The sequence below is a fragment of the Bombyx mandarina genome, chromosome 03, assembly GCF_030267445.1.
Source record: "Bombyx mandarina strain Sakado chromosome 03, ASM3026744v2".
NCBI classification, from domain to species: Eukaryota; Metazoa; Arthropoda; class Insecta; order Lepidoptera; family Bombycidae; genus Bombyx; species Bombyx mandarina.
Window position 1 is genome coordinate 8478626 of NC_143210.1, and position 288358 is coordinate 8766983.

A 288358-nucleotide genomic window follows, 5' to 3' on the forward strand; every position below is an offset into this window, starting at 1 on the left:
CGTTTCAATTAGTTGTCCATTTACCTATTCAAGTTAAGTTTCAACAATAATTCGAATTTTTTTTTTATTGCCCTTGTAGGCAAACGATTATACGTCCCAACTGATGGTGAGTAGTTACCGTCGCCCATGGACTTCAGCAATGCCGGGGGCAGAGCCAAGCCGCTGCCTACAAATGAAAAGCTTAAATGAAAAGCGCTGAAATATAAGTAAATTAAGAGATGATAAATTATCTGTTGAAATAAAAACCATTAACATCATATGTGTAAGTTATGTTTATAGTTGCTCTGTAACATGCCGGAACTGACAGTAATACCAACAAAAGCATACACGCATATTTCGTTTAACATACAATGAGCAGTAAAAATTTGTTTCTGACACTAAAAACTCGAGATGAAATTGTAATTGCTACAATAAATAAATATTATCGTCTCGTAAATAACGCAAAAGAAAAACAGGGATGCTCTCTGCGAATGCGATGAGCTTTGAACAATTCGCTTTTGAATTGTATTGACAAAAAAAAATGTTTTTTTTCCTCACTCAAGTTTCAAATGATCAGTAATAATATCTATATATTAATACGTGAAGCAAAAACTTTGTATCCCTTTTTACGAAAATTGCGCGGACGGAGGAGTATGAAATTTTCCGCACTTATAGAGAATATAGAGAAGAAGTGCACAATGCTAATATTTTTTTAAAATAATGCATAAAAAATACATTAAATCAATAAAGAAAATATTACACACACTACATACCATGTATTTGACGCACACACGCATGCATACTATTTATTGTCAAACTTTTGTTCTTGACGTCTGTTGTCAATTTGAGAATAGATTTAAATATTGTTTGTCTTATGTAGTTGATATTTTTTATAGTGTAGTCTTGGCGAAATTTGTGATTATAGAAGTATAAAATACAATCATAATAGTGTACAAACTTACAGTTCCAATTAATTATAGTCGAATTTCGATTACTGCGGGACCTCTAGTTAGATTTAAACTTTAGTAGCTGTTACTTGCGGCTACGCAGTTATAGTTAAGGAAAAGTGTCTAGTGTAGTTTGGGAATGAGATGTTTTTTCGGGAGAAAAGGTAGTGTATGTAATAGGAACAAGTATGCCAATGATAATTATCAAAGAGGGAATGTGATGTTTAGTCATTTGTATTATTTGATTTTACTTTTTAGTAATAAATATTATTTATTTAAAAAACTAAAAAATTAAAAAAATTAAAAAGTTAAGAAAATCCTTATTATGAAAAATAAATTCATTGAGTTTGTTTCAAAACTGTGAATCTTTTTGGTATATTTATGACATTCGATATGTTTATTCAAAGAGCGCCGGGTACATTAAATGATTATGAAAAAACGAATCTTGTTTTTATGATTGAATTTTACCTTTAAATGTTTTTTTAATTGTGTAAATGTTTTTTGAAGATTGCTGATACATATTAAAATTGTTTATTTGATATTATAGGAAATACAGCTAAGAATATACATCCTATCAATAATTAAAACAAACGTGTAAATAAAACAAATTTTAAATTAATTGCTTATTGAAGAACAATTTCCAAAATTCATTCTTTATTGAAATATATTACTTTCTTCTTCATAAGTAACAACTGAAATAAAATTACCGAGCATTAACGTAATTACTTGAGCTACTACCATTACGATTTAAGGGCTATCCGATTATTCAATGGACTTCTTTGAAAGAAATTATCGATTTGAAAGATGTCGAAATAAAGTCATTTTAAAGAAATGAGGGCCCACAAAGAGATGAATTATTGAGTAGGTATTGTATTCGATGTTTCGTCAGCTGTTGTACATGGAGGTAGCAAATTAGGTTTCGCTTTATAATAAATAAAGAGCGCTTTCATTGACTGGGTGTGTTTCAAAATCTCAATTATACATGTAGTTTATAGTATGTGGATGTAATTTAGTGTGAATTGTGGGTAATATAGTGCGGTTTACTTATATTCATTAACCGGTAGTTTTATTCCCGAGAATAGTCAAAGAAAAAATGGTAATATACAAATTTAAAGGTTAAAACCAGGAGATGGCTTCAGGCTATGCCTTTGAAAAAAATTTGAATATACCGTAAATTTTTATTGTCCGGGTTAATAACCAAGTTCCTCTAATAGTTAATTCTCCATAAATGGACTAGAAATATGGTAGCAAATAAAAAAAAACAAAAAGGTCAAACGGTGGAATAAAAGGTCACTAATTCGATGCAAAATAGCTAGCCGCATTATCTGACCTACGACCTAAATCAGCTTATTGTGATTGCCAATCCGCCCTTATTGGTGGTACTGTAAGCTCAACCGGACCAAACCCATCGGTAGTCATTTTCCGAAAGGCAAAAGCCCAGATCACCACTTTACCCGTGTGTAAATTCAGGTTTCAACTCCACCTCTTTTTTATTGTATTTATTGGCTGACGACCGGCTTGATGGTGAGTGATGTCAGGGACATAGTCAAGTCACCGCTTTTTTTTTGACAGGGGACCGACCCTCATACGAGATGTCCGCGTTTGGGGGGCGTGCGGGATATGTAGGGCTTGACGGTCTCCAGACATTGGGAGCAAATCGATGACCCACCGATGTTTTAAGGACCTGCCTATCAAACGACTCCTCTTGCATTGTCTTACCGATCAGAACCCGGTCAGAGTAGGTGGTTCCCGTAGCTAACACTACAACCAGACTCGCGGCACCACCCCTAGGATGCCCAAATGTCGTCGAGGTGAGACTCTACGTCCTCCATCTTTTTACGGCAGCTCGTCAGGCTGCCCTGGGCGGTGCCGCTGGTGTTACGGAATACCCCGCTGCATCAGAACCAGTCAGCTGGGATGGAACGCGATATACCGCCAACCTGTTGCTGTTCCACAGCAGTTTCGTAGAGTTCCTGTCATGCAGCGCGCTAGAGTGTAGGTAACGCGTTGCGCGGTCTCGCCCCTTCAGGTCACCCCGTAACCTTTACCAGGGTGAAGGTCACCTTGTACAGGGGCCGAGGCCGAGCGAAGGCACTTCTTAAGTCTCCGGTTCGGCTACACACTGTCTACAAGACTACTCGTCTACAGAAAAATTATTTTATATGGAACAAAATTTCGGTTTCAGCTTAAAATGGCTTACACTATGCAGATATACTATAAATCTCAGAGATTCCTATGATTTGTCGGTATTTCCACAATGATAATGTCTTTTTGGTCATTAGTTCAATCAAAGCGCACCTGGTGCTGCCAATGACTCAGAATTAATTGAATGCATTCGCACCACCGACAGTTTCTTTCACCACAGATTATTAATTTCTTATCAAACCATTAAAATAATAAATAGTGTCTCTCTCGACTTTCATATTCGTATTTACTTAAGCTGGAGTGATCGAGTTGCGAAAATTTCGATTATTTTTGTAAAACTTGTTTTATTTATAAATAGTATTACTAGCATACTACATACATACCGTTATGATTAAATCGCCATCACAAGAATATACTTGTGAATTGAGTATTTTTTTATTGTAATTCTTTTCGTTTCGATCATACACGCTTTTACTTAATTATTGTGTGTCTGTTTGTCGGACTGTCTAAAGTCATGGACACAATGCGATCTGAAACTATTTTACATACGTTGTACAGACGTTACGCTCGTACAACCAAAGTAATATTGGTTCTCAAACAGTAGGAACCGAGGAGGAGGGACTGTATGTACGAAATTGTACAAATAATACCAGATAGTCAGGAGAATATTCTCATTGTCATCAGCCTACAGACGTCCAGTGCTGAACATAGCTCTCCCCCAAGGTTCGTCATAATGACTGCTTCTGTGCTGTCGGCATCCAGCGAATTTCTACGACCTTTTAGCAAGTCGTCGGTCTACCTTGTGGGAGACGAATATTTCTCATTCTCAGATCAGATCTAATTAAGTTATTTTCGTATTGGTTAATTTCCAGTAAACAAATGCTATAAGAAAAATATTTAAGACCTGTAAATGTGGAATTTCATTTTTTTTGTACACGTATAGATTTGATTTTGAAAAAGTTCATACGCACAGACTTACACTACATTTGAAATTTTGCGACGTAATTGCTTCAATGTACCAAATGAACAAAATAAATACTGGTTCCATAATGCAACAAAATTTGTGAGGATATTTTTAATACAGTTTTCGTTGCCAGAAGCTTATTTCGCATTAACACAATTTTCATAATGCCAATTGTTCGTGATCACGACCGTTTGCCAGTTTTTAAAGTGCTTTTTCGGTGTAAAACGTCGAAATCCACTTGTTTATTTTATGTTGTAACGATTTATGTTTTACATAGTGGTGTGGTGAGCTGTTCTTAATGTGTGCAGTAGACAGACAGCAGCCAGTGAGTCGTCATGGTACGAGAGGCGACAGTAACGAACCGCCAGATCCGTTTAAGGAGAACACATTATGTTGCCTTTTGACATCATTAAGGCAAATCCGGAGCCGGTTGCGCTAACCCTCTGTGGGCATGTGACGAGAACATAGCTCGCTTATTGTTCGGCAAAAATAAATATTGTTGCGGTTTCTCAGGATCTTAGCGAATCTTTAAATACAAATAGTACTATACTTATATATAGTATATTATATGCTCTGAGGAATGGTTTGAGATGATTCCATCATCTCGTTTTTACTATCGCACCGTCCGCCGCCAGAGTAGAGTTCATCCATACTACCTAGAGCCACTGCGTTCACCCACAGTGCGTTTCCAGAGATCTTTTTTGTCACGTACTATGATTTGACCTTCTTAAAACGAGGTTTGTGGAGATTACTCAAAGATAGGCAGCGGCTTGGCTCTGCCTCTGGCATTGCTGAAGTCCATGGGCGACAGTGACCACTCACCATCAGGTGGGCTGTATGCTCGTCTGCCTCTAAGCGCAATAAAAAAAATATATAGTCTGTTTGACTCTTAGAAACCACGAGCGTGTGACTTCGTTTATCACTTTTACAGGAAAAATATTTGGTAGTTTCGGATTATTGCCACTTTTTCTTTCTCTGAATTTTTAGTCTGGGTAATCGTGGTCATGTACCAGATTTGTTAATTATTAATAATAATTTCTTTAATAAGTTAATAATTTCTATGTCCCATTTTTATTTATTCCTTAATGTTTGCCTATTCGTTAAAGATAGCTTATCCCTTATTAACTTCTCAAAACATCTTACACACGGCACCAGGAATACGGAATTTGTTAAACACAAATAAAAACATAATCATACAATAAATATATTTGAAAAAGTATTTTATTTTATTTTATTTTTTATTGCTGATTGGTGGACGAGCTCACAGCCCACCTGGTGTTAAGTGGTTACTGGAGCCCATAGACATCTACGACGTAAATGCGCCACCCACCATGAGATATAAGTTCTAAGATCTCAAGTACAGTTACAACGGCTGCCCCACCGTTCAAACCGAAACGCATTACTGCTTCACGGCAGAAATAGGCAGGGCGGTGGTACCTACCCGCGCGAACTCACAAGAGGTCCTACCACCAGTAAATTAATTAAGTCTATAACGAGATTTAAACATTATTCATTAGTGTAGGTCCTCAAAGAAAGATGTCGCTTGATTACGAAGATTTAAGTGATATAGAAAATATGTTGAAGATTGCTACAATTTATACGCACAGCTGGAAAACTAGACATCAAGTCCGTATTAGTTGCATGACAAGAAAATTGTTCGGACTGCACCTTACAGCGTTTCTACTTGTGTTTCCAGCAATTATATCATTGTAGGTATTTAAATACCTCCAACTTGTATTTATGTCTATTAATATAATGTCGTTGAAAGTTGCTTGCCGTATTTTATGTAGATAGTTTTTGTAGTAGTATATATTATAATATTATAATAATATAATATAATATAATATTATAAAGAGGAAAGATTTGTTTGTTTGTTTGTTTCGAATAGGCTCCAAAAGTACTGGACCGATTTGAAAAATTCTTTTTCCATTAGAAGCCGACAGTCCCTGATGAACATAGGCTACTTTTTTTTATTTTATTTTTTTGGTTTCATGTGTGTTTTAATGTTTCCGAAGCGAAGCGAGGGCGGGTCGCTAGTATATTATATATATATACACCAACTTACATATATGTGGAGTATTTTTTAGAACTTTTTTTTTTTTTTTTTTTTTTTTTTTTTTTTTTTTTTTTTTTTTTTTTTTTTTTTTTTTTATTGCTTAGATGGGTGGACGAGCTCACAGCCCACCTGGTGTTAAGTGGTTACTGGAGCCCATAGACATCCACAACGTAAATGCGCCACCCACCTTGAGATACAAGTTCTAAGGTCTCAAGTATAGTTACAACGGCTGCCCCACCCTTCAAACCGAAACGCATTACTGCTTCACGGCAGAAATAGGCAGGGTGGTGGTACCCACCCGCGCGGACTCACAAGAGGTCCTACCACCAGTAATTACGCAAATTATAATTTTGCGGGTTTCATTTTTATTACACGATGTTATTCCTTCACCGTGGAAGTCAATCGTGAACATTTGTTGAGTACGTATTTCATTACAAAAATTGGTACCCGCCTGCGGGATTCGAACGCCGGCGCATCGCTCAACACGAATGCACCAGACGTCTTATCCGTTAGGCCACGACGACTTACAAAACTTATTTAAATTCTGACAACCCAAAATTGTAGATGTGTTGTCAAATTTAGTAGGTACTCGAAAAAAAAGATTAGTGTGTGGTGGTGGTAAGGTGTAAAAGTGATTATGTTGTTGTTTTTGTGTAAAAAAAAAGTGAGATCCATTTCTCATTATTCCAACACCCTACATATATTATATATAAATTACGTCAATTTAGTTAAAATGTTTTAGGATCATCTCTTTAAGCATATATACATACATATCTAGATTTGGCATTTTAGTGATAAATTAACAAAGACGTCAATTGAATTTCATATTGACTGTAGAGGCATAATCCATAAATTTTATTCAGAAAAGCTTTATCGTCGAAAACGAAATGACAGCTCAACCAGCGAGCTTGAGACAAAGATAGGCGGAAACTTCGAAATCCGACAGGAATGCCAACTTAATTAAAACGGTAAATACGTGTGAATTCAATTTTTCGTTGCTGTTCGTTTTAAATTTCACATATTCCTAGACCTCAGCATCGTTTGCTCTGAGCGGCTACTGTAGCTCGCTTTCAATGATATTCTGATTACGGCTTTTTTTATAGAGGAAGGATTACTGGTGGCCCGGAATTCTATATCCCAAACAATCGGAATGTATTCATGTTTCGCCACGGGCTAGTGGTGCCAACCCGTGCTCACACAGTAGATTATTTTAAATTATTTTAAAAAAAATTTTTATTGCTTACATGGGTGGACGAGCTCACAGCCCACCTGGTGTTAAGTGGTTACTGGAGCCCATAGACATCCACAACGTAAATGCGCCGCCCACCTTGAGATATAAATTCTAAGGTCTCAAGTATAGTTACAACGGCTGCCGCACCCTCCAAACCGAAACGCATTACTGCTTCACGGCAGAAATAGGCGGGGTGGTGGTACCCATCCGCGCGGACTCACAAGAGGTCCTACCACCAGTAAATTTTTTATTACTTTTGCAATGTATGAGACCCGGTAGCGACTAGCATCAAGACATCCCCGAGCGGAGAGAAGACTCCTCGTCTCAACCAAAAATAAAGCAAACACGTATAAAATTATAATTGGCAAATGTACCAAAACTATTAAATTAAAGTTGACGCTAGTAAATATATGTACGCAAAAAAAAAACTGATCTACATACATGTTAATGAATTCTAAACCAGCCCACGCATCCATTCCGTATTAACTTAATGATATCAATTTTTAATTCCACACTATACGTGTAACTCTAGAATAGCATCTCATGTTTTATAGGTCAATATTTCATCGGTCGAATCTGAAAGCGTTTACTTGTATAATTTGAATATAAGACGGATTAGATGAAATTGTCAAGTGACACGGGAAGTTTCGATAGTTGAGACATCCATTATAAATTTACATAGTAATCGTGCTTAAGTGTTAGTAAAAACGTTGTAAGCCGGCATCTTTGTTTTGTGTCTCTTTCGTACGATTTGATCTGTATTTTGAATATGTTGATTTTATTTGAGAATTTTAGAAACATTTTTATTTATGATACGCATAAACTGAGAAAATTATTGAGTACTAGAGGTCCCGCAGTAGTCGAAATTCGACTATAACTAATTGGAATTGTAAGTTTGTACACTAATATGATTGTATTTTATACTTCTATAATCACAAATTTCGGCAAGACTACACTATAAAAATATATTAACAAAGACAAACAATATTTAATCTATTCTCAATTTGACAACAGACGCCAAGAACAAAAGTTTAACAATAAATAGTATGCATGCGTGTGTGCGTCAAATACATGGTATGTAGTGTGTGTAATGTTTTCTTTATTGATTTAATGTATCATTTATGCATTATTTTAAAAAAATGTTATCATTGTGCACTTCTTCTCTATATTCTTTATAAGTGTGGAAAATTTCATACTCCTCCGTCGGCGCAATTTTCGTAAAAAGGGATACAAAGTTTTTGCTTCACGTATTAATATATAGATATGTATTGTACTTTCTTTTAAGAAGTCACGTAAAGTAAAATATTGTTATGTAAGTAGTAAGTACTCTTTTGGGATAAAACATTTTATGAGGTTTTTATTTATGTTTGTTTAGTATCTCGTTGAATCAAAAGAGATTAATAAAACTGCTTAATTAAATCGATAATAAAACTTCAATTATAAATATAGGAAAATAAAACAATTTAGTTTGCAGTTATTCTAAACCTTTCTCGATGATTTGAAATGATAAGAACTTAATTACAAATTAAAAAGAAAAGATTGGTATTCTGCAGAACTGTTCGATATTTGTTTTTTTTTTTACTTTACTTAATGATTATTATATCCTTTACATCATTATACCATTTTAATTTTTATCCATTGTTACTTATGTATATTTAGATTTATTATTAATTATATTTATTTATACTCAACAATAAATAGGTTCTCAATTATTTTGGCCAATTAGACCAGTGATAAAACAAGGTACATCCTCAAACCGTAAACGTAGTATTGAATTTATTAAAAATATGAATACGAATTTACTACAAATATTATAACACGTATTTTCATTTTTTTGAACTACTTCGGCGGATGATCTTGCCGTATATCTGTTTAATTAGTTATCAGAGTCCATGGACATCACAACGCGATAACTGTTGTTCACGTTTACCTAGATTAATAGCAGCTTGTAAGATTTCTAAAATTTTTAATAATTGAATTTCATACTTAAACTAATGGAATAAAAACGTCAAGCCTCTCCTTGACTGTCATAAATTTTGATTGATGAGGTGTACAACTTACTTTATGATGTTTGGCGAGATCATATTGAAGATCGTTCGAAACGCCATTACCTGGCAACACAAAGGCGTAGTTATATAACTTTACGGCAGCGCTAGATTTATGTGCAGTTTTACGATCGATTTACGATGCCTTATTAACAACAGATTTAGTCTTTCGTCATTGCGGAGGCGAGTTTATAATTACCGCCGCGATAATCTTAATGAGTTGGGTAGGGTTGCCCAAAATTAAATATTCCAATACGATAGGTTGGCAATCTAGTTTAATAATCTAATTTGACAAGTGAAAACATGTTAAAGTATTGCGAAAGTCGTTACTTATGTTGATGCATTATGTGACATATAGCAAGTGCCATAAAAATGTTATTAATTTGATAGCATTCGGCGTAAATGAATTGCTGTTCTTTAGTCTCGCTAAAACTCAGGAACGGCTGGACCGATTTGGCTAATTTTGGTCTTGAATTATTTGTGGCTGTCCACTGTTTCTCTCCAGAGAAGGTTTAAAATGTAGATAAATATGAAAATGCTCGGAATATAAATAAAAATAAGAATTTTGTTTCCCCTTTGTTTGTTGATTCCTTTTGTTGGTTTTAAGTTTATTTTACACAAAAGTTTAGGTCTTTTATTTATCGATTGAGGCACTACGAAGTCTGCCGGGTCAGCTAGTAGTAAAATATTAAACTTTGGTTATTAAAAAAACAAACACATTTTTTAACAAAGCCATGCTTTCAATATTATAACCACTATGAGTTCAGTAACAACTTGAAACGTTCTAATTTATATGAAACTGATTAAAAAAATATCTGTTCAAACGAAAGACTGATAGTTACAACACGATCTAAACTAATTGCTTTAAAAAAATGAGAATCGCTAACCGTTTCGAGTGAGTAATGTTCTGTTGTGTGCTCGCGGGCACGCTGATTAGATGATTATAGTTAATTGATTGCTGACAGTTGTAGGTGAGGCCGGCTAACCTTACGTATCCATTGTTTTCTACACGAAGGAAATTTTAATATTAGCTTTTAATACTATTTAATAATAATATGTAGTTGCTGTTACATACCTATTTAATATTTTACACTATTAAGTTCATTTATAAAATTGTGGTACTTCAAATATCATTATATTTAAGGCTGCTTCGAAAGTAGAACTTCAATATTATTATGATCAGCCTAAAGACATCCACTGTTGGATACAGCCTCTCCCAAGGTTGGGCTTCGATGCGCATAAGAAAAAGAGCTTTATATAATACGTATAAACTTGTATATGGATTACCTTAATGTAAAAATTATTAGATAAACCACAATTGGTTTTGATAGAATACGTTAATTTCGTTATGATTTGTGCCTCGTCTTTAAAATAATGTATTTCATAGAAATAGCTTCTCGCTCGTAATTTCCCCCTTAGTACACGTTTCATTGGTTTACTTATCTGAACTCTATTTCTCTTTAGTTTTACTAATGTTAGATTCTACTGTAGACCCGTATGGTTGGGTACTGCCAGCCGTTCCAGTTTTGCGGCCAAGCATTCCTTTTAAGCAGAAGCGTTACTGTTCTTGTTCAACAATAGAGCCTCAGGGGGCTAAATGGGGTAAGTATCTCACTGCCTATTTCTGTCATAAAGCAGTGTATCTATATAATTGAGACTTAGACCTCATGCCTCAAGGGGTGTACCGACGTACTAATGTCCTCGATTACCCTCTAAGCACTAGATAGTTCGTGTTCTCGATTGTCCGTCAATGCAATAAAAAAAGTTACTTAAGGTTAGATCCAAATTAAGGTACAGTCCAATTATTTATTTAAAATTTAAGGCTTCTAGAAACACGGGACACATTTAATACATTTTAGATTTGCTCATTTAAATTATGTCATTATTTCCATCTAATCTATAATACATAATCAAAGTGAAAACAAACAACAATAGAAAGAATTCCGACCTTTTTGCTCTTGCTAATGGCCACGGTATCATTGTGCAGCGCCATTCAATCTTCGCTACTAATCTTGTCCGAGGAATTCGCATAATACCAACCACGATAAATTTAGAAAGTCATCTTTAAATCTTACAGTTTGCGGCTTACTTTTGAATGGCAAGCTCAAGGGTTTGTGATGTTTTGTTTTGTATCCGCAGCGTGTGCCTAGCTCGTGCCAATTTGTGAATAGCATCGACCCGTCCGCTCGGCACAGCTTTCTTTCGTATGCTGTTAAACGCGTTGCGTTGATATCGCTAAGCTAAATAGAGTTTATTGCCTTGTTTATCGATATCGGTAAATTAAAACATTGCGCTATGGGATAACTGTGTTACTAGAAACTTGGTTTGAGTACAAAACTTTTCATAATCAACAGACATGCATCCATGTATATAAACCAAGACCTTACTAATAAAAATTATGTAATTTAAGGAATGTGTAGTAGTTTGTGTGGCTACATACATAATCGCGTTCTAAAACATGAAATGTGACAGTTTTTGAAAGTTGTTAGTATTTTTTATGTACTTAATTTTTTTTGTACACACGTGAGCGTAATCTCTTAATTGTAAATATTTTCGACTGCGCATTTCTATTTATTTCAATAGACTTCTAGAATGTTATATTAATACATTTCTCGGAATCATTAATCAAATAAACTAGACGATGACCGAGTTTTGCTCGGTATTTTTTTGATAAATTGTGTTTTTTAGAAATTATATTTAAATATGTACGAATTACATATGGCTTCGGGTGGCTTAACAACGCCATCTGCTGATATAGCTTTAGTGTTATTGTGTCTGTAAAGCAGTTAGTTGCTCTCAATTATGAAAAATAGTATTATTATTCGCCAATAGATGTCGGGTAGAGTCATAAAGTTGATTATTGAAAAAACGAATAAAACAACATTTTCTGAAAATAAATCGTAGTTAGATCGATTTATCGCCCCCGAAATCCCCTGTATACTAAATTTTATAAAAATCGTTGGAGCCGTTTCCGAGATTCAGATTATATATATACAAGAATTGCTCGTTTAAAGGTATAAGATAAAATAAAACAAGTATCGTGACGTACTTACTCCATTGTTGTTACATTGCACCTGGTAACACCTGTGACTGGCCCGTGATTCATTAGAATGATTGATGCCGTATTTGAATGCATAAGTACTTCATACTGAGCGGGTTGGATGCATGGAGTCACGAGACAACATGCGCGCAGTGATATAAAATCTTTTCGATTTTTTTTTTACTTGTTGATTGTTTGACGGTGTATGCTGCTAGAAAGTTTAGGATTATCAGAATAGGTCCGGTCAATTTTTATTTCAAAACAGTTATTAGTCTGTCAACGGCGCCCAAGTAAGACTTTTTAAATACGAGCACTGAGTACTCTTGGGGTGTTATGCACAAACTCATACCATCTTGAATAAACGAGTTAAATTTAACTGTCTATATAAATATAATTTAGTATATTTGTGAAAATATGTCATTACCTTTATAATCATTATCAAATATTGTACTTCATTTAATTTTTATTGACTCATTGACTTGTTAAAATTAATAATTGTTCAACATAAAATTGAACCTAAAATCAACTCCATTCGTCCACAAAAACTGCATTTAATTAAAAAGTTTGTATACTTATGTAGAATTTGGAATTTAAAAAAGCGTTCGGACGTAACTGGAATAGCCTCTTATAGGCTACCAGCAAAAAGGTATGGGAAAAAAAATTAAGAAATTAAACTTTATAATGTTTCATTACAAAATGGATTAAGTTGAATGTTTCTTATTATCACGACGTCGCAACGTCATCAAATGTTCTAGTACAGTTTTAAAATGAGAATTTACATGAAACGATGATGATCTGTCAACCTTTTCGCCTCTTGATTTATACGATGTGACAAGGTTTAATGTATGCATTTAGTTGATGGCGGTCTAAATGTTCACTTAAGAGATTCGTCAGCGGTACATGAGCGGAATTTATTATTATAATTGCAGGAGATAGTCGTGTTAGATAATAACGAAATGAAGAGATGTGTGCCGACCGCGTGACGTCGAGGCGTGGGTCGCCATTTTCCTTTACAATGCTACCTCGGAAGCTTATAGCATGCTATTTATTTATTATTATTTTTTAATTTTTTTTATTGCTGAGTTTTTTTATAGATGAGTGGAAGAGCTCACAGCCCACCTGCTGTTAAGTGATTACTGGAGCCCATACACATCTACAATGTAAATCCGCCACCCACCTTGAGATATAAGCTCTAAGGTCTCAAGTATAGTGACAACGGCTGCCCCACCCTTCAAATCGAAACGCATTACTGCTTCACGGCAGAAATAGGCGGGGTGGTGGTACCCATCCGCGCGGACTCACAAGAGGTCCTACCACCAGTAAAAAGCATATTTTAGTTAATTTTTAAAAACATCTTACTTAAGATATAATAATATTGAAGTTCAACTGAAGAAATCGTTTAGAACTTCCTTTTTATGTTAGGGATGTCATTTAAAGCTTCGGAAGTCACTGAAGATTAAAAGAAACTAAAAGTCACCTATGAATAGCTGTACAAATCATAATAATTATTTTACCAACGATATAAAAATGTTTGACGCAGTATTGAAATCGACGGTGCAAAAGTGTGAGAATTGAAGGTTCACCGATAAGGAATCTTAAACGTGTGAAATTGGAGCACTATTAAATTTTTTATCCCTAAATATGATTGTAACTACAGCTTAACAATTCTACAATTCACATTCAGTATCTATTCCATGTATTTTCTGGAACAAGTTTAGTAGAGTAGTCACTTCTATGGTTCAGTTTTATTTTAAACTAGCGATCCGCCCTCGCTTCGCTTCGGAAACATTAAAACACACATGAAACCAAAAAAAAAATAAAAAAAAATAAAAAAAAGTAGCCTATGTTCATCAGGGACAATGTCGGCTTCTAATGGAAAAAGAATTTTTCAAATCGGTCCAGTAGTTTCGGAGCCTATTCGAAACAAACAAACAAACAAATCTTTCCTCTTTATAATATTAGTATAGATGTTTAATTCAAACAATCTTTAATGGATATGTTTTGTGAAAATGAACTGTAATGTAAATGATGTAGAATACGTAATTTTTTTTTGTCAAGAGAAGATCGCCCGGACTTCCACTCTCCACCTCCTGTCGCTCAACACACAGCGTCCAATACTCGCATAAGACAGAACTTATGAAAAGGCAAAGGGGGGAGAGTGAAGCGCTTAGTGCGGAGCACATCTCTCACATCACCTCCCCCTCAGGACGCAGGACCGGCGCAACGATCACCAGCCCTCTCGGTCGGTAGGCTATCCGAAGCCCGTCTAGATGGTGCCGGTTGGAATGGTCTATCCAACGGAATACCCTACTGGGTCAGAACCAGAGTGGGTTGAGCATAGCCGGCCTTCCATGACCCGAATGCTTTTGCGTAAAACAGAGCAGCTTGCACGTCGTCTTCTTAGGCCCCCTTCCGTCCTTCCTTCACATGTCGGTCTGGGTCCCCCTCCCCAGACCGACATGTGAAGGAGACCCGAAACACTTAGAGGGCCAGGGCTTGGGCGAGAACATATATTTATTAATAGAATATTATTTAAAGTTAGTGTTATTTTATTATTTACAAATTATTTATGCTATTATTCTCTACGCCACTTTTGTTCTGTTGCATTTATGATATGTATTGGTTCAATATAAATCTCGATAGTCGAGCAAAAACAGTGGAACGAGGCGGGCTCTGGTTGCGACATCAAAATCTCAAGTCGTCATATGAATTATACATAAAATAGATATGATGTATTATCGTGTTCCAAGTATAGCGAGTGTTCGAATTTATTAACATCAAATTTTGAACAGAGTCTCTATTTCCTCCCCCTACTTCGTTGCGCTCACGAAAATTAAATATTGAAATTTAGGATTAAGTTAAATAGTACAAATAAATTAGGAGTAAGATGTAGCGGCTTGGCATTGCTGATGTCCATGAGTGACGGTGACCGCTCACCAAAAGTAGGTCGTCGTCAGCCTCCAATGGCAATGGCAAATGGTCGCATTTCCGATCCGGTGGTAGATTCGGCGAACCACTGTCCTTGCTAGAGCCAGTGTTAGAAACGTCGTCAGGTTAGAGTCCCGTGAGCTCACTTACTCGTTCTGTGAATCTAGTATAACCCCTCTAGGTTACTAGAATAGGTAGGGAAAAAAGGAGTAAGTTAACATTTCAATTAACATAAAAAAAACTATTCAGACTACTTCGCTCTTCGTGATTCCACTAAAAAGTCTATTGCGCATTGTCCATAGTATATTTTTTTAGTTACTAAAAACCATTTAGCCTAACTTCACGGTGACGTGTACCAGAAAAACAACATTAAAACCTGCTAAACTTCCTTCGTAAGCTTCCTTCAAATAATTCATGATATTGAAATAAGTATACAAATTATCCAATACAGTTCAGTGCGCATGCGCCGATCGATTTAGTTTTATTTTTGAGCCGTTAACAAGTTTTTTGTAACACGAAAAACTTACGCACTCATCTCGAGCCGAGAAAGTCAACTCAGTCGTGCAAAACTTGAATGTACAACAATTTTATTTTCCTTCTTTTTACCAGAATGCCCCAGAAGGAGGAGGGTATTGTTTTAACCTGATGAATCAACGTTGTTTTCAAGAATATTTAAAATATTTGTATTATACAATGACTTAATAATAAAAATGTTGGTTTCTCTAGATTCGTCTTTATTAGTAAAAATATTACGTTGTTCATTACGTTGTAAAATTTTCTCAATTTACAGTGTCCCACGTTACTGTGCTATTATTGAAGATATTGGCCTCTAGTTAAATTATATTAATACCGTGTGACTATAGCTTAGTGTCAGTAAGTGAAAACTTGCGTCGCAAATACCGTAACTGCTGACCACATGAAAAAACTGTATCGGCGTAGAAATCAACTAGCGGGATGGCATAGAGAGTGAAAACGACATCGGAATATCCCGACGGACCAGTTATAAGAGACCCGCATAATGACTTTGAACTGCCCGGCTTGGTCTTGTTTGTCCGCGAACAGGGGACGCGCGGGAGGTCGCTGTAGATTGGATGCTTAATGTTCATCATGGTATTTTCAATATGTCTATTATTGAGAGAGACGTGAGTGCGGCCTTAGGCTACAGTGGGGTGTTATTCGTTCTTGGTAGTTGGTTAATCATAATTTTGTTTACATTGGAATGTTGCATAAATTACTAGTAATTTGCGAGGTCGTTCGAGAGGTTTTTCGGGTACCTAGTTATTTGATGATGTATGAAATTATATGCGACCGAGCAAGGTTCAATTATTCAATGATACTGATGCGGAATTTACGTCATAATTACTGTATGAAACTATTTGAATGAATCAGAAGCCTGGCGATCTTGAATTTCCGTATGATTTTTTTTTGGAAGGAAGTTCCTTATGGGCGATACGGAGGGGTACCCTAACCGGGAAAAAACGTCCGTAACGTAAGATTTTTATTAGTAATGCACACAGTATACGACTTAACTTTGTAATAATGTACAAAAAATAACATATTTTTGTATCATTCATTGACCACGATCTCAGAGCGTTCGTTTGCGCAATACACTACCTATTATGCAAAAAACCGTGAATGAAGTGTACCACAATAAGTTCGCACATTACCGAATGACCATGGGTTGTTGCGAAACTTCCAGTTTTATTTTCTTTATACCTCAAATAGAATTTAAAATTAATATTTTTATAATAAGGAACTTCGTTACTATCCGGTGTCCAACGACACTACACATATTTTTTCTTTCCGGCAACTGATTCCTTTCTAACCCTATTTATTTTTTAAAATTTATTTTTACTAACTCGAAATTAAATTACTTGGTAATGTTATCATTTTCCTAACTTGTCAATTGTCAATGAAGAAACCTACAATTTTAGTAATTAGCGGAGAAATTGCATTTTTTCCAAAATAAAACATGAAGAGGACCGAAGACTTGCTCTCAAGTACCAAATCGGTCAGCTACAGTTTAAATCAACCGGTCTGCAATTAAGTTCGGTTCATACGTACCTGCATGCACTCCTCTCGGAGTGTGTCCGTGTCTTCCGTGCACCTCATTATTTTGAAATCTGCTCTTATTTCGCAAACCAGGACTTTTTTTTCTTTTTAAACGAACGCGCACTTTGAATGTATAAATACATATATTTTATTCGGGGCTTCGGCGAATCATTTTCAATGCTCAGATTTAATGAAAGAAAGTTTTGGATCGATAACTTAGTAGTAGCATAAATGTTTTTTGAAACGCGAAACAGAAACGATGCATGGTAATTTGTCGTGGTAAGTAACATAAACAATATTATTTCAATTAAAATTTAAAATAACCTGAATGGTTCTTTAGTGGGTTTTTTTCATAAATTTTTTAATAAGTAAAGTGGAAAATGAACATGATAAATCTGATCTGAAGAGTTTTTTTTTTATTGCCCTTGCAGGCAGACGAGCTCACGGCCCACCTGATGGTGAGTGGTTACCGTCGCCCATGGACTTCAGCAATGCCAGGGGCAGAGCCGAGCCGCTGCCTACCTGCTGCCTAGCTTTTTTAGATGGATGGACGAGCTTACAGCCCACTTGGTGTTAAGTGGTTACTGGAGCCCATAGACATCTACAACGTAAATGCGCCACCCACCTCGAGATATAAGTTTTAAGGTCTCAGCATAGTTACAACGGCTACCCCACCCTTCGAACCGAAATGCATTACTGCTTCAGGGCGGAAATAGGCGGGGTGGTGGTACCTACCCGTGCGGACTCCGAAGAGGTTCTACCACCAGTGATAGTAGCTTCTAAAATTCAGTAACATTACACATTTTCTCTGTTTGTTCTCGTCTGCGAGAAGCTGGAATTGCTCATTAGGCTACCAGCAACTAATATATCAATCTGTGCTACCATTTTTTTTTTATTGCTTAGATGGGTGGACGAGCTCACAGTCCACCTGCTGCTAAGTGATTACTGGGGCCCATAGACATCTACAACGTAAATGCGCCACCCACCTTGAGATATAAGTTCTAAGGTCTCAAATATAGTATATACAAAATATAGTATATCCAACGGCTGCCCCACCCTTCAAACCGAAACGCATTTCTGCTTCACGGCAGAAATAGGCAGGATGGTGGTGGCACCTACCCGTGCGGTCAACACAAGAGCACAAGAGGTCCTACCACCAGTAATTACGCAAATTATAATTTTGCGGGTATAATTATTATTACACGATGGTATGTCTTCACCGTGGAAGTCAATCGTGAGCATTGGTTGAGTACGTATTTCAGTAGAAAAATTGGTACCCGCCTGGGATTCGAACACCGTTGCATCGCTCAACACGAATGCACCGGACGTCTTATCCTTTAGGCCACGACGACTTCAAAGTAGTAGTGTATAAATATGCATATAAATATGCACTATTGAGCATAACTAAAAAATATGGTACAGATATTAATATAATTTAATTGGGACCCCATGAGAAGCACCGGCTTTCAAATAAATAAATAAATGATCAAAATCGATTTACCTGCAAAATATTACAGAGGTCACAAAAGATACAGTCGAATTGAGAACCTCCTCCTTTTGTTAAAATCGGTTAAAACAAGCTTCAACAATCTTATTTTTAGTTTAAGTAGTTCGTCGTCATGTTATGTTGTTTCTTAAATTTATAATTACGGGCGGAACTTGTTACGAAATCATTAATCGGATGAAATTGTAAAAACCAACAAGTGTGTGTCGGATTACGCTCGGTGAAGGGTTCCGTTGTCGGGATTATGGATCGACATTAGAAGGTTGGATGGATATCACATTTGTATTTTTTCAAATAGTGTCTTTTCGACTGGTTAATTTTAAGTTTTAAAGCTTAGTTTAGTTAGTTGTAATTTTTTTGCAACTATTTTATATCGTTGTAAGTTTTATCTTAAAGAACAAAAACTACTTAACGTGTAGCCCAAACATTCCGTGTCTCAAAAACTATATAATATATTCTCAATTTTTTAAGTATATAATAAAAAAAAATATAATGTATTCTCAATTTTATATAAACTTTCTATGAACAACAGAGGGGATTAAAGTTTTGAAAAAGTTTTAAAGCTTTACGTCACCTGAAAGTATCAGTTATGTACTAATTTTGCCAGCACGACGTATTTACTTACTACAATGAACGAATAATTTATGATAATTAAGAAATAAAAACAGCAAAAAATTATTTTGTGCACGACTGTACGCATATCTGCACGAGTAGCTACGATCATTCTGTTTATTTTTGTTTCGTATCATATAATATAATAATTGTGAGCCCTATCGACTCCGATAGGACACTGGCACCTGGAAGTTTGTGATCTCGTTTGCTCAACCATAGCCTTCTCCGCGCGTCGTGCTCCTCAATGCTAAGGGTCGTGACCTTTATGGAGCACTTTTATTAGGTCTATGTTCCCCCATTCCTTCCTGTCCTCTTATTAGTATTTTCCATAGGTGGTTCCATTTGACGCAATCAAAGGTTTTACTGTAGTCAATAAAACCATGACCATTGGGGTGCCGTACTCATATGATCTCTCGACCAGCTGCCCGATATTGATCATTTGTTCAACATGATCAGGCCAATCATTGGGCCATTCGCCATATTGCCATACGTAATTGCAGATGCTATGCACACACCCTTATCTCCTAGCGATTTAATTATTTCTGCCGTGATGTGATCTGGTCCTGGAGCTTTATTACTTTTTAGTCGAGAAATGGCTTCTGCTACTTTTGATCATACTATTGAAGGTTCTAAGGTTATATCATCCCAGACTGGGAGTTGTGTACTCATTGGCTGATGCTGGTCATATAATCCTTCACAGTATTTACGCCACCTTTCGACAACGCCATTGAAATCAGCGATAGGCTTCCTATTGGGGTCTTCAATTATCCAGGATTTTGGTTACGTTTCCGAGACAAAAGGCGAACTTTCTGGAACAAATCTGATGGTTGGTAACGAACCGGGTTATGTCGGACTCCGGCGCCTCCTGAGAGGAAGAGGGGGACGAGAAGGTCCTCCACCTCCCCGAATTCCTCGCAAGAGACTACGCCTTGAAAAAGGCGCGCGAAGCACTTGCCCCGCAGAACGACTACCGACTAAACCCCATCGAGCTCCACCACACCGGCTACACCAGACATACGGTACCGCAGTGCGCGCCGAAAGTCTGCCTTCGCCGGTACCCGTCCTGATGATAAGACGGGATTTCATCTCCGGGAAAATCCCGAAGGACGTCATTTCGGGAGATACACCGTGGGCGGCGCACAGGAGCCACCTTGCACTGCCCCACCACCGGACCGACAGTCGAGTACCGGGCGCCCCCGCACCCGCCACCTGATAGTCCCTACGGGGGCTGAGCGGGAGCTTCACGCCCGCGCCGGCCATCCCGCCTTCTGCGCTGAGGTGCTGAAGAGGGATCCCACTCCCTTTCACGCTCCTCAGCCTCACGGGACGCCATTACCAGGTCACAAAACCTGGCCATGGCCTCCCACGAGCCCTGATCCTCTAACATGCGGGCGACGACAGCCCGTAGGGAGAGGTTTCTCCCCAGCACCGCGACGAGATCTCGCCGCGAGTGCTCCCAACGCGGGCACGTTTCGAGCGCGTGCTGCGCGTCATCGTCCGGGTGCCCGCACTGGTGGCAGCCCGGGTGTGGCTCTCTCCTGCAGACCTTCCACAGGTACCTCCCGAAACAGCCATGTCCCGAGAGGACCTGCGCAAGGTGAAAGACGCCGATCCGACCATGCCTCCAGCACGGGCACCAGGGCCCCGAGGGTGCGCCGGCGGGTGAGTCAGATATACCAACCACAGAAAAATGGATTAAAACCGATCGAAAGACCGACCAAACAAAAGTTTAATGGCCGTTTTTTTCCATTAGGCTACAGAACCATAAAAACCAGTATTAAATGTTGAATTAATGGAAATATCTAGGTTGTCAATGTTGGGTTCCATACAATATACCAAACATACTATTATACTCTACCATACCACTAGTGGATATGTAATGAGACCAAATAATCTATAAAAATGAATATTGACTGACCATCAATCAGAATATTATGCAATCGCTAACTGGTAATCCGCCAATAGCAGCAGATTACTCATATCTTTTTTTATCTAACTCTCGAAGCCCTTAGGTAACTGTTTGTACTAGGTGGACTATGAGAATCCGAATATCTAACCTATACCTAATATATATAACCGAATATCTAATCTATGAGCCTTACGTACTGTATTTTTTATTATTATGCCTGCGTACAGCAAGAAACTCAGCCCACCTTAAAATATGGCAGTAGCGAGGATTACCTTCACAGCATTTATTCATAGTGGGCTGTTCGTTGGTTATTAATTTGAGGAGGACCTACGTTTTCAGTAATTTGTAACTGATTTCTATCAATAAAATCCTACGGGACTCCATACAGGACGGATAGCCGGCATCTACCAGACCTGTGCACTATAATTAAGTACTTGGGACAACATTATGCCATAATAGTGACGACATTTATCGTTCGAGCTTCTGTGTAATTATCGATACTCAGTCCACTCACGAGCACCGCTCCACCCACCTTATCGCGCTGTCAGATTTGCTGCAATATGCATAACGACATCCATCTCTTGATAATGATTTTCTTTCCGTTTAAATCGGTAATTATCGAGACACCTTTGGGCCACCGTCACTTAATTTGTTACAGTTAATATAAATCATTTGTATGGTTAATGGTCGGTTTTATCACATAATATCAGGGTGTCCAAATGAATGTATGATTGAAAACGTGATGTAAATTAAATGTGCACCCGTCTGTCTCGGTGCGGGTATTAGGTGAAGGTTATGCTGAAATGTACTTTAGTTTTATAGCCGCAGTTGTATAATTCAACAAGTCGTAATTGAAATCTACAATTACTAGAAATCTAATAAAAGTAATTGTGAGTATTCGCGTTTGATTACCTACTGTCATTAAATGTGATATAAATAATAAATATAAAAGAAAATATGTATAAGTATGTGTTGATATCTATTTGTTATTTTAAGGGTGACAACGTATCAAAATTCAACGTCGGCGTAGCTTTTGAAAAGAATCAGTTTAAAAATAGCCTGAAGCTTTGCCAATATGTTATTTAATTATTACGTCATTTTGCAAACTGTTAACGCAGACCATAGCCATCATAGCGCATATGCCACCGCCGATATACGAAATCTAGTTTGTTTTAGAAAAGGCATATACCACCGTTTAATGAAGAACCATTCATTGCTTCCTATTAAAAATAAGAAAGATTTCCTAGTAATTTTTAAACATATCAGAAAAGCAAACTAAGAAAATAGGAAATCGTTGCTAAGAAGATTTGAAGTAGTATTATATATTGCCTCGAAGAAGACAAGGTTTTTTGATTGAGACTGAAAAAGAATTGAGAAATGTAAAGGAAGATATTATATTGGTCAGATTTCTACACTGTTAGCTATCGTATTGTAATCTATAATGTCTTAGTGAGTCATGATATCCTGGTAGAACTAACCTTAAACAACTTTGATAATATCATTGACCTTCATTGAAATGTAAGTAAAAGTTCTTAGTAAAGGAAATTAATAAATTTCGGTTATCTAATTCAGATATCTCTTGCATACGACTACATTAGCATAAAAGTTAGTGTAACAGAAGTGTGTACTGGTGTGATAATAAAAAAAGTTTACGAAATAATAATAATATTTTGTTTATTTACTACATAAACTATTAAATCATGACCTAGTATACTATTTACATATTTAACAAATTGAGAGATTACGCAGATGGCATCAATAATATAAAATTAACCAATGATCCTCACACTAGGCATAGCCTGTATCGTGAGGATCAAAATGCGATTTACTATGTATATAATTGACCTCAAAACGACATCACTATTATTAATAATTATAACGCTCAAACACATGCGTTACAAATACAACAATAACATAACAACAAGTACAAATACATCCCAAACCAAAATAAGTAAAGTAATTTTCAAATTGTTTTTTTTGTCCGGTTTTGTTGAAACTATTTTGATGAAACTGTCTGTGTTTAAAATTTTTAACTACATTAAAAAAAAAGTGGTATATTTTATATGGCTAGAATGTCGGGAGCCAGATACGGAGCTATAAAGCTAAGCTATAAGCTATAAAGATTCACATACAAATCAAATAATAAAAGTGAGTTCTCGTTTATTCCAATTATACTTGTCATCGCAGTTGTCATGGTCTAAAGAATAAGATGCACGATGTGATCGTATCAAGCGACGCAAGTATGCCGTTATTGAGATTAAGCAAGTAGGTATGTATCAATTTTTCAAAGGAAAAACATTGTTTGGTAATTAAATCCACAGGTGGGAAATCGTATTCTGAGCCTGCGATTCTGATTGCTTGTATGTAATACCCCGATAACGGGTTTGATGCTAAAAATATATATATGCGGATGGGATTACTAATTAAACTTTTTTAAATTAATAAACTTATTAAGACGTCTTTTGTTCATTTGAACGATTCAATTTAGTAGAAATATAGTAACATTCAAGCTAAATTGCATTCTATCAAATAAGCTGGCCAATATTAGTAATTTGTATGTATAGATTTTGGAATTAAAGATTTTTTTATCTCTGTTTCTTTTGTTGGCCTAATTTTATGCTCCACACAGCAACAGTCAATTCTAATTCCGTGCGCAGTAATGCAGACCTGTTTCCTATAGTTTATTATTATATGTAGGTACTGATTTAAAAATATTTAGTGAATGTTGTGTGATTTACATAATTTATATTTAGAAAAGAGCGGTACCTGAGTTTCTTGCCGATTTTACAGAGAAGTGAATTTACATTCTGAATTAGAGGTAAAATGGTGGTAAAAATAGTCCGTGAATGTCTAATTGGATTAAGTAAAACAATTTGATTTTTTCATTTAGAGATACGAATGACGCTTGGTGCGCAGACAAGTGACCGCCTACACTATGATGATGCGATTTCACAAATTCAACTAGTCGGAGTTGAAAGACGGAGAAGTATTGTTACTCAATTAATTGAGTTACGTTTTTTTTTGTGAGACAGAGTGGGTGCTCCGGGTCTGTTACGTCAGCGACCTTGCTGCTCGTTAATTAACCACTTCGCTGACCGTCTGTGATGGATCGGTCACCTGCTCGATAACGTAGATATAACTAATCTAGACTAGGCAATCAATATGTTATTTATTTTATCAGCATGGTTAGTATGCAAGTGATTAGGCGATGTATGGAAATGATAGTGCAAGGTAGAGGGGGAAGAGGTCGACCGAAGAAGACATGAATGGAGTTTGTGAATGACGATATGAGAGAGAGAGAGGAGTGAGTGTTAAGCTGACGGCTGATAGAGGAGAATGGAATAGAAAAATTAGCTGTGCCGACCCCACCTAGTGGGATAAGGTGAAGAAAAAGAAGAGAGGTTGGTATTTAAATGCTGCTCAAAGAGGAATTTTTAAAGTATGAAGTTCAATGGTTGATCTTTTATTACTTTTTCGTTAATACTGGAACGGCGCGGCATAAAAATAAATAATTAAAATAAAAATATTACAGAATTAGAAGATTGTTTACAATAGGTGTAAGTACACGCGATGTTCTTTGCAGCTGTTTTAACTCGGTCACATGATTCTCTGGTTGCTGTACGAGTAATAGCAGTACTTCGAAGTATATCATTACGTATTCATAGATTAAAAACTTTCGATTGGCATTTCCATAATTTTATAACCGTGGCATGTCACCACACAAAGTACGCTCACAAAAGTAACGCAACTTACCAGAGACAGGTTAGTTTCAATGGTTACATCTTATCTGCTCTCGTTATATGAAAGTATCTCATATCGTGACGACCTTACAAAATAACATTTTTTTAATTCATTTTATTGCTAAGAAGTGTGGACGAGCTCACTGCGAAAAATGCGACGACTAAATGCGAAGCCCATATACATCTACAATGTAAACCACGCCATGCATTGAGACACGGTTCTACTGACTCCGTTTTTACAGGAAAACGGCTGCCTCACCCTTCAATCCAAAATACATTACTACCTCACGGCAGAAATAGGCCGAGTGATGATACCTACACGTACGGATGACGCAAGACGACTCGCAAGACGTCCTACCACCAGTAAAAATATATTCGTGATGTTAAATATTTATAGAAAAAAATCTTAAATTTACTTTTTTTTTCTTATTGCCCTTGTAGGCTGACGAGCATACCGCCCACCTGATGGTGAGTGGTTACTATCGCCCATGGAATTCAGCAATGCCAGGAGCAGAGCCAAGACGCTGCCTACCGCTTAATATTTTCCACAAGCCTCGTTTGAAGAAGGACATATCATAGCGCTCGGAAAACACCATTCCATAGTCAGATGGTACGTGGAAAAAAGATCTCTGGAAACGTACTGTGATGACCGTTTTCAGCAGTAGCTACAGGTAGTATGGATGAACTTTACGTCGGTAGCGGGCGGTGCGATGGTAAAAACGAGATGATGGTGTCATCTCAAACAATTCCTCAGAGCACTCCCCATGGAACATACGGTCACTTGTTAAGGTTCATTGTTCCACGAGCTGTAAGTTCCCAACTTATTTTCCTTTATAAGTTCTCTATTTACAAAACAAAATCATCAAGCACTCGAAATACGTTTTGGAAGGAAGATTGAAGAAAAAAAATTATTGACGTTCAAAAAATTTCAACCAAATTACGCGTCAATTTTGTGAGCCTGACCTAAACAAGTAATCATTTGTATTTCGAAAACCGCTTAGAGTCGTATTTGTTTTGCCGTTCCGGATTCGAGCGTACCACAAACGCTCTTAGTGATATTTTTTGCTGATTAAGCTGGCAATTTGAGCGCGCAAAAACGTAACGAAAGTGACCACAAATAAATAGCTGATGGATTTTATTTGTTGCTAACGAAGGTTAGAGAAATGTGACACTGACTTGATAGCACCGGTTAGTAGCTAATGTACTGTAAAAAACAAAAGTCCATCGTTTTTGCAGATATTTAAAGGTAGTTTGATTAATAATTAGCGCTTATTAGCAGTTATAGTTGTAATGCATGTTGACGTTCTAATTTTGACTTTTAAATTTGTCGAATGTTTCAGCAAGAAGTTTTTCAATATGCAATAAATAATGTAATGGAACAGTGGCGAGCACGCGCCGCTAACAAGGCGCCCGGCCGCGTCGTGCCATCGTTGTGCAACCTGCCCCACCCAATGCTGGCACTCCGATTCCCATTTCATGAGATTAAAGCGGTTTTCCAAGCAACTTGATTTCTTGCACAAAAAATTCAGAAAATGTCTATTTATTTTTAGACAGATAAAACGTTTGTCGGTAGTTCTAATACAAAAATAAAGCTATTACTTCGTTGCTACGAACTAATTTCTATGATTACTTCGATGTGAAATTATAGGATTATTTAAAATAGTTAATACATTTAAAATAGTATCAGAGTAGTATTTGAATGTAATAGCTTAATGATCACTATCTCTAGGCAGTCAAATACATAAGTTGCTTTGATTTCCTTTATTTTCAGATAATCCAAATCGTAGGCGCGCATGCTTTGCACCAAGTCCTTAGTGATACCGTTCTTGTCCAGTTCTCGTGTCCATAATATATAATGTACAATAGTACAATATCTATAAGTTCACTTTCTGTGTCTATATTGTAACATAGTGACGTTCAATCGTGAAAAAAAACAACAAAAAAATTTGCTACCTATTGTCGCTAAGAAAAAACATTACGAGAAGATGAAAAAAAAATGAACTGTCCTTGAATAGCACCTTTCTAATGATTGGTTTCGGTATCGATGACCGAAAACGAGATACCAAATCAAGATAGCGTCTTATTCATTAAATTTTGTAATTATCATTATTAGTTGCATTTGGTTTGGGCGGATTGTTATTACAAAACAGTAGTTATTATTGTACTAGTTATTGTAAACCAATTTATTATGTATTTAACCTTGTAAACTATAAAAAAATCGATACGTTCGATAAATCGCACCTTCGGCAAGACAAGGGCCGAAGTGCTAAAATTTCTGAAAATGGGTTAAATATGCCAAAGTGCCTTAAAAACTAATTTCTACCTGTAGGAACAAAGACATTCAATAGATTCAGTTTATTTTCGCCAGATGGCAAAAGTGTCTTTGTACCATTCGTTCGTTTTTTGGATGATATTGGCGCGACAAAATCTTATTGGTCATTTGCGGCACTCGCCCGCGCGAATATTGGTTGTGTACTGGACCATAAGGGTCATTAAGGTAAATATGCCCTTTTTTGTTTTATATTTTGGAAAGACATGGTCACATTTTGTGTACATTTTGACTTAAAAATTTCACAGAATACCCTAGAGACATCTTTGAAGCTTCCTTATTCTACTATTGCGCTGACATTTCTTTGTTATGTCCTATGATAGCGGATCATTTCACAAGTACAATAAATCTAATTTCTAAGTAACAGACACAACGGTCGGCTGGGTGGCACCGTTTGTTGCAAATTAACAGCAATAAAGCAGAATCAGTATCGTAAAGCTTTCATGGAGCCCGGAATGCCCCTAGGCGGTTCGGTTACAACACTAGATCGGATCCTGTTTGATGTTTTTGTTCGCGAATAACTAGAGAATACGTATGAGAAATTTAAAGTGCATTTTATTTTTAGCTAGTCCAGTTTAGTGGTGCTATTAAATTTATCGATTTCTTCTTCTTCGGCATTCCTTTATTAGTAAGGATCGCGACCATACGTATGAAAATATCCCCATGAATATCGGCCCGCTGCGAGGTAGACCGCCTGTTGGATGCTGCCTTTGGCTCATTTCCAGTCCGTCTGGCCAAGAATGAACAGCTTTTCCAGACTATGCCTTGGAGACGGCAAACTTATACGATACACATCAGAAGATATATAAATAAATAATAAATAAATATTTACTAACAACCACGCCACGTTAACTGGTCCCGTACTAAGTTCGTAAAGAACTTGTGATACAGGTACCAGGCAACGGAAATACATGTAAGATTTTTATTATACACATACATATATTTAATATACATTCATAACCCTGTATTGTATTGGTAATGAGTTAAGGTTGAAGCTTAAATATTCGCTACAATTAGTATTGAAACGCTTTTTTATTATTTAGTTATTTTAACCCTGGTTAAAGGAGTTCACGGCACGTTCCACGTTCTGGAATGGTTATCAGAGTTCACAGACTTCACAACGTGAAAGCCGCCGTCCACCATAGATTAAGGTCTGAGTCTTGGTAGTATAGTATTTTTAGCCATATACACAATAAAAAGGACTATTAGTGATCTATATTAGACAAAAAAAAAAGTTTTTTACTAAATGCATTATTTCTCAGAATTAAGTATGGACCATCGTATTTTTTTTTAAATAGCGTTCTTTAACAACGAGTCTGTGCACTAATGACTTGAGTGTAGAATAAAATTAAACATGCCAGTATTGTATAATTACTGGAATTAGAGTCTATAATGATCTTACTAGTAAGGTCAGAGGATTCTAAAGATAAAAGTATATCCTTTTAATCATGCGAGAACGTCTGTTTCCCAGTCACTTATAATAGCTATGTATAAATTTTTATTGCCTTTGAAAGGAGTCCATGAATAGTCTACCTAGTGGTAAGTGATTACTGTTGCTCATGGGCAGAACGGCTGCTTATTATAAAAAACCAAACTATATATCTGTTCCACAATTTATCTATGATTTTTGAATATGAACCCGTGATCTCGGCGTGTTTGTAGAAGCAATATTTATTACCTTTGGGCTTAATAAATGAAATATCTGTCAACATTTTAGCAGTGCCAGTTGGATACAAAGGTTGTATAAAATTGATATTTAAAAAAAAGAAGTAAGAAAATGGTACCACCTACCGACCCAGCGATCCACTGACTGGTCAGTGGTATATGTAGCCCACGGGCATCAGCAATGACTCGAATCGAAATTAGCGCTTTCCAGGTTGTATTCGTTTATTTTGTACAGGTTTATTTTAAGTTGGTATACGTGTGTTTGCGTGATTCATCACTTTTAAAAATCGACATTTGTTTGAATATTATCTGAATGTAATTGAGACTTCGATGGGCTTCATTCACCACTTAGCATCGGGTGGACTATGAGCTTTTCTTGTTCAGTGCAATTAAAAATAACAAATTATATGAAAAATTCAAATAGTTTTAAATCCGTGATTGTTTCTCTAAAATTGTTTCGCTGCGTTTTTGTGAGATATTTTTTTTTCAATTGCAATGATTTTAATTGTATTTTTTTTGTTTACTTTACTTGTTACAGTACTCAGGTACTAACTAATTTATATTCTAAGAATTCGTCTGAGTGGGCGATTAGTAAGCGCTTTTTTGTCTTTAGTGCTCTATTTTAGTGAAATCGACAATTGGACACGGTTGAATAATTTTTTTCGCGGCTTATGATCCCGTGTATTCTGATTCTTATTATAATCTTATTCTATAAGATATTATTTTTATATATGATATAATAATGATTCAAGATCAAGAGATAATTAATAGGTTACACTTTTTTTAATGCATCAGTTGAATAGGATTTTCAGTTTAACAAGTGTTCCGTAATCAATGTAGCACCTTGAGACAACCTTTTCACTATTGGTATTTTTATCATTTTATATTAAACAGTGGATGTTTCTAATGTTTTTTTTATAGAGACTTATTCTAACAAATTTGTCCTTAGTTGCAAGTTTCCGAAACAAGGTATAAAAAAGAATGTGTAGGTATCTAGATAAGAATTTATTGCATATTTAATTTTACTCATAAACGATTTTACTGATATCAATATAACATTAATTCTTGATATCTAATAATTACAACGAAATTAATTATATGTTAAATCGGCACATGTAAAATAGACTACCTCTTACCCGGACGCTCCAAATGAAGCAGAACCTTCATCTATTTATAAAAGAATAAGATATCTAAAAGCATAACTCACAAAATTTCACAAAACTTTCGAAAGATATAGTATTAATTGATTCCTTACTTTCCTTAAATTAATTAACAAAAAAAAAGTCGTTCATATATTATTGGAGTTGCCTGTATTAATTTTACTAAGTATACACACACTTGGCTAACATGATTGGGACATCTAAAAGCGTAAATATGTTTTTTTTTATTGCTCAGATGGGTGGACGAGCTCACAGCCCACCTGGTGTTAAATGGTTATCGGAGCCCATAGACATCTACAACGTAAATGCGCCACCCGCCTTGATAGTGATAGGGGATAGGTATAGGGAGTCCTTAACAGTGTGCATTCAATTCTGGATAAAGAGCTAAATAGAGCACAATCCTAAGCAACCCGAATACTACTTACAGGTATAATACTTTAAGCTAATGCCATTACAATCTTAATTCGAGTCAGTATATCTTCAACTTTTTCAGTTAGCCAATTTATTTCCTAAAATGCCGGGTACTTTTTGCCGCTAAGCAAACAAGTGTGCTAGTTTAAAGGGTATCACTAATGCAATTAAGGTGTGTCATGTTATATGGACTTCGCTAACTCTTTTTTTTTATTGCTTAGATGCGTGGACGAGCTCACTCAGTATAGTTACAACGGCTGCCCCACCCTTCAAACCGAAACGCATTACTGCTTCACGGCAGAAATAAGCAGGGTGATGGTACCTACCCGTGCTGACTCACAAGAGATCCTACCACCAGTAAAAGTGCTAAGTAGTGATGATATGATTTTATATGATTGCTTTTTAATGCTTATCGGAACGACAAGAAAGTTGCCATCCACCTAGATTTGTAGGTAGAAGTTTGGATTGTATAGCGACTATCCTCTCCAACTGGAACGCGTGACTATTTTGCAGCAGAATTACGCATTAATGATATAATTCAATTAAAGAATACATACAGTCACGTAAACTGGCAGGTGTTCATTAATTAATTACCTCTAATCATTATTTTATTAATGTCATCAAACAAGAATTCGATAGGCAAATGAATATTTATCAGATTGTGTTAAATAAAAGTCATAGATTTTTTTTTATTATTTACTTTATTTTGATAAGGTAATCGGTGACCTTCAAACGACTAATAGGTATCAAAAGTAGAAAAAAAAAAACGAAACACTAATCTCTATATCTCGTTCACTCTAGTGACAAGTTCTATGGTTTCGTTGTTTTGACATTTCAACATGACCACAGACGTAAAACAAAAAAAAAAACGTTATAATTATCTTTGCCCCACTGCAGATTAGGAGCAATATGGAAATAAAAATAGTAAAATTACAATGGGATATTCCATTTTTAACACCAAATAATATAGGTCTGAATATAATACCAAATAATTCGTTTACGAATTAAATCAAAATTACACATAGTTGTTGAATATTGTGTAAATTTGCATCGGTAATCAGTAAATTAATTTTGGTAATTCGATTTCGAAAACGTTTTTACGACTGTAGGAATGTGTATTTGTATATTTCGTTTCTGGAAATATATTGTGGTACAAAGTAAGGTCATAACAAAATTTGCTGTTAAACACCCTTTAGCAAAATAAGACTTTAAGTTTATTTTTAGGACATTTTAATCTGATTTATACTCGTAATATTGTTTCATTTCATGTTAAATCAACGCATTTATATTATATTAACTATCTTTGATAGGTTATCGTATTCGATAGTATCTTATACCTTTATAATAAAGTTCAAACTTGCACTTGTAACAAAAACAGAGATCTATCTACAATTACAGGAACGTTGATTAGTTCTTTGAGATGGTTTATTGAGACAAATAGTACGTACACATATTGTCATGTTAAATTTGAAGCTCAGTAATAATAAATTAAATCACAGTTTATTATTTTCTTAATTTAGTAAACTCAATTTAGTGTTATAATACAATTTACAAAAAGGTACCGAAATGATTTCATTGTTTTATACAAAAAAAAAAAACACAATATTTATATATCTTTAATCGAATGAATATAATTTGAAACTTAACAATTGAGCTAATTATAACTGTACAATAGGTCAGTGTCATTATCTGCTCAAATTATATTATAATTTATTTAACACACATTAAATATTATTTAGAGTGAAATTTTTCAAAACAACTTTTCTAACATTTTACAATAGAAACATTTATAACATCATCAATAAGCAACAAGTAATATTTTTATTGGTAACCGGCGTTTCCTCTCAGACTAATAATACTAAGTAAATTATATTAAGCGAAATTTTTCCAAAAAAAAAAAAGAAAGTACAAAGAAAAAAATAATATGTAACGAAAATAGCTAAAATCCTTAAAATAGCGAACACTCTCTGAACACTTACAAAAATACCTCTACAATGTCTCTCTACGACAAGGAATACATACGACATTTTAATTCTAATCCTCATTTACTTTTATCGGTATTGAATTCGGTATGAGCTCTATTTTAATCTACTAAAATTTATAATAATATTTACATTAAGTACATACACACGAGATTCATTATCACTTTAATGTCTAGCTAATAGCGGCATTTGTGGCAGGTACGCGCATTGATCACTTAATGATAACTTGCGCCGATTGAGAGCTGTAAAAATCTTTACATCACGAATCAAGATCTTCCTTTTATTTAGAGTCGGTTAAAAGAGGCTCTTTTATGGAACAAAGAACCTTAAACTTAAATTATTTAAACGTAACGTTTGAGAATTAAACCTATAATTGGATTGTGGCAATCTTTCTTGTTTTATTTTCAGCGTATCTAGTGATTACTGAGGAGTATATTTAAAAAAAAGAACACGTTTGAATTAATTTTATCGAGAAAAGTTTTTGGCGCATTGAAATTTTCTTTAACGAACGACGGTTCGCGACACGAGATGTCCAGTAAATACAAAGAGTCATTTGGATTCATCGACCAGATTATTGTAACGGGGAATGTGGTTTGTGCGGTTCACTATCAAGTGTGGTCCGCGGCACTAGCGGTGGCGGCGGCGGCGGCCCGACGAGCAGGTGCCACGCGTCCCATGAAAGACCTGATCTCCTCGAAGTACGTCTCGTCCGGAGATCTACGGCGGCTGTCATCGCCATTTTCCGCTTCGTGTTTCTTTAAGTGTCTGTCCAAATTTGTTTGTTGACCAAAACAGCGGTCGCAATGTCGACACCGGAACGGGCGTTCTTTGTTGTGTATATTTCGCACGTGCCGCTGGAGATTTGATGAGATAGAGAAAGAACGCTCACAGTATTTACAACGGTACGGTTGTTCGCCTGTGTGGGTTCGAAGGTGTCTTGTTAGGTTTGCACTACGAGGGAATGCTTTGCCGCAGTAGGAACACGTGTATCGGTCTCTCGCCCGGGGCACGCCTGAGTTTGGTGGTATCGGCGGTGGTCGGGGAGCTCCTGGGGCAAGTAGAGTAGCCGCAGCTGCTGGCAGAAATGGGTACCGCCCGAATGACGCCGGCAACGCGAGCGGTAGCCGCGGACAGAACCGCAGTAGGGCTGGATGTGCCGGGTGTGCTGGATGTGTCGGATGTGGCGGCGGTGAAGGAGTTATTAAGTTGCAATTTTCATCTTCTAGTCGCTGTGGACGTTTGTGCGTTACTCGGAGATCTAATGGCTCATCTGTTCGTGGGGAGCCTAGGGGGCTGGGGAGACGCTCATGGGGTGACCGCGGGGGTGAGGCAAGGCGGCGCGGCGCCGCGTGCTTTTCGCGCATGGCGGCCGCCGCGCACGCGCTCATTAGGCTCGTGCGCCACCAACCTGGAACAAACAAACACTTCATGTTAATCTATGAAGCATTACGAGTCAATTTGTTAATTCGATGAAATACATATTAATGACTTAATATGCAGTCCACACAACTTAAATGATTTAGATTAGTCAATTTGGTCTTTACTACTGTATAGTCTTTAAAGGTATGCTAAAACCTGTAGAAACATTGCGAAATGACGCGACCGGGCGGAGGAGGCTGATCGATGTCAGCTCCTACGCTCGCCTTCGACACACGCCCACTTTCTTACGACATCGGCAACTGGAGCACTAGCCACCAAAACTACTGTTTTTTTCTTTATAATTACTGGTCTGTATCTTATACCTTTAAATGAGCAATTCTTGTATATATATTATTATATATTTATATATTCTGAATCTCGGAAACGGCTCCAACGATTTTTATAAAATTTAGTATACGGGGGATTTCGGGGGCGATAAATCGATCTAGCTACGATTTATTTTCAGAAAATGTTGTTTTATTCGTGTTTTCAATAATCAACTTTATTGATATGTTCCCGACATCTATTGGCGAATAATAATACTTTTTTTCATAATTTCAACTAACTGCTTTAAATACACAATAACACTAAAGCTATTTCAGCAGATGGCGTTGTTTAGCCACTTATAAAAAAAAAACCTCATCGTCTAGTTTTATTTATTCTGCAAGAAACTCCTTTTTTGTAAAGAGCGAAATTCTTAGCACGTGTCAGATTAATATAATAATGTTTTTTTTTCTTCAGTTCACATATCATGGAAGCTTATAAAACTGGAACGATATAATCGGCGATCAATAAATTGGACAAGTCCATTAGTTTGATAAATTGGGTGGCGCGCATCACCCACATGCTGTTACGAGTAGGGCTGGTTGCCGCCTTCGTGGGTTGATTTGCATTACAAATCTAATTATGCTGTCATTACTATTTATTCAAACTAGTGTTCGTCCAATTATCGGAATTCGACCATAATCATATCAAGATTTAGATTCATTATGTGTAACGCTTTCTCCTTTGTTCTGTTATTGACATTTCGATGAGAATAAAAAATATAAGTTCCAAGAAATTTTTAGTGATTGAACACTAATCTTAGTCAATAGATAGTAAACAAAGCAAAAGGAATATCGGTTAACAAAAATTGAAGAAAGTAGACCTAAAGCGGCTTGTCTTTTTAAAGAAAAATACCCATATACTTTAATTTTTTTTTACTCTGTGTTTTAACATGATCTGCATGTTAAAACACAGAGTAAAAAAAAATTAAATACATATATAAGTAGATTTGCCTATGTATGTACACACAGAAATGATTTAAAAAAAATACATTACTTTATAGAGAACGAGCAATTCAAAAAATAATTAGTAAGAACCGTTTAGATTTTTCTGCATTTGTTTTTTTTTTATTGCTTAGATGGGTGGACGAGCTCACAGCTCACCTGGTGTTAAGTGATTACTGGAGCCCATAGACATCTACGACGTAAATGCGCCACCCATCTTGAGAGAAGTTCTAAGGTCTCTAAGGTCCTACCACCAGTAGAGGTAACATTTGTACCTTAAGGCTATTAAGAGTTTGATTGCCCCCACTAAGACTATATGACGATCACGATTACTCTATCAAGAGTGACATGATTGAGTATAAGAAGAGTTTAATTAAGTTCGTATTGGTAAAAAAATGTAATTATTTAATGTTTATTCATTAAGACTGTTACTGTGCTTTCGACGTCGTTTATTACTGTAATAACTTGTGAATCGCGATGAAAATTTGCCACATCACGTCCACGACCGGACACGCTTTAATCTGTACCAAAAGTAGTGTACATAAATTCCTTGAGCTTGGGTCGACCATCGAAGTCCTCTAGCCCATATACGGCTGGTTCGTGAGACGGCGCATGCTTTATGATTTGCTGAGCCCTTCACGCGGTCTGAGTGCGACTAGAATACAATAAACGTATTTCTGATTGTGGGAATTTATACTTAGCGATCGTATTCCGTGATCGGTTTTGAAAGCCTAATTATTTGTGGGTATTGATAGTTTTTATTCAAATAGAATCTGTGACTAATATACAACATTGTCAATAAATATGTCTTTTATCGATGATTTACTTGTTTTTAAGCGCTAAAGCAACATTAATTTACAAGTCTATCTACAGTGCAAGTAAATCGCGGCGTCGGTCCTTTAGAAGATAACGAATTAATGGCAGCCCTTGCGTTTAAATGACCTCGTGATTAGGTACATTTCTTAGCGTCCATCGCTTACAATGTGAACGGGACGCGCGTCGTGTGCCGTACGCAGTCCGCGAATAGTGCATAGTGTACACTGATTGCGGTGATTATCGGTAATTAGTGTTCGGAAGCGTCGTGACGTACGAGCTGAAGGGGCGGAGCGAACATAGTTATGTGTGTTAATGTAAATAGCGCGGCCAATGAGCGGCGTCACGCCGTGCCGGCCCGTGATATATTAGCATTTGAATCGCTTATTCGTTCACCTCCAACGAGTGAAGCCACTCACAAACGCACCGATGACTTTTGTTGGATTTCAAGCATTCCGAATAGGCGCGTCGCTCGACCCGTCCCACCGATCGGTTATGTAAAAGCAAACTTAATAAATTACAATTCACTTTACTATGTATTCAGCGAATTCCAATGTTGCAGCGCGATACTCTACACCATCGATAAATCGCTTTATTTATCAGCCAATAATAATGTAAGGATTACGTTCACAGCGAGGTGTGAATTGTAAATGAGACGTCGCTATTCTGTCTCGAACTACTCGATATTGAATGTTTCTGTATTTACTTGTTACCTCTTGTCAATTGTTCAGTATTTTGAGCCTGAATTTAAGCATAATTCCAGGGGAAAAAAAACCACAATTATTAATAATGTAAGAGAATCATATCGAGCGAAGACCCGAGACATAGCTTGATAATTTAAATAATAAATTATGGACCAAGGCGATGTAAACTGGTTTCATCACCAGTACTAATGGTATATCATCGAACGTTATCCTTATCATATTATTAAAACAATCACGTTTATGCTTGTAATTTCTACATTATTCTAAATACATTATCTTCAATTAAATTACGTATCGTGATGCACGCAAAGTCATCAATCACAGTGGTGTTTGGATGTTTAAAGGCAGCCAATGGTGGTCTGTTCCACGTGGTCGCAGTTCCGTGACTTGCACACCTACATGCTTCGTAAATAGACTTGTTAATAATCGTCACGCTTTGATTGATTGTTCAGAATGAAGATGTACGGCCACGTATGTATACGCAAAGAAAACAGATCAAATTGTATTAGCAAATGTAAATTTTATTGTTGATTTTTAATTTTAATATTGAATAGAAAAATAAAACGTAATTCGGGTTCTGAATATATTTTGAATAAATTTTGAAGAGATTGCACAAAAGGAAAAACGATAGTAAAATAACGGAATTAAAACAAAAGAATTATTGCAAATATCACATAATTTCATTACGACAGATCGCGGAGACTGTTTCAAGAAAAATATAATATAAAAAACGTGAGTTCCACAACAATAGGTCTAGAGCGCGAATTGCATCACTAGGAGATTGGCGTTATTGCCACCGCGTATCGATATAATGATTCACAAAAAAAAAACGAAAACCACGCAGATCGCAACACTGCGTAGTCACGAAGCAGGTCCTTTGCAACACCACGAAATAATATTTCTATCGATTACTAAATAATTCTATCGATTTACTTCACAAATAAATACAAAAACCCTATCGCGTTAACAGATGGTGTAAGATTTGCGGATGCGGTTCTAAGAAATCGAAATCGTAATGTTATCCCATCACTAACTGTTGGATCGACATTTGATTGAATGCACACAAGTATCCTATGGACAGTGCACTCGCAACAAACTTGCGAATTTATAGCTAAAATCGTATCACGTCACTTACTGAATCGATGCTCGGTATTTAGTGTAGATTGTCACACGCGATCGTAATCCCAGAAGCTTCGCACGCACCTTATACTTTTTTAAGACGTCCATATAACATCAGGAGGGCTCTTTGATTTATGACTTATAACTATTTTAGGAAACGCGTCGCGCCTATCTCCTTATGGCGAGAAATGAAATTACTCTCTGATGTATAAGCTCACGGCGTGGATTAAATGTTTCTGATGTTAAGATGGATAGGTCTTGTCTTTCTGAGTATCATATCTTGTATTATCGATCTGTTATTGCTAAACTACGTATAAATCCTCCTTCTGATCGCACATTACACGCTCGATTAGGGCATGTCATTTAAGGCTTCTTCGTTCAATACACCCTTAAATGGAAGCAACTTTGTAACAACCGCGAATTTATTAGATTATTGATTTTAAAATGTATGAAATACAAGAATTTACTGTACGCGACTCTTTTTATCGCATAAAGTTTGCAATGTAACATAGAACATGAAATTCGAAGATTTTCCTCCTAGGTAAAAACTAGGTAACTAAACAATTAATGACAATATCGCTTGAGTAATGAAATATGTTTGAATCAGACTATGAGCAGCTGAATAATATTTGATTTTTTTCTATTGATTCTAGGTCAAGAAAAGTTGTTTAAAAATTGCTTTAATTTCAGCATTCTTTGTTTTATTATTTAGGTTTTCAATAAAGCACACTTTAAACTATGTATTTTAAAAGAATGTTAACAATTTGCAGTTCCCACTGATGTTCGTGTTACTAGACCAAATAATTATTTAATTCATTATCGCAATGCCCTTATAGACCACTCACGACCGAATTCCATGCATTTTAGACGAGGCATTTAATACGCCTAGGCAGGTCAATTCTGGCCAACGACTGTTTGATTTAATACCTATGCGTTGTTACAAAGTTTTAAGCGAGTTTGTATAAGATTAAACTAAAAAGTCGTAGTCACATGAGAACCGGAGCGACGTGTTGCGTGGGAACCGCCGGAAATCAGGACTTTTTGCCTTCGTGTCTTGCGTTCAACACATTTACGAGTATTCAGTATGTGCGCGATGTCCGCTATCAATTATATCTCAATTTAAAAAAAAGCAAATGCAATAACGCGATCGATATTTGCACAAGCAGAAATATAAATCGACATATCCTTCAATTTATGTTACCGTGTGGAGCAATAACAATTTCACAGCGTGTTATTATTCCTGATTATAATCAGGCGGCGTCGACGAATACCTATTTTACTGTCATCCTGATTAAAATCTTGAGCTTTTAGGTTTTAATAATGACTGTTAAATTGTTTACGAAAGATTTCATAGTTGATTTCGCCGTTTTTAACACAACTTATATAACCTAGATTTTTACTGCTTTCATATATGTAATATGGTGCCTCTCTTAAATTCAATTATTCAAATCAAGATTTTCAAAGCTGTGCTGTGAAGCTATGCTGTCATTGTTATATTGGTATTTATTTTATAAGTATTTTTAATTTTGTTAATAAGGAAGTCAGTGTCTTAAATTCAAATGTGCTCTATTTTTTAAACAATAATAAACGCGAACAAAATACTAATGTTGATGAAATGACAACTTGTTTGTTCATTTTAGATTCATGTTTTTTTTTAAGTAAACGAATTTATTTGTGGTCTTATATTATAACCTTTATCAAACGTTGAAACCTTTAAGGCCTAATTATTATTTTAAATGACCGAAGCTAGTTAAATGCATTGTAGTTAACAGGCATTTACTGTAAATTACGAGGGGCTCTGATCTAATTACCCACATCTCGTAAAATCTAAGAGCACGCGCTGTGTTGCGACATTCATTTCTCGCCGGTAAAACGGAGCAATTTCGCAAGTTCATCGCAGCATGATGTTTTGTCATAGATAAATGAGTAATCCCGCAGAAGCGATGCGTATCGTAAACCTCGAAAACGTGCCCATTAAACTCTTTAAATTGCACTAAAAACCGAATGATATCGTGATTACTCTCATTTATATAACAAATCTTAAGAATTCGATTCAAATTTATTCTTTGTAACGGTTTTTTGTCGAGAGACCAAATATTTATTAGTAAAAAAAGTTTTAACTAGTTCGAATTTAAACAGTAAAAAAGCACTTGGAATATTTAAGAATAATTGAAGTACTGAAGTGTTAAAATCTATTCACATTTCGATTAGATCCTGACACAGTAAACGTGGCGGGGTAGTATTAATTTATGATTTGTTGAAACGATGTTATTAAATGTACAAACGAGATATGATTGTCACTTTCTATACCCGCCGATGCTATTAGTATTCATAGATTGCATTTCAAATTGGCATTAGAATGCTGTCAGGACCCTTTGGATAGTGTAAATTATGTTAGTTGGTTCAAGTGAATAATGTTCTGTGTACATTGCCTAAGGCTTTTAAGCACGAGCTTAGACACTTCAAGCTGTAGTGACGACCGATAACCCTGACTGATTTACATTATAGACAAGCGTAGGCAGTGAGTGCCTGGCCCACATCTCGGATATATCAGCCGAATAACGTCGAATTTACTTCTTTGTCACAAAATGTGTACTGCAACAAACAACTGCCCGTCTGATTACTCTTTGAGTACGATTTAATCATTGGTTCTCTTCGTTGACTACTTGTTTAACGGTCGAGAGCTAACGAGGCTATTTACGGTCTCGACTCTTTTCGCTTATCACCATTTTAGGGCGCGCCGATTTTATTTTAACACCGATTAATGGGCCGTTTCCGTCGGGGCACGTAATTTTGCACAAAATAACGTTCTCGAAACGTGTAGAATAATGCGTTTCCATTACGTATTCAGCTTATAATCTCAACGAAATTCTATACAGAGACGCGCGCAGATAACAAAACTGGCCTGTCTTATAATTTATAGTGCACCATTAGAGTGTACTCCGCGAACGCACTGCATTTCATTTGCATTGGAGATTCGGATTTGCGGTGACATGTCCAATACTAAAATGATGTATCGTTGTTTGATTACTGCGCTGTTTGAAAACTGGCGTAACTTAAAATAGCGTTGGAGATACAAACTCAAAGAAATGTTAATGCTGGTAAATAATACAGTGTTTGGAAAATTATAACGTTAAAAAATTTTTTTTTTATTTGTTTGCTTAAATTTCATTTTCTGTTTAACTTTATTTAAGAGAAGAGGAAGACGACAAAAAATGTGATGACGTCGGTGATACAATCGAATAAGGAATTCGCGTAAGCCTAATCATGTGAGTTTCATGAAACTACATGACCTTAACAGAAGCAAGCAATATAGCAGTTTCCCCACTTAACCTCATGTATGAGTGACGTTGTATAGCTGGCCCTTAAGTGCTTAGAATGAAACCTTTTTAAAATAATAATTTGAAAATGAAATACACATTATTTTTACACATACACATACACACACAAAAAGACCTGTATTTTTTTACGCATTTTCCATTATGGTAACTTATTGTAAGCTAGAAAGATAAAACGTTACAATTGTCCAAAGACTAGTTTTACAAGTGCCTATATCATTAGAATACCAACAATTAAATGCCACAAAAAAACATTGAACCGTGTTACAAAGCACTGAACAAACTTTTGCTTGACTATCCCAATAGACATGTTAGTGTTCTCATAGTCACAAATGAAAGGTACCAGACGTTTATCGAATATCAGTCAGTTAAAGTATTCTGTGAGAGCTTTCAAACCTGATACTGATAGCTTTCCATTATGGTAGCTTATTGTAAGGTAGAAAGAAAAAAGTTACAATTGTCCAAAGACTAGTTTTACAAGTGCCTTTATCATTAGAAAACCAACAATTAAATGCCCCAAAAATATTGAACAGTGGAACAAAACACTGAACAAACTTTTGCTTGAGCGTCCCAATAGACATGTTAGTGTTCTCATAGTCACAAATTAAAGGTACCCAACGTTTATCGAATATCAGTCAGTTAAAGTATTCTGCGAAAGCTTTCAAACCTGATACTGATAGCTCTTTGTGTACAGTGGTGTAAGAGATAAAGCTCGGCGCTTTAGCCGTGTGTCCGGCATTAGTCTTGTTTGACTTTAACGATACGAATTTACGTTTATGACGTAAATAGTAAATCGTTGAATGTGTGCCGCGAGACGGGAAGCAATAACTCTCTTGGCTACGTTACACATTGTTGTCATTGAATTCTGTTAATTTCAATGAAGTTTTGGCAGATTTCGGGTTTAAATGATCACACAAATAAAGATTGTTATTGTTGTAATAGAAAAATGAAAAAAAAAACACTGAATAAATTTCTCAGTTACAATGAATAAACTACTACCTATAACCTAACCTTCAAGCAGGGTTGATATCAGATAGGGGGCTGATCGTATAATTCGTGCCAAATACGCTACACGATAGGGGTACAAGTGTGCCAATCCCACATGATGTGGGATAAGGTCAAGAAGAAGAAGAAGTAGATAACTATTGTTTTGAGCAGAGGGTTCAATCGATAGTACTATGGGCGTACGGGTTCGATGCCCTTTCGGTGGCTGTATGTTTCTGAAAGATGTTCGATGTTTGAGTATACCTATTTTTGTCTCGTTTGTATTTACCTACTTATATAATAAGGGAAGAAATCCTAATTTGTAGGCTTTTTAAGGTGTCTTATGCAAATACATAATCTGGTACAAATCGCACTCGCTCGTTTTGCTCCTAAGCTGACTCCCTGTAGTCAGAACCAGATATTAATATGCGAATTTTATTCATGCTTCAAATCTTGTAGGTCTCTGCCTATTTCTAGCGCGAAGCAGTTTTTTTTCCTAACCTAAACCGAGAGTGTTGCTAACACTGCTCCTAGCCAGAGCAGTGCTTCGCGGAATCTACCACCGGATCGGAAACGCGACCCCCTGAGAAGATTCGGCCAGAAACACAGTGGGCTGTATCTACGGGTTAATTCACTCGTCGAGCCCTTCGTCACAAGTGACCGGTTTGACGAGGACGGTGACCGGTGCATGTAGTACCAAAAAGCACCGTGAAGCAGTAATACACTTCGATTTGATGGGTGGGACAGTCGTTGGACTACGGGACTGAGAATTAAAACTCATGCCTCAAGATAGGTGGCGGTATTTAAGTTATGATTTTTATGGGCTCCACTGACCATTTAACTCCATGTGCTGGTTAGCTCATTCACTCAACAATGCAATGAATGAAACAAAAATACGTATAGTGATGTAGAATAGAATCTTCTAAAGAATAGCTATAGATTCATAGATTTAGTAGTCCAAAGATAATTCACTAAAATTCTATGATTATTCATAGTAACGAAACTAGATCTACTATTTCCTTTAAATTATCTTTATCAATATTCTTATATTTTCTCTAGTTTTGGCGGATATGCTGATACAATTTCGAACATAAACATTTTAAAGTATAAGGGCATCGTAATGTGTAAAAATTAGCATTATATTAGCATTATAATCGGTTTCGATCAGCCAATAATATATTTTCTAATTGAAGGTAGAGCGAAAAGTGGTTCAGCATATCCTGTTTCAATCTTCATCAGGGGATTATCTGAGGCGTGTATGATGTTTATATTGAGTTAGGTTTTCCGCTACAACTATTTTCTCTTTAAACTAGATACGTTTCTCGTTCGGTATTAGCTTGTCATCGCTCAAGGGTGTCCGGATACCACAAGCGTCACGGTATTACTGTAGGGTCGACACAAATATTACCAACACAATATATTTGAATAGAACAACAACATCAACAAGTAAATTTGTATTTTAATGTTTTAACTAAATTATAAGTCGGGTTACGGCGAGACAAATAGTAAGAAAAAGTTGTATAAATTAGATAAAAAAAATAGGATACAGATCGAAATAAATATATTTAAATTTACGTCTGCCCACTGCGCGAAGCTAGTTTAGGTTTTTGTTGCATTTTTTTGGTTCCGATACTATAAAGTAATCATAGCATTATGTATTTTTTATTGATTGAGTCATTGATGATACTTTTAAATGATACCTAAAAAAATTGTTTCTTGTTACGTGCCAGCCCTAGATTTAGGATGTACGCTACCAATCTACATCAACTGTAATTATACACTTTGATCGGTGAAAGTAAAGTCGTTTTGATTCACCACAAACATTTTTGTTATCATATTATCGACTTACGCGTCTCGATACGAGTCAGTTTTTCTTAATAAGGCGGATGATCTTGCGAGCTGTCTGCTCGACAAAAATCACAACGTTAGTTCAAAGTTACAGTTTAAATTTGTTCATTTTGCGAGTTTGATTTGCACTATACTCATTCATCGCCAAAGTCGCAGGAGCCCATGTTTCGGCATTTTAACTTGAAAAATATAGTAGCGTATGTATTTTCATTGCTGACTAGTCACCCTTATAAATAAGTGTGCCATCTCCCCCTTTTTTATACTAGTAGTGCAAATATGCTATCTTCTGCACAACGGACGCACGAATGAGGACACTCAATTTTTTTTCGTAGGATGACCAATATTGTAGCCCTCGTTGATGTCTTTTACAGGCGTGCCGTAAAAAAGCTGTAGAGTTAACGAACTATATGACGCTAAGCACACACGAGGACCAAAAGGCATATGAAAGTTTTTACAGATTCGGATTCTCAAGACTTGCGTTCTAAATCTCAGTCATTGTTTCACAGTTCTGTCTAAATGTTTTGCGCGATAAGTATACTTTTTTTTACTCAAGTATAATAGAGCTTATCGCCTTTTATGTCTCAAGTTGATGTTCGCGGTGATTTTATCGATAAAATTTTTATATGTATTATTCGATTACATCTTTTAATATCGATATTTTTCTGTACCGAGTTAAGGTTCGGTATACATAATAAAACGATTAAAATTTTGTTTGTTTACTCGTGTAAAGTCACTTAATCATTTGTTATTGCTCATTAAGCCTTCACGGAGTAATGTTTTTAACGAGCTTCCTTAATTATTTCCGATAACTTCGTAAATAAACTCTGGTTTTGTATGTTTTTAGGTGACGATAATCGGGCGAGTTCGCCGCACTGGAATATATGTACAATGTAGTTGAATTAAAACAACTGCTTCATGTTTTTCGGTAGGATTAGGCAGGATGGTTGTGTCTAGTCATGTGTCCAGATAATATCCATCTGAAATTGGGTCTTATGTATTTTTGAAATCTAAGTGACCATACTTAGTAATTTATTTTATAAACCCTTGCTTGTATAGCAACACAATAAAATTATACGTATCCCGGAAATGTGGTAAATGTTGACTTTGGAAAACAAATTTGTGTCATGGGTGTACCTATTTTAGTAACGTCCACACGTCTGAATATCGTAACCACCTCTATCCATGATTTTCGTCCTTAGGAAGCTGTGCGATCTCATCTTGTCTCCGACTACACGGAGAGCCTCGTAAACTGTAGCATCTATACTCGCGAAGCTCAAAATCATGACTATCTTGCACCGGCCTCAAGAGAATCCAAACATATGGTCACGAAATACTGACAATGAGACTATATTGAAAAAACTAGTGGTTACTAGTAAAGTGGAAGAAAGAAGATCGCGATAGCGATTTGTATCATTTAAAATGATTATTAATTGATATTAAAAAGACAAAATCATCAAAATTCCTACGCGGTTATTTTCAAGCAATTCTTTCAAAAATAGTGAAATAATAGAATAAAATTCTCGGGAATTTTGATATTAGAATCGAATCTCGCCTTAACATAACCGAGTTATTAATTCCGATAAACATCGTGACCTTCCATATGTTCCACTTATAACATCTATGTTATATGTTAATAAAGTAGTTAGCATTGTTGCAGAGGATACAATGCGTGCTTGACCCCGGTACATTCAGCCTTTATGTTTACTCGAATCGGCTTATGAATAGAATATCGGAATATTGTTAGTGACATTTTTTTGTTAAGCCTAGTTTTGAGACATGAACGATCTAAAATTGTTTAGAACAACGCTTTTGAACCGGTGCGAATGACGCGGCAGATATAGGTAGTTGATACCTAGTTATGCGGCATAACAATACCTTCTAAAACAGGAGTAATAAGAATCCATTTTTAAGAAAGTTGAAATTGCATAGGCGTTATAGTCGGTTATACTTACTCCCATATTTTATATATGCATGTATGCTCTAAGTGACACTTTAAATGTAAATGCGCGACGCAGGTGTCACGCGAACCTTTAGTACTGTTTTACTGCGTTCAGACGTAAGAGAAGTGTATTAATGAGTATAATTTACGTATATTTTACATTCGTATTGTGGACATGTATTTAAACATCTGAATTTCCATTTATTTTTGTGGGAACAAAAAAACGAAGACAATTTTAGTTTTTTTTCTTTATTGCTTAGATGGATGGACGAGCTCACAGCCCACCGGGTGTTGAGTGGTTACTGGAGCTCTATACATCTACAACGTAAATGCGCCACCCACCTTGAGATATAAGTTCTAAGGTCTCAAGTATAGTTACAACGGCTGCCCCATTCTTCAAGCCGAAACGCATTACTGCTTCACGGCAGCAATAGGCAGGGTGGTGGTACCTACTCGTGCGGATTCACAAGAGGTCCTACCACCAATAATATTTTGAATTACATTTATCGCATAGTAGGTGCATAGTTTCAGATTGGTGTTAGTACATACTTATTTAATTATCTCAATAATGGTGTTGAGCATACTCAGAGCCCTATAATATATTTTTTTTTCATGGAGCAGCTATGTTGCGGTTCGAGGGGTGGGGCATCCTTTATACAATACCACTGAGCCTTCGATCGTCTTAGAATAATTTTCAAATTATTTTGTCTATCGACTTCAGTGGCCAGAGAACACCAATTTATTCTGAGCTTTAGACTACTTTACTCAGCTTTAAATTACTGTTTACTAATGATAGTTTTTATTACACATTCTGTATTTTGATTTTAAATTATAATTTCTGAAATGTTTGCTCGGTTCGAAATATATCATCCGTTTGAATTCTCAAAAGGACATTTATTCGTTTTCGAATATTATATTCAAAATTACATCCATTATGCAAGCACAAAGACTGATATTTCAAATTTTCCTAAATCATCCGAATGGCAATTTACAATAATTACAATCTCGATTATTAAAATCGATATCGGATCTCCTCGGGGCATATCATCGTAAATCTAGAGGCGGCGTGATGTGTGTGTCGTGTTCGTAACTCGGGCAAGGCCGTCTCCACCCCACAACCTGTATGTTTACTCATTACTTTTAGTCAATACGTTATTATCGATTATTATCTCGGAGTACATTTGGCGATGGTTTATAATTCGATATGACGAATCGATAACGTTAGATTTGAACATAGATTTTTTTTTTTATAATTTATTATTTTAATTTTGTTGCCTCACTAACGCAGAAGCCTTACGAATTTTAAATGAAGAAAGAACAAGCTAGAAAGAGTTTGAAGTTTTGTGTGATTTTCTTGTTTGTTTCGTGTTTGATAGCAGAAAGCACACTTAATGATGAGTGGTCACCGTCATTCATGCCGACGACCATGCGACAGAAGTAAGTTAATATTTACCACTGAGTACTCTTTTCGTATGACATTTGAGAAATGTAAGAAAATAATGAATTTTACGCGTTCATGGTAAAATATATCGCTTTAAGTAACGATGTATCGAGAATCAGCGCTGCGATTCCAGGTAATAGGGCTGAGCTTTATCCCTCCAGCGGATAGAATGAAATATGCATACACATTTATTGTATACGCTGAAATTTGAGTACAGCTGTTTGTACACTAACGGCTTAGTTTAATTACGCATATTGTGAATACTGACCCCTTTGACCTGGTCTAAATGAAAACGTTAGTGTATTTTATTTGACATTTAAGTTTTCATACATTCATCACGAGTACCTACTCTATTATTGAAAGACGCTGAATCATAATGTTTATTATTACAAAACTGTTTTGTAGATTTTTTGTTTGTGCGTAGGTATAGTTGTTGGTTCCACCGACAATTTTTTTACATGTCTCTTACTGGGGCATTTGGGCTGTGGCATCTCACAAGTAGGTGTTGCCGTCTAAAACAATTTTTTTTTAATTTTTTTTTATTGCTTTTGTAGGCAGACGAGCATACGGCCCACCTGATGGTAAGTGGTCACCGTCACTCATGGACGTCAGCAAAGCTAGGGGCAGAGCCAAGCCGCTGCCTACCATGAAGTACTCTCCGCAAGCCTCGTTTGAAGAAGGACATGTCATAGCGCTCGAAAAACACCGTGGAGGGGAGTTCATTCCAAAGCCGGATGGTACGTGGCAAAAAAGATCTTTGGAAAAGCACTGTTGATGAACGCAGCGATTCCAGATAATATGGATGAACTCTGCTCCGATTTCGGGAGGTGCGATGATAAAAAGGAGATGAGGGGATCATCTCGAATAATTCTTCAGAGCATTACCCATGGACCATACGGTATAAAACACAGAGCTATTAATGGAACAAAGTTATAATGGAACCTTTGACCTTAAGATGAGTGTCGCAATTCGTGTACTTGTGTTGTACTCCAGTAATCACTTAACATCAGGCAGGCCGTGCGCTAGAGCACTAAAAAAGATGATTGAATGGGTAACAAGAAAAAGTGCTTTTTAAAAGCTATGCATACGAACAGTTTTAAACAGATCTTAAAAATATACATATTAGCCACTATTACACTAGATTCTTAATTATGTAATATGTATCTCAAATAATTAATTTCAAATAATTCCGGGTCGAGTTGAGTGAAAAACTATTCACATTCATTCATATTGCGTCAAACATAAACAACGCGCCAGAGCGCAGGTGTACAAGAACGCGCAAGTTCTGTACAAAATTACTGATATCATGATGATTACAGTAATTTGTACGGTTCAAATCGGTATCGAGATCTCGTCAAGGCGAAGTGTGTCGTCTTTAGTGTCGTCTGTTAATATATTTACAGAGCTATAATTTATAGAAAACAATGTTTAGTTCGTATAAATTTAGTGTAATACGTAATGTTACGAGAATAAACTGTCATACTATTAGTTTAAAATTTTATATATCGAAATTTCTTTCTGAGTAAAATTAAATAAAAAGTTTTGCTTAGATGAGTGGACGAGCTCACAGCCCACCTGGTGTTAAGTGGTTACTGGAGCCCATAGACATATACAACGTAAATGCGCCACACACCTTGAGATATACGTTCTAAGGCCTCAATATAGTTACAACGGCTGCCCCACCCTTCAAACCGAAACGCATTACTGCTTCACGGCAGGAACAGGTGGGGTGGTGGTAGCTACCCGTGCGGACTCACAAGACGTCCTACCACCAGTGAAATGACGATGTATGTTTACTGAACGCTGGTCCGTCATTTCGATAAACGGCGACATTTTGTTTTTATTATTCCTAAATACTTATGCGTTTTTATCGTGAATGATGTTGATTGATCATCGTGAATACATTGTAATGTAAGTTTCTAGTATTCGATCGTAATTGAATTGGAAAAGATAAACGAATGACAGACCAATACGAATGAATCGAAGCGGAAGCTATTGTGACTTATTGAATATTTAAAAAAAAAAACGCAAAGGTATCTGAAACAAGTTTGAATGTCTTTGTTTTCATATTCAAATCTTCACATTTATAATAATGACACAATAATAGGAGCGACCGTTGTGATACAAATTGACAACGATATTGGTTGACAATGCTGCCCACATATAAAACCTTGGCATTAAAATTGAATGTCTGGCAGATTCGTGAAGATGGCACGAGGTTAGCAAGCTAATGTTGCGTTTTAATAATGGTTTAAAGATTAATATGATAAGGGTAGCTTACGAGGTTGTATTGGAAGCGTGCCGCGATTTAGCGCATAAGCTAATAAAGGGTTAATACAAGCGTGTTGGCACAGTTTGACGACTACAGTCTCATAGAGGTGCAACGTCGAAATCCTAGCTGCGTTGGAATATAGCCCATATCACCCTTAAAACAAGAACGAGCTACTGCTTTTCAGCAGAAATAGACAGGTTAATGATACCGATGTGAGTTACAATATCCCTTACCACCAAAATTATGAGTTATGAGCCTGCTATGTGAAATTTATTTATTGGATTAGATTTGAGAATTAGCTTACTATTAAAATTCTCATATTAATAGTAAAAGGCTTCATTTTTCTCCGTTCACGACATAAATAGTCAGAATGGCGATACGTATGCATGCCGTATCGTACCATCAGCGATATTTCTTCATTGTTGAAGACGGAGACATACCGAATTGTCTGTTAGGTAGTAAATTACGAGTCAATACATTTTCGAATGTATTTAGTTGGTACCAAAGATAATTCATTCCGATTAGGTAAGTCCAACTTCGAGAGAGAGAGGTCAGTAGGCGGCTCCACTCGGCGGGGCAGCGTTCGGTAATTAAAAAATGTGTTCTCGTCCAAAACCCTCAGTGCCGTAAGACAAAGGTATTCAACCAATGTGTTTTCCCAGTGATAGCTACTGTTCCGAGACGTGGTGCCTTAAAAAAAAATCTTTCTAGGAAGCTTAGTGTCACGCCGAGTTATAAAGAGGAATATGTTTGGCATTTCCCTACGAGACCGAATTGGAAATGAGGAGATTCGTCGAAGTACCAAAGCTGCTGACATAGCCTGTAGGATTAGCAAGCTGAAATGGCAGGCCATATAGCGCGTATATCGGACGGCCGATGCGGCAGAAAAATCCTTGAGTGGAGACAACGTGGCAAGCGTAATGTGGGATGGCAACCTACCATATGGATCGACGACCTAGTGAGAATCGCTGGGTCAAGTTGGATGCAGGTGGCAACGGATTGTCCAAATTGGAGATCCATAAGATAGTATATATCGAAAGCAAGATCGTGAAACTTTTGACGATTTAATAAGTCACATCACTATAAGAGGTCCCGAAAGTTGCGTTACAATTATCATTGAAGTCGGAATATAACCAAAATGAAGAGCCTATGAAAATGCGGTCCTAATTGAAGAAGTGATTGAGTGAATCACTCCTGTAATTAAATACGTAATCCACTTTATCTGCTCCGATCGCTTCAATGCAAATCCTGAAGCGGACATCGATGCCTTTTATAGTCCTCATTAACGGGGAACAAAAAATGGTATTGAGTTTGCATTGGCGTTTAAATAGCTATACTTTACAATAATGAATACACAGATTCTTCGTAATTTTTGTGGGTTTCGAAGATATGTTCGCAACTAGAATTTTTCCTGGCAATATACGTACTTAGTGATTCTTATTTGCTTTTTTCTTATCTTTTACGTGTATGTAGCGAGACTTAAACGCGCGAGGCGAAATACTGATGGTGAAATTTTATTGTACAAAATATCAATTTTTTTAAAATATTCAATGTATTTTGCGTTGAATATTGTATTTTACTATAAACATTAAGATTATTTTGTGAACGTGGAAAATTGTAAAAATCGTAAGATCTTTAAGGTTGAAATAAAATATCTTACATATTATGATAATTCAATGAACGGTGAGGATCGAGCGAGGAAACCTCACTTCATAAAGTTTGACAGAAACTCCTTTTACTTTTGTATTACGTGATGGATGCTTTCGAAACTGACTGCCAGGTGACTCTGTTTATATTAAGTTGATTGTGAAATTTTCGAGACATTTAATTGGGTAAGAATTACTTATAAAGTGAGCCAAGAGTACAGTAATAATGCATTGCCGCTAAAAAGCTTAAAACGCGTTTGTTGACTTCAATGACTAATTTTTTTTCTCAGTTTCTGTCTCTCCTAATTCATTGCTGTTTCCTGCTGGCCATAACATCTAGTTCACTGTTGAACCCGAAAAGAATACTGAAACTTTTGTCTAGCTACTAGTAAATACGTTGTTTTTGGCCTCATTAGATTTGCTCTAACGATTTCTTTTCACAAAACGTATTATTGTTTATTTAAAACATAGTATAAACTTTGAAGAGTAAAGTTAGTGATCAGTGTTTGTTATAACGAAAATATATCTGTTAGAAATCATTTGAGAGCAATACAGGGTATACAGGTAGGTATTAACTAAACAGACGGTCGTAAATACAGAGCAGTCGATTGAGTGCGGTAAAAGCGCTCACAATAGTCCGGGGGCGGATCGTATCGCTTCTGAACCACTGTTGCTATTGATTCACCGCTGTCATTTACACGAATTTGAAGTGTTCGGAAAAACGAATATTGCAATGTGAAATTTAATGGTTATGTTCTAATATAAAGCAACAAAAAAGAATTTTAATATTTGTGTATGAAAAAATTCCGGAAGCAATACATTTTTTTCCTACCTATGCTGATAGTCTTGAGAGGCTATTTCAGCTTTTCTTTGACGTGTAGGTGAGCTCATGGGGCTCAAACCGGAGTATCGCTAACACTGGCCCTAGCAAGGGCAGTGCTTCGCAGAATCTACCGCCGGATCGGAAACGCGACCTACTGAGAAGATCCGGTGAGAAACTCAGTGGGCTATGTCTATGGGTTAATTTACTCGTCGAGAAACTTAGTGGGCTATGTCTATGGGTTAATCTACTCGTCGAGCATTTCGTCGCAAGTGATGGGTTCGGCGAGGACGGTGACCGGAAGCAATGCATGAAACATAAACAATGTATAATTTTAGAAGATGCAAAAATGTAGCGTAACCAGTAAGGGTTTTTTTAAAGACAGTTAGTTTAACATTTGAATAAATATAAAAAATATTTTTATAATTTAATAACAATTTAAATTATTTTGTGGTCGTCTGATGATTAATTCGCTTGTTTTTATTTGACAAAATTATATATGATAAACATTAACAATTCTTCAGATTAATCTTGTTAACCTCATCGAAATATCAAAACACCGAATCGACATTGACCTTTCGACTTTATGTTGAAAGTACCAAATTAATTAAATCATGTTTAATGTTCCCATTCATTGATGTTTTAATGTTTTATTTTAAGATGTTAGTTTAATCGGGCCTAACCCAAAAGTTTTTTCTTATCTGATAATATATTTAATTAAAACTGAACAAAAAACTAACCACCTTCCGGTTTTAAATCATAATAAAAATTAGCTTAAGATTCGTTACGAAATAATCAATGTATGTCGTATAAAGTGCGTTGGAAGCGTATCAATTAAAATGAATGAGGTAAAATGTATTTATTTCGGACTAGCAATACACTCCGGCATCGTAACTAACACTATGGATAAGTAAAACCGAGTTTTAAATTTATCTATTAAAACAAACTAAGCATCTATCATCTTCAAATAAAATATAGATTCAACCCTTAATTCTCGGACCTATTTTAATCTAAAAAAAAACAAGTACGGACAGACACAAATTGCAACTGTTTTAACTCTGTAGAGATGTGAGATCGTTGTTTGAGATGTTGCCGATAGTGACAGTGTCAAGATAAAAAGGAAGTGCTTTGTTTTAAATATGTTCCGCGCTGTCAATTTGACGGCTTAATTGAGTGTTTGCTGGTCGATGTTAGTGCTGGACCTTTTAATCCGTTTCAGACTCTAGTTTACCATGCAAACGTAAAATAAAATTCAACTTTGGAGCCTAGTTTGGAGCCTACAAGCAAAGTTCATTTAATATTAAAATTAAATGTGCTTTTTCGAGTCGAAACACCAAAGTTCATTTTTCAAAACAATGTGCTTGAGCATTCACACTTAGGTAAACTATCTTTTATTATCTGTATCGGTTACTATTACAGAGAATGGCATCAACTCTATTTTAATAGTTGTATTATTTATAAATAGCTTTTTATGTGACAACAACGTCAAAGTACTTTCTCTTGGTAATCACAGCGGTCCTGGTAAACCTTCGTTATACCATTATACCTTACTTGGCCAACCTCGCACCTGCTTTACATACTGATCTTGTCCATCCGGCGTCTTGAACTAATTCCGAGGGATGAGCTTTTATCGATAGTTTGACTGATCGATAATTTAAATTTCTTCTTTTACAATAATTTCCGAAATATTGAGACGAAAAAGGCTCACGGTAATAGGATTGTGCTGTAGTGTGAGTACAGTATAAAAATAATAGAGTTTTTGTTCAGTAGTGTAGTGTTGTATTTAGTAGTTTAAATATTATCGATATCGATCATTGACAAGCCGTTTTTACATAATATCGCATGATAAATACGGTGCACTGAAGATGTCTACAGCCATAAAGAGTGGTGCTGCTCTTTATTTAGTCATATACTCGTGAACTTGTAATTCTTTGTAATTAGCCTTAAATGAGAGATGTACTTAGATAGCCTGCATTCTATCTTAGCGCGAACATCTACTTTTTACTAGACATTTTTTAAATATTGTAATTGCGTCGGAATTTTTCGATAAGTTTACATCATTTAAACGGGTATTTAGAATGTGTTTTTTTAAGTAATAATTGAATTTGAAATTGATGTTCGAAATTAGATCGTTAATATTCAAATTTGCTATTATAAGTTGTGTTTTAGTCATGTATTGAGAAATTTATTCGACAATTTCAGTCTGTATTGAGACCACACGCAAGGAAGTCATTAAATTATGTTCATTTTAATGAGAGCTTTTTTAAAGTACATTCTCTCTTGATTTTGAGGCTCTGAGTAAATTGGATGAAATCTCATTTCGGAGGGTGCTCACTGTATGCCAATTTGGCCAAAAATTCGTACACTCTCAACGACGATTTCCTTTTTTTGTTATTGGCCCTGAACTTAAGTGCATTGTATGACTGTGGTTTCTGTCGTTTTGTGTTGTTATATTCGAACATAAACAAAATAAAATCATAGTTTAATGATGTATAAGATAAAATTAAATATATGTAAGCAAATTATTATACTAAACAATACATTTAATTCTGAAATATGAATGGATCGTTTTGATTTTCTCGCCGACAAATACCTACATTGATACGATAAATTTGAAGTACTACTAGTGATGTATACGTTTTGAGCGATCGTAGCAAATCGATTTGTCGCGATAATACGATTTCACGGGATAGCATCGTTAATTACGACTACTGAGCCTCAATACATCGACGGGCCTGGACTGGTTCTCGAGTGAAACCGATCAGGGGCGAGCCACCATCCGGAGCGTTAACAATTATAATAATTAAACAATACAAAAGCTAAAAGTACCGAGCAATAAGCAAGCGGCATAATGCTATGTAGTTTATTTTATTGAAAAACGATTTCACCAAACTTATGGGATATTTTCATATTTAAAGTGCAGCGGGTATGATGTTTTGTTTACATTGATTTATATGAAGACGTTAGTAGTCGAAGATTTTACTCATCGGCAATACATTTGATGAGCAGTGTTGTGGGCGTGATTACCGATTTATAATTATAAAGGAACTAGCGACCCGCCCTCGCTTCGCTTCGGAAACATTAAAACACACATGAAACCAAAAAAAAAAATTAAAAAAAAATTAAAAAAAGTAGCCTATGTTCATCAGGGACAATGTCGGCTTCTAATGGAAAAAGAATTTTTCAAATCGGTCCAGTAGTTTCGGAGCCTATTCGAAACAAACAAACAAACAAATCTTTCCTCTTTATAATATTAGTATAGATGTTGAAATAAATAGATAAATATAATAGCAATTGAAATCTATACTTAAACTACTGGTGGTAGGACCTCTTGTGAGTCCGCGCGGTTAGGTACCACCGCCCTACCTATTTCTGCCGTGAAGCAGTAATGTGTTTCGGTTTGAAGGGTGGGGCAGCCGTTGTAGCTATACTGAGATCTTAGAACTTATATCTCAAGATGAATGGCACATTTACGTTGTAGATGTCTATGGGCTCCAGTAACCACTTAACACCAGGTGGGCTGTGAGATCGTCCACCCAACTAAGCAGTAAAAAAAAATTATAACGAAACCTATATATAGATTCTCAGAGTAATTTCGTTGCAGAACCTTAGAGCCTGAGATAGAAGATAGCCTTCCCTTGGGTAACCTGATCCTCATACATAGCGCAGTCTCTGTGTGATCGCCGTTGTGAGCTTGGGCTAAGTGAGACTTACAGTGGTAAAGGTATAGCTGCGGGAAAATACCAAAAAAAAACAATGTAATTTTATTGACGGGGTTTCAAAATAAAACGTTTTCAAAAAAACGTAAATAGTAAAAATATATATTTTTTTAAAGAGTAACCTTAATTTATACCTCAACACGTTCGTATCATCATTACCATATGGTAATAGAATTGAATTATGAAAAATTTGGTACTGGTTTTTTTTTTAAAACTGATATTGACATCACAAAAATTGTTGAGAGCCCCGCAGCGATTTCTCTTATAGTCCGCCACCACAACGCAGCACTCAGATGTGCTCGGACACACGATCTTGTCGAGGGACATCTGCGTTCGTGCACGAGTTTTCACTCGGACCACACTTATATAACTATGTTAATTTATTCTAGTAACGGAACATCAGTTTTAATTGGAGTATGTACAACTTTTAACGGATATAATACAAATTGTTCTTCGGACTGTATCGATAATTTTGAATCACGCTCGAGCTATAACTATACTTATTTTTTATTTTTTATTGCGTAGATGGGTGGACGAGCTCACAGCCCACCTGGTGTTAAGTGGTTACTGGAGCCCATGGACATCTACAACTTAAATGCGCCACCCAGGTATTCTATTTTTCACGAGTCGTAGACATAAATAAAAATTTTTTTTATCGCTCAGAAACGCGGGATTAAATCGTAAAAGTGGTTTTAATTATTCGTATCGTAATTAAGAATTCATTTTCAGACAAGTTTCGAAATTAACAATAATTTAATGAATTATGCAAAGAATTCGCCCTTAATTGTAAGATTCGCGTGCAAATAAATCGGCAGTATTGCGTAAGAGCGCCTTTCATTTATTTCGTCCGCAGGGTCTTAAAAGTGAGAAGGATATGACTTTAAAATGTGGCGTGCTACAGTGACTGGATAGTTCAACAAACAATTTTTTTCATCTGTTTCAAACGTATGCTCTGCGCTCCGCGAATAGTCAGTACAAATCAATTAAGAAGCAGTTACCACCCATTGTCTTTGATTCAGTTGTCTCGTTAAGGCAACGTCAAGAAAAACAGGGCGCCCATCAAATTTATGTGTATCATTAAATTCTTCGTCGCTTGTGGATACATACCGCTTGGCATTTTAACGAAACTTTAATTTAAGCTAAAACACGTTCATTGTTAACGAAAAAACACACGCGTAAGAGATACATATGTACCTAATTGATTGCCTCATTATGTCCTTCGTTTTTGGCTCTAATTGAATTGAGTGTATTATCACTATTTTCAGGTAACGAATTAACTGCGTATCCTCGAAGTTGGTTTCTTATGGTGGACGTGGATGACAGTGTCGTTATAAATGAAAACATAACTTTTACAGATGCTTTAAAACTTTAAGAATTAACATACATATATTTTCCCTATATAAACATCAATAGATAATGTAACATTAATATTAACGAACAAATAGTACGGAACACACGAATAAAAAAAAACCGAATGTTTTCACGAAATTTTCACAGCATGCGTAAAATCGTGAAGTATATTTAAGTTTGACTGAACTATTGTGTTTCTTGTAAAGATTTTTTGTGGGCATTAAAGGTGTAATCGTCATCCCAACCCTGTTTAGTAGTGCAATTAAGCGTGCGGAGGTGAAATGAGGCATAGCACAAGACTGGTCCCATCAATATAGTTGGACACGCATCCGGTGACAAGCGTGCGGACGGGCGGAGAAGCGGACGCGTTTCAGAACTAATAATATTTTATGCCAATAAACCTTGATACACATTCGCGCAAGGCAAGTCGCGCGTCGGCTCTTACTTGTGCTAATGAATTTGATGTGGCCTGTACCGCGCTTGCGTGTCATGTAAATTATGAAGCGGCATTACTTATTTTGTCGGCAGATTTTGATTTTGATCGAGTATCGCGAATTAATTTGTATAAATTAATACGAATTAAATTATTATGAGTGTTAATTTAGTAATGATGTTATCTTTGGCAAATCTGTTTTCAATTGATTCGCTTGCTTCATGGTATGGTTATGTATTTTAAAATCAATCGTTAATTTATTAACGTAACAAATATCGATTGGGTCTGTTTCTTTAAGAGCGAAAAGATGACGATTCTTCAAAAAGTTTTCTTATAAAACATTTCATTAACTGATTTGGAGCTCGAAACAACTCTGTTTTATGAGTAATTCAAATGGATAATCGATAAATTTTATTGATCACTCCTAGTTTAATAGGTCCTCTAGTGAGCTATTGCTTAATTGGTAAATTTAAAAGTTGCAAAATAATGCGATCCAATCGTAAATGTTATGTGCATTCGCAACGTAGAGTTAGGAATTGAAATGAATGAAATTGAAAAAAATAGTAAATCCAAAAAAAGCTCTATAGAATATCTGCGTTTATATTATTATCATTTTTTTTTTTTTTTTTTTTTTTATTGCGTAGATGGTTGGACGAGCTCACAGCCCACCTGATTTTAAGTGGTTACTGGAGCCCATAGACATCTACAACGTAGACGCGCCACCCACCTTGAGATACAAGTTCTAAAATCTCAGTATAGTTACAACGGCTACCCCACCTTTCAAACCGAAACGCATTACTGCTTCACGGCAGAAATAAGCAGGGCGGTGGTACCTATTCGCGCGGACTCACAAGAGGTCCTACCACCAGTAATTACGCAAATTATAATTTTGCGGGTTTGATTTTTATTACACGATGTTATTCCTTCACCGTGGAAGTCAATCGTGAACATTTGTTGAGTACATATTTCATTAGAAAAATTGGTACCCGCCTGCGGGATTCGAACACCGGTGCATCGCTTCAACACGAATGCACCGGACGTCTTATCCTTTAGGCCACGACGACTTCAAAATAATTCTTATATGATTAATGATTTAGTAAAATTATAAATAATTACACAACCCTACTATGCAAAAACGATTGTGTAACAAAGAACAAGTAAAATCATTCATATCTTATCGACTGGCGCTATTTTAAATATTCTAAAAAAGACATGAATTTTTTTTTTTTTGCTTAGATGGATGGACGAGTTCACAGCCCATCTGATGTTAAGTGGTTACTGGAGCCCATATACATCTACAACGTAAATGCGCCACCCACCTCGAGATATAAGTTCTAAGGTCTCAGTATAGTTACGACGGCTACCCCACCCTTCGAACCGAAACGCATTACTGCTTCACGGCGGAAATAGGCGGGGTGGTGGTACCTACTCGTGCGGACTCCCAAGAGGTCCTACCACCAATTTAATTAAAACTACTAGAAGACACGTTTAGTATATCACATACAGTAATAAAAAATGACATAATGCACAAAATACGTTTCCTTTCATGACGCTTCACAGTAAACCTTACAGCCACTTCACAGAAGTCAACCAGTCGTGATTGAAAAACTCAACAACTGTGACTGAAACACTTAATATGTACATAAAGACATCCGTCCCACTACGGATTCGATCTAATGTCAAGAACCAAAATTATTCACATAAATATAGTAATCGGCAAACTTCGTGAGCAAATGACCTTGACTGCGCAGAACCGAATTTTAGATCACTTTGGTGGTGAGGGTGAGGCGCGACGGCAGGGGAAATCGTATCGAGCGCGTTATTGGTAGATCAGTCGAACCCTGCGTCCCGCACTGCGCCCTCATTCCGCTTGCTCCCAAAAGTACGCTTGCGTACAGTGGAAAGTCTATCGTTATTAATCGTTAAGTTATTTGTTATAATTGCTTGTGGACTTTGTTGCCATTGCTATTTGTTGTGTGTTTGTTGATTTTTTATAAAACATACACTATGCCGTGACAAACTGGTGTAGTACATAAAAGAAAGGGTAGAAAATTTGTGTACGACGTATATTGCTTCTTTATAAAACATGGGAAGAATGATATGGAAAAATTAAAACAGACTTCGGAAGCAACAAAAACATCAGTGAGTACTGTTAGGTGCATTATTAACGAAGCTAAAGGCTCTGGCTTGCTCGCCGTGTTTCGGACTCCGGGTAAGAAAAGATCAGGGAAGAAGAAAGTTACCGGAATGGATAGTTTCGTTCAATCTGTAATAAAAAGATGTAATCATAATAACTACATAACAAGCAGCGAAACTCCATACCGTAGAAAGGCTTCGAAAAATTTAAAGAAGATATAAATTTTAATGGCTCGGAATTAAGCTTACGACGGATTATGAAAGAGCTAGGCTTCAGATGGAAAAAAAGAACAGAAAATAATCGGAAGCTGGTAAATGAAAAAAGTAACATTCGATTACTACGAATCGAATATCTTCAAAAAATAATTAATTATAGACAAAAAAGAAGACCGAATCGACCGAGTTGTAAACTACGCCGATGAGCCCTATGTCGACTCATCACGATGATAGCGACTCGGGTGATGAAAACAGTGATGATGATGATGGTCAAGATTATGATAACGAAAAAAAAATTACAAATACCAGCTTCGCTTCAACTGAACGAAGACCTGGCAACAGCTCTAGTTTTGACTTAATAGAAGGAATATCTATTTTACCCCAAGATTAAATTATTACAATTATTAACCTATATGTTTTGTTGATGTTCTAATAAATATATAAATAAATACATATGTTGATTTTAATAATTTAATAGCATTATGACGCAGAGTAAGTAATGTTTTTGCACGTGAGTGTACCATGCGCAAACTTACCCCCACTACGTCGACAAATGCTCAAGAAGTTTGCCGGTTATTATAACAATCATTATCATTTGACTAGTGACACTTAGACCTACGTCGGTTTGATCATTAATTGAATGAAAATGTCAATTTCTTGAAATCACTTGCAAGCAATGACCGTCGATGTTATGATATCAATACTGCTTGTACGATAGTACAATTGAAGGAAGGAAGTACAAACAGTGGTTGGGAGCCAGGGCGTCATAAATCTTTAGGATAGACGGGATAGAGCTACCGTTAAAACCTTTCTTCACAAGGCTTTGTGTATTTGTTTCAGCGTGACCACACTGAATGATTGGTTAGGGGCATTGGTGTACACACTGCATAATCATCTTACCTTTTTGGTCACAAATGTCTCGGATATTACGGATAGGGCGTATCGTAAGACTGCACTGGTAGATATCTTGCTTAGTTCTACTGGTGGTAGGACCTCTTGAGAGTCCGCACGGGTAGGTACCACCACCCCGCCTATTTCTGCCGTAAAGCAGTAATGCGTTTCGGTTTGAAGGGTGGGGCAGCCGTTGTAACTATACTGAGACCTTAGAACTTTTATCTCAAGGTGGGTGGCGCATTTATGTCGTAGACGTCTATGGGCTCCAGTAACCACTTAGCACCAGGTGGGCTGTGAGCTCGTCCACCCATCTAAGCAATAGAAAAAAACCTTGAATCAGTTAGGCGTTCCGGTTTCACCTTTGAAACCGTTCAGGTTTGAAACCTTACATAATTCAGTTAAAAGTTCAACCGCATGTCTCAAAGTGGGTGATATCATTCACAACGTGATGTCGCCAGTCCTTAACACCAGTTGGGCAGTGAGCTGGCTTACAAATTTGAGCAGTAAAAAAATAGTTACTTCTGTTGTGTAGAACGTATTGTATTGTATTATTACTTACATCTTATCAAATTATTTTTATGTTTGATGAACGATATCTGAACGTACTTCAAAATGTTAAGATTTCCAAACAAATTATTTTATGAGATCATTTTCAAAAACGTATTTACCTGACGTCATAACAAGGAAATTGAAAATACACAAACAAGTAAGTACACAAACTAATTAAATAGAGGACAAGTTAGTTTATCAATTAATATCCTCAAGAAAACATAGTGCTGTGGTCTAATTTAAGTTACACCTCGTGAGGATCTTGTTAGCCCGCATGGGTAAATACCATCGCCTAGCCTATTTCTGTTGTGAACCAATAATGCGTTTCGGTTTGAAGGGTGGGACAGCCGTTGTACTTTAAAACTGAGACATAGAACTAATGTTTGAAGGGAATGAAAGAAGGCACTGAAGCCTGCGCAGAGGAATTATCTATCCTATGTAACTCTGGCGGGGGCTCAAATCCGGATAGGGCGGCTTGCCCCCGGGGCTTAAACTGTAACCCCGTTAGGGGACACGAAGGCCCGAAGGAATATCTGTGGGTACGTGGCGGCATTTACGTTGTCGATGGCTATGGGTTCCGGTAACCACTTCACAGTTTAGTTTAGTTACATGTTAGTTTGTCTAAACATCTAAGCAAAAACTTAAAAAGCGCAGATACTTTCAGGAAAATTACAAAAAGTGTACATTCAAGAATAAAAGTCCGATGAATGTATTTTAAAACTTATTTATGAGAAGTCAGCTTCATTAACTATTTAATTATCATATCGTTTCTCTAGGCTTTCTTAATATGTCATATAGAAACTGCTTCTTATTATAATATCAGAAAAATAAGTGATTTTTTCTGTTAATCATCTCATGAAACATAAAGGATTTTTTTTAATCATCACATATTCGTAGGATATTTTAAAATGTTTAAGAAATATGTTTTATAACAAGAAATCAGCTTATTATGCACGGCACTTAGAAGATACTCAGTAAACATCAATGATTTTATAACACAAAAAAAAAGTTGAATTTACTCTGAGAGAGGTACTATTGGTGTGCGAATTGGAAAAAAAATTTTTTTTATAATAAATAAGATTTATAGTATATTTTTATCATATCTGCATTTTTTATCATTCATCAGTTGTACCTAAAAAGGTTTCCGGGATGATTTAATTCCGTACCGTATATAATAAATAATTCACGAATTTTGTGAACTCAAATTTTTTGCTCATCATTTAAATTATGTTCATAGCTGCGATCTTGATGCGTAATAGTGTAAAAGGCTTATCGTATAGTAAATTATGATTATAAAAAAGTTAACAATTACACTTTTTTTTATAGCTTAGATGGGTGGACGAGCTCACAGCCCACCCGGTGTTAAGTGGCTACTGAAGGCCATAGACATCTACAACGTAAATGCGCCACCCACCTTGAGATATAAGTTCTAAGATCTTAAGTATAGTTACAACGGCTGCCCCACCCTTCAAACCGAAACGCATTACTGCTTCACGGCAGAAATAGGCAGGGTGGTGGTTCTTACCTGCGCGAACTCACAAGAGGTCCTACCGCCAATAAACTACAGATGCTGTTCAATAATAAGTGAGAACTTATCGAGTTTCAAAATACCCTTAGTAGCACCCCGATGGGCATGCGCACCGGATACCAGAACCGGTTACGAATTTCGAACGCAATAAATAAATCAATGAATAAAACTCGTAAACTCACATGATTGGCATATTATAAATATTTGATAAAAGTGCTCCAGTTTTCGGAGCTCGTATTATAATTTACGACATCGGGTATCTATTTGAGAAGTCGTTAGATAAATTGCCAATAACTTATCGAGTCGACGGAATATTTAGGAAGTTGCGTTATAATTGATCAAGACACGATGAGGCTTCTGTGGTCTGGAAATGTGCAGGTTTTTAATGTCAAATAAGTATTTAATGGTTCCTTAATTATATGTTCGTTTGAGTTTAAAATGGTACGAGACAAAATTGTTTTGGATAAACTAGTTTCTATAATCACTGATCATGGGTGTACGCGTTACAAGGATTAACTTTGATATTTTTACTAGTGTACCATCTAATAATGGCCATAAGCCAAAATGTTCAGCATACTAAATGTTCTGTAGCTATTTTATTGTAGTATTGATAAAACTAGCACTATTTATTTTTAACTGTTTGATTATACTAGAGGTCCCGCGGTAGTCGAAATTCGACTATAATTAATTGGAATTGTAAGTTTGTACACTATTATGATTGTATTTTATACTTCTATAATCACAAATTTCGCCAAGGCTACACTATAAAAAAATATTAACAATGACAAACAATATTTAATCTCAATTTGACAACAGACGTCAAGAACAAAAATTTGACAATAAATAGTATGCATGCGTGCGTACGTCAAACACATGGTATGTAAGTGTGTGTAATGTTTTCTTTATTGATTTAATGTATCTTTTATGCAATATTTTAAAAAAATATTAGCATATTGCACTTCTTCTCTATATTCTTTATAAGTGTGGAAAATTTCATACTCCTCCGTCCGCGCAATTTTCGTGAAAAGGGATACAAGGTTCTTGCTTCACGTATTAATATATAGATTTCAACTGTAAATTGTAATCGATAAAGATCTTTCCGCAACCGAATTCAATGTGTGCTTTTAATGCTTTTATTACAAATAAATTTAACAAATGAAAGTGAAATTTTAATGGTAAGGCATCCAGTGGAAAAGGTCAGTTGATAAGCGAGTCATATAATATGTTTATAAATTTCAGTACTTTTGGACTAATTTTACTGATTTCTTAATGTTTCACAGCCTTGAATGGACTTTCGAGAAAGGTGCGAATTTTAAGGATATGAGAATAATATCAAACTCTGCCCATCTGGCTTGTTTGTCTTGACTTTGATCCGACCGCTATGAAATTTCATAGATAGATTCGAAAATTTCATTGAAATTAGACCAACCGCATCGGGGTCTATACGGAACATACATAATATACAAATCGATGGGTACTTTTATATTTATATAGATTACACAGATTATATAGATACAGATTATATAGATTTACATAGATATATAGATTTTATAAAAGTTTACTTTAACTAACACTTAAAATGTAAAATACGAGTTATAGTTAAGCCGTATTACTTCATTAGAAGCGTTTTATGTGATTCATATATAGTTTTTTTTTTTTTTTTGTAGGTTTCAATAATAATTCTTTCACTTAATTTTACTAATTATTTGTAAACTTTTTGTGTCACTTTACATATAAAAGGTCATCTTTCTGAGAAAAAAAAAGTTCACAGCCCTCGTACTGCCCTGATAATGGCAACTGAACTCCGTAAGTGAATTCGACAAAAGTAATTATATAACCAAAGCAGAAGCCGTGGTTGTTTTATCTTTTAATTTATGACTTCACTCGCATTACGGACAATCTGTTTAAAAAGTGAATCGACGTAAATATGAGTTTTTATAAGCTACTGCGGAAATTATTTCGGGGTTTTAATGCGGTTACAAAACATTTGCGGAGCGGTCTTGTGCAATGGCCTGACAGATTGCATCTTATGTCAACCTTCAACAATGTTTTCAACTTAAAAACGTTTCGGATTCAAAGTTGTGTGCGGTTGTTTACTTTTTGTATTTTATGTGTAGGTATATAGGGGCTTCAATTTTTACGGAATGTCACTTTAAATTACTTTAAACTGTGTTAACTTAGTATACATAAAGTTTTTGGCATCGGTAATTTAAACGTATTTTATAAGAGAAGTCGACTCAAGGATTATACTGTAAGGCGAACGTTTGAGTAGTGAATTAAAACGTAAATAGCTTTTTTATCGAAGAAATATACTAGATTTTGGTTAAACTTTCTGACGTGAAATCAACTTGCACTTTTGGTTCATTTAAATTAAATTGTTATATATTACATTGCTATTAATATTATATATATATATATATTATTTTTATTCTTTTTTTATTGCACTTCATGTAAATTTTACATTGGCGGACTTAATGCCTAAGGCATTCTCTACCAGTCAACCAAAGGTAGTGCAGAGTGGATAGTGGTAGGTGCAATGAAATTTATATTAAGTTACAAAAAGTATATACATACATACATAATAATACATACATATATACATATACATATATACTGTAATATTATAATATTAAATTGTTATATTACGTTACGTTTGTCAATAGTACATTCGACACTGGTTTTCAAATTATAACAAACTAGCGGCCCGCTCCGGCTCCGCTCGGGTCTTTAACAAAAATTTCAACGATATTTGACGTTGTTTTATTTTTTTAAACAAAAGAACACTTATTGCGGCATAACTATAATAGTTAAACATAAATGCTGTCGTGACACTTTTTGTAAATAATAATAAAGTCATGGTACATTATTATATTCTGTCATCAATATTTTTCGCAGGGCACGCAATGTAAAGAATATTTTAGGTAATTTTTTTACACCTTGGGTTACATTATTGGAGTTTTAGTAAGGATCCCTAATTTTTTCAAAGAAGATTATAGCCTATTTCACTCGGGAATAGTGTAGCTTCCAAACAGTGAAAGAATTTTTCAATTCGGTTCAATAGTTTCGAAGCCTATTCAATACAAACAAACAAACAAATCTTTCCTTTTTATAATATTAGTATAGATTTAGTTTAATTTACTGATATAATTTTATGAACAAACGAGATTACATTTGCAAGTTGGAATGCGTAGAATAAATTGAGTAAATAAAGACAGCCTGTAGGCATTTGTTGTGTTGCTTCCTACGAGCGAGTGCTGGGTATAAGTAATGTGAAACATGCGCTCGCGCCGACGGAAAACGCTTTGATGATCTGTTTACATTACCCGTTTCACTTGCCCGTAAACTAAATTGAGTTATGATCAGTTTAATTTGAATCATCAAAAATAATTGGTTACAATTCATCGATTATTTATTTACGAAACAGGCTTAGCAAGTATTAGTTTGATTTGTGTTTCGTATTAATGCTTCTACATATAACAATAATAAATTACGTCAGTATATAGGAATGTTTATGGTATACAATAAAATCATAGATCGTGATAAGTTAATACGTGTATAAAGATTTCGTAGCGGTAAATTCTAAAATGGTCATTACCTGCCATAAGTGTTATAGCTAGGCGATCCAGTTACTGTCTTACCCATTGTGTGTTCAGTCCAAACGCTCATTATCGATGTATCGGGAAACGAACTGGTGAAAGTATGGAATCGGGCCACGGAGCACAACGGTGCATTCTGCGACACTGCCCTCTGTCCACTACACTTAGGCACAGTCGATAACTCGATATTTCGCCGGAGTACTTCCTTGTTCGAGAGCTATTGTTGGTAATGATGCCGCGGTCCGCATTACCGGTTATAAAATAACATCCTTATTATTGCTGATATGGAAATGTTTTCGTAAGTCTGATTGAAAATTTAAGGTAAATAGGAACGACGAATAGATGGAATTTCTTATCTATACAGCTCCTTAGGAGAAACTCAGTTATGAAACAAAATAATTAGATACGATTTCAAACATACAGTATTTGTTTTATTTAGTTTGTTTTGAATTTGTAATTCATTTAAAGTTTCTTTTTAAGTTAATAAACGAGGCAATATTTTATGTATTGACATGGCTTTTGAAACATATATACTGTTTTTAATACGCTTTTATTAACTTCATACGTATGCTAGTATGTAACGGAATCTTTGAACTGATTTTGACCCCCTTCAAAACATCGCATTAACTCGAAATTTGGCATACTTATTCCTTAATAAGAATAGTTATTTTAAAGCGTACTTTCTTAGTTTTTTTAAAAACTAAAAAATATGCTTTTATAGAAAATCCAATAAAAAAATAGAAAATAAACTTTAATGAGTTTGAATTAAAAATAGTGTAAGAAAAAAAAAAATTGTAAAAAAAGCTTGCGGTGCATGGTATCCATGGTTATAAATATTTTATGAACAGATATGAGTAGAAGAGTTATTTTGATAATATCCTGAAAAGCACCCCACGATTTTTTCCTATACTATTGTTAATTAAAATTTATTAAAGTTTATTTCAATTTTTTTGTTGGATTTTCTATAAAAGCGTTTTTTTTTTTAGTTTTTTTTAAACTATTATTTTTTTAATCAAATATTTATGTCTTAAATCTTAGTAATATGATAACTCAACAAATTATTATAATGTGTAGAACATAATCAATATTTAATTAACTGCTATTGACCTTTCACTGCAATTAAATTTTAATGGCCGATAACCAATAGCATTTTAAGAAGATGTTTAGGTCCTATAAAATAGTGATACGCTACTTAGTAAATAATTTTAGAGCGACCGTCCTGATTGGGGCGGTTAATCAACATAAATTGAGCAGTAAAACCGGTCGATTACTTTATAGATTTTTTTATAGTATTAGTGTAGTTTAACGATAAAACCCGTGTTTTAATTTAGAGTTGTTTTACCGCAGTTTGGATTTATTATGTCGAATGTTTGTTAAGAAAACTTTTTTGCTTACTCATTTTTTTTTTTTATAGCCTTTGTAGGCAGACGGGCATACAGCCCACCTGATGGTGAGTGGTTACCGTCGCCCATGGACTTCAGCAATGCCAGGGGCAGAGCCAAGCCGCTGCCTACCGCAAAATTTGTTACCCTTTGCGTTTTTTGTTACTTCGATGGACTCAATGCCGGAGGTATTTTATACTAATGAAGCATAGGTAATGCCGTGAAAGTCACGCATATCAATTGAATTTACATACATAAATGCATTATATCCATTCATAAGTGTAAGTTATAGTTAATCTTACATGAATTTTGCAATAAGAAATTTGAAGGTGTGTCCATGTATTTGGTGTGGGCATATTTTCAACAATTTCTCTTCATTGTCTATCTCCTAGTTTTGGGTAAAATTTTGATAGAACGCAGCAGAGAAAGAAAATACGACTACAGAATTTTTATTCCACATAATTATTTGATTAGTATATTTGATTGATATATATTTGTATATATGATTGATTTAATGAAAATTAAAATCTTGATTTACTTTGATCTAAAGTAAATTTTTTGGAGTTATTGTTTTTGACGAAGGCATATTATGAGCCCTAGTGGGTAAATACCATCATCTTACAGTTACTTAGATCTACTTCTATTATTTGAGCCTACTTCGATCATATGGATCAAAGCTCCCCTCCTGGCTGAGCATTTGCGCGTCCACCTGCCCTGGTAAAACTGGAAAGGCCTCCGGGCCACCAGTTCTCAAACATAAATAAAGGATCAAATTTAATGGCATCATTCTCGTAGTGATGGACTGTGGTGACTGATTAATTGTGAACTCTTTCATCAGTCTAACGCAATAAAAAAAAAATGTCAACAAAATGCATTATGTAAGCAAATATGAAGCTTTGCGTCTATTGTAGTAAAGTTTCTAGAACTGATTCTAAATTTGCAATAAATATTTACCGAGATAGATAACGTTTTCACTATTAACGACAGACATAAGTACCTATGTACTCGTTATTTGATATTAATAGTACAAGCTGGTACTTAATTTGAGTATTAAATTTTATTTGAAAATAGTGACGCAAGAAAGCGCAATTTGACGCGTCATAATATTAGAATTACTACATTATTTTGTAAATTATCATTTTTAAGGAGATTACATATTGAGAACTTTTTAACGGTAATTTTACAATAACTACTTTAAAAAACATATGTATGCAATAGAACAGGATAAGCTTTAGTATGTTCTTCGGTTTTCTCGAATCGTGCACATAATTAAAAGTACGAAGTCGTCGTGGCCTAACAGATAAGACGTCCGGTGCATTCGTGTTGAAGCGATGCACCGGTGTTCGAATCCCGCAGGCGGGTACCAATTTTTCTAATGAAATACGTACTCAATAAATGTTCACGATTAACTTCCACGGTGAAGGAATAACATCGTGTAATAAAAATGAAACCCGAAAAATTTTAATTTGCGTAATTACTGGTGGTACGACCTCTTGTGAGTCCGCGCGGGTGGGTACCACTACCCTGCCTATTTTTGCCGTGAAGCAGTAATGCGTTTCGGTTTGAAGGGTGGGGCACCCGTTGTAACTATACTTGAGACCTTAGAACTTGTATCTCAAACCAGGTGGGCTGTGAGCTCGTCCACCCATCTAAGCAATAAAAAAAAAACTTATACAGTTTTATCTCCTTTTTTATTGTCATCATATTATTTCCGCAAAAAAAATGCTAATTAGCGTCTAGTTATATATAAAATAAAATTTAAAATGTAGGTATCTTTGTAGACTATTAAAATCCAATGGGGCTACGTCGGTGTGTATGTAATACAATACTATATTGTTATTCAAGCCAAGAATTCTTCTTATTTATAGACTGAGTTTTATTAGTGCTGCTTATTTCAGCAGCGAAGTTGTCCATAAACCGGTTTTAAGGATAGGACAGTTGTTGTCGTATTGTGACAGTTGTTACACAATTGAAATTCAGACCTAATTTTAAAATATTTATGCGCATCTGCGAAATTTAAATTATAAACAATCGCTTTACTCAAGTTCGCTTTCATTTATATTTCTGTTTTCCATTCTTAGATTAACGTTTTGAATTTATGTTTGCAGTCTTATTTTAAGACTAAATTTATAGCACCTTGGATAAGGTAGGTCTGTGTTTGTCAAATTTGAAAGACGCGTCTTGTTAATTCTAGTTTATCTGCAATTTACCTATTGTAATATCGAAGATCAGGATTTTATTTACTATGTTTACGTGTACTCAATAGAAGTTAATAATTAAGAAGTACCCAGTAGAAGTTATTAATTAATTAGAAGTTAAAAAAGCAAACAGAAATAAATGAGTTTGCGTGCTAATTGAGTAGAAATTGTTCTTCTATCTCTGCTCAGAGCTATAAAAGCGTAGTCTAACACTGACCAAGCAGATTATAGGTATTTTTAATCAACTCTTTTAGTAGTATTGGGTGTTGTTATCATGACCACTCTGTCAAGAGTGGGGTAGTTGAGAAGAACAAAAATATTCGGATCTGGGGTACTCATTAAGATATTTTGTAATGACTTTACTTTGACCAACATCTGCCAATTAAATATTTTCAATTATAATTGAGAACCACAGCTCACGAATTTTTTACGATAAAATGTTTTTTATCTTAGTCATTAAATTTTTTTTTGAACTTGTTTTCTTGTTTTTATTTCTGCTAGGTACAAGAGTGATTTTAATTTTTTTAAACTATTATTACAAATTTGATGTACCGTTGAATGTGGTTGAAGTAGTTATCATGATCCATAGACAATTTGATGTGAATGCCTTCACCCACTCTGACAAATCAATATCAAGTCGTTGAATATCGATTTCCTCTCTGAACGTGTGACTGTTTCGTATGAGAATCTTCAACATCCCATTTAGAGCAATGAATATAGGCAAAGGTGTCTCTATCCGTAGACTCTCACCATACATAGTGCCTTATACCTATTAAATTATAGATGTCTATTTTTATGATTCTATATTATGTGTATCTATTAATTAAATACGTGTTTGAGGGAAACGCTTTGATTTGTGGGTTTGTTAACATGCCTGTATTTTCCAGGGAGCTCAAATCAAATATGCATATAATTAACGTAGGGTAATCTATATCTTAGTAGGATAATCAGGATTAGCAATTTTTTGTTTTCCTGAGACCCTGAGTGTCTGCGTCAAGACCAAGAAGGGAAACTATCAGTCGCGCCGATCACCTATTTCTCGGATAAGCTACCGTCTGATTCAGATGAAATTTTTGAAAAATTGAAAGAAAATATTGAGACTATTGAAATTAAAATAAAAACATTAAAAATAAATAATAGTTTTTAAACTATTATTTTAAAGCGTACTTTTTTAGTTTTTTTAAAACCTAAAAAATATGCTTTTATAGAAAATCCAACTAAAAAATAGAAAATAAACTTTAATGAATTTGAATTAAAAGTAGTAAAATAGTGTAAGAAAAAATGATTTTATTGTAAAAAATCAAATCAAATATGCATATAATTAACGTAATCTTGTAAAAAAATCTTTTTAATGTCGATAAATTACGCGAGATTACGAATATGCGCGCATTTCGGCACCATTGTAACACGTGAGGCGTATTGGCAATGATGAATGCTGTCGGATTGCGCCTCAAAAGGCTGTATTAAGTACTTCACGCACAATAACATTGATTTATTACTTCATCTGGATACTTTCAGGTCATCAGAGTACTCCCACTCACGATCAGCCCGGAGCCACTCAATGAAGACGTCTTTCTGAATACCTCCATAAATCAAATACGAGTATTTTTTACATTTTGACATTATGGGACGTTTCGAGAATGTAGTAGTTTTGTTGAATACAGACGTTTAAATACCTTTATAGTGTTTTTTTTTTTTTGGTCAGTAGGAAATCGCCGGACTCTCACCCTCCACTGGGGATGGAGGGCGGGGCATGTCGGAGTCGAACCGAATAACACCTCCTGTCTCTCAACAACCCACGTCCGAGCCTCGCATGAGACAGAACTCATGAAAAGGCAAGGGGGGGGGAGAGTGAAGCGACCTTTATAGTGTAGAAGGGTCTTTGCAAGAAAATTTTATAGTCTATTTCTTCTCGACATTTTTTGAATTTACTGATTGATAAGGAAATAGAAATAGCACAATTCTATTGAAACTTTCTTCAAATGTGCTGAAGCTAGTTTTCAGTTTGGTTGTGCGCGTGAAATTGCTGATATTGAGAAGTGACTTTTTGACCGTTCACTGTCTTCTCTGTCATAGAAGACAAAACATAAAATAAAATTCCGAGTGAAATTCATTTCCAAGAAGTTTTACTATTCAATATAAACATTATGGTGCACTAGAGTTTTATTTATTTATTTATTTATTTATTTATTTATGTACACACAAAAAAGATGACATAGTACAGAGTAATAGATAAAAAAACTCGAAATATGTAAAAAAAAAAATATGTACTTGTATAAGAATTAAATATTTTATTCGTAACAAAGTGAAACCGATTTAATATCAGCAAGCATTTTAAATGTTTCCATATTATCTATCGCTAATTATAAATTGGTAGACATGAGTCATTGTGGAGAGACTTGGGGAAGGCCTATGTCCAGCAGTAGGCGTCTGTGGACTAATAGAATAGAATAGACACAAGTCACTTCTAATATGAACTATATTAAAAAATATTAGCGCATTTTGATCATTATAAGATTGTTACGCCGGTAAGAGCAACGCCATCTATCATCGAATAGCAGAAACGAATATAAGAACAAAAGAACTAGTAAAATCGAGAACACTCGAGAAGTACAACGCCATCTGTTTTCAAATAGCGGAAACACATACCTTATCGAGAACCCCAGCCCTTGACAATATTTTGTCTTAATTATATAGAATTATATTAATAAACGAGTCAAGGTCATCGAGGCTTTTATTTATGATACAAGCTGCAATATTTAGCTCAAGGTAGTGAGATATATGCACACTCATGCTCATCAACGTTTCTCGTAAGATTATAAATGGCTACGTTAAGAGCGAATTGAATGTGAAGTGAATTGAAGGAAATTTCATGAGTCATTTTGATGATTTCAGTTCAAAGTGACTAAAGTTTATGTGTTGTCGTTTCGTTTTAAATTTCAAGTATTGGGGTAATGAGAAATGTATTTCCTGGTTAATGGTTAGCGGCTTGCTCATCCTACAACGTAGTCCAACAAAAGTTCGGTTAAAAATCTCTTGTTAGTTGAAACCGAAAGACTGAGAAATTTAATACGTGAATCAAAGAAATAATAGAATTTGTCTACAGAGACCGCCAAGATTAAAATGTGGTTCTCTTGTTTTATAATTTCGAAGGCACTCAGGAGTGGCCCAACGATGGTGATGTCATTGTACAAAATAGTGCGCTAGATGAAATAAATGAAACTAAAACGATTTTGGATTTCTGAATTTCGACAAGATATGAAAATTGTTTTCCTAAATCGAACACATCTATGGATGAATTTCTTGAGATATTGAAAAATAATAATTATCACGTGGGTTTGTATTGATATAGTTATATCTAAGTCTAGTATTATCTAATAGTTTCTAATGGATGTGTAATCAATATGGCTTCTCCTAAAATTTAAAATCCTTTCGGACACATTTCATCCAGTTTGAATAGATCGACTTTAAAAATTTTCCATCAAATATATAGCAATATTTCTTAAAACGCTATATTTATTGTAAAAACCATAAAATCAATTGTTCAATGTTTTTCCGCGAATACATTTGCAGTTAAATATAAAGTTACCGAGCACGAAGATAGCTCGCTCGTGTCAATACAATTTAATAGGGTCTCAAAGACGAGTTATAAGGTCTCGATCACCTCACAATGTATGTACACGACATCCCGCCTAGACAGAGTGCAAATAGTCTCCGACAGAACATCGAAAATACAGTAGCTTAATATTACATTTAAAAAAAAAAGACGTTTTTAAAAATAATCTCAATTAAGCTAATGCTAAGTATTTATTTTTAGTACTCAGAACCACCTGGTCAGGTTATTGGGCTAAATCAAGAAAAACGTTGCATTTTCATCTTTCCCTGGGACGTCTTGAAGTAGCTAAAATAAATAATGAAAGATATAGTTTAAGTTAATCTAAGCGTTTTAAAAAGGTACAAAATTAAATTTAGGCAAATACTAAATTCCAAAGGCTAATTAATGTAGGTTAATAGGTCCCATAAATGTGAACAATGACCGAAAATCATATGTTACACAACTATTTTTTTTAACACAAATTAGTTAATTTTTACTAATTTTTAAAATTATTCTAACATTTAACAATTTTGACATTTGTTTTTATTAAGAGAGTCATATTTGAAAAAGTATGTTTTTGAAACAGGAGTCATAGTTATAAATGAAAGACAAACAGTTTAATAAGCTAAAGAATTTTTTTTCTAAGTAATTAAATAGTTTTTAAGACTTGGTTCAATTAGCCAAAAATCAAGGCTCTTTATTTATTACTTCAGATGTTTAGGATGAGCTTTGATTCACTTGCTACAAAGTTCGTTCCAAATACCGGAAACATAAAAGCTTTGCAACAAACAGAAGAAAGTTGAATGATATTTACCCACCCCCTGCAGGCTTACAATATGCGCTGTACCACTTTTGTGCTGAAAGTTATTATTCTCATACACTTCTATGTTGGTTATACATTTAAATACTAAATTCACGGCGACATAAATCGTAATAATGGTCTTAGAAATCAATTCGACATCGAGTCATACTTCACAATCAACTTAATTCTATTGCATACTTAGAGTCACAAACTATACCTCTTTGAGGCATGCGTCGTGTGGTCTAAGTATTTTGAAATGTGTGAGATATATTTTATGGTGCCATTGTGAATGTTTATCGAAACTAATTGTTAAAACTTTATTCCAAATTTCTCGGTTCAAAGTTTAGCTTGTTTAGCCCAAAATATTTACGTTTAAAACGAATTCCATTTAAATTATTATTGATGTTATAAGTATTTTATAATAATTGGTGATATCAAAATATATAATAATTGTAGTATTATAAGGCTATTGAATTGAAAGAAAAATCAAAAATTTATAGCCCTATTTGGTTAACGTAAAGAAATCAGTAGAAAAAATAAATCTCTTTTCTCTCCTTACTTGAGCCCTACCAGATAAAGATTCATTGAGAGCGACTTGCATGAATTACGGAACAGTAAATCCAGATTGCCTCAATCTGAAACTGATGGGGTCCTGTATCGATGTGTTAAAGTTGTGCCCACTTAAACGGAGGGTTTATTGGCTTCCTGTGATGCATTGCGATATTAGAAAATTTAATAATCCGTAATCGAACCGATAAGGGTATGGGTATGTTAGATTTGTTTTTAAAGCCTTCATTACCTATTCATATTTATTGGTTGCGTAGACAGCGAAAAGTATCAAAGTGATGTTCTTTTATACTATTATTCTTTGATATTAGTCAATAATTTGACGTATCGTTTTGTTAAACACATGCTGTCTAAAATTTTATGTATCAACACATGCCTGTAGAAGATATTTAACTATTATACTAGTTTCGACTACAATTTTATAAAAATATAGTCATTCAATACCATTTAGGTGTACTTAAGAATCATTTCGGAACCCATAAAGATGTTGGAGCTTCTTTATTATTATATTTATATATATATTCTCAGCAATTCTATATTTACAAATAATAGTTTGTAATGCCCACACAGGCTATTAAGTCTAGCTGAGGCGAACGAACGCACGAATAATGCCGGACATAAATAATAAGGTAATACACACTGAAGAAGCAAAGTAATTGTAAAATGCCGCGGGCTACGGCGGTTCTGATCTTAATGACGTCATGTCTTAGCTTTAAGCTGAGTGAAATTCTCAGAACAAGAAGATGTTTAAATTAATAATAATGGCTGTTTTACATTATTCGATTTAGTATGTTCTCGTGAAGCAGTATTTGGAGCATATCTCGGCCACTTTGGCCATTGGGAAATTGGGAATAAAGTAGATATTAATCTTTTTATATTGAGAAACTCCACGATGTATAAAATCTTTCTTCTTCTCAGTCGTGTCACTCTTGACAGATATAAAATATATATTATTATTCTATTATTATTATATATAAAACGTCCTTTTGTTTCGTCTCTTCTCCTCTACTCTTTCGGTCAGGCCTGGAGAGAGCTGAGAATGGAAAAAAATAAAATATTGTCTGAGTAATCGGGTTACTATTTATGTTTAAAATTAAGATCAAACGCTATATATAAATAAAAAATGAATATAAGAAGGATTCGGTCACCGTCCTTACCGAACCCGTGAGGCACTGCTCTTGCTAGGGCCAGTGCTAGCTACACTTCCGGTTTGAGCCCCGAGAGCTCACCTACACGCTAGGGTAAAGCTGAAATAGCCTCTCAAGGCTATCAGAATAGGGAAGAAAAAAATAATAATAATAAGACGCACTGTGATGCTTGATCCTACAGATTTTGTCCTTGTGTCTCCAGGTAGCCGTTGCTTTGAAAGGGGGTGTAGATGTGAGATTGTTAGCTCAGCTCATCTACGCTAGTGAACGATGGTTAAAGTAAACTTCGATACCAACAAAAGGATAATAAGAAAGAGAAGGTAGATAATCAAAACTAGCGTGTAATTTTATTAAATACACTGTGAAGTAGCGTGGTTTGTTTAAAAATCGTTAGTGAGATGACTGAGTGAGCGTGCCACTTCGGTCGATCATTAGTTAGAATAGAGGAGGGATATTCTGTGAGACAAATGTATATTTTGTATATTTTAAATTAATTATATTTTTTGTTAATGTTATGAAAATTAAGCGTCACTTATTAAATTACTATGGTTTAAATAAAATTGAGCGACAAAATATTAAGAAGAATGTTTTAAGAAGAATGTTATAAAACAATTTAAAATATCAAATTTCAAAATGTAATTATAATTTTATTGACATGAATAATGCAAAGTATTTCTGTGATTATCAGGTCTCCAGTATATGTGCTTCGCCGTAAAAAGTAAAGATCATCAAAGTAAAAAAAAAAACATTATAATATTTATATTTATCAAGTGTATTATCAACTTTATATCTTGTTATACATATTAATAATATTGTTTTTCTACTATTGAGCTACATTGTTTTTTACAAAGAAACAACAACAGCTGCTATTTATTAATTTGCAGAGTAAATTTAAAAGCTTATGGGTATGTTCCTTAAATAACAATCACCTCTATCATTAATAATGATAAATTTTTAGCTGCCGTTCTTAAATTTTACAATAAATGTACAGAAAATACAATAGTTTATTTACGCATCTTATATGATACCGCCTAGCAAACAACATAATTTCTAAGCATACTTAATAATATGTATATAGAGCCTAAGATAATCGTTATTGAATCCAACACGGTATGCAGTCAACTTATTAATTAAATTAGCTAAAATCGATCGATCAAGAATAAATAACATATAAAATTAATATTCAAATTAAAAAAAAAATAATACAAAATATTTTAATCATTACAAAATTATCGCAGAATCTCCCAGCGCGGCGATCATTAACGGCGCGTGCGGTGCGCGTGCGTTTCGATGTGCCATTAAATTTGAAACAGTATACATTACTACATAACGTTAACTATTTAATATTCGATCTGATACAGCCGGTTGATTGCATTCGAGACGGCCAATGTTTACTAATGTACCTGCTTTCTACAATGTTACCGGTCGGCGTGGATTAAGCACTTTGTAGATATTTAATGGTTCATGCGAATTTAATATTCGTTATTTATTGAGAATTGGCTTTTGAAATCGTTCGGGATAAAGATGTCATACAGCGGTGCCACACGTAATTATTTATCAATTAAAGACAGCGTATATGTATGCCTATATAGGGTGCTCCAATATTTTGGACATATAGCAAGAAAACCCTCTGACAACCTGAAGAGACTCCTAGTGACGGGTAAAGTGGATGGAAGACGATCCAGAGGTCGGAGCCGAAAAAGATGGACTGACCGAGTGTCCGAGTGTCTGGAGATGAGACTGAGCCAAGCACTTCACTGTGCCACTGACCGACAAAAGTGGCGACAAATTACAAAAAAAAAGTCGCGGGCGCATCACGATGCTCAGCAATGAGCGATCGACTGAAGGAGGAGGATATGTATATGTATATATTTAAGTTTTAATATATTTTTCAATCTGCAAAATTGAACTGATTATAAACAAGGCGTGGTACCGTCCGCGTTGAACTTAGATTCCTAGAAAGCTATTTCAAATGAGAGCTCATCTTACATCGGTTATGTTTTGTTATTAAAAAATGCCCTAGGGTCATAAGGGCTTTAAGGCCGAATAGTAGCAAGGTTCGAAGTCATAAGCTTTTAAACATATACGAAAATGCGAACGCTGAAAAAGCTCCCAGTCCCAAATATTTTCTCTTGATTGAAAGCTTAACTAAAATACTTAAACTTAGCTTAATTATAAGAATAGAATCAGTAGCAATTAATGGTCGATGACAAGTTTTCATATAAAGTTATTAACATTACTGATGATAATAATGCCGAAGGGCTATCGGAACGACAGAAATTTAAAAGTTAATTTACTCCTGTTAAAGTACTGTAATAGTATAAGCACAGCAACATTTTAAACATTTTTAGTGTTATTTAGACAATCTGTCAATTGACAACCCGAGAGAGCTATTGTTATATTAAAACCTTTTAAAAAGTACAAGCCAATCGTAAATTAAAATCATCATTCATTAATAAAGCTATTGAATTCAATTGGCGACCGTAACATCAAACTGAAAATAATGATACCGAATGGAAGTCAGAAACGTATCAACTATCCATAATGTCTGTCAGAATTGGAATCATCTTATTATAATATTGTAGAGTAACCATGATTCGAAAACAGAAATCATAACTTGATCATCTATTTATATATAAATATTAAGTTATAAATAGGTAAATAAGTTATAGTACCACTTTCTTCTTTGTTACCAGTAACCAATTTTTTTATTACTTAGTTTAGTAGCTATTAACGAACTTTTGTGTTATGAGTTACATATTTCCTTCATAGTGTCAAAAACTAGGAAAATTAAAATTTTTAATGTATGTAAATTTTGAGATGTCACAGGCTACGATCAAGGTACTGATAGTTTTCTTCTAGATTAAAAAAAATCATCCCTGTCGTAATAATGACGAAAAAGAAATATACATATACATAATAATATGTGGGAACACATTTTCGTTAAAATATGTTCCAAAAATAAATAGGTTTCAATTGTAAAGGAAAAACAATGGCTTCACGCGTATTGAAGTTACATTTAAAGTGCTGATTTTCAATAAACTCCACCTCAATGCAACAAAATTATACCCGTACCATTTTCAAAATGTATTCAATGACGTTCGCCGAAAACGCCTCGAGCGCCAATTCACGTGTCAAACGCGCAAATCTCAGTAAATCCGACAATTGCCCGAGAACATGGTCTCCGTAATGTCAATTGACGCTGCGCTGTGTAATTTGGCGAGTATTTCAGCGAGTGCCTCCCGCCCACACAGCTGCCATCAATCACTGCTCGCGGCGGACCATTCGTTATCACATGACGTTCTAATGCCTTTGGTTTTGCAACGGCTAACATTTGACCGTCGACTCCGGGTATTGTCTTTGACTATTCTTTGTTTAGACTTGAGGTCGTTTTTTTTTTTGATGAACTACGTTGTTGAGTTGTTGATCCCGTGTTAATGTATCTAGGTTGAGCTTTTGTTAACTTTAATGTTGATGGTTAGCGATGTTCACAATATTCACTCGTTTTTACTGGTGGTAGGACCTCTTGTGAGTCCGCACGGGTACGTACCACCGCCCCGCCTATTTCTGCCGTGAAGCAGTAATGCGTTTCGGTTTGAAGGGTGGGGCAGCCGTTGTAACTATACTGAGACCTTAGAACTTATACCTCAAGGTGGGTGGCGCATTTACGTTGTAGATGTCTATGGGCTCCAGTAACCACTTAACACCAGGTGGGCTGTGAGCTCGTCCACCCATCTAAGCAATAAAAAAATAAAAAACTTACAGTTATGTCAGTCATGATCTTATATGTACACTAGCTGTAACGGTCCGCTTCGCTGGCCATTTAAAATTAATATTATTATTTCTTACCCCCACAAAGATTCTCATCATTAATGCCCCCGCAACTGGTGTAGGGAGGCCATCACTCATATAAATATTAGCCTATCCATTAAGTACATGTATTTTTTACATGAATACCAAGTTTCAAGTCAATCGGATGCATGGTTCAGTAGTTATAACGGAACATCCGTGAAAACCACTGTAGATTTATATATTAGTATAGATATACAAGTGTGATGAATAAAAATCAAACATTCTAATGAATTTGATATTGCTTAATAAGTATTCAGCTTGTCACCAATAAAATACTTATAGAAACAAATTTTAATAAAACTGACTATTAACAAAAAAAAATCTTGATTTTCCATCTATTTAGTTCACTGAAGCTAATGCTTTTAAAATTCACATTACGATATTTTTTTTGTTCATATACCAAAACTCGAATGTCAAAGTATATGTATATGTAGATAGTAGGTATAGATGTCCGTATATATTTCACCGTCTGACCACCGTAACGGTTGTTAGCTCTGGTCAATAAATAACGCTTGTAACAATATTACAATAGAACTATTGGCGGTACATTGTACATGACAGATACGCAATCAGGGTAGACACGGAAGCGTCTGTTGAAATATTAAATACGAAAGATTTTTTTTTCAACTACATATGATTTTAGATATTTTTATATTACAGATCTTTGAACGTGATCGTGCCTCACCTAGTGTTAAGTTGTTCACGGAGCCTATAGATATCAGAACCTAAAAGCCGATGGTCACCTTGAGGCATGAGGTCGAAGAATACGTAGTATCATTTTTTTTTATTCCTTAGATGGGTGGATGAGCTCGCAGCCCACCTGGTGTTAAGTGGTTACTGGAGCCCATAGGCATCTACAACGTAAATGCGCCACCCACCTTGAGATATAAGTTCTAAGATCTCAGTATAGTTACAACGGCTGCCCCACCCTTCAAACCGAAACACATTACTGCTTCACGGCAGAAACAGGCAGAGCGGTGGTACCCACTCGCGAGGACTCACAAGAGGTCCTACCACCAATAACATTTAACGGCTCTCACCGAGACGCATCAATACACAGTAGATATGATTAGATCGGTGATGCCTACTCGTAGGGGCTTATATACTACTAATACATATGTAAACAAATTCTATATACGAAACAAGAGTTAGTACATCGGGAACGAATGATTTTAATAAAGATACTGTCAGGTAATCATACCCAAAAACCCGTGATACTGTGATCATGATCATTAAACACAATACTGGCGACGCGAACATGATAAACACAAATTTCAATAAAACAGTAATAAGATTATTAAAATATAAATATGTGAAATTGCTCGTAATTTCTAAATTGATTTGATAAATAAATAAGTGATTTAAGTGGCTATTTTTTTAAAGATCGAGACACAAATTCGCGACTCTACTTATGTATCACTAGCGACCCGCCCTCGCTTCGCTTCGGAAATTGTAATTTATTATTAATTTCTCCACTATTTAATGGATGTTATTATACTTATAAACCTTCCTCTTCAATCACTGTATCTATTAAAAAAAACCGCATTAAAACCCGTTGCGTAGTTTTAAAGATTTAAGCATACATAGGGATATAGGGACAGAGAAAGCGATTTTGTTTGATACCTACTATGTAGTGATAAGCTTATAATGAAGCTCGTAGACAGCAAAGAGGTAAGCTCTATCTTGATTGGATTGATATAGAAATCTTAATCTGCAACATCGAGCAATATCAAGAAAAACAAATTATAGAATACCACTTCTTGTTCCATGTCTGTTATAACCACGTTCTGTAGGTACATGCAAATCGTCGCGAATTTTCGTAACATGGCGGCGCTAGTGCGATACATCACAGAAATGTGGACGGCCCGGCCCACGCACCGCACTTAATGCCGCATTAATGCATTACAAGAGACCGGATGTTGATTTCGAAAACAGATATCTGAATTTACGCTGGTAGCAGATACACAGTCTCCACGGCTCGTTGGTATATTACAGAATTCTCGTTTTGACAATTCGTTAGCTTCCGATATGGATAGTTAGAAAATCACATATTGTTACTAAATATATAATATATATAAACCTACACTGTATATAAATCTACAGTGGTGTTTAAGGATTTTCCGTTATAACTACTGAACTATGCATCCGATTGACTTGAAACTTTAGTATCCACGTAGAAAATACATGTACTTAATGGATAGACTAATATTTATATGAGTGTTGGTCTCCTTACAAAAGTTGCGGGAATGATGAGAATCTTAGTGGGAGTGAGAAACAATAATGTTAATTTTAAATGCCTAGCGAAGCGGACGGGTACAACTAGTTGTTACTAAATGCACATAAAATTACAATCATTTTTACGATTCCATCCACCCACGGCTGTCCCGGGAAAATTGATATAATTTCATTTATTAACTTTGAAGTACATACAAAAATGCGGTAGAGCTTCTGTTACGTTTATACTGCAGCATGTCGACTGAAATTTTAATGAATTCACTAATTAAAAATTGTGTTGTGATCTATGTAAGCAGTACGTATCGATGGTATTATAATTGCCGTCTTCGATTGTGCACGGTAATCTCAACAGTCGCTTTAAGAATTTCGATAATGCATTGCGCTAAGCTGTCCGAATTACATGATATTTATTTATGAATAGCTGACCCGGCAGACTTCGTAGTACCTCAGCCGAGAAATAAAAGACCTAAACCTTTGTATAAAATAAACTTAAAACAAAAAGAAGGAACCGTCCGACGGGGGACACATCAAAGGAAAAACAAAATTGTTATTTTTATTTATTTCCGAGCATTTTCATATTTATTTACCTTTTAAACCTTCTCTGGACTTTCACAAATAATTCAAGACTAAAATTAGCCAAATCCGTTCAGCCGTTCTCGAGTTTTAGCGAGACTAACGAACAGCGATTCATTTTTATATATATAGATTGTTAAGAGGTTTTTTGATTTTTCCAATATATTTTACAATGCGGTCGTCGCTGGATAAAATAAAACTAACTCTTGTCATTTACTAATGTTTATTGCGTTTTCTGTACTTTACACGCAAACGGTTGATTTTTATACAATACTTTGCGTCATACCTGCTACAAATTACAATTTAGAGAATAGATAATTTATTATTAAATTTGTATTCTTATTTATGACAAACTAGCTGACCCGGCAGACTTCGTAGTGCCTCAATCGATAAATAAAAGATCTAAACTTTTGTATAAAATAAACTTAAAACAAACAAAAGGAATTCGTCCGACGGGGGACACATCAAAGGAAAAACATAATTGTTATTTTTATTTAATTCCGATCATTTTTAACTTTATCTAACATTTGGAACCTTCCTTGGATTTCCACAAATAATTCAAGACTAAAATTAGCCAAATCCGTCCAGCCGTTCTCGAGTTTTAGCGAGACTAACGAACAGCAATTCATTTTTATATATAGAGATTTATATTTAGAGAATTTACTACAAATTAGAATCACAAGAAAACCGTCTTAATCATATTTTAACCTAAGAAATGGCATACAATTGCTAAAGGCATTCGGTTTTGTACAAGCACCGATATCGAGTTTATGCCTATGGGCGCTTGAATTCAAGAACTAGGTACGGGTGGTGCTTATTTTAATGTTACAATATCGCTTATGGAACATAGAGCGTTTATCTTTATTATAATACTAATAACATTATTGAGATGTTGTGTTAATTGTGTTAAAATAAAATACGGTAACCGGCTTGAGATGGACGACGTACGGTATTACGACGTAATGTTACTAAATAAAAAAGGTGAAATTTAATTTAACACTAAAAAATATTAATTTATTAAATGTAAGAAAAGTATCTTGAAACTACTCGTGCCCCACCTGTTGTACATTGGCGGTAATTTTTCAGAAATCTTCCCTAAGTGCCAATCTTCGGCGCAACTACATGATTGGCTTAGGAAAGCATACAGGAGAAGCATACAGAAATTGATTTTATTAATATAAGACAGAATATAGGACTACTGCATACATTTTAATTTTTAAATTTAAATTTTAGAAAACGTTGATAATAATAACCGAGGTTATAGAGATATTAAACTATCAAACAAAGACCAAGCAAATCTGTTCATCATACAAATGTCTGCCCGATGTGGAAATCGTACCCACGATCTGAAGTCCAGCAGTCAGGGGTGCCAACTTTTTACTCGACTTAGAAAAACAGTAAGTTTTTTTATAGTTTATTTCCTTAGAGTTGCAATGCCTTTTTTAAGCCCACTGAGTTTCTCGCCGGATCTTCTCAGTGGGTCGCGTTTACGATCCGGTGGTAGATTCTGCAAAGCATTGCTCTTGCTAAGGCCAGTGTTAGCAACACTCCCGGTTTGAGCCCCGTGAGCTCACCTACTAGCTCGGTGAATCTAGAATAACCCCTCGAGGTTACAAGAATATGTACGAAAATAAAACCTTTTTTAATAATATTACGGTTAAAAATTGTTGTTCAATAAAATACCGTATAATAGAAGCTGTGCGTGCGCATCACGGCATCACTTCCTCAGTTGATCGTGGACTCTCGCCTGAGGCGGTCGTGCCCTGCTTAATAGCTTCACCAGATCCGACACGCTGTCATTATATACGTACTGACCGTAGCTAGGGACTCAAATGAAAGTTGATTATTATTATTTTTGCTAATTTTTGCGAACTGTACACACAATGAAACCTTTCGTGTGTCTGCTTTCGATATTGTGAATTTACGAAAATTTATTAATTTTAATGCTCCAAAAAATTTATATAGCTCTAATATTATGTCAGTATAAACTTGGTTACAAACAAAAAAAATACGACAATAAGCCGCAAATTTTATTTAAATTATATCTGAATTTCAAAACGTATTTTTTCTAGTAATTAACGGAAAGTATGAGTGGTACTAATTATTCAGTTCCTTTGTTGGCTGCAGATGGTCAGGGCAAGTCATGATAATAACTGATCCTAAGTGATTACTAGCTTCGATAGTCTCTACAACTGAATGAGGAAGAATAATTTTCGGGAATGTATGATAAATTCACCACAGAAATAAGGTATATGTCAGTACCTACCGAAGCGAGCTCACTCTACGTTATCACCAGTTGCAATTCACCGTTTACGTAATTTAGAATTTAAAGAATGCATTAGTTATGTTGTAAACTTCGCAAATCAACGGATAGATAATTTCGATTTGAGTATCAGAGCTATCTGTTTTTAATTATCATCTGATACAGCAACTTGCGTTACATATTAAATCCTTGAGAGTACAATATAGGTATGTTGTGAAAGGTTTTGTTCGATTCTTTTTGAGACAAGTTTCGAGTCTGCTCGGCGGGGTGCTCGGCGTGCTTCCGATGCTTATCTCAAGTTATATTAATTGATATAAGCCGGGGCAGGTGAGAATAGTCGCGAATTGTTGCACAAGAGGCAATTAAAAATGTCGAACATACTAGTTTATGTCACGTTTTTAATTATTATGTTTGAAGACTGGAAATTTATCGAATGAATATATTTACTTATTTAACGGTAGGTATGGAGGCAGCGTTTTTTAATACAATAACTTACAGCACGGTTAGTATTTGTATTCTTCAAAAACTTATAGCGTATTGTTTGCGATTGATTGACGCACGAACTAACTCTTTATCTATGAAATCGCCCAGTGTGAAATCTTGACTGCATTTTAGCAACAGTTGTCTTAGTCTCTAAATTCAAATGTTTGAGCATCCTAAGACAGAAATACGAGAGGTTGGTGGTTGTCAAAGGCCATCAATATCCCCGATACTGGTGGTAGGACCTCTTGTGAGTCCGCATGGGTAGGTACCACCACCCTGCCTATTTCTACCGTGAAGCAGTAATGTGTTTCGGTTTGAAGGGTGGGGCAGCCGTTGTAACTATACTGAGACCTTAGAACTTATATCTCAAGGTGGCTGGCGCATTTACGTTGTCTATGGGCTCCAGTAACCACGGAACACCAGGTGGATTGTGTGCTCGTCTACCCATCTAAGCAATAAAAAAATAACAAAAAAAAAGTTATAAATAGCCCCTACTTAAATACCCCTATTATGTAAATGTGACTTTAAATAAGGAATGAGCCAATTACTTTTACAGTTTAGTAGTAATAGTCTAAACAAAAAGGAAAGCGAAACGATGATACAGACAAGATCAAAGCTCGATACAGCGATCGGCTATACGACAAGAACTTGATGGCGCGTAACGGGCGTCCAGTGAAAACTCAAATGATCGCCTATTAGACGCCGCGGGCGAACGCGAAACAATCAATAATTTCACCCTGATTCATATCATCCACACTTCGAACAACTTCGAGAAAATACGCGAATGTTTTCACTGCACAACCCGTAATTCGATAAGGATTCATCGCTCCGGTCTCGCGATCGAAAACGATAGTTTCCGTTCGCGACGAGAAAACTCGATCGAAGGAAAAGTTGTTGGTCGCCACCCTTTTAAACGTCTGTTAAATACCGCTTCTGCATTTCTATTTACGTACTCTTGTTCTATTACCGATAGAGCGTTTAATAATGCGGCTTGCTTTGACAGTTTTTTGTAACTTTTAATAGTTTTAATAGTTTTCACGTGCCCGCCTGTTCAGTTCCGAATGAAATTGTACAAATAACAAAATAAAATATATTTTTATGATGTCCAAAATTAATTCTGTTAAGTAACGAAATAATCTCTTAGTGTAAATGCGACTTCAATACTTCAGAAACTCAATACTTGACATGCATTACTCATAATTTCAGACACAAAAAGCTCCGAGTCAACCTTAATAATTATTATCTTGGGTAATGTGAGCGAGTGTTGTCATTAAAAAAAATCCTTTCCATATTCTAGAAAAGATGAGTCATGGCAATAAACGTACAAGGCAATGCGGTAAGCATCTTTTAAGATAAGTACAGTTTTTATGGTGTGAATGTCATTCGGTCATTTCCAGAAGACTACGGTTCGTAGTTAAGTACGTGAAGTGTCATGTTAATTATCACGGAGTTCAAGAAATATACATTTTTAGGACGCGTAGTGCGGTCATGTGCGGAGAACAAAATCGTCATGATGGCGTACTTAAAAATCAAGCATGCAATTTCGTTCGAATAACAGTCTTAAGTACACGCTCTTTCAGTTCAAAATACAAGTGTGAGTACAATTTTTTTACGGATGACACTGCTCACCGTTTTCACATAAAAAAGTGCTGTACAAAATACGTGACAATATAGTTAATATTTTTTTTAATAAAAAGAGACAAGTTAAAAAAAACATTAACGCTTGCCCTTTTGTACAACGATAATTGGCACATTCAATATTAAAAATAAAATAAAAAACAGAATACCAGTAGCCGAAACGGAATTTACGCAAAATTCGATAAACAGTGTCGATGACCGCATTCGGATAGCATCGGAACATCGGCGGCTTCTTTGAGCTAAAATTTAATTTCTTAATCCTAATTGAATTTGTTTGTTCCGAGTCTCGGCAGCGATAAGACAGATAGGGCCCGTGGCGGTCACTCGCTGATCGATTGTTCAGAAGAAACTAATAACCGTCGAAGGTTAGATAGATGTGCTTTTATTATTGATTAGGCCTCTATTTATGTATTGTCCTCTAAAGGTGAAGCTTAAAACGCAATCGTATATCGAGTGCGAGATTTTCGCAACACATTTTATGGCATAGGCGTTGTTCCTTGTGGATATAGATAATTGTGTGATATTGTAAATAATGCCTTCAGGGCGTTGTTGAGGCTTCTACGTTAGTAGTGCATCAGGCATGTTCGCCGATGCGCACACGGATGACTACTTCGCGATAATGCGCAAAAAGGTGGTATCCATAATGCGTAGAGTAGGAGGAAGCACCAACAACGTCTTGAGGGTACTAGCTGAAAGATTGGATGGCCCGACCCTGGGTAGGTTCATCAAGTTGCATGTTGCGTGCTGCTTGATGGGGCTGTCAGGGACGGAGTTGGTTGATTTATTTAAATACTAACATAGTTCGTAAGTTATTTGTAATACTAACACAATATGAGACTGATGTCTTGAAATATATATATTTAATTCTATAGCAATACCGAGTATCAGTCAAATACATATTAGAGACGCATTTACTGTGGCCCTGTGGGTAATGTGCCCATTACAATCGTATCCAGGGATACGGTTATGGTGGATTCAAATCTTATAGCAGATATATACATGTCGGAGAATCCACAATAATAATTATTAACACTATCGTCAGACATCTTAGGGGCGAATAGGGTGATCGAGCTAAGAGAAATATTAAGTACACGAATCACGTTTGTTGTCCTAAAACAATTTAGAAATCTTCTCTTGACGTTAGCAAACGAAAACGAATGACAGTTCTTAGGACGGAGGCACCGTTCTTCAAGAAGGCTGCTTGGTAAGTATGATGGCAGTTACGCGTCTCCACCAGCTAAGCTCTTTCATAGCACGAAGTTAGCCGAGTTCCGATACTGCAATCGTGCTGCCATCTCTCGGGAGTCGGGCTACGTTTCGTTTAGGTACCAAACTAATGACCGTCTCCGACATACAGATTTTCATTAGTAAATACGTGACCAGAAGGTACAGGGTGGCCCATAAGTCCTTTGATATGATATGATAAAAAAATTTATTAAAATAAAACTAATTACATTATGAATTAAATTTTTATTTACATAAAAAGCTTAAAAAACGGGAATTATTTTTTGAAAATAACATCTCCTAAATGTAATCCGTTGCGATCACGGCACTCTTGCAAACGACGTCTAAAATTGTCGATGACTGCGCGGCACGTCACTGCTGAAATGCTTGTCATTTCTCTGCGGATGTTTTCTTTTAGGGCCTCAATTGACCGCTGGTTTGTGTCGTATACTTTAGCCTTAAGGTAGCCCCACAAAAAAAATTCCATCGGGGTCAGATCTGGACTACGTGGAGGCCAGGAAATGTCTCCTCTCTTAGAGATAACTTTGCCAGGAAAAAGTTGACGGATAACGGGCATAGCAGTGTTAGAGGTGTGAGAAGTGGCCCCATCCTGTTGAAACCACGTCCTGGCATTAAAGCCTGAAAAGTTTTGCAATTCTGGTATGAAAAACTCTTCGATCATAGCCACATATCGCTCCGACGTAACAGTAACTGCGCGCCCTCTGCCATCCTCAAAGAAGTAAGGCCCTAGGATACCATGGGCTGACATAGCGGCCCAAACAGTCACTTTCGGACTATGTAAGGGCTTCTGATGCTTAAGTTTTGGATTGATGGGGCTCCAATAGCGGCAATTTTGTTTACTAACATGCCCGTTAAGATGGAAATGAGCCTCGTCAGAGAACATTATGTTATTGAAGGAAGTAAACCGATTCAACATTTCATTCGCATAATTTTGTCTTTGAATACCGTCAGTTTCCTTTAATTCTTGAACCAACTGAATTTTGTAAGGGTGCATATGTAAATCTTTCTTCAAAATCCGTTGTAACGATGTCCTGGATACGTTTAATGCTCTGGCGCGCTTACGAGTTGACTGTGTCGGATTTTCGCGAATAGACTGTGTCACTGTGTCTATGTTTTGTTCCGTACGTGACGTCCTTGGGCGACCCAACCGCGGTTTATCTAACGTCGAACCGGTCTCCTCGAACTTAGCAACCCAGTTCTTAATCGTTTGAAGAGTTAGAGTGTCGTCAAAGCTGTGTAAACCTTTGTGTTCTCGAAATTTACGCCGCGCAACGGTTGCCGAATTGTCGTTTTTATAAAACTCGCGCACACAAAACGCACGGTCCGCTCCGGTAAAACGCTCCATCGCGACTAAATTCCCAGAAACCGAAGTTACTCCCCCCGCTTCCCCTGCACCGCTCACGCGCGCCCTGTTCGTTTTATTCAAATTTTACTTTTCAAAGGACTTATGGGCCACCCTGTATTTACATACTACTTGTATCAGGACTATGGAATGGTCTCCACACATAGGCTTTACGTACAGCACTATATAATACTTTTATTCTCAGTTCACACGCTGATAAGTGGGTATTATAATTGTTACACACTTAATTATCGGAACGGATGCATTGACACACACTACCAAAGGTTTTGTAATGGTCTTGTTTTAAGTTAACGACTCGAAGCGAACGCGATATTTCCGACAGAGGCATGGGCTATGTCTCAAAAAGTAACAGCTGTTATGTTATGCCCCTCACACTAGTACCTAAGTCATATATCAATTCTCATAAACATATAATGTACTCTAACTCTTAGTCCTTAAGTTCTAAATCATTGTAACTATATAACATACTTATTTCCTCATGTTACTAAATCATAATAATATGTATATTGTTTACTTTACATCAGATTTTCATTTGGAATTAGAACATTAGTTAATATTGTATCCCTTTCACATTGGTAAAATTCCGTCATTTACTAATTGTGTCCTTACGGATTCTAAATATGTTTACCAATAAGGTTCATAGTCTAAATGACTCATTTACTAATTGTTTAGTAAATACCATTCATGTATAAATTCTCTTTCTCCTTGAAACTTAAGAGTTCGTCATCAATCTTCAAGCTCATAACATCGTAACTCTGTCCGTGTAACATCAGATTTTTGTGAAGGATAAATAAATTCAGTGTATATTAAAATAAAGTTTTTTTTAAAACTACAAAACCGCTCAACGCGTAACACAGCCCGCAAAAATCTAAATTATAATTTCGAAATATCCGGCCTGTCCTTTTTGATTGTGGAATACGTAATTCCTTTTGTATTTTATTCGTAACGATCGTTTTATATATTGATAGCGTTTATTGCCATGAGCACTTTTGAATAACGATTATTGTTAAAACCGAAAGTGTTGTTCACACGATCTACTTTTGGGAATTTTATGCTTTTAATAATTTGTATGACAACGTTTAAAATTAATGCTGCCCGATTTCTGCGAAACGTAATTAATTGCTCGACAAAATAGTCAGATCGTGTTATTTCGGTAGTCATTAGATTTTCACAGATAAGTATTTAAGTGAGTAAGTTTTACTTTTGCAACAGTTTGTAAAGCTTTTAAGATAAATGTTTCGTCAAATTGGTGCTTTTTTTCGTCTGAATTGCTCTTCGAAATAATTTATAACATTTAAACGGTACAACAGATTTCATTTTTATTACTGTTAAGTGTTATTAAATTGAAAGTGTCGCTTTTAAGGACATCAGAAAAGTTGCAAAATTGCTTTAAAAAAAAGACAAAGAGCTTTAAGGTCGAGCGCACACGATCAGGCGGCAAGGGCTAGTAGTGTCGTCACTGCGACATCGCCGCCGAGGAAGCGAAAGCGAATCAATCGCCTTTATCAGTAGAGTGCGTGACGGAGGCCATTGTTAGGAAAGGGAAAATGGCACGCCACGAAAAATAGAAGAATGATCCGGCGGTGCGCTTCGTTGTACGTTTTTGTGGCCGCCGTGACGCATCGCCGCGCGCGTGCTACTTGCAACGTCACCGAGAGTCACGACCAAGATTAATATGGTCATCGAATTGTATTAAACTGGGAGCATCGCCGATTCTAAACGTTTCATTGACCGTTCGAAATGAGAGAAGCGGTAATTGCGCTTCTTTATGCAACACGTTACCGTGATTACATGAAAATTATTTACGGATTAAACGCAAATTATTCTAATTCGAAGTTTGTATTCAAAACGTTTTAAATAGATTTTTTATTTATTGCTTAGATGGGTTGGCGAGCTCACAGCCCACCTGGTGTTAAGTGGTTACTGGAGCCCATAGACATCCACAACGTAAATGCGCCACCCATCTTGAGATACAAGTTCTAAGATCTCGAGTATAGTTACAACGGCTGCCCCACCCTTCAAACCGAAACGCATTACTGCTTCACGGCAGAAATAGGCATGGTGGTGGTACCCACCCGCGCGGACTCACAAGAAGTGCTACCACCAGTAAAAATAGATCGATGACATTGATGACATTAAATTTGGAACTTAATTTTTTTAAATATTTTATTAACGTTAATTGCTGTAAGCAAAACTCAAACACGCCCATTCATAAAGGCAAGTATATCGGCTTAACAATCGACACGATCTCAAACAGTTCGAAGGCCACATGTAAAGTTCAATAGGCACGCGCGCATATCCATCAGACCGCGAACATTAAACGTCTATGTGGATTTCTGACATAAAGATAAGCGGTTTGAACCCGAGACCTTTCGATCTAGCATTTTACAATTGTGCAACTGCGAAGTTGGACGGTGCGCTGGTTTCTTGCTACGTACTTTTACTTGGTCTATATAGCATGCGGATTATTAATTAGCAACACTTAAATGTTTGGTTTTAAATTGTATTTAGGGTTGGGGTTACGTTCGTAATTTTGAAGTAACGAAACGAAATTGAAATGTTACAAAACGGTATTCGAAAATAAACATTATTTTTCAGTGAACATTCTAGAATGAACTACCTTTGATCATTTATAAATTAATATACTATGCAAGGTAACATTTTTATTCGCAGCTACTTATGCAATTTCTATATGTGTTGCTTATAACACTGGCCAACCAATTCTGGCGTCAAGAAATCATGTTAATTTTTAAGTATGATTTATTGTTAGTCCATTGGCATCGCATTACGATACTTCAGTGAACAATTAGATGGCTGGAGGTGCGGAGATCACGTAGGAGTTTTTTTTTATTGCTTGAGGGTGCACGAGCTCACAGCCCACCTGGTGTTAAGTGGTTACTGGAGCCCATAGACATCTAGAACGTAAATGCGCCACTCACCTTGAGATATAAGTTCTAAGGTCTCAAGTATGGAATTAAAAACAATTTTTTTGACATGTATTACGAGATAGTGACAGCCCTAGTTTTATTTATATTGTCTGTAGTGCGGGAGCGATCACGACCCGGTAATTGATGCTCTCTCGGGCGCGCGTGCCTCGTCTGTTCGGCGGCACCAACCCGTTATAAAATCCTAACACGTTGAGAGCACGCGTCTTGTGCAACTTCAAGTTTAGTCTTTGGTATTTACGCGAAATTATTTAAATACCTTTTTGGATATTTATTTATTTATTGCTTAGATGGATGGACGAGCTCACAGCCCACCTGGTGTTAAGGGTTACTGGAGCCCATAGACATCTACGACGTAAATGCGCCACCCACCTTGAGATATAAGTTCTAAGGTCTCAAGTATAGTTACAACGACTGCCCCACCCTTCAAACCGAAACGGATTACTGCTTCACGGCAGAAATAGGCGGGGTGGTGGTACCTACCCGTGCGGACTCACAAGAGGTCCTATCACTAGTTAAATATTAAGACATTATATTAAGACAGAGCTTTCCGTGATTTGGCTTAGGGGTAAGTACGTATCTAGTGCGTGAGGCCCCAGGTTTCAAATTGGGCATGTACCGTTATGTTTAAGCCTATTTGTAGGAAACTGGTCTTTAGTTTCGAATGGTGAGCTCACAATCTACCTGGTCTCCTCGAGATATCAAACTGCGATATCTCCCCAACATCCATCTGTAGCAGTGGTACCATCATCGTATTATTTTCCTTTCTGATTCTTACTGTAAGTACCATGGACATGTTAGGGCTAGTAGTTCGTATTACTATGCTGATTAGTTCAGCTGCGAAGCAATCACGCAGTATGGGACGAAATCAGGCATGGCTGTTAATTTAATTAAAATTTACTTCGATTTCTCGAATTGGGCGGAAGAATTCACTTTGCAGCATTTTTAGACCGGCAGTCTACCCAGAAAAAAACAGCCGCTTTGAGGAAGATCTTGCCCACTGAGTTTCTCGCCGGATCTTCTCAGTGGGTCGCGTTTCCGATCCGGTGGTAGATTCTGCGAAGCACTGCTCTTGCTAGGGCTAGTGTTAGCAACACTCCGGCTTGAGCCCCGTGAGCTCACCTACACCTTAGGTTGAAGCTGAAATAGCCTCTCAAGGCTATCAGCATAGGTAGGAAAAAAAAAGGGGAAGATCTTTCCCGTTTCGTTTCTTGTAATGACTATTTTAATCATAATTACGCACACAACATAAACCACTTCGATCATTTATGGCTACTTTCTCACAAATAGAGGTAAAAGTGCATGATTTCGAAAAAAAAACTATATAAAAAAAATAACATTTCCCAATCACTTTACGCGTGAGTGCTTCGTGATTTGTAACAGTTTGATGTACGCGGGTGGACCGATGCCTTTACAATAATAGACCTGATCACGTAATTGCAATTTTTCGATTGTTTGTTATACGTGACGAAAGACAATTGTTCCACGCCGCAGCGACAATTGACAAAGTAATTTCTCTATTTCGAATGACTATAGCGTCGTTACTACAGTTTGTGGTGACATAAATATTTAGGTAGGCATACATATGTTGAGTTCCTGATATTGAGATATGAAATTTTATGCGCTTATGTTTAATACTATATTTTGTGTTCAGTATTGGAGCAATAAATTTTTATTTTATTTAATTTTATGTTTACGGATATAACAAGCACAAAGCTTTTAGAAAACCGTTAACCGGACAGGGTTTTTTTTACATAATTGTAAGAAATCGAATAAAAAAGTTACCTCTAAAATAATATAAATAATGTAATAATAATATAAATATAGAATATACATAAATAATCATAATATAAATAATGTAAAATTCAACAGTGACATGTAACATAAATCTGAATTTTAATATTCTAATAAATTATATAATATTCTAATAAATTATATAATTTTGATAATTTTTACTGATAAATTTTATTTCACTACCGGCAATAGTTACTCACAAAACATGATTTGTACTCCTATTTTATAACAAACGTACGTAAATCGATTGAATAAACTATAATATTAGATTACAAGCTTAAAATGATGATTTCGGAAATTCAAAAAAAAACATTTAGATGTTTATGGTAGGTAACATAATGTTGCAAAATAAGTTTAATATTATGATGTGCCATTTTTTAATCTATTAAACAAATCAAACACTTTTCTTTTCTTATTATATTACTAAGTTCTTCTTTCGTTTTCTTTTGGCTTGATGGAAACTAATCCCATAGACATTATTACGAGTATGACTCCGCCCATCTTAAGCCCATCTTAACACATACAAACATATCTAATTCCTCAATTAGATCACGTCCTTACGGATACATCAGATCCAAAAACTTTGCATTAGACGCCGTCAGCTCTAACCCTAGGAGCCGGTTTAGGGAACTCGACAAAGAGTTCGGCGTGCTACCTAACCCATGCATCAGCCCGCTGAGTTTCTCGCCGGATCTTCTCAGCGGGTCGCGATCCGATCCGGTAGTAGATTCATCCGCGAAGCAGCTGCTCTCGAGTTGTTAGGTCTCCTTCGGAGGCGCTCGGGCAGCTGTTAGTTAATACCACCCCTCCTGGCTGAGCCTTTGCTCGCTCACCTGTCCTGGTGAAATTGGAAAGGACTTTGGGCCACCAATAAACATTCAATCATAAATAAAACTCAATTAGACAATGTTTGTATGTTTATTTTATATTATTATTTTATTTTATACCTGATTACTAATTGTCAGCTGGCACCATACATGTTTCTCTCATTAAGACAAATAAAAGATTATCGCACTTCATTTAAGTAAGTGTACTGACAGCCCTTGGCGTAAAACCTACTTTCGTCCGCTACATGACACGTTTTGAAAGCAACGGATCCAAGGCATTTGCGGTTTCCTACTATTGAATATTACACGGCTCCGCGTCAAAACCGCCAACCAGTTCACGGTATTAGTTTTAATATAACAGACATAGGATCAGTTTCGAAATAAAAAAGAAAAATTATAATATTATGTCCCGGAAATCGGCGCCGTTCGAAATATCTATTTTGGACAACCTTAGCTGAGCTGCGTCTTGAGTTTTTTCTTGTAGTAAAAGGTATTTTTTTTGTTGCTACGAAGCCTTTTGCGTTTTAAATAACATACGCTGACAAAACAATAGTATACTTAGGAAACTTTTATCTTAGATTTTATAAAACGTCGAACTTATTATTAAGCGTTACTAAAAAAAGGTTTAATTTAACACACGTTTAGCTAGCGTTAAATATGATAATATAATAAAATAAATCAGATGCCAGATAATGCTGTTGGATGCGTCGAAACTTTGCCTGCAGCTTAAAGCGTGTTAGTATGCAAATTCAAAAGATAAAAGAACGTTATAACATAGTTGAGTTAACGTTGCAACTTTAATCGGAATATTTATCGAACATGTTTCCAATGCAGACTAATTTCTCTAATGTCAAATATAATAATAGCTGGTTTAAAATAATTTTTTTGATAACGCCATCTTGTTGCGTCTTTAAAGCGGTTAGTTGCCCTCAATTAAGAAAAATAGTATTATTATTCGCCAATAGATGTCGGGAAGAGTTGATTATTGAAAACACGAGTAAAACAACATTTTCTGAAAATTAATCGTAGCTAGATCGATTACTCGCCCCCGAAATCCCCTGTATACTAAATTTTATGAAAACCGTTGGAGCCGTTTCCGAGATTCAGATTATATATATACAATAATTGCTCGTTTAAAGGTATAAGATTTTAGAGATGTTTCTTCTTTCGATTCTGTTCATGTTGCTTTAATGTCTGTTGTTGATACTTTAATCTCAACATAGCTCATATTTATATAGAATAGTCGTTTTTGTGGCTGTTACGGGGCTTAAAGAAGCCATGATATTTCAAAAGGTAAATATTTTATGTCCTTAAAGACGAATACAAAATAATTCTGGAATCTCATTTGACTCTTTACTGATATTTATTAGAAAAAGAAAATAAGATAAATTAATATAGATATTGAGGTGTTTGTGGTTATGGTCTAATTTTAAACACCGTGAGAATATTACTTTAGTATTGTTCACTGTAAGTTCGACATGTGGCGGGTAGCCATCATACAACGCAAGATAATTGACAAATGCCTGAATCTCGCTTACAACATTTTCAAGATAAGCTTGCATATACACAAGTTCCGAACAACAACATTCGGACAGTCGGTCTACCGAGCAAATATCACCCGCTCGGTGGAAAATCTTCCCTTTATCGTTAAACTTCCCACAGACTCTTTAAAATTTTTATCAAACTTCACAATCCGACGTTTCACCTTGTGTTACAGTGAAACTATGGTTACGTACATTTGTACTAAATTTTAGACATTATGCCCAAAATTAACCGTCGACCGGAGACAATATAATTCAACGAGAATTATCACCGTCTCCTCGTATTTTTCGCGCTAAGCAGGCCTATAATAACGACGTTTTATTGTCCAGCTTTCTTTTTTAGTTTATAACAACGTTCTGTTTAGTCTTTTATTTTTTGTAACAAGTATTTTTTTTTTTTTAAATCAGTCGTCAAATTTGGAAATCCGTATTAAAATGCTTTGAATGAATTATTTATTGCAGTATACTGATTAACCTGCACTAAGTCGTCGGTCCTCCAACCGACGACTTAGTGCGCACGGCGGGAAGTCGTTGGATGCTGAAGGCGGAGGACCGCATTCTGTGGAAGGCATTGGGGAAGGCCTATGTCTAGCAGTGGGCAGATAAAGGCTGATGATGATGATGATGATGATAAACAGGATCATATGCCGCTTAGTTTTCAGTGGGTACTGAAGCCTATAGATGTGTTTGAGTTTAGCCTCCTACTATGAGATATTTGGTTGAACACACAACTGAATGGTTAACAGCTTTCCCAGTAATCAAACTGAATGTATAAGAAATCTTTGTGGCGAGGCTCGGGGGATGTCTATGTTCAACAGTGGACATCTAGAGCGAACTATAACTGCAGCGATTCTGATGGTGGTATTATTCGCACGATTTCATAATATACAGCGGTAGTATTGGGTAGATTTTGTTATACGGCACAACGTGAAAAGCTAATGCTGTGAACCGAACCCTAGGACAAGTACCGATTTTTCTATGAAATAACTAATACACGTTCTCGAATAATTTTCGTCACGAAGAAATAAAGTACATAAGCTGTTATAAATAAAACTGATTTTAACAAAATAGGTACCTTTTTAAGCTATATGTATTCGTCGGTAAAACGTTCGCACGCGACTTAAATCTATTTAATTTTGAAAATCACCAACCGCAAATGACGATGACAGGCCGTATTCATAATCGTCTTTATGCGCGTCGAGTGAATAAGCAGAGATATCTCGTACAATATTGGTGTGATCCGTCCGTTTTCACAGTAGAAGCCGTGACGATAGTTTGACGGAACGAGAATGAACATTCAACATATTTACTTTTTCTTATTAAGAAGTTTTCGTGGTCTATGCAACTATGGCGTGGTTCAACTAAAAAACTATTGACTACCTATTAGTAGTGGTAGGGTGTATAGTGGAACCGCGTATTTGCTTACCAATATCCTGTTTATTTCTGTCGCAAACCATCGATGCGTCCCGATTTGAAGGTTAGTCAGTATGATAAAATAAATATTCTTTTGACCTTGTGAGCAGACGTGAATAGCCCACCTGGCCGCCGGTTAGCGTAGCTCATGGACGTCAGCAATGATAGAGGCAAAACCAAAACACTGATTCTCCGAAAACCTTGTTTGAAGAAAGAGTTAGACCTCAAGGCGCATGGAGGGCGACGGCGTTCATGATATTTATCTGCAGTCATGGCTTATTATGATATAAGCCGTGAATTCATATAATTAACGCCTCAGTACAGAATATTTAATTTAACAAAAAATATTTGAATGGAAAAAAATGCGAATAATTTTAGAAAATATCATTTATTATGAAATACCATGATTTAATGTGGATGCGATCACATAATATATGAGAAACAAATTTAACACAATATTATCACAATTGGAAACAGATTCACTTTGGCTTAATTATGATATGATATCGATAAATTCAGCCATAAGTAGCTAGAAATCAGATTAAGCTATGCAATTACCAGTTACTAGAGATGCGTTTAAAGTACTTTTAACATGGTTTCTCTCAAATTACGACTTTATTAAGTACTTAAAGTGGTCTTGATAATATCTGGCGAACTTGTGGTTATTAATTACTGCAATTATAACGTTGCGGTGTTTTTTGCTCGTTTTCTAGAAGTTTCCTTTTTTAAATTCATATCAGCTATTAGTTAATGATTTATTAGACGATTTAGCTCACCTAAAGCGAAGATTAATGTCACTGTTAATAACTACTCTTGTCACTATTTTTTCGATTCTACGCAATATATGTATGATAATTAAACTATTAACCGGTATGAAGTCGTCGTGGCCTAAAGGATAAGACGTCCGGTGCAATCGTATCTAGCGATGCAACGGTGATCGAATTCCGCAGGCGGGTACTAATTTTTTTAATGAAATTTCGGTTTGAAGGGCGGGGCAGCCGTTATAACTATACTGAGACCTTAGAACTTATACCTCAATACCCATCATGAGTTCTAAGTCTCAGTTTTTACAGTTTAACTGTCTCAGCCTTTAAACCGGAATGCATTACTGCTCCACGGCAGAAATAGGTAGAATGGTACCTGCTCATGCGGGCTCACAAGACACCATACTACCAGTAAGTAATTATGGGTATTTCATAAAAAGAATAAGTAAAATACTCAACGTACTTAATGAGTTACTTTTAGTGTATAAATCTGAATGTAGGGTTATATTCTAAATAAACATATTTTTAATTCGTTTAGTTACGAAAGCCAAACCGCAGAACTCGGCATTCCTAATCAATTGCACCGAACGTCACTCAGAAGTGACATGGTCATCCTAGGATTAGCGTTAATTCTGGGAAAAATAATTGAGAACGGACGCCATAAGAATTACCGGCGGAAAGTGAATGGAGGCGACTCGGTGCGTTGCGCTTGCGAAGCCGTGAATATCCGGTGTATCGAAAATGTGACAGTTATTCGGAAATTTATGAATTTGACTTTATTTGGTTTCGTTAAAAGGTTTATGTTCTTATTTTTTCATTACAATATAATTGGTTTAATGGTACAATGCCATTACATATTACGTACATTTATTTGGTTAAAGTGTAGCATGGGTAATGCATTTTGTCTTAAATTGTATTTTTCAATTTTGTTGTTTTCATTACATCTGAAACACAGTTAACTTTATATTAAGATTTTAGAAACATTTTAATAAGATTATCGTTTATTGCACAATATATATCTCTAATATACAGCAAAAGTCGTACAATTTTAGCACAAAATAATAGACCACTTAGTTTCTTGATTTTGAGATGCTTTATGAAATAGATATAGTGGCTAGATTAGTTTTAGAGGAAAATAATGTAAGATAATCTTTTATTGATAGTCTACGAAGCACGAGAAACGTTTGACAATGAAATCCCTAGCGATTTTACTCAGCCAAACCGTGCCTAATAAAATACTTAGGTTGAACGGATAATAATTTATTTTCCATTAACGCTTCTATCGCAAGCGTGCAGCTTGCTTAAGATAAAGGTATATTTAATTTGAATAAATTTAACGGATCGTTACTTCGATGCAGTCGATCAAGATGAAGCATTGGAAATGACTGTGCTATCTATAAATTTATTTGTAACTAAAGGAGTATTGACGTCTGGTAAGTATCTGAATGTCTGTAAGGCTTATTTCATTTCATGGCGCTTTTTTTAAGAGTCAACATTCCGATTATTATTTTGCGGTCAGGTTCTTACTGGTGGTAGAACGTTTGGGAGTCCGCGTGGGTAAGTACCACCATCCTGCCTATTTCTGCCATGAAGCAGAAATGCGTTTCAGTTTGAAGGGTGGGGCAGCCGTGGTAACTTACTTGATTAAACTTTTAATTCTCAAGGTGGGTGGCGCATTTACGTTGTAAATGTCTATGGGCTCCAGTAAGCACTTAACACCAGGTGGGTTGTGAGCTCGTCCACCCATCTAAGCAACAAACAAAAAAAAAGTTGTATATCAGTTACAGGAGTAAGTAGTCCGAAATCGAAGAGTTGAAGTTTGAGTGGAGGTCAAATCTCTGTTAAAAGACCACGTAGATAAGGTTTTGATATTATTTATTTTATATCACAGCAATCTTTTAGCTGCAGGAAACTTTCTTAGAATTTGAATTTAATCTATAGCGCTAATTTTATAATATTAATAAGATTGTGTTGAAAATTATTTTATTGGATTGTAAGTCTGTGATCGTGACTTAAAAAAATATTTTCAACTTTTAGAAGGTGGGAAAGTGTCGTTCCGATACTGAGAAATTGAATAAATAAAATAAATATATAAAGCCTAAAGTCAACACTAAAAGTTCGTCATTTAAGAGCTAAGCATATGCTAAAACATAATAATATGATTGACGTCACACGCGCTTCCTCAGGAACTTAGATTCCGTACATCGGTTCATTTTTAGTTGTAATACATTGCGTGCTATGTATAAAATCATTTTTAAAGTTCTACCTTTCTACTATTCTGTCCGAAATCATTAGCTGATGACTTCAGCTTTCGAGTTCAATTGGTCTGGTTTAATCAGTCAATCATCAGTTTAATCAGACGTGATTTCACACTATAAATAATTCAATTATGCACTAAGTAACCAATGGGCGTTTTAGATAAGGTACAATTTAAGCCCTTCACATTTATATTATAATGTACAAAAATTTAAATCAATCCAAGCGTACCTTGAAGCAATACCGAAGTCGTTTTCAATTAAAATCGATTATGAAAATTTTATGATCGATTATGATTGGTTATTTAAATAGACAATTTAAAAGCGTTTAATGGAAATTACTTTTCAATTAGACGATTTCCTGTTCGGCGAATATAGGCCGTATTATATCTGTCATACTGTCATATCCAATGTACCCGCATTAAGTTGAATGAAATGTTTGTTTGAATTTAATTAGAATTATACCGACGCGACGGTAGACGCCTCCCACGTTGCAAAGTGCAAAGACTTCGGCATGGCCGTCGACTGAGCTAGACGAAAATATTGATTTTGATTTGTTTAGTTTATTCACTAGGCTTATAGCTCGTGCTTGTGTAATTACTACAACATTGCATGAGTTCTTATTATGGATAATAATTTCTGTATGTATATTGCGAATAGTCGATCGGGTCACCTTGTTAATCGTGTTCTTAGCGTGTACAGGGATATACGATTACACTACAGGGATCGGGTTAGAATCTGTGTCCGAACCGGTATCTTTTTGAAAAATATTTATTTTTTATTGCCCTTTTAGGCAGACGAGCATACGGCCCACCTAATGGTGAGTGGTTACCGTCGCCCATGGACTTCAGCAATGCCAGGGGCAGAGCCAAGCCGCTGCCTACCGCAAATTTATGTGGGAATACCAATAAACCTAAGCTTAGGCTGAATATGGAATTTTAAAATTTATTGTACAGTTTCTTAAGACCATACAAAAGCATTTTCTATTTTTTCTTCCAGCGAATCATCGGCACTCTATTACTCTATTCGATTTAGTAAGTGAGTTCACGGGGTTCAACCAAGAGGACTTATTCTTAGCAAGCGCAGTGCTTCGATGAATCTACCAACCCTTATGGAGTTCCGGTAAGAATCTCAGTGGGTTGTGTCTATGGGCATCTTATGTGATAAAATACGAAGTTTTTCCGAGAGGTTGTTATCTGCCTATCATTTATATTCATATTGTCTTTTAGCAGTCATTATTCAACAATCATTGAAACCTCAGCCCTATATATGAAGGTGGTCAGTAGCATTCCATTTTAATGCCCATAGATTAGCGTATCTGCTTAGCGTCAGGTGGTTCCAGAAATTGTCTGCCCCTCTAACCTAAAAATAGTCTAGAACAATCTACGAGTTAACCTGTGAAGAAATGTACGTACCTGGCAATCAGCTTGCACTAGATGTAATTTGAACTATTCTTTAGTCTATTTCACAGTACAATTCATCACAGTCGCGTGACTATGTTTCATTATGAGACGTGTGTCAAAATTAGTGACCTCGCACCAGCCGAATTAGCTATGTATGTTAGTTAGGTATTTTTTTATTACACTCAGTGATTTATATCTCAAATAACTATGACACGAAATCTTATTTTATGCGGAATTATAGCCTCAAAAATGGTTTGCTGAAAGTTAGTTTGACTGTTGTCCTTCTTAATTTAAATTTAGATTTAAAAAAAGACAAAGACGGTAGGTTACGTTCTGTGGTACGTTTCAACTTTAGAAGTATTAAAAAAAATTAAAGTTAGTAGACGCAATTTTTTTATCCGCATTCAGTAGACGCTTTGGCGTTCCATGATATTAAATGGCACACTGATATCTATGGGTATCACAAATTAAACACTCTTCCCTAGATATTAGTATTCTCAATTCCATTGTGTAAATAATTTTAATGTCTTAGAGAATTGAGCGCTATTTTTTTTTTTTTATTGCTATATGTGTGGACGAGCTCACAGCCCCCCTGGTATTAAGTAGTTACTGGAGCCCATAGACATTTACGACGTAAATGCGCCACCCATCTTGAGATATAAGTTCTAAGGTCTCAAGTATAGTTACAACGGCTGCCCCACCTTCAAACCGAAACGCATTACTGTTTCACGGCAGAAATAGGCGGGGTGGTGGTACCCACCCGCGCGGTCTCACAAGAGGTCCTAGCACCAGTAAACACAAGAGGTCCTATCACCAGTAAATATATATTCTTATTCATGTATGGATTCTATAGAAGCGATTTTGGAAAGTCACCAATACAGAGCAGCGGCTACATACACCGCTGACATTGTTAATGTTCACGAGTGACGGTGGTCACTCACAATCTCGGGGTCCGAATGATATTTGACCCTTTTCAAATTATTACTAGTAATTCCCCAAGAAACATTTATGACTTGGTTCTCCCGCTGTTTTGCATTCCGTTAATACATAGCTTACCATTCATCTAAATATATGTACACTTCTAGGGTTTTGAGTCGTTATCTGCTCGATTACAGTGTTCCGTGTCAATTGACTTTCAGAGTGCCAACCCTTAGTATTCAGATATGGTTGGCAGTTCACCGATTCCCTCTCGTCCGAAAAAAAAACTATGCTTCTCAGAAAGAATTGGATGGGACATAAATTATATACCCACGTCATATTTCTAGTTAGGTAAGAAAGAGATGATCGATACTGTCTTGAGAAAAAACCGTTACACCGTCTCGATATAGTCATTGATATACATTTCAAAAGTCTACAAGTGTTCTTTGTTAAGTTTGTATCATTAGCATCAATATAACCTGCAACTCTAAACTGAAAAAAAACTATTTTATGTCTATTACGATCCCAAAAAAGATAAGACAGAGTAAAACATATTGAAAACTAATAGACATTTACAATAAATAAAAAAACAATGGATAGGTAAGATTTTAGGAAATGTTTTCATACGCGACGATCATTGACTAAGATTATTTTAAACCGTTTAACGTATGCTCGGTAATATGTAATGAAATCGACGATATGCATAGTTTCTCTACACAGATCTATGGTAATACTGAATGTGTCAAATTAAAATTACAATACCATTATTTTTTAGAGTCTAGTAAGCTGTTCCATTCACGACAAACTATATTTAACTAATTCAATGTTTCGGAAAATGTATTTTTCTAAAAATCCACAAAGCAATATGCGAACAATAATTCATGTTCATAAGCATCTTATAATGTTATTTATCAAATACAAATTTAGATTTTAAAATTAAATTTAATTATCTTTTGAGCCTACCCGTTCCAGTACTTCTATAATAGTGAAGTAATGTAACATATACCAGATAGGTAGTTCTGGTAGCCGGCTAATCGCAGCCCGGGGTCAAGCCGTGTAAGAGCGTTGCTCACCACGTTTATTATAATAAGACTCGGTAGCCATTATATAGCTCATCGCCCTTTATGCTTATCAGAAATGCACGTGTATAAATTGTTTTCGTATTAAATTTTGTTCTTCTGTTTTTAATGTCTCTATAGGTTTTAGTTTTGTTCTAAACAGAAATCTTATTCAAAGGATTAAAGCTTTGGGAAAGGTCGCATGTGGTTACGTATTTTGTACTGCTAACTGTAAATAGTTTTATAAAATACAGAAAAAAAAAAACAAACAAAAATACAAAACATATAGTATTATGTGTTCATATTATTTTGCAAAGTCTAAGTTAAAATATATTAAGGATCGGAAGGCGCGATAGTAACAGTAGCTAAGAAAATTATTCGTACGCCTGTCAGCTTGCCGTAAGCTCCGTTAGTACATATTTGACTTTTTTTATTGCTTAGATGTGTGGACGAGCTCACAGCCCCCCTGGTATTAAGTAGTTACTGGAGCCCATAGACATTTACGACGTAAATGCGCCACCCACCTTGAGATGTAAGTTCTAAGGTCTCAGTTTAGTTACAACGGCGGCCCTACCCTTCAAACCGAAACGCATTATTGCTTCACGGCAGAAATAGGTAGGTTGGTGGTACCTTCCCGTGCGGACTCACAAGAAGTCATACCACCAGTAACTCTGATAATGAAATTTCTTAAAGAATTAGAAATTAAATTAACTTATCATATCATTCCTTTGTTCACTGAAGAATACGAGAGCCCGTCAGAGAACATGAGATTAAACCGTAAAAATAAGAGTTTTAATTCAACAAATTACTTTTATTATAAAGAAAAAAAATATGATATTTTTATTTATTCAATAACTCACCTATTAACGCTTGGATGTTATTGCTGGATCTAACCTCATTTGCGGTAGTCAGCTTGGCGGCGGTTGTCTTACGCTGTAATTAAAATATTGGTTTTAAAAAAATGCATTTATCGACAGTAAAAGCGTGGAGCAGTTTTGGCATAATCTAGGTTTTCGAATTAAGTAATTAAATTTTTCATTTATTTCAGAGATACATATCTATACTAATATTATAAAGAGGAAAGATTTGTTTGTTTGTTTGTTTCGAATAGGCTCCGAAACTACTGGACCGATTTGAAAAATTCTTTTTCCATTAGAAGCCGACATTGTCCCTGATGAACATAGGCTACTTTTTATAAAATTTATTTTATTTTATTTTTTTGGTTTCATGTGTGTTTTAATGTTTCCGAAGCGAAGCGAGGGCGGGTCGCTAGTATTAAATATAGCCGTTGTAGAATACAATTGAGATTTCATTAATCATTTCGTGAATCATTTATGGTGTAACAAACATAGTTATTATAAGAAAGTAAACTTTAGATTTAAGTAAACAATAACACCCAAATACATCTAAAAACGATCCATGAATTAAAAAGTACAATAATTATTGTATTTATTTCACGATTGTTCTTGTTCTTAGTTATTCTAGGCACTTGATACATGAGTCGTCTATTATCAAAGGTGGCAATCTGTGCATTTGGACAAAAAAATGTTATGGATATGTCAATACAGATTGATTTGAATATAATCGTCTCCTTCAAAGAATACGGTTCAAAACCTGCATTAAATAAAGGTTAATACTTAACCTGTTATTTATCTAAGATGTCGTTCAGAAGAGTTTTGTGACTGCCAATGGAATACAAAGTCAATAATTCGTTTTTCTGATTTACCAATAATTGTCCAAAAGTCACATTGCCGGCTTTGATAATAGTCGACTCACATAACAAATAATGACAATCAATTATGCTGCACCTTTGGCATCGCATTGCTCTACATGAGAGCTCTTACGCAAGCCATAAGTTTTGATGACAAACAAACTAGCCAATTCCAGGTCATAATAACAGTGATTGACGAAACAAGTAATAACGGTCGTTAACAAATAATAAGTCAATGTTTCAAGTTAATTTCACTGTGATCCGATTGCGCAATGTATTGCTTAGAACCAGCACCCCACATGTGTTTGTCAACTAAATAAAACGGGTCATGAAAAGTTGTGCTTTTATTTTGCTTTGTTTTATTGCTTTGGGGGGTAGCTCACGGCCACACTAGTGTTAATTGGTTACCGGAAACCGTAGACATCAATAAGGTAATGTCACTACACACGATGAGTTCTGAGCTTAGTTATACAATAGCACAACTGATCCAGCCTTCATTGCTGAAATGCATAACTGCTTCAAGACAGAAACAGGCGGGCTGGTGGTACGTACCCGTCCGGACTCACAAGAAGCCTTACCACCTAGTAATTAAGTAAAATATGCATAATTTTTGTGACTTTGTTTTCAATCCACCTAGTAAAAAGCAGTTACTGAAGCACCAGATACTACAGCATAAATGCTGTCACCCACCTTGTTTCGTGTCAATTAGACAAAAAGTGTCGGAATTTATCAACCCGTGCGTTTCGAAGTTGATACAAACATCAAAACAATTTTCAATGTTGGTAAATGTAAATATTTATTGAATAGGTAACTTAAATTCAAGAAAGTGCAGGGTTGGCTGTTGCGGTTGGTAGGTAGTGTCTTAGTATTTTAAATCATAAGAAAGACGTTTATGTCTCTGTACGCTGTAGATGACAGTGAACATATAAAAAGAAGTAAAGGTTCGTAGAAAGTGAAAATAGCCCGGAGGCGCCGTTGCATAAACACGTAATGCTAAATTCCACGCAAATTCCACTAGAACAAACATATTTGCTTTGGGTTATTTAGGAGTAATAGCTACTTACAGCGGGAGAGCTATGCGCCTAACTGTCTAACTGCTCAACGAAAAATCAACAATCAACTAAAGGATTTAAAGCAGTGCGTAAAGGACTTAAGAAAATAAAGAAAACCAGTTTTATTCCAAAAAATCTCTTATTAAAATATTTGTAGAATCATATAACGTTTTGGCTTAGAAATACAAAGCATATTAAATAATTAAGCAATCGGAAAGAACAATCAATGCTCCGACAGCCCTTCAAACGTAATGTAATGTGTTTTAAAAACGGCGACAGTCAATCAGATAAATTTATAAGAGCTAGCTAGCGTCGATCGGAAATGTCGTTTTTATAACAAAGAATTACGTAATTAATATAAATAAACTGCTTGGCCTCATTTCTGTTAGTGGACGGCACTGGTCTTGTTGAATTGCGACAAAAGCCCGCCCGCAATTATTTCACGGTAACAACATTGCAAAATCATGTTTAAATTAGACGCATCGTGATGCGGACCGTAGAGAAATAGTTTCGCGAAATCAACTGTACAGAATTAATTGCGTGATCTTTGATCTTATATTGACTTATGGAGTTCATTGTTGTTGTTCGTATATTTTCGACGTTGCATTTTGAAATATAGGCTGTATTAAAATATGCAGTGCAAAAGTAAGCATACACTGTACAGTCATGTTTTAAGTCATGTCATGACGCTCAGGAAAAACCCTGAAAGATTTTCAAGCCCTATACTATTTCAAAGCCCAATGGTACGTTGCAAAAATGTAATCTTGAAACGAAATGTTGAATAACACAGTCATTCTGGGTAGTATGGATGAGCTCTGCAGCAGTGTTCACACGATGTTCACTGCTACAGTAAAACGAGGATCACGAAATCACCTCAAAAAATTCATCAGGATATCTTCTTGAAGAATATTTCTCTTTGTGGAGCCTAGATATTTCAGTAACTTGAAAAAAAAAAAGGTGTCATTTAAAAAATCGCAGCTACCACTGTCTAAAATTAGAAGCTGTTCTCTATCAAATGCATCAAAACATAAATACTGGCTTAGCATGGCGTGATTCGTAACTATGAACACTAGCATTTTTTTTTTTTTTTTTTCCCTACCTATGCTGATAGCCTTGAGAGGCTATTTCAGCTTCACCCTAACGTTAGTAGGTGAGCTCGCGGGGCTCAACCGGAGAGTTGCTAACACTGACCCTAGCAAGAGCAGTGCTTCGCAGAATCTACCACCGGATCGGAAACGCGACCCACTGAGAAGATCCGGCGAGAAACTCAGTGGGCTGTGTCTATGGGTTAGTTCGCTCGTCGAGCCCTTCGTCGCAAGCGACGGGTTCGACGAGGACGGTGACCGGTCACTAGCATGAGGCATGATGTTATTACTAGTATTAGAATTCACGATATGATTAACTTTAAATTTTTTAAGTTAAAAATAAAAGAGGTAAAATACTCCAAAATTGGCAGTATGAACAGGACCGTCTTGCCTCCATGGTGATTTAGCTACCCACGAGTAATCATAATATATACGTCTTATTAATTTTAAACAGCGTCTCAAAGGTTACGCCGATCTTAATAGTAGGTGAGGACTGATCGTTTGCGCATCTACAATTAATCAGCTTTGTTTCAATCACAACTGATGATTAGGCCGTTGGTTGCTTAACAAGATGAATATTTTCGTGTGCTCGTATGAATTTCAATCCGAACCGAGACAAAGGTTTAAACAATTTGTGAGCTCCATTAGAGGATAGGCTATTTAAAAATGACGATTCTTCGAACGTGACACAGGGTGGAGACGTTCGGCCAGTTAGGCACGTGCCATTGATAAAATTTTGTCTCTTTACAACGCTTGCATTAACTCGTTCTTTTGTTTGTCTTGATCAAGTGCTATTTTGAAAATGATTGACAGATTACTTCTCGAGGAGATTCTTGACATTTAAATCGGACGACATCATGCAAGAAAACGCAAAGAAAAACGGAAAAGTTTTAGAATTTTGAATACGTTTTTATAGATTTTATGTTTAATGAAAAATATTTTTATTAATAATGACATACATATTGACCGTCCATAATAATATAATAATTTAATAATATAATATAATAGTTTTTAATAATTGCACAGCCAACAGTGGTTTTCATACTTCAATTCAGAATGCTTTGAGAATTTTTTGCTGTACGCTCTTAGTATCCGTATGTCGCATGTGAAGCATATCAAAATACAATAGTAAATGATTCCGATACACAAAGCAATGGGAGCTTCATTATAAATCCTCGGTGAAGATTGATGTGACAATGTGGTGTAACATATTTTGATGTAGGTTAAGGTTTCGAGGTTGGGCAAGGCTCTAGTATTCAATCAGCTATTTTAACACAATGGAAGCGGTATGGTAACGGTTAATAAAAGCATTCGATCGAATAAGATATCAAAAAATCGAAATTAATTAAAACTACATTAAAACAAAATGGCAAGTTGGTTATTTGCCAATGAGGTTTTGTTTTCATTTTGATCCTTTGATAATTAAATCGGAATGAAATTTTTTACGCAGACTGACACCCGCGGCTCGCGCATTTGACTATGTTGCTAATAATATTTGAACGATAATTCTAAACCAAATTCAATAATTATGTATCGAACATCTCAATTCACGGGATCTCAAAGCGAGTAGAAGTCATAGACTTTGAGGTTGATATGCAAACTTGCGCCATTTTGAGAAGGCGGCACGAGCCAAAGCACGTCATTACGGATCCTCCTGATCCATTAACGGTGCTTTTAGGCACCACAAGCACCGGTCAGCGTCCTCGTCGAACCCGTCGCTTGCGACGAAGAGCGAATTAACCCATAGACACAGCCCACTGAGTTTCTCGCCGGATCTTCTCAGTGGGTCGCGTTTCCGACCCGGTGATAGATTCTGCGAAGCACTGCTCTTGCTAGGATCAGTGTTAGCAACTCTTCGGTTGAGCCCCGCGGGCTCACCTACAAACGTTAGGGTGAAGCTGAAATAGCCTCTCAAGGCTATCAGCATAGGTAGAAAAAATATATGTAAAAAATACACAAACACAATGAAATTAAATGCCGCAACTTCCTTAACGCAACAGCAATTTAACAATAAAACAGGGCACTATATTATAACGATTTCAATAATTTAAACCATCTTTAAGTGCAATGCAAATGCTACGACTTAATATAACACTTCTGTCCTAAACAATCGCACTCAATATTAAATATCTATTTTCGCAACAATCCTTGATGATCTATTTGATACATCCGAACTTAAGTAACATTCACAAGGTCGTATGAGTATGCGGTGGTACGTAGATTATATGAACGATGCCCGGTAATTACGTACAGCGCGGTCGATCTGTTAAAATAACAATAATTAAGAGGTTCTTCGGAATCAGAGCAAATTTTCCTCTGAAAGGCTAGTGTTGTGTTGCGTATGTTCAAAATAATAATTGTGGTTTGTAGCTAGGTAGTACAAACAATCAGATGTTTAGTTTAGACTGTTATTTTCACCATTACTTTGTGCATCTCGAACTAAAAACTTATTTAATGATCTTAGACGACAATATAAGCACAAATAGACGATATCATAGTTTTTGTTATTTCGTCATGTATCGATTTTTCTTTTATCTGCGTCTTTAAGAACGGTAGTAAATGTATGTAAATGGTGACTTTTCAATTGTGTTAAGCGGTAGCTTCAAATTGAAATCGACAGTTGTACTTTTTTTTTTTTTTATTGCTTAGATGGATGGACGAGCTCACAGCCCACCTTGTGTCAAATGGTTACTGGAGCCCATAGACATTCACAACATAAATGCTCCACCCATCTTGAGATATAAGTTCTAAGGTCTCAAGTATAGTTACAACGGCTACCCCACCCTTCGAACCGAAACGCATTACTGCTTCACGGCGGAAATAAGCGGGGTGGTGGTACCTACCCGTGCGGACTCCCAAGAGGTCCTACCACCAGTGATTACGCAAATTATAATTTTGCGGGTTTGATTTTTATTACACGATGTTATTCCTTCACCGTGAAAGTCAATCGTGAACATTTGTTGAGTACGTATTTCATTAGAAAAATTGGTACCCGCCTGCGGGATTCGAACACCGGTGCATCGCTTCATACGAATGCACCGGACGTCTTATCCTTTAGGCCACGACGACTACTGCAGTAGAAATAATATCTTAACAATACAAGAGACCACATGTCAAATAAAACATTAAATTATAATGTTGATTACGTAAACAAAATATGTAACGTATGTTCGATTGCAGACAATCGTTATGACGCATCTTTATTATCGATATTCATGTATTTTTATTACTTTAGAAAGTGTTTTCTGCTGTTACGTAATTTTGGTTTAATTTACGAGAACGATATTTGAGTGCGGGATTAACGAGTTGACAACGTATTTTTGCATCATTTATTGAATAACCTCATTACTTGACGTTTTGCAAAAGAAGTAAAGATGAATTCAGAAATGAAAACGACTTCAAACAATCATATTATTTCTTGAACTGTTCGATGTAGCATCTGAATTTCATTGTTACATTAATTTAAATAGCTTCGATTATTGATAAATAATAAAAAGGGTCTAGAGTTTCGAGAATCAACTTGCACGGTGACTTTAAAAGAGTTTACGGAGCGGAAGCTGTCTCGGTTAATAGTTCCAGATTTTAGTTGTTTAAATTTGTCATTTACTGATATGAACTAGGCAGGAATGGAGGATATTGTTTTTTTTTTACACTCGATTTTGACTGGTCAACACACTCATTTACACCAACAATGTCAGAGGTACAGCATCAGTGCTCTCTATCGTCAATGCTTATCATGTCGGAGGTAAGTGTTCTTCTCGGATCGCTTTAGCATGGTAAGGAATAAGTCTCGCAACAAATAACTCGCAACAATTAACTGGTGGTAGGACCTCTTGTGAGTCCGCACGGGTAGGTACCACCACCTTGCCTATTTCTGCCGTGAAGCATTAATGCGTTTCGGTTTGAAGGGTGGGGCAGCCGTTGTAACTATATTTGAGACCTTAAAACTTATATCTCAAGGTGGGTGGCGCATTTACGTTGTAGATGTCTATGGGCTCCAGTAACCACTTAATGCCAGGTGGGCTGTGAGCTGGTCCATCCATCTAAGCAATAAAAAAAATATTACACGAGAAAATGCAATTTTAAAATTAAAAATATTCACGTTGTAAACTAAGAAAACCTTAAAATTATTGTCGTTATAAATAATAATTTACGTGGAAAACGTATGAGTCAGGGCAATTGAACAGATTTTTTCCGTATTTCGATGTCAACTCGGTTATAAGGAAACCGCTCGGGACATAGATCATAGCGGTTTGCTTCTGAGTTTATTTTATAAGTCTTGTGGAGTCCCACTAAGGTCATGCTATACGAAGCGACGCTAAGCACGGATACCATTTTTTTTTATTAGAAACGTTGTTCAGTGTTTTGTTTTTGCCATCGGTGCGGTGTTTTTAAGTCCATTTGGCGCGTTGTTTACGCCATGCTTCGTTAACCTTAGGTGAGCAATGATCTCATCTGAGACACTATAAAAAATGACATAGCACAGTTGAGTATTGTAATAATAAGACACCGAAAATATAAAATTCGTAACAAGTTAATGAATGCACATTTTAATTAAATTATATTTAAAAAAAAAATTCATAAAATAAAGCAAGGCGGTGAGTAATTGTGACTCAAAAAATACGGAAGTGCAGAATTATCTGCAATTCCCAGATGAAAATGAGTTATAGCGCAGATATTATCTTCGTTGGATGTTGAAGTGACAAAAGTTGCGATTTAACTTTATGTTACCGGATTCTAAATAGTTTATAGTGTGAATTTCAACTTATTTGCATATTGAACTCATCCTAACTACTTAGATAAAGTACAGTTTGAAAAATTAAATATTAAAATAGTTAAAAACATATCGCCATACGTATAGCTATCCCAGTTTCATAATAAGCTACTTAAATACTTCAAGAAATGAACAAGATTTCATATGAATCCGTTGAAGGGAACTGGTTTTTTAATATTACAGCCGTCTTCAAGTGATAAAAATGAATTCATTGTTTGAAAAAAAAAAACATATTTTACGTACGGTACAGCTGTTTTATTATATTATAAGAACATATTTAAATTCCGAAACAAGATTTAATTCCTATGACATATTTATTATTATTGTTTTTTTTATTTTTTTATTTCTTTTGCTTAAATTGGTGCACGATCTCACAGCCCACCTGGTGTTAAGTGGTTACTGGAGCCCATAGACATTTACAACGTACCTGCGCCACCAACCTTGAGGACATGAGGTCCTACCACCAGTAAATATAACACAATATAGATAAAGATGGAAATCAAAGGAGGTTTTTTACAAATGGCCAATCGAAAAAGACACACTGTAGAATGTGCTAAAGGGAATAGTTATCGAAGCTCATAAATAATACGATTAAATTACGTAATTGCTCATGAAGTTCACCTTACAATTGAAACCAGGCGTTATATTTATGTATTGCGGTAGAAATTGGCAGCATAGTCGCACTCCGACGTGTGCGTATTCTTTCTCGCATACTTTTCATCTACCGATAATTCGGTGCGTCTTGTTGGTCCAGATTTTTAATTGGTCAATGGCAGACCTGGCCGACGTAATGGAATGTGGCTATGATTGCTCATGGACATTGGCAATCCTGAGTGCTGGATGTCGGAAGGGCTTTTTTAACTCAAAAAACTACGTGGTTTATCTATGAATAATAAATATGTCATCCAAATAGTTATATTTATTCAACGAGATACATACACAGTTGGGTTGTTACCAAATTTTTTGGTTAATGTCGCGGTTTTCTTTTGCAGTTTCACGAACGATTGACTTTTTTTTGTGAAGGAAAGATTACTGGATAAGGATACTAGAACAGGTGGGCGAGTAAAGGCTCGTCCAGGAGGGATGAGATTTGCTAGTAACTGCCCAAGCGTCTCCATAGGAGCTCTAACCACTCTAGGGCAGCTGCTTTGCGAATGAATCTGACGGACTAGCCGTGACCGTAATGAAAACTTTTTATTAAATACTTACATAATTTGAAATGTCAGAAATAAGGTAATGACCAAAATAACACGCGATTAAACCATAAGGGTAGCTTTAAGTACGTGTACGACTCGCAAAAACCAAAGAAAGCACCCAATAAAGATATTCAATTCAAACTAATGACCATTTAAATTATGTATTAATGAAATCATTTAGTGATATCCTAGCATTAATACTGACACATATTTATAGGGTTAAAAGTACGGTAAATGAATAAAAAGTTTCAGCACAAAGTGATAGCTTAAAGTTTCGCTCCTCGTATCGTGATGTTGATAAAATATAGGTATTATTATAATCTATGATGTAAAATCAGATAAGTCGTGAAGAAATGCAACGCTCACGATCCTGACCATTTTGTTATGCGCATGAATAATTTGTATCCATAATAGATTTATGAATCTAAAACGAAAATAAAAACGTCGTATGCGATTTGATCTATGTCTCGAAAGTAATGAAACATATTCTAAATGAAAAAAAATATCTAAAAAAAAAAGTGTGTGTGTCCGCTCCGACGCACGACTGGAGTTTACTGGATATAAAAAATTAAACGAAACAATACGAGAAATAGTTCTATATTACGACAACACGATACACTACAGATTATTAACAAATTAACGAGACACAAAACAAACGACTAACAAATATATGAAAATACAATAATGAGAGAAACGCGCGATCAGTACGAGGCTTTGTGGCGGACTGCCGGCGCAGCAGCCCGGCGTCACCTGCGATAACGCGGCCGCGCGTTGGCTCCTGATTGGCGCGCGCACGCATCACGCAATCAGGAGCCAATCAGGCGCATAACGCATTTCGTGTGACATGCTAGTACGATTTTGATTGGCGCGCGCACGCATCACGCAATCAGGAGCCAATCAGGCGCATAACGCATTTCGTGTGACATGCTAGTACGATTTTGATTGGCGCGCGCACGCATCACGCAATCAGGAGCCAATCAGGCGCATAACGCATTTCGTGTGACATGCTAGTACGATTTTGGTCCCCATAATTTTCATACCCCGGGCCTATATATGTAAATCGATTCTAAAGGAGTAAACTCCAAAAATTTTTAAATATTATGTTGTCAATTTTGAAGATTGACAGCTTGTTTTTGCCGGGTGAGAATTAATTTTGACAGTGCAACTTTGTTTTTGAATGTGGTGTTTAGTCGATTAGTGCATCGTAGGCTACATTACTACATTATTCGCACACAGTACCCACCTAAAAATAACTAAATGGTAATTTAATATAAACATTATTAATTAGTGTATATTTTTATTGTTCTAGTATGTATATTTTTTATTTCTGTATAAATAAATAATTTTGTAATATTTAGGTAGGTACGGCTGCAATTATGTATTAGTTTGAAAGTTGCACGTAGCAACCAGCATGATTATGTGAAGGAACCGGACTAACAATAGACGATTTTATTACGCGCATCATCAATTTACATTTTTATTTTACGTACGTACGTAATTCATTTAATTTCTACATTTATCGAAATAAGGATTTATCTTACAATAAAAAAAAATATATATTTTCAAATGTCACTTACTATGTTCATGTTTAGCACAAACAATACGATAAAGCATCCAAAAGCCACGATGTCATATCGTGTATGATTTAATGTATGATTACGGATTCATTCACAAAAACAAACCGGAGTTATATGAACAGGTCCAACGTTTGACGTTCCACCGGTTTATTGTTCTGGTAAGAAATTAAGGACCTTTTCATTCGTTTTTCGCTATATCTTTTACATAAATTAGTATAGATTAGTGGTCGAAATTCGACTATAATTAATTGAGATTATAAGTTTGTACACTATTATGATTCCATTTTCAAAGACTATTATACTTCTATAATCACAAATTTTGCCAAGACTACACTACAGAAAAATATTATTAAAGGCAAACAATATTTAATCTATTCTCAATTTGACCACAGACGTCAAGAACAAAAGTTTGACAATAAATGAATAGTATGCATGGGTGTGTGCGTCAAATACATGGTAGTGTGTGTAATGATTTCTTTATTGATTTAATGTATCTTTTATGCATTATTTAAAATAAATATTAGCATTGTGCACTTCTTCTCTATTTTTTCTATAAGTATGGAAAATTTCATACTCCTCCGTCCGCGCAATTTTCGTAAAAAGGGATACAAAGCTTTTGCTTCACGTATTAATATATAAATTAGTATAGATGAGTAATTTAATGGCCAATCTCATACGGAGATCGCGACCTCAAATCTCAAGGTGGGGGGCGGCATGCTGTGATGTCTATTGGCTTTGGTAATCCTTTAACCACGAACCAGCCGCCAGGTGGGCTCTGAGCTGGTCTGCCCGACAACAGCAATATAAAATACACACATTTAAATACGCGTGTCTAAATTATATTAGTAAAACGTTATAATTACGTCCGTTCGACGCTGACTGTACCCAATCTGGAAGGAAGTCGGCTTGTTTACCTTCATTTCTCGATTATAAAAAAACCAGAAATATCGAAGACGGCATAAAAATTACATATTTCATTCACACATAAATATCGACAAAACCCGTAAAATAAACATTGATAACATCTATAAAACGAACAAATCCACGAATTACATTAAGAGCTTAATAAAAAGTACTATTTAAATCGTCATTACTGTTGACCTTAGCACTGCCCACTGTGAGCTGGAATGCATTAATGTCGTCCTCGCACTTTGCTTCAGCATTACAAAAACAAACTTTTGTTTGCACCCAAGGGAATTAGGTCTACTGATCTTTCAGTGTATTTTAAAAGCACCGCGTAATTCGAAGCGTATCGTTCGAGTGTAAATGTAAATTTGTTTTGGTGGATGGTTTAATGCGAGAGCTTCTTGTCCGTTATTAGTCAGAAACTGGTCCGGCTTCCTACGTTCATAGGATGTTGCTCCATATACGCTATTCATTAAGTTAATGGCTTTGGGATTACGATGATTTTTGTTGCGAAACCACGATATGAATCTTGAAATCGATTTAGTGTTTGTAATTGAATTTTGTCTCGAGGGTTGTGAAATCAATTGATACTGTGAAACAGATGTTATATGATTAATGTGCATTCAAACAATTTCTGATTCTGGCAATAGTTTATTATTTAATTCACATCTAGTGCGGCCGTTTGGTTCTGTATCGTATTAACCGTCTTGTCTAAAATTTACGTTTATAAATTTCTCACATTTTTACCATTGAATTTTAAATTTAATCAAGAACTCATGAAAACTTTAGTTTCTAATGTTATTAAATCGTTCATTTTTTTCTTAGATAATACGTTCGCCAAATCCGCGATTCTCAAAACTCCAACATTCGGAAAATACACTTCAAATTGAAGTTAAAGATATGGTTTTTAAATCGAAATCCCCTTCAGTTCGAAAGCTATCGAAATGACATAATATTAAATATTTAATATTGTTAAACTAGCTTCGCTCTATGAATGTACTACACAGAGGAGTTGACGTTAATAAATTACCAGAAACTCTTAGAGCAATCAATAAAACATTTATTTGTTTATTTAATCGCAGAATACCGATCATTACTGTGAAACGTAACTATTTAACATACTAATCTGTGATTGTTAACATGAGACGTTTCAAAAGTACCGCCTTCAAGCGACTTTAATCCCAAACCGAATATGAATACGAACGTAATTTGTTTGTGCTGTTTTTTTTTCAAATCGTGCTTACGGTAGCTGGAATTAAGGGTCAAAGAGATCAACCGTGATCGAAAACTGATATTAGAGATAGTAAATGGAGTGACGCATGCGTGAATGAGATATCAGTGGCGCAAGGACTGACGAAACAGTCGTGTCGGTGACTGTACATCAGTGACTACTAGTTTTTTTAAATGGATCTAAAATTCGGGGACCGACAAAGCCGCTCCCGTAATAGAAGATAACCAGACTATATTATATGGTTACTATTTTTCTTTAATGACTGCACGTTCTAAGCGAGTCGCATAGAGAAATAGGCAGGTTGCTGAATCCTTTTTTAATTATTGTTCGCGTAGGTAGGTCCGGTCAGGTAGGTTGAGCACACAGCCCAACAACGTAAATGCTGCCACCTAAAGCAGCCTACCTTGCCTGCCTTAATGCATGAGTTCCAAGGTTTCAGTTTAATAGTGCCTATCCTTCCCCTACCTACTCCATGCTTCAAATGGAAACCTATTACTGTTTCACGGCAGAAATAAGCCGGGTGGTCCTACTCATTTGGGTACATAAGACATCCTGCCACCAGTAATAACCTACAATTGCCAGCTTACAACACTGATCAACCAATAAGAATACATTATGCAAGTTTATAAATTTGGAAGAGTCGTTATTATAGGACCAAGTTATTACTGCAACGTTGACAGCAGTTGCTCGTGAACAATAGAAGACCGCTAATTAGTTAGAAAATGTTATATCTGTTTTCCTTTGGACCACAGCATTGTCGTATAGATCTTTTAGACCATGGATGTTGAAATGTGACATAAATAAAATTTTACGTCTGAAAATTATGTATATTTTTCATTCGATAAATACGTGAACGAGCTTAGAGCCGATCTGGTGATAAATGGTTTATCGGAGACATTAAGTAGAAGTTTAAATTGTATTGTATAACGGCTATCCCACTCCCACTGAGTTGTAATGTTTGTTCATCAATGACTTCATTATCAAGAATTGAATTTATAGACGGAGATCATTTCTTTCTAAGTGAACGATCTATCTATATCAGTATTTAAACATTATTGGCGTTAATTTATCCTCAAATTTATGCTCCTTCTTGTGGATCACAATAAAACATTGACATATGTAAAAGCTCATCATGTTATACGACCTTTACGACTTTAAGAATTGGATCGGTAACAAAGTCAAGTGAATTCTCGTTATGCCGTTTTCACATATATTTTTTTCCTACCTATGCTGATAGCCTTGAGAGGCTATATCAGCTTCGCCCTAACATGTAGGTGAGCTCACGGGGCTCAAACCGGAGTGGTGCTAATACTGGCCCTAGCAAGAGCAGTGCTTCACAGAATCTACCACCGGATCGGAAACGCGACCCACTGAGAAGATCCGGCGAGAAACTCAGTGGGCTGTGTCTATCGGTTAATTCGCTCGTCGAGCCCTTCGTCGCAAGCGACGTGTTCGACGAGGACGGTGACCGGTGCTTGTGGTACCTAAATGCACCGTTGATGGATCAGGAGAATCCGTAATGACAATTTTCACATTAACCACGAATCAATATACGCCGGAATACGTCAAGCTGACCATTAAAATTATCTGCGTCAACTCTAATCTGTTTAAAGTTGCCATCAGCTATAATAAATAAAAGGGGCCTTTGATGTTCGCCGGCCGTTTTAAATCGACCCGCACGACTCATTTACGCTTCCAATTAAGCGCGAAAAATATCGCACTAACGGAGGTAAAGTTGAAGTCATGCAGGATTTTTTGACGAAGACAATGTTGAGAGGAATATTTAAAAACGATATCCTCCTCCTTGCGTCGATAATCCTCAGTGCTGAGGGTCGTGGCCTCCTCTAATAACTTTCTCCTGTATTATCCTGCGCCATTCCTGCCTATCCTCGGCTGTGTGGATAGCAATGTATTGAGAGTGGAGCGTATTTGATCCGACCAGCGCATTGGACTTCTGCCTCTGGGCCTTCTTCCGCATGCCTTGCCTGCTACCAGCAGCTTTTCCAGATTGTCCACTTCTCTTTCTGACGATATGCCCAAAGAACTCGAAACTCCTCCGCGCGCATGTAGTGCTGAGGCGCATTGGAATCTTGAGCTCGGTAAGAATGGATTCGTTGAAAAATGATATAAACTTGGACAATTTCTTTCATGACTATCAATTTGATTTTCAATATCAGAAGCTGCTGTTTGCTTCTAGGTCTCAATATTGCAATTTATTCTTTTCTTTTCAACCACTTCTGGTTTTCTTGTCCAAAATTACGGAGTATTAATCAATTAAAGTTGATTATGAGTCGTTCTATGAATCCTTGTTTGAATCTATTGTTTTAATGGTGTCTTTGTACATTATATTTAAATAGTGTATATATAAGTTTTCGTAGCTTCCCTCTAAGGCTGTCATGCTATTTACTCATATACATATATAGTACACGCCACTAAATAAATCGAAATTTGTAGATGGTAAAAGTCCAAAATATTTAAATGTTAATTGTCCACGGTAATTTGCACTTTTACATAATGTCTTTATGTGGGTTCAATCATCTCAAATTACCCGCTATAACTGCTCGAAGTTTTCAAGACGAAAACAATATCATGCCCTCGCCTTTAGTTTTGTAAGAACGCTGTGAAGTGTAGCCGAGGCCTTACGTTCTCAATTAAATGGAGAAATATCGTGGCCACCGAAACTAAGTGATAGTTTTGGGCTCATCAACATTGCTCCGGACATTGTTTGCCTTTATTTGTTGAAACGACAATTCACGTTTTTGAATCCGATGTTTTGGCGGTGATATGAAATGTTTGAGTACATAATTTGAGGCCGAATTCTTATGAAGTTACAGCAATTATAAAAATGCGTTCTCATTGTTTAACGCGTACTTGTTTTATGTGTTCATTGTGCCTTAAAGGCAGCCGAGTATTTTTATGATAAGAAAGATTGGTTTTATAAATTCTGAAGCCGTAATTGGTGACAGAGCCGATTACGGTATTATGAGGGCGCATGGGTTGTGCAGGTACCTGTACTGTCTTGCAAATTTCTATCTATTCGATTTGACAGGTGTGTCAGCCGCTATGCAATACGATTTCGACCTCATGATTCAAAAAGGATGGCGAAGGTTACGTTATTATGTTTATGAGCTCTGGTACCCGGTAAAATGTTAAGTGAAGGCACGTCTACTTACAGCAGCCAAAGTTGACTTTATATATTTATTAGAACTCGATTAATATCCAAATATTTTATTAAAAACAAAACAAATTACTGTATTATTTAAAAAAGGGTGCGTGTACTTATGTACGCGCGTAAGAAGTCATACTTTATTTTTATTAAATTAATTTCTTTTTTTTTATTTAAATTTTAATCAATTTGAAAAAAAATTCGATTAAACAACATCCTCAAACACGCGTATTGGACATCCCTTATCTTGACATCGTATAAATTGGGTAATTCTCAGTACGGTTCGGAAAGTTCACCTGCGGCTATATTCAGACTCGCCAAGTTACGTTGGTCGTATTGTAATGAGCGATTTAGTGAGCAACTTAATTCTGTTAATTTTGTGTCACGGTGCGCGCGCATCCTAAAATTTCACTCTCATCAATTTTTCATAACGCGCCTAAAGAAGTATAACTTAAAAAATTGACAATTGAACTTATCATTATAAAATGTTTATGTTACTTTTCTCGTAAGCCCGTTAAAGAGAAACCCTTTCTAAAAATGGTCGTATGAATGACAACTTAAACTAATTGTCGTTCAGAAACTAACAGCTCTAGTTAAAAATGTTGGAGATAAAATCAAAGAAACTGGCGACTGCATTCGCAGACGATCCAAAGCCTCGTGTGAAGTGACAGCTGATTCGATTCGATCGAGATACATTCCAACATAACAATATTAATCAAAACCTCAAAAAACATTCTGTGCCTTAACTCTTCTCACATAAGGTCGATGTTATTGTAAGCAAAAGTAAAATTAAACGTGCGGTCCACGCGTCTCATCTTCAACGGATCAGAGCATCTTAATGCGGAGTCTGTGAGAATTAATTCCGTAGTTTAATGACCTTTACGTCAAACTAATCTGTGACAACGTTGTGGGAAAGCCTACAAATGTATGTTAATCTTGTTCGGTTATTTAATTATGTTATTCGTTTGTTAAGTGTTAAGTTGTTGACAGTACGAATGTTAGAAGAATAGTCGCTATGAGTTTAATAGTTTTTAAATTATCCTGAGAGGAGATATGGGAGAGACCTATGTCCAGCAGTGGACGACTGTGGGCTGTTGATGATGATGATGATAATGAAATTATCCTATGTATTCCTAAAAAATAGTTAAGCCAATAATTTTATTTTCATAGCACTGTTAGCGCCAACGAGCTCAAAGCCTATCTGGTGTTAAGTAGTTACTGGAGTTTTTGGGGTGTAAGATCGAAGTCCCAATTTTAGTTTGTGTTTGCTGCCTGACTTCGCGTCCGATATAGACAGAATCACTGTACCTACTTATGCGGTATTAAAAATGGTATAATAACGCATATTTTTACCTTTATGACTCGATGCTATAGCTCCATCGTGGAAATCGTGATAGTTTGTTAAGTACGTGTTTCCTTAGAAAATATGGTACCTACCTGCGGGTTTTGGAATGGTGTTCCACTCTGTTCGAAAAAAATAGACTTTTAGTTGGAAGTGGTTGCCTTCGCTTAATCATACGGGTGGCATGGTCAACTGTAAGCCACACTGAGGCGTGGTCGTATCTCTGCTTGCTGACGACTGTTTTGATACGTCTTAAGAAATATACGTTATTATATACACTTTAAGTATATAAAATCAAATGTAGCAAATATAATAATAGCAAAAAAGTATAATAAAAAAATAGCATGTGACCTGATTCTTTTGCCATTTATATAATTATTATTGTTAGTAATTGTGAAATAATTGTTGACATTTTTTTTAATTTCTCCCAAACATCTATAATTAAAAACGTCGATAGTATTAGTTAATTATGATTGGAAATAGAACAAATAGATACCACATTACGAGCGTGTGGTGATCGTTTTTCATTAATTAGTAATAATACCGTAGAGCGACTTACAAAATGCTCATAAAATTAAGGCTTGATTAACATTGAAAATTTTAATACAATGGTCTAGTCAGACCCGTTAAGATTCATCACCGTCTCAATTCCTTAGAATGTAATCCGGCTTAATTGAATATCGGCTGCAACGTAACGGTACGGGGATACCTTTCGCCTAGCTGTCGTACTAACCACAATGGACCGGGTAATCTTCTACATGCCGACACCTTGGAACGACCTAGAATTATCAAGGGCTCGCGAGACAAGGAATAGATTTGCGTTAGTAAAACATAGATGAATTCCTAAATGTATACATATTTATATTTTTTCAATTATTTATAAGTGGATTATATTTATTCAGTTTATTTTAATAATATTATTAATAATAATAAATTTTTATTTCAGAATTAAATTCCATATGAATTGTTATTAATAGGAAAAAAAGTACATTTTATTTATTTTACATTGACCATGGCTGGTCTTGAGCCAACATGGACTTCATTCCAGTGCCTCAGTATAGGGCAGCAATAGCGACTCCCATTTATTAAGTCCACATTTATTGGTCAGTTTCAAGATTTGAAAATCACTTCAGCTAATTTTGTAGTTCTGTATTTCTTGGGTTTTGGGCCATTTTTTGAGCATTGGAAAGAAAAAATAGTACAAATTTAATTTGCAGAGTAGCAAAAACGTAATTTGCGATCATATTTCGTATTGCAATTATTTTTTTAAGCCCTAAACGATTTCACATACACATAAAGTTATCAAAACTTGACAGTGAATTTAAGTCAAGCCGCAAAAAGATTTTTAGTATAAATTACAACACCAATAAAACTATATTAATACAGTTACTTACACATGCATGTCCATTTAATTAAAAATAATTGTATTAAATAAATATTGAAAACATGCTAATTAAATAACTCGAGCAGTTTACACGTCGTTATAAATTGGTTACATATTCACACATTAAGATGCTCATTACATCTTCATCTTCCTCAATATAACGTGTGTGTGCTGGCTAATAATAACGTATGATAGAAAATCCATGCTTTGATTTTTGTGACACCGATGCATTGAATTAATTTTAGAATTATTAGGATATTGGTATTAGTGATTAGAGGCTTTGTTAGCCTTACTTTCTGAATCCAGGGTGTGTAATTTCACGGTATGGTAAGGCCGCAGACTACCATGTTACTTACGTTAACCAAGTTCAATGAGGAATACTAATAAAAATCAAGATGTCTTATTTTGAATTTAATTAATAAACTTAACTTAAAATACTAAACAAAAAGTTACCAAGCAATAGTTACCAAATAGTTGTAACTTAGTGATACTAAATTTTTTTTAAAGTCAAATTTCAATTTCAAGGCGGAATTTTCAAGTTCATCAGACTTCTTGAAGTCGATGAAAATGAAATTTCCGTTACACGGACACATGTCAAGCTATTAAAACACAGGAATCGCAGCTTTATACACGTAAGAACAGCTCTTTTAAAATTGGTCTCCATAACTGTATCAAAACAGGCTCACGTTCTCACGCGTCACAAGCTGGTATTAATAAAGTCGACAAGGTATAAAGAAAAAAAAAATTAAAACGGAAAAATATATGTACGTTCTAGGAAGACCCGCGTAACTTGATAGTTCAGAAGATGCCATGAAGACGCAGTCGGGTAACTTGTTCTTGATGTATCGTTATTAATAAAATCAGTCATCGAGATACGATTTGACGTATAGATTTCGTTTATTACAATACACTGAACAGTCAATGTTTTACGTTCATACAATTTATATTTAATTCTAGCTCATTGTATTGTTAATACAATATGATAGTATGATGTTTTCACGGATTTGAGACGAAATTTATTTCATTTTAATTAAATTATTAACGAGATGGTATTATAAAGGTTTTGTTTGATTTTGTGCGCTATTTTTCATACCTTCGAACTTTGATATGCATTGCGTAATCAGTAAAAAGGGTGTAAATTAAGGTCTATAGTACCAATAAATGATCGAAAAATCGGAATTAAGCAGTTTTGTTTATCGCTTTGTGATGCTTGATATCACAAGTTTATGTTGTGGGCTTGATCCAATATCTATACATGTTACCCATAATTTGTTTTGTTTGTATTGTATAAGATTTCAAAGGTATTAGGGAATTATAATGGGAACTACTAGAAGATGAAATTCGAAAATAAGCTATAAGTCTACTTATGTTGGATGTGAAAGTAGCACAAGTGATGGTCGAGGAAGCCAGGGCTTCATTTATTTTAATTAACAGCCGGACATGCAGTGTCCCGGTCATAAAATTCACATTTACTTTAATAAATGATTAATTTAATAGATTAGATCTACATATTTGTATGTGAAAATGCTTGTTTTACCTTACATAGGATTTTTTTGTATGATTTATATGTCATATTTATTATTATTTATTCGACTTAATGTGTGACGAATTCACCAAATAGAAGTTATAATGGTTCTCATTATATTTCTTTTTTATTATTATATATTTATTATATCTCATTGTGATTTTGGTTGAAAAATTACAAAATACGACTTTAGTTTGATTTATATTTTCAAACAAAAATGCTTTGACAGATGGCCTGAAAGTTTCTGTGAAAAACAAACATAATATAGAAACAGAATGAAAAAAAATATTGTGTGAACCTACGTTTAATACTTGTAAATATGAAAATTTTATTGCGCCTTAAATTGGCTATAACGCTAATGACACGGACAATATTTTAGACTTAAAGTGCCGTTTTTACAAAAAGGTTCAGTTACGATCATAAATGATACGGAAATGGTACGAGGTGTATTTGTGAAAACAGTAAAGTGATTCGAACTAACTGGACTGCTTTTTATATTATAACCTTCTCATGACGGTTTTGTGCCAAATTTACGATTGCTGACACTAAAATTGTTATAAAAATTTGTAAGGCAATTTTATTAAGTAATCGAACAATATTAATCATATATACATAAATATATCACGCGAACCACGCTCATGGTCACCCGAAATTTTGACGGCCGTGAGCCAAGAGCGAAGTTGCGAAATGGTATGATCAGATAAGGCGTAACTGTTCTGTGCCGAAAGCGAATCTAATTTTTGCTTCTGACATGTGACTTTTCTGTTGCCCATAAATTAAAAGCTACAGTCACCATTCCGTTTGACGAAAGGGGATATTTCGATGTTTATCAGAATCTGGCCGTGGTGATGGAGACGGTGACAATGTATTGACTTGGAGCCCAGCCAAGGCAATGACGACTTATTTGCAAAAGTTAGGCTAAAATTACGTAATTTACGTAAATTAAAAAACGCATTGGTTTTTTTTCCGTATTATACTATACGTTGATGTTGTTAAGTAGTTACTTGAGGGCATAAAACAACTAAAAGTCACCACCCGTTCTACAATGAATTCAATCTTTTGAATAGATTGTGTGATAAACATAAATCGGAGTCCTTCACCTCCCAAAAGAAATAGGTATAATGTTATATTTCAGGTAAAAAAATAGTTAGTAGTAGTATCGTAAATAAACATGCATTTACGGCTTAACCTCGCGTTTACCGTTTTAAGTTTATTGTTTTTAATGTTTTGAATATTTTTGAAGAATTACATTTGCTGAACGGGTATGATAATTTTCAACAAACTCTGTGGACGTTAGTGCCGATCATTTAATAAGATTTTTTTTACAAAAAACGCTCAATAATAAAAACAAGTCAACGAGATGCTATTGATTGAAAAAAAAACGCGTTCCTAATAAAATAACTGGGATATTCTTATCGTAACGATGACGCCGTAAGGAAAATAAATATTCAGTCCACTTTCTACACAGACACTCTCTACTCTGACGGTCTATAATATCACCGCCTCATCTCTTTCATTCTTTCACGTAACTGTTGACTAAGGAGTTCACCAGAGAATTAGAAATACCTACATCAGAGACTTGAATCTCATATCTTAAGATATCGTGACGTTCTCTTTATGATTTCTATGGGCACCCGTAATCACTTTACAAGAAGTGGTCCATGGTATAAATCAATAATGTACTTAAAAATATGTTATATTCCAAGTAAATGTTAAGTCTGTCTGTATATAATGAAAATAAATTACTAATGAATGCATATTTTGATTGGTCAGTGTCTTTGCATATTCTGTGTAACATCTTTGCCGTCCGTGACCACGAAAACTGTTAAGTATACGTAATGTTAAGATTCGAGAGGTTAACTAATATAGTAGAAGTCGTCGTGGCCTAAAGGATAAGACGTCCGGTGCGTTCGTGTCGAGCGATGCATCGGTGTTCGAATCTCAGGCGGGTACCAAATTTTCTAATGAAATACGTACTCAACAAATGTTCACGATTGACTTCCACGGTGAAGGAATAACATCGTGTAATAAAAATCAAACCTGCAAAATTAAAATTTGCGTAATTACTAGTGGTAGGGCCTCTTGTGATTCCGCGCGGGTAGGTACCACCGCCCTGCCTATTTCTGCCGTGAAGCAGAGATGCGTTTCGGTTTGAAGGGTGGGGCAGCCGTTGTATGAGACCTTAGAACTTATATCTCAAGGTAGGTGGTGGCATTCACGTTGTAGATGTCTATGGAATCCGGTAACCGCTTAACACCAGGTGGGCTTTGAGTTCTTCCAGCCAGATAAGCAATAAAAAAAAAACATAACAGATCCATTTACCTTGTATCGGCAGACTCGTAATTAATGTGTAAAACGTTCAGCGCGTCGTTAGGATATATATCAAACAATGGGTCTGATCGCTTGACTCATCAAGGTCGAAGGTGAAGGCTCTGGGTATCCCTTGACCGTTCCCTGCAGCCTTGCTTTCGACTTGATCAGATAAAAGGGAGCGCCATTGAACATGATTGAAGTTACGATGAAACGTAAGCCCGTTTTCATTCAATGAGTCACTAAGTGCAACGCGTCTTTATCATAAACATATTAAAATCTTATACCTACTGGGTGCTCAGAGACCGCTTCCGAAAACGAAGACAGACAATAGTATTAATGATAGTTATTTAAACAAATTATGTGGTAAATAAGTATTTGTGCGCGAGTCTGTCCTTGCCCGTGCGTTCGTTGATCCGAGCATCAGCTGTTTTTGATTTTGTGTTTCATTGCTGGTTTTAATTTTTAATAATGTAATGTATTTTTTATGAAACTATCGCTTCATTTAGCTGTATTAACATGATGGGGCATATATAATGCTAATAAAACGTTTTAAAAATATATTTTTATTTATTTTTTGATCATGATCGATTTTTTTCCGTCACATCATAAAAGTGTCATTAGTACCATCGTCTGTCTTCGTTTTCGAAAACGGTCACATAACTAACACCCAGTATAATGGTGCGATTTTTTTTATATTTTCACATAAATCGTCGGGTCAAATTTACAATGATTAGAGAACGATTTAGAAGGTATGCGTGGAGTATACCTCAAAATATATTATAAATGGTTGTAATCGGTGTAGGTCAATGACGCGGGCCACCGTCCTTGTGAACGAACGATCGTATCAATACCATCCATTAGACAGTCAACATTAGTCTTTGTCACTATTCGAAAAGAAGACACAGATAGCTGGACGGTAATCTCGGCTCGATCGCACAGATGTTCTGTTACGTATTTGTTCATTTGAAACACATGGTTGAGATGCGCACGCGCAGCGCCGATTGTATCAAGATCGCTCGGGGGCGTTACGAAAACCACTCACCTATCAGATGCCATCGGCGGAGCACACTTATTATTTCGGCTACCCGGTATTTTAATCTTCTTGCTTTGTGTGCCGGTCGATCAGCTAACATTTCGGTTCGCATTGAAAAATAATGTTGACTAATCCATCTAGTCTGACTTTAGCTTATAATCTACTTTATTTGTAAACAAGTATTTTGGTTCATATCACGTGGTCCGGATTCAGTTCTTGGTCTATGTCAGTATAATTATATTTTATATTTGAGATCTAAGAGTACTTGTTCTAAAATAATATTATGTAGAATAGCAGTAACTCATCACTTTAGAATGCACGGATAAATATTTTTTATTGGACGAAAGATCTTCAAAGCGACACTAATTATTTTTAACCATGTTTTTGGGGCAACTCAGATTTATTTTCATAGAATATTTACAATTATTGATTTACTGTTACTAAATATTAATAAAGATAAAGAAAAGAAGAATAAATTAACATTTTTAAATAATATTTTTTATTAAGTAAGATTACAATATCGAGCAGTAAAATTGATAATCGATAAAATAATAATAAAAACTTAACGACGCACGTACACACTAGTTACATTTATCATTTAGTATTTAGAATTCTCGACCTCTACAAACCAATTCTTGATTAACACAAAAGAAACATTTTTATTCATTCACACTGTAACTTTATCGGGAGTCAGAATCGAGATCTTTTTGTGCAACAATAAACCCATTATCGTATGTAGGTACGTTGAAGCGCCAATTGTGTTGATGTGTTCTTTATTTCGACTCTCAAGGTGATGTTTTGACGTTGCAATTGGTTGTTCGTCGTTAATCACGCGTTACGGGACTGTAATTAATTTCGAGTTTGATTTTCAAATTGTTATTTGACTTGGAATATTTACTAATCTAAAAGTATGTATTGTAAATATTAAATCACGGGCTGCGAATGAATGCTCAGAATATTTTATGGCTATAGGTTTAATTTATGGGAGGTTAAAATTTGAAATTTTAATTTTTTAACTTTTATTTTAATATTGATTCTCATAATTCACAGGAAAATAATAACACAGTAAAATCTTATATTAGTTATGAGCTCTTGTAAAACTTTCATTTGTGAAATTATTGACATCGTAAACTATAGCGGTTTATTACCAAAAGGAATTAAGCGGATTAATTACGTTACAGCACTAAGACTATAAGAAATTACATGCAAGAATACGCATTTACTATTGCAGTTAACTGCACCCACAATTATAATAACAATCGTTATTTGGTGCAGAGGACACACCCAGACTCGTTAGCGACTAGCATCTCATGCCTCGTTTAAGCCGCTTGTAAACTTAAAGCACTCTCTCGTTCTGTTTGATACTGATATCTAAGCAAGAATATCGATTACGTTTTGTGTTTATTTGGCTATTATAACCTGGTGGTTTGCGCTTAGTTAATTCAAAAGATCAATGAGTAAAGAGATTGTTATTGATCTGCCGTTGCTTTAATACAGAATGAAAGCTTGTGGGGTAGTTCAGGGTCAGATACTCCAATCGAAGGGTCGATCTCGCTAAGTTTTTCTACTGCCTTTAGCTATTTGCTTATTTTTTACTCAAGACAAAAATATAGGTAGATTTTAAACTTAGTAAAAATACGCAGCTAATTGGACAAGTAAAAAAATAGGCAGCCGCTGTCTTGAGCGAAAGTGATCACTTATCAGTTGAACCATGTTTGGCTTTTCTTATTGTTTTTTTTCCGGAATACCGTGCTTACTTTATTATAGTATTATTTCGGTCAAAGAACGTTCCGTGGTATTTATACATATAGCTATCACCATATTGACTAGTGACATGGTCATTTTATGTACTTAACTGGAGCTAGTACTGATGTCGTGTAAACGTTCGTGTCGCCTAACTCCGTTGCGGTCCTAAGGCTAAGCCTCTATTGCGACAGACCACAAACTCATTGTATGTTAAGCGGGCACTTCATCTTTCACGGCAGGCTTGTGCCTGTGCCGATTTATTAGCCGACGCGCCCCTCTTGTGACACGAGTATTGCAATGCTAGATCAGTATAGCATGTTTATTTATAAATTTGATTTTAAGTATTGAAGCGATTGCGGTCAAGGGGCGGAAGAGTTCGACCGAAAATGACATGAATGGAGTGTGTAACTGACGATATGAGACAGAGAGGAGTGAGTGATGAGATGACGGCTGATAGAAGAGAATGGAAGAGAAAAATTAGCTGTGTCGAGCTCACTTAGTGGGATAAGGTGGAGAAAAAGAAAGAGAGAAGGAGAAGCCATTACGGTCAAATGGATAAAACGCCTGACGTCTTTGTATCGAAAGATACGACGAACGACTTTGACGATGAAAGACAAACATCGTTTAATAAAATGAAAACCCGAAAAATAATTAATGTAAATATGCGTAATTAGTTTGTGGGTTCCGCTTAACATTTAACGTCAGGTGTGCTATGAGCTCGCTCACTCACCTTTGAAACAAACAAACAAACAAAAAAGGTATACTAGAATATGGATATCCTATCTTAAGACATGAGATCGAAATTTTGAATAGTTAACGACTGTCTGTCTTACTCTTCAAAGCAAAAAGAACGACTGATTTTCTGCAGAAATAAACAGGGTAGTTGAGGATTTTAAATATGTTCAGTCACCGGTAAAAGAGTTAGCCGTTATTGTGGATGATGTTATGATGTCATTACAACTGGAACTGGAATTAATATTAAGACAAGAAAGGAACATGCAACAATTAAGACACGTTGGTATTGCTAAGTCCGAAACTTTTTACAGTACTTAATGAAATTAGATGGGAGTCCTATTTCTCTGTTGGATTCTAAAGCCTTTGCAAACTTTTCAAAACATAATCATAAATTTAGGTATTTAAAAAATTTGGTTGGAGTATAGATTTACATAAATCGCCTTACATACTGTTCCTTCTTATTCTTCGGACCATGACACAGCCAGATAGAGCCTATCTCTAAGCCTCGTGTCTGATTGAATTAAAGGCCGTTGTCAAAGTGGTGATAACGGAATGTGTGTCGCGAAACGGCGTATACGTTGAAGAAACATAGATTAGATAGCCGATACGAATGGTTGATATTTGGCTCATTGTTAGTTTTTTGATTTCCATTGATTTAGTTGCCTTAATACTTTAGTCTCTTCTGAATTTATTTTAGAGGTTCAAGACAAAAAAGATTAAAAAAATACCGGTGAAGGTCCAAAAATCAGTAATGTTTTCATTGATACATTGGCTTAGTAAAAATATAAAGTCATAATAAGAATTTTTTTAAGGCATTTTCTTTCGGAGTCCTAACGTCGCATACCGATTTCAACATGTAATTTTAACAAAGTGCAAACCTTTACCTATGACCCAAACACGTGCTGAGCTCATTCAGATTGGTCGAATGAAAACGAATACTTATCGTTCCGCAACACCTTGCCTTATGTGCCTCTTTTATTACCACCAAAACATGCCCCGAGGAGCGTAGAGGCTTGAAATATTACTATTGTGATAAAATGAGTTTGTTATCTGGCCTTTCTGTCTAGTATTGTAACTCAGTTTTGTATTATTTTGCAGGATAAAATAAATGCGAGGACGGTTAAAGTTTATGTAAAAGCTTCCTCTATGGTATTTTATCAGAGAATTTTCGTACATGCATATATAAGTATGTATATCGGTGTACTATAATTTTAGTTATAAGCGACACTAATAATGATTAGAATCATACAAAATATAGCCGTGGCACACATTATTAGGCAAATCTAATTCTCCAATCAAATAATTCAATCAGTCAATGTACCGCCGAGAATTATTTGCAGCCAAAACATTAACGGCAAGTCATTTAACCGCGTGAATTATATTTCTTGCGTGACTGTTTCCAGTATAATATCCGAGGAAATGCGATCACGTACGGCCTTCGACCGTAGGTACTGTGACAACGGCGAACATGCTTCGTATTGTTCTATGACATTTCAGCTTTACTAATGACAAGCAATTTCGATTTTGAAACAACATATCTTGATATTGTCTTTTAATTTGACCTAAATCGATTGTGACTCGAAATTAGAATATTACGGTGCACGCATAATGTTTGATAGCTTCTTAAATTGACTTTTGGTGTGTGACATCCTTGACAGCTTATCGATCGAAAGATCTATATTGTGACTTGAATCCATATACACAGGCAGATGGCAACGACTAGAGGAACTGAACATAATACATTATCCGGTTTCCTGGGCGAAAAAAGAACAGTTATATTGATGTGAAATGGTTTTAGTTTGGGCAATGATAATTTTATAGCACTTCACAAAACTGTCTGCTATGTTGGAGGTGCTACTAAAATCCCATCAAGCCTTTTGGAATAGGTCTACGTGACGCATACGCCTCCTAGCCAAAGTGACCGAAATATTGAATGACAATAGAAACGTCTTCTTTGTTTAGATTCATTCAAGGGTAACAGCTTACAAATATCAAGCGTGCTAAGCTCTCGGCTTTTATCTTCTCATCACGTCGGATGTCAAACCGGCTGTCAAACGAGCTGTCATAAAGTCTTGTCCGATGCTTCGTTCACACTCCCAGAGAGTACCGATTGGTGCTTGAGGCTGCAGACGAATCCGACGTATCGTCAGTCGATTGAATTCTTTCGAACTTGTGCGTTACAACGGCGAGTGGAAACGAGGCTTCGAAGATGACAAGTTATAGTCAGAGTATACATGATGGCATCCGAAATGTAACTGCTCGGATCCAGCAGACATGCGGTTTGATGTATGAGCCCACGGTTTATATGGATTATGTTACATACGAAATTATGTGGTAATCGAATAGTGACATTTGTCCAACTAACAGATTGAGTTTGATGTATACAGTGCAATAAGCGTTTTGAACAGTACTCTTTATTCGCATATGATTGGGCGTACCTTACAAGAAATGCCTTTATACAAAATGCTTAGAGGTTCTATATTCCTTTAAAATAGCGGCAGGAATCTGATACTGGGCTTAACTAGTTGCTTTAGGAACTATTACTATATAATACAGTATAGCATAGTATGGGGATAGGTACTATTAAAACTCAACGTAGAAAGAAAGAGAGTATAGTTGGTTACAAGACAGGCTAGCATTATTTGTTCAATGGGCGGTCTTTTCAGACAACCGGTGTGATTGGTCATTTAGCTCTTACTCTGATGAGGTCGTTATAAGTTTTTTAAAAACACTCGAAACATATTTTCACTGTAACTTTCCATATAACACCAGTGCCACCTAGCATTTACTGGTTATAGGACGTAATGTGAGTCCACATTGATTGGTACAAACATTACCCCTATTAATAGCGCAAGGTTTTTTTTTTATTGCTTAGATGGGTGGACGAGCGCACATCCCACCTGGTGTTAAGTGGTTACTGGAGCCTATAGACATCTACAACGAAAATGCGCCACCCACCTTAAGATATAAGTTCTAAGGTCTCAGTATAGTTACAACGGCTGCCCCACCCTTCAAGCCGAAATGCATTACTGCTTCACGGCGGAAAATGGGCAGGGTGGTCGTACCTATCCGTGCGGACTCACGAGAGATCCTACCACCAGTAATTACGTATATTGTAATTTTGCGGGTTTGATTTTTATTACACGATGTTATTCCTTAACCGTGTAAGTCAATCGTGAATATTTGTTAAGTACGTATTTCATTATAAAAATTGGTACCCGACTGCGAGATTCAAACACCAGTGCATCGCTCGATTCGAATTCACTGGACGTCTTATCCTTTAGGCCACGACAACTTAGTTTTCTTAGTTTGAGCCTTTGTTCGCCCACCTGTCCTGGTGAAACTGAAAAGGCACCCGGGGCACCAGTAAAAAATATTAAAAAAAAAAAATACAGCCCGTTTTGAATTTTGTTGTTATGAAATACAAATGAGACTCACAAACTCCTGTAACCATTTAATACCAGGCGAGACGTGTGTTTTTCTGCTCATCTAAAACATTAAAAAATACATTAATGTAGGATAAACGATATCATGTAATGAACTCGCCGTGACCTATAGGATAATTCGCCTGGTGCGTATCTATCGATACGACTGTGCTGCTATTCGAATTTTGGCAGGCAAGTACCAATCTTTTTTAATGACATACGTACTTAACAAATTTTCACGATTGACATCCACGGAGAACGAACAAACTACATCGTGTAATAAAAATCGAAGCTGTATATAATTTGCGTAATGGTTGGTGGTGGGCGTCTTGTGAGGCCGCACGGGTAGGTACCATCACCTTGCCTATTTCAGTCGTGAAGCAGTACTGTGTTTCGGTTTGAAGGGTGGAGCAGCCGTTGTACTGTAAAAACTGAGACCTTAGAACTCATGTAGTGATGCACCAGTGTTCGAATCCCGCAGGCGGGTGCCAATTTTTCTAATGAAATAGGTACGTACTTAACAAATGTTCACGATTGACTTCCAAGGTGAAGGAATAACATCGTGTAATAAAAATCAAACCCGCAAATTTTATAATTTGCGTAATCACTGGTGGTAGGACCTCTTGTGAGTCCGCACGGGTAGGTACCACCATCCCGCCATTTCTGCCGTGAAGCAGTAATGCGTTTCGGTTTGAAGAGTGGGGTAGCCGTTGTAACTATACTGAGACCTTAGAACTTATATCTCAAGGTGGGTGGCGCATTTACGTTGTAGATGTCTATGGGCTCCAGTAACCACTTAACACCAGATGGGCTGTGAGCTCGTCCACCCATCTAAGCAATAAAATAAATAGGTGGGTGGCAGCGTTTATGTTGTAGATGTTTATGGGCTTGGGTAACCACTTAGTAACCGGTGGGCCGTGAGCTCATGTACCTATCTTAGCAATAAAAAAATACAAAATATAAGCTCATAAAAGTATTATAAATTCCTCTAACTATAGTCACTTTCAGATAGATTCACATATACTCGTTTAGACTCAGAACAAGCTCTACCATAATTACATAAAAGTAATGAAAATTAGCAAAAAACTGTCTATAATTTTAACGAACCACAGCTTACACTCAGGATTAGCGTGCACGATTTCTTTTATCTTCTATCAGCGTCCAATCGACTTTATCGTACATTGTTGGTCAATTAGGTGCCATAATATTTAATTAAACGTGAGCCTGGCGAGATATCTCATTACGCTTTTAATTAAACGACAGGTAATAGACATTTAGCTTTATTTTATATGTCTAATACAATAATTACGTTCCCTTGTCATAATGTAGTGTAAAACTTTCTAGAAGGAAGCAATCATTCTGTTTTTTATTAGCATCTGAAACACTTTCCAAAGCGTTGTTACTTAAATTTATTGATAGTGAGAGGGTGATATGAATTAAATGTATTGTAATTCTGAGATAGGATCGCGAGCTGTGTGGGGCATTTCATTTTGGATACGATTAGATCAAGACTATTTTCCTTCTGAAATTAAATGATGTTATTAATTAGTAGAGTAGATAGGTAAGGAGTTTAGTTTTAGGATTTTGACATTTTTGCATTTTTGTATTCTAGAAAAATGAAATGAGATTGAATTCATTAGTTCATTTAGTTTTACGATTTTTCTTTAATGCAATTTTCAATAGAAGACAAAGGTTTTTCATTGATTTACAAATACACGGTTTGTGTGGGTTAAAGAAATGGTAAACACTAATAAAAAAATACATTTACGGTATAATTCCGCGTATTTTATTGTCAACACATTATTCCCAACGTTTCGAAGACTTTCTAGTCAACTGTCACAGACGACTAAGGTACTATTTGACATTTCAATAATGTCCTAACGTAAACGAGAAGTAAGACGAAATTAAACCGTAAAACTATTTTCAATTAAGTCTAATATTCGCGGAACCAGAAGTAAATATTAAAAATCTAATTGCTTAAATATAATCTTACCTAATTTGTCTTTCAAGACTACGAAACAACTAATGAAACATTGAAACATTTAAAACTTTTAAGGTACTGAATATCAAATTAAATAGTAGACGGACAGGTGACAATGTATAAGGTTGAATTTAAATTGTTACTAGAATCAATAGACACTGCAACGCGAAAGGTATCATTCGCCTTCCAAATTAGTTTCATTGGCGTTGGAGTCACAAGGATCCTGGTCCTCACACTTAAAGACGGAAAGAACTAACAAGAGGAATATGTATGAAGGCGGTTAGTGATCAAAACACTCCTTAACACGTTGACTGCCAAGTAGGTCACTGATGCCCTACGTGGACTCCTGAAGTAATTATGTCGATTTCTGTTACTAAGCGCCTGAATTGCCTAACTTTGCCTTCTTTTGTTTGCTATTGTATTTCTTAGTCTTGTAGGTCTTTTAAAAACAGATTCATTTTCATTATCTTCGGATTTGTCTCTCCGAGAGTCTACTAGATATTTCGGCGCCTTAGTAAGAAGATCAAAGAGAGAAATCGACAAATAGCAATCAAAAACAGTTATGTGAGAATTCAGTTCTATTTCTTTTATTACTATATATTGGAAAACGTGGCCTACACGATTTTATGGGTCAAATGCTGGTCATAGTTCTCGTTTGGTTCGTTCTCGTCGAACCCGTCGCTTGCGACGAAGGGCTCGATGAGTAAATTAACCCTCAGACACAGCCCACTGAGTTTCTCGCCGGATCTTCTCAGTGGGTCGCATTTCCGATCCGGTGGTAGGTTCTGCGAAGCACGGCTCTTGCTAGGGTTCGTCTTAGCAACGTCATCAGGTTGAAGCCCCGTGAGCTCACCTACTAGTTAGCCTCTCAAGACTATCAGCTTAGGTAGAAAAAAAAGGTCAAATGATTACGCGACAATTCAGTTCTAATTCTTTTATTACTCTATATTGGAAATCGTGGCCTATACGATTTTATCGGTCAAATGAAGTGCATGTCATTTTCGCGTTAGCAAGAGGCAGATCGTTGTATCTACTTGTGCGGACTTAAAATACACCATTTCAAACGCAACTTCGCAAATAAAAGCTCCTTCATCTTAGAAGTGATTCTTGGACATGAGCTTTGTACGTATGTCCTAATTAGCATAGAACACTTATGGCATACGATCTTAATCTGGTTAGAGTAGTCCTAATTCTAGTATAGCTTATCTTAAACGTTTAAAATAAAGGTTGTCTCGATCAAAACGATTGATACCGTTTAACCATTAAAGTAAGTAGCGGCTTCCCGTTACACCGTACTCCTCAATAGTTAAGCGCGTCTCAATCAGCTATTATTATCAAAGGAAATGACTAATATAAGTGTTCGGTAGCAACACTGAAGATGGTGTTAAGAAATAATTACAGTACGTCACGCCTCTTCTGATTGCTTTTCGTAATCGATCATAAATCTACATCGATTCCTGGCTTATATATGTAAGTTTCGTGTTAGAGATTATAAGTGGATGGGCGTTATTAGTTCAGATATGTAAAATCTTGTAAACGTTGATGCTTATCGTTGTTATTAGATGGAAATTCTCTGTTATTTTAATTACATAATATCAATGGGGTCGATTTGATAACAATCAGAGAATTTTAATTCACTATCAATGCATAGAATACCGTATTTAAAATGGTTGACACAATGAATGTGTATAAAGGTTTTAGGACCGATGAGTCGTTTGGGAAAATAAAGTCATAAAATTACTTAAAGTAATAAAAAGAATATTAGTGATAAAATACGGAAGAGCTTTAATAACCAATTACTGTATTTCGTTTTGCCGTGTATGAAGATTTGAAAGCAGCTCACCTTTTTTATTTATTAATTAGATGGGTGGAAGAGCTCACAGCCCACCTGGTGTTAAGTGGTTACTGGAGACGTCTACAACGTAAATGCACTACCCACCTTGAGATATCAGTTCCAAGGTCTCAGTATAGTTATAGTTACTCACCTGATGGTGAGTGGTCATCGTCGCTCATGAAAATGAGCAGTGTCAGTGGCACAAGCCGTTGCCTACTGCTAAAGAGCTACCGTCCTCTATTACTATAGTCTATTGCTTTTAACTAATCATGTGTCTTGGTTTGCAGCCAGAGTAGTGATTATTTCGCCGAAGCGCTAGTGTCTCAACGTGGCCAGCTGGATTCAAGATGAGCAGCTTTAATGGGTTTTCAACTGCTCACATTGGGTGAGCTGCGAGGTCGTCTGCCTATGCACGCCAAAAAACCCGTACAGTTACGAATTAACTCGTAATGACATCAAATAAATGTGAATAAGATGATGCACAGATTTATGGTAGTCTAATTAGAGGTCCAAGTACGTTTTATTGGGTAATTACTACGTATTTGCTGTGCCCCAGAAGGTAATAAAACGCGAAGTCAAGTAACAAAGTGGCCTAAATGCCGCATGTCTTTGTAATTATTGGTTATTGGATGCGTCGTAATGTTGGTACTTACATCCTCTATTGCTTCATTTGGACAGGAATTGTCGAGGACACGTCGGTAAAATTGGACATGGCCGCCGGAAGCTGATTTATTTCTCACGTTCGATTATATCGTTTCCGTACCGGGCGATTTGTAATATTACGGTTCTCGTTTATAAATATATTTGTCTTATCGATTTTACTTAAGTAAAAATATATATTGAAAGTCAAAACAAAAAGACAATTTGTTTTTTATTCCTACCTAAGCTGATAGCTTTGAGAGGCTATTTCGGCGTAACCTTAACTGGTAGATGAGCTCACAGGGCTCAAACTGGAGTGATGCTAACACTGACCCTAGCAAGACCAGTGCTTCGCAGAATCTACCACCGGACCGGAAACGCGACCCTCTGAGAAGATCCGGTAAGAAACTCAGTGGGCTGTGTCTATGAGTTAATTCGCTCGTCAAGCCCTTCGTCGCAAGCCACGGGCTCGACGAGAACGATGACCGGTGCTTGAGGTACCTAAAAGCACCGTTACTGGATCGGCAGGATCCGAAATGACGTATGTTGGGCGACGTTGAAAGAAGAAAAATACGTTATATTTATTAATATAAACACGATTTTGTAGACACACTTTTGGAATTAATAGATAAAGATCAGCTCAGCGTATCTTAAACCGCTGTTTATCCGGTTCGGCGGGCGTACGTTGCGTGTGACGTGAGAAATATTCGCACAACTACAATTGTTCGTCGGGTATGCGAATGTCATGATGCACAGTTGCGTAATGCTACAATGCACTACGGTGTGACAAGCGGCTTATTTGGGCAAGTGGCTTATTCGAAAATGTATTAAGAGTGAATACATTAGTCTTTTGTCCTCTTTATAAAGTGGGTAATGTTATTCATGTCTATTGGTAACTGAGCATCAGGCGGAGCCTATATTCTCCTTTTTGCGTCGATAATCCTCAATGCTGAGGGTCACGGCCTTCTCTAATATCTTTCTCCTGGATTATCCTGCTCCGCTCCTGCCTATCCTCGGTTGTGTGGATGGCAAAGTGAACTGAAGTGTTGAGAGTGGAGCGTATTTGGTCCGATCAGCGCATTGGGCGTCTGCATACCTTGCCGGCTACTAGCAGATTCTCTAAGTGGTCACCTCTCTTTCTGGCAATATCTCCAAAGAACTCGAAACTCCTCCGCGCGCAAAGTGAAGTCGAATCTTAAGCCATTTAAGGCAATAAAAGTAGTCGTGGCCTGAAGAATAAGGCGTCCGTTGCATTCGCGTTTAACAATGCATCGGTATTCGAATCCCAGGCGGGTACCAATTTTTCTAATAAAATACGTACTTATGAAATGTTCACGATTGACTTCTACGGTGAAGGAATAGCATCGTGTAATAAAAAATCATTCCCACAAATTTATAATGTGCATAATTACTGATGGTTGGACCTCTTGTGAGTCCGCATGGGTAGGTACCACCGTCCTGCCTATTTCTGCCGTGAAGCAGTAATGCGTTTCGGTTTGAAGGGTGGGGCAGCCGTTGTAACTATACTGAGGCCTCAGAATTCATATCTCAGGGTGGGTGACGGCGTTTACGTTGTGGATGTCTATGGGCTCCGGTAACCACTTAGCACCAGGTGGGCTGTGAGCTCGTCCACCTATCTATGCAATAAAAATAAATAAATAAAAAGTACTAATAGCTCTACACCATCGGAATCAAGATACCCGTACGTTTCAATAAGTATGACATACGAGGTATCCTCTTGTTAGAAGAGATTTGCTGGTATAAATCACATAATTTGTCAAATCTCGTACCAAAGACCAATTACGGAGTATAATTTCACACGATAACGGGAAGATGGCACGCGTCCACACAAATCACATTAGTGATACGAAATCTATTTTAGATTATCCTCATTTGTCAGTCGTCAGTCCCACTGGCCCATTCATACGCTCGTGTGGGAATTATGATGAAATTGAAAATGATCGTATTTCTTTTAAAAGACACCGGGCTATTGCACAAAGATTCACCTAGTTTTCGTCGTTAACTATTCATTATTATGTGCCGTGGGAGGTTTTTAGTTGTTGGCATTGTTATGATTTTGACTGGCGCATTCCAAAGGACTTAGGCCGTTCGGAATATCGCTTGCTACGTGTATACGCACGTACGAGACGTTCACGGAGCGTGAATGGCTAAGATGCAAAAATTGACATAAATACTACCCTAACGGAAACATAATATTCATTTACTAGCTATACATTCCTAATGCTTGTACTTATAAGCCGCCATGAGTAGTTGCCAATATGCAGCTTATTTCTAGTAGCGGTCATGCGTTCAATTTTACTTATTATAACTATATATATTAATATGTCGTAGGCTACGGATGCTTCGAATTTAAGCTAAGCTCCACCACCTACCAGAACTCAATGCTCCGATAACTTTTTAATTTTATTTTTGTTGCTTAAGTGGGAGGATGAGCTCACGGCCCACCTAGTGTTAAGTGGTTTCCGAAGCCCATAGACATCTACAACGTGAATGCCGCCACCTACCTATCTGCCGAAACATCATGGTTTTGCAACTTTGCGAATGAGTAAAGGGATTTAAAATTATGCCGGTGATTTTTATTATTATTATCTTCGAAAGTAGACGAGCATATGGCTCGTGGTCGCCGTTGCTCATGAATATTAGTGATACCACAGGTACAGCCACTGCGTTATGAACTCTTTTTAAACATCGTTTGAAAAATGACGCATTACAGCACTCGAAGAATACCGCGATAAATTTTTCATTCTATTCATTTTAAGAGTTGGTATTTGATTTATTCTTGTCCTGGTGTAATGATCTAATCAGAAAGATATATGTAGGTATGTTTTAAAGTATGAATAAGCGTAACACATATTATTCGCCTTAGTTCATTTGTATACTTGTTTAATAACTATACGAGTAACTAGTAAATGGTTAATAACTAGTAAATGATATCTTAATTCATTTTATTCGAAGGTTCTATGTAAATTTTGGCGGACGTTAGCTTGGTACACGTGGACTGCGATCCCATTAATGGGTGTAATCAAGACTATGCATAAATGAATCTCAAAGATCTTTTAGTTGTCTTGTGGACCTTAAATTGAATATGAAAATTACATTTAGGTTTGTGTTTTATGTCTCATAATTATAGTTCACGTTTTCGCGGTGATAATTTTTCATAAGTTCTGTTTAAATCTAGTTTTATTGTGATTCGAATATTACATCAAAAATTTGAGCTATGAATTGAGTAAAGATTGATGAAACCCGGTAAGGCAGTTTTATAGAAGTTGCACAGATAATATTATGTATAAAGGAATAAATAAATATTGAAACTGAAATTTAGTTTGGTTGCAACTTCCTAAATAATAGAAACAATATCAGAGGCTAAAATTATCTTAAATCGCCTTATTTTATGTTACATTGTGTACGATCTGTCTTCAGCTATTTTTTAAGCTGTTAAACCAATTGCAGTTTTTATAAATGAGGTAAATAAGATAGCTCGTTTCATTTATTCAGAAAATGATTTTCTATTCTAATCAATTAACTCAATAGATTCAGAGTTACCATTAAATTAATGACTACATAGCGATCAATTAAACAGTTACACCACTTTTCAATATCTGATTTATACGGTGGTCTATTTCGTAGTGTTTAATTATATTTGTACGAAATAGGACTAATCATGATTGAAAATTACAATTAGTAATATGATCAAGAATGAAATTATAATAATATTAAATTTATTAAATGATAGCATTGATTTATAATACATTGGCTAGTTAAGTTTTATGACAGACAAGATTGAAATTTGGCTAACACAATGTATTATAGTTGTATTAGACACTCAGCTATAATGAGATTAAAAAAATAGTTTTAAACAAAAGCAAATCTGTTCTTTGCAATTATCAGTGAATTTAAGTTTTGTTCTTTGAAACATTTTTAAAACAGAAACATCGAAGTTCGAACAATCATGAGTTCTTGGTAACGATTTAATTTTGTAAATGTTTTAGCTACAAAGTTAAATGAGTTTATTGAAACATTAAAGTGGATGTAATTAAAATATTCCAATGTTCAGTTACTAGAATACTATGTATATTAACGAACTAAAGTCAATCAAAATACTTGTAACGAAAAATCCTAATAATAATAACCGTTTAACTTACTCACGACAAACCATGAAATAGTCGCGTATTTTGATGTATAGAATATGTGAGGCGCCTCTCATGTTGTGATCTCTTTTCGGTATAAATATAGGTACTATTTACACTAGGTGGGCCTAAACTAGTTCACCTATATTTACAATTTAATAAAATTTAAAGTGTTATGAAATTACGCGTTTTTTTTAGAGCTGTTATTTCTAATGTTTAAAAAGCCACTTCATTTAAAATTATATAATTTGAAGAAAGAAAAATTACAAAGAAAAAGCGAGCATACATACTTTAAAAATTATTCGAAATCGCCTTTCCACAACACAAGACAAATTGTGTTTTGAAGTCGTCGTGGCCTAAGGGATAAGACGTCCGGTGCATTCGTATCAAGAGATGTACTGGTGTTCGAATCTCGCACACGGGTACCAATTTTTCTAATGAGATACGTACTTAACCAATTTTCACGTTTCAGTTCCACGGTAAAGAAATAAGATCGTGTAATAAAAATCAATCCCGCAAAATTATATTTTGCGTAATTACTGGTGGTAGGACCTCTTGTGAGTCCGCACGGGTAAGTACCACCGCCCTACCTATTTCTGCCGTGAAGCAGTAATGCGTTTCTGTTTGAAGGGTGACGCAGTTGTTGTAACCATAATGAGACCTTAAAAATTATAATTCAATGTGGGTGCATTTACGTAGTATATGTCAATGTGCTCCAGTAACCATTTAACACCAGGTGGGCTGTGAATTCGTCCAGCCATCTAAGCAATAAATAAAAAAAACAATATCAATTAAGAAAAGCTTGACTGTAAGACTCGTGCGTAACCGATGTAACGTGGCGAGATATTTCAAAATCGCCTGTAAACGATTAGGTTTGTAATAATCTGTAACGGCAATTAGACGGTCGGGTGACGCAATACAGCAATTTTTCGCGATTTCTTACGCCGATGGGAGTTTCGAACTTATTGTTTAAAATCACGACAGTATCGAACGAAATTGTTTTATGGACACTTGCATGCAGAAAATTGATTATCATACCACTGTTGAGGTGGTAATAGTGTCGTCATTGTTTTTTGCTTTAATAAGTCATATGTTTCGATCTGAAGAGCTGGATCACTGTTGTACAAATAGGTGACTGTAATGACGTTCTTTCTTCGTCGTGCAATTCTCCGTGGAGATTTCAAATAAGTAATTTCTTAAAAAAAATAGTAGCTGATTGGGGGATTTCGATAATGGTATAATCGCTTCATTTGCTCCGAGTTCACCAGGCGTCTTATCAGATTCATCTTTCGCGACGAGATGATTGTGTTTTTTTTATCACACATGATATGTCGATTTATGTCAGATCTTGGGTCTGTGGAACTAACTGATCTCCTCGGTCTTCTTCCCCGGCGTTACGGCATGTTAAAAGATTTATTTTTAGTAGGAAACAGCTTGGGTGTACCTCTGGAATTGTCAATGACCTTGACCTACGATACTCACTAACTACCAAATGAGCCGAAGTTTTCGTTTGAGGTCGACACTGACCAAAATAGGTCAGACGTGTTTGAGTAGATACTATTGTCAACACAAAAACGCAAAAAAAAAAGGTTGATACATTTATCATTAATGTTTACGACTGTACCAATGAAATCGCGAGTGACGGTCCAATCAAGGTTTCTTGCTAAACTATCAATTTTGCTTTTAAGAACTGTGAATTATATTTTTACTTTTTAACAATAAAAGTCTCAATCTTTTAACCTTTTTTTTTTCAAAATTCATTCGTCATGGATGTACTGACAGCTTTAGAAGTTTTTGCTTTGGCTAGGATGTTGCTAATTGGACCTGATCGATGCGTGGTCGACAAAAAGTGGAACTTCTCACAACGGATACACAAGCGATCCTTATTTGCATATTCTTAGTATTCATCATTTTTTGTTGATGTTTTTATTTATTATTTCGACTCATTCAAAATGTTTTCCTCTTTACGTCTTATATCGGTTTCGTTTGTTTTGTGTTTGTTTGTTTGTTTGTTTGTTTGTTGATCTGAGCTTTGTTTTAATGTCTCTTTGATATGGCTATTAGTTAAGTACATATTGAATTTGAAAAATTGTGTCATAGTCTTAAAATGATGAAAACATATGGTCTCTTTTTTATTGCTTAGATGGGTGGACGAGCTCACAGTCCACCTGGTGTTAAGTGGTTACTGGAGCCCATTGACAGCTACAAATGCGCCACCCACCTTGAGATATAAATTCTAAGGTCGCAGTATAGTTACAATGGCTGCCCCACCCTTCAAACCAAAACGCATTACTGCTTCACGGCGGAAATAGGCAGGGCGGTGGTGGTACCTACCCGTGCGGACTCACAAAAGGTCCTACCACCAATAATTTTATGAGTAAAATATACGATATTTCAGTGCAATGGAGACCGATATCAAGTCATAAACGGACGACGCGTTATTCATATTATTTTGTCTGTAAAACCATGTCAACTGTTTGGTATCACCGTATTTTTTAAAGCCATAACTATTTTGATTCATTAATTTTCTATATACATAAATATTTATAAATTCACCAGCTGACTCGGTAGACTTCGTAGTGCCTCAATCGATAAATAAAATACCTAAACTTTTGTATAAAATAAATTTAAAACAAACAAAAGGAATCCGTCCGACGGGGGACACATCAAAGAGAAAACAAAATGCATTTTCATATTTATCTACCTTTCAAACCTTCTCTGGACTTCCACAAATAATTCAAGACCAAAGTTAACCAAATCGGTTCAGCCGTTCTCGAGTTTTAGCGAGACTAACGAACAGCAATTCATTTTTATGTATATAGATAAATTCGATACTAATATATTCATATTTATAAATTCATAAATTCGATACTACTCACTAGTCAATAAATTTTAACTATTAAAAACCTCGTCCCTATCCAAACAATAGCAGAAGCTAGCTTTGCCAATGTTTGGCTTTCATGTGTGTGAACGCATTCTGTATGAACAATCGGTTTCTCACGCACTCGATTGCCATCAAAGTTGTAAACTTGATTGTTACGCAACAAGACGTATGCCACACAGATAATGAAACACATATTTTTTGTGTTTTAACTCGTATGAGAACCACGGAGATCGGTTAGTGGGTCTTCAGGTGAAGTCGACTGGTTCACCATATTCAAAGTTGAGTGGATGCTACCAATATATTAATTATTAGAAGGAGCAAGGAAAAAAAAATCGTAGAAATTATGCGTCCGTCCGTCGTATGGGATGATGCGACTAGACTTTACCTGGTTCGGATTCTGGGGAAATTACCTACATTATTTATGTTAATTACATAGATCCATACAAAAATTATAACACCTACATAAAAAAAAACAGATGTTTCTTTATTTTAGTTAGCAAATATTATCTGCTTGAAAGATTTTAAGTTTTTTATTTATTTATTTATTTATTGCCCTTGTAGGAAGACGAGCATACGGCCCACCGGATGGTGAGTGGTTATCGTCGCCCATGGACTTCAGCAATGCTAGGGGCAGAGCCAAGCCGCTGCCTACAAAGTCAGTAGCTAACAGTCAGTATGCCACAGTTTCTTTAAAAAATAGAATTGTAAAACATTTATGGTTTGGTATAGATGGATGAACGCTCGGCCCACTTTACAATATTAATGCCGTAAACCACGTTGAGAAGTCGAAGGTCAAAGTCTTAAATGTATATGCGTACATACATACATATATAGAGGTTGTGGTTCTTCAAACTAGAAGGCGCGATTGTTTTATGGCACAGGCAGCATAACTGTAGCCTACCAATTATATAACAATACACATTATACAACCTAACAAAATAAGTTGTTCATTATTGATTTTTGATCACGTATAATCTACCTAATGACGTCATCCCGAAAACCTATAATTTCCTCTACAAATGATTGTCTTGCATAATAAGGACCGCAGCCAAATATAAATATACATATATAATTACAGTTGCAATGAACCCAAAACCGTCTGGTATGATACAAGCTTACACGATTCCAATATTTGAATCGCTCATTGAAATAACGGATAAGTCGAAATGTAATCTATGTCCTTGAAATAAATAATTTGTTTTGGTCTTAATTATTTCGTTTTTGCGGATGTCCTTTTATGGTAGCCTGTGTCTAATTTTGTTTGGTAACCCGCCAAAAGGAAACACCGTGTTCCATCAATTAAAATTGATTGCGGACATGTTTTATTAATGCCTTAATGGGATGCGGCGATCATCTTTGCGAAATAATTATTAAAAGAGTTTGTAATAAGATCTCTTTGGCCGGATGTTTACAATTTCATTGATTAATCTGAGCTATGACTGATTTGCTACTTCCGATTATTTGTCGAGAGTGCGAAAGTAAAATTTAAGATCATTAATTCATCGATACGATTGAGGTTTTAAGTATCAATTCACGGAGTTAGTAACTTCTTTAAGCTTGATAAATATTGTTGGATATCGTCTCAAAGATGACGATAAGTGAAACCGTACTTCGGTTTGGTACTCACATTCGATAGAATAGTGTTGGAGTTTACTGGTGGTAGGACCTCTTGTGAGTCCGCGCGGGTAGGTACCACCACCCTGCCTATTTTTGCCGTGAAGCAGTAATGCGTTTCGGTTTGAAGGGTAGGGCAGCCGTTGTAACTATACTGGAGACCTTAGAACTTATATCTCAAGGTGGGTGGCGCATTTACGTTGTAGATGTCTATTGGCTCCAGTAACCACTTAACACCAGGTAGGCTGTGAGCTCGTCCACCCATCTAAGCAATAAATAAAAAAAAGGTGACGCGAAACTTATAGCAACACGATTTGAGGTTAAGCTACTTTTATTTATAATTATTTAGATTATAAAGTTTCTCGCGTGCTATATATTTGGTACTAATCTATTAGAGACAAATATGATTGATGTGTGCGTTTATTACAGCACAATATTACCGCTTTTTACTAAACGGCAAGAAATTACGGCACAAAAATTTTTTTTTTTGTTTGTTTCATTGTTTGTTTCGGCTGATCCCAAAACGGCTGGATCGGCTTAACAAAGCTTTCACTAGGATATAACTGTTATTAAGGAGTTACTTTACCTTTATCTTTATTCTTAGAAACATAATTAGCGATTCCTACAATATTCAATCGCGAACAAATTCCGACTCAAACAGGGAAGTGTAATTAACATCAGATAAGAGCATAACAAAATAAGTATCGCCTAAATTATGCTTGTTTGAAAAAAAAACATTAAATTATACGGAAGAAAATAAAAATATGAAAGTTGTACAGTGGTCTTAATTTCAATGAATTATAATGGTTCTAAATTAAGACAAGTACATGTTTTTAATCAAGTTCAAATTTTAGTCTGCTTGTTTTATTCATTAATCATCTCTTTAGTTTGTAGAATCTGTTCTCAATAAAAGATAAATCTTTATACCCCTCAAGCAACATTCGTATTTTGGACGGAAATCTGCAATAAGTATTTTTTACTTGTAATAATACAAAACACGAAAGAGATCAATTAAGTGGTACACGACTTTTCTTTTCATAGCTTTCTGCACACAAGTTTATTAATACAATAAAATTATTATGCCTTATAAAATTTGTTTTAATTCCGAATCGTAAATTGTGATAGTCGAAGAGCTTTCCGTAATTAAGCGTGCCATTTAATAAGTACGTTTTTAAATTATTACTCTCAATCGTTTCGTAAGACTAATATCTCTCTAAGGTCTGGTGCTTTTTTTTTAAAACGATTTTCAGATGGTAAATATAGCGTGGCTAAAGAAAAAGTTTCCGAAAATTGTAACAGGCAATGTAACCATTCTATGAACCAAAAGACGCCCGAGGTTAACGCGCTCGCGTATCACGGGGGCAATCCAGATGTGTTAATTATTAATCAAGTTTGGTTTATTTATAGTTCAAATTAGGTTTCTCTTAAACGATAAGTTCATTGTGCTTTTTTTCATCATCATCATCATCAACAGCACACAGTCGTCCACTGTTGGACATAGGCCTCTCCCAATCCACACCACTGAGCCCAGTCTACGGCTCTCCTCGTCCATTTCTTGCCGGCCACCGTTCGGAGGTCATCATACCACCTAGCCAGGGGCGTCCCAGGTTACGTCTTCCGTCTGTCTTTTTTTACCAAATGCAAATTTTGTTTTCTAGTCGTAAGTTTCTTCTATATTCTATATGGACTTTCAATATAAAATAGTATAAAGAACACGACATAGCTCTACTCATAGATGACTACGTTTTTAAACTTAACTATCTTATTTATAGACCAGGTAGCGTCTGACCTCAGTATTCGACTGCACATTATTAAAATCAATCTAAAAATTATGCGACGCCGTCGTCTGTGCATTTTTTATAATTTGAATTTCATCTAGAACGATGTACTTGAATGCAGACTATATCGAATTTCCTTGAATTTTGATCAGCGAATTCAGTCTGCCTGCTATATTCCGGACAAATGCGAGCCAATATCGACGATTAGGTAATCGTATACGGTCTAGATTTGCATGCCTTATTTCGTATGCTCACCCCTAAAATAGAATATATATTTTTTGTCTGCATCGTGATTCATGTGTCTGATGCAGTAGACGAATACAATTGTACTTTCGCTACAGACATTTTTTTTTAAGTTGAGCGCTCGTTTTTCATGTCACAATGCAACGTTATGTTCGCAGAGTCTGTAAAATTAAGTAGTAAAAAATAGTAGGAAGAAAGTGGTTCTATTGCGTCGTTTCCATTTAAAAACGGCACTTGGGCGTTCCTGTTAGCCATGAAGAAGTCAATGATGAAGTAAATTTGAGTGTAACTAGGTCAGTGTGGACATTTTTTTTTTTTTTGCTTCTTGAAATATAGCGTTTTATTTTTTCTAGGAATCACTATTGTTTATGATGACGTGATTTAATAATCTTTCAACGTAAGATTGCATACTTATTGTAGACTTCTTTTAAATTTATTGTTTTGATTTTTTCATTTACTTTAATGAGACATTAATTTACCAGCGGCGTTTTAAAAAGTGTTCGACGACTCTTTTGCCCGGATGTGTCAATGAAAGTAATTAGCTTGTTAAATGTTTGATAAGCTAACGTAGTCGCCTATTTTGAACCATATGGAAAATGCTTTGCCATTCTTCACGATCGGACGCATGATATGATTACGTATACATAGGCACGACTGTGGACTCATAATAGCTAATTCTTGACTTTTGGTTAGGGTTAGAGGGAAAAGATTTATTTAATTTGCTAGTCACAAACAAAATTACATGGTTTCCAAAAGTGATCGATGTCGCTTGATATCTCAAAATTTATTTCATTGTCCATCTTGAAATGTGATAGTATCATTTTACGACTTATTTACCATTCAGAATAGAACATACGTATGAATGTTACAGATCAGTTAAGGAACATAGTAGGAGTTGTTACAGGCATTTTTGAACTCAGCAGAGACATTTGCTTGGGATTCTTGTTGGGTACCTATTTCGGCACTATACAGGTTTGGTAGACAAGAATGAACATTTTGAGGAATCGTTGTCTGGATCAAGAAGTTTAGATGTTTGCACTATTCATATAGACCGTATTTGGAGAGGAAGAATAAGGGAATAACCCAAAACATAAGATTTTTTAAGGTGTGTGTGTAATTGTTTTCCCAACCCTGAAATCCAAGAGAGTGATAGTTAGGAGTGGGTTGATTTAAACCACTAGCAGCCGGTTATATACCCATGTCTTTTGATGGGCAGTGAAGTTTTGATCTAACGAAGTGTGTTCGTATCAAGTAATGTGCCAATGCTGTGTTCAAATACAAATACCAATTTATCTAAGGAAATACGCACATAGCATGTCTGTCTCGTTCAACATTATAGGGGCAATATCAAGAATACACATCATAAAACAATAAAATCAGGGTTGTCTGTACATTGAAGAAAAAAATTTAAATAAAGAGAAGGCTCAAGTTAGTTTTTTCGCACACATCTTCGGAACTAGTGAATGGATTTTCAGGGAAGGTAGAGTGATTGATTTGAAGCAGTTTATATGATGGGCTTTGTTACATTAAAATCGAACATGGTAAATATATATATATATACTCTTTCCTGCCCAGCATGAGTTGTCTATACGACATAAGGTGTAGTTCACACGGGCGGTTTTTTTTCTACCTAATCTGAAGCGGCCTTAAGAGGCTATATCAGCGTCGCCTTAACTAGTAGGTGAGCTCACGGGGCTCAACCTGATGACCACACGGGCGGAGCTGTGGACGCAAAGCTAGTTGTAAAATAAATTCGCTTAATCACAAGGTCCGGTTTTAAAAGTAGGGATAGCTGTCGTACAATGAAATCTTCGACCTCAAGATGGGTGTTGGCATTCACGTTATGATTGATGTCTATAGGCATAGTGAAGGCTTAACAGCAACTGAGCCGTGAGCTCGTTCATCCTATAAGAACATTAAAAAATATCATCACGCAACACCCTGTAGATTTTGATCATAAGAACGTACGTTAGATACCCTCCAAATAAATGCAATTGCCATTTCAATAGCGGGTCACTACACCCGTTTATCAGTGTCTAGTTATTCAAGACGCTGTTTAGAAATCATTTCGTCTATCCGGCCATCACGTCATCGAGACACAGGAAGAGGCAAATCATTCGCAACGCTCTGGGCCAATAATTAGGAATGCACCGCAATTATATGCAAATGCATCTGGCGACAAATAGAGCTCGTTTTGTAACTGTCACTCCTACTCGAAGACACAATTAGAACGAATGGGTGTCGACCTTTCAATGGTGCGATTTAAGTTAATTCGTGCTTACAAAAATTAACGGAAACCAATCCTTAATAAAACTATATTAAAAGCCTCGAGCTATTAAATATAGTATTTTGAAGTCATTGTGGCCTAAAGGATAAGACGTCCGGTGCATTCGTATGTAGCGATGCACCGGTGTTCGAATCTCAGGCGGGTACCAATTTTTTTAATGAAATACGTACTCAACAAATGTTCACGATTGATTTCCACGGTGAAGGAATAGCATCGTGTAATAAAAATGAAACCCGCAAAATTATAATTTGCGTAATTACTCGTGGTAGGACCTCTTGTGAGTCCGCGCGGTTGGGTTCCACCATCCTGCATATTTCTACCGTGAAGCAGTAATGCGTTTCGGTTTGAAGGGTGGGGTAGCCGTCGTAACTATACTTGAGACCTTAGAACTTAATGCGCCACCCATCTCAAGATGGGGGGCGCATTTATGTTGTGAATGTCTATGGGCTCCAGTAACCACTTAACACAAGGTGGGCTGTGAGCTCGTCCACCCATCGCGGCAATAAAAAAAAAATTCGTCCTTATAAAAATTAACGGAAACCAACCCTTAATACAACTCTATTAAAAGCCTCGAGCTATTAAATATAGAAACATGCGACACTTAATCAATGAGCCGTTGAAATATCATTTTCTACGTGCCAGTACATTTCCTTTAGTTATATATCAAGAGTTTAATTGCACCCTAAGGGTTTTGTATTTCTGTGATGGAACGATAATCCCTGCAGTAAACAGCAATGGAACTCATTTCCGATCTAGAAGTTTTGATTGCCATCGAATTAATGCCTAGGGCATACTTCAATATTACCTTCGCCATCTGACTTCTCTAATTAAACAAAAAATAAAAGAAAAGCAAACAATGTAATTCAAAAAATAAATTTATAGTTAATCTTTAAAATCTATTAATACAATATATTGATATCTATTATTATAGATGTAAAAGTTTGTATCTATGGATGTTTGTTACTCAATCACTTAAAAAATAGCTCAAGGCCTTTATATGAAAATTTGCACAAATATTCTTTATATTCTGTATTATAGCATAGTATATTTATAATGGTAAGCCCAAGTAACGTCGGTCTGGTCCAATAAATACGAAATTAGGTTTTCTGGCTTAACCTACGGCTCTAAAAATCAATTGGTATTGGTAGTAATAAACATGTTACACATTGCACAGGAAAATGCAATACATTTCATTTTTCCTGATCTAAAATCAGTCGATTCAGCACAATGCTAAATGCAAAATTTTAAATCACCATTGGACTTAAGATCTTTCTCACACAGTTTTGTTCGAGTTTTCTTGTAATTTCTTTTTTGTATTTATCCAGTGAAAAAATGTTTATTAGGTTGAGGTTTATGTTTGAATTGGCGCAACATCAGAAATAGGCAGACCAGCGGTCTTTTACATATTAAATATAGGTTTGGAGCGTGACTTATTACTGCATAAGCAGTTCGATGTCATTCGATAAAATGCAAATGTATTTTTTATTTTGATTCATAATTTTTACATTTATGAAGCATCCAAAAATAATTCAGGTTTAACGGATAAGTACTTTTATGTTACGCTTACAGGTTTCGCGATTCGAACTGGAAAGCTTACGTAATAAAAATAATCCACATTCACATGTTGCCTATATCTGTCCGCAAATAGATAGACATCTATCATTGCTATCTAACGGTGTTAAACTGTCTCACTTTTTATGGTTGTGCCGCGCATGAAAGTGTATGTACGTAGAAATCAAATACACCTGTATCCATCGATGTAGATAAAAACCTGATAGTTGTCGCTTGACCACTGATCGATATTAAATAAGACAGGTCTCTGTTACCTAACTCCACGCACCTATTCTATATCGGTGAAAGCGAAATTTTTTTAATTACTTTTTTCTACAGCACAGATGACACAGCGTTTCGTTTGAGTATTATTTTTTTTCACGAGACCGGAATGCAATCTTCATCGGCCAGTGTGAAATAGAGATTAAATAACGAGAAAACAGTTCGTGATTGACTTTCGTTTGATAAAAGAACGCGACTACATGGCCGGCTCGATTTAATTTATTGAGAACGAAAATAAAAAGGTTTATTGTTTGATATATTCAAATTACGTTCAGATTACGTTTTTCATGTCGTGTATTCGCCCAATATCCGCTTTGGTAATTCAACCAATAGTAATTACGTAATGAGCAATTAAGTTTTTGAAACTCGTTCTTGAAGTTTTGATTTTAGATTGCTTTTCAGGAATTGGATATATTTTAATACACAATACCGTGTATATTTAAATTCAAATTTAGTGTGTAGTAATTTTACTTTCATAGCATACGTAGCATACATTTCTAACTTTTCTCACGTTGCGATTTTATCAGCGATGTTTATCTTCGACGTGTCAATTTATTTTATTCAATTATGATAATATGAAAGCTTTAAATTCAGAAGGCTTAGTAACTGGTGCCAAGGTAATGGAGAGAAACTGTTGATGGCAAACAATAAAATATACTATTATTGTTTAGAAATTTTACGAGATCATAATATGGAAGATGAAATATTTTATTCGAAAACTGCTTCAAAATTGCTATGGACTACATGTTTACGTAATTTAGTTAAGCATAACAGAATATTGAGTACAAAAATAAAGAAAGAGTATTTTTAAATGTAACGCGTACAAATATTGTATTGTCAAATAATTAATCTTTTCTAGTTATGTGAAATGGAATCATAAAAAAAACGATATTTAAAAGATAAACCATCATAAAACACTGAAATAAATACATGTAACTACAATAATTTGTTTTATTTTATAAATTAATGACTTCCATGATACTAAAATTACGAGCCGTATAATTGCAGTAATAAATTTGATAATGCAAATATAAACTATAAAAAATAAAATGCAACCGAAATGAATTCAACAGATTTGCATTCAATCATCCTAACATAAGGTGTCATTTCATTTATTTGCTCGTCTTTTTCTATGTTCAGCAAAAATTTTATTTATTAGCGAGACTTAATTTGGTCCATTAAATATAAATACAGGAGTCCACAGAGTTGAGTCTGTCTCTGATGGAATGACTAATGCTCTGCCGTGAAATATATACGCTGTGCAGGTTCGTTGTAATTGAAAATTTGTAAGCATTTTATATGTTGTTAGAAAAGGTTTTCTTAAAAAACGAATTGTGGTAGTTATTTATCTCAAGTGAATTTGGGTTTGAGAAGCACTCGCAAGGTTACAACATGGGTGTGACGCACCACGTGCGGATTAAAACTCATTCTGAACACACCCTATATCTGTCAATATAAAGCACTTATATATCGTATGTATATTAATCGGCTTATTTGACTGAAATAAACTGAAGGAGAAACTTATATATATCTTAGCCACGTAATTGAATCGGGATCTTATATGGAACTTTTTTATTTATTTAAAAAAATTAAATTATTTCTACCTAACTTTATAGTACGATTTAGTCTTGCGTCTATCTAATTTTATTATTTTGAAGTTTCAATTAATTTGTAATTGTCTGGTTTTTTTTTGTTGACGGAATGAAGCAAAGAAGCTTTTTAAGTGCGCGAATTGTTTTATTAATGTGTTTTTTTATGGTCGTTAGTCGGTAGCCCCCAGCTTGAGGACGAAGTCTCATGTGCATTACATAACGGCGATTCTGCTCTTAAACTAGAACGCGTACAAGGGCAATAAAAAAGTAAAAAAAAAGTAACTGCCGCTCATGTTAAAAGAATACAGATAATAAAACTGTAACAGTATTTATTTTTTATCCCGCCAAAATAGATGCAAACGAAGAAATATCACAATTAGAATTCAAGCCTTACTTCTAAACGCAAGGCTCTGTTGTCTTCTGCGCGAATGAAATTGCACTTTTACTTGACTGTTTTTTTTTCGAAATATTTTTAACATTCAAACGCGAGATAAAGATCAGAGGCTGCGTATTTTATATTATATCTGGAGCAACGGAGCCGTCACGTAGGCGACGCACGTAGCGTTTACAGTAAGTGATGTCGCGTGATTTGAAAATGAAATCTTTAGAAATCTATTATGACATCTTTAGCTGGAAGACTTAATATCTTTCTGGGTATTAAATAAAAAAAGCATAAGCTATTGTGAGCAAAATTAGTTTTTGAACGTACTTTGAAATAAGTTCATTATTCTATTTCACTTATTCTTTGTGTGTTTAATTTGTTTAGTGAGGTATTACTAATTCAACCATATTAAATTATTTTGCAGACAGTATATATTTAAATACGGTTGTAATATTTCATAAACATTAAGATACAAAAATTGAAACAATTTAATTAAATGCAAAAAAAATATATTATAAAGCTGAAGAGTTTGTTTGTTTGACCGTGCTAATCTCAGGAACTACTGGTCCGATTTGAAAAGTTATTCCAGTGTTAGATAGCCCATTTATTGAGGAAGGCTAAAGCTATATAACATCACAATAAAGAATGCTTCAAATATTTTCACTTTCTACGTAAATAAAGTGGGAGGTAAAATTTAGCGTTATGCCAAACTGTTCCACGCGACGGAGTCGCGGCAAAGCTAGTCTGTACTAATATATAAGAGGAAAGATTTTTGTTTGTTTGTATTGAATAGGCTCCGAAGCTATTGAACCGATTTGAAAAAATTTCACGGTTTGGAAACTACATTATCCCCGAGTGACATAGGCTATATTCCTTTTTATATTAGGGATCCTTACTAAAAAATCCAAAAAATGTACGAAAATTAGAAAAATAATAAAAATATATATAAAAAAATTATTATTTAATTAAAATAAAAGTTAATTAAAATAAAAATAATTATTCAAACACCTTTTATAATTTCTATTTTTAGAAACCTGACACAAATATAAGGTTAATATGTGTGTATTATAATTTTTTATTTTGAAATTTTATTAATGACCAGCAAAGCCGTTGCGGGGCGCTAGTAAATAAATAAATGTGTACACTCAAACACCGTAATAAGTGATGAGCAGAACCGGCGTGTTTCAGTACAATGAACGGATAGTACAAAGGCAGAATCGAGCAAAAAGTGGTTGCCGACGGTGGGCGGCAGGCGGCGGGCGGACCCGCTAGTTCTGGTTAACTGGGTCGAATCGACTAGTTTATATTTCTTTATTCTATTTTATCCCGAATGTTGTGCCGAATGCGAAAACAGTAAAATTTCACCCTTCACTTTGACTCTGCGACACGCTTTTAGCTAAAAATTAAAATTTTCCCGAAATTACTCCCAATAATTTCGTTTTTTTTTTTTTTTTTTTTTTTTTTTTCCTACCTAAGCTGAGAGCCTTGAGAGGCTATGTCAGCGTAACCCTAACTTTAGTAGGTGAGCTCACGGGCTCAAACCTGACGATGTTGCTAACACGAACCCTAGCAAGAGTCGTGCTTCGCAGAATCTACCACCGGATCGGAAACGCGACCACTGAGAAGATCGGCGAGAAACTCAGTGGGCTGTGTCTGAGAGTTAATTTACTCGTCGAGCCCTTCGTCGCAAGCGACGGGTTCGACGAGAACGGTGACCGGTGCTTGAAGTACCTAAAAGCACCGTTAGTGGATCGGGAGGATCCGAGATGACGTGTTTTGGGCGACGTCGACTGCTTTCCATTCTGTCCGCAGGATCGGAATGTAGTTACCGGCGGCCACGATGAGAGGTTCTCGTGTCGTGCCGCTTTATCGAAGTGGCGCATGGACGCCGACTGAAGATACTTACTGATGGACTCTAAGTCCAGGTCGTCATGGAGGTCGACGTTCCTGACGAACCACGGGCTCCGACGCTATCCTGCAAAACGGGATTGAATAATTTGAAATGTTTTTAGGTGTATGCGGGCCGCGTGAGCGAACACTACACTTGCATAGGTCATGACGGGCGTATGCAAGTTTTGTAGAGTGTCACCTTATTTCTAAGGGACATTTTACTTCGCCTACATATCATCGGGTAGAGACGTCCTAGAATGAAGGCGGCACGGTCGCGTACCGTCTTATGTGGGGCGGAATGTCATCCTACTGTCGAGGGTGACGCCTAAATATTTGACCTTCGGGCCCACGGTATGGGCTGGTCGAACATCATGATTGGGCGAACGGCGGGGGCGGGGGTGTTGACGCGCCTAGTCGGGAGAGGGATGCTCAGCGTGGTGTTCGGAGGGCGACCCCTTTGAAGAGCACCGCTGTGCTTTTCGTGGGGTTGATGTCGATGCGCCACTTCCGGAACCACTGTCCCATGGTGGTAGCTGCGGTCTGAAGTCGTCGATGAAGCAACGCCTTCTTCCTACACGAGTAGTAGATGGCGGTGTCATCGGCGAAGAGCGCCAGATGGGTCTCCGGAGACCGGGGTATATCGTTGATATACAAACTGAATAGTAACGGGGAGAGGGCGGAGCCTTGCGGGACTCCGGCTGTGACGTGACGGGGCGGGAACGCGTTCCCTCGACTCGATATCGGAACGAACGGTTCGACAAGTAGTCTCGTATGATGAGCACGAGTCTGTCTGGCACTCCCATGTTATACAGTTTGTATATCAAACCGTTGTGCCAGACTTTGTCGAACGCCTTCGCTATATCGAAGAAGAGGGCTCCTGTCGGAATGGGTTTCCGCCTGTTCAGCCCTAGTAAGATGTGCTCCGTGAGGCGGTGCACTTGATGGACGCACGAGTGTCTGGCGCGGAATCCAAACTGCTCGTCTATCAGAATTTTGTTCGCGGATACAAAGTCCCAGAGGCGTTTACGAAGGAGCCGTTCGTATAATTTGCCTATCGCCGGGAGGAGACTGATGGGGCGGTAACTCGCGGTTTCATTCTTCGGTTTGCCCGGCTTGTGTATGCCGATAACGTCCGCTTCTTTCCACGCCGCGGGAAAGATGCAGTTCGTCATAGCAGCATTTAATATCGTGGCCAACATCGTTATCAGTTGGGCTGGTAACAGTTTTAGCGCGCGGTTGCGGATGCCGTCGGAGCCGGGAGCTTTCCGTGGTTGTAGGCTATCGATCGCCTCCTTAACCTCGGAAGTGGTAATGGGGGGTAACGCGTCCGAGGGCGGCAGGGAAGCTCTGCGCTCGACCTCCCTGTCGACGAACTCGGGTGTGTTCGGGGTCCGCGTGTTGAGTGCTGGTGGTGCACTGTTCTTGCAGTGCATCGGCCAGCAACTCTGCCTTGTCATCGTCATCGTAAGCCGGTGGTTGGCCTGAGGGGCGTACGAGAGGCGGCATAGTGGCTATAGTTTCGGACTTGAGGGTCCTAGCTAGTTGCCAGTATGCTTGGTGAGTGGGCGCGAGTTCTTCTAAATAACTATCCCAGTTTTCGTTTCGGGCGTCGCTTAAGCGGGATTTGACCTCCCGCTGTAAGCGACGCATCCGAGTCCGGTTTGAATCCGTGGGATATCGATCGTAGGCCCGGATTGCCGCGTTTCTAATTCTAACGAGGTCCCTAAGTTCGGGGGAAAGTCTGATGCGGTGGAAGCAGTCCTCCACATCGACTTGTTTCGAGGATCTTATGATCGCCGTCGAGACGTGATCAGTGAAGATGTTTATGGATTCGACGGTATCCTCGGGGGATGGAGTTGAATCCGGGCCGCAAGGGAGGATTGGTGGAGCGGTGTCAGCTAAGCACGTGCCCAGCTTCTTCCAATCCACCATGGTCCTCGTATCTGGTTCGCGGTTGAGTGGGCGACCGAGCTGCATGACGACAGGTCGGTGGTCTGAGTCGAGTTCTGACATTGCCTCGATGGAGCGTAAGCGCAGAGTTACGTTCCTCAGCAGTGCCAGATCTATTGTGCTCGGACGACGCGCGGCGTTGTACGGATAGCACGTGGGGGTCGGGGGGTTGAATACTTCGAATGTGAGGTCGTCTATGAACGCGTCGAGACGCCTACCGTTCACATTCGTGCGATGGCAGTTCCACCTAGTGTGGTGGCAATTTAAATCGCCTGCCAGGATGACCGCGTCCCCCATACCGAACAGTGTCTCGAGGTCACTGCTCAGGAGGGGTTTGTCAGGGGGGAGATAAACGGATGCGATGACGATCGGCTGGTGTCCCGTCAGCGCGATGCGGCACACTGACGCCTCGATATGTAAGAGCGAGGGAGTATCGAGAGGGACGCAGTGCAGGGCCCTCCTATAGTAAATGACAGTCCCGCCCTTGCGGGCGGAGAGTCTGTCATTCCTAACCATGACGTAATTCGCGACTTTGGGGTCGCGACGCGAGGGCTTTAGGAAGGTCTCCTGCACCAGAAGGATGTCGATGAGATTATCGCGGAGAAACTCATATACTTGATCGCGCTGACGCGCGAGTCCGTTAGCATTATAAAATGCTAACTTTATGGAACGCGGTTTTTCCCTACCGTTGCACGCCATTGATTACCGGTAATCAAACCAGCGTGCGCTGGACGGACTCGATGACGTCGATGTACTCGAACGTCGCGTTTAGGCGGTCTTCGGCCGTGACCGCTCTGCGCATGGCGTCGGCGAACGCACGCATGCGGTCGTATTTATCGCGGCGATGTAGTCGCGAATAATTGTAAAGTCGTTTGCAGCAGGCCGCGCGGGTCCGGGGCGAGGCGCGGGACCGGGCGCGGGGGCGGGGCGCGGCGCGAGCAGGGGCTGGGGTGCCGGTGGTTTCCCTGCCAGCGTGAGCGGCAGCGGTTTTGCCCACGCGGAGACGGTGGGCACCGGTGCCGGCACGAAGGCAGGCTTCGGCGCACGGGGCGCCGAAGTCTTTGGGCCGACGGTTTTTGGGGGCGCGTTGGCCAGACGCTTCCGCGGGGCCTTGGGGCATCCGCGGTAGTTGGCTGTGTGGCCCTGCTTTTGGCAGAGCACACAGCTCGGAGGTTCGGTCGCGGTCTCTTTGACCCGCGAACAGTCGGCTGTCGCGTGGTCACCGAGGCATAATTTCGTTATAAGACGACGATTATTTAAGCAACAATAAATTATTAAGACTACTTTTAAGGTTTCGTCTCGCGTTATATATTATCGTTATATTTTCACAGTTTTCATACTTTACAGTTTTAGTAGTCTTACGGAGGCGTCAAATAATTGCTTCAAAACTTTTGTATTTCGTAAAATGTATTATTTACTACAGTAGCGAAATAAATAAAGCAATCCCAGTGCATATGGATGATTACTTTAAGTAAAAACAGAAAAAAAACTTTTATTTAATCTTATGGTTTTTATATGGAAATCGTAGTTATTAAGCAATGAATTAGCACTCTAATAAATCAGAAATATGTAAAATAGTTTAGTTTAAAACTGTTTAAATTTGACGGTGGTCTATTAATACATCAAATAAATTACATTATTCGTCATATATTTATTAAATATTTGTTGTGCTAATTGCGTTAATTTTTATCTTCATTTTCGCGCGTGTCTCATTTAAATGGGCGATAAAATTAAAAATTACTGTTCGATTATTTAAATATGTATTTTTTTGTTTTGCGGCTTCGTTTTAATTTTTGAAATAGTGTTTAATCGTCTTAAAATACACACTTTTGAAATAAATAAAAACATTTTTCACAACGTATTATATACTTGAGCCGAAATGTCACCTACCTGATGAAAAATATTATTGAATCTTGAATTCTCGTTGTCCGAGGGTATCCCTTACAGGTATACTGCAGGGTTAAAAAAAATTATCGCACTGATTTTAAATTTAAGGTTCAATTAAAATATCCTTTCATAGAATCACACAGTATATCAGTTTCACTTTCCTTGACACTACGTTCAAACGCACATCAATAAAAAAGAGTTTAAATATATAGATAACAATTCTCGTTTAGTCAATCACTGTTCACAGAGAAATATCCATTCCATAATTGGGGGGTTGGATTATATTTTTTAGCAAGTCCGCGCTGGCTCGGTTCTGCGGAGCGTGTCGTGGTGCGCGTGCGCAGTCCGGCGTGGCATCGCGTTATCAGCGCGAGCGGCGCGCCGCGCGACAACAACAGAACTTGAGAGTCGATCTCAATAATAACAAGAAAAGAAAACGGTCCAGTTTCAGCAAGGCTTCCGGATGGGACGCGGACGGGGCGAGGGCGATGTGGTCGCACTGCTCGCACCCGACACGGCTTTGCACTCTCTTTGTCTAACGGGACCGGCGCGTGAACGATAGCGCGGCTAGTCGCAAGCGCGACGCCTCCCAGTGCGTACGTGCCCTTACGTTCATCGACTGAATACTGTCTACGATTCTTTTCCCGCCATTTTACGAGTACAAGATCGCTACGAAACTCCTTTCGAGTCTAAGAAAAACCTACATAGCTCAACTGTGTCGTTATATCGTACGATCGACGAGTATCTCGCAATTTCCAGTGATCTGTCATCTGTTATTAATATCAACGTTAGTTCTACGAATCATTTAATTAGTAACGAATTAATTAAATCAAATTTATTCTGATGAATAAGGTTACATTTGTGTGCTGTTGATGAAATTATTTTAATGTACCTTCAATTGGAGGCTACATTACTAATACGCAACTGCGTAATATTATTCAGAATAATTGAGTCGACTATTATCAAAGGCGGCAATCTGACTTTTGGACAATGATTGGTAAATCAGAAAAACGAATTATTGACTTTGTATTCCATTGGCAGTCACAAAACTCTTCGGAACGACATCTTAGATAAATAACAGGTTAACTATTAACCTTTATTTAATGCAGGTTTTGAACCGTATTCTTTGAAGGAGACGATTATATTCAAATAAATCTGTATTGACATATCAATAAAAATTTTTGTCCAAATGTACAGATTGCCGCCTTTGATAATAGACGACTCAATTAAAATATTTACTAGTTAACATTTTCACGAAGCTCACCGCCGCGCCGTTTGCGGGAGCTTAATGTGTAAATCTCGTTGAAATCTTTTACTTGGAAACATTTGGCTGTACTAAAGAAATGGAGTAAGCTGTTAAATCTTATGCCGAAAATATACAGCGTGAATATTGTACTCACCTTGAATTAAAAGGACTGATGTGGGATTATTTTAATTAGAATATTCTTTTTGCGGATAAATTAGGGACATTCTTACTTTCAGCTTATGGACCTAATGTATTGTTAGCGAAAGAATATTTATAATAATAAAAGCAATATAGGACACAGGTTTAGCCACATAAAAAACAACCTAATAACGTTATCCTGTCGATTTTATCGTTTTCTTTACAACTAGGTAAATTTTGATTGAATATGTATAACAATTAATGTTTTAGCCTTTTTTTGTTGAATCGTCCGAGGTATGATTTCATGAATGTCGACTTAATTTTATAGATCCATATGCAGCAATTATTAAAAAAAAATGTGAACAGTTTTATTGTTACGAATAGGAACTCCTTTTATGGGATATATTCTTCCGTCTTCGCGAGTCATAGACACAATTAAAACTATTTTGCGGCCTAATCTCGCGGCTATTGTTTTAATTTTATTATTTCCGATGTTTCGAATAATAAATAATATAATAACAGTTACACAGTTTTCGTTATAAAGATTCCCAATATTTAGGGATGTAAAACAAGAATTATTGTTTTTTTTAATTAATGAATTTTTCTAGGTGGTTATTTAGGCTTACGGCTCACCTATTGATAAATGTTTACGGAAGAATAGAGTTATCATCATCATCATCATCAAAGTCATGCTAGATGGACCGACCTTGGATAAGCTCATCAAGCATGTTCTAAGTGCTTGATGAGACTGCCAGTGACGGATTTGATTTACTTTAATTTTTTTTTTTACTAACATAATTTTTAAGTGATTAGCTTGAATTTATACAAGTTTCGAACAACAAAGTTCGGACCGTTGGTCTACCGAGCAATATTACCCGCCCGGTGGAAGATTTTCCCTTTGCCGTAAAACCTCCGTGTAATACTAACACAGTATTATTCTATGATGTTTCGAAATAAAAGATATATATTATTTATTTTATTTACCCGAGACAAGAGATCTAATGTTCAATTATTATTCTATTAAATGTGTAATAAGATTCAAGCAGGTCATGTTTCTTAAATTAAATTTGTATCGTACCTGATAATTCGGGTTATGAATAAATATATCTTAGTTTCATGCAAATCCGTTTAAGACGTTTTTTGGGTGATTGAGTAATATATAATACATTCAAACATACGAACTTTTACAATTGTAATTTTTTTTTAATTTTTTTCCTTTACAGGCAGACCTGACGCTAAGTAGTCACCGTCACTCAAGGACCTCAGCAAAGCCAGACTTCATTCTGCCGCGGACTCTCTTTAAGTTTCTTTTGGAAAAGGACATATCATACATAGTCTTTGCGACACACCGTGGAGGGGAGTTCATTCAGAAGTCATATAGTAAGTGGCAAAAAGGTCTTTTGAAATTCGAATGTATAAATGCAGTGGCTCCGGCTGTTATGAATGAAATCACCTTGGGTGGAGCGGTGGGATGGTAAAAGGAGATGAGCACTACATATCGTCGCTGTCAAACCAAAATCTGCTATGTGCAAAAACTGTATTTCGAATTAACGAGTAAAGCTGGTGGTAGGGCCTCTTGTGAGTCCGCGGCTAGGTACCACCACCCTGTCTATTTCTGCCATGAAGCAGTAATGAGTTTCGGTTTGAAGGGCGGGGCAGCCATTGTACTGTTACAAGTGAGGAGACCTTATAACTCATGTCTCAAGGTGGGTGGCGGCGTTTACGTTGTAGATGCCTATGGTTTCCGGTAATCACTCAACACCAGGTGGGCCGTGAGCTCGTCCACTCAACTAAGTAATAAAAATAAAATTAAAAAGATTTCAGAATTCTGGGAGGTAGTGGGGCTTAGTTTAAATTCGAAGCATCCGTATCCGCCTACGACATATTATATAGTTATAATAAGCAAAATAGAATGCATGATCGCTACACACTAGAAATAAGATGCATATTGGTAACTACTCATGGCGGCTTATAAGTACAAGCATTAGGAATGTATAGCTAGTAAATGAATATTATGTTTTCGTTAGGGTAGTATTTATGTCAGTTTTTGCTGATGTAAATAAAAAAAAAGTATTATTAGTTAATATTCATTACATTTATATAATAACGAAACAGGAAATTAGTTTTTTAACTTATTCTATATAGCTTGGAAGTTTCTTGGATAGATGACAGGAATATGGAATCGAATGAGATATTTTTTCCATATTCACTTATTCTAGACTTCTGTGTTCTGAAACAAGATGGCAAGTTTTGATGAACTTATATAAACTCGTTTCTCGCCATTTGCCGTGCGTGCAACCCAAACAGGCTAAAATTCCTACAACGGCTATACCGATACCTAAAACATTATTTCGAGCAGCTTCTGAAATTCTGTGTAACATTTTATAAAATGTCTTCTTGTCAGCCCATGGACGTCCACTGCTGAACATAGGTCTCCCCCAAGCCTCGCCACAAAGACCGGTCCTGCGCTGCCTGCATCCAGCGGATCCCCGCGAACCTCAATAGATCGTCGGCCCATCTTGTGGGAGGCCTACCCACGCTACGTCTTCCAGTACGCGGTCGCCACTCAATAACTTTCTGGCTCCAACGGCCATCCGTTCTGCGAGCAATATGTCCTGCCCATTGCCACTTCATTGTCGCAATCCTTTGGGCTATGTCGGTTACCATGGTTTTCCTGCGAATCTCCTCATTTCTGATTTGATTTAATTTTTGATTTAAAAGTGTGCACACGATACCTTAATTTATTTATTTATGTACACACAAAAAAGAAGACATAGTACAGAGCAATAGGAAAATTATGTACAAAGGCACTGCTTATTTCTTTAAGAAATCTCTTCCAGCAGACCTGCGAGTTTGTTAAGTTTGTCCCCGATACACACGGCCCTAGCAACAGTCGAGCTAATGTTACGCAATCGTTCCGATCGTTTCATTTCACTAAACGACAGTCAATTAAGATTATTAAAAATGAAAATCGCTTTATCAAGCCACTACGTAACGTGCACTTAAAATTTGTATGATATTAATTAATATTAAGACAGTGTGATTTTGTTGTTTTCTTCGTTTTTTTTTGTAAAACTCGTATTGCAAACGTAATTATAAATAACTAGCCGTATTCGCCCGCTTCGCTAAGTATTTAAAATTAACATTATTATTTATTGTTATTATTATTAGGGAGTTCAACACTCATATAAATATTAGCCTATCCATTGAGTACATGTATTTTCTACATGGATTCCAAGTTTCAAGTCAATCGGATGCATGGTTCAGTAATTATAACGGAACATCCATAAAAACCACTGTAAATTTATATATTAGTATAGATTTAACGGTTTGATCTAGCGCATCAGTCGGTTACGAGATCACCGGGTGTCATTCTTTACTTCTTTGTATAGACAGGCAGACATACTCAGCTTAGTGGCAGAATTTGTTTTTGCTATTGCGGACACTTTAATTTTGTAGATTTTTTTTTACTCAGATAAATATCTAAACAAACTCACGGCCCTTGGTTTTAAGTTGTCGATATCACAACGTGGATGCTTTCACCTACCTTGAGACATAAGGTCGAAATTCCAATATTTTGGTCTTAATGAAATACGGAAAACATTGTATCCGCTTTGAAAAATTTTTCAAGTTTCATTATAAATTACAACACGTTTTTAAGATAGGATATCGGGCTCAATAAATTACTTCCAATCATGAGATGTGACGATTTATGGAAATACTCTTCTACGTCAGAGTCCGCCCGAGGGTTTGTCTTATTAAAATGCCATAAAATTATGACAAACAGTTTCTTACGTCCAATAATAATATGATGATGGAAACACACAGGTATGAGAAAATAGTAATGTAAATTCAGGACTTTTTTTATATATTCACTATATATATTTTTTTTTCAATATTTTGATTTACTTTTCGGTTGATAAGATTTATTTGTCGACAGTAAGATACAGCTTCCAAAAATGGCGTTTTTATGTCTCTTAAGGATTTTTCCCCCTATAATGATCAATCTTTTAATACATTAAAATGATTAAGAATCTGAATCATTCATTTTTAAAATTTGTATATATACCACTTTTTACCTTGGTTACATTTATGGTTACTTTTTATGAATGATACAAAGAGTTAGATTTAATTTTCCCTTTTGTTTCCACATTTACAGACTAAAAACAAAAAACTGTTTCCAAAATGTTTTTATTGATAACACTAAACCTTGTTAATAGCTACTAGCTAGATAAAATAAAACAGAAAATCTGTTGGACAACAGAAGAGAAAATGATACTAAATAGGGCATAACGAGAATTAAATTATTTTAAATTGATTTCAATTAACACGAATTACGATAGCAGAAATCGGATGGTCGTCATTTTTCTGGTCGGCGAAGTCAATGTCCGGGTTGAGAGATAAAGGTTTCCCCAAAAAGGACCGTGAATTAGATTCCCAATCTATGCTCATTAAATAATAAAAAAAAGACAAGTTGTTAGCATAGCCTTGAATGTAGTCAGCCGGAAATGTCTCATGACCAAACAGTGCAGAATTGGCTGTTTTTGTTTTTCTAATTACACATACGCATAACCTTATCATTCGATGTCCGTTGACGGTTGCTTTACTTTTGTACGTTTGTGCACATATATTAGCACGTAAAATGATCTGAATAACACATATCAGATAAGACTATGATAATATGAACTCATTATAAAGTTAGTAATGTAATCTGTGTAATATTATTTTTTCGTCAATAAATAACCGAAGTATGTACTGATTGAAGCTTTTATTTAATCTGCTTGTTTGTGATTTTCATCAGCAGTGTGTCACGTACAAATTTTAAGTAAGCTTCATAAATTACGCAGCTCATTTTGTTAAAATCAACACTGTTGTAACTCTTCATTATGCTTTCGGCCTCGGGAAAAAATTGCCGAAAGCACTTCGTGCGACAATAAATGTGATTTTAATCTACAAAAATCGAGTCGATTACTCATTAATAATCCAGTTTTCACGGCAACAGTTTCATGGCCGAAAAACTTCGCGTGTGAAGATCGTGTATAAATTTCCAACCTACATGTCTGAAAAGTGATAGTGGTATTTTGAAGAATAAACTTTATTCTCATAAACTTTATAGTGACAAATGATCCTTAGCGAGCTCTGTGCCTATTGCTTAAATCGCAATGACCGAATTCATTAGAAATAAAAGTATGTATGACCTGCTCAAATGACATACGTAATTGCTGTACTGTAAAAATGGCCGAGGAAGTAGTAAGTATCATATCTCAAGCCGGCTAGTAATATGCCGATATACAGCTACTGGGACTATGAGCATAGAAATAATGATACCAGATCTCTTGTTATTTAATTAATAAACATAAAACTTGTATGATTTTGAATGATTTATTTTAAGTACACGTTTCACACATGAAAACAATTAAAAACAACGAGTGAACGTTAATGGAGTGCCCTGATCAATCCAAGCTAATTGAATAATTATTAAAATGAAAGTAAACTTTTACTCAAACGAAATTTAACACGATATTTATCGCGTGTTAATCAAATATTAACAACAGTATCTACTTAGTCTGGTAGAAGTAAAACTAATTAAATCATGCCTGAGTCATTCGAGAAATGGGAAATTTTAATCGAATCTTTACGATAATAGTCAATGTTTCAGAATCGTATCCATATCCAATGTGTAAAATAAATTTAAAAGCGTTATTAATTTCACTTTAACCAGAAATAATACACTCGGCTTGCTATTATAATTTAATCCGGTATCTCTGCAATTTTTAATTACGTAATGCCCTATGTGATAATTAAACTGAAATACTATTATGTTTCTGTGGTCATACGACTAAAAAGTAACTAACTGTAAAATATTCGTATCATCAGAATTAGTAAAATAAAAATAATAAATGCGAAATTAAGTTTTAAAATTATATAGTATTAAATTAAATAATGTCCACACTCACGAAAGTAATCACAAGTGGAGAAGACCAGGTCGCCCTGTATATGCTTGGCGACACACCGTGGAGATAGAGATGAGGACTGCCGGCATGACCTGGAGTGATGTAAAGAAGCAAGCGCAAGACAGGGTCAAGTAGAGACAACTTGTGAGGGCACTATGTACCAGCGGAGGACTACAACAACAACAACAATAACAAGTGGGCTGTGAGCACTTTCATCTATTTACGCAATAAAAAAAGAATGTTTAACGTTAAGAATTTTTACTTATTCTTCTTACTTAGTCTTCTTATTTATCTATCTATCTATATATCTCGTCTCTTATCTATCTATATACCTATATTAATACGTGAAGAAAAAACTTTGTATCCCTTTTTACGAAAATTGCGCGGACGGAGGAGTATGAAAATTTTCACACTTATAGAAAATATAGAGAAGAAGTGCACAATGCTATTTTTTTTTTAAATAATGCATGAAATATACATTAAATCAATAAAGAAAACATTACACACACTACATACCATGTATTTGACGCAACACGCATGCATACTATTTATTGTCAAACTTTTGTTCTTGACGTGTGTTGTCAAATTGAGAATAGATTAAATATCGTTTGTCTTTGTTAATATTTTGTTATAGTTTAGTCTTGGCGAAATTTGTATAAACTACAATCATAATAGTGTACAAACTTACAATTCCAATTAATTGTAGTCGAATTTCGACTACTGCGGGACCTTTAGTTTATTTAATTAAGAATCGTAAAAACTACAATAAAACCAGCGAATAAACAACTATAAAAAGCGCCGACACATGGTGTTCATTAAAACATCGCGCAGTTATTTGCAGTGTTGCGATTCTTTCTCACTTCGAACGGGGCTTCGTGTGAAATCACATCGATAATGTTTCAAGGTACTGGGAGATTCGCTGCATTATGTTTGCAGTCCGTATTGTGCGGTGAGACTTTAATTTCGGTCAATTAAAAGATGACATGTTTATTGTACCTTCCAGTGTTGCTCGATCTTGTGCATTTTGACATTACATCTTGCACTTGCATGTAAATTACAGGTTTTTTTAAATGATTACCTAGTTCTTTTTAATTTGCTTCAATTGGGTAATTTGTGAGAAAGATGAGATTTTTGGGAATTCTTTTTAATGTAAGAGGTTTCTCCACTGATCTGGTTATCCAACAGGGGTTACGGGTACACGACCCCAGCCTTTTTATTTATCATCAGTAGCAGCAACCTTCCCTCGCTTACTTTCCATCTCACATTTTTCCACTCCCACTTTTAACCTGTACCAAACTTTACTAATTATTAAATACAATCTATTCCAAATTCGCACGTGTAATTTGCCACAATTTCTGAAGCATTCCTACATTATGTTCTGAAGTACTTAATTGTTCGTAATATCATTTCTACGAGTATAAATTGACATCTACTGTTGTCCATGGACTCCGGCAAACACTAGTGAGTTCATAGTAGCTTAGTAGTATAAAACGGGATGGGTATTCAATTATTTTGAGTTCACATTCTACGACAGGTGCCAATTTTAATTAGTACATTCATACCTAAAACGCGTTCTTGAACGACCTCCGATTTAAAAGCAAAATATAGTGTAATGAAAATAAAGCCCCCGAACTGTATAAATTTGCGTAATTAAATATTGTGAGTGAGTACAAATAACTACAGCAGTCCTAGCTATAATAAATATAACGTAATTATAATTGCTTGTTAACTGTTTTTCAATGTTAATTATATTTTGGTGTGCAATAAATTATATTCTCTGTCTCTCTCTCTCTCTCGCACACACACACTTAGTGAAGTCTATGGGTTCCATTATCTAAATACTAGGTAGACGAGCTAAGTGTATGCGGAGTATTAAAAAGTGACATATCATCATGATCATGGTCCATCAATCAGAAAGATAGGGTTGAGAGCGAGTTAAAATGTATTATTTATTATTATGTTATATTTGTTTTTTTTTACAAACTTTTATGTAGATTGTATTGCGTATTATTATGCAAAGGATCCATTTTAACTTTACAAAGTAAGATGCAAAGCAATATTGTGTGATAGCATTCCACAGCGGGGTATCTGCTCAATAAGTAAGTAAATTTAGTAATTCGTTCCAAAATCTGAAGCGATACTAAAATCTCAAAGGTTCGATAATTTGAAATCGGCTTCATAACTAATGCTCGATGTCTTCATTTAAGATTTATCTTTAAGCAAACAGTAGAAAGAAGTTGCAAAATACTTAAGACAAGTTACGCGCGCCATTTATCTTTCGAACAGCTAATTATGAATTCTGAGCACTCAAAGTCAGTGACTAGTGCGTAATAGTCACGTTATAGGCTTCGGCAGTCGTTTGAGCTAGGCGTGGCCGCCGGAGACCTTAGTGAACGGATGTAGCAGCCTCATTTGCTCCAACAGCTTCGATCCAGTTCGTGATAAACCAGAAATAAAAAAATCTTTTGAGTGAAAAGGTCAAGCGGCCGCTACACCGAAATTAAAGTCCGAAATAATAATCATTACGGTCACAATGAGCGCAACAGGTTTCGTATTTTGACAGCGTAAAAGTTGCGCGGCGAAATGCGATTCTTTGAGTCCCTTTTCGACGGGTTTTCTTTATGATAATTTATGTGGAGACTCTCCTTTCTGATGCTATCGTTTAATTTTATAGCTTAATTTTATTCGGCGAAACAGTACTCCCGGCAGTGAATTTATAAAATGTATTTTATGCTAAAGTGTTTATTTAGCGCTGAAGATGAAAACGATCCCACTCTTTTTGTTCGCCTTGAGCGAATATGGGTCTCGAGCCTTATACGCGTCGAGATATGAACTAATTACGATCGTCGTTTTACTGAAATAGTTCGAGTGATCAACAGTTAATGTTATCGTCGTCGGTTGAAGTGACTGGGTTTTTGCGCTTCAGTGTATAATTTAGCTTTGCGAATGAGCACCGCAAATGTTTGTTGCGCGTAGTTTCCTTTCACGTAAGGGTTTTTTTTCTCTGAGGAATAGGGTATTTTGCGTACGAAGGTCCCTTCCGTGTGTGACTCAGACAACACGTTTTATTAATTATAGATTTCGTCACCGACTACACATAAATAGCGACAGCCCTATTAAATTATAACGCTTATTATTGTTCGTTTAAATTTAATAAAATTTAGTAATGGCGCTTTTTTTTAATAACAATTTTAGATGACGTACTCTTTGATAATGTTTCATTCCATATTCGATTTTTTTTTATCGCAAAGCAAATTAAAACATTAACAAATAAAATGGTCTGGTATCAAAGGATTTGCTTTTTTTTTTTACTAGTGGTAAGACCTCTTGTGAGTTCGCGCGGGTAGGTACCACCGCCCTGCCTATTTCTGCCGTGAAGCAGTAATGCGTTTCGGCTTGAAGGGTGGGGCAGTCGTTGTAACTATACTTGAGACCTTAGAACTTATACCCCAAGGTGGGTGGCGCATTTACGTCGTAGATGTCTATGGGCTCCAGTAACCACTTAACATCAGGTGGGCTATGAGCTCGTCCACCCATCTAAGCAATAAAAAAATAAAATAAAAAAATGTTACTACGCATTGGTAGCCCCTAAGCACTCGTTTATTTTTCAAAGCGACTGTGTTATGCCGCTATAAAATACCGCATCCGTCTCTTCCCATGTGTGTTGTGGAAGGTGAATAAAGCATTGCACCAAAAATCAGACGGTAGTGTTCTTTGACGATCAAGCATTGCGGTCGTCTACTGATCGAGGGGAGTATTACGAACTCTTTTGTTATTGTATTACCATCCTACCTGTATCTACCGCAAAGAAGTCACGCGCTCCATTTTAATGGGTTGAACCACCAGTATATAACTGAAAAACAAACCTACAATTATTTTTGGCCTTCATACGAGCGAATATAACCCATTTGTTTACCGCGAAACCATCGACATCAGGATGAGAATTCTGCCAGCTACCTTCAGAAACAAGGTGAAAGACTCAATTGTATTGTTCAATAATTGTTCCAGTGTTGCAACCGGAATACATGATTGCCTCGCTGTAGAAACAAGCAAGATGGTTGTATCTTTGAATAATATATGGAATTCGTCTTTATTTTGTTACACGGTATTATTTCTCATATGTAAAACTATTTGAGAGTCCGACATAACAGTGTATCTCAATACCAACTCATGGGGTTTCGTACATTAAGCAATTTACAGTAGGTTGTGGATTGGCTCTGCCCCTGACATTGCTGGGGTCTATGGGCGACGGTAACCACTCACCATCAGATGGGCTGTATACTCGTCTGCCTACAAGAGCAATAAAAAAAAATTATCAATCAGAATCAATTAAAAAAGTTATGATGGTGTATTAAACGCGTAATGTAAATGTTAATTACGAAAATCTCTATGATAAACCCACAACCACTGTTAATACTTAAAACAACATATTTACTTTATATTTATTATTACATGAAGCAAAAACTTTGTATCCCTTTTTACGTAAATTGCGCGGACGGAGGAGTAGGAAATTTCCCACACTTATAGAGAATATAGAGAAGAAGTGCACAATGCTAATATTTTTTAAAAATAATGCATAAAAGATACATTAAATCAATAAATAAAACATTACACACACTACATACCATGTATTTGACGCACACACGCATGCATACTATTTATTGTCAAACTTTTGTTCTTGACGTCTGTGATCAAATTGAAATTATCTTTGTTAATATTTTTATAGTGTAGTCTTGGCGAAATTTGTGATTACAGAAGTATAAAATACAATCATAATAGTGTACAAACTTACAATTCCAATTAATTATAGTCGAATTTCGACTACTGCGGGACCTCTTGTATTTATTATTATTCATATTCACGTTTACAATGAAACGAAAGGTAAATAATAAATAAATAAATATTTACTAACAATCACGCCACGTTAACTGGTTCCAGGCTAAGTTCTTCAAGAACTTGTGTTACAGGTATGATTTTTATTATACACATATACGTATATTTAATATACATCCATAGCCCTGGAAAATACATTTTATATTTATCATAGAAATATCTTCCCTTGGCGGCGACCCCCTTGTGTAGTGACCATATCACTTACCACTACATCAGACGGCCGTTAATATGAATCCAACAAATTTTTCATTTAGCTTCTGTTACATCGGCTATAATTATGGGCTCAATTTATTGTGATGCAGAAATAGAATTATTAAATTTACAATGTCCGCCTGATTTGGCGTTAAGACTCGTCCAGGCTTTAGGCGAATGTGTATGGATCGTAAAAGGTCGGTAGAATGTAACGAGATAATTCGTTGTTATTTTTTTTTTTTTTTATTGCCCTTGTAGGCAGACGAGCATACGGCCCACCTGATGGTGAGTGGTTACCGTCGCCCATGGAGTTCAGCAATGCCAGGGGCAGAGCCAAGCCGCTGCCTACCGCTTAAGACGTTGATACTTTGATAGCATTTCTCAAGGTGAGCAACGGTATTGTTAGGCTGTTTTAACCTCTTTACTCACTTGACATGCGTCCCCAAAGCAATACCACGATGTTGGACTAATAATATCGCGTAATAAACAATCGAAAACCGTAAAATATGTAGATTTGCGTAATTACCGGGCAAGTACCAGTGTCCTGACTATTTTTGCCGCGATACATTCATGCGTTTCAGTTCGGAGGGTGGAACAACCTTTCAAAAATACAATTGAGATTTCATCATCACGCTTCAAGGTAGCGACGTTGAACCACTTACACCGGTTTATCCGCGATATCTGTCTGTGCTATTCATAAATAAAAATCAGAAGACCGGGGGACTCGTAGACTAGTTACCTCAGAGTATTAATACGTCTTATTAGAGGTCATTTGTCTTTCTTTTGATAAACATGAATGATAGTTCAAAAGGGGCTCAAAGCAAATTCGGCTTCAACTAGCTACTAGTAGTATTATTTCCTCTCCGTCTTATTCATACTTAGAGCAGTGGAACGACGTGCCCACCATACATACTGTTCTATCTTCTTTTGCGTATCACGCGTTACATTCTGAATGTCCGTTATTTGTCAAATCCAAATTAATATGCAATTTCGAAAAGGGCACATGTCGCATATTTTGTCAAATACTGTTTTTCATATACATGTAGTTTTGAGGTTTACCTACACTCATTTTATAATAATTCCAGTAATTTTCCATTGCTAATTAACACTAAAATATATCTCAAAAGTTAATATTTTAAATTTTACACTGCTTTAGAAAATAATCAGTTTTGTTTTTCATTTCCTGAACATTTTACATTTTCAGAGATGTGCCCTTTTCGAAATTGCATATTCAAATGTACCTATAGCTAAGTTCTATGATAGACATTAACGGAGTAACTGTTCCTTTGCCCATCGTAATAATAAAAATATGTTTATTAATCTCAACAGATGCTAAATATTATTACTACGAAAAAAATCAATTTCGCCAAGTGAGCAAACGAATGAAACTGAGCAGATTTTTCGCATCGAATTTTAAGAAAAACTTGTTTTCAAATGAAAATTTAATTATGTAATATTATTTAAATCTATAATTATAATGAGAGGATATATATTAATATATTACAAGTCTTTACAAAATTTGCCACGAGCGCTTGTTCGTGTACAGTGTACATTCAACAAAAAATGTCTGTTAGATTTACGACATTCACGCCACACATTTACAATGTCTGCTCTCGGCTTTATTACTAGATTAGATCCGCTAAGGACTGTTCTGATTTAATAATTAATGTGTAAAATAGCCGCAGAATAATCGCGGATATACGATGTCCCCCGCCGCGTGTCACAACGCTGTCTTTAGATCATTATTCTTCAACGGATAAGGTACAATAATATAATACTAATAGAGTCCTTATCAACAGTCCTCGGATAATGTTTTGCTATAGAGCAATTTGTGCTGATCCAAACTTTACTTTATGATAATATTCGCTGATGGTGTGAAGTAGGATTTAGGTTAGGTTTAGGATTTAGTAGGACTAGTAAAACTAAAATTTAAAATGATATTTGAATTTTTTGATGATCGATGTATGTATATAAGGAACACACCTTATATACATACATAGCAATGGAAATGCTAGTTCTAGATGCATTTTGATACGTTATGTGTTTTATACCGTTTTTATACCGTTAACTTTGAATACATTTTTGATTTTTTTTCTTAACTAATACACCACTAGAGAAAAAAATACCTATTATCTTGAACTGCTACTTGGACGCCATTCGACATTGCAACTGCGTTTCTCGAGTTAATTTTGCACAGCTCTGGAATAAAATCCCAAGCATGATATTAAAAAAAATCTGATGTATTTTTCGAACTACATTTGAAAAGAGTTCACGGTAATTTTATTTTGTATTATTTTAGTCTCACTCTCTATTATTTTAATACTGGCGTAAAACATGAACGAAAACAATGCTTAACATCAGAAGAGCTGAAGTCTCTTCTGATGTTGAAAGGAATAGAAAGTACTATCTTAAACATGATGACATTCAAATGCTCGGGACTCGTTGGACAGAACACAGAACCAACGAATCCATTCTTACCGAGCTCAAGAATCCAATGCGCCTCAGTACTATATGCGCGCGGAGGTGTTTCGAGATTTTTGGACATATCGCCAGAAAGAGAGGTGACAATCTGGAAAATCTGCTGGTAACAGGCAAGGTATGCGGAAGAAGGCAGGCAGAGGCAGAAGTCCAATGCGCTGATCGGACCAGATACGCTCCACTCTCAATACCTCAGTCCGCGTTGCTATCCACACAGCCGAGGATAGACAGGAATGGCGCAGGATAATACAGGAGAAAGTTGATAGAGGAGGCTACGACCCTTAGCGTTGAGGATTATCGACGCAAGGAGGAGGAAACATGATATTGTAATTGGATTTAATTTTTTTGATAGATCGACGAGCTTACGACCCAGATGAGTTGATAACCAATCCATTAACCAATCAACACCAAGAGCCCACAGAAATTAATAACCTAAATTCCGCGCTCCCCTTAAGACAAGAGTTCAGAGTCTAAGTTTTATAGTACCAAAGCTGCCCCGCCCCATTCTTCAAACTAAAAGGCATTATTATATCACGACAGAAAAAGGTTACACATACCAACTTGCTCACAAGACGACCCACCACCCGAACAAGAGCCCTGTAATAAAAAGCCCGACCAACACAACGCAATCCCATCTAAAATTAACAAAATTAATTATTTAAAAATCCATAAAAAAAAGTTGAATTATATTAGTATTGATAATCAAAATCATGTTTTAAATCGAGCCGCAAAAAATGATTTACTAAGATCTTACAAATTATCAAACCTGCAATCTTATTCAAGAACTCGTTATTTAAAATGTAACCAACGATTGTAAATCTGTCATAATCCAACTGTCGTTTAAATCAATATTAATTAATGAAGTTACACCAATTATAGAATAGTAAATGGTTAAGAAAATGCATTTTTTTGTTCAATAATGTTTTGTTATTACGTTAAATGTCGTGATTTGCTGCTTTAAATCATCATCTAATTTGATGGGTCCTTTGATAGAAGTCCTTTCATTATGAAATCTATATATTAATACGTGAATCAAAAACTTTGTATCCCTTTTTACGAAAATTGCGCGGACGCAGGAGTATGAAATTTTCCACACTTATAGAGAATATAGAGAAGAAGTGCACAAAGCTAATATTTTTTAAAAATAATACATAAAAGATACATTAAATCAATAAAGAAAACATTACACACACTACATACCATGTATTTGACGCACACACGCATGCATACTATTTATTGTCAAACTTTTGTTCTTGACGTCTGTGGTCAAATTGATAAATATTGTTTGTCTTTATTAATATATTTTTATAGTGTAGCCTTGGCGAAATTTGTGATTATAGAAGTATAAAATACAATCATAATAGTGTACAAACTTAGAATTCCAATTAATTATAGTCGAATTTCGACTACTGTGGGACCTCTAGTAACTTTAAATACAATACGGTTCAATGCAATGCGTTATTTATTTTTAATAAAATATGATACGTACTGTTTTTCATTCTATGTATTAGGTTTGTTGATATATCTATTTATAATTCGCTCCAACCCACTCATTATATGATCCCATAGCCACCTGGTTAGTTTCGCGTTACTTGTAACCACTCACCATCAGGTGGGCCGCATGCTCATCTGCCGACAAGGGCCACAACAAAGAAACAAATGGTAATAAAAATGTTTGTGCTTAATTAACTTAATAAGAATTGTATTTTGTTATATTCAAATTAAATATGTAACAATTTAAATTTTACCTATCAATTTGTACACAGTAAAATAAAATGATGGCAATGCAAATACATAAACCATAGTAATGTTTGCTTCAAATATTAATTGTATACCTAAATATGTCATTTCATCTTCATGAAGATTATAAATTAATAAATTTCCCAAGTGATTTTTTTTCTAATTTTTCAACAATATATTTGAGATCTTCGACTTTACTTCATCATTTGAGTAGTTTCATTAAATGGCACCTACATTTTATTAGTGACCTAAATTGTACAACAATTATTCAAAACGCATAACATTAAATCATCAAACACGGAACCGCCTCTCTATTATTATATCTATAAAACAGACTCAACGGTTATTATCAAGATAGTGAATAAGTTTGCCCCTCTCTAATTACGAAACAGGATACGTAATGACCAGCCATTATGGATGTAATATTTTCAATATTGACGTATCGTTTTGATGCCTATTAATTTCGTTCTATTAAAAAAAACCCGAAATACTGATGGTAAGACGTCTTGTGAGTCTGCACGGGTAGGTACCATCACTCTGCCTACTTCTGGTGTAAAGCAGTAATGTGTTTGGTTTGAAGGGTAGAGCATCCGTTTTGCTGTAAAAACTGAGACCTGAGAACTCATATCTCAAGGCAGGTGGTGGGATTTACGTTTTAGATGTCTATGGGGTCCGGTAGCCATTGAAACCCCGGTTTGCTGTGAGCTCGTCCACTCATCTAAGCAAAAAAAGGTTTTAAAACAATGCTTTCGCTCACGCTTCAATTCTGTTAAAAGATACATTCAATGCTTAGATAAACCAAAGTAAACAAAGCTACCATTCTCCTGCAAAGATGCATATAAAAAAATTGTTTTAAAGTGACTGATTCTTAGCCACTAATGGTGTAAACTGGTTCAGGCGTTGTCGTCAATTGTAGACGAAGCTGTGTTTACTTCTGAATGTGGAAATTTTATTAATTCGAAATTACTTTTTTAATTTCTAATGTTTCTGTTTTTCCCATATTACTCGGTGCTACGTTCCGATTGCTTCTTTGTAATATAACGTCCATGCCAACAATTGAATCAAGTATAGCGGCATAGTTTGCATGAAGCGCGGGCGTAGCGGAGCAAGGAAGGGAGTGGAGGGGTAGCGCGGGGGATGCGGGCGTGGTCGGCGCCGGCCGCTCTCCTTGACTCCAGCGTCAAGCATCGCATGATCTCTTATAGTACAATACGACTAAACAATTTTGATCTTTGAATATCATTTTTGGTAATTTCATAATTAATCTATTATAAGTAAGTTAATAAATGGATCGAAATAGCACAGTCACAGGTACTCAGTAATACTAATTAGTAATGAATAATGTATCAATCATCAAATCATCAATCAATGCATCAAATTTAAAAACAAGCGTAAATAAACAGACTTTTTTTAATACATTACGCGCGAAAGATGCTCTCCATTTCCAATTGATTTCGATGAAGAATTTATTATTAAAGTCCAAATTATAGGCACATTAAGTTACTTTTTTGGAAACTTATTATAATTATAATTTTTTGTTTCTATATTAACGGCAAGAGTGGATCACACGCGGGGCAAATCCATTAAATACATATCTTCTCACCACTAAGGGGCAGCTAAAACAAGCGCAAGGTACAGTAGGAATGAATATGCTATTAGAACAGCATAAAATATAATAATATATTTCCGTAGAAATACTAATTTTTTTACGATGCAAACAAAAATACAGTATAGCATTTTTTTAAAGAACGGTAAAGCATTTGGTAGAGCCATTGCTAAAATAATCAATTTCATTACTGTGGACCAGCCTCTTACGTGAATGTAAATAAATTATGATCAATCTATAAATATAATTTTTAAATATAAAAAATACAAGTATCAAAACCTTTTGTCCGCTGTAGGAGTGAATGTGCGAGTGTACCGGTGGACGAGGGCGCGGTGATAACGCGGGCAGCGCGCTCTTATCAACATTGCTACAACGGTAATGTGCCCAGTAGGACTTATAGTACGTTAGTCTCATTAACAATTGAATGCTATTCTCGGGAAATCGATTTTTAACTTTAACACCACATGTTACTTATTTATTTTGCTTAATTTATTCAAAGACAAAATAAACTATCTAATTTTAAACAAATACTGGAGCCCGTAGGTGATAAAGCGTGATTGACTCAAAGTAACATCACAGTTTCTATTCTAATTTGCATAAGAGCTACCCTTACTGATTTTTTAATTGGTAATATATACGTCTTGAGACTCCACATGGGTTGGATACCGATTTAGACTTTATATATAAAAACAGGTTGAATTGCCAGGCTTACCATAACCGATACTCAGTTTATGATAACCAATTAAAATTAAGAATAGGTTTACGACACATGTGGTCGTCTCACATGTGTCGTAATGTGGCACCACAATATACTCGTACCCATGCAGGCTAATGATACACCGCTACCAGTTATTACCTACAATAAATAAAAATAAATAGTGAATTCCACATACTTAAAAATATAAGGCTACAGAAGGCTTACAGGCTTACAGAAGTTGCCACCTTCTGATCCAGTGGGACCCAGCGATGGAAAAAGCTTTGAAATATTCGGTGGATTATGAATCTTGAAATTTTAATTAGCATTTTATAATTTACTGGATAACATATAATATTACTGAAATGCAACCGAATTGTGACTGTCCATCCGGAATGCATCCGTTTAATAATATGACGGTCCGATCGAAATACGTAAGAAAAAAAAAACGTGTGACAATAAAAAAACTGATACATAATGCAATTGTATTTCCTTTAAGAAAAAAAATAACATTAAATTTTTAAGCAACGTCTGGTTACAGAGCTTACGTATATTTTTGACACCAACTATATCTCAGTTCTAAAGTAGAGGCCAGCTTAAAAATCAATAAATTTAATATCTTGTACATCGAGTTTAATTTGTAGCGTTTACTTAAATATGAAATAGTATCGATTCTATTCAAATGCTCTGAAGTGTAACTTTATGATTGCTCTTTGTCGGATTATGAAGACATTTATAGAAAATAATGTGGAATAGTGGGGGCCAATAACATTTCTGAGCACATAAGACGTAATAGTTTATTTTTTTAGCAATCGATTCGATTAAAGACATTCTAAATATTTTACAGTAATAACAAAAGCAAAATATTATTGTCAGTATGTTTGTTGGTAGGTTATTTTTTCACTCAAAAATTTGTTTGTGTTCAGACATATTTTTATATAAATGTATTTTATGCCCAAAAATCAAAGGTAAGCCCGTAGGGGCTAAGAAATTATGGGAAATTACAAAGAATACGAAAGAAGCAAGAAGAAGAATACGAAAGAAGAATATGAAGTAGTATTTAAATTAAATTTCTCTTGCATATTTACTTCAAAAACTGCTATTTAAAAAAACATTAATTGAGTTAACTAACGGCTTTCTATCCATTATTGAGGTTCAGCACTATGGAATCTACTTTTACTAGTGATAGGACCTCATGTGAGTACGCAGGGGTAGGTACCACCGCCCTGCCTATTTCGGCGGTGAAGCAGTAATGCGTTTCGGTTGAAGGCTGGGGCAGCCGTTGTAACTATATTGAGACCTTAGAACTTATGTCTCAAGGTGGTTGGCGCATTTACGTTATAGATGTCTATGGGCTCCAGTAACCACTTAACATTAGGTTGGCTCTGAGCTCGTCCACCCATCTAAGCAATAAAAAAAAGTACAGATTGTCAAAATCAATGGTGATATTATGGTCAGAAGCGGGTGCTGGTTTGATTTTAAGGTTCATTAAATTTATAAAAGTAATACTTATCGATCGATAGCTTAAGTTGTAGTGTGGGCAAATGATTTAATTTTGACCACAATCAAGGACGCCCCAAGATAAAGATTCGTTTTAAGCCAAATATTTTCTCTTTTGTTTCATAATTCTATTTTTAACTTTATACTGTATTTTTATTATCAAAAGATACTAAAGGATTTTCCGTAAGTAGTACTAAAAAATGGGGTGGAGCTATGAAATCTTTGTCGAGTAACTTTTTAACAGAGTTTTTTTATATTGTAGACGGCTCATCCAGCGGTAAGTCGTGTCCCTCGCTCCGACGTTAATAACGCCTGCAGTACAGCCAAGTGTCTACCTAACGCTTAGGAGTTTTTGTAGACCTCGTTTGAAGAAGGAAGGACACGTCACAGCGCTCAGGGAAGAACGTCGAGGGGAAGTTCATTCCAGAGTTGGTTGGTACATTGCAAAAAAGATGACCTAACACCGCGGTTCGAAGTAATTATATATGAATTCGGCTCCGGCGATGGATGATGTGATTGTAAAAAGTATATCATAGACTTTTGACAAACAATTCTTCAAAACACTCCCCATTTTATAAACAGTACATACAGGACGCGAAGAATTTTTTATTTATTACATTTTGGAGATGAGGGGTTAACACATTTATCTATATATACAGATGTAGCTTAACTTACTGCTAAAGTACAACTACAAAGACTAGAAAGAAAAGAACTTAGCTTATTGCTGCAAGTCTTAGCGGCTTACTTTAGCTAGTTTTGGAACTGGGTTGCTCGATAGAAAAAGGATCGAGCTTTTATATACAAATTATTCTTGATACCGGCAAGTTTTCGCCGCGTTTTTACCAATATTTTATAGTTCGATAGAAACTAAGCACGAAAAGTAATTTAAATCACACGATTATCTTATCACAAAAGTGTCAGTCAAGCGCATTCTGTATTCTGTTACATCAGTTCATTAACAGTTCGTTTAATTTATGTGAGTATTGTTCGTATATCTAAAGTCCAGCCGGAGCGGTACTGGTTTATCAATAAAACGAAATAACTTACCCGCAACGTGGGCGACGACAAGACGGATGCTCAAAGGACTTAGCCGGATTTCTGCAATAGTTGGGGCCAGACAAAATACTGCGATTTATTACATTTGATGTTTCAATTGTTTCTCTTAATAAAATATCTTCATAGACTAAATTATTATAATAGATCAAATTTTGTTTAAGCTCTCATCTTATCTGCCTTATGTGGTTACTACGGACCGTAGACAGTGCAATTTAAACCGTTTAAGGAACATTTTTGTTAATTATAAATTGCATTTTTTTCTAGCAATGAATATTCTAGAAATACTCTTTGATCTTACTTCCAATATTAACTGTCCAAAGAGCAATATGCACGTACATTACTTAATACAAACTAATAACTTCAAGACAATTCTTATGCGATACTTATTGGATGAGGATAACAATGAGCCATGTGGCTCAAGTTTAAGATAATCTTAATATAAGTATGTATATTATACTACCGTTTATAAGTTCGTATACAAACTATGGAATTAAACCGCGACAAATGTATGGAATAATAACGTACATTCATATTCATTAAACTGATCTCGTATTAAGACGTAATTACAAAGGAAGATACTGCAATGTGGAGCGGTAAATAAGGAAACTTTGAATGCAAATTAGCGCCACCCACTCCGTATTAATTAGCCATAATAGATAAATGACGTCATTTAGAAATGGTATTCTTAAAAATCGTTTACGTTAAAAATAATTTTGTTTGGTTAATTCTATTAAATCAGTATTTCCCTTTCTGCAAAAGTATAATAGTTCGTTTATGGATTTCTCGAGATTATTTTTGTTTATCGAATTGTTTCGCGAGTTTTTTTTTAAATAAAAACAATCATGTAAAAGTGATTTAATTTTCTTTTGTTTGTTCTACACACTCTACACACTTTACACAGCAGTTTGTTTTACAGAACAACAAAAGAATGAATAGTTTCGTTCTTTTCCATAAAGAAAGTTTATTAATAGAATCGTGATATACCTATGCTACTTTCAATCCAACAACACATATTTTTCAATATATTAAAATGGCAAACATAAATATCGTGCAAAAGGCCTGACTGATATAGTCATTCATAACACTTCCAACAACGCTTCACGAAGTCTAAATAAAATAAATTTTATATTTGAAATAACTCTATATATATATATAATGATATTGGGTACTCCAGAATAAATAAACAATAAAAGACTTAATTGCGTTTTCTGTTATGTGTATAATGAGAAAACAACATTTAAAGCCCTTAATTTAATAAAATTATTATATTAACAAACTGAACTTTCTTTTACTTAATGTCAAACTTCACTGAATGACATTTAAGAAAAATCCTTTTATAAAACTAAAGAGTTTTAGACTATGAAGGTTTTTCTTTACATCTCCCCCCTTAGGGAAACAATTACGTGTAATTGTTCATGTAGGAACAGATACTGGAGATAATTTTGTAATGTGATAGAGGTTCGATTCCATTTTTTTGTGTCCGATATCAACTAAATATATTGAATTTGAAATCTTTTTTAGAATTTTGAAGGGTCCAATTCTCAATTCATCCATTTTTTTCCTATTTAATCGATTTCCATTTTCTACATAAACTTGGTCTCCAACTTTCAGTTCACATTCTTTTCTATTAATATCAAATGCTTTTTTGTTATAATTGTGAGATTTAACTGTATTCTCAAAAGCTAATTTTCTGTCTCTCTCAAGATCTTCAATTGTACCATTTGCTTTTAGTTCCAGTGGTAAAACATCCACATTTTTACCTTCCAAAAGGTATTTAGGGGCAAACCGCGTGACCGTGTGTTCAGTTTCATTGTATTTTCCACACATTTCTGTGCAATCGATGTCCATGCTATTTTTTTATTATTTTCATTAATTTTACATCGAATCTTATTAACTAAAGTTTGATTCAATCTTTCATTAAGCCCATTTGAAAATGGTGCATCTACAGCAGTGAAAACCATTGTAATATTTTCCTTTTTCAGAAAATCTTTAAATTCTTTCGAATTTATGCCAGGATATTGGTCTGTTAATACTATGTCAATATTATAGTTTTGTGTCACACTTTGTATAAGTTTTATAAAATCTCCAGAGCTTTGGTTCTTAGATGTTAAAATAAATGCATATCTTGTAAAATGATCTACTAAAAGATGCATATATTTTTTTGTAGATCGTGACCCTCCAAAACCTCCAACTGTGTCAATAGATACTATCTCGAATGGACGTGTTGCTGGACCCAAATGTGACATTAATCCAAATCTTGACTTTCTTCTTGACTTATTCCTTATACAAATTTCACAATTTTCACAAATATTTTTAATGTTTGCGATCATATTTTTGGCCTCGTAAAAAGGCGTAATTTTTTTTATTAATTGCGATCTCCCTATATGGCAGTAGCTGTTGTGAACAGCTTTTATGAAATTCTTACTAAATTCTTCTGTAAGTACGATTTTTTTTCTTCTTCTGTTTAACTTGTAATATATTCCATTTTCGAAGATATGTTTTCCATTTCGTAGATCTGTATTTGTGTTCTGATCATTTTTTATGTCATTTAGGCTTATTAAATTTACCACTCTTAAAAAATCATCAGTGTTTTCATAAGACTCTAGAACAGGATTTCTGCTCAAACGATCAGCTTCCTGATTCGATTTTCCTGGATAATATTTTATTTCAAAATTATATTGAGATAAATAGTACATCAAATCCCCTAGTTCTTCATCAGTTCTGGCTCTAACATTCATATTCTCTAATGGTTTATGATCTGAATATACTATAAATTCTCTTCCCATAAGCAAGTGCTGCCAATATTTCACAGCTTCTTTTATTGCCAGACATTCTAGATATATTGCCTTCTTTTTCTTCTGGGCCTCTGTTAGTTTTTTTGAAAAATAAGAAACAGGTTTACTTATACCATTTTTTTCTTCTTGTTTTAGCACCGCTCCCACTCCTTTGATACTTGCATCCGTGTAAATATTTATCGGTAATTCAGGATCGAAAATCTTTAAAACTGGTTCTGAACATAGCAGTTCTTTTATTTTATCAAATGACTTCTGACATTCTGTAGACCAGATAAACTTCACATCCTTTCGCAACAGATTGTGTAACGGGTCTAGTATAATTGCACTATGAGGTACAAATTTGTGGTAAAAGTTTACTTTTCCTAAGAATTGACGTATATTTTTTCTTGTTTCTGGAACTGGGAACTTTTTTACAGCGGTTAAGTAATCTTTTAGAGGTTTAACTGAATTATTTTCTATTATATGACCTAAATATTTGGCGGAATTATTTGCAAAACTGCATTTCGAAAATTTCAGTCTAAATCCTTCTGTTAGTATTGCTTCCAATAGTCTTGATAGGTGCATTAAATGCTCTTTAAAAGTTTTCGAAAAAATTAAAATGTCATCTATAAAATTCACTACAAAACTCGAAAGTTTATGTTTCCTAATTACGTTACTCAATATTCTTTGGAAAATGGCAGGCGCTGTCTTTATTCCAAATGGAAGACACGTCCATTGAAAATGGCCTTCTTGTGTAACAAATGCAGTTTTGTATCTGTCTTGAATTTTCATTGGAATTGACCAAAAAGCTGAATTTATGTCAAGGGTTGAAAAATATTTACAATTTACAGTTTTTACCATCAAATCCTCTATCAATGAAAATGGTTGTAATTGGGGTACAATTATTTTGTTAAATTCTCTGAAATCTATACATAGCCTTGATTTTCTCCCATCTTCTTTTTTATATGCCAGAGTTACTGGAGCAGCAAATGGGCTGTAAGACTCCTCGATCAAATTCCTTTTTAATAGTGTTGATATTTGGGTTTCTATTTCTTTTCTATCTTCAACCGTGCATCTGTAGGGACGTTTGAAACAATACTTATCCACCATTAAGTCAATATGAGCTTCATAATCTTTTACTGTCCCCACGTCATACTTATCTTTGGCGAAGACTGCTTTGTATTTTTCTACTAATTTATTAATTTCCGACTGCTGGTAGGCATCAAGATGGCTTACAACTATTTCAAATCCTTCCGAGTTTATGTGTTCATTAAAGTTAATCTCACCATTGTATGTAGAATTAATTTCTTTTTTTAATACTTCAGGTTCTGAAAAACCTCCTTCATTTCTGTTACTTAGTACATTAGGAATTTCGACAGTTGTAGGAGAATAATTATAGCTTTTTTTATCTTTCAGATTTTCTTCTGAATTGTAGCATTGTTTAATTTTTAGTTCTTCCGTTTGTATTAGTTTGAATTTTTTTATACAATCCAAACCAATTAAAAAATCATAATTAAAGTTGACGTTATCTATTATAAATACATCCATAAAACCTTCAATATTATAGATTTTTATTTTTAATGTTACAATACCTTTTGTTTTCTTCTCACCATTAATAGTTTTCAAATTAACTTTTTCTATATCACCTGAATTTTCTTTGGGTTGTATTTTCAATAATTTTGCATTGATCAAAGACACATTTGACCCAGAATCATAAATTCCAGATACTTTTAAAGTATCATTTAATGTTAACTTGACTTTTATTAATGGTTGCACCTCTAGTTTTTTGGATTCTTCTCATTTAATTCGATTTCTAATTCAGAATTATTTATGTTTCGTACAACTGTTTTTTTATTATTTTCCTTAAACCAACAGCTTTCTTCGGGATGGTAACGTTTACCTTTTTTTTTCCTTTAAACATATTAAGCAAGGTTTTATTTCTTTATTTTTTCTATAATAATATGTAGTATCGGAATATTTAATATCAAATTTATTATCAAATTTATTTTTCCCTACAAGATGTTCTAGTCTTCCGATTTCGTTATAAAGATCTTCTGTTCCCTGTATGTTTTCCCTATCTATTTTGTCAGCAACATAATTAGGTAATCCGAATGCTATCAGGTCTATGAGTGTCCCAGTATCAATCGACTTCCTGACTTCTAGCAACAATTTTTCTTTTTTTAAAGCATAGTCAAGTAAAGATCCAACTTGATATTTGAAAGCTAGAGCATATTTAACGGGTGACCAGCCTTTGCTTGCAAATGTCCTGCAAAAATTTTCTTCCCATTTTTTCCATTCTGAGTCTATATTCAATTTCATTAACATACAATTATACCAATCTACACTACTGTACTCCAAAAAAAATTTTAAAATTTCTATTTTGTTTTTGTCTTCTATTATTTTAAAACGCTCACATTCCTTATTGAAATCTTTAATCCATTGTGAAGCGTTTGGATTTCTCCCAGAAAATTTTTCAATTATGAATTCCTTAGAAATTTTGTTTAAATTTTGAGTTTCCGTTTTATTTATTTTTTCTTCAAGCATTTTTTCTAATAATTTTTCAACGTTCTGATTCGAATCGTCAATAGACTTAGCATTGCTCTCCGAAATTTCTTCCAAATAAAAATCATCAAATTGTAAATTTTGATCCTCGTCTAAATAAATTCTTGACATATCATTTGTCAAAGTAATCCATACTTTTCTGGTTTGGTGTCTTTTGTTTAAAGATTTTTTTACCTTTGCATAATTTGAAGTTTTTGTAATTTCTTCATGAAAGTTGGCATTTTGATATTCGGTTGGTATCCCAAAAATCTGTCCATCAGGTGTAGCAATTGAAGTTATGCATATAACATTTGATTTTCCATCTTCCGTTGATTTCACAGCAAAATCAAACCTTAATTTTTCCATTTTATTCATGGTGTTGCAAAAAATGTTGTTTTATAATGATATTGGGTACTCCAGAATAAATAAACAATAAAAGACTTAATTGCGTTTTCTGTTATGTGTATAATGAGAAAACAACATTTAAAGCCCTTAATTTAATAAAATTATTATATTAACAAACTGAACTTTCTTTTTACTTAATGTCAAACTTCACTGAATGACATTTAAGAAAAATCCTTTTTATAAAACTAAAGAGTTTTAGACTATGAAGGTTTTTCTTTACATATATATAAAAATGAATTGCTGTTCGTTAGTCTCGCTAAATTCGAGAACGGCTGGACCGATTTGGCTAATTTTAGTCTTGAATTAATTGTGGAAGTCCAGAAAAGGTTTAAAAGGTAAATAAATAGGTAAAGGTAAATAAATATGAAAATGCTCGCAAGTAAATAAAAATAACAATTTTGTTTTTCCTTTGAAGTGTCCATGCGATTAAAAGCTTAGGTTTTGGAGTTTACTCCTTTAGAATCGATTTACATATATAGGCCCGGGGTATGAAAATTATGGGGACCAAAATCGTACTAGCATGTCACACGAAATGCGTTATGCGCCTGATTGGCTCCTGATTGCGTGATGCGTGCGCGCGCCAATCAAAATCGTACTAGCATGTCACACGAAATGCGTTATGCGCCTGATTGGCTCCTGATTGCGTGATGCGTGCGCGCGCCAATCAGGAGCCAACGCGCGGCCGCGTTATCGCAGGTGACGCCGGGCTGCTGCGCCGGCAGTCCGCCACAAAGCCTCGTACTGATCGCGCGTTTCTCTCATTATTGTATTTTCATATATTTGTTAGTCGTTTGTTTTGTGTCTCGTTAATTTGTTAATAATTTGTAGTGTATCGTGTTGTCGTAATATAGAACTATTTCTCGTATTGTTTCGTTTAATTTTTGGAGTTTACTCCTTTAGAATCGATTTACATATATAGGCCCGGGGTATGAAAATTATGGGGACCAAAATCGTACTAGCATGTCACACGAAATGCGTTATGCGCCTGATTGGCTCCTGATTGCGTGATGCGTGCGCGCGCCAATCAAAATCGTACTAGCATGTCACACGAAATGCGTTATGCGCCTGATTGGCTCCTGATTGCGTGATGCGTGCGCGCGCCAATCAAAATCGTACTAGCATGTCACACGAAATGCGTTATGCGCCTGATTGGCTCCTGATTGCGTGATGCGTGCGCGCGCCAATCAAAATCGTACTAGCATGTCACACGAAATGCGTTATGCGCCTGATTGGCTCCTGATTGCGTGATGCGTGCGCGCGCCAATCAGGAGCCAACGCGCGGCCGCGTTATCGCAGGTGACGCCGGGCTGCTGCGCCGGCAGTCCGCCACAAAGCCTCGTACTGATCGCGCGTTTCTCTCATTATTGTATTTTCATATATTTGTTAGTCGTTTGTTTTGTGTCTCGTTAATTTGTTAATAATCTGTAGTGTATCGTGTTGTCGTAATATAGAACTATTTCTCGTATTGTTTCGTTTAATTTTTTATATCCAGTAAACTCCAGTCGTGCGTCGGAGCGGACACACACACTTTTTGGAGTTTACTCCTTTAGAATCGATTTACATATATAGGCCCGGGGTATGAAAATTATGGGGACCAAAATCGTACTAGCATGTCACACGAAATGCGTTATGCGCCTGATTGGCTCCTGATTGCGTGATGCGTGCGCGCGCCAATCAAAATCGTACTAGCATGTCACACGAAATGCGTTATGCGCCTGATTGGCTCCTGATTGCGTGATGCGTGCGCGCGCCAATCAAAATCGTACTAGCATGTCACACGAAATGCGTTATGCGCCTGATTGGCTCCTGATTGCGTGATGCGTGCGCGCGCCAATCAGGAGCCAACGCGCGGCCGCGTTATCGCAGGTGACGCCGGGCTGCTGCGCCGGCAGTCCGCCACAAAGCCTCGTACTGATCGCGCGTTTCTCTCATTATTGGAGTTTACTCCTTTAGAATCGATTTACATATATAGGCCCGGGGTATGAAAATTATGGGGACCAAAATCGTACTAGCATGTCACACGAAATGCGTTATGCGCCTGATTGGCTCCTGATTGCGTGATGCGTGCGCGCGCCAATCAAAATCGTACTAGCATGTCACACGAAATGCGTTATGCGCCTGATTGGCTCCTGATTGCGTGATGCGTGCGCGCGCCAATCAAAATCGTACTAGCATGTCACACGAAATGCGTTATGCGCCTGATTGGCTCCTGATTGCGTGATGCGTGCGCGCGCCAATCAGGAGCCAACGCGCGGCCGCGTTATCGCAGGTGACGCCGGGCTGCTGCGCCGGCAGTCCGCCACAAAGCCTCGTACTGATCGCGCGTTTCTCTCATTATTGTATTTTCATATATTTGTTAGTCGTTTGTTTTGTGTCTCGTTAATTTGTTAATAATCTGTAGTGTATCGTGTTGTCGTAATATAGAACTATTTCTCGTATTGTTTCGTTTAATTTTTTATATCCAGTAAACTCCAGTCGTGCGTCGGAGCGGACACACACACTTTTTTTGTATTTTCATATATTTGTTAGTCGTTTGTTTTGTGTCTCGTTAATTTGTTAATAATCTGTAGTGTATCGTGTTGTCGTAATATAGAACTATTTCTCGTATTGTTTCGTTTAATTTTTTATATCCAGTAAACTCCAGTCGTGCGTCGGAGCGGACACACACACTTTTTTGGAGTTTACTCCTTTAGAATCGATTTACATATATAGGCCCGGGGTATGAAAATTATGGGGACCAAAATCGTACTAGCATGTCACACGAAATGCGTTATGCGCCTGATTGGCTCCTGATTGCGTGATGCGTTCGCGCGCCAATCAAAATCGTACTAGCATGTCACACGAAATGCGTTATGCGCCTGATTGGCTCCTGATTGCGTGATGCGTGCGCGCGCCAATCAAAATCGTACTAGCATGTCACACGAAATGCGTTATGCGCCTGATTGGCTCCTGATTGCGTGATGCGTGCGCGCGCCAATCAGGAGCCAACGCGCGGCCGCGTTATCGCAGGTGACGCCGGGCTGCTGCGCCGGCAGTCCGCCACAAAGCCTCGTACTGATCGCGCGTTTCTCTCATTATTGTATTTTCATATATTTGTTAGTCGTTTGTTTTGTGTCTCGTTAATTTGTTAATAATCTGTAGTGTATCGTGTTGTCGTAATATAGAACTATTTCTCGTATTGTTTCGTTTAATTTTTTATATCCAGTAAACTCCAGTCGTGCGTCGGAGCGGACACACACACTTTTTGGAGTTTACTCCTTTAGAATCGATTTACATATATAGGCCCGGGGTATGAAAATTATGGGGACCAAAATCGTACTAGCATGTCACACGAAATGCGTTATGCGCCTGATTGGCTCCTGATTGCGTGATGCGTGCGCGCGCCAATCAAAATCGTACTAGCATGTCACACGAAATGCGTTATGCGCCTGATTGGCTCCTGATTGCGTGATGCGTGCGCGCGCCAATCAGGAGCCAACGCGCGGCCGCGTTATCGCAGGTGACGCTGGGCTGCTGCACCGGCAGTCCGCCACAAAGCCTCGTACTGATCGCGCGTTTCTCTCATTATTGTATTTTCATATATTTGTTAGTCGTTTGTTTTGTGTCTCGTTAATTTGTTAATAATCTGTAGTGTATCGTGTTGTCGTAATATAGAACTATTTCTCGTATTGTTTCGTTTAATTTTTTATATCCAGTAAACTCCAGTCGTGCGTCGGAGCGGACACACACACTTTTTTTATTTTTTTTATTTATCGATTGAGGCACTACGAAGTCTGCCGGGTCAGCTAGTAAATTAATAATTATTGAAATCAGCCAAACATATTGTTAAAAAAACCAGTTTTAGTCATCTTCAATTTACCTAGAATTTAATATATCCATTCAAGTAATGTTAACACATAATAAGATAATCAACGTCAATGCTAATATCTGCCTTATTCTAATGCAGAAACATCATCGTCATATTTCCATGACGCCTTATACGAAGATACTAATTACCGATCGTATTTACATTTACAACTTAATTTATTTAACTTAATTAGTTTATATTTACGTCAAAGGACAGTAAATATTATATTTTAACACTAAGAGGCTTTGGTGCGACAGTAATCGTTTTCGAATACTCTGATATTATAGTGTTTATCTTCGATTTCTGTACAGGGAAAATAGTTGTGCTTTCTGGGATCGATTTATTTATTTACATACGTTTGAAAGCTGATTAGTTTGAAATAGATTAAAATAGGATTTATGTATTTAAACATGTCATACCGGACCCGAGCTTCATATTATTGTTGTGCAAAGTAGACCGTGGCCTAATTGGTAAGAAGCTTGGTGTAGTCGTATTCAATGCTATTAGTATATCGAAATTCAAATTCTACGATGAAGATTTAAAAAAAAAACAACGGCTCACTGAGTTTTTCGCTGGGTCTTCGCAGTAGGTCACCGGTGGTAGATTTTGCGAAGCACTGCTCTTACTACGGCTAGTGAGGTGAGTGGACAAGCCCACGGCCCACCCGGTGTTAATCCATTGCCGGAGCCCATAGACATCTACAACGGAAATGCCGCCACCTACCTTGAGATATAAGTTCTAAGGTCTCAGTATAGTTATAACGACTACCCCGCTCTTCAAACCGATGGGTGATGCATTTACGTTGTAGATGTCTATGGGCTCCAGTAACCACTTAACACCAGGTGGGCTGTGAGCTCGTACACCCATCTAAGCAATAAAAAAAAGTGTGTGTGTCCGCTCCGACGCACGACTGGAGTTTACTGGATATAAAAAATTAAACGAAACAATACGAGAAATAGTTCTATATTACGACAACACGATACACTACAGATTATTAACAAATTAACGAGACACAAAACAAACGACTAACAAATATATGAAAATACAATAATGAGAGAAACGCGCGATCAGTACGAGGCTTTGTGGCGGACTGCCGGCGCAGCAGCCCGGCGTCACCTGCGATAACGCGGCCGCGCGTTGGCTCCTGATTGGCGCGCGCACGCATCACGCAATCAGGAGCCAATCAGGCGCATAACGCATTTCGTGTGACATGCTAGTACGATTTTGATTGGCGCGCGCACGCATCACGCAATCAGGAGCCAATCAGGCGCATAACGCATTTCGTGTGACATGCTAGTACGATTTTGGTCCCCATAATTTTCATACCCCGGGCCTATATATGTAAATCGATTCTAAAGGAGTAAACTCCAAAAAAAGATAGGTGTCAAGTAAAATCAATAAAAAACAACATTTTCATTTTATAAATTTGCTGCTTCGAAGTCATACATTTAGTGTTACACTGCAGGACATTCAAAAGTGTATCAATTTCTACAGAACGTAACTTAAACTCGATACGCATGAGACGCGTATTCAGCGTGCGCAATTTCAAGGCCCCGTGCAGTATCGTCGCCGACAAACGATCCGGGGTGTCCGATGTCAACGGCGGGCGATGAGATCGACTTACCCATCGACCGATCGCAAACGCGGAATGTCAACGCACTTGTATTGCGCTAATTAACTTCGTACAGATCATGCACTAATCAGATCGTGAAACTCGTTCGCATTGCGTCGATTCGCATTTATATACTAACTTGATTTTGGTGTTTGTGAAATACACGTATTCGATTATTGAAACTGATCCGATTAATATTTTTTTTTGGATAGAAAAATCAATGACATAAAACAGCGATCAAAGGGGGTTGAGTTGAAACAGCCAAATTTAAGCAGAGCCCAATCACAACATTGGTATTTTTGTATGAAAAAAGCGAAGATTTGTCTTTTGGCTTTTGTTTAAGTGAACTTTAAAAATAATTTTGTTAAATGCTATTAAAACGTTATCAGTAATAAAACGTAAAATACGACGTAATGTAATATAGTGTTTTCATGTTTGCAATAGGCGACCTTACTGTTTAGATAGATCTCTTCAAGATCCACCACGCACGGAGAAATTCGTATTTCAAAATATTTTAGCATTTAATCTGTGTATTGTCGTTATTTCAAATTAAATGTATCAAAACCGTACCTGTTCATTTATCACGTGTGTCTTGTCTTTTGTATAATCTACTAGTAATACTCTTTTCATGTTGATTGTAATTTGGAAATAACAACGAAGGGAAATCTTCAACAGAGTAGCTGAAATTGCTCGGTAGACCGACGGTATGCAAGTTTATCTTAAAAATGTGGTAAGCGAGATTTAGGCATCTGTCAAATATCTTGTATTCTATGATGGCCACAGTAACAAACAGACTACATACCTATCATGTTTTTATTTTCTCAAAATATATTTAGTATTGTCATTGCTAGTACTGCACAGAGCCCATACATACATACGTCTTTCAATTATAATATCAGGCCAATCAAAATTAAACCTTATCACTTCAACAGTGTGTCATACTATACGCTCCGTTTATGCAAAAACAATAAGCACCAATTACGTAGGAACTAGTACGAATTACTCAAACGCATTTTAATTCACATCGAGAAGTGATTGATCAACGGAACGTTGAGCAATCCTCGCGTGTCGCCTGAACAAAACCCTACAAGTTTTTACCGGGCCGTGGAGAAATCCGCATTGTGCTGGGCTTACAGCGTTTAATGGGATGCCGATACGCTATGAGATTGCACAGTATTGCACAGCGCAGTGGGCGTCAGCACGCAACTGTCGCTCGGTTCGCCATGCAAATGTTCGGTGTGCACAGCGAGTCGACCGATAGTGCACCGGGAATCCTGTTTGATTTGTGTGGGCTCCGTACGCTTCACAAATAAATTGTGTATTTACGTAATTTATTTGTTGTTTATTTAAAGCGGGAATTCAAATTAGTTTCGCACGTGCCTAACTAGTCTGTAACTAGTGGTACTCTATTACGCTACGCTTACGCGTCACTCTGTAGTTGAATGTATGAAATTCATAGATTTTTTTTAATTTCTTATATGGTTGGACGAGCTCACAGCCCACCTGGTGTTAAGTTGGAGCCCATAGACATCTTCAACGTAAATACGCCACCCCTCTTGAGATATAAGTTCTAAGGTCTCAAGTATAGTTACAACGGCTGCCCTACCCTTCAAACCGAAACGCATTACTGCTTCACGGCAGAAATAGGCAGGGTAGGTACTCGCGCGGACTCACAAGAGGTCCTACCACCAGTAACAATGACATGTTGTAGATATATTAATTTCACTACCGCAGAAGTATCAAGAATGCTACTGAATACAAAAAACTGTATAAAATCCGATATAGTATCTATGAACGAATAGAAACCGAACAATACAGTAAACAACAGCAAAATTAAATTTTGTAATGGATCAATAAGACATTCAATAATACGAGACTGCCAATTGTAGTTTTTTCTATATAATGTTTCGCATTTTTAATTATTTTCTGTACAATACTCTCTCTCTCTCTCTCTCTCTCTCTCTCTCTCTCTAAATAATATTTTGAAGGGCGTTAATTGAAAAAAAAAACGTTTGTGCTTATTTCTTAAGGGAAAGGAAAAGTAAGACAGTTTTATCAGTCTAGATGGCCAAGAGAACAATAATTGTAACTAACAAAATTCGTACGTAATCGAGTGTATGAATATTACTATTGCCAAACCGCTAATGATTATTAAAATGTCTCACAACTATAAATTAAGTTTCGAATCAGTGTCTTCATCATGTTCCTGTTGTACATGACAATTACGGTCACAACTAGTAATCGCTCTGTATTAAATTAATCCAAAGGTAAGAGATCTAAGACCAATGATGTACTAGATTTCATTGCGTTTCATTAATGATAGGTTTAGTATTCTTTACGACTGTTTTAAATATATGCCTTGTATAAAGGGTGTTAATTCTTTGAAGTTGCATGTCATTAATATACTTTTGTTGTTTATCCATATCCGTACTAAGCACATATTATTATTATGTAATATTATAAATATTAAAGTATAAAGCCTGTCCTTCTTCCACGTAGAAACGAAGTAAAGGAATGGCATGTTTTTTTAAAATCAAAGTGGCATAGGCTCTTTATCTTAAAAATACATCTGATTTCTATGGGAAATTACACTGACTAGCTAGTGGTAGCTGCTAGTTATTAATTTTTTTTTGTTTTCGATGACTTGAATGTTACGATTATTCTTGCGTATAAAAATGTCATCTTTAAGAAAAAATAAAAATATATTCTCTTAAAATATCCCACATATGAGTCGTCTATTATCAAAGGTGGCAATCTGTGCATTTGGACAAAAAAAAATTATTGATATGTCAATACAGATTGATTTGAATATAATCGTCTCCTTCAAAGAATACGGTTCAAAACCTGCATTCAATAAAGGTTAATAGTTAACCTGTTATTTATCTAAGATGTCGTTCCGAAGAGTTTTGTGACTGCCAATGGAATACAAAGTCAATAATTCGTTTTTCTGATTTACCAATCATTGTCCAAAAGTCAGATTGCCGGCTTTGATTATAGTCGACTCATATAAACTATATACCTTAGTATGTTGCTCAAACATAAGCCTCTTAAATAACAATTAAGGATTCCTTTGTTATCAGTGTTGACGTAATGGGTCTTAGGGCAATGATGTTCGGGATGCAAATTTTCTCGCCTTAGTGCTTAGTGCAGTAATATCTGCAGTCTTCACGGTCGTTTCGTGCTAATGCGACTGCGCATCTCGTGCTCGCGATCACATGGCTCCTCTACAATGGTCTAAAGCAGTTATAAGAAGTAAATTCCAATTTCGTCTTAAGTTGGATAAGTGGCAAAGCTTCTGAGCCAACCATCACCCAGCAAATCGTAGATGCAAAAAAAAACCCTGAACCAGAACAGCTTAACTACACCAATTCTTTCCACGAAAATAAAAACTGCTTGGAATTAGTTTGAGGCTCGGAGAACACCGAGAAATGTTATTATGTATTTCAGAACTTTAAATGTGACAGAGAAAAAAGGAAATGGATATATTTTTTCGCTCGTATTAGTATCAACAATTGGTATAAATAAAATATTCGAAAAATGTTTTAACAAACAGTAATCTTACACCATTGTGGAAGTTCAACGTATCTCAGCTATATCATAATATTGCTTTAGGTTCAAAAACAAGAAAAAAATGCCTTGGGAACAACACTACCAATCGAGGGAAATCTAATGAGTTCAGAATCAGTGAGCTTCCTAATATGAAATTGAAAGGCTCCGATATTATCAACACATTATTGATCCATCATCAAGCGGATTGTACCCCCTCTTCTTTCAATCGATCGCTCATTGCTGAGCATCGTGATGCCCTCACCTGTGACCTTTTTGATGTGATTTGTACCATATTTAAAAAAAAAACACGTGTGGCACTCGGGGACTACAGCGGTAAAGCTATTGCATAGCATTTTTTATCAACTTAAGCTAGACCGCGCGAGAGATGGGCAGACTTTTCATGATGCGCATGCAGTGCGACCGCACGCCGCGCACTTATCCACAAACACTACACAAGCGCTACGTGTGAATGTGTTAAGCGCGAGTTACATGGTAGGCGGAGTGGCGGTGTTAGGTTTTATTTTCGTTACGGAATTTCTTGATTCGGTCGCCGCGCTCAAAGCCCGCGATAAGAGCTATGAAATAGCTTAAAAACATATTTCTTAGTTTTATGACGATACAACAATTTCGGGACTGAGCTTACTGGTGGTCTGAAGGCCTCTTCAGCTTCTTAAGGACAGGACAGGCTCAACGGCGCCCCCGGAAGAGTCCTAACAGATCAAGGTGTTACGAGTATTTCTACCACCGGTTCGGAATCGCAGATTCAAAAACACTTCTTAATACATACATGCGTACATCATGTAGAGCAATAGCTCCATTATATAAATAATGCGAGTTAAAAGAGGTATCATTGTAGAACGCCCATTGTCCATAACGCCTACAGACACGTTTGACATTAGCGTGAAATAAACATTGACGATTCGTTGTATTTATTCTTCAGTAATAAATAAATAATTTATAGAGTAGTAAAACATTAATAGCTATATACATAAGTTTTTAGTTACTATTCAGCAATTTGTATGGTTGCATATTATTAATTATACAATTGTTTTTTGATGTTGTTAAGTCTTTTGATTTTATTATTTAGTGCTTTTCGTTTTTCACTTAAGATGTTTACGCGGTTCACTCATACTTTATATACAATATAACAACAAAAGTAAAAAGGGGAAACTAAAAATCAGCGCCGCTTAAAACATATTATATTTAGCACAGAAATAACTGGTCCATTTCCTTTGCTTTTTCTTTCCTCTTTTATTTATTGCTTAAAAGTTGAAGGAACTCACGGCCCACCTGTTGAAAAAGTAATGCTTGAACCCGTGGACATCACCACGTAAATTCCACCACCTACCTTAAAACATGAGGTTAAAGTATCAATGCTATTTATATAATGTCTGTACCTATTCTCCTTAAGTAGCACTTTAAGCAGCTAAGTTTCTGAACAAAATGCTAACTAATTTACGTTTTAATATGGATATATGTATATTATGAATTGACATGCTACCACATTACTAATACACAATCTTTGTCACCATAAACATACCGTTAATCGCACTTATGAATTTTGAAGTAAAAACCTTTTTTGATACATAATGGAACTAAGCAAAATCACATTATATATGTTACTGATTCTTAAGTAAATACCTTAAGGTTAGTTATCATGTAAATGAATACATTTTAATCGGCACTGCTGTCTCGAACAAAAACGATGCACACCGCTCGTTACTCGCTTCATTTCCCTAGTTGAGTTGGAATACATCAAGTCGTTGCAGGAAACTGCAAAGAACTATCGACAACGGGAGTGCCTCAACGATAGACAGATGCTGTAACATCGCATGCACAAGTTTTAAAACAATTTTTTTTTTCAGAGCATCACGTCTTACTGGTGGTAGGACCTCTTGTGAGTCCGCACGGGTAGATACCACCACCCCGCCTATTTCTGCCGTGAAGCAGTAATGCGTTTCGGTTTGAAGGGTGGGGCAGCCGTTGTAACTATACTGAGACCTTAGAACTTATTTCTGAAGATGGGTGGCGCATTTACGTTGTAGATGTCTATGGGCTCCAGTAACTACTGAACAACAGGTGGGCTGTGAGCTCGTCAATCCATCTAAGCAATAAAAATAAAAAATAACGACCTAAATACATACATTTCGAAATGTTTATGTTTTCTGTATTTTTAGAGTAATTGAATTTTGTTAGTCCTAATCGGGTTATTGAGCAAAATTATTAAAATTAAAAAAATCACTAATTACGATAACCTTATAATTTTTCGCTCAAGCGGTGGTATACTCCATTTTCATTTCTTATAAGTAGGTACAAACGTCTAGTTTATTGTAGGCGATACGTTCTGGTTTGAAATTTAGCCGTACATCCAAGGAAATAAGCATGGACTTCACGCCACAAGATTGGACCTTACATTTCAAGGAGCGCGGCGGAATTGAAGTTGTGATTTTTATGGATTCCGACAACCACTTATCACTTAGGTGGGTAAGTCAATGCTGAAAACAGAATTAATATTTTCGATCAATTATTTATGTAAATTTTTAAAGGAACGCTTATTTTATAGGCACCTTACAATGTATTCCCAAAACGATTTTAATTGAGATGATGAATGTATTGAGAAGTGTACACATTGAAAGATAGCAGTTAGGAAGGTAGCCGAAACTAATCTTTGATAAGCGACTACGCTGCGTTTAATTTAATTTATTTTACTTTACTTTCGAAACACTTTCGTGCACGACGATCCCAGCTACAAAACGTATCTAATGGCGGGAAGTGGGCACAAATTAAAATAGGTCCGCGTCAATCTATCGGATGTCTCCGCTCGTTTACCGAGTTCTCAGTGAAAGTGAGATATAATCTATGTCCGTGCTGGTACGGTGCTGTCAAATACAATTTGATGAATATTCATTACAAAACCAAAGGGATTCATGACGTAACTACGCCATTTAAATGCCTTATGAACATAGTCACATACAAAATTCAACGCGAAATACTTCAGCCATTGACAGTGCGTTTTCAAAGAGCATTTTTACTGCGTTTTTCCAGGTCTAGAATGAGATATTTAGTTCTACAATACGCTATGGAATTCGTTTGGTTCAGCGTTAAATAACAGTTAAGCTATTGTCTGCTTTCGATGTTGAATAAAAAGAAACAGGAAAACATAGCTGCAATTAGAAGTCTTCTAAGCTCCGTCAAGTATGGCCTCGGGGTATAGGAAATAGGAATTAGGATGAAAGCAACGAGCTCCATTTCTTCTACGGAATTTTATAATCTGATTTTTATAGAAACGCACATGTTTTTTTGCAAACAGAATATTTGGTGCCTACTGACATGATTTAAGATCGTAAAGTCACGACGGAATCTGCGAAAAAATTAAAGTAATGTTATCTAAAAGGTTAAAGGTAATTTGAAATAAATGGTCTAAACTCACCTTGGTTTTCTAAATTAGCGTTTTAAATTGAAATTTAAGTTAATAAAAAAAAAACGAAATATGTGCCACAAAACAGATTTTTTTATAATAATTCCATAATAGGACGATTCATGGCTAAGTTATTAATTATGACTAGAGGTCCCGCAGCAGTCGAAATTCGACTATAATTAATTGGAATTGTAAGATTGTACACTATTATGATTGTATTTTATACTTGTATAATCACAAATTTCGCCAAGACTTATAAAAAATATTGACAAAGACAAACAATATTTAATCTATTCTCACTTTGACAACAGACGTCAAGAACAAAAGTTTGACAATAAATAGTATGCATGCCTGTGTGCGTCAAATACATGGTATGTAGTGTGTAATGTTTTCTTTATTGATTTAATGTATCTTTTATGCATTATTTTAAAAAAATATTAGCATTGTGCACTTCTTCTCTATATTATTCTCTTTAAGTGTGGAAAATTTCATACTCCTCCGTCCGCGCAATTTTCGTAAAAAGGGATACAAAGTTTTTGCTTCACGTATTAACTTAAAGATAAAACGGAATTACGTTAATACTATGAACATTTTCACATATACTATTTCTAAATTGGGAACATTACATAAGATGTACTCACCTGCCTCAGAGTATATTAACTTCATCTGTACGTAGAATTATTGCCAGTTGTCTGCTGCCAGTACCTACTATCGGTCTGTAAACTTGATTTAGATGTCATAAGTTTCCTGCTTATTTATTGGATAGTTGATAAGAAGAATTACTGTACACGTTAAGGGCAACGAAGATTATTTATCTGAATGCTTTCAATGAGTAGACAAGTTAATAGACCATCCAGTGTCAAAAGGTTGAGCCGTCCCCATAAGTATAACAGCGTTAGCATTAGCTTATCTATTGTTTAATGCCACTGGACGCAGACGGATATAGCCATATAATAAATACCATTTTTTTTTTTTTTTTTTATTACTCAGATGGGTGGAGAAGCTCACAGCCCACCTAGTGTTAAGTGGTTACTGGAGCCCATAGACATCTACAACGTAAATGCGCCATCCATCTTGAGATATAAGTTCTGAGTTCTCAAGTATAGTTTACAACGGCCGCGCCACCCTTCAAACCGAAACGCATTACTGCTTCACGGCAGAAATAGGCAGGTTGGTGGTACCTAGCCGCGGACTCACAAGAGGTCCTACCATCAGTAAGGAAATGTGGAGGAATTAAAGGTCATAGCAGAAGTTACTGAAGTTTCTTATCCAACACTAATACAGTTTCCATCGTACAAAACCAAAAGAAAATTTGGCACGTAATGGGCCTCGAGGCAAACACCTTTACCCAGAAGTGGGCCCCCTGCTCTTATAGAACAGGTGTGAGATACTGCTAGAGTACGCGATCGATGGTAGAGACACCGACAGAATATATAGTTGAACATAATAAAATATAGTTGGGCTTGGTATGGAGTGATGGGACCAGGTGACAGCTCCCTTCAGTTTTTTCGTCTTCTTTCTCCTGCCTTCAGAACTTAAGCGTCCTATTCCATTGGAGAAATGATCCCAACGTAAAGCAAGTATAGAGGCGAGATACCGTCTTACAAATAAACTTACGCTGCGTTGGAGTTATTGAGAAGCCGTTCCATTACTTTATGTAGTCCTTTTTTATATTAGAATTAAGTGAGTCCTCACTGCCCACTTCATTTAATGCTTACAAATATTTTTTTAGTTTTAATAATTTTATCTTTATTTTGATAGTACTAGGGACTTTTCTAAGTCTGTATGGATAGATACCACCATCCTTCCTATTTCTGGTGTGAAGCAGTCATACAATCTGGTTGTTCTGATAGTTGACACAACGACCTCATGTCATGGAGCGAGTGGCGGAATACACGTTATCTTATCTATAGGCTCTGGTAATTGCTTTGCACCAGATATGCTGTGGCCTCGTTCACCCACGCACGCAATAAAAAAAAGTAAATGTCTTTAACTTTAATGTGAGGAAATTCTCAATTTTATCACAATAAATTCAACAATTTGAATCTGAGCGTTTGAATATGTTTAAACACACCCCTAGTGCTTATAATAGGAATATAAACGGATAGATACCTAATTTTAATCTATGTATCATATAAAAATTGGGCAAACAATTACGCGACTTTTGAATTCTTGGATTTTATTTTTGGTATCACATAGACTGAGGCTTAAAAGGAATGAACCAATAGTTTGCGGTCCGATATATGTTGATAAATAGCCCTAATATAATCTATCAAATTAAGATCAGAAATCGTTCAATCAATTTCAATAATCAAGGTGTCAATTGCATCATAACACGTAACAAGTTTTCACTAAAATTAAATTCAGATAAAAATTTAACAACACTCTGTATATGAATGTATGCACATGTTTAATTAGGATCAGTAAGCAGATGTTTTAATTTCACTTGATTTTATTGGCATCACTAAATACGGTCATTTGGAATTTATAACATGTCAGCCGCATCATTTTAATAATCCAACATTATAATACTGCTAGTCTATTTAGTTTTACTCTGTACAGGCATTGGTCTTTCTGAAAGCGATTTACATTTATCTCTGTGGACGTTTTGAATTTTTTGAATGAATCAGATGAAAACTTAGAATTTTAAGCGTTTTTACTTTATTTAAGCCATTCACATGCTGGCGAATTTAATTTATCCCCTTGCCAAGAACAATACCAATGAATTTCGGAGAGGTTACTTATCGTGACTACTTGCTTAGTATTTCATGTAACATCAATGTGGTTAGATTGGATAAGTTATAAAAAAGGGTGCGTGTACTTATGTACGCGCGTAAGAAGTTATACTGTATTATTTTTTTAATATTAAATAATTAATAATAAATATTTAACGTTAATAATTAAATAATATTTAGTGTGAATAATATTAAATAATAATGTTGTCAGTTATATTACTAAAAAATGAATGCTATTAACACTTTTTTTTACGGCTGTACATGCGCGAAAGGTCACCTGCGGCTATATTCAGACTCGCCAAGTTACGTCGGTCGTATTGTAATGAGCGATTTAGTGGGCAACTTCATTCTGTTAATTTTGTATCACGGTGCGCGCGCATCGTAAAATTTCACTCTCATCAATTTTTCATAACGCGCCTAAAGAAGTATAACTTCAAAAGTCACTGTATTTTGTTCCAAATTATATTACCACGTTATTAAATTACATAAGATACACAAAATTCTTGAAATAGCTCGTAATAGTTATCACTAAAAATACTTCCATGATTGTTTTCTTAAAGTTTGACAAAATAAACGAAAATGAAATTGTAAAGCCCAGTATATCAGAACTATCCTACGTTGATTAAAAAATTTGGACTTAAATATTAGTAATATTTTAAAGCATTCTCAATTAAATTGCTAGTTGACGACCATAGCTGAATAACACTAATGTAAAGGTAAAGATAACTTTAATAACCTAAACAATCGCTAATCTCGCACAAGATGACCAAATCTTTTTTTAGTGTAATTCAATAAAGCAGCTTCCCCCGAGAAGCCGGTTCAATCAAACACACAAACCAAATTGACGTACATTTATATTGGCATCCGCAATCAAATGAACCAATAAAACACATTACGGCCACTCACAATTTCTAATTAAGATATAGACCGGGCCTATTCGAGCACTGTTTACGTATTTCTGTGTTGAATTCTTGAGCTAGCTTTATAGTACATTCCAATTAGTTAATGTTCTCAAACCTCTGAATCGGTTAATGTTGAACTATATAGATGAATTGTAAATTCGCTGTTTGAAATGTTTTAAAATTAGTTTGAATGATTGATTTACAATAAATAACACAGCTGCTGTGTGTTTGATTTTTGAATAATGTTTTTCACGTTTGTTGTTTGTTGTTTGTTTTTTTTTTTGTTGTGCAAATTCATGGAACACAACAGCATCTCTTCTTGTGAGTCTCGAAAAATTTTGTAGCAATTAAACAATATATTATTATAGTCTTCAGATATTGTTTTTTTTTTTCATCATAAGATTTTCTACGAATTAATTTTAAATAAATAATAATTAATACTTCAAAACGGTTTTCGTTTTTATGGACGACTTTTATTCCTTTTTACGTATATGTACTTACTTACTGTTTAACGCACAATTTAGTGGCTTTTGACTTAAGAGATAAACTAAGTTTTTTTTCGCATTGGAATCAGTTTTATCTTACCTTTCAAAACATCAAACCACTGATGCTTCATTGACGGATGCATCAAAGCACATGCTTGACTGAAAAAGTATATATTTCTTTGTCGTTCTAAGAAACGGGAGGTTGCTGTAATGGAAACAAATAAAAAATGTTAGAAAATAAGTTCAATTTGTTTTTCTTGGTATAAAGGTAATTGTAAGAAAAAAAATTTTGCCTTTGTAGGCAGACGAGCATACAGCTCACCTAATGGTAAGGGGTCACCATCGCTCATGGGCGTCAGCAATGCCAGGGGCAGAGCCAAACCGTTGCCTACCGTTTAAACCATTTTTTTATTTTAAAGCCCAACTTCACTAAAAAATTTTTTTATTGCTTAGATGTTTACTGGAGTGGAGTTAAGTTGTTACTGGAGCCCATAGACATCTACAACATAAATGCGCCACCCACCTTGAGATATAAGTTCTAAGGTCTCAAGTATAGTTACAACGGCTGCCTCACCCTTCAAGTCGAAACGCACTACTGCTTCACGGCAGAAATAAGCGGGGTGATGGTAATAATAATAGTTAATAATAAAATAAGCCTAGCTTATTCTCTTTTTCAAGGATTCAGCAGATTACTCTCATTTCCGGTTTTACTCTTTGGATTACAGGGAAGTTGGACACGGTGCAATCGTAGCGAAACATCAACGTGCATTAGCACGAGACGTGTCGCTAGTCTGACCCTCGTGCCACTAATGAAGCGATAGCGCTGAACTAACCGCTCCGTACCATCTGCCTTGACGATCTCCGAAGGCGCTTATTCTTTGGCAAACGACTTCGGGAATGTTCGAAATTTTCAAAGACCAGTTCGTCTTAAGACGTTAGTAGACTATCAATGGTTAAGGCGCTAAAAATTAAAAATCAATGTAGCACAGAATCAGTACAGTACAGAATTAAATAATCAGATAGCAGCACTATTGACTATATTTTTGTTAATGTGTATAGGTGACAACTGAGAGCCCACAGTTAATTGGTATTTTAACTAAAATAGAAATGGCGTTCGGAAAAATGAAAATATAGGTGAAAGCACTTATAATTAAATTAACTACATAGTTCATTCTTTAACGTTTTACAATAAATATTTATTATTATTATTATTCTTATTGATATTTATACTGGCGATCTTGAAAAAATGAAATCAATACAATATTGTACAAACTTTTGTACTCTCTACGGTCTTTGATAAATGTCTAAAATTTTAAATAATCGGTCATCTTAGAATCTGCTGAAAATTCTTTCAAAGATTATGATATAAAGATAGATAAATAAATACAGGTCTCGTAATAAAATCGCATTCAAAATATAAGTCCACATTAATTCAGCTATAAATTGTTTCTTTGCTATCTCAAATGCAATTAATTGACTGTGAATATGTTCAAACAAATACAGTTAGCTAGTTCAGCTACTTACTGTCCATAATATCACAGGACATGAAGCAGGAATGGTTTAGATATTTATTTCAGTGAAATCCTCTAATAGACCTTCCGTGTGGAAATAGCTTTAGGTCCTTTCAAACATAATATCACCAACATGTAACTAACTGTGAATACTCTATCATCATCATCGGTCAGTCATCAGAACTCAACTACTTGACATAGGCTTACCGACTTCGACAATTGTAATTAATAATAATCTTGACAATTAAATACGTCATTCAAACTTTTTTCTGAATAATTTCCATTATACTAGCCCGTTGTAACTATACTGAGATCTTAGAACTCATATCTCAATGTGTGTGGCGCATTTACGTTTAAGATGTCTATGGGCTCCAGTAACCACTTAACTCCAGGTGGGCTGTGAGCTCGTCCACACATCTAAGCAATAAAAAAAAAATCGGTTTCATTTGTTAAAAAAGCTTTAAATTTCCGAGTTCAATGCACCATTTCATAAAACTGGAACTTTAAACACATACAATACGTACCTGTTCTTCGTGTCACGCAAATGAGAGAAGTAACATTAACTGCCAAAATCCAACCCCGAAATCAGTAATTACGATTGTGTGATTAATAACATCATTGGACCCATCGCACGATGCTATAAGACAGAAGTGCTAATATTTGATTTTCAAACTTAAACCTTAAATCCAGTGTCGTGTAGTATATAATAGCTTACTAGCTACATATTATAATACTTTAAGAAGTGCTCTACTCTCATTTCCAGATTATACCAAAAGATTGGTGCTCTCTGTATGCAAAATACTTCCCCGTTGAGATATGAGGATCGTCCTGTATACGTGTATGCATTATTTAGGTATCCTGAGATGCCACACACGTAGCTACTGTGCAAGTCTTGGTAGATAGTAAGACATACATCATCAATTTACAACCTAATTGCCTTTTCTATAAGGCTTAATTTCTTTTGTAAATACACGACAGCCGAGGATGGTGCCTTTCTGGAATTTCAATGCTCACACGCTAGAGTTATTATCGTATGAATATCAGATTTCGTCAGTCTGTGAATTTCAAAGTGCCCGTTTGGAACCTGTGTACATTGCATACATTACATTATAAAGAGCAATGTTATGCTCCTGTTTTATTTAGGGTCATCATCACACGAATTAAAGTTATAGTGAGCGTTTCTAAATACTTTCACAGAGATATTCGGGAAATGATTGTTAGTTTATTTGATAATAAATGTTTTACGTATTACCGAAAGATCAATTTAAATGTATCGTAGACAAAAACCTTTTTCTTTTCCACAATCACATTAACAACTTTACAAACTAAACACGAAATGTGATTACATTCAAGAAAATTACTCTATTCATTCACTTTAGTTATAAATCTCGGCGTTCTAGCATCGTTACCTTAAAAGCCAATCTAGACCCGGATATGGTAAACCGCAGGGCACTAAACATTTCGTATCGTTGCTTAAATCAATTCCTTTTTCATTACAAAAACAGTGGCGAGACCCGAAATGGTTAGAACGAGACCACCCGTGACCTCGGAACCGGAACCACCCACACCACGTCACGACGCCTCCTATCGCCACTGATCTTAATTATGAGCGTGCCGATCATCATCTTAAATTTTCTACCTTAAAAGGTCTATAAAGAGTCACAGAGTGTACGCAATTTATCCAAGCCTGACTCCGAGCTATATCACGACTGGTTGAGCGCGAACACTTCTGTTTTACTAAGCCCAGGATTAGTCGCACGTGCCGGTGACGTTTCCTAGTCATGATTCAACCTTTCATAAGACGATTTACGAATAGCGTTTGCTAGTAGTATATATTGTTTAAATTGTTTAGTCTTAATTTTTTAAATATTTCAATATTTCTCATCATATTTTCCTAATCCGGTCTGCGATTTTGTCCACATTAAATTTGTAATTCTAACATAATTAAATATTTATCGTCTTTAAGGTTATAAATGGTATACGTCACACTCCTTTTTGCCGTGAAGCAGTAATGCGTTGATGCAATAATGAGTTGAGCGTGAGAGGATTTAATTAATGGATTTAATTTTTTACTGGTGATAGGATAGCAGTAATTTCGGTTTGAAGGGTGAGGCAGCCGTTGTAACTATACTTGAGACCTTAGAACTCATGTTTTAAGATTAGTGGCGGCATTTATGTTGTAGATGTCTATGGGCTTCAATAACCCCTTAGCACCAGGTGGGCCGTGAGCTCATTCACCCATCTTAACAATATTTAAAAAAAAACATAATTCTAGCGATTTAACGATGCTTAGAAAAAGGGGATAGATTAAAATAGGATTCCTGATTGAAACAAAAATATATATAAATATATCATGTGATCGTCGACTTGAAATAATGGACACATTCTATTCTCGATAATACTTTGGAAACAATAGTCGGTAGGAAGCCTTTACTTTCGTTGCGTAATATTAGGGACTAGCTTTTGTCCGCGTCTCCGTCCGCGTGGAATAGTCACTTTGGCATAACGCTATATTTTACCCTCCACTTCATTTACGTAGAAAGTGAAAATATTTTTGAATTATAGAATGTTAAGGAGCTATTTATACCGCTATATTGAAACATTCTTTATTGGTGCTCCACTTGTATTTGTTTTACCGTGATGTTATATAGCCTATAGCCTTCCTCAATAAATTGAAATAATTTTTCAAAAATTTTCAATAATCAAAAATAATCAAAATTATCAAAATTTTCAATAATTCCTCAAAAAACATTGAAATAATTTTTCAAATTGGTCCAGTAGTTCCTGAGATTAGCGCGTTTAACACTTAATCGTACCAACACGTACTGATACCTATTTCTATTATAACGGGTAGATAACGATATTCGACAAGCATAACTCAAAAATACAAAACAAAACAAAAAAAAAGGATAATAACTGTAATTTAATTGGTAAGAAAATGTCATGTGCAAAAGCAATAAGATGATACGTGTATTTTCAATGCAAAAGTTCAAAATGGGTCATTTGACCCGTTATGGTATGTTTAGTGTTAAACAAACAAACTCTTCAGCTTTATTATATTAGTATAGATTAGAATAAGGGTTCCATAATTAATTCTATAACGGGAACGGCATAAGTGTAAGATGACAAGCGAGCCGGTTCATCGTATCCAGTGGTTCGCCCTGTATGGGCACATCACGCGCCGCCTATCGCTGTTATAACGCGGCTATAAACCGCACACTAACTTTGCTAGAGTGGAGCCCGTAATGAAATAATTAATGCAGAGTAATATCAATGAACTGTTTTAAGCTTTCGCGGATATTTGCATTTTAAAACAGTATATTTACTCGGTTCTTACTACGATTTTTAATTATAACTAGTTCTCCGTCTTTCGACGATGCTACAAACGTCATTGTAAAATTGGCGGGTAGGAGCAAAGCAAATCTCTTTTAGAAATTATCGGGAGAGAAATTATCGAAATATCGGGAGCTCATTAAAAGTAAAAGTCGTGGTAAGAACTCGTTAAATACTAATGTACTTAAAACAAAAAAAAACTAAAAAAAACCTGTCAAATGGGATTTTTAGTTTATCTTCAACTTGTGAACCGACGAATCATAACAGTGACGATCGTTAAAGAAACATTCATTTTTTTAAACTTCCCGTGCGCCGATTGGTACTCTGTTTATAATATTATTATGTACCATAAAAATAACGAATACAAAAACAAAAATAAAATAAAATTTTCTCTTTCTCTATTCATTTTCATACATGTATCGTAAATGTAAAATATCCAGCACAAGTAGCATTAGAACATAACTGAAAAATGTTAAAATGAATAATGGAATTATAAATTGAATTGACTAAATGGCAAAAGTTTATCGCGGTTAATAAAGAGAGTCTATAAAATTTTATTTCATTAAAACTACTTTTACGGTTTAATCTAGATTTTATTATTTTCATTTTATTACTTCCGAAGTTTCTCATCAACTGCCATTGGCGCAATTGATAAAATAACCAACGAAATGTTTATTTTTATATGATATCTTAAATATGTAGATGATGTTTTTTACTGGTGGTAGGACCTCTTGTGAGCCCGCGCGGGTAGGTACCACCACCCTGCCTATTTCTGCCGTGAAGGAATAATGCGTTTCGGTTTGAAGGGTGGGGCAGCCGTTGTAACTATGCTGAGATCTTAGAACTTATATCTCAAGGTGGGTGGCGCATTTACGTTGTAGATGTCCATGGGCTCCAGTAACCACTTTACAACAGGTGGGCTGTGAGCTCGTCCACCGATCTAAGCAAATAAAAAATAAAATAAATAAAAAATCAAAATTGCTTCCCAGCACTACCCGAGTATGATAACATTACAGAAAAGGTAAATGGCTCATACAATTGTTGCAATGGGCCACTCTAGGCTACTTTTGTTAGAGAAGCAATCCTGCCCTAATGGGTCGATCCTGGCCACCGGCGAGACTTACATGGTGTCAATTGATATGCAGACTTGTAACTGAACGGCGTTGAATAACCTCTCTAAACTAGCGTCACAATTTCAATTCACTTTGTTAAACTATAATACAGGTTTTGATTGGGCTTATTATGGGAAACAAATGACTTGTTTATGATATTATTATGTTCTTTAGTACTGATTTCACGCCCACAGGCGGTAAAGATGCCAATACGTGTGGCTCGCGTTCAAATATTGTTGGTTTTGTTGTCATGTAAACAACTTAATGTTTAATTTAAATAAGTTGTTCTATAAATATCGGGATCTCTCGGGATTTCATATATATGAAGATATCTCACTGGGGTTTATCGTATTACCAATTTCTACCGCGAAACAAATTGTGTTTTTCAGTTTTTAATTTTTTTATTAATATTTTTAATTTTAATACAGCCGTTATTACGAAACAATGCAGACTTCGTACATAATTTAAAGAAGTAGTACCCTCGCCGCAAATCAGTTTTGGTGTTTTATGTCAATCGTAAGCAACCGGCTTTTGCATCCCCTAATAAATCCAGCACTACCAACCGGTTGTAAAAAAAAACATCGTGACCTCAGTTATATCATTAAAATAAATGTTTAATGTTATAAATAGCGTGAGCATCAAAATTTTTTCCGAGGTCAAAGTTCAAGAATTCGTCTGCAGCCCACGTTCATGCGTCATATCACACATGCGCCAGCACGATTGTCGCGAGCGCGCCCTACGATAAGAGGAACATTAGGTCCGTTCACAACTAACTAAAACTATCGAGATCCACGAATGCAATAATTTCTATTCCGCAATATGTTTTATCGATTCCCTTATTAAATTTAATATTTGTGTGCACACGTTATCGTGAGGCCGAATGTTAGATCGTTTTGTATTTGATACGTATTTCGAAATATGAATTTAAGATATTATGATAGAACAGTTTTAGTACTAATTTCGTGAATAGCATTCCGGATTAAATTTTTTTTTAATTGCTTAGATGGGTGGTCGAGCTCACAGCCCACCTGGTGTTAAGTGGTTACTGGAGCCCATAGACATCCACAACGTAAATACACCACCCACCTTGAGATACAAGTTCTAAGGTCTCAAGTATAGTTACAACGGCTGCCCCACCCTTCCAACCGAAACGCATTACTGCTTCACGGCAGAAATAGGCAGGGTGGTGGTACCTACCCGCGCGGACTCACAAGAGATCCTACCACCAGTAATTACGCAAATTATAATTTTGCGGGTTTCATTTTTATTACACGATGTTATTCCTTCACCGTGGAAGTTAATCGTGAACATTTGTTGAGTACGTATTTCATTAGAAAAATTGGGTACCAATTGGGCCTGCGGGATTCGAACACTGGTGCATCGCTTCAACACGAATGCACCGGACGTCTTATCCGTTAGGCCACGACGACTACATAATAATAAGACTTAATATGAATGAAATCCACCTCTTTGTTTTTACCTGACTGTCTGATTATACTTAACGAACGTAAAAATTGCTTAATATTACACGGGCTGTTGTTTTAAAATGACCTATCGATTTGTTACTAAAATACTACCGCATTATTTAGACCTCAAATGACTTCTCGATAAAAATCAGCCTTCGAATACTTGCGATAGTTGAGTATTTATGTTATTAACTAGCACGCGTCCGTTGTTTTGTTTATAGACAAGGTCATCTTTTTTTAAATGTAAAAATCAGTTTGTTGCAGTACTACTAATAATTAATATATGTCCGATTGTTATAAGCTTTCGCGGCAATCTACATTATATGCCCTAATCTACCTATGATCATATCCCTTTTAATCTTTGTTTTACCTATGCTGATAGCCTTGAGAGGCTATTTCAGCTTCACCCTAACGTGCGTAGGTAAGCTCACGGGGCTCAAACTGGAGTGTTGCTAACGCTGACCCTAGCAAGAGTAGTGCTTCGCAGAATCTACCACCGGATCGGAAACGCGACCCACTGAGAAGATCCGGCGAGAAACTCAGTGGGCTGTGTCTATGGGTTAATTCGCTGACCGGATGGTGACCGGTGCTTGTGGTGCCTAAAAGCACCAATCATATCATGGTGCGTGCAACAGCGTCGAAATATTGACAACACATTAGGTAGGAAAATCGTGGTAGGAACATGAATATTTTTAGCTTTAAATTTTCTTGGTAGCTTACTGTTTTTTTTTTCATTGTTTATTCGCCGTAAAAGAAAGAAAAATGTGTAACAATCTAAAACGTCGAGAACTCATTCAATGTGACCCCTTAAATAAAAGTATTATTATTGTAAACATACTGTTCGGACAATTACGATTTGTATATGTATAAATTGATTTCGATATACAACGCAATATAAACGAGTCCCTTATCACAGCACAATCACTTTTGATGAAATAAAATCGATACGTTCACGACTTTGACTGAAAATAATATAAAATAAAATAAAAACAGAATATGTAAAAATCATGTTTCAGTTCCTGATTTATTTATTATGGAGAATAGTTGAAAGCGAAAACTATATAATAGGTATTTATTTCTTTTTTATAAATTTGGATATAAGTAGCATAAAGTCGGATCTTGTGTACTACAGACGGTACGGATATTCTTTACTGTTTCTTGCGGTCTCGATCTCTGTTATTCGTGAACCAATTCTTGTGTAGATTAATTTTTCGGGGACTATAAATTATATTTCATAAACCAATTTTGACTAATATCTTTTTTTGCCCACCTATTTGTTAGTAGCCTAAAAGCCCATTCCAGTTACACCTGGACGGGGAAGTCACGGGCTCAAATTGTAATAATTTGCTAACACTAGCCCTAGCAAGAGCAATAATTCGCAGAATCTACCAGCAGATCGGAATCGCGACCCACTAAGAAGATCGGGCGAGAAACACAGTGGGTTCCGTCTATTGGGGAGATTTTCTTGTTGACAAGGTTTCAATAACAAAAAAAAAATGCGTGTGCAGTAATTTTCTTCAGACTCCGGTCATTGGGCGACCGCAGTATCATATGCAACACATTAGAACCAATCATAATTAGAAATATTTACTTTTGATAATTATAAATTATAAATGTCTGACTTTATGCCTCTAATGAACAAGGAAGATTGGTACTTTTTGGTCAATTCGCACTGGCACATTAATTTTATTTTTAAATAAGAAAATGTAAATGACAATCAGCAATTAATTGACATGCCCATGTTACGAATAGTTTTTTCTTTTTTAAATTAATGATTTTGTTGTTAAACTAAATATCCACTAGATTTCGTCATTCCATCCCACATCTTTTTAAAATTATTGGTGAAAAGTATAAACGATTTTTGCCGCAACACATTCATGCCGTTTGAAGTGTTTAGCAGTCGTTGTACAATCTTAAACCTCATTTCTTAGGGTCGTTGACCATATTCACATAGCTATATTCATGGGCTCCAAAAACTAGGGGATAAAGATCGTTTGCCCAATTAGAGCAATAAATAAAATATTGCCAAGAAATTCCAATGAACAGCTTTAAACTAATATATAGTTTCTAACTGTTAAAATTTCCGTAAAGAATAAGAGGATATGTTTTTGAACTAGGTTACGGTATATACTTACATATTTAGATTTATTTGGAGCCACACAGGGTCTTGCCTAATTCTCAAGTAACGAAAAGATAGACTTCAATCTGAATGACGAATAGTTTCTCTATTTCATTCGAATTTGAGGCTCAAGGCTACGACATTATTGCTGCGAAGTCTATTGGCCTATTGGCTTACGAACTGTCGAATATACATATCTGATTATCTATTGTAATCAAAAGAAAATAAGACAACAAAACTTTATAGGTAAAACATTCTGTACAATGTGTGCAATTCAAAAATAATTAAATTTAATATTTTAATCCAAACATAAGCTTCGCTTTTCTATTTAATTTTCTTAATAATTTCAGTCAATAAGAATGCATACTTACAAAATGGATTTCAAAATGTTTTAGAAAAATACGTGCATACAATAAAACGTTTGTCAGGTAACGTACTTTTCTTATGTCGATACAGAATGTATGAAAATATGTTAGTTTATTTTAAGGTTATTTCATTAAATTATTCTATTCGATATTCGATAATTAGCGCTGCGTAGACAAGCGCTGCCTTGTCTAGCTAAGATAATTCCTATTTTAAGTACTTTCAATAGGGTTTACTTTAAGTCAGTTTTGCTGTGTGCTGCAGGACAGCTTGTACAGTGGTACTGTACAAGGACAGTTACTAACACAATTGAGGCTTCAATTCTCATAACTCAAAGAGGGCAGTATTATGAAGGATCAGATGAGACATTAGCTCGTTTGTTAACCTTTAGAATTAGAAACTTTTGCGATTGCGAAAAATGCGATTTATTTCAGAGGAACTTCCAAATCATGCATTAGAAGTGCAAATCGATATTACTAGAGACGGTGCGAACGACCCTGAAGCTCTTCTAAAGAAATACTTACAAATGCATAGGCCATGGCTCAGCAGTAAGTTTTAGTTACATCTAACTAATTTACAATACCTAATAGCAGGATCATATTATCAATGGGCACATTGGCGGTTACTAATTTATTTATACGAAAATAGTCGATTATACTTTTTTTATTGCCCTTTTAGGCAGACGAGCATACGGCCCATTTGATGGTGAGTGGTTACCGTCGCCCATGGACTTCAGCAATGCCAGGGGCAGAGCCAAGCCGCTGCCTACCAAATGATAGATTTGTGGTATTTTTTTGACTATTAAGGAGCCTATACTAAATAGTGGTTCGCTTATGTTATAATGCTCATTGGCGTGTGGATTTCAACTAGGTAGTCTGAATCCTTCGATACCAATTGCAGACTACTAGTACTTTTCTACCCTCATCCCACTATGAGCGATCGACGCAGCATGTCATCCTGTTCCATCCAGGTAGACCTCACGTATCCTCACGTATGCCGTACGTCATCTCTGCACTCACACCCTTCTCTCTCTCTCTATCTCTCTCTTGTCCCACAGTCCATCAAAGTCTTGGAAACATTTATAATATTATATATTAGGTTAGATGTTATGTTCTTTTTCATTTAAAATAAATGGAATGATCCTTCGAGAATTGAGCCTTGTAATGATTTCTGCAAAAATACACAAATCATAACTGCGAATTAAACATAATAATATGTAACGCAAATAATTACCCTTTTTTCTTTCTTTTAGGACGAATCAACGATGAAAATAAAATCAGTAAGTTACTAAGGAAATTCAAATCCAAATAAAATCAATTTTATGTGTTTAACAGAAATGCTATATAATAATTAGATATCTACTGAAAGATCACAAATGATTTTGTTTAATTATAAAAAAATCTACAAGAACTACTAGCTGTACCCGTCCACTTCGCTGGGCATTTAAAATTAGCAATATTATTACAATGATTCTCATAATTAGCGCCCCCGCAACTGGTGTAGGGAGTCCAACACTCATATAAATATTAGCCTATCCATTAAGTTACATGTATTATCTATTATACATGGATACCAAGTTACAAGTCGATCGGATGCATGGTTCAGTAGTTATAACGCAACATTCGTAAAAACCACTGTAGATTTAAATATTATTATAAAATATAGTAATAAAATTATTTCGATCCAAAATTCTTTTCAACACAATTTAACAAAAAATAAGTAGGTTTCTTAACTACCATTTTAAATAGCTGTTTTAACTAAAATTGCTATGCGAATTACAGATGCTAGCATAGTCACAACGTCCGAAGCTCCGGAAATCTCTTCGACAGCTGTTGGTAAGAATTACGTCAATAATTTTTTTTTTTTTTTTTATAAAACTCCTTGAAGCAGAAATGCGTTTCGGTTTGAAGGGTGGGGCAGCCGTTGTAACTATACTGAGACCTTAGAACTTATATCTCAAGGTGTTTGGCGCATTTACGTTGTAGATGTCTATGGGCTCCAGTAACCCCTTAACACCAGGTGGGCTGTGAGATCGTCGAAACATCTAAGCAATAAAAAAAAAAAATTAAACATTTTATGCGCACGTTCATGATGTAAAATCAATCTATGAAGTTTGGATCGCGATTGTTTTGCCAGGTAACATGTAGCAAAGATGAATATATTACATAAACATATTATAGAAAGTTCTTCGAGATAATAATGGAATCTAACTCATTTATTACCAGACGCTGCTGATAATCACCGCCAGACATTTATGTCTGCTAATCTTAAATGTAATTTTACTTTTGTCATAGTATAATAATAACCGATTTTCTGGCGATCACAAGCTGTTAGACTATAAAGTGATAAAATTAATTTTACATTATCATTTTAAGGTCTTAAAAAAAAGTTAGTTTACATGGAAGATTTAAAAAAGGCTCTAGATGAATTTGAAAAGAAACTTGACCGTGGCAGCTCTACCACAAATAGCAACCAGTATGCTTCCACGAATCATTTCAATCAGAACGTTAACCGTATTATGGAAATATTGAAGAAAGGTAAACGGGAATTCATTTTTCATACATATTTAAAGGAATAGCATCGTGTAATAAAAATCAAACCCGCAAAATTATAATTTGCGTAATTACTGGTGGTAGGACCACTTGTGAGTCCGAGCGGATAGGTACCACCACTGCCTATTTCTGCCGTGAAGCAGTAATGCGTTTCGGCTTGAAGGGTGGGGCAGCCGCTGTAACTATACTGAGACCTTAGAACTTGTATCTCAAGGTGGGTGGCGCGTCTACGTTGTAGATGTCTATGGGCTCCAGTAACCACTTAACACCAGGTGGGCTGTGAGCTGGTCCACCCATCTAAGCAATAAAAAAATTTTTTTTTAAATGCATTGAAATTGTCTTAATCTATTTTAAGATGAAATCACAAATGTACCACTATTGACCAAGTATGCCGTATACTTAAGGAGATAGCAGCACTTAGTCGAAAAAAGTGATGAGACTATACCAGCCTACAGACTTCGCTAGAAGCTAAAAAAATTTCTAGGGAAATATGTATTATACGTACCCAAGGCGATGAAGGAAGAACGTATAGAATAAACCTAAGCATTATATAAAATAGTTAACTCTGCAAAATTGTGAACCCCACTCAAGAATGTATCGTCTTCCAGCCAACTCCTATATCCGCGCATGCATCATGCTTTCCCCCTTTAATGGGCGTAACAGCCGTAATCCATTATAATTGACACATCTACAAAGAGGTCGACGGCTTTTGATATGATGTCAATAATTTACGGTGATCACTTTTTTTTTATTGCTTAGATGCGTGAACGAGCTCACAGCTCACCTGGTGTTAAGCGGTTACTGAAGCCCATAGACATCTACAACGTAAATACGCCTCCCACCTTGAGATATAAAATTTCAGATAAGCCATGAGTGAGTATGGTCTAAGGGTAATAAAAACATCAACAACAAAATGGGTTTCAGGTGTCCACGTGGAGACGAGCGTTCCAGAACCACATGATGAAAATCTAGATTGGATACAAATAAAAATACCGAAGGACATGTGAAATTAAATTCACCTGATCTTGCAATTTTCTGTCTGATTCACGTGTAATAAAATTTGATTTCGATCAATGACATGTTATATGTGTCATGTATTATCTACGATATTATTTATTTAACATTATTTAAAAACAACCTCATCATTTATTATTTGCAATTGATTGATTGTTTAATTTACACAGTTTTGGCTTCCGTCATTGTATTGAATTTTTTTTTTCCTTTGTAGACAGACGAGCGCATACGGCCCACCCGACGGTGTGTAGTTACCGTTGCTCATGGATTTCAGCAATGGCAGGGGCAGAGCCAGGCCGCTGCCTACCGTTAAGGCCAAGGCCGGATGGTACGGCCCTTTTCTGTATGGAATCAAGTAGAAGTAGCTGGTATTTGGGAGCCTCGGTCCCGAGGTGGAAGCAGTGCTCTACGTAGGCCGGTATTGACTTTTGTAAAAAAGTCTGTCCATGTGTGAAGTACCGCTTCGCTCTGTTAAGAACTCCCAGTATATTATGGACAATTGTTTTACGATCTTATTAATGAACTTGCACTTTCTATCATACTTGAAGCTAGCGGTTTGATTTTGTTTCACAACGGTATTTCTCTATGACAGACTTTATTAGTAAATTCGTGTGTACATGGGTACGTACCTACTTACTACCACGTTAACATAGTTCCTTTCCCAAATTCCGAACGGTAGTACATTCATATTATGTCTTAGGCCGACGCCTTCAGCTCTTACACTAGGAGCTGGCTTAGGGACTCCGGTAGCCGTACTCGTCGAACTTGATAAAGAGTTCATCGTGCAACCTAACCTAAACATCAGCCCGCTGAGTTTCTCGCCGTATCTTCTCAGCGGGTCGGGATTCCGATCCGGTAGCAGATTCATTCGCGAAGCAGCTACTGTTGAGCTGTTAGGTCTCCTTCGGAGGCGCTCAGGCAGCTGTTAGTAAATCCCACCTATCCTGGCTGAACATTTGCTCGCCCACCTGTCCTGGTGAAAATGGAAAGGCCTTCGGCTCACCACTAAACCTTCAATAAAAAAATAAAAAATTTGACCCCGGGCGCATTATTGTTAAGTACGTACCATTGTTAATGGCTAATAAATACGTCAGTAAGCCGCAAGCTTGCTGTAAATAAATGTCAACACTGCTTAATTAGGCATCGTCTTTTATTTTTTTACTGCAATTATGCAGACGGCCAGAGACAATCCATGGTGAGTGTTATCTTAAGCCATGAGAACAAAGTGTCAAATACATTGTATAACGGGTATCCTTTTCTTAAAATCGGAAGGTAAGACGCGTGGCACAAACAGACAAGAGTCTGTGTATTCAAGCAGGGGGCAGACTTATGTGACTTTCCTCCTTCCTTTAGGCCTCTCCAATTGATGTCCACAGCGGCCGATTCTTTCCCACTGGTAGTAGGACCTCTTGTGAGTCCACACGGATAGTTACCACCACCCTACCTATTTCAGCTGTGAAGCAGTAATGCGTGTCGGTTTGAAGGGTGGGGCAGCCGTTGTAACTATACTGAGATCTTAGAACTTATATCCCAAGGTGGGTGGCGCATTTACGTTGTAGATGTCTATGGGCTTCAGTAACCACTTAATACCAGGTGGGCTGTTTGTTCGTCCACCCACCTAAGCAATAAAAAAAACCTGCATCCAACGAGATCCAACTATTCTCACTAGTGTTAAGTTTGTATACACAACTATTTTAAAACAGCCAATTATGCCAAATTTTGGTTACAATACAGACAATCCTACGTAAATATTTTATGAGCACTTGTACATTAGCGCTTACAAGCATTATAAGACCCGGAAGGTGTCAACATATATCGAAATATACAAAGATCACATATAAAAAACGTTTTTAGCACTCGAAGGACACGTTGCAAATATTAGGCGAACAATGAGCCAAGCCAAACTGTTACTTGTATAAAACTAATCATTTATAAATGCTACTATCTGACCTCACGTGGCACGCAACACACAAAAATTAACTACTACTGTTATTTATGAGTCCCGCTCAAAGATAATTTTCTGTAATATTATTAACTCATCGAACTTGACTGACGTTAACGGTCATATTCATAGTCCGTATCTCTTTTGTTCATTATTATTGCATGGTATTGTGAACGATCCCATAAAGATTTCGTTTTTTCCCTTTGAGGACTGCAATCCTGAAAGCAATAGAAAGAGCTGAACTTAGAAGTATTAAATAAAGTAAGCTTTCGTCATTAGGATTTAAAAATGCGTGTCAGCTTCGACGCGCGTATGTAGTTTATCCTTTAAGTATGACTGTTAATGAATGAATATTCAGTGGCTATAAATGATACATGAGCTGTCATATATTGTCTGATATATGTGTTATATATATATCTTGAAATATTCTGTTTAGATAATGCTGAAATAACTATTTAAAAACTGTCAATTATACCAAATTTGGCTATACTATCTCAATGTAGATTTAATTAAAAATTAATATCAAATGGAAAACAATTGATGTTTAAAAGTGTTAGAACTAAGTCTATTTGTTATTTTTCTTGATTGAAAAAACATAACGCTTTTTTCAGAATGTTGTTTTTACTGTTCATCAAATTGTGCAACTGGAAATTACTGCAACTTAAATGAAATCGCTTCTAAAAGAGTAAACTCTAAATATAAAAACGGCGCGCGTGCAACTCGGTGCACGTGAATGAAGTGAAACTTCTTTTTCGATGCGTAGTATTGTGGTTTTCTTCATTTTTCATCCTTAAATCAGATTGCTCTTATAATACGGAATGCTGTGTATAAGAGATACGACATCTTCAACATTTATATTATGTATATTTTAAATTATAGATAGAAAAATAAATATCTATATTTTTAAGTACTTCATTAAAATATTGGACGCTACTCGTTGCTAGCGCTCGCGCTGGCCTGTAACAGGTATACTACGAGCGTGAGTTCGAGTGTCACGCATCCACTTTCACTCTGTTTCTTTCTAGCATGGTAACGTTAAACGTTTAATGCAATCTTGTTAGAAGTCGCATTAGAAGTTTCACTTCAAAAATGTTCCACAGTGTTTAATCAATTTTGCTTTTAGATATTTTGTCACGATAAACCGAACTATGAATACAATAAGTTTGCAACAGTTGAGTAAAAGCACAGCTTGGGTAGGTGACCTCTCGGCGCAGATCTGTATCGCTCGGACTGAATGTCGACCAGCACAATTATTACAGTATTCGTTTAAGGACAACAGAGCCTCATTATTCTTTGTTTAAAAACAAAAGCAATTTGAAATGTAATTGTTTGTGAATTTTTGGGTATTAATTATAACAATATTATTGTTTTATACTCGTGATTGAAGTTATCGGTTATAATATTATTATTTTTTTTAACATTTAATATACACTTGGTAATATTCGTTCGCAATACACTCATAATAAAGTACGGTGACTTGAGTACATATTTTTGAATGAAGCCTGTTATTAAGTCAATTTGTATAACAGACAGGTTTTACGAGACAATTTTGCTATCACAATTCCAATCAACTGAATCCTAATCTTATCTCTGCTAAAATATGGCTTTGAATACAGAAGCAGATTTTTTTTGTTACAGTATGAAAGGGTAAATAAATTACATAGTGTTATCTTGTAATACTACAGAGATAAGGCGTATTTAAATATTTATGTAAATTTGAATAGGTACCTCGTAATTAAATTAATATGATAAATTTGACCTTTAAAGAAATTGAAACATTTAAAAAATCTGATATTAGTCATCATTCGTTAAAAAAATTAGCCTGTTTACAATTCGATTATAATAATTAACGCTCAACAATAATTACTCTTCATTTGTTTTTGATTAATACAAAAAAACTGGTAAACTGCTATTACTACGAAAAACGTTCTGTTTCACACGGATACATCACAGTAGATATGCATACATGTATTTGAGTTATCAAACTAAAAAAAAACTGAGTTATTGAATTACCTGAAATTACTTAAGTCAATTTAGAATGAAGGATGGAAAGATAAACACTAAAATATGCTGCATTGAAAATATATTTTTTTTATTGCTTAGATGGGTGAACGAGCTCACAGCCCACCTGGTGTTCAGTGGTTACTGGATCCCATAGACATCTATAACGTAAATGCGCCACCCACCTTGAGATATAAGTTCTAAGATCTCATTATAGTTACAACGGCTGCCCCATCCTTCAAACCGAAACGCATTACTGCTTCACGACAAGACAACAACAGTTCCTACACAACCCACCATGGCTGTTTGGAAATCTCGTAAGTTGAACTGCTTGAATCTTCGTCTTGTTCCACTAGACAGGTAGAGGTATACCCAGCCCACCTGTTACTATGCGGCTATAAGAAAACGTAAAGAACATATTATATTTAGGTCTCGATGTAAGTGGTAGCACACGCCACTCACCCTCGATTGCATTGAATGACGGCCTTCACATTGTATGACTGCATCGTCCAATGTATAACTGATTTTCGTCAGAAATAGACAGGGTCATCAAACCTACCAGTCCTGTTACATCTTACTACATATTAGTAACAAATCATTCCCGATCTTGCGGAATGAACGGAAAGCAGTCGACGTCGCCCAAAACACGTCATCTCGGATCCTCCCGATCCACTAACGGTGCTTCTAGGTACTTCAAGCACCGGTCACCGTTCTCGTCGAACCCGTCGCTTGCGACGAAGGGCTCGACGAGTAAATTAACTCTCAGACACAGCCCACTGAGTTTCTCGCCGGATCTTCTCAGTGGGTCGCGTTTCCGATCCGGTGGTAGATTCTGCGAAGCACGACTCTTGCTAGGGTTCGTGTTAGCATCGTCGTCAGGTTTGAGCCCCGTGAGCTCACCTACTAGTTAAGGTTCCGCTGGAATAGCCTCTCTAGGCTATCAGTTTAGGTAGGAAAAAAAAAAAAAATTAGTAACAAATTCCAGAATACACAATGGAATATTAACTATCATAGATTAGTCTAGAAGTTTTCAAACTAGAAGGCGTAATAATCGCAAATTGAACTAGTCATGATGATGGCATGTTCGCACTCATAGGAAGAATTGGTGAGGAATTGAAAGATTGGTTACTACTATGATGTCCTTTCACAGTTAGAACACTCCATCCAAGTAAACCCGGGCCACAACGGTAATTGAACATTGAAATAATAATAATAGTTTAAAAAATGAAAAAAATACGCTTTTATAGAAAATTCAACTAAAAAGTAGAAAACTAATTTTAATAAATTTGAAATAAAAATATTGTAAGATAAAATGCTTTTATTGTAAAAAAAAGCGAAATATAGAATAAAAGCGTTTTTTTTTAGTTTTTTTTTAGTTAGTATTTAGTTTTCATTTTATGCATGTAATATATATACCTATATATATATATATAGCCTGGTAGTTTCTCTTCTTGGTCTTGACGCAGACATTTCGGGTCTCGGGAAAAAAAATCGCTAATCCTGATTACTCTACGAATGGTAACGATAACGGATCAAACTGTTTAAAGTATAAAATTGCCATCGATCCTTAATATAATTATACCAAATTTCGAGTTAATCCGACGTTTTGAAGGGGACTAAAACCATGTTCAAAGATTCCGTTACATACTAACATACGTATGAAACTAATAAAAGCGTATTAAAAAAGCAGTTCGTATCTATCCAAATAAATTATACGAACAAAAAAACGTGATTTTAGAAACTTAGATTATAAAGATACAGTGAACTGATTAGCATTGTTCTAAATTTCGACTGCAGCACGATTTTTGCATACATATTGAGTAAAACTGTCGCAAATTCACTTGAGTCATTGCTCTATCTACGTCTGCTGTCGTGAAATACTTATGATTACGAGTCCAGTTAAAGATTCTCACAAGAACTTCTCCTTGTGTTTATAATTTAATTGCATGTACCTACTGAATGAATGATGTATCAACTTTATTCTTTTATATTTTAAGAAGCATCAGTTGAGAATGTTTTTTAGTAATTCCACCGCTACGACTGTAATTAATATATGGGATGAAAGGTTGTATGAAGCTTCAAGCTACAAACACGAAATGAAATATACCCGCTTCTTGCTTGTGTTCTATAGTATAGCGTTATTCAATTGAATCCGGAGGTATTAAAAAACTTCACTGCATTGTTAATTGTATCACCAATTTCTACTTTGAAATTTGGGCTTCTGTCTCCAGATGCACAATATTCGGGTTTTTTTAGATGATATGATTGAATAGAGGATGGACGAACTCACAGCTCACCTGGTGTTAAGTGGTTACCAGAGCCTATAGACATTTACAACGTAAATGCCGCCACCCACCTTGAGATGTGAGTTCTAAGGTCCCAGTATAGTTATAGCGGTTGCCCCACCCTTCAAACCGAAACGCATTACTGCTTCATGGCAGAAATAGCCAGGGTGGTGGTACTTAATCATGTGGACTCACAAGAGGTCTTACCACGAGCTCTCATAACTACTTAACATAACAATGCTTAACAATGCAGCTAAACAGATTAGTAAATTTAGCACGATGCGTAAATCGATTTATTATATACTTGCGACCCGCCCTCGCTTCGCTTCGGAAACATTAAAACACACATGAAAAAAAAAAAAAAAAAAAATTTAAAAAAGTAGCCTATGTTCATCAGGGACAATGTCGGCTTCTAATGGAAAAAGAATTTTTCAAATCGGTCCAGTAGTTTCGGAGCCTATTCGAAACAAACAAACAAACAAATCTTTCCTCTTTATAATATTAGTATAGACAAAGAAAAGGGATCGATCGCAGTAATTACTTAATTAGGTGCCATACAATATATTTCAATTTACTCAATATTTTTCATTGCATTTAAAATTTAACGAGCTCACGATACATCTGGCATTAAATGGTTATCTTGAACCCATAGACATCACAACGTACACCGCTTTGAGACGTAAAATCTAAGTCAACAACATTTTAGTAAACAATCACAATTTTTTGCTTTTCATAACACGACAACTATGTATGTATATGGTAAGTTAACTATGATTTACATTAGTCTGTTTTAGAATTAGTATTCCTAAAAAGGCGCGGGTGTATATTGAAGACGGCTTCGGGAATGAAACCGTGCGCGTAAATCAGATTGCTCGGACAGTACAACGTTCCGAACTGTTCGTGGTATCGTAGAGTTCCTGTTAATGTCTCGTGTATTGTACCTTGCTTAAGAACTAGGCGCGTTTGGTACTTTTGATCGGCAAAAATATATATGCCGTGAAGCAGTAATGCGTTTCGGCTTGAAGGGTGGGGCAGCCGTTGTAACTATACTGAGACCTTAGAACTTACATCTCAAGGTAGGTGGCGCATTTATATGTTAAGGTCTATGGGCCACTTAACACCAGGTGGGCTGTGAACTCGTACACCCATCTAAGCAATAAAAAAAATATATATTTGTCGGAGAAGCCACAATTATTAACACCATCGTCAGACATCATTGGGACGAATAGGGTGATCTAGCTAAGAGAAATATTGAGTACACTAATCATGTTTGTTGTCTTAGAACAATTTAGAAATCTCCTCTTGACGTAAGCAAACGAAAACGAATGACAGTTCTTAGGACGGAGGTACCGCTCTTCAAGAAGGCTGGTTGGTAAGTGTGTAATGGTATCTACGCGCCTCCATGGGCTAGGCTCTGTCGTAGCACGAAGTTAGCCGAGTTCCGACGATACCGCAATCGTGCTGCCATCTCTAGAGAATCGTACTGAGTTTCGTTTAGCTACCAAACTAATGACCGTCTCCAACATATTAATTTATCAAAAAATATATATGGAACCAAGCTATCCAATTAGACATTGTTTGTAAAGTTCTCCACGCAGATATTATGTGATATGCAGCTTAGCGTTGTGTGTCAGTTGCTAATTAATCACGTTTAATGAAGTACTCAATAAAAATATACAGACACAGAAGATATTGATCTACATTCGTCGTTCATGAATACTTACAAAACGTTTTTGTAGTGTTGTTTGTAAGTTTTTACACTTTGTGTTTTTTTTGTTAGTGGGGTATGCTAAAAGCAGTAACATTTTTTTTTGTCGTTATGTAGTTATTATTTTTTATTGCTTATATGAGTGGACGAGCTCACAGCCCACTTAGTGTTAAGTCGTTACTGGAGCCCATAGACATCTATAACGTAAATGTGCCACCCACCTTGAGATATAAGTTCAAAGGCCTCAAGTATAGTTACAACGGCTGCCACACCCTTCAAACCGAAACGCATTACTGCTTCACGGCAGAAATAGGCAGGATGGTGGTACCTACCCGCACGGACTCACAAGAGGTCCTACCACCAGTTAAAATTAATTAAAGCTTCCTACTTGTGCGTTATATAAATTTTGAATTTGTTCGAAAACAGTGTCCTTAATGGGAGCAAATATAATAGTTGAAGCAACGCCCTGGAGGTAACCTACGCCATAACATGACGGTAATATCGGGAGCCAAGATGAACTTTAACATTTCTACATAGGGCTATGATGGCCCCGACTTTCACCATAAACGACCAATTTACGGATTCCTGCCGACCGGACGGTGTCTGAGCTAAACTGTCTCAATTAGTGCCCGGATAGATGACCTCGCAATTTTGCCAGATTGCTGCCGTTATTAGACTAAGTGCAAGGAGGCGCTCGAGCGGACTATTATGTCGAAACTAAGAGAATCGTGGCAAATTTTCAAAATAAAGCGCTCATTGAAAATTGTTACGAACTTAAAATTACGGCTTAACTACGTATCGGGTTATCTAAAATGCACTGTAAAATTAAGCTGACGAATTGGATTTAATATTTTTTTAGACGCGTCTTATCAATAAAAGTGTATGGTTCCGTCTATTAAAATTAAAACAAATAAATATTTACTATAACAAGTATCAAGCCTTTTATTGCGTCGTATAACACGGCGGGATGCAAGCGGTGGCGGCCGCGCCCATTCGTCGCGCGCGCACCGCTCTAGAGAGTGATCTATAACATTTAAGATATTGGAAATCGAAGTTTATGCTTATTTATTGTGTTTCAACTTGATATACTATAGTATACGATAAGGGTATGCAATGTAATTAGCGAAAATTCAGAAACTACACCATTTATATGGATATTAGTGCTGCGAAATAATGATTTCTTGAACATATTTCGGGATTGAATGAATAAGTATAATTGGTACAATTTTTGTTTCCTCTGATCTTAATACAATCAACGAAACTAGAGCGTGTTTTAAATTGAGATATATTGTATATTTTTCATAAATTATTCGGGGAAATCTTCTTTGAATAATCTTTGTAGTACAAAATTTTAATAAGAGAGAAAACCGACTTAAAGATAACAAAATGAGAATTTCATCAATCTAGTCGAAGTTAGTTAAATGTGCATTAATAAGTATAAGTAAAAAACTACTATTCAGATTTTTATGTAATTTAAATGCGACCATGAGAAACATCTACTTTCAAATAAAATCATCATCAAAAGATCTTTTCGCCAAGATAAAGGTTCTTACACATAAAAAATACATCCAAATTTAAAAGCTCCTCCTTTTTTTAAGCTGGCTAAAATTTCAAAGCCACTTAACCTATAAACTATTTATATAATTACTAATTATAAGGTATATATTTCTACCGAATAAAATGAAGCCTTCGATCCATTGTTTCGAATCAAGCGACTATATTCACGTTACGATATCAATGAGCACCCGTAGTCGCCAAACACTAAGTCGGTTCATTTGCCGATCTGCATCGATTTAAAGACAATTACAATATATATTTGAACGTTTTAACTTAACCTTGCCTAAGTATTATACCAGAGCATACAGTTGAGTACATTAATATTACAATAAACTTATAGGCGTGGCTAGCAGTTCTGGTAACAGTCTGATATTTCCAATCTCCACGCGACCTCGCTCCCTAGAAGCCACTGATTCACCAAACGTTTAGTTACAAGTGTCACGACTATGTTATACAATGCGGTATCGTTATGTAATTACGACAACTTACCTAAACTAGATATTTCTATGCGTTTTAGGTATATCTTCGTAATGGCGTGCGCACTTCACTGTATTCGCTGTTTGATCAAAATAAAAGCATTTATGAATCTATAGATGTACACAACGAAATCATATAACTAAATAAACAATTGTAAGTTTTTTTTTTTACTGCTTAGTAAATAATTTGGTGTAAATTGCTTACTGTAGCCCGTAGACAGCATAACTTGAATGCCGCTACTCACTTTGAGACATGAAGCCAAGACAGTAATAATGATTATTGGTAAAGAAGAAAATGATTTTTATTATGAACGGAAAATTAATCTGGTTTTTTTAAACCGCATCTTTTCTCATGGGTGTCGTAACTGGTTACTAAGAGATTCAACGGACAATGAGCTCCAACGTTCTATGAGTATTATACTAATGTACTGTGATCGCAGACTGACTTTTACTGGGTGTAAGACGCATTGTAAGCCCGCACTGGTGCGTACTACCATCCTAAACATTTCTGCAGCTAAGCAGTTATGCGTTCAGATTTGTAGGAAAGCTGACAATCAATATTGAAAATATATTTATTATTATTAAGATTAATTCAGCTATTTTTTTTTATTAAATTAAGGCTCCAAAGCCCATATTACGTCTGGCACACATTACATATTTATGATACGCGATTCTGAACTTTAAGGCCAGGTGAACAAGAACTCATTTCGAGTTGCTTATCCATATTGCATTTCATTTGTGAAAATTGTTTTTGTAAAAACAAATAACGTGGTCTTCAAAGTTTCATTATACAAATTGCATTTCATTTGTGAAAATTAAGTGTTTTTGTAAAAACAAATAGTGTAACGTTTCATTATTCAAATAAACATCAAATAAAATGTGTAAAAATAAAACACGTGTAATTTTTGTAAGAAAGTATTTAATTTGTGCATTTTTTTTTTATTATTTCTTATATGTGTGGACGAGCTCACAGCCCTCCTGGTGTTAAGTGGTTACTGGAGCCCATAGACATCTACAACGTAAATGCGCCACACACCTTGAGATATAGTTCTAAGGTCTCAGTATAGTCACAACGGCTGCCCCACCCTTCAAACCGAAACGCATTGCTGCTTCACGGCAGAAATAGGCGGGGCGGTGGTATCTACCCGTGCGGACTCACAAGAGATCCTACCACCAGTAAAGCATTTCGATCGAGTAGTAAAACATTTTGATAAAATTTTAAAACAAGACAAGGTTTGATCCAAGGAAATCACATGTTACGTTCACATTAAAATTCTAATTAATGCAAAGACAAAGTAATAATAATTAGTACCAAAACAACAGCAATCATTCAATGTTATCTTAAGATATGTCAATAAATAGATACACGCTTATTTGTCTAGCTAAGCATTGATTTGATAAATTTTAACGTAAAATCTAAAATGATAGATGGAATAGAATATTTACATCCTACTCGTTCATCAAAATGTCCAATGTTGGAGTGGGACGCAATTCTAAGTTCAAGTAATATTCACAGATCCCGCACGAAGTGTGCTGGTCATAATTACACAATACAACAGCAGTTATCTTCAGGAAATCACATAACAAGTTGCTACAGAAACAAAAAGCCGGATTCGATCAGTTTAAAAGGATATTTATTAACAATGTATTTAGTTGTGTTTTATCTGTGTATTTAGTTGTGTTTTTACTGGTGGTAGGACCACTTGTGAGTCCGCGCGGGTAGGTACCACCGCCCTGCCTATTTCTGCCGTGAAGCAGTAATGCGTTTCGGTTTGAAGGGTGGGGTAGCCGTTGTAACTATACTGAGACCTTAGAACTTGTATCTCAAGGTGGGTGGCGCGTCTACGTTGTAGATGTCTATGGGCTCCAGTAACCACTTAACACCAGGTGGGCTGTGAGCTCGTCCACGCATCTAAGACATAAAAAAAAAAAACATTCACCCTTATTTGAAAATCGTTTTTTCATGTGCGATAAAATAATCTATGCATATATATACCTATATATACATTTCTTTTTCATGTAACTAATTTAGTTATTAACACGTTTTCATTAGTTTGGCAAATATGTATGTTTGTTTGTATGTGAAGAAATCTTTGGACGTCATTTGAGTCGTCTATTATCAAAGGTGGCAATCTGTGCATTTGGACAAAAAAATGTTATTGATATGTCAATACAGATTGATTTGAATATAATCGTCTCCTTCAAAGAATACGGTTCAAAATCTGCATTAAATAACAGGTTAATACTTAACCTGTTATTTATCTAAGATGTCGTTCAGAAGAGTTTTGTGACTGCCTATGGAATACAAAGTCAATAATTCGTTTTTCTGATTTACCAATAATTGTCCAAAAGTCACATTGCCGGCTTTGATAATAGTCGACTCATTTAATTTGAAACTTTGCATACGCATAAAGGACTGTAGACAATACAATAATGTTATACATAATTTCGCTCTAATATCCTGACCAGAATAAAAAAATATAATATTTAATGTTAGCGCTATGACATGTCCTTCTTCAAACGAGGCTTATGGAGAGTATTAAGCGGTAGGCAGCGGCTTGGCTCTGCCCCTGGCATTGCTGAAGTCCATGGGCGACGGTAACCACTCACCATCAGGTGGGCCGTATGCCCGTCTGCCTACAAAGGCAATAAAAAAAAAAAAAAAAAAAGTTCGGTTTGCTATATAAGTGTATTTTTTTTAAGTTTTAAATTAAATATCTATATTTATTTACCTAACAAGCTAATAATACAGAAACAAATTAATATACACACTTGTATCAAATTATATTAACACTGACAAACAAAATGTACATAGTGTTATTAATATTTCTGTTGATAAAATGTTTTTAGGGGTAGCAATTTAGTGTACTCTACCAAAAAAAAACCGCATTTGTCAAAATTATAATAATGAAAAGTCATTTCCTAATGTGATCTTAAAATGTACAACTTTTTTAAATGCAGTTTTAAAATCAAGTGAAAGACAAACGGGACAAAGGTCATGTCCTTTTTCGTATATATTTATATAAAAAGCTTTTACGTCAACTGTACAAGTATTTTGATCTGATTAAAATAGCCTTGCACGAATAAAATAATAACAATAGATTTAAAATACAGCATTTACATTCGAAGGCAATTTTATTGATTTTGTAGTTTTTTTTTTAAATCTCTAAAAACTAGACAGTCTCTGAAATATGTTTAAGCTTCTATGTCTCTAGAAATATGTAAATATTATGTTTAATTAAAAGATGAATAGTTGTAAACACAATTAAAATTCCTTTTATGATTTAATTTAATAATAACTTAACACCAAGTAAGCTATCAGTTCGTCCATGCGTCTGCATAGATAATAAGCTAAAAATAAAATTTATCATGAATACGTAGAGCAGGATAAAGGACGTTTATTGAAACGTTTATTGCGGTAGGCAGCGGCTTGGCTCTGCCCCTGGCATTGCTTAAGTCCATGGGCGACGGTAACCACTCACCATCAGGTGGGCCGTATGCTCGTCAGCCTACAAGGGCAATAAAAAATAAAAAAATGTAACAGAACCTTAAGACATTTAATCCTTTAAAGCCTGTCGTTCAAAAGTTAGTGAAAAATGTGTGGGTTGAATCCTTCTTATAAGGCGCTTCCTCATCGCTAAATAATAAACGTAAAAACCTTAGAAACATATAAACAACAAATTTCGTATGTTTGTTTAAAAATTGTATTTTTTTACCAATTCCTTTTTTGCTATCGCCTATAATTGATATGTGAGGGCCACATTGATCACTTAGCTCGTTGTGAGTCATTTATTTTTATAAACCAAGCACAAATATGTATTACTTAAAAAGGTAATTACTTATTTACTATGTAATGTAAATTACAATACTATCAGAATGGTACATACATATGATTTTTTTATTTAATATTTTAAGTAACCCTTTTTACATATTTTGTATTTTTTTCTTATTTATTTAGAATAGTGAACGAACTCACGGCGCACCTAGTGTTTGGTGGTTACCGGAACCCACAGACATTAAGAACATAAATGCCACCACTCACCTTGAGACATAAGTTCTAAGTCTGTTTTTACGGTACAACGGCTGCCCCGCCCTTCAAACCAAAACGCATTACTGCTTTAGGGCAGAAATAGGCAAGGTGGTGGAACCTACCCGTGCCGGGTCACAAGATGCCCTACCACCAGTAATTATGTAAATTATAATTTTTAAGGTTTTGATTTTGATTATACGATGCTATTCATTCGCTGTGGAAGTTGATCGTGAAATTTCTGAAGTCCGTTTTTTCATTAGAAAAATTGAACCGTGTCTGGGGGATTACAACACCGGTATTGTCGCATCGCTCGACACAAATGCACCGGGTATCTTCACCAGTCATTATGTAAATTATAATTTTTAAGGATTTGATTTTGATTATACGATGCTATTGCTTCGCCGTGGAAGTTAATCGTGAACATTTTTGAACTCCGTTTTTCATTAGAAAAATTGAACCGTGCCTGCGGGATTAGAACACTGGTACAGTCGCATCGCTCGACAAAAATGCACCGGGTATCTAATCTATACCGGCGTGACGCAGCGCTTATTCAAAAAGACCTGTTATTGCTATACTGTCTTAAATCTAAATATAAGCTTTTAATTGACTTTCTTTCTCGACAATTTTTTTTATAACATGTACAACTATTGAATTATTGGAAATATAACATGAAAATTGGAAGTCGTCGTGGCTTAAAGGATAAGACGTCCGGTGCATTCGTATCTAGCGATGCACCGGTGTTTGAATCCCACAGACGGGTACCAATTTTTCTAATGAAATACGTACTCAACAAATGCTCACGATTGACTTATACGGTGTAGGAATAAATCAACCCCGCAAAATTATAATTTGCGTAATTACTGGTGGTAGGACCTCTTGTGAGTCCGCACGTACCACCACCCTATTCCTGCTGTGAAGCTGTAATGCATTTCGGTTTAAAGGGTGGGGCAGCCGTCGTAACTATACTGAGACCTTATAACTTATATCTCAAGGTGGGTGGCGCATTTACGTCGTAGATGTCTATGGGCTCCAGTAACCACTTAACACCAGGTGGGCTGTGAGTTCGTCCACCCATCTAAGTAATAAATTAAAAAATAATAATGTAAGTTCCTATTGGGTTGAGCGATATTACTAATGTGCCATAGCCTCTTAATACTTTCTGAAGTAAGGTTGTCGTCACATAATGAATAAGCGGTACAACGAAAAGCCCTTGCTCTCCGACATTGAAGAACTTTAAGCTGCAATGAATCTGTTGATTTATTTTATCGATTTTTATATGGGTTTTTATGGTAAAGGTAAGAATATGGGTGGATCGTGTAACAACTTTGTAATTTATGACGATTATTTCAATATTAACGATCTGGTATTAAATTTTTATAGATTGAATTTTGGCGATATCTCAATGCGGTGGACAGCGGCTTGGCTCTGCCCCTGGCATTGCTGAAGTCCATGGGCGACAGTAACCACTCACCATCAGGTGGGCCGTATGCTCGTCTGCCTACAACGGCAATAAAAAAAAAGTTATTGATATTTAGTGACCAATTTGGACGGAAAAGATAGTATTTTCAACACATTGCTTGTCGTCTTGCTTATTTCTAACGTGAGCATTTAAGCATAACTTTAATAATCTAATAGTTCATCAATGTCTACAAACCTTGAGAGCGATGCCGAGATTTGGCTCAGATAAGCGATTTTAGTTATATGTTAGTAAATTTAAAACAGTCTGCGATTCAAAAGCAAGGAGTGGTCCGAAAATGATTTCTTTTTCAATTTTTTGCCAGAGCCTTCAGCTGTAATTTGAACAAACTCCTCCGTTGCATTCGTGGAAGGAATGTGACGATACTTTAACCTTTTGATACTATATTGATTGATAAATTTTATACAAATAGGTCTACGCCAAGAACATGATCAACGTATATGTAGTATAGTAAACTATATAAATTCTTTTATTTCGTTGGATACCCCGGATCCACTCTCGGTGCTTTTAGACTCTTCAAGTACCGCTTTATCTAGGGCTAGACTTAGTAAATGATTTCGTGTTCCCCCGAAGGCTACCAGCGAAAAATGATAAAAAAATGCTTTTTCGTATCTTAAAAAACCCACGAGTATATTCCTAATTAAAGCCTCTCTGCTCAACTCGAAGTACAACAGCTTGAACTTTCTTAAATTTTTTTTTTTATGATTGAAGGATTACTGTTGGCCCGGAGGCCTTTCCAGTTTCACCAGGACAGGTGGGCGAGCAAAGGCTCAGCCAGGAGGGGTGAGATTTGCTAAAAGCTGCCCTAACGCCTCCGAAGAAGACCTAACAACTCAAGAGCAATTGCTTCGCGAATGAATCTACTACCGGATCGGAATAACGACCCGCTGAGAAGATCCGATGAGAAACTCAGCGAGCTGATTTCATGGGTTAGGTTGCACATCGAACTCTTCGTCGAGTTCGACGAGTACGATTACCGGGGTCCCTAAGCCTGCTCCTAGTGTTAGAGCTGAAGGCGTTGGTTTTTTTAGTATTTCTCCGCAGAAAATCTACGTGATTATTCGTCTAGCAATGTCATCAAAAACTTTGATCAACTATCTGAGTAAGTACACGATATAAATAACATTTACATTTCTGTTACATAATCATTTGCGAGCATATTTTTTCAAATAATGAAATCCTTAACGATTGCGTTCACATATAAGGCTTAGAGAAGTTCTATAAAGGTTATAAAAATTCACAAGAGCTTAACTAGATTGGTGCACGTGCCTCGACGGACGTAGACAAACCTTGATTGTTCGTGACCGCTACTAAGTATAATATAGAACAAAAAAATAAAATAGGGAGACAGTTTTTTTTTTGTTATTAATCGTTTTAGAAGTTGTTCCAAATGTCTAACGTTTGCAATCAGAGGTCCCGAAGAAAGCCCGTTAGAGTGTCAACCGTTTTTATTTTTAGGAATGTATTTAAATTTAAAAAAGGAAATCAGAAATACGGAAAGTTTTTCAGATTTTCCAAAGGTATCAAATAAAATTTGTATCATAATCCTGAGAGAGCCCGTGCAGATTTTACTCTAAGTGTTATTTGTATTACTAAAAAACCTCAGGAAAGCAGATATACTCTTTCGAAAATAATAACTATCTTCAATAGCTTAAGCAGATACTGAATACAAAAATCAATCTGCTATTTCTCTTTTTTTTTTCGAACATTTTTTCCCTAGCAATACAATTATAAAAGACTTCAATCGAAGTGGGCTGTGCACGATCTTGATTGTTTATCTGCCTCTCGTTTTCACTTTTCGTGAACGGCCAACATCCGAAGGTCGGCGCGAAATTAAAAGTGTTTTTATGTCTGATTACACAGGGCTATTATAAACCGTATCGATCTTACTCGCTCCCTTTGAGCTTTGGTTCTCTCGCATAGCGACAATACAAGAGTATTGATATTTATCAAGAAGCTTTCACTTATTTCGATATAATAGCAGTTTCAGTAAATACTGTAAATAAGTAAGTATTATTTTTATAAATAAAATCTGTATTATCTTTAATGTCTACCAAATTAAAAACAGACACGGCTTGGTATACAGTAGAGGCTTAAATTTACTGAAATAAAATAGCATCGTCAAGATGATAATTCCGGTGAGTCTACTGATTGGTGTTCACCAATTCGACGTCCTGAGAAGTGAGGTAGAAAAAATTAAGCTTAGAAAAAACTACGCCGCAATGCCCTCTTGCCTTCCTTCCTTGAATTTTTTTTCATCTCGGTCCAGATGATTGGTTTCGAAAGGTTATCGACCCAACAAAAGACTGATGATGTGGTGAAGGCTAAATCATTTTCCTGAATTCAAAGATTTCAGTTACCTATTTAAAGCAGTGACTTGGCTGTGCCCCTGGCATTGCTGTCGTCCATGAGCTACGGCAACCACTTACCACCACGTACGTTGGTCTGCCTACAAAGTAAATAAAATGAAAATTCACTAAAAAAATCTTCATATTTCATTTATATACATTACTAGCTGACTCGGCAGACCTCATAATGCCTCAATCGAGAAATAAAAGACCTAGACTTTTGTATAAAATAAACTTAAAACAAACAAAAGGAATCTGTCCGACAGGGGATACATTAAAGGAAAAACAAAATTGTTATTTTTATTTAATTCCGAGCATTTTCATATTTATCTATATTTGAAACCTTTTCTGGACTTCCACAAATAATTCAAGATCAAAATTAGCCAAATCGGTCCAGCCGTTGTCGAGTTTTAGCGAGACAAACGAACAGCAATTCATTTATAAATACATATATAGATTTTGCGGATTATTAAATATTTTGTTCTTACCCGGAAACTTACCTTACTTACCTAACCGACATATCAAATAATAATACCTTGCTAAACATAACCCAACAACACATTTTCTTGTGGCTTCATAATTATATTGACAAGTACGGAGAATTCAAAATCGACTCGTAAAAAGGTGTTCACCCAATTCTTTTCAGTTCTATGTTGTTGTTATCCATAACAAAGAAGTAGAATTATCGATTCGGTTATGGATTTTTTTGCTAAAAGTCAATCACGCAAAACTTGGTCAACGCTCAGAAAAAACGTTGCATCGTAAGTTTTGCTTCTAGAGATATTAAAAGAAACCTCTCATATCATTTCATTTCTTTAATATATGACAGTAACATTTATTAGGTATTGTCATACTACATCATATATAAATATCGTTTTATTTTAGTATCAACTTCTTTATGAGAATTGAGGAACTTTTTTGTATTGTAAGAAGCTTATTCCTATTTTAAAATAAACATTCCTATTTTAAATACGGTACACAAACTTAGAACGAATTGAAAAAGTCCACAAAGATAACCAATCAGCTCTGGATGCAGCACAAATCGTGTTAAGTGAAAATGGAGAACACAAAATGCCAACTGAATTCTATACTAGGCCGGTTATTGCATAATAAATACATACATGATATACAATTACCTGCCTAGTATAGAAATCTTAGTATTAATTAAGTAATCATAATAGTAGTGTGAAACAATCTAGGATTAAATATATGTAATGAAATACCTTTATACCTTTATTGTTTAAAACTCATTAGTTTTTAAAAAGGATTTTTCTTCAGTGTTATTCAGTGAAGTCTGTCGTTGAGTAACAAAAAAAAGAGAGTTTATTTATAGTTTATATTTTAATATAGTTTATTAATACCGTTCACTGTTTTATTTTAAATATTAATTTTAAAAGAGATTAAGGGCTTTAAATGTTCTTATTATACATATATAATAGATAACACAATGAAGCCTTTTATTGTTTATCCATTCTGAAGTACCGAATATCGTTATACATATCGACGCTTGAAAGGCAAACATGACTAAGCGACAATACGTGAACTTTACAGTAGACTAATTTAAAGTTGAAATACCTGAAAAAAAATGTATTTTAACGAATCTAGCTGTAGGATTGAAATTGTTTTAATAGACCTAGAAATATATTTTTTTTGCGCATCGAATACGGTTATTACCAATAATTTATGTACAAAGCAGTAATTGTCGCTTAGTCACGTTTGCCTTTCAAGCGTCGATATATATATACATATAATTATATCTAAAGTAAAATTAATAAGAATTTTCACTTAGTCGTCATAGTCTGAAATTTAATCTAAAGAAATACATATATCTATTTTCAATACAACAGCAACCTTAAACACCAAACATAGTGTAAATAACCATGTACAATCTTGAATACATTACTGTTGATTGCAATCTTTGTTTTGTATTCGATTGTACTCGATAGAACTCGTCTCCGGCAGGTGGTTCTAGACTTACGAGATATCGATGAAAGTGCCCCTGCACTAGAGATATAGATTGTTTAAATTTAGTTTATTTATAACATAACTGCATTTCGAATGTACATTTTGAAAATAGATTTATCTTTTTTATTAAATATCTTGGGTATAAAGTTTTGGAGCTGTGATTGAAAGATGTTATTTTTAAATTATTTTAAATACATATATAATTATATATACTTAAATAATTTTAAGGGTGAAGGTTTGAAGGGTGGGGCAGCCGTTGTAACTATACTTGAGACATTAGAACTTATATCTCAAGGTGGGTGGCGCATTTACGTTGTAGATGTTTATGGGCTCCAGTAACCACTTAACACTAGGTAGGCTGTGAGCTCGTCCACCGACCTAAGCAATAAAAAAAAAAAGATGTGTTGTGTCAAGAGACACCGGATAGGAACGAAGTTCCTTATTATAAAAATATTAATTTTGAGTTCTAATTAGAAGTATAAAGGAAATAAAACTGGAGGTTTCGCAACAACTCACGGTCATTCGGTAACGTGCGAACTTATTGTGGTACACTTCATTCACGGTTGTTTGCATAAGAGTTAGTGTATTGCGCAAACGAACGCTCTGAGATCGTGGTCAATGAATGATAAAAAAATATGTTATTTTTTGTACGTTATTACAAAGTTAAGTCGTACACTGTGTGCATTACTAATAAAAATCTTACGTTACGGACGTTTTTTCCCGGTCAGGGTACCCCTCCCCATCGTCCCATAAGGAACTTTGTACCAAAAAAAAAACAAAAAAAACTTAGTTTGTGTCACGTATCAACCGTAAATGTTTAATGTCCTAATAATCATGATGATCAAGACTTTCATTACATGCGTTACGGTCTAGTTTCGCGTGCATCTGTTATCGGTGGGCTTCGTTCGGATCTGGGCGCGGACACAATTTGCGCGGCTCGTGCGCCCGCGCCCAGATAACGCGTTTGAATAATACATTCGCTCTCGTTGCATTCTGCTCTAGTTTGACTGCTAGGGACACTGTGGGTAGGTGCACCTGTACCTTACGAAATTTCATATAAATAATTACAATATGTTTTCTCGTGCGTATTTGATATTCTGTTATGTTAGCTTGAAGGTCGGAATGCAAATTTCATTATCGTTCATTAACAATGTTAAAATAGTTGGCAGTATGTTGCCAATAATGAGTACTAAGCTCTTACTGCTTTTTTTTTATTGCTTAGATGGGTGGACGAGCTCAAAATTCCCAAGGCAAGTGGCAGAATCCAAGTATCCAAAACATCTGTGGGTTGCGTTAAGTTCTCGGTATAAATTGTGCCATAAACTCCTCTTCGAAAAAAGCGTAGTTTTTATTATTATCAAATATTTCACTTCGATTAGATTATTTGTGGTCATGGATTAAATCGTAAAAATAATATTAGTTATATGTACAGCTCGCGAAAATTGAGACAAAAAGTTCTGAATACATTTAATTAAGCAAATATTGGTTTCAAGAAAACATAAGGCGGTGTTTATTTGTACGCTCAGCTCTCCAACTTGAAAAATAAAATGAAAAAAAGCATTAGGCTCAGCATTAAGCATAATAAATATTAAGCTTTATATTAAGAAGAAATTAAAATCAATGAAGCATTTTTTTTTTATTGCTTAGATGGGTGGACGAGCTCACAGCCCACCCGGTGTTAAGTGGTTACTGGAGCCCATAGACATCTACAACGTAAATGCGCCACCCACGGCTGCCCCACCCTTCAAACCGAAACGCATTACTGCTTCACGGCAGAAATAGGCAGGGCGGTGGTACCTACCCGCGCTGACTCACAACAGGTCCTACCACCAGTAATTACGCAAATTACAATTTTGCGGGTTTCATTTTTATTACACGATGTTTATTCCTTCACCGTTGAAGTCAATCGTGAACATTTGTCGAGTACGTATTTCATTAGAAAAATTAGTAAAATTGGAATCATGGAATTAGTCAAACGTAAATAACTAATGTAAGAATAAACCGCAATAGTGGTATTCATTAAATTACAAACCATTAAAAATGTTTTAAACGTATACCGATTCTCAGAAGAATCTACATGCAGTAGAATTTACATAAAAAGATCTAAGGCATCTAATTAACGCGTGATACTGTAATTGCAATCATTAAGTACAACGAGCTGTGCTGTTAATATTTTGGTTTATAAAATTATAAGATTTAACGTGGAGCCATAAGAACTATTTTAGCTTGCTGCAGGATTGCAAGCTTTTACTATCAGAGACAGAGAGAGTGCTTTGCTTGTCTTAGATAAACATGCAACTAACCCAATAGAAAAGTATTACTGAACATGAATACAGTTGATAAAACCATTATAACGATTACCAACTATCTATGAATCCAAAGTAATTCAAAGTTTCCGAACTATTTTGGTATACTAATATCAATCTTGTTACTAGCTATATAAAATATATTACTTAATACATTAACTATTCTTGTATAACTACATATTTTACACACAATTAGACAATAAAGTCTATGCTTCTAATTTGGTTTGTTTTTATTTGCCATACCATTCTCGTGCTATCATATATAGCCGTCACAGAAGATCGATAGATTATGTAAATTACTGTAGAGGTCAAAACACTAGGCTAAGTTTTTACATTTTTTTAATAGGCAGTAGAACTTAAGACTAGACAAAGCAGTAGGCAATAAACAAAACAACACGACAACTATAGAGCTAGGAATTGATGCGTTTTTAATTTCAAGAAATACTAATAATATAATGAACCGACAAAAAAACAGCTTCTGTGTACTTAAAATATACAAAACAATAGATTAGATCTTAAGTATACGAGTCGAGCGAGGTTTGTAAATACACCGAAGTGTCAAAACTAGGATCTACTAAAACCGTTGTGATTGGTACATAGTTATTTTTTGACTATTGTAATGGCAGGGAATCAATAAAAACCAGCTTTGTCAATATTAGGAAGTAATTAAGGCACCTTTGACAGTACAATTAAATTGTCTGTTGGACTTGAAAACTGATTTTGGTAGTTGATGCGTCAGTTTATGAAATGGCACCCATATCTTGTTTTAGTGTAGGTAGGACTTCAATGCGAATGAACAATTAAGGCGAATAATTGATTCCTCGTAATTAAAATTCGCAATTTTAGTTTTTAATTTTTCAAGAATTATTTCTCGAGGTCTTCTAGGTTAGAGAGAAATAAAAACTAAGCACTCTACTTCTTTCCTTTTCAATTTAAATAAGCGTCAAGTGTGTCATAAGTTCTTGGAAGTAAAAATATCTCTTGTGGTCTGCTTTAAATAAATTAAAAAGACTCGAGACTTCTAAATTGTAAAAATATTCGTCTTGGTGAGAAGCTGTATAGTAATATGTAATGTAATACAGGAAATGATAAGTACAAATTTATGGTGGTATTTTCACTATTAAAACCTTCACAATCATTAAAATACGAATCACTGACTTTATATGAACTGGTGGTAGGAATTCTTGAGTCCACACGGGTAGGTACCACTGCCCTGCCTATTTCCGCCGTGAAGCAGTAATGCGTTTCGGTTCGAAGGGTGGGGCAGCCGTTATACCGTAAAAACAAGGACTTAGAACTTATATCTCAAGGTGGGTGGCGCATTTACGTTGTAGATGTCTATGGGCTCCAGTAACCACTTAACACCAGGTGTGAGCTCGTTCACCCATCTAAGCAATAAAAGAAAAAACATAACAGTATTCTCCTAATTGATGGTCGCTTCAAAATTAATATTACAGGATAGCAATAAAACGTTAAGATTTTTGTTACAAGAGTTTATCGATTTTTTTTTTGTCCGACCGATGATATTACACAATAGTAACGTGCAGAACAGTAATTACAAGAACCCGAATAGCCTTCCGTATACGACGAACAATGAAACCGATATTGAAAACGAATGTTCCGTTTATCTAACTAGATCTCGGTCAATCATTTTTTGTTGCTCAAACACGCAATTTGATGATTTTATTTGTAACGCTGGTTACATATCGAGAGTTGGGCCAATGTTTGGTGCTCTGTCAACGTGTACTGTCGTTAACAGAAGTGATTTGGGTTACTTTAAAAAAATGTCATCAATTCAAAATGTGATAAATACTTTCTATTAATAATTTTTTACATATAATTATAATTTTATATCAACAGTAATATTTCATTACCAATATATATTCAACTGTCAGATTAGTGACCACGATATTGTTGAGAGAACTATACAGTTATAAGCTTCAAACAAAAGGAATCAAACATTCGTCATACACATCACGGAACAGGCATAGCATGAATGATCGCGCATGTGCACAATATCTATCACCGAAACTATCAGTTGCACAACTGGTAAGTAATAGTAATTACAATAGATGTCCATTGTTCAAGCTGACCGATTGGACCCAGCGTCATGCGACCTTCGGGCGATTCAACCTCACGATTTTTTGATCGCTGGCCCTCATACGGAGCTGTTAAAACCAACTCACGTAAATGCCTAAAGTACAAGCAATAATGTCAAAACGAATTATAATAAGTGGTATTCATTGTAGCAATTAACGAAGATCGTCTTGTGCAATTGGTATGACGTAAATGTAGAATGTTTTTCGACACTTGCTTGTATCTTGTTGAACTTTTTCACGATCTGTTATCGAATCATAATGCAATTAAAGCAATCATAAAGGTTATTTTTACCAAACATGTACTGAAGTAATCAAAGTAGTTATCTGTTTTCGAAAATTTGGCGATTGGAGAATATTTTAATAAAAATTAAATATTCAAATAAAGATCGATGCTCGATGAGTTTGTTTAGATACCTACTATCTTGGTTTTCAATAAGAACGTTCAATTCAACGACATTGAAATACATGAATTTGAGTTGAAAATCAATCGTCATTTTTAAATGTGGATTATGTATGATTTATTACACGCGCGTGGAATGTGTGTGGATTTCATTGCTTTTTAAATTAAAATATTTTTGTTCAGCACACATTACAATGGATCAACATGTTTGTAAATCAAATAAGCTTAGTCTTGAACATAAACGTAGTTACAGGAGCTGACATGATAATAGACTGCAAAGTGATATAATGTGAAGATACGATTATACAACCTTAGCCTTCGCAAGCTGCTTTAAATAAATTCAATTTTTAGAATAGATCTAATTAAAAATCATCGTAGACAGAAACCTAAGTTTCTCTAGTCTTTCCGTCTTTTTTTGTCCGCCGGCCAAACCTCCTACAATATCTCTGCGACTAGGGACGCGCGGAGTATGTGGGACTGGACTATCCGCAAATGTTGGGTTTAAGGATAGATCAAGGATGGATGGTATTTATGACCCTAACCACTAAACGACACCCCAACACTCTGGGCCAAATATTCGATCCCCCGAGATCAGAACCCGATCGGAGAAATGGGCTTACCGCGGTAAACTACCCAAATAGACGTGCGGTGCGACTCACCCCAAGAACGCCCAGTTGACGGAGCCTTCGAGGCTAAACAAAGGCTCTGGACGTTAGCCGTTTCGGTACGGCGGCCCGTCAGGCTGCCCAGGCGATGCCACTGATATCCCGGTATACTCTGTTGGGTCAGAAACAGCCTGTTAGGTTGGGACGCGATACACCGCCAATCGGTCGCTCTTAAGATCGTATCGAAGAAGACAAGTGAAATCTTAAGAGTGCGCTTGCACTAGTGTGATGGTGTCGTGCCGCGCGACTTCGACTCCTTTAGTTTGGACGTGTCACTGCCGAGCATCGTAGCTACGGCGGTCGTCAGCGACCGGTCCTCTCTCGACGAGGACGGCGCGCTACTCGACCCTGGCAGTGCCGCGTACTTGGTGATATTTTTCTGGTCATGGTCTTCGCAGTGGTGATACTGCACTATCGGTTCCCTCCTGGCAACTTCGTGTAGGCATCGTGTACGAACGTAAATGCTAACAGTCAAATTTTCATTTATACTGTATGATTTAAGCTTGAGCCTAACTGCTTTGCGGCAAAATAAGGCAGGAAGGTGGTACCAGCCCGTCGTATCTTACAATACAGCGTGCGTACCACGAGGATTTTGTAAGTTCAAAGTACACACAAGTTGATAAGACTGTCTGTCGTGAAGCATTACCACGTTTCCATCTGAGGCGGAAACGCAGCCAATTCTTTCGTCATCGCATCCCCTTACGGGGACGGGGAACAGGCCTCGAGGATCCCCCTCTCTAGGAACCTGGACCTTATGTCTGAAGTTCATTAATATAATTTCCACGGTAAGCTCGCCTGCACATAAGCACACACATATACACACAAAATAATTGTTGAAAACATTAATATTTAACGAAAACAGAATTTAATTCTAAACAGCTCTATTGATATCCAAAGAGCGGGCACCACGATTGGTCCGTTTGATATTGACACTCATTAGTCTATTTATTATTGTAGATTGGTTATCTTAAATAATATTACCATTTGTTAATAATATATAATAGGTATGCTTTCGTAACACGCAATGCCATCACTGCGGAAGGCATGCTGTATCCACTGTAGAGTAATTGGTATTAGACAGCAGTGCTGTGAGGTGACCACATTTTGATGCTATAATTTCTTACTTCTTCGGATTATATTAAAAATAAAACGCTGCCCGATAATTAATGTAGGTATAAGGCACTATTCAAATTGTTTGTTTCAAATAATGGAGATTGGACATCGGTGAGAGAGTTTAAGTGGACTTTTCATGTTTCCAACTGTAGTATATAAATGCGATTGCGATGTGCCGTATCTTTTACACACTACCCTTTTCTAGCGAAACAGTGAGTCTATAACCTGGGCAAAGGAGGTAGTGAAGACCCGACGAGACGAATAATAATATAGTCTATATTACGTAGGCGCCTAATTTTAGGAAACATACACAAATAGTACAAACATAAATAGGTTTTAAGACTGTTTACCAATGTAGGTATACTTAAGACTAGCTGAGTCCCGCGATGTTACGGTACGACTATAACCGCGGGTGAAGCAGCAGAGCGAAGCTAGTCTAAAAAAAGGTGCCTAAGTTACTCCTTATATCATCAGCTACCTATCAATGAAAGTCCCGTCAAAATCGATCCAGCCGTTCCAGAAATTAGCCGTAACAAACAGACAGACAAAAATTGTAAAAAATGTTATTTTGGTGTATATACCGTATATATATATTCATATGCATGCAGTAAAAAGTGATTATTTCAATATTACAAACAGACACTCCAATTTTATTTATATTTATAGATTTCTTACTATGCTTTTGTGCATAATATGAAATCTACAGTACGCACCTATGCACTAAATTTATTAAGCCGTAAGAATTTTTTTATTGCAACACTTGTGACGTGTCGTAAAACGACTTTTATGTTTAGACATGAAAATTACAAACTGATTGTAATGAATTATTTATGAAGTCGTCTAATTAATCGAATTTTCTTGATCTCGTTCAAAACTAACGCGAGTTCAATACAATTAAACAAGACTTCGTTTGAATATGTATTTGGTTCAAATAAATTATTAAAATTACCGATAGTATGATCTCTTAAGAGTCCGCGCGGGTAGGTACGACCGCCCTGCCTATTTCTGTCGTTAAGCAGTAAAGCGTTTCGGTTTGAAGGGTGGGGCAGCCGTTGTAACTATACTTGAGATCTTCGAACTTATATCTCAAGGTGGGTGGCGCATTTACGTTGTAGATGTCTATGGACTTCAGTAACCACTTAACACCAGGTGGGCTGTGAGCTCGTCCACCCATCTAAGCAATAAAAAAAAACAGCCTTGTAATAACAATCAGCTAAACGATCGTAAAACTGAAAGAACATGTTTAGAACAAAAGTGGGATGAAAAAGTTAGTAAAGTTTCATCACCGTACTGATTGAAAAAAATCATTGCGCAGATTAGAATAAATTACTCAAGAGAAAAGTTAACACAACACGTGAAAGAAAATTTCTACTAAATTTTTACTAAATTCTGTAAAATGACGTAACTACTCAAACTAAGGACTCCTGAATATGACTTTTAAAGTATGAACTCTGAATGATCTAACCTCTCCATTTATTTTCTCTTACAAAGAAAATTACAAGAAACGAATACAAACCCGAAACTAATTCATAAAACAAACTCTTCATTCAAAGAATGCGAAAATTACACATTTAAAATACTGCAACTTCATAGTACAGCCAATTATGAGACCACAGATTTTGGTTGTTGTTTCTCATAATTCATAGCATGGCGTCGACCTAGACGTCTTTCTTTTCGTGAATTTCTTTCTTCTTGTTTCATTTTCTCTGACTAGCTACTAACCCAGCATACTGAGATCAGCTTTTTTTCCTGCCTAATTACCAGTTTGGCCTTGGATGATTATTCTGGTTTCGCCTGACTAGTAGACGTGCTCATGGGGATCAGCCTGATAAACTTTCCTATCATGTGCCCTAGCAAGAGCAGTGCTTCGCTGAATCCTATTTTGCTACCAAGCAGTGATGTGTTTTAGTTTAAAGGATACACTACAATTGAAACTACGATCACAGTCCCAAAGCGCATGGCGTTGTTCAAATTTTAATGTTTGTGCCATCCAGTAATCAGTTTGCACCAAGCAAAAAAAAATACTTTAAAAAATTTCACGTTTTACGTGAACGTTGTTTTTCATTAATTAAAAAAATACTGCAGAATATGGCAAAGGGAAGGTAATTGAACATTTTACGACTACGGGAATGACAGTAATTAAAGGTGGCTGTTCAAAGCACTTTATAAGCGATGATTCATTTTCGTAAGCAACGCAATGGTGTTTAATTAATAAGCGGATACTTGACGGGTCGAAGCGGAGGCTTGACAACCTTATGTGACGTTCATGGAAAAATTCTCATACGTTGATGACGTCCAAAGAATTTACTGTGCATTCGTTCAACAGCAAAGTATAAATGAACTAATTCATTTTGTATTAAATAGATCCTTTAAGTCAGAAAGTCTTGGAATAGTGTTTTCTTTTTTCTATAATAATAAAAAAATACATAAAATATTAAAAAAATAAAACGTTCTAGAAAGCACAGATTCTTGATTCACTCGCATTGAAGAAACACGGCTGTAGGTCATTTTTAATAATTGTATGATATGTAATTTTAGTTACGATTACACGTATAGACTGATGTCACCGAATCCAAATTTTCGATAACCGCTTTTGTAAACTGGACCAAGTGAAAACGTGGAATAACGAAATGTCGATTCACGACCTTGATATGCACACTTACGTCATTGTAGCGATGATTGATTCGCAAAAATGCACTCGCCGTTTAAGCATGGCACTTGCTTAATAATGTTCAGCAGTGTAGCGCAAATAATGTAGTGCTCAAAGTTGACTGAGTTAATAATTTTTGTGGTATAAGTGCTTTAACAATTTCGTGAGACGATGCTTAAAATTAAAACATCTTTTACGATTTAATTTCGCGTGTTTTAGTGTCATTATTGTTACGCAATATGTAAATGTAAGCGAATAACTCATTAGTCATCTGTGACCATGAAAAGTGTAAAGAATTCGATACGTCGCAAATAATATAATGACAGTAAAAAGACGACATTAAACCGTAAAAGTATTTTTTATAACATTTTTGTGGCATTAACAAACTCTGTTCATATAAAATTCGATATTTCCAACATAACTCATGTTTTAAATTGAATATTTGTTCATACAAATCTGAATTTCATTTTTTTACACAATGACGACCAATTCATCCGACAAAAATCTGTCTAATTATCCTCGATGTATTATTATATCAATGGAGCTTCAGAATAATTAACTATCAATTGCGATAACAAATATTAATAAAAGAACACACTCATTACTAGTCAATAGACAAGAATGGTTGAATAAAAAAATCTAATCGTGGTTCGGTGATCGCCATTGCGGTCGATTGGACCGACCTCGTCTGTCGCTCGGGTATCTGACGCGCGGATGTCAACTGCCCGATCCTTATGATAATAATTAAAAGAGTTACTTTGGCCTGCACCAAGGTCATGAAATTATTAGAGTTATTGAGAGCAAGGCTGTTAGTGGACTTTTCACTCTTAAGCAAGAGGTTTAATGCGTATGGAGGAATATGTTATTATTTTTTGGTTATGGACATTGCAATGCGCGACCGGTTTGTGATTTGATGGAACGCACGTAATGCTCGCTTCGAACAAGCTCTGCCTTTTGACATTCGTTTCTGTATTCTATGTGGTATATCTATGTAATGAAAAAAAATGTACATGTGACTTTTGTGTCAATAATTTCTAATAGTATTTTTTATTCAAACAATATCACTATTATTATGATTGAAAAAACGTCATATATCAACACATATCAAGTCATTTCACGTTTTTTTTTTATTGCTTAGACATGTGTTCGAGCTCACAGCCCACCTGGTGTTAAGTGGTTACTGGAAGTCCATAGACATCTACAACGTAAATGCGCCACACACCTTGAGATATAAGTTCTAAGGTCTTCAAACCGAAACGCATTACTGCTTCACGGCAGAAATAAGCGAGGCGGTGGTACCTACCCGTGCGGACTCACAAGAGGTCCTACCACCAGTAATTACGCAAATTATAATTTTGCGGGTTTGATTTTTATTACACGATGTTATTCCTTCACCATGGAAGTCAATCGTAAACATTTGGTAAGTACGTATTTCATTAGAAAAATTGGTACCCGCCTGCGGGATTCGAACACCGGTGCATCGCTCGATACGAATGCACCGGACGTCTTATCCTTTAGGCCACGACGACGTTTATGTTTGCTGTGCCTTAATGTTATATCATGAATAAATATACGAACATTCAAATTCGGGAAACATTATTTTGAAGCAGTCTGATTAATACCACTCTATTTAAAGGGTAAGGGTTAAGCAGTTTTTTTGCTATTTTCGCGTAGATTCGCTTGCTACGCTAAACCATAGCCTCGCCATAAAATCTCCTTTTCCGACACACACGGAAAGAAACAGGCTTCACGACACTGTTAAAACCACATAATAAATACAATATATCAAAATCACAAATCTCGAAATCAGTCTATTTCATAAGTTAGGGCCTATAATGAGGCAGGTGGTGTGATTGGATCGTCTTTTCTATTTTCGAGAAGCTATCACGCTTTCTGCTTTAAAGAGACTTGTCTCCGGTAACAACATGTGTTAGTCTTTCTATGTACGCTTACAAAAAAGACGCGCAATAAGCACAGTGATACTCAGAATTATCTATCTGACTTTCAAATTTCCATACAACTAGATTTCGTCGAATCCTACGGCTTGTCCTTGCGTGTTTGAAGCATTTTTTCCCCTTTGGTTTGATGCTAAGTTTGACATGAGGAATGCTACAGGGCACTTGGTCGTGGCCGGTCGCGACTTAGGCGTGACTTGAAGCAAAGACAAGCCAATTTAAGAAGACCTTCGACAAACTAATGTTGCCTCAATTGTCAGCACATCTTTTTGAATATTATAAGGGCAGCATAGACCATAAGTATTTGGTTACGATATAATCCTACCCGTTGTCATCTCAATGCCGTCTAAAACACGAAGATCCAATTTTTTTTGTAACGTCTATTAATGATAATTAATTGTGTGTTGTTAATATGTGGGTTCGTCAGTCGAAGCGTATTAGTGTCAGTTTGTTTGTTTTATTAGGTCACTGGGGTTTATTAATGTGATTTTAATTAAAGAATAAGTAAGTCACTTTCACAATTAGTTGATTTGAAATAAGAAATAGCTTGGCAATTGTTCAACAAAGCATTTATTAAACTTCATCTGATATTTCAGTGATGTAAAACTTTTGGTGTGCTTGAGACGATGACGTCAAAAGACTAGACATCTTCAAAGACATCTTGACACACATGCAGGTAAGCCTAGGGCACTCGACGATAAATGTATCTTTTTCGAGTGTAAAAAGTGTTAGTGTGTCAACGATATGACAGCGAAGTCCTGATTATCTCTTTATCTATAAAAAAACAGTTAAAACAATTCAGTGCCATTTTCAGCTTTGTTTGTCAACCGATATACTTTTTACTTTAGTTGTAGTAGCTTGGTTATTATAACGAAAAGCCATTAGAAAATAGTCAGTGTCTACATGTAAATATATATTAATGACAAAACAAAAAAGAAAATGTAATAATTTAAAATTAATGTAAATTTTGAGGCGTTAGTGATTATTGTCTTATTTTGATCATTACAGGGAGATAATACTATAAATGAGCAGATTAACTTTAAGTCGTCTTGTTTCAGTTATTATTGAAGCTCATAAATATAAAAAAGTTTTCATTACGGATCCTCCAGATCCATTAACAGTGCTTTTAGGTACCACAAGCACCGGTCACCGTCCTCGTCGAACCCGTCGCTTGCGACAAAGGGCTCGACGAGCAAATTAACCCATAAACACAGCCCACTGAGTTTCTCGCCGGATCTTCTCAGTGGGTCGCGTTTCCGATCCGGTAGTAGATTCTGCGAAGCACTGCTCTTGCTAGGGTCAGTGTTAGCATCACTCCGGCTTGAGCCCCGTGAGCTCACCTACTAGTTAACGGTTACCCTGAAATAGTATCTCAAGGCTCAAGCTTAGGTAGGGAAAAAAAAAACAAATTTAATAGGCTATCTTAGGCAAGCTGAGGTAGAAAAAAAAATAAAGTTAATGGCGCCAACTTGTCACCTTAGGATAGCGAAATCTAGCTAGCTAATCTATCAGCTAGAACTGTTTAATGGCTGTCCTGTCCTTAAAATTGGAACGGCTTATTAGTAGAAGTAGAGAAAATATCTGCGCTTGCACATGTTCAAAGGCGTAGCTATCAACAGCTTTTATCTAAATGATGTAACATGTATCAAAAACAATGTAACGAACGTTCAGTAGGCGTTCAGGTGTACAGCGAAGGTTGTCGCATGATGTATTATTATTTTGTTATATTAGCAAATATGAGGCTTGCGAAATAGTCCATGAAATGATAATACATTCGAACTGATATGTTAAGAACATTGGTGGACCTTTTGTGAGTCCGCACGAGTAGGTACCACCACTCAGCCTATTTCAGCCGTGAGGCAGTAATGCGTTTCGGTTTGAAGGTTGGGCAGCCGTTGTAACTATACTGAGACCTTAGAACTCATATCTTAAGGTGGGTGGCAGCATTTACGTTATATGTAGTGGGCTTCGGTAATCACCAGGTTAACACCAGGTGGGCTGTGAGCTCGTCCATCCATCTAAGTAATAAAAATATAAAATATTATACTAATTGTTAAGTTTTCTTAAGAGAAACGTAGGGACGGCGGGATGGATGTAATATGCTCTGCGTAAACCCTGTCCCGCCGTCTCAATAGCTCCGACTGGGCTCCCGCCCGGTCTGGGGTAGGGCGCCGGCAGTGAGCGGCAGGAGTTTGTAGTGAGGTTCAACTCCTACATACCCCGAACCGGCGATTTGCTCCAGTGGAAAAAAAAAACGTATCACGTCCAATAGCTTTAAGCACAACGCAGAAGAAAGTGCTTCTCCTGAGAACATTACCAAACGGAATTTTGGTCAGTAATGCTCTAATTCTGTTCATAGTTTACACATAATCGTTCTAAAAATGTAGTTATTTCGGTAACTACATTAGAATACAATACATACAGCTAGCACTGATTTTCTTGATGATACTTCTGTCGTAGGAAAACGAAGTCTGAATCGGCTGTAAAGTCATGACGATTTCACAACGCCCGTAAAAGCCCGTGCAACTATACTGAGTATAATCAGTAAAAGTAGTAGTAGAGAAGAAATTGAGATCTTGATAAAACGTGTGCGGAAAAATCCGGCAACATTAATTTTAATTAACATTCAATTCATGTTAAAAGATCTGCGAAGACCATAGACAGCATGACGTAGTGCCAGTAGCAACGTTTAGACATTCACGGCAACACCCTGTCCTACCACAAGTAGACTAATTTTCACACTCTCAGCTTTAGTAGCTAATAGCTTTTTAATAATACACTTATCAAGTCATTTTCTAAATAGAATATCGTAAAAATATATGAGCACAAAATTTACATGGCTGCACCCGAGACGATAAACTAAACGACCTATGCAGTTTAAACTATAAACGATCATTTATAACTTTTATTAAGCTACCAAAGACGTTAATGGTCAATATATTGCACCGGTCATTTACTTATGGTATGCATAGATAACAAACACCATTAAATTCAGAACCAGTAGCCATGACAAAAGATTACCGAACGTAGTTCTTCACAGAATGGTTATTAAAGTTAGCTCTAAAATCGTGACTAGCCCAATGTATGTAAATAATAATGATTGATGTATATCTTTCGCCAAAATGTGAAGGTTTTTCGTAGGCGAGTCATTGTTTCTTAACATTTTTGTTCAAGTAGTAAAAACGATTATTCTTTTAAAAGAACAGCAATGCACTGTGTGTTCAAATGAAAATATCATATTATAAACAAATGGTCCAACTAAGTTTTTTTTTATTTGAATAAAATCTATTTAACTGATCACATGAATGCCAATAAGAACACGAAAATTCAATTAATAACAATCCATTACTTTTACTTCCTACTTAAATTACAAGAAATTCCTTTGGAATTTCTTAGCGAAATGAATTTACGTCACAAACAGGATGTAAAAGACCGCTCTTTTGCGAATTTTCCATTCCACTTTTAACGTTCAATTAACCAGACGTCCTTCAATGCGATGAAAGTGTATTCTTCTACGTAAACGCTAACAGCTAATTACCAATTCAAAGAAACTGTTGTGGTTTCTTCGTCGCTGGGGTGACCACGATGTAAAAAATGTACAATTTCAGTATTTTCCAGTGACCGTTGTTTTTTTTTTCAGCGATACTTTCAACAGAACGTGAATATAAATACTAATGATGAGAGAGCGAGAGAGAATAGAATATTAATATAATACAGTCTAGAAATTATATAAAATAGAATATTATTTTTCTATCAGAGTACAATTACAAACAAATTAATGGATACAGTTGAACGTTTTTAGTCATGTTTTATTCTCTGAATCGCTTAAGGAACTGTCGCCACGTTGCAAGGTCAGTTCTAGATGTGGCTTTAACAGACCGCATCTATTAACTGCAAACCAGTGGAATCAGAAACATTCTTAGAAAAAATGTAATTTTCACATTAGATATGTGAACAAAATTCGTCGCTCATTAGCGCAGTTTTTTTCCCTTTCTATTCGTTGGTAGCCTAAGTGGCTATGCCAGCTACGCCCAACGGGTAGGTGAGCTCACCGGCTTAGCTTGAGAGTATTTGCTAACATTAACCCTAGCAAGAGCAGTGCTTCGCAGAATCTACCACCGGATCGGAATCGCAACCCACTGAGAAAATCCGATCGAGAAACTCAGTGAGTGGGCTGTGTCTATGGCTAATTCGCTCGTCGAACTCGTCGAATACAACGAAGAGTGACCGGTGCTTGAGAAGCCTAAAAGCACCGAGAGTTAATCCGGGAGATCCGACAAGACATGTTTCGGGCGGCGCGGCGGCGGCTTTGCGGTGCCCCGTCACGGTCGGATAAGAGCACAGTGAGCGTTGATATCGATAAGAATAAGTGAATCATGAAAACATTGCATAATAGATCTAATAGAAGGATCAACTCGTACGCGCGTAGCCGTAATAGCTCCATATGCTACCAAAGAATAGGTAGGTAAAAAAAGGCGATCTAAGCTGACGATAGTAGTCTTGACTTTTATTTATACAGATTTGTTATTAATATATGCTTGCTGTAGTATTACCCTTTCTATTAATTTTATCTGTTTCCAAAATAAATACAATCATAACACACTTTAATAACCAAACATCCAAAATTATTGAATGGTTACCCTACAAAAGCTACAAGGATGGGTTTTCTCAATGTTAGTGGGAAAAGAAGCCCGAAATAAACACACACGATAAACACATGATAGCTGTTTTATTAAATATGTGTCTTTTTTACTGTTTTGTGAAAAAATCTGACTTTTAGAAAAACAAAAAAAATGTTTATATGAAAAGATTCGTAAAACGCAAGATTCCTTTTCGTAACAATTGCAAAACAGGCACGTGCCTACGACTTGATATGTAATGCGAGACTTAGTTAATCAATGACAGGTGAATACTGTTGTTTCATTTTTGATGTGAAACATCTATAGCCGCACGTAAAACCGATTTCTGGCGTGGCGACGCATGCTGTGACGACGCGTCGCCACGCTATACAGTTTATATGCAGTTTATTTACAGTCTATATGCAGTAGGGTGTACGATGTGGCGACGCGTCGCCATGCGCAATCGACTGTGCGATTCTCTCCCACTCGATCCGGCGTTAAGCCATCTCTCTCGCTACACTGAGCTCGGATATCTACAGTGTATACTCCGTAGTGTATACAGTGTTGTTTACTACAGTACACATAACCTGTGTTTTACTTGAAAACTAATTATTTTTTCGTAATATTTTATTTTATCATTAAGACATATTTCGTTCCTATCACAATCTGTTCTTTTCTGCATATTACTTATACAAAATAATGTCGATGTTTCACATCTTCCAGGCGTCCCGTGACGGCTCACATTTTTTTTAGATCAGGTAACAAAACGATACTGCCGAAATCCAAAATATTGCAATTAACAAAGATTCAAAACTTCGACTCAAAAGAAACAAGGGAATTTAGTTCAATATTTTAAAACGTTCCAGATTTTATTTTTATGACGTAATCAATCAGTGTAAATGCTCGGTTCAAATTAAACAAACAGTTAAGCTACATCAAACCGACTGGTTGAATTAATACGAATATCTAAGTTAGTGAGTCGTGTAGTTCTTATCGCTACGGTGTACAAGATGTGGTGTAAGCCTGATTTATGCGCGGGATAACGTCGGGACAACGGTCTCGATTCTCTGTCCACTTGTGGGCGTCACGTCTCGCTATTGTGTACTAGCTTAAATACAACGAAACAGAGCTTATGACCTTTTTTGCTTACAATAGCAGACGAGCATCTATGGCTACTGCCGGTACAAGCTAATACTTGAAAATTACAAAACAGTAAATTATATTTTTGCAAAGATTTTGACTGATTCTTTGGTACCGGTATTGAAACCCATGGCATCAAAAAGCAATTCTCTTTGCCTCAAGACCTGAAGTAGATGTATTGATACATTGCATTTGCCTATAAATTTGCTATGACTAATGGCAGATGGTTCAGGGTATTCTTTTCTGCAAGCCAATATAATAATTGAAATATGCGCACACAAAATCATTGAAAACAAACTGTACAGCTTTCACTAAGTTCCGTAAGTAAAAAAACTACTTAATAATAGCTGAAGCTTAAATTAAAGAACGAAAAAAAATGTTATTACCTTCATTTTTCAAGCACGAATGAGCATTAAACACGATTTATGTAATTCACAAATTTCACCGATCATAGAAATTGCGTATGTCGGTCTGCTCTATTTATTTCATCTGGTAGGCGCGTGAGATTTCGCAAAAGTTTTAAATTATAATGGCAAACAATAGTGATTCTTGATTTGATGAAATTACGCGAAAAATCAAAAGGCTTTCCTTAGACTTTTCCGCCATTCAACTATGATGCTTTGTTATAGAATATGAAAAAGGGTATAAATATTTAAAAATTCAGATGGATATATAAGATAGATTAGTTAATCTAATCCTTAATTCCTGTTGTTAACAAACAAGACAATGAAAAATATATTCATTTATCATTTTGCATAGTTTGCGGGGCTTTTTAAAAATCGATTGAAAAATGCAATTAAAAGTACACTTTTTTTTTTAGTTCTGTTTTTAAATAATATCCAGAGTACATAGACTTACACAACGAGTATGTTAAAGTCTCAATTGTATTGTAATAATTATTGTCCGGTCCTTGAAACTCCAACGCAAGGCTTCTTCGCTGCAAAAATTGTCGGGTCAATGTCGGGCCCTGTGATTACTAAAAATTTCTTGTTTCATATCTTTTATACATATTTTATGGTAACGAAATAATCGTGAGTGAAGCCGCGGTCATTAATTTACAAGCCGTGAAATGTTTTGTGTATAATAAATCAAAACATATTAACAGCTATTCATTTTTTCCTGTATAAAATTAATTATTTGACATTATTTAACTGCCATGCACTGATACAACCTTTAGTGTCTCAATATTACGACGTGATCCGGCGTAGAATGACTGAATTGTTTCTATTGCGTACACTAAATACATTTGCGGTCATTAGTAACTGACTCAACTTTTGTATTACGGTTTTGTTTCACGTAACTGACTTGTACATAACACTGTTGTTGATTGAGACATTCAAATGTGTTATATTAGCTTTTGTTCTCTATTTTATTTTATTTTATCCTGGACAGAGTGGATTTCCCCGAGGGCTAATCCGCGCCAGAGAACACAATTTTTTACTGGTGGTAGGACCTCTTGTGAGTCCGCACGGGTAGGTACCACCGCCCCGCCTATTTCTGCCGTGAAGCAGTAATGCGTTTCGGTTTGAAGGGTGGGGCAGCCGTTGTGACTATACTGAGACCTTAGAACTATATCTCAAGCTGTGTGGCGCATTTACGTTGTAGATGTCTATGGGCTCCAGTAACCACTTAACATCAGGTGGGCTGTGAGCTCGTCCACACAGCTAAGCAATAAAAAAAAATAAAAAAAATGCTGACGGTTATTTAAAATACACATTTTTTGGTTCGTATCAGTATTTAGCTCATATAGCTGATCTAACTTTTTGGTAATTAAATGCTGGAGCCTACACACACTTCTAGTGGTAGAATATATTTGTAGGCCAAGTGTGATTTGAACAGGAAGTCATCCGCTATATAGAACACTAGCGACCCGCCCTCGCTTCGCTTCGGAAACATTAAAACACACATGAAACCAAAAAGTAGTCTATGTTCATCAGGGACAATGTCGGCTTCTAATGGAAAAAGAAATTTTCAAATCGGTCCAGTAGTTTCGGAGCCTATTCGAAACAAACAAACAAACAAATCTTTCCTCTTTATAATATTAGTATAGATAATTAGTCTTCGATCCTTTGTCACACCAATAGCAATATTTAGCATTAGCGAAGCCCATAGTATCTACTCCATCAATAAAATACAAAAAAACTAAATATGTAGTTTCTGATCAATCACTGCGTTATAAAATATGTTTTTTGTTTTTTTTTTATTGCTTAGATGGGTGGACGAGCTCACAGCCCACCTGGTGTTAAGTGGTTACTGGAGCCCATAGACATCCACAAGTAAATGCGCCACCCACCTTGAGATACAAGTTCTAAGGTCTCAAGTATAGTTACAACGGCTGTCCCACCCTTCAAACCGAAACGCATTACTGCTTCACGGCAGAAATAGGCAGGGTGGTGGTACCCACCCGCGCGGACTCACAAGAGGTCCTACCACCAGTAAACTGTAACTATATAATATATAATTTAAAATAATAATAATTTATTTTAATTTATATATTTAAATTAAATAAATTTATAATAATAATAATTTATTATTTTAACATTTATTTAATTTATTTTATTTTAATAACGTTTTCTTTTTCTTCAGTCAGTCAGTGGACGATGCTTACGATACACCTAAATTCTTGAAATTACACTACCGATTAACACTACCGATCTTTGTGGCGAGACTTGGAGGAGGCTTATGCCAGCAGTGGACGTATGTGGGCTGATAGAATAGAATAGAACGCTTACTTAAATTCGTAATTATAAACGAATGTTGGATTTCACGGTTAAATTGTCTGGCACCATTTTGTTTTATCGGACAATGTCTAGTGACTCGACCTGAGGGTTGAATACTCTGAATTCTGAATAGGTATTGATGCGTAAATTATACAAATATTTCGAATGACTCCGGGGTATTGATTGCCTCAATAGCCGTTCTGTGATTCACCATTTATTGTGACAATGTAACAATTCACCATATCATTATATTGTTATGAATAAAGAATTATTCATTAAAGAAAACGTTTGAATGATCAATCAGGTGTTCAACTAACGTGAAAACCCTACGTAGTTGACGTAAATTGATTACTTAGACAATTAAAATTGCTGTACCAATAATTCCTGGAATTTAATTAAATGTTGATTTAGTTGTTGTCGATCAACTTAAAATTCTTATAAGGTTCATAGAGCAGTCGTTTTATGTAAGTACAAAGTAATTGGTCTAGAATTCTAAATTGATCTCGTTTCGCCAAGAACCGAACATTAAGGGTACAGCCTGCTTTATTATCGTTATCAATGATTCGACAAGGCACAAAATCTTTGCTCCAGCACACAGCTCGGACAGAAGGCTCAATAAAGTATACGAACAGATGTAAATGGAGCGGCGAGCTGGCCTAAGGCTAGGGCGGGTCCGGACAACACTTTCATATTATTACGGCCGCATTGCACACACACAGGCGCATTCCGCTCGTACACAGCTAACCACGATTAGATCAGAACCGGCGAGCACTCGCGCACGCGATCCAACCACTTTCAATGATTCGTTAGCGAAATCATTAGCAGATGTAATGTCGGCGCATTGTAATACGTGTTTATGGTTATTTAAATGATTTATTTTTATTGATTGTTTTTGCCTTGTTGCGAGACAGAAAATAATGATGGCCGAATGAATAAGGCTACCATTATGGTCTGTTATTGCGAAGGTGATCGCTGCTACTATGTTATTTGGCCGTTTGGTAATGGAATACGTTACGAGAAAATGAGTTGTCAAGTGGGTTAAGCTGAAGCATTTATCATTCGGAGTCCGAGCGGTAGTCGTGTGTAGACAAGTATAGACGGTGGTGCCGAATGCCACGAGCGAATGACTGATTGGACCTGATTGTATGCGAAACTGGGTAGCGACGACCAGTGGCTAACAGACTACGTGATATCATAATTTAATCTTCGAAGTCGTTAAAGCATTTTAGAAATTATATTGTATTATATGATTTGTAATTTCTATCAATTGTTATCTAAAAAAGGACTATGGAAATACGAATGGAAATAATTACTAATAGATTAAGAATATGTTACTTTTAAAACGGGTTGAAATGATTAATGGACTTCATTTTTCTAAAATATACCTACACTTTTAATCTGTGATACCTTTCGGTTTTCATTTGTTTTTGAAATACATTTAATTTGACTAATGTGTTATCCCGACAAAGTGGTATTCAATTAATATTTCTTTTGTTAAGATTATGCAAATATAATATTATGTATTTTGTACTCTACCGTTATCATTTTCTTAACACAAATATTGTCTAAGCATTGAGATATGAAATTACTTTTTACGATATTAAATTATTTTTGTTAATCCCCAAAAACCATTACGTTTCTTTGTCGGCATTCAGACAGTCTTCTTCACGGCTTCGCACAACCGTTCATTAAGTTGGCATGTCCATCCGACGTTGAAATTATTGCAATTATTTAAATTCACACCTTCGAACGAAAAAGCGTTCTTTCTTACATTTAATATTTCGTCAGCGCAAGGAAATGACGTCTCATTCGATAGGCGGTAATTAGGGACAACTTTGGGGTCGATCGATCGAAAAGTGCAGGCAAATAATGCGGTGCGATAATGAAATAATGTCATAATCTTTAATTCATTATATTCCGAGAGTTCTTTCAAGTCTTTACAATACACTCAAACTATTGTATTAAATAGACTATTCTACATGATAGTTAAACTTTGAATTTGTATTTGATGCTTTACATTTGTAGAATTATCTGGGTTATGTCGCGATTAGTTATAGAAATATATTTTGAGAAGTATCTAAGGGGGTGTAAGGTAAGGTAACCATTCTGTGGGTCATTTTTTTTTTTTATTACCTTTGTAAGCAGACGAGCATGCGGCCCATCTGATGGTAAGTGGTTATCGTCGCTCATGGATGTCAGCAATGCCAGGGGCAGAGCCAAGCCGCTGCCATTAAATTACGCGCTCTGGGGGTAGATTCAACGAAGCGCTGCTCTAGCTTGAGCACATGTTAACGAATATTCTCAGACTAAGCCAGGTGAGCTCACTTATCAATCAAAGTGAAGCCAGAATAGTACTTCGAAGGTAATAGCAGATAGATAACCAGAAAAAGGAATGATATTTATGGACTTCAACATTCCCTCAATACGAGGCACTCATTTTGTAGGACTATAAGAATACTATTATAATAACAAATACCAACCGAATACCAAATACCGAAAAACTGTGTTTAAATTTTTATAGTTTCTGTATTCTATGAAACAAAAGACTATGCTTACTTAGCACGTGGCTTTGTAGCCGAAATTCGATTTTTTTTTATCGCTTAGCTGTGTGAACAAGCTCACAGCCCACGTGGTAAAATTTAGTATACAGGGGATTTCGGGGGCGATAAATCGATCTAGCTACGATTTATTTTCAGAAAATATTGTTTTATTCGTGTTTTCAATAATCAACTCTTCCCGACATCTATTGGCGAATAATAATACTATTTTTCTTAATTGAGGGCAAAAGTGGTTACTGGAGCCCATAGACATCTACAACGTAAATGCGCCACACACCTTGAGATATAAGTTCTAAGGTCTCAATATAGTTACAACGGCTGCCCCATCCTTCAAACCGAAACGCATTATTGCTTCACGGCAGAAATAGGCGGGGCGGTGGTACCTACCCGTGCGGACTCACAAGAGGTCCTACCACCAGTTTTCTTTGATTCTGAAGTTATTTAGTTTGTTACGTACGCGCTGACACTGACTTTAAGTGTTCAAATATATTTGCTTAATTTTTGGTTTTCTTTATACTACACCGACACAATACATATTTAAACTAAGTCAATAATAAAATTATCGAGTTTATTGAAGATTAGAACTTTCGGGATTGTACCGTTGACGCAACACCTCCGTTAACGGATTCGTCCAATTTGGGACGTGAAATACGGAATTCTCAGCTGCATTATTACTCAGTAAGTAAGGATCCTTGTAATAATAAGACGCGAATATAAATTATGGAAAGTTTATAAGGTATGTATAGCAAATACAACAAAAGGAATGTACGAATATTATGTTAAATGCAACAATTGACCGAAAATCTATATCTATACTAATATAGGTATTATAAAGAGGAAAGATTTGTTTGTTTGTTTTTTTTTTTTTTTTTTTTATTGCTTTGCTGTGTGGACGAGCTCACAGCCCACCTGATGTTAAGTGGTTACTGGAGCCCATAGACATCTACAACGTAAATGCGCCACACACCTTGAGATATAGTTCTAAGGTCTCATATAGTCACAACGGCTGCCCCACCCTTCAAACCGAAACGCATTACTGCTTCACGGCAGAAATAGGCGGGGCGGTGGTACCTACCCGTGCGGACTCACAAGAGGTCCTACCACCAGTAATTACGCAAATTATAATTTTGCGGGTTTCATTTTTATTACACGATGTTATTCCTTCACCGTGGAAGTCAATCGTGAACATTTGTTGAGTACGTATTTCATTAGAAAAATTGGTACCCGCCTGCGGGATTCGAACACCGGTGCATCGCTTCAACACGAATGTACCGGACATCTTATCCGTTAGGCCACGACGACCACCATGTTTGTATTGAATAGGCTCCGAAATTACTGAACCGATTTGAAAAATTCTTTCACTGTTGGAAAGCTACGCTATCCCCGGGTGACATAGGCTATATATATTATATTTTTAAAAAAATTAGGGATCCTTACTGAAACTCCAATAATGTAACCCAATGTGTAAAAAAATTACCTAAAAATCTTTACATTGCATGCCCTACTACCCAAGCGAAGCCGGGGCGGGCCGCTAGTAAGAAATATATACAAATGAAATAAGTGTGTAATTTTTAGGTGACTAAATACTTATATTATGTATAAATATGCGGGAATATTCGAGAAATATTTACTAAGCTTTGGGTTTTGTAGTTTGTACTAATAATTCCTGAGATTATAAAACGCGTAATCAACATTATACAGTTTACTTCTATTTATTACTAAGCTTACCGTGTAACAAAAATAATAATAGCCTGACGCACAGCATGAGATATGGGTAAGTATGCTGGCTACTGGTGCTTTACTTTGCCACTTCACATAATGCCGTCACTAAAACGACAACCATTAAAAAAAAATTGATTTAAAAACGGTAATTGTTCTTGTATGAATAAGATCCATTTTCAATTATATTAAATTACTAGCTGACCCGGCAGACTTCGTAGGGCCTCAATCGATAAATAAAAAACCTAAGCTTTTGTATAAAATAAACTTAAAACAAATAAAAGGAATCCGTCTGACGGGGGACACATCAAACGGATTTTTTTTATTTTATTTTTTATTCTGAGCATTTTCATATTTATCTACCTTTTAAACCTTCTCTGGACTTCCACAAATAATTCAAGATCAAAATTAGCCAAATCGGTCCGGCCGTTCTCGAGTTTTAGCGAGACTAACGAACAGCAATTCATTTATATATATATCGATTAATATTGTTCATGACTTTTCTTACAAAGAAATGAATCTCGTTTTGGTAAGTTCATATTACGTGGATTCGCATTGTAAGGCGATGGCAACTGTAAGACTTATTATCGCGTCACTCAACAATGTCCGTTTCAATTTTAATGAAAAAAAAACATAAAATAACTTAACTATAGCTTTGGGGTAGTCGATTTAATAAATTACAGAGTTATTCATTTAAAATTACAAAACCAAATGAATAAAAAAATCATTAAAACTTAATTTATAACAACAATGTAAAGTATCGTTAAAAGTAATATTATAAATCCACGTTAATTATAAGATGATAATTAAAAACGTTAGCGGAAGTCGGATCGTGAAGTTAACAACCTAAATTTGCCGAAGTAAAACATTATTAAAGCTCGCATATAATAAATTTTGATCGATAATTCTGTTTCGGGAACTATTTTTATTGAAGGTTATTTACATTAGAATGAAACGGCCAGATAGACACTTAACAATAGATACCTATCTAATTTACCAATTAAAATACCTATCTAAATTAATTTAGATACATTTTAAGCACAGAAACTGTAAAGGCGAAGTCGTCGTGGCCTAAAGGATAAGACGTCCGGTGCATACGTATTGAGCGATGCACCAGTGTTCGAATCTCAGGCGGGTACCAATTTTTCTAATGAAATACTTACTCAACAAATGTTCACGATTGACCTCCACGGTGAAGGAATAACATCGTGTAATAAAAATCAAACCCGAAAAATTATAATTTGCGTAATTTACTGGTGGTAGGACCTCTTGTAAGTCCGCGCGGGTAGATACCACCAGTCTGCCTATTTCTGTCGTGAAGCAGTAATGCGTTTCGGTTTGAAGGGTGGGGGCAGCTGTTGTAACTATACTTGAGACCTTAGAACTTATATCTCAAGATGGGTGGTGCATTTACGTTGTAGATGTCTATGGGCTCCAGTAACCACTTAACACCAGGTGGGCTGTGAGCTCATCCACAAATCTAAGCAATAACAAAAAAAAAACAATTACAAAATTTTACTGAAGTTTCTGTGTCGGTCTGTACTAAGTTTATGCAAGTAATCGTAAGCCGAATTTTACAACTCTATTGTCTGTATTATGGTAGAGTTATTTGACAAACATTTGTCCGTTATGAAATAGAAGTCTGATATCATACTGTACCGCAGGAGCAACATGATGTAGTCCAACAGCCGGCTATCAATTCCTGCCATTACCTTGGCCACACCCAGGGCACTAACCCTTGTCGCAATGCGCTGTAATGCACTCAGTGATACCGATAATGTTGCCAACTCAGAAGGAAGTCTACGTTTTAGAAATAAATTTTACTAGACGTTTCCAAGCAATATATTATAGCTATAACGAAAATATTAAGTAAAATAATTAAGGAATTCGGAACATAAAAAAAATATGTACAAGTTAGGCATTGTCGTGTACTAACTCTGTTAAACCTTGTTTACACTCGTGAAAATCTTAGAAAATACTACTACATAGATTTATCTTTCATGAACAAATTTTGTCTTGAAATGGGTCCCTGAATATGATGATTTTATTTTTGTAGAGTGCAATGTTCTTTCTACCACCCTTTTACGTAAATCCAATTTATATTAAATCGTTTTAAGTTTTTCATTCAAACTTCGAGTAAACGTAGTAAATATTAGGTACATCTAGAGGTGGTAATATTAAATATAACTAGTCTCGGAAATATTGTGTTCTATATCTGGCACCCCAAGTTACTATGCACACACCAACACTGATAAGATGTAGGTGTACTAGTTCGTCTAAATAGATGGTCACCCTTCCTTTCACTTGCAAAAGTGCCATACTTATAGTACATTTGATTACTCATAATTGCTAGTCATTATGTAAGATTAACAAACAATGATCGTATTCGTTTTTAAATGAGTTTTCTCGAGATTAATGTTTTAGTTTTTTAGTATCGTACTTATCCGCTGTTATAATTGAAATGCTTGGGCAATCAATGGATTACAGGTTTTTAGTTTGCACAGATAGATCAGCAAATGATATTAACGTAACAATCAATCATGGCATTTACAATGGATACCTTTATCGTTAAGACAGCATTTTTATTACCTTTGTAAGTGGAGGAGTGTATGGTCCATCTTATGGTGGTTTCTGTCACTTATGGACGTCAGCAATCTGATGTTTGTGTCCTCAGCTCTTCGCAAGCCTCGTGACAGGAATGACATGCTATACAAGTTTCAGTTCAGAGATTTTTTTATTTTATTATGCTATATGAGTGAAAGAGAGCGGGAGTATTCTGGTGTTAATTGAAAACGCCATAAACAACGTGTATTCTACAACTTTGTTTTTCCTACCTATGCTGATAGCCTTGAGAGGATATATCAGCTTCGCCCTAACTATACGTTCGTTGAGCTCATGGGGCTCAAACCGGAGTATTGCTAACACTGGCCCCAGTAAGAGCAGTGCTTCGCAGAATCTACCATCGGATCGGAAACGCGACCCACTGAGAAGATCCGGCGAGAAACTCAGTGGACTGCCTACCACGGTGACATGAGATCTCAATTGTATTGTTTGAGGACTGCCCCACCCCTGAAACTGTAATGCTGGATTGCTTTATTGGATAAATAGACACGATGGTGTTTGTTTAGTGGTTAGAACTCCAAATCTAGAGGCCCAACCCACGTGATGAGCCTGAATTCGTAGCATCTAATTAAAAAAACAATATGTTCACCTTAAAAATTAAAATCTGTGTTTTAATCATTTAAAATGCACGAAATTACAAATTATAGATTTAGATCACGAATTCCTTAATTTTATACCTTGTTCTGAATCAATCCTTCAAGGATAGTTGCACTATAGATATACGCAGTTTATAAAGGTATATCCATATACTGATAACGGATAACGTTGTCACAAGCGGGCGGTGGCTTGCTCGTAAATATTCTCCGCATGGATCTAATACAAAACAGAAATAAAATTGTAAAATTCATACCTTTTTTATCGGATGTCTCGAAAACATATAATTACATTTCGATAATAGGCATTAAAAATGAATCTTTTGAAACTATTTAAAAAAATCGTGTTGCTTGACCTTTAGACAGTATCAACAATATGATAACTATACTATGTTATCGAATCCAAACTAACATAAGTTCATAACACAAGTAGCATTTTTTTTTTTTAATTTTTTTTTATGTTTGCTTAGTTGGGTGGACGAGCTCACGGCCCACCTGGTGTTAAGTGATTGCCGGAGCCCATAGAAATCTACAACGTAAATGCCGCTACCTGCCTTGAGATATGAGTTCTAAGATCTCAATTTTTACATTACAACGACATTTTTTTTCCTAACTATGCTGATAGCCTTGTAAGGCTATTTCAGATTCGCCCTAGCATGTAGGTGAGCTCACGGGGCTCAAACCGGAGTGATGCTAACCCTGGCTCTAGCAAGAGCAGTGCTTCGCAGAATCTACCACCGAATCGGAAACGCATTACTGCTTCACGGCAGAAATAGGCAGAATCCACCCGCGCGGACTCTCAAGAGGTCCTACCACCAGTAACATAGTTCCAGATTCTATACCTTAATACATCGTCAATAATCCACAATGATATATAGCGCTGGAAGCGATGTCTATGGGCTTGCGAAATTAGAGCGGCCAAGAGCACGCGCTACCCGCCCCGCTCGTGCTGCTTGCGTGCGGAGCCTTAAATCCGAGTTATATTTAGAAACATTTTGCCTCTGAACGGGCTGATTAAAAATTTATAGTCAGGCTTGTAACAAAGTAATTCTGATGGTGAGATAATAATTTAGAATGTTAATAACCAACCGAGTTAGGCATATTTATATTTATATAATACTAGTGGTCCCGCAGTAGTCGAAATTCGACTATAAAATTAATTGAAATTATAAGTTTGATCATTATTAGGGTTCTGTTGTCAATGACTATTAAAATTTATTATACTTCTATAATAACAGCTTTCGCCAAGACTACACTTTAGACAAATAATATTAAAGATAAACAATATTAATCTATTCTCAAGTTGACCACAGACTATAAGCAGCAAGAAAAGTTTGACAGCATGCATGCATGTGTGTGTCAAATACATGGTAGGTGTGTAATGTTTTTTTTATTGATTTAATGTATTATAAATCATAATTTAAAAAAAAATATTAGCGTCCTGCACTCCTTCTCTATATTCTCTATAAGTGCGGGAAATTTTATACTCCTCCGTCCGCGCAATTTTCGTAAAAAGGGTACAAAGTTTTTGCTTCACGTATTAATATATAGATACACATATGTACAATATTTGGAAACGTTAAACTATTATCAAGATTGCTGTAAGTCTTTCACAGGATTTTTTCAATGTCTCGGGCGGGCAAAACATTCACGGTCCATTTGTTAAGTGATTACAACATACATAGATACCAACGCGACGCCTACTTTGAGAGTTGACATCGAGAGTTGCTTCTTTTTCTGCTTTTCTTTATCCCACATCATATATGGTCGGCACAGTATTTCCTCTTATCATGCTGCATAGGGATTTGGCATAAGGCTTACAATTGGCTACCTGTCTGGCGTCCACCCTCCTTGGACTGTATCTTCATAATATATTGCAATGTACCATAGTCCAAGACTTTTTATGTTACTTTTTTCGGTATTCCTTTTAATGTACTTGTTTTTGGTTCTATGATTTGCTATTTATTGTTGTTATAAACATTTACGCTATAATCTAGATTTTCAGATACCAAAAGCTAATCAGTTGAATACGAATAATACTTATCCGAGAAAATTATATACTCTTAGTAAGAATGAATAGTTCTTGAAAACCATTATAAATCGTGCAGTAATGCAGTAGTTGTTTTTATTAGAGGTTTTTTTGCAATATGAAACACACGTTCTTACGGATCCATCAGATCCAAGCACCTTTGCATTAGATGCCTTCAGCTCTTACACCAGGAGCAGGCTTAAGGACTCCGGTAGCCGTACTCGTCGAGCTCGACAAAGAGTTCGACGTGCAACCTAACCCATGAACCAGCTCGCTGAGTTTCTCGCCGGATCTTCTCAGCGGGTCGCGTTTCCGATCCGGTAGTAGATTCATTCGCGAAGCAGCTGCTCTTGAGTTGTTAGGTCTCCTTCAGAGGCGCTCGGGCAGCTGTTAGCAAATCCTACACCCCTCCTGACTGAGCCTTTGCTCGCCCACTTGTCCTGGTGAAACTGGAAAGGCTTCCGGGCCACCAGTAATCCTTCAATAATAAAAAAAAAATACGAAACATTTCTCAAACTACCTACAGCATCTTAAGCTTAGTACCGTTCATAACAAACCATACAGGTAGTTAACCGAATATCTTTACCCGTATCATTACCGTTGTACTAAACGATAAAGATAAATGACTTTGTGCACAAATTAAACACCCACATTGATCGATCGGTTCTCTTTATTTTTGTTCATACCCGGCTTATTAATCATGCCGTCGGTAATCTTGTGAAATTTATTGCCTCTAAGCGAATCTGCTCCGATATTTATCAACGGAATGTGTGGGCCAAAATAGACCCGGAATTAATTTACTAGATCGGCTCGGGCAATTTGCATAAGTAAAAAGCGCTATTTAATGTTAAATTAATATATAATGTTTAATTAATTTAACGGCCGTCTGGTGTAGTGATAAGTGACATGGTCACTACAGAAGGGGGTCGCGGGTTCGAATCCCGCCAAGGGAAGATATTTGTATGATAAATATAAAATGTCTTTTCCAGGGTTATGGATGTATATTAAATATATGTATGTGTATAATAAAAATCTTACATTTATTTCCGTTATCTGGTAGGTGGTACCTGTAACACAAATTCATTACGAACTTAGCACGGGACCAGTTAACGTGGCGTGATTGTTAGTAAATATTTATTTATTTATTATTAAATGTTTTCTCTAAAATTTTAGTTGAAAAAATCTAGAGAAGTCTTTTTGCGTCTTAGCCGTTCAATTAAATAATGCAAAACAACAATGTGAAACGATTTTGATACATGTACAACAAAAGGTGTGGTTATACTATGGCTTATACAAAGAGGTCGGCAACCTTTTGAGTCGCAAGGGCCAAAAAAATAACAATTTACAAAATTTTAAAATTCTAAAGAATCACAAAAAAAAATCTTGCCAACAATAGTTAGTACTTGCCTAAATTAAAATTTGTGATAAAAAAATTATTCATCTAATTATTTATAGGAATCTATTTATTCTTATATAAGTAGTAGTTTTTACAACAAATTAGATAATATTTATGGTATTATTAGATAATCACTTATTACTTAAGTAAAAAATGAAAAAAAATCAACAATTACTTACAATAATGGGCTGAGAGATAGATATGGTGCCCCCAATCCTCGTTAGTCGATTTAAAACAATTTTAATTTTTTAAATTTATAAAATAAATAATATTTGCATATCCAAAGAGCCGCAGGTTGCCGAACCCTGGAGTAGTGTAAGATGAGTACGCAAAACTGGAATGGATACGCTTGATAATAAAACAATAATTTTCTTAAACCCTTTTGCGATATGCCACATCCTGTTATTAAGTATTCACGTCTAACATAATAGAGATGATCGGCCGTCGACAATTATCCTACGCAAATTAATAACGCGCTTACGAACGCAAATTTGATACGTCCGGCTTTCTAATGTAATTTAGAACGTTTTAAAAACGACAACTAGAAGATGGATAGTTTTAAATAAACTAAGAATGTCATAATTAGGGTCTTAGATTTGTATTAAAAGATGTATAACTAAGAAATTGACCGACTGCGTAAGATTCTTTTGTGAAAAGTTAGCATAGATAAAAAAGGACGACGGTTTGTCTAACAATAGAAAAAACTTACCCAAATTATTCAAATTCTCTACTGTATGCACATAATATTTAAATATTTGTTTTTTTACGCACATTCGTACGTACAGTTTATAAAATGTTTGATAAGGTTGGTACTGGTGGTCGGGAAATTTCTACCAGTGGTAGTGCATCCCTATTAGCGGTAGGGCGCCTTGTGAGTAGACTCGGGCTTCCCCAACTTAGAGCCCCGAAAGCTCACCTACTAGCTCGATTACGCTGACGTAGCCTCTCAAGGCTACCGGCTTAGGTAAGAAAAAAAGCCTGGCTTAGGTAGGTCCACCACCCTACTTGTTTCGGCCTTAAAGCAGAAGTACCTTTCGGTTTGAAGAATAAGGTTACTGCTGCTGTTGTACTATTATATAAAACTCAGAACTCATTCTCGGGTCGAATGGCGGAATTTACATTGTTGCTGTCTATAAGCTTCGGTAACCACTTAAGACCAGGTGGGCCGTGAACTGATCCTTCAATCTAACTAAAAAAAAAAACAAGAAAAGGCTTACCATGCTTTCGATTGATTCAATATCGACTGACGACTTCCACGACGAAGGAATAACATTATATATTCTAATACATCCACCACCATCCTCCCTGCTTTTCCACCGAGGTTAAAGAGTTGACTAGTCGTTAAATATATTAATTGAAATTTTGAAATATGTCTCAAAGTACGTGGAGTCCTTCCTTTTATAATAGACCCCGGTAGCAAGTTAAAACCAAATAGCTCATCTAGATCTAAACAAATTGTCAGAAACAACGCTATACCTAACCGAGAAAATTATAAAATCCTTATCTACGTAGCGATGAAGTCATGATCCCGAGACCTTTATTATAAAACAATAGGATAATGCAACTATCTGTATGGATATTACGTACTATAAAGAAGCATCGTGATAAAGATAATGGTGCAGTTAGTGTTGTAGGTTGCGATCTGAAGCGGGCTATCCGATGGTAGCTCCATATCGGATGCCACCGTTGAAACATCATGGCTATATCTGGTCTTATGGCTATGAAAACAATAATATTATTAAAGTTTATCTCGACACGAATGGTCCAGTAATGAGATTGAATTGGAAACTAGCTAAGCACGGCCTAGCTTAGCTGCGGCTTTTCCGAATATGAATGAAGCTCTCATATTTCAAAAGTATTTTCTTCTTGAGAATTAAATGGGTTTGTATATGTTTTCAAAGAAGCTTTTTTTTTTAAAATAAAGCTACTTCTTAGAATAACAGCTATCTGCTAGTTAAAGCTCCCTCCTTAAAAGCGATCCAGCCGCTTAAGAGAAGCAGATAGCGAACACACAAAAATACAATTTTTTTATATATTTTCAACATATGTATATTTTCTTATGCATTTAGTACAGAGATATATATTTTATATTAGAAACAAACACTTCAATTTCACTCATTTGTATAATGGCGACGCAATAATTAGACGCTTTGAGTACAGTGTTTGAATGAAACTAAAAGTTAAGTTTCTGAGAAATAACTCACAATATGTTCCAGAATGATCTTCAAATTTCGCGAGTATAATTGACTAGACACAATTGAAACTGCTTTTATAGTTTAATATCTTGTTTATTGTTTGCTTTTTACTATTTCCGACTTTTGATATATTACGATACTCCGCAGTTTTCGTGATCAGAGAAGACTGAAGTGTTATTTATTCGTCGATATTTAAAAATACCAAGTTTTTTTATTTTTATTTTAAATAAAATAAAAGAATGAGTTTGAATCGTCTTATCGTGAAGATTAAAACCTAAGTCAAACAAACTTTCAGTCCTCAAGATACTGTTACTTATTTCTGTGTCAAAAGAAATATAAAACTCTATCTATTTTTACAAAAAATACCAGGTTTTGACGAATAACAAATCATAGATAATATGTATACAAACTTAATTCATCACTCGTCCGGGGTGACGAAAAAAGTTAAATTATTCGACACGTCTAAAATAGTCAAGTGAAATTGATAAACGTAACAGTAACTTTGATTAAGTTTAATTAAAAAAAAAGTAATAATAATAAAATAGCATGATTAAAAAAATAAACACTACCTTCAGATTTAAAATGATCACCGCAAATTAAAATGAAGTTTACATTCAAAGCAGAAGTTTGCGACGTTCGTGAGTTTTCTTGACATCTTAATATAATACCGCACAACGAACTCTCTGAGCACAATGAACAAAACATCTAAGTTAAAATTAACGGACGCCTTGTACCACAATATGTTTACCGTCATCACCGACAGTGAGACTCCCATAGAACACAATATTTATAGACACGACATTTTGTTTTTTCATGTACTTTATGGAAATTGCTAAAATGGAGACTTCAAGCTCAGATCCCAAGGAAGAAAACGGCATTCACGTTACAGTTCAATGGCTATGATATCTGTTAATCATTCAACATCACCTAATGTAACGGGAAAGGCCAGCCCTACAGTGGAAAACTTTCTAAGCTGATTAAAAAATACGACACAAATTTTTTTGAAATTCACACATTAAATCTATTTTGGTCAAGTATTTACCGATTTGCTTTATTTATTATTAATTTACTCGTACGGCCGTAGCTGGAGTAGCCCTTTAGGCTACCAGCGAGTAGGTAGGTAAGATAAAACAAATTAAATCTAGAAGTTATCTAAAGGACGTGACAAAAATAGACGTAACCTGATTGAATACATATGCCACATATTTGACGGTTGTGATCGAAATTAGATTAGAATAATTCAATAAACTGAAGTACAAAAAAAAGATGTGTGGTGTCGTGGGACACCGGATAGGAACGAAGTTCCTAGAAAAATATTAATTTTAAGTTCTATTCGAGGTATAAAGAAAATAAAACTGGAGGTTTCGCAACAACCCGCGATCCTTCGATGCGAACTTATTGTGGTACACTTTATTGACGCTTGCTTGCATAAGAGTTAGTGTATTGCGGAAACGAATGCTCTAAGACGGTGGTCAAGGAATGATAAAAAAATGTTATTTTTTGTACGTTATTACAAAGTTAAGTCGTACACTGTGTGCATTACTAATAAAAATCTTACGTTACGGACGTTTTTCCCGGTTAGGGTACCCCTCCGCATCATCCCATAAGGAACTTCGTTCCAATACGGTACTTAATTTGGAAAAAACCTCATAATCATTTAACATAAAGCGCTTATCTTGATCCTTAGTCTATGGTAAGTACACACGATTTATCAAGACCGGGAGCTCTAAGGAATCTCGGCTTTATTTATATGTACGTGTACATCCAAACAGATGGGCACTGCAGGACGCCGCGATGCCCACGCGTCCACAATGGTCTTCAAATAAAACAAACAGTTAAATTCTCAGTCTCCTCTTTGTTATATAAGGTTTATAGTGGTAATTTCTGTTATGCCATTTGTGAATCTAAAATACTGTACTGTTATTTTTCTAGCAAACGGGTTCAAGAGATATGAGGTAATATTTGGACACATCGTCAGAAAGTGAGGTGAAAATTTGGAAAAGCTGCTGGTAACAGGCAACGTATGCGGAAGTTTAATGTACTGGTCGGACCAGATACGCTCCACTCTCAACACTTCAGTCCACGTTGCTATCCACACAGCTGAGGGTAGGCAGGAATGGTGCAGATGGTGGTAGGACTTCTTGTGAGTCCGTGCGGGTAGGTACCACCACCCTGCCCATTTCTGCCGTGAAACAGTAATGCGTTTCGGTTTGAAGGGTGGGGCAGCCGTTGTAACTATACTTGAGACCTTAGAACTTATATCTCAAGCTGGGTGGCACATTTACGTTGTAGATGTCTATGGGCTCCAGTAACCACTAAACACCAGGTGGGCTGTGAACTCGTCCAACCATCTAAGCAATAAAAAAAATAAAAAAGGATAATACAGGAGAAAGTTTGTAGAGGCGGCCACGACCCTTAGCATTGAGGATTATCGACGCAAGGAAGATTATAGTCTGTACCTAAATTTTAGCGCACAGAACACTCATGCGTCAGAGTAAGAAATATGCTGAATGGTGCACTCATACATGCGATAATACACAAATGCGAATTTGGGCATTTATAAGCACCGTTTTTACTAACTGAAAATTTCTTTAACGTCGTCCAATTCAAGTCTGACCAAACACTTTGAGTATCGCAAATTAAACAACATTGTATTATTAAAGTCGACTAGAAACTCGGAGATATTTAAAATGTGTGGAAAACGTTACTTGAACACAGGGCATTCTAGAGCTCGGATAGGGCGTTTCCCGGCTATTCGCCTGTATAGAGATGTTACCCTCGAAGCCATCTGACATACGTATGGTCTGTGCTGTTACTTGGTATTTCAATAGAGCGCTTCTACAAACGTTTTCTAAGACCGCCGGCTGTTCGAAGTCAGCGAACATATTTACAATTAAATTCTATGTGCTTCCGTTAATATATTATTATTGAGCAAGCAAACAGTATTGAGTTAAATTATATATAATTAAATATATATAATTAACTATGTAATTTTTACTGGTGGTAGGACTTCTTGTGAGTCCGCGCGGGTAGGTACCACTACCCTGCCTATTTCTGTCGTGAAGCAGTAATGCGTTTCGGTTTGAAGGGTAGGGCAGCCGTTGTAACTATACTTCAGACTTTAGAACTTATATCTCAAGATGTGTGGTGCATTTACGTTGTAGATGTCTATGGGCTCCCGTAACCACTTAACACCAGGTGGGCTGTGAGCTCGTCCAGCCGACTAAGCAACACAAAAAAAATTAAAACAAAATCTGTAAACATTCACATGAATTTCTTTCCGAAAAGGAAGGAAGCTTTTGACATTATCGAATGAGCTGCTACTCATTCAGACGATGCGGAAGTTCTCTGACTCAAGACACGATTCTATTGAAATAAAAGACGTTTAATATATTTATTGAACACAAGATTAGATGCTATTAGTAATCGATAGCGACAATTAATTGTATTCTACTGTAATTGCTCGGTGTCCATAAAAAGCAATCATAAACGCTAGTATAGCAATCTATACTGGGCACAAAAGTGTAACCAAAACTACTTTTATACTGACGATAAGATACAAAGGGAATTCAAACAAACTGCCAGATTTCAAAATACTTTTTGTTCTTTCTGCGTAAAAAGAAAAGTCCGTAATTTTCCGTATTTTTTTTTTCGTTTTTTAGCGTTAGCTCAATATTCAGATGTCGATCAATAAATAACATCTTAGTCGTCGGTGATCACGAAAACGGTAAAGCATTTAAAGACGACAATTTTTTTTTTTTTACGAAAATAGTAAATAAGAATTCAAACCGTAAATATTGTTTTAATTATATCTACGATGTGCGAAAACCAAAGAAATTTATTGTATATTTAACTAGTCAGGTCATAAGTATTGTCACACAGTAAAAACTTTTCTTTTAGAATGCTGGCCACAAAAAAGTTTATTGAATTCGAATTTCGAATTGTTCATGAAAATAAAAATGTATACTTTTAGAATTTTACTCATTTTTAAATATGGAGTGGACGCTTAAAGAAGACCGTGTTGCAGTTATTGCGTTGCATCGTTGCGGTTACGCGCCAATTCAAATTTTTAACATACTGAAAAATTTGAATATAACCAAAAGATTCGTTTATCGTACCATCAAACGATACAATGAAGACTCTAGTGTAGATGACAGGTCAAGAAGTGGTCGCCCTCGGTCTGTTAGGACTCCAGCAGTGATAAAAGCTGTGAAGGCGCGAATTCAAAGAAATCCCAAACGTAAGCAGAAACTGTTGGCCCTTCAGATGGGGTTAAGCAGAACCACGGTGAAAAGGGTGTTAAATGAAGACTTAGGACTTCGGGCATATCGAAGAAAAACAGGACATCGTTTGAATGCTCGTCTAATGGACCTGAGACTGAAGAGATGCCGCGCTTTGTTGAAGCGGTACGCCGGAAAAAAATATCGGGAAATTCTTTTTTCGGATGAAAATTTTTTTACCGTAGAAGAGAGCTACAACAAACAAAATGATAAGGTGTACGCACACAGTATTGAAGAAGCGAGCAACCGTATTCCGCGTGTCCAACGAGGTCATTTTCCATCCTCGCTCATGGTATGGTTGGGAGTTTCTTATTGGGGCTTAACAGAGGTACATTTTTGTGAGAAAGGTGTAAAAACGAATGCAGTTGTGTATCAAAATACAGTCCTGACCAACCTTGTGGAACCTGTTTCTCATACCATGTTCAATAACAGGCACTGGGTATTCCAACAAGATTCGGCGCTAGCTCATAGAGCGAAGAGCACACAAGACTGGCTGGCGGCGCGTGAAATCGACTTCATCCGGCACGAAGACTGGCCCTCCTCCAGTCCAGATTTGAATCCGTTAGATTACAAGATATAGCAACACTTGGAGGAAAAGGCGTGTTCAAAGCCTCATCCCAATTTGGAGTCACTCAAGACATCCTTGATTAAGGCAGCCGCCGATATTGACATGGACCTCGTTCGTGCTGCGATAGACGACTGGCCGCGCAGATTGAAGGCCTGTATTCAAAATCACGGAGGTCATTTTGAATAAACTTTAGTGTCATAAGAATCTATGTTTTGTTAAGTTCATTTTGGTATATGAATGGTTACATAATGAATAAACTTGTTTCAATTATTTTACATTAAACATGTGACAGAATTTATGACCTGACTAGGTATAAGCGTCATTTAAAAAAAAATCAATATAAAAATCAATCATTACCATTCACTACTGTTAATTATGATGTTTGAAATGTTCGCACCTTTGTAAATAAGTTATTAATCTGTATAAACGGTACAAAAACTTGCAACATAAAGCGTTTGCTGTAAACAGAATGACTCGAACGTGACTCGTTGAAAAATACGAACAATAGCCTTAATGCTTACAAGGAATCGAACGGTATCAAACAAATAGTTATTTTGACATGTCTACGACTACGGCCTTGACATACGAATCAATCGATGAAATATGCGGTGGGCAAACGTGATCAGAATCTACATACAGTCACCTTTCACACCTAGACGAGTGAAATACATCACAGATCCTGGCGGTTACATCACAATATAATATCATCAATCAAAAACTACAAGGGTCGTATGCAGATTTTATTTAAATTCAACTGTTATTGTGAACGCACCCACGTGTCGATTTTTGTATTCGATTCTCGCCTTTGGGTGTTCCGAGTCGGTATTACCAGCGCATCGACACCGCATAGCTTCTAAGGTCGACAATCGTGTTCTTACTTCGGGACTGTTAGAATGACACTATCGGTTCTCGTACTGAAATGCATTAGGTTATTTTGCATACAAAGAGTTATAAATATTTCTTATGGCTAAGCTCGTCCTAGCTCAGCGTTTTGAGAACTCGACCGGATGACACGCGTCGATACGTCCGAGCTTATTTTGTGCCGTTGCGTTAGATGTAAATGAATAATAAGCAATAATTTCATTAGAAAATTTTGTGTAAGCTCTTAAAACAATGTACAAATCATAGATCGAGACGTGGCATTTGATTGTTTACGTGATCGCGCCGTAAAACTCGTGAATAGCGTCCTTCGTATTCGTATTTATTGGTAACAGAATCGATTTCCTAACCGCACAAAACCGATTTGAAGTGGCAACAACACCCCAATTAGCATGAAATCACGTCCGAAATCGCAATAAAAGATAAACACTAGTAGTATTTGCGTCTGAAACGGTTGATATTTAAATAGGTTCGCGCAGGGCGGAACACTTGTTCGATTTGACAGGTGATAGCAATGGCACCGTGAAATATGGCCGTTCGGGAAAGATAGCGCGCAGCTGGCGAATACGATTGTATTGAGGCGGGCCACCGGGACTCCTAACACGAATTTTTCAGCAATACGTTTTACTATCTTGACATATCTTTGTAACTCTTTTTTTATTATTGCTTAGTTGGGTGGACGAGCTCACAGTCCACCTTGTGGTAGGACCTCTTGTGAGTTCGCACGGGTAGGTACCACCACCCTGCCTATTTCTGCCGTGAAACAGTAATGCGCTTCGGTTTGAAGGGTGAGGCAGCCGCTGTAACTATACTGAGACCTTAGAACTTATATCTCAAGGTGGGTGACGCATTTACCTTGTATATGTCTATGGGCTTCAGTAACCACTTAACACCAGGTGGGCTGTGAGCTCGTCCACCCATCTAAGCTATAAAAAAAATTAAAAAAAACTCGTCAAATCTTTTAATAGAATATCAACAATCAATAGAATTCCTCTTGGACTTCGATTAATGAACAATTCCTAAAAAAATAACATGCGGTTGTGTGGAACAAATAATTTATCAAAAGACATTATTACATTACAAATTAGATGCTTAGTGATAAGCACAGCTTATACATAGTTCGTCTGATATTATGTGGCTACTGGAACTTATTGAGACCCAGAATGTAAATGCGGCCACGTTACTTACACAAATGAAAAGTTAAAGTGTTAGTAACAACTTGCTTATTGGCAGATGTGCGGAAAGCCTTAGGGCCAACATTTATTTTGTTAATTTCTTCCATATTAACTTTTTTCCATTAGTGAACAGAATCCACAACAGAGCTAACATTCACAAATCACGTAGTTAGTATGAAACTTTTAAAAATGTGTATGTTGAAGGCCCCTCTATAGAAGGAAACAAACTGAACGATCACGCATACGCTTTGCACCTATTTGAATATAAGATTTAAGTTTTAATACTAAATAAAGTTATTATACCCTAATCGGTAGTCTAGTACTATCTAATTTTAGATAAAATTAAGAATTTAAATTTATCTCAGAGGAACCGAGCTGTTGGAATAAACTTAAAATAAATTAAAGTAAAACAAATTTTATTGTAGGCAGGCCTGATATTTGTAAAATTTGTATTTACTTAAAATGAACTTGGTTTTAAAACTGATTTCTTTATAGCTCCGGTAATTTCAATAACAAATCTCCAGCTCCTGCCTTGAAAAAAAAAAAACAATTTCATATCAACAAGAAAGAATCGCTAATTACGGTTCTACCACAATACAGATTACATTACAATACGTATGCATTCTCCGTCTCATATTTAGTACACTTATAGGGGAAACTGTGAAAGTTACAATAACTAGTGGATACATAATTTCACGTCGTTATATCGCGGTTATAATTATGTAGTTGCAAACAATAAAACTGTTTGATTATTAAGTAATAATATTTCATGCATTTCCGTATTACGAAAACGCAAGGCTGACGCAATCCTCTCCGAGTTCATTATTGTTGGAAGAGTTTGTAACAAAACAGTTGTACAGCCTTTTTAGAGTGAAGCATGCTTTTGTAAGGAACTGGTCGAACCGGCAGCGACGTCCACTTTAAATTAGAAGCGCTGTCTCTGATTTTCCCCCTTTCTTATACGCACAATTGATTTATGACGAACACAAGCGAACACTCGTGAAAATTTCGCGTGCATACTTTTATATATTCGTATAATAAAAGTTTTTTTTATCTATGTGACCAGTAATATTCATGCAAATACTGTATAATAAAAGTTGATTGGTTTCAAAATTGAGTATTTAAGTGATAAATAAGATGACTACAAATAAAAAAGCGGATTAATACAATTAATTAAATGTCTGATAAATTTGCAGGAAAAATAAAATCTGATGTAATAAATAATTTCTTGTTCTTGTATTAATGATAACTAGAGGTCCCGCAGTAGTCGAAATTCGACTATAACTAATTGGAATTGTAAGTTTGTACACTATTATGATTGTATTTTATACTTCTATAATCACAAATTTCGCCAAGACTACACTATAAAAAAGGTAAGCACCTACGGAGCCGAAACGTGGACACTGACTGTGCGACTAGTCCACCAATTAAAATTAAAACCACTTAACACCAGATGGGCTGTGAGCTCGTCCACCGATCTAAGCAAAAAAAATAAAAAATAAAATAAAATAAAAAGTTACTCAGCTTTTTTTTTTTTTTTTTTTTTTTTTTTTCCTACCTATGCTGATAGCCTTGAGAGGCTATTTCAGCTTACCCTAGCTTGTGTAGGTGAGCTCGCGGGGCTCAAACCGGAGAATTGCTAACACCGCCCTAGCAAGAGCAGTGCTTCGCAGAATCTACCACCGGATCGGAAGCGCGACCCACTGAGAAGATCCGGCGAGAAACTCAGTGGGCTGTGTCTGTGGGTTAATTCGCTCGTCGAGCCCTTCGTCGCAAGCGACGGGTTCGGCGAGGACGGTGACCGGTGCTTGTATTGCCTAAAAGCACCGTTAGTGGATCAGGAGGATCCGTGATGACGTGCTTTGGGCGACGTCGACGGTTTACCAAACGGTCTACAGGATCGGGTATGTAGTTTCCGGCGGCCACGACAAGAGGGTTCTCATGTCGTGCCGCCTTCTCAAAGTGGCGCAGCGATGCCGACTGTAGATACTTACTGACGGGGTCGAGCTCCAGGTCATCGTGGAGGTCCACGTTCCTCTGGAACCATGGTGCTCCGACGGCTATCCTGCAGAATCGGGATTGTATTACCTGAAGGGGTTTCAAGTTGGTGCGGGCCGCGTGAGCGAACACTACGCTTGCATACGTCATGACGGGGCGTATGCAAGTTTTGTAGAGGGTTACCTTGTTACGGAGGGACAGTTTGCTTCGTCTACAAAGCATTGGGTAGAGTCGTCCTAGTATAAACGCGGCGCGATCGCGTACCGTTTTTACGTGGGGACGGAATGTCATCCCTCTGTCGAGGGTGACGCCTAGGTATTTGACCTTCGGGGCCCACGGTATGGGCTGGTCAAAGAGAGTGATGGGGCTAACGGCGGAGGTGTTTACGCGCCTACTGGGGAGTGGGGTGCTCGAAGTGGTATTCGGAGGGCGACCCCTTTTGAATAGCACCGCTGTGCTTTTCGTGGGTTAATGTCTATTCGCCACTTCCGGAACCACTGTCCCATGGTGGTTACTGCGGTCTGGAGTCGCCGATGAAGCAACGACATCTTCCTACACGAGTAGTAGATAGCCGTGTCATCGGCGAAGAGCGCTAGATGGGTCTCCGGAGACCGGGGTATATCGTTGATATACAAACTAAATAGTAACGGGGAGAGTGCGGAGCCTTGCGGGACTCCGGCAGTCAGATGACGGGGACGAGAACGAGTTCCCTCTACTCGATATCGAAACGAACGGTTCGACAAGAAGTCTCGTATGATGAGCACGAGTCTGTCTGGCACTCCCATGTTGTACAGTTTGTAGATCAAACCGTTGTGCCAGACTTTGTCGAACGCCTTCGCTACATCGAAGAAGAGGGCGCCGGTCGGGATTTGTTTACGCCTATTTAGCCCTATTAAGATGTGCTCCGTGAGGCGGTGCACTTGTTGTACGCACGAGTGTTTGGCGCGGAATCCAAACTGCTCGTCTATTAGAATTTTGTTCGCGGTAACGAAGTCCCAGAGGCGTTTCCGAAGGAGCCGTTCGTAAATTTTGCCTATCGCTGGGAGGAGACTAATCGGTCGGTAACTAGCGGTTTCATTATTAGGTTTGCCCGGCTTGTGTATACCGATAACGTCTGCTTCTTTCCATACCGCCGGAAAGATGCAGTGCGTCATAGCAGCATTTAAGATGGTAGCCAACATTGTTATCAGTTGGACTGGTAAGAGTTTTAACGCGCGGTTGCGGATGCCGTCGGAGCCGGGTGCCTTCTTAGGTTGAAGGTTGTCTATTACTTCTCTAACTTCGTCAGAGGTAATGGGGGGTAACGCGTCCGAGGGTGGCAGGGAAGCTCTGCGCTCGACCTCCCTGTCGACTGCCTCGGTGTGTTCGGGGTCCGCGTATTGAGTGCTGGTGGTGCACTGCTCTTGCAGTGCATCGGCCAGCAACTCTGCCTTGTCATCGTCATCGAAAGCCGGTGGTTGGCCTGAAGGGCGTACGAGAGGAGGCATAGTAGCGGTAGTTTCGGACTTGAGAGTCCTTGCTAGTCGCCAGTATGCTTGATGAGAGGGCGCGAGTCCTTCTAAGTAACTATCCCAATTCTCATTTCGGGCGTCGCTTAGGCGAGATTTTACATCCCGCTGTAGACGACGCATCCGAATCCGGTTTGAGTGCGTGGGAAGTTGATCGTAGGCCCGGATTGCCGCGTTTCTAACTCTTAGGAGGTTCCTAAGTTCGGGGGACAGTCTGATGCGGTGGAAGCTATCCTCCACATCGACTTCTTTTGAGGATCTTATGATCGCGGAAGAGATGTGATCCGTGATGATGTTTATGGATTCGACTGTGTCCTCGGGGGAGGGAGTTGAATCCGGGCCGCAGGGGAGGATTGGTGGAGCGGCATCGGCTAAGCATTTGCCCAGCTTCTTCCAGTCCACCATGGTCCTCGTAGCTGTGACTGGGTTGTGGGGGCGACCGAGCTGCATAACGACAGGTCGGTGGTCTGAGTCGAGCTCTGACATTGCTTCGATGGAACGCAAGCGCAGAGTTACGTTCCTCAGCAGTGCCAGGTCTATAGTGCTCGGACGGAGCGCGATGTTATACGGATAACATGTTGGAGTTGGGGGACCGACTACTTCAAAGGTAAGGTCGTCTATAAACGCGTCGAGACGCCTACCATTTATGTTTGAACTGTGGCAGTTCCACCTAGTGTGGTGGCAATTTAAATCGCCTGCCAGGATGACGGAGTCTCCCATGCCGAACAGTGACTCGATGTCACTGCTCAGAAGGGGCTTGTCCGGGGAGAGATAAACGGATGCGATGACGATCGGCTGGTGTCCCGTCAGCGAGATACGGCACACTGACGCCTCGATATGTGAGAGCGAGGGGGTATCGAGAGGGACAACGTGCAGGGCCCGCCTATAGTAAATGGCAGTCCCGCCTTTGGAGGCGGTGAGTCTGTCATTCCTAACCATGACGTAATTCGCGACTTTCGGGTCACGACGCGAGGGCTTCAGGCAGGTCTCCTGCACTAGCAGAATATCTACAAGATTGTCGCGGAGGAATTCGTAAATTTGATCGCGTTGTCGCGCGAGTCCGTTAGCATTGTAGAATGCTAACGTAAGGGAATATGGTTTCTCTCTAGCGTTTTGCGCCATTGATTACCGGTGATTTTAGAAAGTACGGGCCACGGACTCGTAAACGTCCATGTAATCGAACGCGGCCGCGAGCCGTTGTTCGGGGTTTACCGCCCTTCGCAACGCGTCTGCGAACGATCGCAGACGGTCGAAGTTGACCGCCGTGACGAAGTCGCGCACGAGCGTGAAGTCGTTGACGGCTGAGGGTTGCGGGGGACGGTACGCGGGCGCGGGGGGAGGTGCGAGCAGGGGCTGCGGCGCGGGACGTGTCGCGAGCGGGGGCTGGGGTGCGGTTTGTGTTCCCGACCTCGTATACGGCAGCGGTTTATTCCACGCCGATACGGTGGGAACCGCAGCCGGTACGAAGGCGGGTTTCGGTGCTGAAGGCACCGAAGTCTTTGGGCCGACGGTACGGGGGGCTGGGTGGGTCGGACGTTTTCGCGGAGCCCTAGGACATCCACGGTAATTCGCGGGGTGCCCTTGCTTAAGGCATAGGACACAGCTTGGAGGTTCGGTCGCGGTTTCCCTAACTCGCGAGCAATCTACCGTGGCGTGATCGCCGAGACACTTCACGCAGCGGGGGCGCGCGTGGCAATTCCGAGCCGAGTGGCCATATAGTTGGCATCTGTGGCACTGTCCGGGAGTGCCACGTCTATGGGGGGCTTCAATGGTAACCCCGGATAGGCCACATACTGTCGCGAGACATGCGATCTTTTTCTTGGCCTCCGGGGTTGGTTCTAGAGCGACTAGAACCATGTTATATGGTTTTTTGTCGCGGCCGTTGTGCATCCGGTGCACACTTACTATCGGGAGGGACTGAGCGGTCAGATCCTCCCTTACGTACTCTATGTCGAGTTCCTTCGGAACTCCGCGTATTACTACGCGGAGCTCGCGGTCCTCCTGAAGAGCATAGGTGTGGAAACCTATGTTCTCCTTTCGGAGGTATGCTGAGAGGGCCCTATGGTCGCCCGGCGTTGCGACCTTTATCTGAATCCCATGCGCGACGTTACGCGCATGGGTATAATTTATTTTGTTTGCCTGAAGGGCCTGGGAGACGCGGTTCCACGCTGACTTCTCCTGGAGAATCAGCGGGGGCGGGGCGACGGTTTTTTGCGCGGATGCGGGCTTGGGACGCGGCGGTGGGGTTGCGCGGCGGCCGGAGTCCGACTCCGGTGTCACGACTACCTGCGGACGGGAGGCAGTCGCTGACTTGGTTTGTTTTGTCGTGGAGCTCCGGGACTCCACGGCGCGAGTACGTTTTTTCCCGCGTTTTACCGTTTGGAACCCATCCGAGGTTCCGGGCTGCGGGCTCGTCGCGGACTCGAAGTCCATCTCCGATCCGGTATCGGAGTCTGAACCTGAGTTAATTATTACCGACGACGCGACGGATGATATTGGCGAGAATGACGTCGCGGGTGCGTTAGGCGCTTCGTTGGCGCTAGGCGCTTCGTGAGTCGCTACGTGCGTACGTGCGCTCAAATTGGGTTTGGGGGCGGGGCATGACTGCGCGGCTCGAAATGACGCGGCGAGGGACGCGGGCGGGGCGGGACTCGCGCGGGCGGCCCTGTAGGCCGCGAATTCGGCCGTGAGGTTGGATAACACCGGGTACTTTTCGGCAAGTAACCCGAGAAACCCTAAAAGTTCTTCTTCCATCTTACGTTTTTGCCCGGGGGGGGCGTCCCCGGGACTTAAGGCACACTCGCCGAAAGGCGAGTCCCCTGAGTAGGAGTTCACCCCCTGAGCTTTACCAGCTCCAAGGGGGGGGAGTGCCTTTGCCGTGAAAACGGCAGTCGGCTAGGATTGGGGTGGAGTTTGGGAAGGTGGGGCCCCACTGGGTTGTGAGAATGCCACAACAAGCGGTGATCTCAGCGGGGGGTTAGTCTCGAAAGAGACTGTTTTGCTCGCCGAATAAATAAATAAATTTAATAAATGATATGAGTGGGTGATAATGTGAAGTCGTTACGAATGCACAATCGACAAGTTCGAGTTGCTTTTACGACCCAAGGTCGCGACGCCAGCGATAGTGCGTCAAGAATTCGCAACAATGCCGCGATCGATGCGACAACGACAATGCAGCGAAACTCAAGACACAAGATCGCGACGGCAGCGACAGTTTCTCGTAAAAACACGTCCGGACTGTAAGGCGATGCAATCGGAACTGGGAATGAAAATGTTACTCAGCGAGCTATGGACCGAGCTATGCTCGGTTTGTCATTGCGAGACCGAATACGCAATGAGGTCATTCGGGCAAAGACGAAAGTGATCGATATAGCTCGCAGAGTTAGTAAGCTGAAGTGGCAGTGGGCTGGTCACATATGTCGCAGAACCGATAACCGTTGGGGTAGACGTGTTCTGGAGTGGAGACCGCGAACCGACAAACGTAGTGTAGGGCGCCCTCATGCTAGATGCCAGTAACTGGATGCGAAGAACTGAAGATCGGGTTCAGTGGCGAGCTTTGGGGGAGGCCTATGTCCAGGAGTGGACTGCCGTAGGCTGATGATGATGATGATGATGACACTATAAAAATATTTAATCTCAATTTGACAACAGACGTCAAGAACAAAAGTTTGACAATAAATAGTATGCATGCGTGTGTGCGTCAAATACATGATATGTAGTGTTTGTAATGTTTTCTTTATTGATTTAATGTATCTTTTATGCATTATTTAAAAAAAATATTAGCATTGTGCACTTCTTCTCTATATTCTCTATAAGTGTGGAAAATTTCAAACTCCTCCGTCCGCGCAAATTTCGTAAAAAGGGATACAAAGTTTTTGCTTCACGTATTATATTAATGATAATATCACACTGAATATTACAAGCTAATATTTAAATAAATAAATATATCTCCTGTATTTTTCTCGTAAAGAAATGAATCCACGTGTCGTCAATCAATCGGTAACATTATGTAGGTATCGTTGTCTAACACAATTTGTATCGCAACAAGAACCATTTTCGCAATGTTTCAATTGAATAGACCACTTAGATAAATCCCGATTTATTATTTACAAAGAAACTCTCCACTTCAATAGGCTACTTTCGCTTCTAATTAGAACTCATCGTGTGCAATCTATGCCCATTTTAGAGCGCCACTGAATCAACACCCGCGCGATTAATCACGAAAATACTGAACTAAAGTTTGCATACGATAGTATTGCAAAGAGAACCTTAGAAACGTTCAAAGAAGTAAAAGACATATTAGTTAATTACAATAGTACAATTATTTTAAAAATCTACTTGAAAGCAAAACTGATTTGAACAAAAAAAAAATCGTTATGAAACAAACGTTTTCCATTTTCTAATGCAAAAATAGTTTAAATGATTTACACAATAACAATATAAGGAAAATGAAGTCATTTAGATGATAATATATAAGAATTTTATAGCATTTCAGTGAATCATGGGCTTATTGGCTTCTTGAATACGGGCGGCCATACCTAACTCATTAGTTGACAGAAATGAGTGTAACTACAACCGAGAAAAGACTTATTCTACAAAATTCCAACATAAAAGAAAACACAAAAAAGAGGATGAAGAGGCCAACAGTAGGCGCCGGTGCGAGACTGTCTTCGGACATGCCCCAAAAATTTTTTTTAAGTGTATATCGTAGTTTCGGTAGCTCAGGGACCTGAAACTTTTTTTTTTTTATTGCCCTTGTAGACAGACGGCCCACCTGATGGTGAGTGGTTACCGTCGCCCATCGACTTCAGCAATGCCAGGGGCAGAGCCAAACCGCTGCCTACCGCTTAATACTCTCCACAAGCCCCGTTTGAAGAAGGACATGTCATAGCGCTCGGGAAACACCGTGGAGGGGAGCTCATTCCATAGCCGGATGGTACGTGGCAAAAAAGATCTCTGGAAACGCACTGTGGATGACCGCAGCGGCTCCAGGTAGTATGGATGAACTCTACTCCGGTGGCGGGCGGTGCGATGGTAAAAACGAGATGACGGTATCATCTCGAACAATTCCTCAGAGCACTCCCCATGGAACATACGGTACAAAATACCGAGGGAACCGAAGTCCCTCCGCAGACCCAGAGGTTCCAAACGATCCGTGAGAATGGGATTATCGACAATCCGAACGGCCCTCCTCTGTATGGAGTCAAATGGAAGAAGACAGACAAACGTCAGTTTCTTTTAAACAAACATTTTTTTTGTATGGAAACTAGCGACATCTTGTAGCAGATTCCCCTAAGCTTGTATGTTGTTAAAATGAACGCATTTAATTATTGTATAACTAAACACAGAAAATAAAAAATTAATACGTAACACAAGTCTTTATTTGTAATAGACAAATTGATTAAATTTTATCAATTTGTGGTTCCTGAAAACTTACAAAATCCTTCACTAAAAATAAAATATAGGATAGGTAATATGTTACTGCCATCTACAGGAGCAATGAGAAACTAATCGAAACGAAGTCATCTAGTGGTCGACGCCCGCAATCATTTTTGTCGAGTGCTTGAGTTGCTTAACTATAACTATTTTATGTGTACAATCTATGCATGCATGCACCTCACAGTCCACCACCTGCCCACTAAATTTACCCCTGCTCTGTGTGCCAGGGAGTTTTCATGCCCGGGCAGAGAGGTTCCCCTCAAGGCCCGTTCCATGCCCCCGTCAAGGAACATGGCGATTCCGGAATAAATACAAAATTCTATGTAGATGACCTAAGCTTTTATAACTGAAATTGCTTATCGAACTAATTTGCTGTTATAAAAAAATAGCAGTATTCGTCCGAAGTTTTTCTCGAGTCATTCTAATATTATCTTACAATGTGCGTTATACACAAATTTGGCTTGTACATCTTTGTTTTTAATTTATTTTCAAAAGTGTTACTGCTTTATTTCTTATTTGTTGATCAGAATAAGGCTCTTTAGTCACACAACGCAACTGCAGCTCTGATTGTA

The 288358-nt window shown here is 36.4% G+C and overlaps 2 protein-coding genes across 3 annotated transcripts; one reads left to right on the top strand and one right to left on the bottom strand.

Moving 5' to 3' along the window:
- Positions 1-31399: 31399 nt before the first annotated feature.
- On the bottom strand, positions 31400-162734 carry LOC114248962 (uncharacterized). 2 transcript variants are annotated; one of them, XM_028182408.2, is made up of 3 exons: positions 162140-162734; positions 105854-105926; positions 31400-34107 (listed from the first exon to the last, which is right to left on the bottom strand). In XM_028182408.2, exon 3 carries the CDS (start codon positions 34085-34087, stop codon positions 33308-33310), a length of 780 nt encoding a protein of 259 aa, XP_028038209.1. In that variant the 5' UTR covers positions 34088-34107; positions 105854-105926; positions 162140-162734; the 3' UTR covers positions 31400-33307. The 2 variants fall into 2 exon arrangements, with proteins under 2 accessions (XP_028038209.1, XP_089593734.1); XM_089737608.1 differs by lacking the exon at positions 162140-162734 and adding an exon at positions 158316-158334.
- A 53597-nt stretch (positions 162735-216331) lies between these two features.
- On the top strand, positions 216332-219364 carry LOC114248948 (uncharacterized). The gene is made up of 5 exons (XM_028182385.2): positions 216332-216353; positions 217058-217084; positions 217587-217640; positions 218181-218342; positions 219282-219364. Exons 1-5 carry the CDS (start codon positions 216332-216334, stop codon positions 219362-219364), a joined length of 348 nt encoding a protein of 115 aa, XP_028038186.2.
- The last annotated feature ends 68994 nt before the right edge of the window (positions 219365-288358 follow it).

What these genes read in the sequence shown, in the direction of transcription:
- LOC114248962 (XM_028182408.2), bottom strand. Translation starts at nt 34,087, where the DNA reads ATGAGCGCGTGCGCGGCGGCCGCCATGCGCGAAAAGCACGCGGCGCCG.
- LOC114248948 (XM_028182385.2), top strand. Translation starts at nt 216,332, where the DNA reads ATGCATAGGCCATGGCTCAGCA. An exon ending in GCATAGGCCATGGCTCAGCA is followed by an intron (nt 216,354 to 217,057) that starts GTAAGTTTTAGT and finishes TCTTTCTTTTAG; the next exon opens with GACGAATCAACGATGAAAAT. An exon ending in AATCTCTTCGACAGCTGTTG is followed by an intron (nt 217,641 to 218,180) that starts GTAAGAATTACG and finishes TATCATTTTAAG; the next exon opens with GTCTTAAAAAAAAGTTAGTT.